The 288358-nt window shown below is 42.3% G+C and overlaps 3 protein-coding genes across 5 annotated transcripts; 1 reads left to right on the forward strand and 2 right to left on the reverse strand.

The window, feature by feature from the left end:
* Positions 1 to 12971: 12971 nt before the first annotated feature.
* On the reverse strand, positions 12972 to 36136 carry LOC145345011 (lecithin retinol acyltransferase-like). The gene is made up of 2 exons (XM_080192510.1): positions 34357 to 36136; positions 12972 to 13615 (listed from the first exon to the last, which is right to left on the reverse strand). Exons 1-2 carry the CDS (start codon positions 34822 to 34824, stop codon positions 13463 to 13465), a joined length of 621 nt encoding a protein of 206 aa, XP_080048636.1. The 5' UTR covers positions 34825 to 36136; the 3' UTR covers positions 12972 to 13462.
* Positions 36137 to 47418: 11282 nt separating this feature from the next.
* LOC145345015 (uncharacterized) lies at positions 47419 to 215402 on the reverse strand. Of its 3 annotated transcripts, XM_080192523.1 has the most exons (20): positions 214795 to 215402; positions 203524 to 203624; positions 202248 to 202317; positions 199795 to 199925; positions 194106 to 194194; positions 167870 to 167969; positions 156751 to 156794; positions 150211 to 150288; positions 142175 to 142371; positions 130614 to 130678; positions 124342 to 124448; positions 118629 to 118737; positions 117792 to 117891; positions 83279 to 83318; positions 81969 to 82020; positions 78729 to 78840; positions 61212 to 61295; positions 54559 to 54682; positions 50809 to 50899; positions 47419 to 49843 (listed from the first exon to the last, which is right to left on the reverse strand). In XM_080192523.1, the coding sequence occupies exons 1-20, from the start codon at positions 215282 to 215284 to the stop codon at positions 49766 to 49768; spliced, it is 2262 nt and encodes a 753-aa protein (XP_080048649.1). In that variant the 5' UTR covers positions 215285 to 215402; the 3' UTR covers positions 47419 to 49765. The 3 variants fall into 3 exon arrangements, 2 of the variants coding, with proteins under 2 accessions (XP_080048649.1, XP_080048657.1); XM_080192531.1 differs by lacking the exons at positions 156751 to 156794; positions 167870 to 167969; XR_013887021.1 differs by lacking the exons at positions 47419 to 49843; positions 50809 to 50899; positions 54559 to 54682 and adding an exon at positions 76553 to 76729.
* Positions 215403 to 267594: 52192 nt separating this feature from the next.
* fgg (fibrinogen gamma chain) lies at positions 267595 to 281392 on the forward strand. The gene is made up of 9 exons (XM_080185621.1): positions 267595 to 267666; positions 267760 to 267810; positions 267916 to 268099; positions 268223 to 268307; positions 271984 to 272114; positions 272821 to 272954; positions 273049 to 273233; positions 277431 to 277708; positions 281220 to 281392. Exons 1-9 carry the CDS (start codon positions 267595 to 267597, stop codon positions 281390 to 281392), a joined length of 1293 nt encoding a protein of 430 aa, XP_080041747.1.
* Positions 281393 to 288358: the final 6966 nt, after the last annotated feature.

Consider the following 288358-nt stretch of genomic DNA (forward strand, 5'->3'; position numbering starts at 1 on the left):
TAGGACTAGGGGGCACAGCCTCAAGATAAAGGGGGGGCGGTTTAGAACAGAGTTGATGAGGAACTTCTTCACTCAAAGGGTGGTGAATCTCTGGAATTCTCTGCCCGTTGAAGTGGTGGAGGCTACCTCGCTAAACACTTTTAAGACACGGGTTGATGGGTTTTTGATAAGAGAGGGGATTAAGGGTTATGGGGAGAGGGCAGGAATGTGGAACTGAGCCACGACAGATCAGCCATGATCTTATTGAATGGTGGGGCAGGCTCGAAGGGCCAGATGGCCTACTCCTGCTCCTATTTCTTATGTTCTTATGTTCTTTAATCTTGAGTTTTCTGTCAGATAATAGGTCTCTTATCATAATGCGTAAAAAATCTTTACCTTTCTTTCAGAGCTTCCAAAGAAATTTTGGATAGCAAAAAGTTATAGAGGGCACGATAAGCAAGGTAATGTAGATTAGCAAGTTAGTCAGTGGAAATAAAATATAAAATGAGGTTGCAATAGCTGGGAAATGAATAGAAATAGTATTGATGTAAATCTACTTGCAACATGCAAGTGAGAAGTAAGCAAAGCTGTTGCTTGGGAGTCACTGAAAGATTTCAAATGTGGAATGATAAGAGGGAGGGTAAATTAAGTAAAAGGGGACATTTTCTGATTTTTCAGAATTCTTGACTTCCGGCAGCTGTCAGGAAGATTCAGGCTAATGGTTTGGAAGCCAAATTCCTTTGTCCTCTGACTAGATCCTGCTAGGCCCACACTGGCATTGGCCCTGACCCAGGAGAGGACATTCCAGCACTCCTGGGCCTTGCCAACCTCAATAAACGTCAGGCACCAAGGAAGGGAAGAAGCCAGGATCAGCCCCATTGAGTTCAGTTTTTAAACCTACCTTCATCTTAATTAAAAGCAAAGGCTTTTCCCACGCAGCTTTCTAAACATTTAGCCCAGGAAGTGAATGGTGCCACAACCATTCTGAACCGTTAAAGTGTGGTTAGTCTCCATTTTGGCTAGCAGGAAGTGCACATTCTTTATGAGCCAGAAGTTAGCAGCTTGTCATATTAGTATTATTATTGAAAAGGAAGCATTTGAAATTAAAAGGGCTCACAGCAGTTCACCATGAGGTAGGCGGATCAAAGGTCTGCTAAATGTGCAGCCAGGACGAGCAACCTGACATTAAGACATTGACTTTCTACTAGTCAATGCCTGCCTTTACTCTGACTGCCACCGCAATCCTCCCCCCCCCACCCTTCCCAGTCACTGTCATCTTCCTTCCCAAGAACCATTCTTTTTCTTTTCCCCACACCTGGTGATTGAAGTTCCCTCACTCGTCCTAGTTGCTCCTCTCTCTTGGCTGCCTGTAGGGATTGGTGAGGGACGGTAAAACCTCATTTCCAGTGAGTTGCCTGGCAACACCCATTTGGTGAATTGGCTGAAGATTTTAGTGGCATTGAGGCCTGAAGCTCAATATGAAGTGTGCCTTAAGCTCAGCCATTTAGGCACAGAGAGTTCTCCGCTCCCAGTGTACAGGCCAGAGCAAACACATTCCTAGGCCTTAAACTCCTAATTGTTGGGAGAGAGCCCTGCTGTGATGCCAATATTCCGGCCTTGTAAATGTATCTTGAACAGGAAAATAAAGTTCCAAAAAAGCAGCATGTATGCAGTGAGAATGGGGTTGTGCCTGGCTGGGATATGAACTGAAGCTAATGGCCTGAGTCTGGTAACTGCAGGGAAAATATGCTCTTAATTTGGGGGAACTTGGTTCAGAGCTCACATATTTCTCAGCAAAACGTTGAAAACATTGACCTTCTGTCCTTCTTCCCATGTGTTCATCAATTAGGCGAGACTTTTGGATCCTTGTTATCTTTTGGGTTGTACATTGCTTCAGTTTGTTTCGGGAGTGACCATATATCATGATTAATACTCTGAAATGCACCATGACCAATGATTCATTGTAGCTGATCCTTTGGACTAAGATAGGGAAAAAATGCAGGATATGACTGGAAGGGAAATCTCATTTTCATGCCATTAATATGATCATTGTTTTTTTCAAACTATGGATGGGTACAAGCTTGATTTCGGATGGAATTAACCAAAGTCACTATACATCGTCAGAGTATTAAATGATTTTTCCCAATAGCTTTATTACTCTCGTTCCCACCGCACAGGACTGTTAACATATCCTATTTACTCCTATTATCACCTCTTATTGTATGACCATAATCTGTACCACGAACCAACATACTTCACTTCCTGGCTATCGAGTGTGGTTACCGAGTCTCTATAGTTCCACTGAGCACCATTCTCGTTGAATTGGCCTGTCTGTACAGTCTGATCCTGGTACTGAACAGTTTAGTTCTGCTTCATTTTTAAGGAGGGGGTGGCTGGTGAAGGAAGGGAGGGAAAGGGAGGAACTTTGCATTGGGGGTGGGGGCTGATGGTGGGGTCAGGGATGGGAGGCTGGGTCTGGCCATGAGGAGGTCGGCGATCAGGGTTCAGGGGTGGGTGGTGGTCGGGGCACGGAGGCTAGTAAACAAGGGAAGGTTATAAAGTGTTATTTGACCCGGAGTAGGAAGACATGAAAGATTGTTGTATTTTTTGAAAAGCTGAGTTGAAAGAGACGTTGAGGACAATGGAATCCAATCTGCAAGGGAAAAAGGATGTTTAAGGAGGGATATTGAGATGAGTTGTGTTGGCGGTGTGGGGGAGATATCCTGAGGTCTGCTCTGTGCCGAAAGAAGGTGCAAAATCTGAAGCAGCCATCCAGAAAGCAGGAAAGTCTTAGTTGTGGAAAGCAATCTTGTTTCTAAATTATCTTGGATTTCCACGACAGATGGAAGCGAGTGAGAGGTTGTGTGGTACACCTTTATTAAAGTGACAGTAGTTTTGCCATGGGTAATATTACTGAATTTTTAGAGTTAAAAATCTGTAAGGGACTGTTACCAAGAAGATGTTTACTGTGTATTCTGACTACGTGAGTTTTGGGGGGATGTTTCGTAAAACCGTTTTAACTATAACTTCAATCTTGTGTACTTAAGTTTTATTTTTGCCTTGTTAATAAATCTTTTAACTTTTTAAAAACCCAGAGATGTTACTGGAATTATATGCTGATGGGGGCAATAGCTTTTTCCCTTCATTTTGTTGAAACAAAGAAAGGGTTATAATCAATAAGACAGGTGATTTGGCTTGCTCAGCATAACAACTGCTATGGTTCTATCACCAAGGACTCCACATTTGCTCCCCCTATTGATACAGCATCAATAGGTGATGCCTGTTTTTTTCGAAGTTGAGAGAAAAATCAATGTTAATATGCAGAGGCATTTAGGAGTTTTTGTACATGACTCACAAAGTTAGCATGCAGGTACAGCATGCAATTAAGAAGGCAAAATGTATCTTAGTCTTTATTGCAATAGGGTGGTAAGGTAAAGAAACCTTGCTGCAATTATGTGGGGCTCTGGTCAGGCCATTCCTCAAGTATTGTGTACAATTTAGTCTAAAGAAGAATATACTTGTCTTCTTGATAGAGTTTGGTGAAGGGAATGATGGGCACTGCCTCATAAGTGTTAACTGGGATGTTTATCTCAAGGAATATTTGCATTTTGTAACTGAATAGATCACTGGTGTGATCATTAGTTGGATTCAAACTGCAACTTTTATGTAAATTGAGCTCATGCAAAGACAATCTCAGCAGGGAATATGTCACCTGACATTTCTATCACAGAAAACAAAAGCTACAATGGATGTGTTGAAGTAATGCTATCGCTGTTTTTATACTCTCATTCTCTCATATACAAACAGATGGGTAGAGAAGCTTGGATTGGCATCGAAGGTAAGGTGTAGGTGGGGGGGAGGTGCTGTGATTTGGCACGGATGGGGCATGATGTTTAAAGAAAGCATTCAATATAAACTTTATTGAATAAAGCTTTTGAAGTTAGTCCTCCAGTTTTACTTCCAATCAACTTGTAAAGCAACCAAGTTGAAACTACTAGATGCTAAAGAAAAGTATTCCACAAGTAAATGTACCAGGAGGGGAGGGGAGCTGTTTAGCTCAGTTGGTTAGATATTGGTCAACATATGGTTCATTATAACACCAGCAGAACAGGTTCAATTCCCAGACCAGCTGAGATAGGTTTGGGACCAGCCTCCTTACCCTACTCCTGAGTGCAGAAGGCAATGGCAAACCACCACCTGAAAAATCTTGGCTGCAGTTCTCCCAAAACATTTCTAAGTGTGGCTATGCCAGGGTGCCATCAGCCATGCTCCTGATCACACAGGGGCTCCAATAGTTTCCGTGCTCCTCCCCTGACTCAGCCATCACATCTGGTTTGCATTTGTGAAGGCCAACAGTGATTCCTGCGGCTTCATGTTGCACAGGTGGCTGGGTGGATTCCAGCAGCTGGGTGAATCTGCCTTAAAACAGATCCTAATCTGGTTCATGTGCTCACTGGCAGTGAACCAGATTATGTTTGGGGGGGGGGGTGGTGGGTGGGAGAATCTCAAAATTAGTTCTTCTTAGAGAAAGTCACGTTATGACCCCTCTCACAAGAGTTTCCGGCCATAACGGAATTTGTGGCTGTGTGAGTGGGGCCGGAAAATCGGCTGCACTCTTGGAAACATTTAGAATATTGTGAGCAATTATGGGCCCTCTATCTAAGGAACGATATGCTGGCCTTGGAGAGGGTCCAGAGGAGGTTCACAAGAATGATCCCGGGAATGAAAAGCTTGAGGATGAGGAGTGTTTAGAAGGATGAGGGGGAATCTCATTGAAACTTACAGAATACTGAAAGGCCTGGATAGAGTGGATGTGGGGAAGAGGTTTCCATTAGTAGGACAGACGAGGGTCCAAGGCTCAGCCTCAGAGTAAAGGGTTGGCCTTTTATATCCAAGATGAGGAGGAATTTCTTCAGCCAGAGGGTGGTGAATCTATGGAATTCATTGCCACAGAAGGCTGTGGAGGCCAGCTCATTGAGTGCATTTAAGACAGAGATAGACAGGTCCTTGATTGGTAAGAGAACCAAAGGTTGCAGGGAAAAATCAGGAGAATGGGGTTGAAAAACTTATAAGCCATGACTGAATGACAGAACAGACTCAATGGACTGAATGGCCTAATTCTGCTCCTACATCCAATGATCTGATGGAAAACAGCTGAGGATGAAGTATCAGCAGTCAATGAGGAAAGGACTTGCCTTCAGGCAGAGCACCCAACCAAACCAAATGTTCCAGAATGCACCTGAGCCATTAATTGTATTTACTCAAAATTCATATTTCAAAAGCCACAACTCTAGGGGAAGAATGTTGAGATAACTTTTTGAAAGAGGCTAAGGCCTTCAAGTTTTAAAAGAAATAATGTATAGCAAATAACCTACTTTTAAAGCGTAAGTACTGTTGGAAGATGCAATGGCCAATTTGTACACGGCGTATTTGTACCACAATGAGATAATTGACCAATAGAAGTTCAAGGTTAGGTTTTCAATGTGAAATATTAAGCTGAGATTCTCCCTGCAGATGGTGCCTGACCTGCTGAATATTTCCATTATTTTGATATATTTTGAATGACTAACTAAGCTGTGATGTTGGTTGAGGGAGAAATATTGGCCAGGACAATGGGGGAGCTCCTCAACAGTTTGAATAATGCTGTAAGATATTTTAGATGCACGTGATGAAGGTGGGTGAGATCTCAGTTTGACATCTCATCTAAAGAAGTGCGTCTCTGCCAGTGTAGCACTCTCTCAGTGCTGCAGTAGAGCATCAGCCCAAATTATGGGCCAAACATTTGGTCCTGAGTTGGGTGTATAGAGTTTGGAAATTTCCCGACTCCACAAACTGATTTAGGAGAAACTTCCCCAAACAGCTGGATTTTCATTCACTGGGGGATGGGCAGTGTTTGGAATCAGGGCCGCTTGCCCCCGACACAGGGATGGCCGAATGCAGAGATGAGCTGTCTAAATGGTCCACCTTGCTGCTCTATGACTTTGTTCAAGTTAGAATATTAACAGTAAGGCCCGCAAGCCTCATCTGCCCCCAACCCCCACCACCCCCCCGTACACTCACCATGCCCCATTCATGCCAAATCACAGCACCTCACCCCCCCAATCCACACCTTACCTTCTATGCCAATCTAAGCACATCTACCCAACCCATCACCCCTCATTCCCTCTATGCCAAGCCATGACCCCCCCATTCATCCTCAAGTCCCTTTGTAGCCGCTCTGTCAACCCATCATGCCAACCCATGTGGCCTACCCACAACTCTCTGTCATGATATCCTCAATGTCACCTCAACCAGGGTCCAATATGGGCAGACCTCAGGAGTCAGGTTGAGATGAAATAAAGTCTTAAATGTCTATTACAGGCTTCACTATAAAACACACGCTCATTGATAAAAACCCAATCAACACATTTAAATCCCTTCAAGCATTTAATCTCTTAGAAAAACAAACATTAGCCCACATCAAAGACAATTATTCCCTTTATAATCATTGGGAATTGTCAATCAAGCTGTGAATTTAAGGACCCTCCCCCCCTCATCGCCCCAACCCCACCTCATGGTAATGACAGGTTGTAGAAGCGATCAAGCACTACCAATGCTATAACGATAGACCTCAGGTTTATCACTAAACATTGTTGAAATTACAAGAACCCATTCTTTTCCACTGCAGTCTATTTTACTTCAAAATTTAAAGAGCAGGGGATTTAAAAGACTTCACAGTTGCACAGACCTTATCTACTTTGTACACACATTCATGTCTACTGTTGTCTTTCCCAAGGGGTACATGACCTCATCAAAGAACTACAGCAGATTTAGATATTCTTTTCTAACTCATACACCCTATAACTTGTGTTTCAGGAACCTAGCAGATGAAAATTGCTTCTCTGTGAAGGCAGCTGTAGTTTTAAATGTGTTGCTGCTTCTGTGAACTACACTTATGTGAAATACACCCAGTCCCCCAGCAGTACCCCACTCCCCCAACCTGGCAAAAATATTGTGTGCCAAATATGCCGATTCATGCATGAACACAATTTTGGCTAAGGCATGGGGCCCGCCGGTCTCTGCAAACATTTAGGACAATATGCTGAAGGACTAAGGTTTGAACCTTTGAATCTTGTGGTACAGAATGCAAGCCTGACACCCTTAAAAGATCAATGAAGAAATTAAAAGATGCAAGATGATTCAATGGATAAATCTAATCTAACTTTTGTGAAAAATGTAACTTTTCAAATATTTCTTTTTGTTTAATCTGGGCATTAGAAATTCTGATTACTAAGATGTAAAGATTCTTTTGGATTTTAAGTTATTTTTACTAAAATGATAATATTGCACCACCTAGTGGCTAGTTGATGCACATGATGTGGAGATGCCGGTGTTGGACTGGGGTAAACACAGTAAGAAGTCTCACAACACCAAGTTAAGGTCCAACAGGTTTATTTGGTAGCAAACACCACTAGCTTTCGGAGCACTGCTCTTTCGTTAGGTAAGTGGGAGCTATGTTCACCAACAGGGCATATAAAGACACAAACTCAATTTAGAGAATAATGGTTGGAATGCGAATCTTTACAGCTAATCAAGTCTTAAAGGTACAGACAACGTGAGTGGAGAGAGCATTCAGCACAGGTTAAAGAGATGTGTGTTGTCCCCAGACAGGACAGTAAGTGAGATTTTGGAAGTCCAGGCAAGTTGATTGACATATTTGACTCGCACTATTTTTGCCAGGTTGTGGGAGTGGGGTACAGCTGGGGGACTGGGTGTATTTCACACATGTGTAGTTCACAGAAACAGCAACACATTTAAAATTATAGCTGCCTTCACAGAGAAGCAGTTTTCATCAGCCAGGTTTCTGAAACACAACTTATACAGTGTATGAGTTTGAAAAAAAATCTAAATCTGCTGTAGTCCTTTGATGATGTCATGTACCTTTTGGGAAAGACAACAGTAGACATGAATGTGCATACAAAGTAGATAAGGTCTGTGCAACTGTGAAGTCACACAGATAGTGTGACATGAACCCAAGATCCCGGTTGAGGCTGTCCTCATGTGTGCGGAACTTGGCTATCAGTCTCTGCTCAGCAACTCTGCGCTGTCGTGTGTTGTGAAAGCTGCCTTGGAGAATGCTTACCCGAAGGTCAGAGACCGAATGCCCCTGACCATTGAAGTGTTCCCCAACAGGAAGAGAACACTCTTGCCTGGTGGTTGTCGAGCGATGTTCATTCATCTATTGTCGTAACGTTTGCATGGTTTCCCCGATGCACCCATGCCTCGGGACACCCTTTCCTGCAGTGCATCAGGTAGACAATGTTGGCTGAGTTGCAAGAGTATTTACCGTGTACCTGGTGGATGGTATTCTCACGTGAGATGATGGTATCCATGTCAATGGTCCGGCGCGTCTTGCAGAGGTTGCTGTGGCAGGGTTGTGTGGTGTTGTGGTCAACGTTCTCCTGAAGGCTGGGTGGTTTGCTTCGGGCAATGGTCTGTTTGAGGCTGTGCGGTTGCTTGAAGGCAAGAAGTGGGGGTGTGAGGATGGCCCTGGCGAGATGTTCGTCTTCATCAATGATATGTTGAAGGCTCTGGAGGAGATATGGTAGCTTCTCCGCTCCAGGGAAGTACTGGACGACGAAGGGTACTCTGTCCACTGTGTCCCATGTTTGTTTTCTGAGGAAGTTGATGCGGTTTTTGGCTGTGGCGCATCGGAACTATCGATCTATGAGTTGAGTGCCATATCCTGTACTTATGAGGGCATCTTTCAGCGTCTGGAGGTGTCTGTCACGATCCTCCTCATCTGAGCAGATCCTGTGTATACGCAGGGCTTGTCCGTAGGGGATGGCTTCTTTAACATGTTTAGGGTGGAAGCTGGAGAAGTGGAGCATTGTGGTCTTGCAGTACAGTGAGCTGCTGAGATGACCATCCTTAATGGAGTTAGTTGATGCACATACAGCAAGATGAGTTTACAGAAGTAAAAATGCTCTCAAGTCTCCAACGCTCTCTCCTTTGAGAGCTCTTCATTATCGTTGCAGCCCACAGGCGGCCTACACTGTTCCCACTGGGACTTTCCAAATCATTCTCCTGTCGGAATTCTCAGACCGCCAACTTACAACGTTGAAACTCCAAACACTTGTGACAAAAGAATGGAATTGTCAGACAAAAACCTATCTCATCTAATACAGTGATGATATTCCATATATTAACAAAGAACTACATCATTAAACCTTGGCCTTTATTTCACGAAAATAATTACTTAAAGATCCCCCTATGCAATGCATCTTTGCGTGGTCAAGTAGGTGGCGCAGTGGTTATCACTGGTGCTTTACAGCGCCAGAAACTCAGGACTGATTCCCAGCTTGGGTCACAGTCTGTGTGGATTCTGCATGTTCTCCCCATGTCTGCATGGGTTTCCTCCCACAGTTGAAAGACATGCTGGTTAGGTGCATTGGCTATGCTAAATTCTCCCTCAGTGTATCTGAACAGGCGCCAGAGTGTGGCAACGAGGGGATTTTCACAGTAACTTCATTGCAGTGTTAATGTCAGCCTACTTGTGACACTAATAAACTTTAAAATTTTATTTGATGAAGGAAGATGTAATAGAGCTACTCTCACTGCTGCAACGCTTAACCTGACAATATTACTGGAAATTATCAGCAGTCTGTTCAGCTCATATGCATTTTGATTTGATTTGATTTATTATTGTCATATGTATTTGTATACAGTAAAAGGTATCGTTTCTTGTGTGCTGTTCATAGCCTATCGTTCATTGAGAAAGAAAGGAAAGAGTGCAGAAGGTAGCGTTACAATTATAGCTAGGATGGTCAGAAAGATCAACTTAATATAAGTTAGGTCCATTCAAAAGTCTGATGGCAGCAGGGAAGAAACTGTTCTCCTGTTGGTTGGTATGTGACCTCAGACTTTTCTATCTTTTTCCTAATGGAAGAAGGTGGAAGACAGTGCGTGCGTGCTAGGGTATACAGAGTTAAAGGGCTGTCACCTTGGTGTCACTTACCACTCACCCTTCCAAAGAACAACACAGCACAGGAAACAGGCCCTTTGGCCCTATAAGCCCATTTTAACATTCAGTGAGTTTCTTAGTAGATTGAAGTTTTTGTGTATTGTTGTGGTATCGTCCAAATGATGCCCATGTTGCTGACCTCTGCAGTCACCTTCATCTATGCCTTCTTAGTCTGCACGATAGAAGGGTACATCACTCCTCTCAGAGACAGGATGGGATTTTCTGGCCACGCCCATCCCAAAACCAGAAAATCCCACCGAGGTCAACGGACTTTTACATAGTCCGCACCCGCCCCTGCCCACTACAATTCCCATGGTGGGCAGGATGGGAACTTTCACCCCAGTGTCTGTCGAAACCTCAGCCTGATATGGTAAGAGTATGGGGTCGATTTTGATTCTGCTGCATTATTCCTCCTGACAACAGTATACCCAGTTGTGGCAACTATTGACCTTTCAAAAACACCCAAATGACATCCTGTTTTTTTGGCCATTCTCGCATTGTTACTTTGTGCTAAATTATCCTTCTGCTAATTAGTTTTAAAAATCAAGTCACATCATTGACAAATCTAGCCCCTTGTCTTTGACTTCTGATCCTCTCTGTTTTGGCTTTTCTCCATGTTATATGAGGTTTCCACCAATGCTAATTATCATCTTCGTACTGACCATCATTCATTTTGGATTTGGTGGGTGGTTTCACAATCTGATGCCCAAGATTCCTGCTATGAGTCTCCCCCTTTATTCAGGTTGGAGACCAGCAATGATACATACTCGCTTGCCTGAACCAGTGACTGTGTTCTCTACTTAGAATACTTATATTGCTCTTTAATCAATCTAAACTATAAACCATTTAATTGCACTTTTACAAGTTGTGACTTCCTAAAAATACCAGAGGCCAAAGCGTAACCAGTTTGGTTTCAGTTACTCATTTGTGGGTAGTTGTACAGACATGGAAAGAATGCTGATCCACTGTGTCACTTGACTAGTCATAACATTCCTTTGGTCCAGTGCCTCGTCACAAGATCACAACAGTTATATTCACCTTCTCATCCCAATATTAGACTATAATTCTGAATTGTAAAGGACTGGATTTTTGCGGCGCTATCAGGAAAGTCAATTCTGGAAGCTTCCTGACCCCTTTAAGGGGGGTCCTTGCCCACTGTATATTTTCATATTGATGAGGAATAGTTGGGGTCCAGCAGGCCCAAGGCAGTAGTGGTGACAGCCTGACAAACTGGAATGCCCCAGCTCCATTTACTGGGACATCAGCACTGAAAGCTTCACCCTGTCCCACATGGTCCCTTGTTCTCCAAGGCCCCTCTATAACCACTCAGCCAGTCTCCATTACGGGCAGATGTGAGGGTTCATAGTTTTGAAATGGAGATGAAAAGGAAATGTTGAACAACCTACGGAACTCACTCAAATAAAGTTTTTTTGAAGGGGTTTAATTTTTTTTCCAATAAATTTAGTCTCACCATCCATTGCATAAACAAATATCTATTGAGTAACTGCAAAGGCAACTATTTCTTTAACAACCTCTTAAAATCAAAATGTGAACATAATCCCATGCTGTGGTTGGTGGTGCTGGAACTTTTGCAACTTAGCGGAGGCCATTATAAATGCCTGGCTATAACAAGCCATGAGAAACGTAAAAATTGAGTTGATGGAGACATTAAATAAATGTCCTGTCAATCAAAGCAATCAGGGGGCTTCTTTTTGTCCAAATGAAGCTGCTAAAGTTTTATTTTTCCATTTTAAAGAGTATGGAATCATCTTAGAGCATTACTCAAAATAAGCAAAACTTCTCTATAGTTTTGAATGTGTAAGAGCACTTATCAAAAAAGTGCAGGACAAAGATAATTTGGCCATAATCAATCACTGCATGCGTGAAAGCATATCTAATTTACAATATAACTGAACAACTGAAACAATTTCTTTCGCATTTCCAAGCCCATCAATGAACTGATTCTTTTCCAACTACCCACCACCACTGGGCACTGGGTGTTCAGCTGCCACCTCCATAATGGAGCCAACAAGGGCAGAAGTGGTGTGTGAGATTGGGCCGACTGCACTCTTACCCCCTCAGAGGGTAAAATGATTGGACATGGGAATGGGGTAGAGATCTCTGAACTTGGTCCTGCTTGCCACTTTAAAGAACCACTGAGTCAACCCAACTTGGCAAAACTCCGGGCCAAAATCTTTGCTTCCCTTAATTACAGCAAGGTCAGTCTTCACCTTTCCTCAAGAAATCTGTCGTGTCAAAAGGAGAGTTGAGGCAATCTCACCCACAGTTCCAAAGAAACCAGATAGTCATCTTATTTCTCCCAATGATAAGATCACCATTGATTATCACATCTTTTCCTTCCGGCACAGTTTTTACTCTGTTCAAAAGGTGTACCAGCTCATCCCACTGATCAATCAGGAATGCAAGCCGGTAAGATTGGAGGGAGATGAAATAAAAACAGGACCACACCCTATTTCTCACCTCACGTGATCTTACCCACACTAATTTGCTGGTGAAATCAACTTTGTGCCCTTAGCCAATGTAAATACGCATGACTCCCAGGCGCCATCATCCAATCCACTTGTACTTATCCCCCCATGCCACTGGAGGTCCCGATGTTTGTGTGATTGGTTGGGGGGGGGGGGGGTGGCGAGGTGACAGGAGATCTCCCATTACACTGGGCCTGCGCAATGGTGAAATTAGGATCCCCCCACCCCCTACTGGCAAGAATCACATTTTGGCTCTCGTTTTTAAACTATGTGCTATACGATTGTGACTGGGAGCTTGCCCCCAAAAACACCATGCACCACAATTCTCTCCAGTTTTCATGCTCCTTCAGCTCTTAGATTTTTTTTTGTAAAATTCCACCCATGAATTTTAATCGTGAATCAAAGACTGCTTCATATATGCAGTTTAACCATGTAGAAGTTGTGTCTGTTGGATAGCATGAATGCACACAGAAAACAGAATCTACTAAATAATGTTGGTCTATTTTTTATAAAGTGTTTTATTTCTTCATCTAAAAATGTTTTAGGACCCACAATATTTATAGTTACCAATTTAAATAAGAACTATTAATGTGAGCAAATACAGGTTTGGAAACTCTATCCAGAGAGGATGCTGCATCTATGGCCAAAACAGAATGGTTAGCATAAGCAAGTAAACGCAAGACTGTAAAAATACACAAAGATTTTTTTTAGCAGCACATCTTTAACATTATAAAAGAAAGAAGAAAGTTACATTGAAATGTTTGATTTTAGGAATCTATTACATACAAAAATTTCCACTAAAAAAAGTCAGACAAGGCTTACATAGTAAGCCAATTACAATTTAATTTTGTGTATTGATAAAGCTACATCTCACAAAAAAGGCCAACTATTTTACTGAAATTCGATGAACATTTATAAATCATATCCCTCTTTTGTACATAATTGGCAAGTTATAAGAATATTTACATTGCATTGGAGGTCACTGCACAAATTAGCCAGCCATCCATAGGAAAAATGGTACGAGGACTGTGGGGAGAGTGGTGGAAGGCCCAAAGCCCAGACAAAAAATCCCAACCAACCCTAATGCAGCAGTGACAAACACACTTCTCTGGTCCCGGATTACAGTCTTCACCGCTTCACAGAACTGAAAAACACACAAAAAAAATTGTCATATTACTTAAAGGTTCAGCTGAGATAGTTACAGAACCAGTTTAAGCTCAAACTTACAAAGTTGACCAAAATGAATGCTTTCGCATATTTGCATTTTAGAAAAGGTCAGGAACATTTGTGGGTATGACTCTTCCCCTATTAAATTGCGAAATGCAGCCATCCAAATGGAGACACGGTCTTATTATTGAGCTACAAAGCGCACCAAAGTAAGTCAACAAATACTTTGACTCCCAGTGAGATGCCCTCGGGCTACTGCAGTTCAGGAATTTTAGTTTGAATGCCTCCAGTTTAAGGTGTGTGTGGTTGAATCTAGTGACTCAGACTGCATTTCTATTATAGAGTAATTTACATTAGCAATACCAGCTTTATGGCATTGTCATTATGCAAGACTTCCTTGAATGTACACTACTTGTAAGACTCGTAGGGAATTTAAAACATCAAAAAGTTAACTCTAGCACAATCCCTGGTAACAGGAATACTTGTCATGGTGGATAACTGTATTTTCCTTTGCTTTTTAAACTCAGTAAATTAGAACCCAAACATATTCTATAAATCCATTGTTTAATATGATGGTTTTTATCTAAACCCCCATATAAATTTATTCACTATTTGATGTGGACCAAGTCTGGCTGCCCTTGATTAGACTACTCAGTTGCTATAGTAAACCAGAGGAAACACAAGGAAGTACTGAATACTGCCCAGAAGTAATTTCTTGCATTTTAATTAAATGGCAAAGTAAGATTTTAAATATGGGTGACTTAGCCTGAAAAACACAACAGCATACAAATTCAACCACTTGGTTGTGAGGAAAGTCTGTCTATCGTTACTACAGCGAAACAAAGGAAATAAAAGTTGGCAACACAGCTCAAATGATTGATCCAATCACAAAATGAAAAAGGGAATGAAAAATCATATAATTTTTTTAAAGTATTACGTAGGACCCCTTGCTCAAGGAGTATGTTTGTACGTCTACAAGGGAAGAGGTCTACGGAGGCGAATGTCTCAGAATAAAAAAAGGGAAAAAAATCTGTATAAAAATCCAGGGCACTAAGGGTTGAGTTTAGAAACATGGAGCAGTGGGCTGGTTGAGGGAAGGTGTAAAGTGAAGTTGGTACATACCATTGCAGGTAAATAATTGGATGCGTTTCAAAAGAGATTAGAAAGAGTTGTGTGTATAAATATACATGAGTGCAGATTCACTATTTGCAACAAAACTTTTAGAAGCTCCATAATGTTGTCAGTTATGAAATCATTTGGTCCACTGAGAAGCTAATGGTATTTAAAAAAAATTCACGTAATGGAAATATGATACTACCTTTACTTTTCTACATCAAGACATGGCCAACTGGAGCAAAGCTTCCTTGTCATTAAGCCACCTCCCTACTCCCCCAAAGGCCTGGGCAAGTCACTTTTGCTACAACGTGGAACCATACATTGCTGCATTATTGCATGAGCATGCAACTATTAAATATTTAAAAACAGCTTTTAATCACCATGCTCCTTATTTGAAATTGTATGTTCGAGATGTCACAGTTCTGTTGAAATAGCGTTTTATTCGGAAACATGCTGATGTGCAACTGACTTTTAGGTGTTTTCCATATGTGGATATTTTTGAAACCCAAAAAGAATGTCCTCTAATGTTACTACATAAAACTATTTGTTAGAAATTCGAAATGATTGTTGAGATTAACCACATCCTGGAGTAATACCCATCCTAATTAAGGCACTCACTCACATAAAAAAATGAACACTTGAGCTCCAATTATTAGTCCACACAAAGGTAGGGTGTTAGCGTGGATAGAGGATTGGTTGTCAAATAGGAGGCAGAGAGTGGGGGTCAACGGGTGCTATTCGGATTGGCGGATGGTGACTAGTGGAGTGCCCCAGGGGTCGGTGCTGGGGCCTCAGCTATTTACCATTTATATAGATGATCTGGAGGAGGGAACCGAGTGTAGGGTGTCGAAATTTGCTGATGACACCAAGATTGGGGGAACGGCAAATTGTGCGGAGGGTGTGGAGAGTCTGCAGAAGGATCTAGATAGGCTGGGTGAATGGGCCAGGAAATGGCAAATGGAATTTAATGTTGGCAAGTGTGAGGTGGTCCACTTTGGTAGGAAGAATGGTAGGAAGGACTATTACTTACAGGGCGAAAAACTGCAGCAGGCGACGGTGCAGAGGGACCTCGGGGTCCTTGTGCATGAGTCACAAAAACCCAGCTTGCAGGTGCAGCAGGTGGTCAGGAAGGCGAATGGGATGCTGGCCTTCATAGCGAGGGGGATTGAATATAAAAGTAGGGAGGTCTTGCTGAAGCTGTATAGGGCATTGGTGAGGCCGCAGCTGGAGTACTGTGTGCAGTTTTGGGCACCGCACCTGCACAAAGATATTTTGGCCTTGGAGGGAGTGCAGAGGAGGTTTACTAGGCTGATACCGGAGTTGAGGGGGTTGAGCTATGAGGAGAGGCTGAATAAACTGGGCTTGTACTCGTTAGAGTTTAGAAGAATGAGGGGAGATCTCATTGAGACGTATAAGATGATGAATGGGATGGATAGGATAGAGGTGGAAAGACTCTTCCTGCTCAAAAAAGACAGTAGGACTAGGGGGCACAGCCTCAAGATAAAAGGGGGGCGGTTTAGAACGGAGTTGAGGAGGAACTTCTTCACTCAAAGGGTGGTGAATCTCTGGAATTCTCTGCCCGTTGAAGTGGTGGAGGCTGCCTCGCTAAATATTTTTAAGAAGCGGGTTGATGGGTTCTTGATAAGAGAGGGGATTAAGGGTTATGGGGAGAGGGCAGGAAAGTGGAACTGAGCCACGACAGATCAGCCATGATCTTATTGAATGGCGGGGCAGGCTCGAAGGGCTAGATGGCCTACTCCTGCTCCTATTTCTTATGTTCTTATGTTCTTAAATCAAGTAATCCTAAATTAACTAACTTGAATAAACAAAAACTAAAGGTTTGAAAGAATTGTCAGGAAAGGAAGCAACTTGCTTGGTTAATATTCCAAACACTACTGAACACTGGCCTCACAGCAACTGATGAAAATGGGACAAAGAGTGCATACCGGAAGAGTTCCTGTAGCACAGTGGTTAGCATTGCTACCTCTCAATGCCAGGGACCTGGGTTCGATTCCCGGCTTGGATCACTGTCTATGTGGAGTCTGCACATTCTCCCCATGTCTGCATGGGTTTCCTCCACAGTCCAAAAGGTGTGTGGGTTAAGTGGATTGGCAATGCGAAATTGCCCCTTAGTGTCAGAGGACTAGCTAGGGTAAATACATGGGGTTATGGGAATTGGGCCTGGGTGGGATTGTGGTTGGTTCAGACTGGATGGGCTGAATGGCGTCCTCCTGCACCATAGGATTCTATGATTTTATTGTAGAACAACTGGATAAATGCATTTAGCTGCTCTGGAAGCCATGGAACAGTAGAGAAGAAGAATCTTGTGAGCTCCATGCGAGACAATTGCTTGCATTTGTCTGTTATGTTACCTGGCCATGTCCATAAGGCAGGGCCATCTCCATCAGTTGCATGAGATCAGCCAACTGTACCCTCATCTCAACACAAGAATGAGTTACTATTGAATTAATTCCCTGTTGGGTGCATTTAAAAAAACAGCTGAAGTATAATGAAGAGTCTTGTGTTGCTTATGACACACCACAGGCCATTCCAGATTGTTCTAAAAATTCTAGTGATGACACTGAACTAACTGCACAAAAACACAGCAAGTTTATTCAGAGTTAACCAGATGTTGCAGGTTTCCTAGGTTATCTACTCAACCAATAGGAGGAATGCTACGATTGCATTTAGCTGCGGCAGAGCCCAGAATGGGAGAAAAGAGGAGCAGGCAAGGGAAACAGTGGCCCCGGTGCCCATGAGAGCATTAGATGAGAAAAGGATTGAGCTTGGCGGTGATGCCACTGCAACGGAGTAGCCAACTGATACACAAACACGATTAATAACCACCTCGACAAGAAAACCCAGAGGTGCATACCACAGCATATAGAGCAAGTAGCTAATGCCTTTGGGGTGCAGAAGTGAACATAGATTGAAAAAAAAGCGGTAGAAAAGATTTGGCAAATACTATTTTCGAAAGTTGTGAGCGCTCTTGAGAAACCACATTGTAGCATATATGTTTCAATGGCAAACACACGCTTAACCAAGTTCAGATTTACTCTCAGCTTGCGGGGCCAATGGGGAAATAGGCACACACAAGATGAAATGAAAGATCATTTGCATGAAAATTTGGCATGCAGAACTAGTTGACAAGCAAAATATTGAGTTATACATACTTGGGTCATCGCTTGGTAAATGGTTCTGTTGAGGAGCCTCAATTCGGCAGCTCCCTCAATGTGCAACCTTCTTCCAAACCTCCTCCAAGATTACATGACAGTATTGACACTAGCTACCTCCTTCTCCTGGGCATACTGACTGACTTCTGGTTAAGGGAGGTAAGTAGGAAAACTCTCCATTTAAATCGACCACATACAGTTATGAGAACATTGTGCCAGTGAATAGAAATTGGAATGCAGTATTACATCCTTAATTGTCCACAGAATCCACCTTGTGCATTCACATTGCGTTTTTCACTTTGCTCTCTCTTGGACACATTTAAAATTAAATTTGATAAAAAGTTGAAGCAATACAGGCGAGATTTTTCTGCCTCAGTGTGCTGGTCGAGAAGCGTATTGGGAGGGAAATCTGAACCAGGGGCTAAAAGTCAGCCTCGCACCAGGACCCTGGGACTGCGCAATGCCAAGGGGGCAGGGTCTGAGGCCAGAAGTTCTGCTGGTTTTTAGACTTTTGTAACCCTCCATTAGGCTGGTTCCTTGCAGAAGCTACAATGAACAATTACTTAGCAGAACAAACCACAGAAAGTGCCAGGCAATCAATTCATCGTGTTCTGCTGGTTAGTACTAAACCAGCAACAAGGCAGAAAAGTAGGTCTTTTTCTAACTGTGGGCATTTGAATATTGATGGAAGATCAATGCAGGCAAAAAAGAAATAGAATTGTACAGTTAGCTCAAAAAATCAGAGCATCCACAGGCAGAATTAAAGTGCCATATGCAGTAATGAGAATCCCCCAACCCAGCCTGAACCTCCTGTTCCTCTGGAGGCTTTAGGGCCATCTTGATTACATTACAACTCTCTATTGCCATAGCTACTTTTGGAACCTCTCTGATTTTACTCTCATCACTGGGAGTATTACAGCATTTACTCATTGCAGAGAAAAGTTATCAAAATGCACAAACTTGTACAGTTAAAGATGCTGCAAAGGGTTTCAGATTTCAAACTGCAGACCATTCTTTCTTTTCATTCCAAACATGGTATTAACTTTAGCCACTGTATGATTTTGAACTGTTAAACCTGGGCAAATAGGTCACAGGTTATGTACTGGCTTCTGGGAAACAGGTATGATGGTGGAATGGGCAAAACATGAAGTTCAATGCAGAGATGTTTGAAAAGGTAAACTCTAGGAGATCTAATGATGGAAGACACCAAGCTTTAAGTGGCACAATTAGATGAGCAGAGAAACTTTGTGACAGCCCTCCCATACAAAAATCCTCAAAAATGGTGGCACAGCAAATTAACAAGATGGTTAAAAAGAATCTGAGTTTCTATATAGGGGAACAGAATTGAAAAATGAGCTGATCATGTGGGAGCTTTACACATCAACGGTTTAAGCCTCAGCTGGAGAATTATGGACGATTCCAAGCTTCACATTTCAGGGAAAAATGTAAAGGCTTCAGGGGCTCACAGGGATGTTATCAGAGATAAAGAACTTCAGCTAACTATCAGGAGAGTTGGAACATTAGGACTAGAAAATGAAGAAATGACCAAATTATAGTTGAGATAATGAGAGATTTTGAATGGAGATAAAATTTGCTCTGGATGGATTTTAACTAGAGGTCATGGATTCCAAATAGTTATAAAAAATATCTAGAGGGAAATGAAAAGTATTTTTGAGACAGTTGTCAGGGTGCAGGATACAGATTCCATTAAAAAATTTAACGGAAGTTGGACAGGTACTTAAGAAGCTTATAAAAAACTGTTCCCTCGAAAGAATCAGCAACTGCCTGATGGGCTAAATTGGTACATTTCTATGAGAAAATACTGGCCATCTGACTCTTCTTGTAATGGCAACATTCAGGAAATCAAAGTTCTGGGTTTTTTTTAAAATAAATAAAACATGCAATTTCCTTCTGAAATGTGTGAACATAAACCAAGACTGTTCACCAAAAGGTTCTTTGGAAACTGGAGTCAAAAGTGCAAACAGGTTAAAAGCTTGTCATCATAGCAGAAACAAATATTATGGACAGAAAACTTACACAAGGTAGCATGATATTTATCTATGCGGCATTAAGTAAAACCCCCATGAACTCTCATTTGTATAATGACTGGGATGTTAGCCAGTTAACTGTACCCAGAGGGACACAACCCAGCAAGGAAATGCGGAAAACCCACAGTTGAAAGAAATATTATAAATCATATGTTGCATATTGAAGCATTTAGCAGAAGTTACTGCAAGATTAGTTTCAGCTCTGCTGCTGCCCTGTGTGCAAGAGAACAATCCTCATAATAACATCCTTGAACAAGTAGTTCATTTAAGCCACTGTACTCTATATTGATGCCAAGGAGCCGATCTAACACACCACAGAATATCGTACAAATTTCAAGAGTCGCTTGGCCTGCTTCCAGTTTGTCTCCATCACTTCTATCGCTTACTGCCTGAAGTGACAAAGGGGTTATTATAGACCTATCCTTAAGGAGTATGAGGAGATGTTCAGTGATCAGGCAGAATATTAAAAAAGATAGCACATCTCAACAAGAAAAAAAGAAAATAATGATTTTGGGATAATGATAATTAAGAATTTAATTATAATTTGAATGGGACAATCATGGGATCCTGTGGAAGAGCAGAGGGATTACAAAATATTAAAAGCAGGATCTAATGTGTTTAAAACTCACAGAATTACATTTTTTTTTTAAAATAAGAGGTATTAAATGGAAAGTTAAAATACAATGGGGGCTTGAGTACTGAAACACACTAACCACTGGAGTGACATTTGCAGTTTGGGCCACAACTTGCAGAAGTACGTGGAGGCCAGGATTATAAAAGGTTCAGCAAGACGTTTCCAAGTAAGAAACTACAAATATCAAAGAAAAGGACAACTGACATTACCCCCCCCTCAACCCCTCCTCATAGAAGGGTTTAAAATTAAGAAGGAGGATGAATCAGCTTTCTTGGGGGGAGCGTGGAACTAGGGGCTTGGAGGAAACATTCTCTGTTCTGGACCTCGTTAAATAAATCTCTAATGCTTGCTCCAAACTGCAAGAGGTTGTGGGGGGGGGGTGGGTGGGAGGGGCAGTAGCCAAGCAGCAATCTGGAACGTACAATGCAGGGGACAAAATACAGGTGGTGCACCACCACGGTTCCCTTTAAGATGCATCTTAAAAAGGTGCAATACGCAGAGGGAATTTGAGGAATCTTGCCTGCTTCTGCCACCTGAGTGCTGTGAGCAGTTAAAATGTCGACCAGTTCGATGACAGTGAGAATGAGGTTTTGTACAAAATCAATTTTCTATTTTAATTTTCTACTTTAAGTGATTGCCTTGCCTGTACCCCTGAAAGAGGTGGATCTGAAAATGTATTCCCCATCTGTATAACTTTTAGAATGAGTATGTATCATGGGTACATGTCGAGTAGGGGGAGAAACAGGACTGTCATGAACTTGAGCCAAGGACGGCTGCAGGGCAGGCGTTCAGCAACAAAGTACAAATCAAACCAGCTATGGAGCAAAGATGGATCTATTTTACTGAACAAATCTAATGGGGTAGAGGTTTCAAACAGCAGAGGAAAATTAAATGATACTCAGGAAACAGCAGAGCTCGAGTCCAGAAAGGAAGCCTGTATATTACAACTTGATACGGTAGGAAGGGCATTTGTTTCTTAATCCTGCAGTTAGATTGACACAAAAACCAGGTTACACCGGATACATGAATCATGCCTGAAGCTGGTCCAGTGTGACAAAGAAATTTGCTGACTTGCTGCATCTTGCCACATGACACACTCTAATTACTGCAGATCACAAAGGCTGTCATTACAGGCAGAAATGATGGCAATTTGGATTCCATTCATTTCTCCCGCCTTCAAGAGGCATTATTCCTTCAGCAAATACATATTTTCCAGGCTTCATACTCTGGAAGTCCTTCCCTAAACCACTACGCCTCTCTCACTTCAAAACCCACACCTCACTTGTGAAGCTTCTAGTTACCCCTCCTAATAGTTCCCTTCCGCATCATCCATTTTGTTTAAGTGATGTCTTCCATTCCCAATACTATCTTGTCACAGCTGCTGGAAGTGTGAATGCAGCATCAGACTCCATGGCTGGAATTCTCCCATGGCTCTACTCTGGGTTCACTGGCAGGTAAGGGAGGGAGAGAATCAGCAAGAGGCTCAAAAATCAATTTTACACCAGTGTAAATTTACTGCGGGATCATGCCCACCGTGGCATGAACCTCATTTGCACATTGCTGATCGGATGCAGATGAGGGTCCGTACATTCATGGCACCCACAGGAAAACACACCAGTGTGAAACACGTGTGGAACAACACGGCATGCAGATGTTAGGATACACCTGAACAATGCCTGGGGCTTCCTGGATGGAGACGCAGGAATGCCGTAACAGCGGGTGGGGGAGCATCTGCAAGCGGACCTTCCAGATTCAGTGTCCTGGAGGAGTCCATCCTCCACACCTTCTTCATGGCTCACTGATGTTGGTGCCTTTTCAATATGGCACCCAGATTGGATCAGTAAGAAGTCTCACAACACCAGGTTACAGTCCAACAAGTTTATTTGGTAGCACACACCACTAGCTTTCGGGGCTCTGCCCCTTCATCAAGTGAGTGGGAGTTCTGATCACAAATAGGGCATATAAAGGCACACACAGTTTACAGAAAACTGATTAGAATGTCAGTCTTTACAGCTTATCAAGTCTTAAAGGTGCAGACAATATGAGTGGAGATAGCATTAAGCATGGGTTAAAGAGATGTGTTTTGTCTCCAGACAGTGAGTGAGATTTTGCAAGTCCAGGCAAGTCATGGGGGTTACAAATAGTGTGACATGAACCCAAGATCCCGGTTGAGGCTGTCCTCATGTGTGCGGAACTTGACTATCAGTCTCTGCTCAGCAACTCTGCGCTGTCATGTGTTGTGAAGGCCCATTGGAGAATGCTTACCCAAAGATCAAAGGCCAAATACCCATGACTGCTGAAGCGTTCGCCAACAGGAAGAGAACAGTCTTGCCTTTTGATTGTCAAGCGGTGTTCATTCATCTGTTGTGGTAGCGTCCGCATGGTCTCCCCAATGTCTGTCTGAGGTTGTGCGGTTGTTAGACAGCCAAGTTCCACACACATGAGGACGGCCTCAACTGGGATCTTGGGTTCATGTCACACTATCTGTAACCCCCATGACATGCCTGGGCTTGCAAAATCTCACCTACTGTCCCATCTGGAAACAATACACATCTCTTTAACCTATGCTTAATGCTATCTCCAGTCATATTGTTTGCACCTTTAAGACTTGATTAGCTGTAAAGACTCACATTCTAATCAGTATTCTGTAAACTGAGTGTGTGCCTTTATATGCCCTGTTTGTGATCAGAACTCCCCACTCACCTGACGAAGGGGCAGAGCCTGAAAGATAGTGGCATTTGCTACCAAATAAACCTGTTGGACTTTAACCTGGTGTTGTGAGACTTCTTACTGTGTTTACCCCAGTCCAACGCCAGTATCTCCACATCATGACCCAGAAAGGATGGCAGACTAGGCATCATCATGCTGTGCAAAATACCCGCTTGCTTAATTAATGAAGTTTAGACCAGAAGATTTGGTGTGAACGGTTTTCTGTGACCCCGAAGTCATACTTCCACAAAAGAGATAGGTTGAGAACTATTCAAGTGCTTTAGCAAATCAAATGTGTTAAGTCATCAGGGCATGTAGTTGAAGATATGTGCCACGGAAAATGGGAGTCAAATTAAAATGTTTGAAGTCAAAATGCCCCTGCAGTCTGGTTATTTGCACTGTTCAGCCAACCAACTCGTACTATTGCAACACAATAAGAATTTACAACACAAAGAGGCCCTTTGGCCCATCATATCTGCATCAACAGTTACTTTGATGGCATCAGCAACATTTAATTGTAAGCTTCATACATCAAGAGAGACCTCCCATATCATGTTTAACCCCAGGGCTACCTGCTGAAGAAACTAACTTAGGAATGCATAATGACAATGAAGACTTGGAAGCTTTATTCTAACCCATCTCCGAGCCCACATTTCATTCTCCCTGGCCGATATCCCCAATCCTAGTCCAGGAATGCCATATCTTAATACGTAAACCGTGCAATCACGTGCGTGTAGGTGTTGTAAAAATATTATTGCGTGCAATCCTGAAACAAAGTCCGAGGACATGCCAACATTTTGTTTAAAGGATTAAGTTCATTTTTGGCTGATAAAAGCTTGGAATTCACCTTTAAGTTTTACAGAAATTTAACTTTGGATAAGACTGATTAACAAGTTAACTAGCATTTTGATGAGTATTGGTTCGTGCCAAATTAACAAGGTGCTGTTGCTGCTAATTGACCCCTGACATCTTGTTATGTTGCATTAATTTAAATATTATCATTAACCACGGTCATGAAGAATGGTGGGGTAGACTTGAAGAACCTAATGACCTCCTCCTGCTCCTATCTCTATGTAACCTTTTCACATTCAACTAAGCAAGTTTTTTCATTACAAATAGCAACTGAAAGCATATTGAATATTTAGTTATTTTCAGAAGGAAATGTCTACCAACCAGTTTTGTTTTGAATGTCACATAATCATAGCTGAAAGATTTGTAAACAAACTACAACTTTTGTTTCTGTGGTGCCTTTAACATTAAATAACCATTGAATCTGCACTGACAACAATCCCATCCAGGCTCTATCCCTGTAACCCCATGTATTTACCCCGCTAATCACCAGGAGGCAATTTAACATGGCCAATCTACCTGACCCGCACATCTTTGGATTGTAGGGAGAAACTGAAGCATTTGGAGAACATGCAAGCTCCACACAGACAGTGACCTAAGGCTGGATTTAAACCTCGGTCCCTGGCACGGTGAGGCAGCACAGTAATCACTGTGCTATCTGCCACCCCAGTGAGGTAGCTTTTAATGGAAGACAAGGTTTGAGAGGCAGAAATGTCAGAAGAGAATTCCAGAGTTTCTGGCCAAGACAGCTAAAAGCACAGACATCAAAGCTGGAGTGATTAGAATCAGGGATTTTCAAGAGGTGAGAATTAGAAGAGTGCAGGTAGCTCTAGACGGTTTCAATCTGAATAAGGTTTGTCATGGGGAGGGGTGCAACCATGGATTTGAAAAACAAGGATGCGAACCTTTAAAATCCTAGGTGTTACTCAGCCTAGAGCCAAGGTAGGCGAGTGAGCACCGGGGTGGCGGCAGACAAAGGTTGAAATAATGAGATTTAGTGCCCGACAGGACATGGGCTGACACCGAGCTTGTAAACAATTTGGTTTAGCCGTAAGTGAGTTGCCAGGGAGAGAGCGAGGGCGAATTGATCGCTAAAAAACACTTTAGAGAAATCAAGAAAGGCGCTGATCAGATGGAGATAGTATTACAATTGGTTACAATAATTATAGCACTATTTTCATGGCCCATGGCTACTCCTTGCTGGATAATGACTTAATAAATAGCAGATTATTTTGGAGCCACCTCCAGTATATCTGCTTCAGCGCGAAAATGCTATGGTCCACTGGAATTTGGGTAGAGGCATCAGCCACAATCTGTCTTCCGCATTAATCCATAGGATTCTCCAAACCAGTAACTAACCTGGCTTGTTAGATCACTGTCTCATCTGTTTGATCCGTCTTGAGGAAGCAATGGGTTGCAACAAAAATGAAGGAATTGTGGCTATTTCCAGGTTATTGGCAATTTACTGGCATTGACTCAATTCTTGTGTTCCAGCACTGTGCAGTATCTTTTCCTATTCTCAGGTCTACCAGCATAAGTGCATCAATCAGGTTGAGTCTTAAAGAACCCAAGTACGTGCTGCTATGGTCTTCCCATCAAGTATTTTTTTCTGACAAAGTTTTGGTTACTTCTTTGCTAAGGTAATCTACCAAAGCAAGAGCTTGGGAGGATCTGGTAGCACAGGGGTGAAGGGCAGGAATTCTCCCATTTTCTGTGTGGTGGGCAGCTCTGTCAGTTTCTGTCCTGCTGACCAGGATAGCAGCATCCTATGCCAGATTCAGTGCTTGGAAGCTCACTAATTTCATAGAATCCCTACAGTGTAGAAGGCCATTTGGCCCATCAAGTCTGCACCAACAACAATCCCACCTAGGTCTATCCCCATAACCCCACACGTTCACCCTGCTGATCTCCCTGACACCAAGGGGCAATTAAGCATGGCCAATCCACCTAACCCACACATCTTTGGACTGCAGGAGGAAACTGCAGCACCCAGAGGAAACGCATGCAGACACAGGGAGAATGTGCAAACTCCACACAGGCAGTGACCCAAAGCCAGAATTGAACCCAGGTCCCTGGCACTAAGGCATCAGCGGTAACCACTGTGCGAGTTCTCCTCCAACTCTTCTGGCAGCTGATTCACCTGCCAACTTCAGTTAATACCTTTGCAGGTCCTGGCGCTATATTTAAACACAGTAAGAAGTCTCATAACACTAGGTTAAAGTCCAACAGGTTTATTTGGTTGCAAACGCCACTAGCTTTCGGAGTGCTTGCTGCTCCTTCATCAGGTGAGTGGGAGATCTTGTCACAAACAGAGCATATAAAAGGCACAAAGCCAATTTACAGAATAATGATTGAAATGCAAGTCTTGGCAGCTTAATCAAGTCTTAAAAAGTACAGACAATGTAATAGAGAGACCATTAAGCATAGGTTAAAGAGATGTGTATTGTCTCCAGACAGGACAGTTAGTGAGACTTTGCAAGCCCAGGCAAATCATGGGGGTTACAGATAGTGTGACATGTACCCAAGATACTGGTTGAGGCCATCCTCATGTGTGCGGAACTTGGCTATCAGTCTTTGCTCAGCGACTCTGCACTGTCGTGTTTCGTGAAGGCTGCCTTGGAGAACACTTACCCTCCGTATACAGAGGATGAGGAGAATTGCAACAGACACCTCCAGACGCTGAAAGATACCCTCAAAAACAAGATATGGTGCTTGACTCATCGATCGATAGTCCAAAACTGCACAGAAGATAAACACGGGACATGGCGGACAGACTACCCTTCATCGTCCAGTGCCTCCACGGAGCGGAGAAACGACGACATTTTCTCCAGAGCTTTCAACATGTCATTGATGAAGATGAACATCTTGCCAGGGCCATCCCCACACCCCCAATTCTTGCCTTCAAACAACTGTACAACCTCAAACAGACCATTGTCTGCAGCAAACTACCCAGTCTTCAGGAGAACAGGGACCAGGACACCACACAACCGTGTCACAGCAACCTCTTCAAGACATGCGGGATCATCGACATGGATGCCATCATAAGAACATAAGAAATAGGAGCAGGAGTAGGCCATCTAGCCCCTCGAGCCTGCCCCGCCATTCAATAAGATCATGGCTGATCTGTCGTGTCTCAGTTCTACATTCCCGCCCTCTCCCCATAACCCTTAATCCCCTCGCCTATCCAAAACCTATCAACCCGCGTCTTAAATATATTTAGCGAGGCAGCCTCCACCACCTCAATGGGCAGAGAATTCCAGAGATTCACCACCCTTTGAGTGAAGAAGTTCCTCCTCAACTCCGTTCTAAACTGCCCACCCTTTATCCTGAGGCTGTGTCCTCTAGTCCTACTGTCCTTTCTGAGCGGGAAGAGCCTCTCCACCTCTATCCTATCCATCCCATTCATCATCTTATATGTCTCAATGAGATCTCCCCTCATTCTTCTAAACTCTAACGAGTACAAGCCTAGTTTATTCAGCCTCTCCTCATAGTTCAACCCCCTCAACTCCGGTATCAGCCTAGTAGACCTCCTCTGCACTCCCTCCAAGGCCAAAATATTCTTGCATAAGTGCGGCGACCAAAACTGCACACAGTACTCCAGCTGCGGCCTCACCAGTGCCCTATACAGCTGCAGCAAGACCTCCCTACTTTTATATTCAATCCCCCTCGCTATGAAGGCCAGCATCCCATTAGCCTTCCTGACCACCTGCTGCACCTGTAGGCTGGGTTTTTGCGACTCATGCACAAGGACCCCGAGGTCCCTCTGCACCGTCGCATGCTGCAGTTTTTCGCCATGTAAGTAATAGTCCTTCCTACCATTATTCTGACCAAAGTGGACAACCTCACATTTGCCAACATTAAATTCCATTTGCCAGTTCCTGGCCCATTCGCCCAGCCTATCTAGATCCTTCTGCAGACTCTCCACACCCTCTGCACAATTTGCCGTTCCCCCAATCTTGGTGTCATCAGCAAATTTCGACACCATACACTCGGTTCCCTCTTCCAGATCATCTATATAAATGGTAAATAGCTGAGGCCCCAGCACCGACCCCTGGGGCACTCCACTAGTCACCATCCGCCAATCCGAATAGCACCCATTGACCCCCACTCTCTGCCTCCTATTTGACAGCCAATCCTCTATCCACGCTAACACCCTACCCCCAACTCCATGCCCCCTGACCTTCTGTAATAATCTCTTGTGAGGCACCTTGTCAAACGCCTTCTGAAAATCAAGAAACACCACATCCACCGGCTCTCCTCTATCCACCGCCCTAGACACATCCTCATAGAACTCCAATAAATTCGTCAGACACGACTTCCCCTTAACGAAACCGTGCTGCGTCTGCTCTATCAAACAATTCTCCTCAAGATGCCTCGCTATTTTCTCCTTGATCACGGATTCTAACATTTTACCTACAATAGACACCATCTCACATGAGAACACCATCCACCAGGTACATGGTACATACACTTGCAACTCAACCAACGTTGTCTCTGATACGCTGCAGGAAAGGATATCCCGAGGCATGGGTACACTGGGGAGACCATGCCGATGCTATGACAACGAATGAATGAACACCGCTCGATAATCATCAGGCAAGACTGTTCCCTTCCTGTTGGCGAACACTTCAGCGGTCACGGGCATTCCGCCTCTGATCTTTGGGTAAGCGTTCTCCAAGGCGGCCTTCACGACACACGACAGCGCAGAGTCGCTGAGCAGAGACTGATAGCCAAGTTCCGCACACGAGGACAGCCTCAACCGGGATCTCGGGTTCATGTCGCACTATTTGTAACCCCCATGACTTGCCTGGGCTTGCAAAATCTCACTTACTGTCCTGTCTGAAGACAATACACATCTCTTTAACCTGTGCTTAACGCTCTCTCCATTGCATTGTACCTTTAAGACTTGATTAGCTGTCAAGACTTGCATTTCAATCATTGTTCTGTAAATTGTGTCTGTGCCTTTATATGCCTGTTTGTGAAAAGATCGCCCACTCACCTGACAAAGGAGTAGCAGGCACTCCGAAAGCTAGTGGCATTTGCTACCAAATAAACCTGTTGGACTTTAACCTGGTGTTGTGAGACTTCTTACTGTGTTTACCCCAGTCCATCGCCAGCATCTCCACATCATGGCTACATTCAGACACCAGTTCAGCACAAACTTGTCACTCCGTCCAGCCCACCTGACCGTACAAGATGTCAGCAGCCCTGAGGCAGAAGGCTAGCAGCATCAAGAGGAAGTATGGTCACCCTCCCCTGAAGCCTCTCACTTGTTGGTGCCAATCCCCACTTGAATATCTATCCATCAAACTTGGGAGGTTTCACCTTACCCCCTCCAACAAACAATTTGGTGCCCCTTTGACTCTCTTGTTTATGGGCTTTTCATGTGGCCTTGTTGGGGTACAGCTTCCCTCTCCTCAATTTTCCCTCTGCCTTCCATTGTTAGACTTCTTCACCCATCTCCTTGCCCCTCTGCAGGCTTTGCCTGGCACCGTGAGCCTTCTTCCAACCCATTGTTACCACCACCACAGCCACCTCCCACAACATAGTGCTGTCCAGATAGACATTGGTGGGCTGCATCAGGGGAAGGAGACCCCTGTACTCTGCGATGCCAGGCGCTATAACGATCCGACTCAGTGACACAGGAGGGTCCATGGATCCAGCAGCACGGTGCTGCCCGTGAAAACCAGCTTGGCACGGAGATGGGGACAGGAACTGGTCTGCTGTGGCAGAGTGATGTACACTGCATCTGGAGTAATGAGGACCACCTTGTGCATGTCACTCATTAGCAACCAGGTCTGACACCAATGTAAATTCCCACTGGCGCGACGCAAGATTGAAAGGCCTGGCGTGACGTTGGGAGTCATGATGTGGGTATGCCGGTGTTGGACTGGCGTAAACACAGTAAAAAGTCAGACAACACCAGGTTTTAGTCCAACCTATTTATTTGATAATATACTCACAAGCTTTCGAGGGGACTGTCAGGCCAGAACTCTCCATTCACCTGACGAAGAGGCAGTCCCCTCGAAAGCTTGTGAGTATATTATCAAATAAATAGGTTGGACTAAAACCTGGTGTTGTCAGACTTTTTACTGTGATGTTGGGAGGGCAGCTGTTTTAATGAGCATTCATGAGATATAAATGATGTTCACCCACAAGCAAGAGGAGCAATCCGCTGTCATTACAATTGCAACGGAATTATAAGCTGTTTTTGGCTCCAATCGGATTGACTGCACCACCTGCCACCAAACCCACTGCAGGCAGGTTAGGAAACTACCTCCCATAGGGCTGTGTGGTTATAGCTACAGCCAAAGGCAACATTCTCCGTGTAGGGGAATGTAGAATGTGCTTGGGGATCATCTTTAAGGAAATGGCACATTTGATTCTTAGATGCAAGAGGCCAATCTCTTCAGATGTGATTCTAGGATGAACAATACATCCTTCTCCCAGACAGAATTGTTCAAAAGGAATTCCCAAGAATAAGAAAACGACTGCGAAATAGCAGCTGTAAATACTGTTGCAGAAAGGGATGTTGCTGAAACATTATTCCAAAGTGAAATGTTAGTGGCAAAGGTAATATATAAGCTAAAAAAAAATGATCCAGTGATAATCAAACACCTTCTAAAAGTAGCAAGCACCAAAGAGCTTTCAAATTTCAACATTGTGGGTTCCATCTGGGCAAAGAACATAAAAGGAATTGCCAGGTGAAAAAAAACCCAAGTGACTGACTAGTGTAGAGAACTAATTTGCATTCGCTAAACTAGTAGGAACTTTAGACAAGCACTCTTCAGAAGGCCTTAGAGTATGATACGGAGGGAGCATTACACTGTCTTTTAGATGGAATATTAAACTGAAGCCCCTATCTGCCTGTTCGGGGGGGATATAAATGATTCCAAGGCACTCTTTCAAAGCAGAGCAGGGGAGTTATCTCCCTGACAAATATTTATCCTCAATTAACACCACAAAAGAATAGATTATTTGGCCATTATCACATTGCTGTTTGCAGAGTGAAAATTAGCTGCTGGGTTTCCTGCATTACAACACTTTTAAAAAAGTACTTCATTGCCCATAAAGTGCTTTGAGCCACTAGTGTTTGTAAAAGTGCCACATGAATGCAATCTTTCTTTGGTAGAACTAAAATGTGGGAAGTTAAAGCTGTAGTGAAACTTGATTCAACCACACTTGATGTACCTCCCACATAGAGGCACTGGAGAGGGCGCAGAGAAGACTTATAAGAATTATACCAGAAATTTGAGGGTATACAATCAGGAAAGGATTGACCCACTGGCTCACTTTTCTCTTAGAAAAAAGTCAGTGGAGGATCTTTAGAGTTCCTTAACATTATGAAAAGTTTTGACAGTGGATAGAGAGACAGAATGCTGCCTGTTGTGAGGAAAAGCAGAACTCAAGGCCATCAATATGTAAGTCACCAAAAAATCCAATAGGTAGGTCAGAAGAAACTTACTTATCTAAAGAATGTTAAGAATATGGAACTCAACGCCACAAGGACTGACTGACATGAATAGTATTGATGCACTTAAAGGGGAAACTAGAAAAACATTTGTGGGAGAAGGGAATAAATAGTTATGATGGTATCTAAATGAGGAAAGACTGGAGGCGGCACAAGGTGGAGCATAAACACCAGCATGAATTGGTTGGGCTGAATGTTTTTGAGGTGTATACATGAGCCTGCGACTTTCTGCTTCAGTCCAAAAGTGGGTTTCATTAAAGGGTCCGACAGTGGATAAAAGGGATTGGATACCCCTGGTGACATCCTGTTCAGATCATCAGGCATTTAATACCCATCTAAGAATACCAATAAATGATGCAGACTAACAAACAGCAAATTAAAGATTTCACAGAAGACCCAGGTAACATTCGAAATAAAAAAAACTTGGACCAAGGGAAAGAGAGAAATTGAATATGTTTTTCTATTATACCCGGTAATGATATTGTAAGGAGAAAAAATAAAATTAAATGTCACTTAATTTTAGTTCAGGAAGGTGATTCTCTGCCAGTTTCTGTGGTACAAGTTCAGTTTCAGAATGGGATAGGTTATATTTATTAAAACACTAACACAGAGCAACACTTTTGCCTATTATCTATTACTGATAAACTTATTAACATTGAAATTACACTGATCACCAATGCTAACCTCTAATGCAGCCATCTTCAAATATTTTTGCATGTGGTAAAATACTCTTAGAAATCAACTAATTTGAAAATGCAGACCTGGAGGGGGAAACCCATAGAATTCCTACTGTGTGGAAGGAGGCCACTTAGCCCATCAAGTCCACACCGACTCCCATGATAGAGCATGCCATCCAGAGTCCATCCCAGGAACCACACATCCCCCTAAGCTACACATTTTAGGACACTAAGGGGCAATTTAGTATGGCCAATTCCATTTAATCTGCACATCTCTAGACTGTGTGAGGAAACCAGGGCACCTGGAGGAAACCTACCATATACAGGGGAGAATGTGCAAACTTCACACAGACAGCACCCCAAGGCTGGAATTGAACCTAGGTTTCTGGCGCTGACACAGCAATGCCAACCACTGCCAGCATGCCGCCCTAAATATACTCTAGTTATGTCTGGAAAAGTGTATTGATAACGTGTACTGACAAATTGTTTTCACTTACTTAAATTACATGGATTCTCTTAGCTATTCTACCATTTCAACCCTCAATATCTTTAGGATTTGCCGATGGAAAGGATTGGTGTCTAATACATGCAAAAAAGCAAAAGGTTTGTACCATGATCCATAACTTTCCGGTTCCCCGGCGAAACATTTGGATGTCCCCCTATGGTACGCTGGAAAAATCGCTCTAGGAAGTTCCCATGTAAAGGTTTACCCACCAATTGCCCAGAAGTGCTAACTTCCCCCACACATTTGTACTGGGCTGGGAACCCATCCAGCTGGGAACCCATCTAAGCAATTTAAATCATGAACTAGCTTTGGCTGGTTCTGCCAGTTTTCCTGATTTTAACTCTTTCAATGAAACTAGGGGAAAAAAAATCACTTCCAACTCAGGAAAACAGCCAGGAAGCCCAGACCCAGCCATGCATGGGACACCCCGCATACACACAACCTCCCAGGGTAAAAGCAAATTACTGTGGATACTGGAATCTGAAACAAAAACAGAAGATACTGGAAAAATCTCAGCAGATCTGACAGCATCTGTAGAGAGAGAATAGAACCAACATTGAGTCAGGATGATGCTCCGGGCAGCACCATGGCACAGTAGTTAACAATGCTGCCTCACAGCGCCAGGGACCCGGGTTCTCCCTGTGTCTGCATGGCTTTCCTCCGGCTGCTCTGGTTTCCTCCCAGTGCCTGAAAGATGCATTGGTTAGGTGGATTGGCCATGCTAAATTAACCCTCAGTGTACCTGAACAGGCACCCAAGTGTGGCGACGCGGGAATTTTCACAATAGCTTCATTGTAGTGTTAATGTAAGCCTATTCGCGACACCAATAAATAAACTTCCTCAGATCCCCCAGGGATCCACCAGAGCAAGTACATACTTTTGAAACTTACCTTCTCCTTTCAAATTATCCCTTTAAACATCCCCTTGACGGCAGCTAGTAAAAACAGAGAATAACTTGTCTCTCTGCGTCCGGTTACTTAAGGCCAATTCTGCCAGGGGTATGCCTCTGCTTCTGTCTCACACAGCCTGAGTGAGGAAGTTCAGGCCAGACAGGAGCTGTGCAATCTCAGCCAAGGTAAATTCAGAGTGGCAATCCGCTGGAGATGCCCACTCTGTGGAAGTTATGGGCCATGTGCTACACTGGCACCGTCTGTACTGATGTTCATCTGGGGTCCATGTTCAGTTCCCGGGGACTAGGGCACTTGCACACAGAGGCAGCAGGAACATTCAAAGATATTTCTAGAAGCCATTTTAAGAGCACATGCACTTTAAATTGAAAGTCTAAACTTTTGCAAATGAGGAATTACATTTAAGAAATCTGTACTTATTGTACAGAGAATGAGCCTTTCATCAATTTCTCATAACACAATTGTGCAATAGACAAATGATATTAATTAAATTGTGTTGATCCAAATAAATAGCCTGGACTAAAAAAAATCTGCAAAAATGTGTACAATGACAACACATTCTATAATAGAAACTTAAAGATACAGAACATGAAGGAAAATGCTGAGATCCACAACTATGTAACTTTACCTTGTCAGTCTGGATGCTGACCGCGGTGCCATATCTACAGTCAGTAACAAAATGTTCACAGTTGTTCCACAAAAGGCTGTACTCCGTGCTTCCCACCAGCTTCTCTGCTCTTCTTGCAACCTCCTCGTTGGGAAGTGCTGGCTTCTTACACACCGAGTCCATGTGGTTGACCAGAATGCAGGCTCCATAGGCAAAATCCTGCACCGAGTCCACTCTGACACTGGCGTTCCGGGAGATCACTCCCAGGATCAGGCGCTGGTTGGTCACCACGTCCCGGATCAGCTTCTTGTCCTCGGTGAACAGGGGCAGGATGTCGGGCATCAGGTGAGCAACTTTCTCCTCGCCCAGGTAAATGCCATAGTGTGTGAACAGTGTCCGCGACACCTCCAGCAGGTCTCCTCTCTTCAGGGAGGGCAGCTCGCAGAAGTTAGCATTAGTGTCCGACTCGGAGGCCATTCCCTCAGTCATTGGCGTGGATAGACAGGGTCTGCGGTCTCCCCCAGTCTAACTGGCTGGAGGACTGGTCTCACCCAGCTCTGACTGGCTGGATTGCCCCCGCTCAGTCTCTCCTTGCTTTATCTGGGCAGGTTCCTGCTCTCAATCTCCCCGCTCTGACTGGGTAAAGAGATAAGTCCCTCCCAGCTCCCCAATCTCTCCCAGCTCTGGCTGGGTTGCTCCTGTTCTCCAGTCTCCCCGCTCTGGCTGGCTGTGAGGGACCGTCTCTCCCTTTGGGTGTGAGTGTCTGAGTGTGTACCTGTCTGTCTCTCTGCTCCTCTCTCTGGGTCTGGGTGTCTCTCTGCTTCTCTCTCTCTGGGTGCGAGTGTCTCTCTACTCTCTCTCTCTCTGGGTGTTAGTGAGTCTCTGCTCCCCTCTCTCTGGATGAGTGTCTCTCTGCTCCTCTCTCTGGGTGTGAGGGACACTCTCTGCAGCTCTGTCTCTGTGCTTTCCCCCCCCCCCCTCTCTCTCTGGGTATGAGGGACACTATCCCTATGTCTGGCTGTGAGGGTCTCTCTGTGTCTCTGCTCCCTGCTCTCCCAGGGTGCGAGGAGCACTCTGTCTCTGGGTGGGTGTGTGTGTGAGGGTCTCTCACTCTGGGTGCGAGTTTCTGTGTGAGAAACACTGTCGCTGGGTGTGAAGGACACTCTCTTCAACTCTCTCTCTGTCTGTGAGGAACACTGTCTCAGTCTCCCCGCTTTCTGGAAGTGTCTCTCTCTCTGGATGTGAGGGTCTGTCTGTCTCTAGGTGTGGTTGTCTTTGTGTGTGGATCTCTCTGCAGCGCTGTCTTTCAGTCTCTCCGCTCTGTCTGAGAGTCTCTCTCTGTCTCTGGATGTGAGGGTCTCTGTACACCTTTCTCTCTCTGTCTCCCCACTCTGTCTGGGAGAGAGTGTGTGTGTGTCTCTGGGTGTGAGTCTTTCTGTGTGATGAACACTCTTTCGTTCTCCCCACTCTCTCTGGGGGGGGAGAGAGAGTGTGTATGTGTGTGTCTGTCTCTCTCTGTATGAAGAACACTCTCAGCCTCCCCGTTCTGTCTGGGAGTGTGTGTGTCTGGGTGTGAGTCTCTCTCTGTATGAAGAACACTCCCAGCCTCCCCACTCTGAGTGTGTGTATATAAAGAACACTCAGTCTCCCCGCTCTATCTGGGACAGTGTATGTCTCTCTATATAAAGAACACTCCCAGTCTCCCCGCTCTATCTGGGACAGTGTATGTCTCTCTATGTGAAGAACACTCCCAGTCTCCCCGCTCTATCTGGGACAGTGTATGTCTCTCTATGTGAAGAACACTTCCTCACTCTCTGTCTGACTCACTCCGGCCTCGCCTTTTATACTCGGAGCCCGCGGCGGCCACACGCACAAACTCAGCCGCTGATTGGCTGACGACGGGATTTCAGCGGCCGCCATTGGTGGAGGCCAACGTTCCATCGGGAGGCTGCGGAGCGCGTGCTGGGCGGGACTGGAAAACCTCAGTTGGAGCAGCAGAGAGATAGAGCCAGAGGGATAGAGATTTAGAGACAGAGACAAAGAGATAGAGATATAGATAGATATATATAGAGAGAGATATAGAGATATATAGAGAGATATAGAGATACATAATATAGAGATATATAATATAGAGATATATAATATATAAAGATATATATATAGAGATATATATAGAGAGATATAGCTATATAGAGAGAGATATATAGAGATAGATATATATAGAGAGATATATATAGAGAGAGATATAGAGAGATATATATAGAGATATAGATATATATAGAGAGATATATATAGAGATATATCTCTATATATACTTTTTACAGAGATACAGAGAGAGAGAGATATAGAGAGATAGATAGAGATAGATATAGAGAAAGTGAGATAGTGAGAGAGATAGAGAGAGAAACAGAGATATATATAGAGAGAGAGACTGAGACAGAGAGACTTATAGAGAGGGAGAGTGAAAGAGGAAGAGTGAGAGGGAGAGATAGCGAGAGTGAGATAGAGATAAAGATTATATACAGAGAGAGAGATGGAGAGATTGATGGGGATATATAATGGACTGGAACTCACATTCCATCATTACTTTGTAATTGAGTCTGTGTCAATATCTGCCCTGTTTGTGAACCCAACTCTCATTGCCTGATGAAGGAGCAGTGCTCCAAAAGCTCATGCACCAAATAAACTTGTTGGATTTTAACCTGATGTTGTGAGACTTTTTACTGTGCCTACCCCAGTCCAAAGCCAGCATCTGCTTGTCATAGTTAGAGGTAGATAGATAGAGATATAGAAATAGAGAAATAGAGCAATCAGAGATACAGAGAGATAAAGAGAGACAGAGATCACCCACCCAGACCAATCAGAGATAGAGACAGAAAGTGAGATAGAGCAATCAGTGAGACAAAGAGAGAGATAGAGAGTGAGAGGGATAGAAAGTGATATAGAGAGAATTAGAGAGAGAGCAATCAGAGATCCAGAGACAGGGAGAGAGTGAGATCACCCACACACAGCAGATATCAATAGAGAGAGAGAGATGTAGAGATAAAGAGAAATCACTTACACAGAACAATCAGAGATAAAGAGAGATCACCCAAACAGAGCAATGAGAGAGACAGATCACCCACACAGAGCAATCAGAGAGCGATACACCCACACAGAGTAATCAGAGAGATACACACACAGAGTAATCAGAGAGAGAGATACACACACACACAGAGTAATCAGAGAGAGAGAGAGAGAGATGCACCCACACAGAGTAATCAGAGAGAGAGATACACACACACAGAGCAATCAGAGAAAGAGAGAGATACACCCACGCAGAGTAATCAGAGAGAGAGATACACACACACAGAGTAATCAGAGAGAGAGAGACACACACACAGAGTAATCAGAGAGAGAGATACACACACAGAGCAATCAGAGAGCGAGAGAGAGATACACCCACACAGAGTAATCAGAGAGAGATACACATACAGCAATCAGAGAGAGAGAGAGATACACCCACACAGAGTAATCAGAGAGAGAGGTACACACACACAGAGCAATCAGAGAAAGAGATACACACACAGAGCAATCAGAGAGAGATACACACACACAGCAATCAGAGAGAGAGATACACACACAGAGCAATCAGAGAGCAAGAGAGAGATACACCCACACAGAGTAATCAGAGAGAGATACACATACAGCAATCAGAGATATACACACACACAGTAATCAGAGAGAGAGAGAGATACACCCACACAGAGTAATCAGAGAGAGAGAGAGAGAGATACACCCACACAGAGTAATCAGAGAGAGAGACACACACACAGAGCAATCAGAGAGATACACACACAGAGCAATCAGAGAGCGAGAGAGAGATACACCCACACAGAGTAATCAGAGAGAGAGACACACACACAGAGCAATCAGAGAGATACACACACAGAGCAATCAGAGAGCGAGAGAGAGATACACCCACACAGAGTAATCAGAGAGAGATACACACACAGCAATCAGAGAGATACACACACACAGTAATCAGAGAGAGAGAGAGATACACCCACACACAGTAATCAGAGAGAGAGAGAGAGATACACCCACACACAGTAATCAGAAAGAGAGATACACCCACACAGAGTAATCAGAGAGATACACACACACAGAGTAATCAGAAAGAGAGAGAGAGGTACACACACAGAGTAATCAGACAGAGAGAGATACACACACAGAGCGGAGAGAGAGAGATAGACACACAGAGTAATCAGAGAGAGATACACACACAGAGTAATCAGAGAGAGAGATACACACACAGAGTAATCAGAGAGAGAGATACACACACAGAGCAATCAGAGAGAGAGAGAGAGATATACACAGAGTAATCAGAGAGAGAGAGAGAGAGATACACCCACTCAGAGTAATCAGAGAGAGAGAGATACACACACACACAGAGTAATCAGACAGAGAGAGAGATACACACACACAGTAATCAGAGAGAGAGAGAGATACACCCACACAGAGTAATCAGAGAGGGAGAGAGATACACCCACACAGAGTAATCAGAGAGAGGTACACACACACAGTAATCAGAGACAGAGAGAGATACACACACAGAGTAATCAGAGATAGAGAGAGAAATATACAGAGCAATCAGAGATACACACACACACACACACACACAGTAATCAGAGAGAGAGAGAAATACACAGAACAATCAGAGAGAGAGAGATACACACACACACACACACACACACACACACACACACACAGATAGAAACAGAGACCAAGAGAGAGATAGAAACAGAGACCAAGAGAGAGATAAAGTCAGAGAGAGAGATAGAGACACAGAGTGACACAGTGCAATCAGAGAGTGACAGAGAGACAGAAAGAAAGATCACCCACACACAATACACAGAACAATCAGAGACCAACAGGGCACATCAAAGACAGAACAATCAGAGTGAGAGAGACAGAGATACAGAGAGAGAGAGTGAGAGAGAGTTCACCCACGGAAGAGACAGAGACACAGAGAGACAGAACACACACATATATGCACACACAATCAGACAAAGAGTTCATCCATAGACGGAGAGATCACCCGCACAGAGACACACACATACTGCAACCAGAGAGAGTGAAAAATCACCCACACACAGAGTTTACCCATGCACAGACATGCAGTGTACATCTACAGACACAGACATACACACAGGGAGTTCATCCACACAAAGTTTATCCACACACACAGAGAGAGTTCATTCATACACACACCCACATACACAGAGTTCATCTACACATGGAGAGAGAAACACAAACAGAGACACAGAGACACATACACTTTTCATCCACATACAACCATATACACAGATGGACAGAGTGTTTATCTACTTTGAGTCAGAGAGAGATATAGAGAGAGAAAGAGAGATGCCGACAGACTGAGAGTTTATCCACACAGAGACATACACAGAGAGTTCATCCATACAGACAGAGACACACAGAAGAGAGACAGAGGGAGACACACACAGACACAGAGTTCATCCACACAGATGGAGAGCTCACTGACACAGAGACAGAGAAAGAGACAGAGACACGCACACACACAGACAGACAGTTCACCCACACAGAGACATACAGTCAGAATTCATTCACAGAGAAAAGAATCCATCCACAGAGACACAGAGAGGCAGTGGGAGACACACACAGACAAAAACAGACACAAAGAAAAACAGTTCATTGACACCGAGACACGGAGAGACAGAGAGTTCATTCACATAAAGTGAGAGAGGAAGTGTGTGAGAGAGACACACACACACAAAGAAACAGAGAGTTCACCCACACAGAGACAACGAGACAGAGAGAGGCAGATTTCACCAATACAGGAAGACACACACACAGACAGACTTCATCCATACAGGGAGGGAGAGAGACATACACACAAACATACAGGTACGCACACACGTATGCACACACATTTTTCATCCATATAGGGAGAAGAGAGAGACTGAAACACACACACATTCAGAGAGAGAGAGACATAGACAGACAGACTTCATACACGGAGACACACCCACAAACACAGAGATCATCCATACAAGGAGAGGGACAGACATACATACAGAGACCACATTCACACAGATAGATAGAGAGGGGGACACACACACACACACACACAGAGGGAAGAGAGAGAGAGAGAAACAGAGTTCACCAATACAAGGGGAGTCACACACAAACACAAACACTCAAACATAGAGAGAGAGACAGATTTCATCACTACAGGGTGAGAAAGGCATACATACAGAGACACAGAGAGGCCAATTGCATAGAGAGGAAGAAACACACACCAAACAATCAGAGGGAGAGAGCAACAGAATGACAGAGGGGGAGAGAGAGAAACATAGAGAGAGTTCATCCACACAGAGGCATGTCAGTGTGACAGAGACTCAGAGACAGATATAAACACAGACACACACAAACACACAGTGACACTGAAATCCAGACATACCAGAGAAGGGCTTAGAGACACTGAGATACAGGAGGGGGAGATATAGTTCATCCACCCAGAAAGAGAGACAGAGACAGACAGAGGCGGTGGGGGGGGGGGGGGGGGGGGGGGGGGGCGGTGCGGGTGGAACCGAGAGAGAGTGACACAGAGAGCCCATTCACAGAGAGATAGAATTCATCTACTCAGAAAACCCAGTCAAATACACAGGAATACAGATAGAGAGACGGGGAGAGAGACACAGAGAGAAAAAGACAGAGAGAGAGAGACAGTGAGAGAGATACATACACACAGCCCATTCACACAGAGAAAGAGACTCACACAGAGGGATAGAGAGAGAGGGGCAGAGAGGTAGAGATTGAGAGAGACATACAGAGTTCATCCACACAGACACGTCAGAGAGGCTTAGAGTGTGATAGAAACACAGACAGACACTAACATAGAAATCCACAGATGTACCAGAGAGATAGAGAGACATATGCCAACAGACAGACATGCACAGATAGTGAGTGTGACTCACTCAGAGATCCCACTCTCACTCAAGTGTACACAGAGTGAGATACGGCCACACAGTCCACAGAAACAGTAAACAGGTGAAGGCACACAGTGACAAATGCATACACGGGATACACACACACACACAGTCAGAGAGTTCACAGACACAGTACACACAGATACATAGGATCGGTAGATCCTAATAACAACACGTGCACTGAGGCATTCATAAAGAATTCATTGACAAATCACAATAAACTCATCTCTGGTCCTTGCCTGCCTCAGTGACTAGTTGTATCCTAAAAAGTCTCACAACACCAAGTTAAAGTCCAACAGGTTTATTTGGAATCATGAGCTTATAGAGCACTGCTCCTTCATCAGTTGTGCGTCTTCTTACTGTGCCCACCCCAGTCCAACGCTGGCATCTCTATCTCAGAGTTGAATCCTGTGTGACCAGGAAAGTTCTTGCTTGTATTCGGAATCTAAGATGCCAGCAGAAAGTGGCTGCCAATGTCCTCATTGCCTGAAGAATTCCTGAGTTAGGGAAATGAATGTTAGTTAAGTTTTCCTGTCTCACAGGAAAACTTGAGAGACTAAATAGACTGGGTCTGTACTCGTTGGAGTTTAGAAGGACGAGGGGGGATCTTACAGAGACGTATAAGATAATGAAGGGGATGGATAGGATAGAGGTAGAGAGATTCTTCCTGCTTAGAAAGGATAGCAGGACTAGAGGGCACAGCCTCAAGATAAGTGGGGGGGGCGCAGTTTAGATCGGAGTTGAGGAGAAACTTCTTCACTCAAAGGGTGGTGAATCTCTGGAATTCTCTGCCCATTGAAGTGGTGGAGGCTACCTCGCTGAATATGTTTAAGTCATGGGTAGATAGGTTTTTGATAGACAAGGGAATTAAGGGTTATGGGGAGAAAGTGGGAAAGTGGAACTGATCCACTTCAGGTCAGCCATGATCTTATTGAATGGCGGGGCAGGCTCGAAGGGCTAGATGGCCTACTCCTGCTCCTATTTCTTATGTTCTTGTGTTCTTACATGTACAAGTTCTCTGAGGACAGATTAGGCTCAATATGAATATCTGCAACAGTTTGAAAGAAGTATCCAATTTTCTCCAGTACAGTTTGCAGGTGGACCAGTCATCGGATTCAGTTATTGAATGATATTGTCAACACCCTTTGAAAGGGAGTGGAGGAATTAAAAAATAAACACCACATTCAAATATTTGCCCCCAAAAAAGCAACTGTCACTAATATTCAGCACAAACCTTCATTAGAACCTGGCATGTCCTGGTCCCTCCATGCCAACGCTATAGTTAAGAAAGCCCACCAAAGCCTCTACTTTCTCAGAAGACTAAGGAAATTTGGCATGTTAGCTACCACTCTCACCAACTTGTACAGAAGCACCATAGAAAGCATTCTTTCTGGTTGTATCACAGCTTGGTATGGCTCCTGCTCTGCCCCAAACCACACGGAACTACAAAAGGTCGTGAATGTAACCCAATCCATCATCAAACCAGCCTGCCATCCATTGACTCTGTCTACACTTCCTGCTGCCTCAACAAAGCAGCCAGCATAATTAAGGACACCACACACCCCAGACATTCTCTCTTCCACCTTCCATTGGGAAAAAGATACAAAAGTCTGAGGTCACGTACCAACCGACTCAAGAACAGCTTCTTCCCTGCTGCTGTCAAACTTTTGAATGGACTTACCTTGTATTAAATTGATCTATCTGTACACCCTAGCTATGACTGTAAAACTACATACTCCACTCTCGTTTCCTTCTCTATGAACGTTGTGCTTTGTCTGTACTGTGCACAAGAAACAATACTTTTCACTGTATGTTAATAATTGATAATAATAAATCAAATCTAATCAAATCATGTGCCTGTTTTTCGCATTTCGACTGGTTTTGACCCCGTTTTCTTTACCGGAATAAAATAAAAACTGTAAAAATACACAAACTATACTGTGAGATGGCAATTGATCTTCTAAACTGTTAATGTTTACGGATTTCATCCTTCCACTGCTAACGATGCTATTTATATAAATAACAATTTAAAATCTAACAGGTATAGGGGAGGTGAAATATCTTCCCGGCCAGTATGTCCCTAATCTGCTCCATTTCACTCGATCTGTTTTTAATGAAAATCTGACAACCGCTCCTGCATATCCTCTGGATCTTGAACCACATCAAATCACTCTTAATAACAAGCCCGCGTTTGTTCTGCCCACTGCGAGATCACTGGGGAGCATTGTACATTTTCCGACTGTTGGGGACCACATTTTTTCAGTCAATCCGATGAAGAAAAACGCATTCACACCAATAGTCCCACCACTGATGTTTATTTTAACTTCTTGCACAAGCTGATTTCCTCACGGTTGTAATGTCTGCTTGGGTAGTAAATACCAGAGCCAGATATACCACCAAGCAGATGATGCATCCGCCCACAATGTCGCCCCATCTGTGCTTATCCCATACACAACGGTGGGATCACTTTGGAAACATGATTTAAAATTGTTTTTTTTTAATCCGGAAAGATCAATGATTTAAATGTGAGCTGTTCTGTTCCAAAATGGTGAACCTAACAGTGTTTTAATTGTCAAAAAAGGTCTAGGCTTTCAGCTTTTTTTTGAAAAGGAATGTTCTATTTATTTTAAAATGCAATTTAAACGTGATTCAGATGACTACAAACAAGGATTCAGTTCAAGAAACCAAGAATGGTTGGTTGATTTTTTTGCCTCAGTGTTAAAAAGTTAAATTAACCACTAGATGTCTAGCATTTCTTAGCACTTAAGTAAATATTAGGTATGTAGATATTAGTATGCAAGTACAATGTACTATAACATTAACATTGCTGTACAAACGAATCGTTGTTAACTGTGGAAGTGTACATGTTGTCACATGCAAATTAATGTATTGCTAGATTAATGCGACCAAGATGGATGGGAAACTTGTTTGATTCCAGTGATTAATCTACTTCCTATATTTAGCTCCTTGTTGTGCATTCAGTTCAGACGACAACCACCTATTATTCAATTCAAAGTAAGGCTGTGCCAATTGTAGTGCAGCAAACCAGGAATTCTAACTCGTCACATGATGGAAACTAGTCGTTAGATTTGACAGCTACACGCAGATCCACCACGAGGAAAGCCTTTATTTTTGTGTTCCGTCCTCCAGTAATCCATCATGCGAATGCAGAATTTTTAAACAATGTTCACAAAGGGAAGGGCACATTTAATTGGACAATGACTCACAGCTTGTAACCACCATCCTTCAGCAGTGCGGCTAATTGACTTGTGACCCACTGCGGCCCTGGATTCCCGGGTTCCACTGTTTAGTGTAATGATGGATGTCATGGCATTAATCTTAGGTAGTGAAGAAAAAAATGATAGACCGGTTCTTTTCTCATCGTTTCCAGCTTTTTGCAGAATGGTCAGACTGCCAGAAACTTGTGCTATTCACAATTCTCCTCTTTCTAAAATCGTTCGTGGACCGTTCCCACCGTCCTACTCCCCGCCTGGGCATTCAGTCTGACTTGGAATAAACCTCATCAAGGTGGCTGAGATTAGGAAGTGGGGGGTTGGGCAAAATACAAGCAGTTTAATTACAGTTTGGGGTACCTACCGCTTGACAAAAGACTTGCATTCCACTGGGAGAACTCAGTTAGTAATCCAGTGTGAATTTCTCAGAAGAGTATGGTTTTGGTTACTTTTGTCTTATTTACACCTCCAGTGGCAACGGTCCGTCGAGTGTTAATTGGACGGAATACATATTGATGGACTGGCATCACATTGTCTTTGAATAAAATGTTCCACTCCAGTCAATTGCATAACTTGGAGCCACTGAAGAGGGAAACTGGGAATGTATTCCGATTATTACTGCTCTGAGGTTAGTTTCGAATCATGGTGAATTATATACTTCAGCGATTTTAATGTAATACTTTCATTCCCATTAAACAATGCACATCTTGTAATAAGCTTTGAAAAGACTGCTGGATTTCAGGCAGTGTGGTAAAACATCAACGCATCATTGACAGATTAATCTTTGATTGCTATGCTACATTTAATAAATGGACCTTTGTGTTCCCGAAGGCTCGCAATGAACCCAGAAACTAGGAATTTTCTCAATTTGTCTAAAAACCACCGACATTGAGGGAGGATAGAAAACAATTGTCCAATAGAGAAAATAATAGTTTGCCGAATGTTAAAAGTTCGGGCAATCGAACAAATGAAGACAAGGCGTTTTAGAAGCAAAACGTAATAGTTGATTCCCTTTATGAAAGAATATAAAGGACACAGCTTTCTGTAATTATAGACGATCCATCTAAAATCTGCCAATCACGGATTTATTTTAAAGACAGCCAAACATCCCCGAAGAGAGATATGGATTATATTTTATCCGAGCATGAATAGCGTACTCATACTCACCCCGGAGAGTGTCTTGTTTGCACGGTGGTGGGGTGGGGTGGGCTGGGGGCGGGAGTTCTCACAGGCACACGATCAATGCAGTTGGAAACACACGCTGTTTACTGTAATTGCCCCTACACCAAAGCCTTCTTTAAATTATAGGTTCAGTAGATATTGAAGGATCCAGACGGATTAATTGGTACATTGCTGTAAAGGAATATGTGTGCACCTGCAATGCCTGAAGACTAGTTTGATTGATCTTAGAAATAATGTCTGATCATTTTGAAACTTTGAAATTCTTTTGCAATATGTCGAGAGTACTTAGTCAAAAAGATGCAACTGTAACCATCTGCATGCCAAAACCAATTCCATATCTTGAACCGATTAGTTGAACGGATCCAGATGAGAACTGGTCTTTCATGGTTCGCCAGAAGTAGTTCAAACGTGTTTTCTAAACTAAAACGATGATTAGCCGCGTTTTCCCAGTATCAGAGTAAATAAAAGTGCCCCCAATTTTTGAAGGGTGTCGCTAGGATAAAAAGTCATAAAGCCACGGAAACTTATAATATAAACAATGCTATTTTCCCTCAGAATTACACAATCCAGTCCCCGGTTTACCCGCCGATCGCAAGGGCTTCAGGGGCAGGGTGGGCACCGCAAGCTCCTATCCGGGGCCACCTTGGGCTAACAAGCTTGCAGCTGACAACCGGATAACAGAGCGGCAACTTCCACTAGCCACGGCCAATATAGACAGTGGCACATTTTATTCTGTGACTCATTTCAGTAGCAAGCCGTCGAAAAAGAATCTGGCTTTAATTTTTTTTCTATTTTTTTCATAGAATCCCTACTGTGCAGAAGGAGGCCATTCGGCCCATTGAATCTGCACCGACAACAATCCCACCCAGACCCGGAGCACTCAGAGAAAACCCACGCAGATACGAGAAGAATGTGCAAACTCCACACAGACAGTGACACAAGCCGGGAATCGAACCCAGGTGAGGCAGCAGTGCTAGCCACTGTGCCGCCTGATAACCAACTGGTCGTTTCAATTCCCGAGGCATTGATAATTGGAATCTACACTAAGGGTATAATTTAAAACCATTCAGCAATAAGAGATTTAAAAAATTCAACATTCAACACAACAAATGGTACTTTTGAGTTACAGACGTTAACAGATCATGCAGCAACACCATCTATAAAGGTTCTGCCTGCATGTATTACTTAGAGCCTACTTGTAACACTTCTGCCACGATAAATTGCTGTACCTACATTTATAACGGAACTGGCCTGTATCAACTGGCTGTACTCTGGGCAGTGGGAGACACTATGCTAGTTTTTATCGCACAATACTCAAGAAAAAACCTGGACTTGATAATCCAGACCTTTAACTTTAAATTGGGGAAATTCTGATTGTGTGAAGGGTGTATAATTTCCCAAGATGATGAAGTAGGCACAGGAGGAGGCCATTTGGCCCCTTCAGTCTGCTGTACCATTCAGTGAATTCTAACTGATCTGCGGTTTAACTTTGTCCAATATTCCGCAATATCTTCGTTAACGGAAATCTATCGACTTTCGATTTTAAATGTGTAATTGATTTAACTTCACTTATGTAAGCAATGACTTTAAATTGTAGATTGTCCCCCGAAAGAATGTTTATCATTAAAGGAAAACTCGAGAATAAATTTCAAAAAAGTAGTTTAGGAGAGTTTATTTCCTTGATCCATAAACTTGTGTGTGGCACATCTGTAATCAATTGTTTCATACTCTATAAATTTCAAACATATTGAACAAAAATATTAAATTGAGTCAGTGCGATTTTTCTTGCTGTTAGTTCGAATTATAAAAAGTTGAACGATGAAGCAAACTAATGATCTCCGCCGTTTTGTGAGCTTCTGATTGCTAAAACAGAGAGACATTGTAGAAAGCAGGCAGACTGGCCGGGCTGAATGGGATGGTAATGTGATCGTCACCTCAACAGCCGCAAACAGCTGCTAATCCAACCAGTTCTCCTCTAAGTTTATTTATTAATGCCACAAGTAGGCTGACATTAATCCTGCAATGAAGTTACTGTGAAATTCCCCTAATCGTCACACTCCAGTCTTTCGGATTGTGGGAGGAAATCGGAGCACTCGGGGGGTTCTCAGGCACGGGAGAACATGCAGACGCCACACAGTCAGCCGAGGCTGGAATCGAACCGTATCCATGGCGCTGTGAAGCAGCAGTGCTAACCACTGTGCCATGGTGCTGCCCCACGCCTGAAGAACTTCTCACCAGGTATCAAAGTGCCTGCCTTTTTTCAGGTTCTCCCCTTTTAAGATTCAAATCGGGGTCTTATGACAATTACATTTTAGGTTCGAATAGGTTAGTGTATGAACTGTGGCCAAGCACGCTCTGGAAAAGTCTGTATTTTCTGCAGACTAGAGTAGCACAGCAGAGAAGCAGGACTGTTCATTTGTTTCTGGGCATCCAGTTACCAACAGGCTCTGTTACAAGTACCCAGAAGGGAGGCTCAGCCTCAATTTAGCAAATGTCAACCTGTGTGAGGGGCTGAGGTTCCAACAGCAGCAAATTCTACTGAAGGCACTGGTTGAAATTGTAGCTCGTTACATTACATACTTAATCACATCACAACCACCTACATTTACCAGAATATCAATCATCAAGTCAAAGCTGAAGCTGACAAACATATAGCCCATTCGTAAGGACCAGATTGCAACATGACAAAGCGAAGTGGATTTAGTATGCACTTTGTATGGTGGTCATTTTGAAATGTTTGTAATGTTCTTTCAAATATTTTATGAATAAATAATATATTTTCAAAAAGACACCAAAATACTGCAGATCCCGGATATCTGAAACTTGGTCAGATTAGTTTCGCTTCAAACAAGTTTATAAGTTTTTGGAGAAGCGGTTTAACGGACAACTGCAAAGTATAACTGTAAATTGTATTGGTTTATCACTGCGTCTAACAACACTGAGATCCTGCAGTACTTTGTCCGGTAGAAACGAGCCTAGTGTTATCGTTATCAGAAACCATGCCTGTACTGAAAAATCTATCATTCATCTCCATCATTTCAGGTTCACCTATCGCCAATGGATTATGACTTTATAAATTCAGTCCTTTATTCCCAATTTCAGATCATTTTGCCCTAAATTTAAAGTTCACAACAAAGTGGGAATTCTGTAAACTAGTAAAACAGTCTGGTACAGTTGAAATCACATTTATGATACATGTCTATTTACAGCATATTGAATTTAACTTCGAATGTCACTTCATTGATTCAGTCACTTGCTCGAATGGATTTCCACAGCAAACTGATACATTGATTAAATGTAACATCCACTGTCTGTTTCAGGGTGTCAAAGAATGAAGCTACATCCCGGATACCAGAGGAATTTGTCCGCTTTAAAATGAACGTTTCACTGACTTCATGTTGGGACCTGTTACAGCTGGACTGGCCAAACTAAGAGCAAACGGTTTAACAATATCATTAGCAGCGTGCTAACAGCGTGAACAGCTTTGTGTCTTTCTCGGGGCACTTTGCAACTTCCCATCAGTTATTTAGTTAGAGTTAATTAATAACATTTGACATGCACTGCAATTGAAAGGTCAGTTACAGGAAATAGGAGGCCCACAGCCTGTCTGCCCTGTTAAATATGCCTAACAATCAGTGGTAACATATGTGGACGGTTTCTGACAATCACATAAGGTAATGCTAGATTAGTAATATGCAAATTTGATTACAGTGAACAAACACATATATATTAGTGGATTCATTATATTGAATTAAATGACATAAAATGTGGTCTCAATTATAAGCTAACAATGTTTAGTCAAGTGCCAAGATAGATAAAAAATGCTTTAAAAGCTACATGCATAGTGGTTTTAATTTCCTATGGTTCCTGTGTGGTATTTCAATGTACAAAAGGAAGTGAAAGCACTGTTAGGGCATCTTTCTTTGGAGTTGGGCGGTGTACCAGCCAATAGCACTGCGTAATCGAGGCTGGATCTGCACACCCCGTTACCCTCTATCTCCGCTATTCCTCGATCAGAGTCTTCAGATTGGGGAGATGTTTCAGTTGAAAGTCCAATAGCATCTGTCCATACGCTTTGCCCTGTTAAAAAAAAGTGCCAGTGCATTAAAGTTTTTAAACCAATCCACTTTAGAATTGTATTTGATTAAAATCAGTTTCAGATGCAGTATGTAGGTTTGGAGAAAGTTGTACTGCAGTGAGCACTGCTCAAACCACAATCAGATTTTAATAGTTAAGTGCCTGGTGATTCTGTTAAGTGTTTTGGTCACTCACGGTAGTGACATGGCAATATTAGGTATGGTGCAGGTCTAGTATAGGTTTACAATGATATAGGTTTACCATATCAATCCCCTTAAACCGTTAATGAACTCTAAAACATGATTTTGTTGTCAGCATTCGGAAAAGTAATCTATTCATATTTCTAGCAACTGATTTAGCCAAAGCAGTTCACATTTCAATACATTAAACAAGATATTTGCATGGCACTGGCAAGAAAGACATAGCTTTCAAATCCTGGTGTTTAGATCTAAGTATTATCAGAACTGGATACAAAGTTGGATTTGTAGAAATGAGAGTTACAGAGCAAAAAGGGCACTACAAATCTACATGTTCTCTCAGGCACTATTATTTAACAAATACTATAATCATGTGTTACAGTTCCATCACCAAGTGCTGAGAAAACACATTCAAACATTTCAGTTATTTCTTGGACTCTTGTGTCGCTGTGTAAACAGCAGATTTTGTTTCGCCTTTTCTGCAACTACCAATTGCTTTTTTAATAAAAATATTCTTTTCTTAAAGTTACACAGCCAATGCGCAAGTGGACTGGGCAAACCCATAACCCATCTCCTTGCTTGCTCCAGAAATCAAATTCAAACTGAATCCAATTCATGCTCCCCACAAATATACAAGATCCAGGCTGACAAGAACAGGCATTACACCTGGTTTCACGCTTGATTTTAGCCAAAAGGCCGAGACTCCAGCTCACTGAGTGACATATTCTCAAAGCATCAAGCACAGACTAGTGAGTAAACTGGTTTTTATACCTGCGGGTCACTCCTTAAAGATGCAATTCCACCTCCACCCAAAGAATTCCTCAGCACGAAATTTAATCCCTGGATTCCCGGAAGGTCAAATCTGGGAACAAAGCAAATATTGCTGAAACATGTCCAAAGCCACCAGCACTTACGCTAAAATAAAATTACTTTAAGTGATCGTAACAGTGAATCATCAAACTGGGAGCTTAGCTCAACTCGTCTGAAGTCCCTTGTGATGGTATTTCTATCTAATTATATGGGATCTGACTCACAGCTGCAGTCTGTCACATTTCAAGCCTGCCAGCACAGTTTCTATCTTCATCAGTACTCTTTTCCTTAGTTTCTGATCAGTGTATAATTAGTCACTGTCCACCAAAGACCATGGGCATTTTTCCCCATTACAGGGAGACAACTGGTCACAGATAGTTTAGGATGAAGTAATACGGCAACTAATAGGCTGGTTTGATGGAACCAAAAACCACAGCCAGCAGAATTTCAAAGTACCAACCACAGCTTGTTTCCGTGCTGACTTGCTCAATGACTCTATGACACTGTTCACTGTGCTCAGATATTACAACATTAAAGTTGTTGAACCCAATGTTAAGTCCAGAAGGCTGTAAAGTGCCTAACTGGAAGATGAGGCGCTGTTCCTCCAATTTACGTTCAACTTCGTTGGAACATTGCAACAGGCCAAAGACATACATGTGGACACGAGAGCAGGGTCGCGTGTTGAAATGGCAGATTTCAAATAACCATTTCAACACACCACCCTCCTCTCATGTCGACATGTCTGTCCTTAGCCTGTTCCAATGTTCCAATGAAGTCTAACGCAAACTGGAGGAACAGCATCTCATCTTCCAATTAGGCACTTTAGAACCTTCCAGACTGAACACTGAGTTCAACAACTTCAGAACATGAACTCTCCCTTCCACTTTCACCCCATTTCCATTTATTTTCTTTCATTGTATTTATTTATTTACATTATTCTATTCATGTTTTTGAAATTTGCATTTCAATTTGTCCATCTTTAATTTGTCCACTTTTTAAAAATCTCACTTTCCATCTTGTTTCCTCCTCCCCCCCAGCCCACTCGGGCCATCTGCTGCATGTCTTAGGTTCGACACTTAGCACTTTTGTTTTGCCATTTATACATTCCAAACTTTTAATGGGCCTTCTCAGCCACCATCATGACCGTTTACATTCCCTTTGTCAGTTTTTCAATTACACTCCCCCCACCTCACCACAACTGTATAAATCTCATCCTATTTCCTTTGTTCTCAGCTCTGACGAAGGGTCACCCAGACTTGAAATGTTAAGTCTATTCCCACTCCACAGATGCTATCAGACCTTCGGAGATTTTCCAGCACTTTCTGTTTTAAGTCTGGTCAGTTAATGCTCAGCATGTTTTCATTTGTTACTTAAATATTTTCCTGGTCAGCCTTCAGGAAAGGCACATGGGGCCACTTGAAAGAAATGAAGATCAGGTTCAGATCACAAATAGGGGATATTAATATTACCCAATATTGACTTTTGAGGTGGTGTAACCGATATTGGGTAACATGAACTTATTTCACACAAACATCAAGGTGGGGGGGAAGGCATTTCAGGAAGCAACTAATGCCATTGAAACTTTAGTAACTAGGGCAGAATCTAATTTTAATATCATAACTTCATGTTACATATGCCAGCTCAATTTGGAACAAGCATTTGAAATGCATTGGTGCTAAGATTGGCATTTATTGTCCGTCCCTCATTCCCCAAGATGTCTGCCTTCTTGAACTGATGCAGTATTGAGGATTGATAGAAATGTGATTTGACTTCAGACAGCAGTTGATATGGAGCTAGAGGTCCATACTGGCCAAACAAGGCAAGGGCGACACGTTTCTTCCTCTAGGCCCAAGCAGATCCTGGGATGGTTAAAATGACACATAAAAGTGTGGATATTTACAAGGTGTATCATCTAACATTGTCAGTACAAGTCATGGCATTAATATGTTAACACTGATACCAACATGACTGTAGTAATTTCTTTGCAGTGTTAATGTAAGCCTTACTTGTGATAATAAATAAACGTTAACTTAAAACTTTAACGTAACGCATGCCAGAATTGCAGACATAAACATGCAGGCTGATTTATTTAATTGTTTCCTGATGAGCAATAAAATATTATTTGCATCACCAAAATTATTTGGAAATAACTTGCCACGTAATGTAAGGGTCATGCACGTGCTTGCTTATTCGTGTGAGTCCTACATGGTAGAAAGGAGTTCTAATCCAAACACTCCACCAAGTGTTCACTTTTAACCTGGGGTGCGGCTGGTAAAGAATATTATTCTTTCATCAGGCATAGCATTTAAAATAATTTCTATGGAATAGTTCCCTGCATTTTCTTGATGCTAATATTCAAAAGGAATTTTCAGCAGTATAATTACATGTGATTTGCTAAACTATTTTTCAAACAAATTTATGTAGTTTGATATAAAACATTGTTAAAAATAACTAGTTTTAATAATCTATAAGTAACAATCAATGAAAACAGTAGGTTTTTATTCACATTCTATTTGGTTATATTTTGCTTAAATGCTCAAAAATTACAATGACTAAGGGATTCATTGTTCAAATTCAATTTGAATTTGGAATATGACTGCAGCCCTTTCAACAAGGGCATTCAGGCAACTGTGCTGATGGGTACCTGATCAGTAACATTTATTACCATTCAGACAAATTGAGGCTTGGATGTCCATCATCTGGATTTTTCACTGAGGTGAAAGAAATCCAACTTCATCTCATATGTGTTAAGCTCTTGTTTTCTTTAATTTGTAAGAATCCCTGCCATTCCATTTTCTTCCCACACAAAAATGTGTTTCATTCTTTCCTGTACTGTGTTTAGAATAACATCTGCAGATACTGGCAGGTCTTTTGTGAAGCCATCTGCTCCTAATTATATTACGCCTCAATTATAAGATATTTTAGAAATTCTCTCATTAATGCACATTAAACTTTGATTATATGACTGGCAGAGAGACCAGCTTCATGTCATGCAGCTGGACCGGAGACTGCAGAAAAAAGTTTCAAAATTCTGTTCTGGAGGTTGAGGGAGGTGCTAGAATATTGCCAAGATTAAGTGTAATTTAGTATGAGCCTCTTCAGGAACTCCATCACTGATTCAGACAAAATTCACTGGGTCAGGCGGAGATTTGTTTCATTGCAATGCCACTACAAGTTGCCCAAGCCACAAGGAATGTCTAATGCAGACTGCTGGTTCAAAGTGAGGTTATGGCAATCCGCATCAGTCCCACATTGGAAGGGAATTCAATTTAGACACCTTTGTAAAATATGAATATGTCTAATTTATTTTCAATGCCTATAATTTCTAATTTCTTTGGGCGTTCAGGTCACAATCCCAACTGGATCTACAAAATGGATCCCACCTGCTGCCTGGATGGCATACTTAGCCTCAATAGGCATACATGCTTCCAGTTCTACTCCTGTCATCTGTGAGGCTAGGTAAACAGGAACAATGGCATTCAGAGTCCCAGCCACAGCCTAGATCCCTCTTACAAGGGCACTGATGACTTGTTTCTACTTATGATTATACTGCTTGAGCCACTGGATTTACTGTATTCCTTGGTGGATTAGTAAATTGCTGTTCATAATTGACAGACTGAATATTTATCCAACCTCTATCTCATTTTATCTTGCATGGCATTTTTTCCACTATTATTTAGAATAAGGACAACTATAAGACAAAACACATACCTGGTTACCATCCTCCTGTTAGAATCTTCGTTTTGTATGAGGTGCTTGAAATATTCTTCCACGGCCTTAGCAGTCACAGCTTTCCGTAGGTAAGGATAATAGAGAGGGTGCCGAGCTATGACTCCTAGTTGTACAGTGTAGACAATGAAAGCAAATAAAATAAAACCTGCACTAAGTGCCTCAGGTGATTATGAATGAAATAAAAATGAATGCTCAGGGAATGCAGACTATTCATCAATTCAGGACACATTTTTTAATGTCTGTTTGTATTTTCACACTAATTTGTCTGCCACAACCTTCCAAGGATTTATCTGAGTAAATGTTACATAGGATCAGGAGAACACAGATCACAATTTCAAAAGTGGACCACTACTGGATCTAATTTATAATGCAGCCATTAATTTAGGAAATTCTTACACCCAAAATATTAACAGAAGTAAATGTAACCATTTTCAGCATTCAAGCAATCTCAATGCATTGATAGAGCTAGCATCTGACATGGATTGAAGATTGGCTAGCTAATAGGAAACAGAGAGTAGGTATAAATGGATTTTTTGTGGTTGACAGGATGTGGCAAATAGTCTACCACAGGGATCAGTGCTGGAGTCTCAACCTTTTATAACTTCTATAAATGGCTTGGATGAAGATTGAAGGTAAGGTTGCTAAATTTCCTGACTACACAAAGATGCCTAGGAAAGTGAGTTGTGAAGGGAACTTAATGAGGCTACAAAAGGGACATAGGTAGGTGAGGTGAGTGGGTAAAAATCTGGCAAATGAAGTATAAAGTGAGTAAATGTGAAACTGTCCATTTTGGCATGATGAATAAAAATAAGCTTATTATTTAAATAGTGAGAGATCGCAGAGCTCTGAGATGCAGAGGGATCTGGGGGTCTAAGTGCATGAATCACAACAGGCACAAGTGTTCAGAGAGCTGTTCCTTCATCAAGTCAGTGTTTATCACTCACCTGTTGAAGCGCAGTGCTCTGAAAGCTCGTGCTACCTAATAACTCTGTTGGACTTTAACAGTACTTTCACAACACTATGTTATGGTGTTGTGAAACTTCTTACTGTGCCTACCCCAGTCCAACGCTGGCATCTCTACATCATACTTCAGTTGTACAGGGCTTGATGAGATCACATTTGGAGTACTGTGTACAGTATTGAACTTCTTATTGAAGGAAGGATATAATTGCGTTTGAAGCAGTTTAGAGAAAATTTACTAGACTAATACCAGGGTTTTCTTATGAGAAATTAGGTTTGTATCCACTAGAGTTTAGGAAAGCAAGAGGCAAATTGATCAAAAAACCTTTAAAATCCTGAGGGATATTGACAGGGTGGATGCGGAGAGGATGTTTCCTCTTGTTGGAGAATCTAGAACTAGGGATCACTGTTTAAAAATAAGAAGTTGCTCGTTTTAAGACCGCGATGAGGAGAAATATTTTCTCTCAAAGTGTTATGAGTCTCTGGAACTCTCTTCCTCAAAAGACAGTGAAAGCACAGTCTTTGGATGTTTTTAAGGCAGAGCTAGATAGACTCTTGATTAACAAAGGGGTGATAGGTTATTGGACTGGCAGGAACGTGGGGTTGAGGTTACATTCAGATCAGCCATGATTTTATTGATTAGTGGAGCAGGTTCGAGGGACCGAGTGGCCCACTCCTGCTCCTAATCTGTATGTTTGTATGTGACGGACTGTCATTTGATTGCAGGCATGACTCAGGTACAGGGCCCTTGGTGAAAAAAAATCACAAAATTTCTTGTACTCCAGAAAGGAATGACAATCAACAGTCCTACAGGCTATATTAAAAGAGGATATGTTATACTCATAAAGCTGAGATGTTTGTTGTCGTTAATCATCTAGTGTGCAGAATATCAATAATTAGATATAGCTTGGTTAGAGGCAAAGTAAATTTCTTTACTTTACCTCAGTGTATCTCAATGCCTCAGCTCTAGTCTTAAGGAACAGGCCATATTGCATGAGTGTTACATTTTCCAAATTCTCCATTGAGCCATAGTCTCTTCTCTTTGAGTATACTAATTCATATTGTTAGATGTTCACAGGCAGTTTGGTATTATGGTTTGGAAAAAGATTAAGAGGTGAATGGTGGTTTCTAGCATCGTGAAGAAATGCAAATGCGACAATTGCCTAGGTAAACTGAACTTGAAGAAAACATATTACAGATTACAATTATACATTTTTCTGATAGGAGTATTACTAGCAAGTTTTTGAGGGAGTAATGCACAACTATTTATAAAAACAGAGGAAACAGAGGTAGGAGTAGGCCATAAAGCCTCTCAAACCTGCTCTACCATTCAGTAAGGCTGGCAACATCTTCCACATCCAGTGGATCTAATGTACTTGGATTTCCAAAAGATATTCAGTAAGATGCCACACACAAGTTATTATGAATAATAAGGTCTTGTGGAGTTTAGGATAATATTACTATGAACAGGGGATTGGTTATCAGGCAGGAAGAGTAGACATAAATGGGTATTTTCAATTTGGCAGGTTGTCAGTGGAGTGCTGTAAGGATCAGTGCTGCAGCCAGAGCTATTGGCAATCTATACTAATGATGGTGGAAGAAAGCAAGAAGTACATCCAAGCTTGTTGATGATACAAAGCTCAGAGGAGGACAAAAAGAGGTTGCAGAGATATGGACTGAATTAATGGGCAACAAACTGACAGATGCAGTATAATGTGAAGATGTGTGAGATTATTCACTTAGGTAGTAATAAGAGAAAAGCAGAATATTTTTAAAAGGTATGAAACATTGAAATATCAGTGTTCAGATGGACTTTGTATTCCTTGTATAAGTACATCCATATTACCATGCAGGTAAAGCAAGCAATTAGGAAGGCAAATGGCATGTTGGTCTTCATTGAAAGGCTATTGGAACACAAGAATAAGGAAGTCTTGCTCAGTCGTGCAGGGCATTTGTGAGTCCACACCTGAAATACTGTGCAAGTTTTGGTCTCCATACCCAAGGAAGGATATATCTAAAGAAGGATATATTTGCTTTAGGTTCGCAAAGTTGGTCCCTGGGATGAGAAACTGAATAAACTGGATCTATAGTCCATGGAGTTTAGAAAGAGAGATGATCTAATTGAAATATGCACAATTCTGAAGAGGCTTGACAGGATAGACTCAAAGGATGTTTCTCTGGCTGGGGATTCTAGAATGTGAGGGCACAACCTCAGGATAAAAGGGTCAATTATTTACGACTAAAATGAGGAGAAATGTCTTCACTGCAGGTGGTGAATATTTCGAATAGTCTATCTTGAGGGTAGTGGATGCTCCATTGTTGAGTATATTTAAGGCTGAGATACAGTTTTGGTCTTTCACGGAATTGAGAGACATGAGAAGCAGGCAGGAAAGTGGAGTTGTGGCAGATGATCAGCCATAGTCATACTGAATGGCAGAATATGTTTGATAGGCAGAGCATAAAAGGGGGCCATTTGGCCCATCTTGCCTATGCCAGTCTGAGGACACCCAGGTGTTCTTTTCTAATCCCACTTTTCTGCATCCGGCCGATTGCCCTCTAGCATAGAACCATAAAAAGATGTAATCTTCCTACAATTCTCTTGTAGCCCAAAAACCTGTCAATCACAGTCACGAATAATGTACACCAATTGGCTGAGCATTCACTGTCCTATAGGGCAATAATTCCAAAGATTTACCTTTCTCTGAGTGAAGAAAACCTTTCCTCATCTTAGTCCTAAATGCCAACCCCTTATCTTGAGACTATACCCTTAGTTTTAAACTCTCCAGCCATGCAAAACAGACTCTCAGAACCTACTCTGTCAAGTCCTGTAAGAAAGAATGTTATACAAATCAAATAGATCACATCTCAGAATGCTAGAGAGTAAAGACTCATTCCACATAACAGCTTCTCACTGGAGAACCTTCTCATCCCACAAATCAATCAAGTGAACCTTTGTTGAACCTCCTCTAAGGCAAGTATTTCCCTCCATTGGTATGGAGACCAAAGCTGTTCACAGTACTTGAAATATGATCTCACCAAAGCAGCAAGACTTATACTCAGAAATCCCACTGGGATTAAAGCTAACATACCATTTGCTTTCTTATCAAAATGTTAACTTCTTGTGGTTCATGTTCATGGTCATGTGCAAGGAAACCCAAATCCCCCTTCATACCAGCATTTACTCGCCCCTCGCCTTTTAAAACATATTCTGTTTTCTTATTCCTCCTGCCAAAATGGATAATTTCACATTCTTCCACAATATATTTAGAACTGATTTTTTCAGTCATCTGTACAAAGTGGTATAAAGTACAGAAGTAATTTATGCTTTGCCAATTTATGCTCGTTACATTGAACCTTAAAGTACATTGATGAAATAAGGTTTAGTATTAAATAATTGTGCAGATTGTTGAGATGAAAGTTCAGTAGACAGTCCCCTGAACCACTGATTGGTGTGTAGTGAATAGTTTCAACATTTGTGAGAAATATCTTTGAACAACTGAAAGCTCCGTTCTTTTGGGGACAAAATGGCCAACTCAGATGCAGACTATGGGAACATTCAATCTATTTGGGGATAAAATTAAAAGTGTACTTTTGAGCTAGATTATCCTAAATGCAACAGCCTTTGACTAATTTGTGAAAATAATCATCTCTCCCACAGAAGACAGGAAATGCCACCTTCACTAAAAACATGCCAGCAGTTGGCTGGCAGCACAGTTCAATCTGAGAACACATGGACTGATAAATTAGTGATGTCTCCTTGGCTCTTTTTTGACTAGAAGAGACTACTGATGAGCTATATTTTCTGTCACTTATTATCAACTGATACACCACACTGTCTTCACGAATAGAATAACATTGTCACAGTCTCTGTAGCATATTCCTTTCATGAACATTAGAACATTTTGTTTGTGTTCTTCTTTTCCTTCATGCATTTCACAACTTTGGTTGTAAGCCAAACTGGTGAGCATCTTTTATTCTGTTGTGACACATTTTGGGATAAATTCCTTTTACATCTTTCGAACTGTTCCAATGCAGCAATTTCACCCTCCTTCCACCTCTTCACAGTTTACCATTCCTTTCTGTCTTTAAAATTAGTCAAAACAGGAACAATCCATGAGAATACTCATTTAAATGTTGAACAAATCCTACTCTGTGATTGCAGTATTAATACATGAAAGATAGTCAAACGAAGAATGATAAAAATAAATTATTCTTCACTCATATCTACCTTAAAGCAAGGTCACTATAATCTAAAATTAAAAACCGAAAATGCAGGGAATACTCAGAAGATCAGGCAGCAGCTTTGGAGAGAGAGAAACAAAAAAAAGTTAATGTTTCATCAGAATGGGCAAAGGTTGAAGATGTTGCAGTTTTAAGGAAGTACAGAGGAAGAGAAAGGGGTTGGGGGTGGATGGTAGACTGTTGTAAAGGGAATACAGGAGAAATGAAATGACAAAGAGAAAGATGGTGCAAGCAAAGGGAGTGGTGTTAATAAAAAAAATAAGGTGTGTCTAAGGAAGGTGTCTCAGAATCTCACCTCTATACACTGTCTGAAAAAAAAATGGGGGCACTTATGTTAAGAATCTGCTGAACTTAAAGTTGGGTCTAGATTCTGGAAGTGTCCAATCAAAAGATGAAGGGCTGTTCATTCAGCTTACGTTAAGTTTAACTGGAATATTGTAGGAGGTCGGAGTGGAATGGAATAGTAAATTTAAATGACAGGGTCTGGAAGCCTGGGGTTACGCTTACAAACGAAACAGTGGAGTTCTGCACATCGATCACCTCATCTGTCTTTGACTTCCCTAGTGAAGAGAAAACTGAGTCTTTAGCAGTGAATAAAGTATACCTAATTGAAATAAGTACAAGCAACAAAGAATGCAGCAGCAACCAAGGCTGGAAGCAGAGGCTGAGGTAAAGATATATATGTTGGGGCGGAAAGTGGGGCTTAAGAGGTTGGTGGTCTAAGGCCTGTCATAATATTATAACCATAACAGGGCGATGGCAATGCATTGGATAATGGAGTCTTGGGGAAGGGGTGCAAAGCCACCTGAAAACAGTTGAAGATGGTGGTTTGCAGAGTGAATGGAGCATGGGTTAGGGGATGGAAACAGTGATGGTGCCAAGCCAGGATGCAAAACTATGGCACGGCAATGAAGGCCTGATAAACCAATAACAAGGGTAGAAAGAAATGGCCAAGGTTAACATACATACACATTTTGTATCCACTACACTCCTGTAACACTCCAGGGGTGGGATTTTCCAGCTGTGCTCGCCCTGAAACTGGAAAATCTCACCCAAGGTCAACGGACCTTTCCATGCCCCTTGCCCGCTATGATTCCCAAATGTCAAATTACAAATGTAAAACAATAATCAATGAAATAAATCTAATAATTAGCCTGGAGTCAACAAATTTCCAGATAGGTAAGTATTAACTAAAATTGGCAGCATTTGCAGTTTCTCAAAGTATGTATTGGTATGATGGCCTCAATAGGATTGGCATGGTTATTACATATGGCCAAATACTATTGCCATATTCCACATAGCAGTACTGATAAATTTTATTTAAAAAAAATAATTAATACATTAGGAAATTGATCATTGAAAATGATCATCACTACTGAGAAAAAAGTATATGAAAACAGTCAGACTTAATCATGTAAACATTGAGTTACCTATATTGACAGAGTTGCCTTTGTCACCGCTTCTGGTGTAAGCCAATTCTTCTAATCGATAACTGCAAGGACCAATGGGTAAATCTAAAGGTTTCAACAATGTAAATCAAGCATTAAAATTAAATTGAAAATTAAAAAAAGTTAATATTTGTTACATAAATCCTATTCAAGCTATAAAATCTCAGTATGTGCAAGTTGTATAATGCACTCAAAATGCCATACAAAAGAATGAAGTTAACAGTAAGCAGACTTAAAGTGCAGTAGTTAACTCAAGATCTTAGAGATAAACAGCTTACTAGTTACTCAATATGAATTGAACACTTTCCTTCAATAGTGAGAAGAAAACAACAGGTCACAGGATTACTTTAAAAGGAACTTGTTACACTGCTAAATTGCTTTAAACTTGATGTCTGAAGTTAATTCCATGTGCATACACGCCATTAATGACATTGACGTGAAAGCAGTTCTGTTAGTCAATAGAGTGGGGGATGGACGATTAATATACTCAAATCGAAATTTAATATTAATATTCAGGATTGGCATATTTAACACCCACGTTCTCATGTCAATAAATATGAACAATAGGAGCAAAGACTTCACCCACAATGTCCGTGCATTCTCATTAAAAATAATGATGTGCTTTTACCACAAATTTACTGAACCATTACTAAACATGGAGTAAATGTTCAGTGCGAATGGCATTTAAATGTGACTTTGCATCATTTATGTGTGATGAGATTATTGCGCAAACGACTTGTTTTAAAGTCACATTTTTGATTTTGGAGCAACTTTGTCATTCCCATTGCTGCTGAAACTGCAGTGTTAAATCATATTTAACAAAAAAACACTTCCAGTAAAACAAAGAAATAAAGTTTGGAAGGTGCCTATCATATCCTCAGGAGATCTCCATGAATTACATTGAGATTGCATTCACTGTTATGTAGATAAATACAGCAGCCTATTTGCACACAGCAGCTCCTACAAATAACACTGGGATAGATGACCCAGTCATTGGTGTTTGACTATGCTGTTTGGCCAATACACCAGGGCCAGATTTCTATGCTCTACACAACAACCTCTCCACCCAGCAATTTGTGAGGGATTCCCTCTGGGTTCCTGTCCACTCTGAGCTTGCACTGATTTTATACTGAGGTGGGCATTGTCTTTGATAGAAAACCCACCCTTAAATGTGCCACTTAAGGCGCATTTTCCATCTGGTCTCAATTTTTAAGCTGGTGGGCAGATGACAGTTCAGATGAAGGAACCTGGAAATGAAGAGAGTTAGATCAGGGTGTGGAATCCGTCCATCAGAAGACCGGAAACTCCTCTTCCGACCAGGGAAAGGGGGGGCTCTCCTTTTGAAGCCTGGTGACCTCCAAACCTCCCTCCCCTTCTAGCCTGTCCCCTGAGATCCTGATTGCCCACCCCCTCAACTCCCTAGGCCTTCCCTACTCTCTCCGTCCAGACCCTTGACACTTAATCTTTTCTCTGATTCCTGGTACTTCCACGCAAGTGAGGGGTGGAAATTCTGCCTAATACCAACTAATGCTTGTTAGAGCATACAATGGCAGTGGCACTCTCAGAGTCAGCGGGGATGTGTTCCCACAATCCTAAAAGTTCAAGCCCAGGGAGGACTACTTGCTCTTCTGCAAATAGTGGTCAAAGCTTCTTTTACATCCACCAGATCCGGCAGCTAGATTTTCATCAGAATAATGAAACCTTCAACAGTTCAGTACTGTATTTAAACACAGATAGGCTGACTGGTAAGTGCTAGACTCGTGGCTGAATTTAGTTTTTTTGATTGCGGTGAGTGCTACCACAACCAAGTTAATGTTAAACAATTAACTGATTTAACAATACCAAATTTGACTTAATAAAAACAAAATTAAATGTACACATAAGTAAAATTCCTGTTCCAAATCTGCCCAACTCTACCAACGTTTTGAAATACATTCGATTATTTTTCATTTTTTCATCCCTGGGACATGGCTGGCCTGATAAGACCCACATTTATTGCCCATCCTGAGGTTTTATACAAGTGACTTTCTAAACCATCTCAGAGAATATTAAAAATCAACCATGTTGATGCTGGACTGAACTCAAATACAGCTGGACTCATATCGGCCAGACCAGGTAAGTGCAGCAAAAAGACGTGTAACTCAACTGTTCACTTTTAATGGCACAGGTTTATTTTAAATGATTAAAATTCACAAATTGTCTTGCTCTCTGGATTGGTAATCCAATATTGTAATCGCTCTGGAACTATAGTACAGCATCTGTTCTAAAGAGATGATAATAGATCAGGTAAAGTTATTAAAAACAGCCTGTTGACATTATTTTCTTTCCCTCTCCTTCAATAAAGTCAACATTCCTCCTTTCTGTAATGTAGACTCAAAAAATATGACTCAATAGCAGTCAGGCATCTAGTGTAAGTCTAAGATTATAAGTTGTGATGTACCGAGTTACAACACATTTTGCTATTGATCTGTTGGAAAAAGATTTCAAAACTGAGTTCACCTAATAATGTGATGACTTGCCCTCAAAAACATTTAAATTAAGAGAGCTTTCAACTTGCATATCAGCATATCCGTCTGGCCAATGCAAAACAGAAATAGGTCCCTGCCCTTGGGGTGAAGATTCCAGTGTAACTGGTAAACTTTTCCAGAACAAAGTAATCTAGTTTGGGACACTTGGGAAAGAGTTCTGTTGCTGAGCTAACCTTAGCTTATCTTTTTTGAAGATAAACGTTAATTCTGTTGTTAATTATTACTGCATGTTTATAAATTCGTTCTCTAACTCCTTTTGAACTTGTTCATTTGTGAACATCTCATCTCACAATTAAGCAATGGCCAAGAGGTACAATTGCCAGGCTATTAATCCAGAAACTCAGCTTATGTTTTGAGGACCCGGGTTTGAATCTGGCCACGGCACATGGTGGAATTTGAATTCAGTGAAAAAAGATCTGGAATTAAGAACCATGAAATCATTGTTGGTTGTGGAAAAAATCCACCTGGTTCATTAACATCCTTCAGGGAAGGAAATCTGCTGTCTGTACCAGATCTGGACTGCATGTGATTCCAGAGCCACAGCATTGTGGTTGATTCTCAACTGCCGTCAGGCAACTAGAGATGGGCAATAAATGCTGACCAGCCAGCAACGCTAATGTCCCACAAATGAATAAAAATAAAATTCTGTAATTTAAATGTCATTTTTATACGGTCCTGAAATATTTGAGTTTTTAAAACTTTGTAACTGATTATTTGCAAAGTAAAGAACAAGAGTCATCTTCTTTAAACAGATTTTACACTGTTGAGATGCTCTGGTCCTGCTGCTGATGCACACAGATTTCTTGGCGATATGCAGTTGCTTTGTTGGGGATTCCCAGAAGATTCCGGTGCCAGCAAATGGTGCACTGCGTCCTGCTGCTGAGAAAAACGCTGGGAAGTAGCCAGAGAATCTCGCCTGACATCAATGATGCCTGCCTCCTGACAGCGTCTAGCAGGCATTCCATGATTGGCAGATAGGTATTGTACTAAAGTATTTTATGTTTTATGGGGAAAACAAGATACACCTGCACACTTAGAAAATGGTCTCTTTTATTATTGATCATTTGAAATACTCAATTTGATCTCCAAATGATTCAGATTTTGAAAATGTAAACTCTCCCCTGAAAGATTAACGGACAGAACTTTTCCTTTCACATGCTAACTGGCATGTGGTGCGTTTCATACGCTGTAGATTTTATGTCCAGAATTTCAGTGTTTCTTTTCTTTTTACTAATATCAGAGGAATAAATTCAAGTAAATATAACCATACTTTTTCAATTAGGTTTAGCTCTGTTCGTAAGTAGTTTAATAGAAATATGCTGTCTTAAAATGTGGCATTAATTCCCAGTACAAGTAATAAGGTCCAGCTTCATTTTAATGCCAAACTGTCTACAGCAAAAGCTGCAACGCACTTCAACTTTTACCTGTTACTTGGGTTCTAGCTAAGAAACAGGTTATTCAGCTCAACCAGTTCATGTCGGTGTTTCTGCTCTTCTCAAACTTCCTCCCAACTTTTCTCATCTAAATCTATCATTATAACTATCTCTTCCCTTCTTCCTTGTCTAACTTCCTTTAAATGCATCTGTACTATTCACTACAACCCTCCCTAGGGCGGCATAGTGGCACAGTGATTAGCACTGCTGCCTCACAGTGTCAGAGACCCGAGTTCTATTCCAGATTCAGGTCACTTCTGTGTGGACTTTGCACATTCTCCTGTGTCAGCGTGGGTTTCCTCCAGGTGCTCCAGTTTCCTCCCACACTCCAGAGATGTGCGAGTAAGATGGATTGGCCACCTAACTCGTTAGTCCACTATTGTCAGGGGGTTTAGCAGGGTCAATATATGGAATTACGGAATAGGTTGATTGGCCACGCTAATTTGACCACGCTAATTTGACCCTAGTGTCAGGGCTATCAGCAGGGTAAATATGTGGGGTTACGGGAATAGGGCCTGGGTAGGGTCGCTGTTGGTGCAGGCTCAAAGAGCTGAATGGCCTCCTCCTGCACTATAGGAATTCTATGGGATTCTATTATTGATTTCCCCAGTCTTACCAGATAAAGACGTTTCTCCTGATCCCTTTGTTGCGTTATCCATCCAGACTTTTACCTTCCTCGTCAGAAATTTCTTTCATATTCCTCCTCCCAAAATGCACTACACCATCTTTCTCTGTGTTGTGCCAATTATTTGCCAATGTTTATCAACGTCCTCCTGTAATTTGTTGCAGTTCTCGTCAGTCTTGACTATTCCCCCAACTTGGTATCATCTGCGAGTTTAGAAATTATGGATGCAACTTCTGTGGAGTGATAGTCAGCTCCTAGTTACATAGCCTGAAACACCTTTCTTGCCCTAACTTTCAACTTGGGCTGTGAGAGAAAGGTGCAGTTCAGCAGCTTCCTGAGGACTTGTGTTGAGTCAGAGGTAAGGAAACCATGTCCCTTTTTTACTGCACTGGTCCCAAAATGTGGTCTGTGGGAGGGGGTGGGGGAGAATAATTGGGTGGTTGGGAGTATGGTTGGAGAGGGTAGAGGGTATTGGGGGTGGGTCAGTATGATAGCTACCCAGAAATTTGAAGTGGTTTTAATTCATCTAATGTTTTCTGGGTAACTGTTATTGTAGGACAGTTGGAACCATCTGAGGTTTGAACCAGAGTTTCACATGGTTCCTACTGCAGGGTAATTGCTCAATGGAAGTTTGAACTTCCCCGGCAATCACCCTGCCATCTTTATGTAGGCAGTTCTGGGGAGGATCCCCCAATGTGTCATTGGGCTTCCGCCTGGGAATGTTACCTCAGACCCCATCAGTTATGGGCGTCTGTTTTTTTTAATTCCAAAGTCCAAATAATTAATGTAAATTGGGAACAGCAGTTGTCTCAGTGCACCACATGGAACACCATTTCCTGCTTTCTGCCATTCTGTTTTGTACATACATAATTGCAAAACTGTGTTAAATCTGTAAATTATTCATTTAACTTTCAGTGTAAAAAGTACTTTGAAGCTTTGAAGCTCTGAAACTTGGAAGAATGCATCTGTCAGATTGGATTCTTTTTGAACGTAACATTGTATGCAAAAAGGATTTTAGTGCTGGGGATCGGAACACTTTCCACTCTCAATTTTGGGAAAGAATCATAGAAAGTTACTGCACACAAACAGCCCAATTCTGGATTCACATCCAGCCTAGTATTCTTCCATAGTAGATAGATAAGTGGAAATCAATGGATGCTGTGCATTTGGATTTTCACAAAGCATTCAGTAAAATGCCACAGACGTTATTACAGAAAATTAGCATTCTTCATGGGATAGGATAATCTGCTACATGAATTGGGGATTGTTTCATGGACACAAAACAAAGAGCAAGGTCCATGTTAGCCAGCTATACTTAGCAGGGCCACAGCTAATACAATCTATATTAATGATTTAAACCAAGACACTGAGTGTAATTTATCTAAGTTTGCTGATGATACCAAGCTTTGTGGGAAAGTAAGCAGTGAGAAGGATGCAAAATGGCTGTAAAGGAATATAGACTGGTGGGTGAGGGGGTAGGAACATGGCAAGCAGAATACAATGAGGCAAAAATTGTGAAGTTATTCTCTTTGATAGGACAAAAAAAAACTGAATGCTTTTTGAATGGTGAAAGACTAAAAAATAAGTGTGGAGGGATCTGGGTGTCTTTGTATGTGAATCACAGACAGTTAACATGCAAGTAAAGCAGGAATTAAGAAAGCAATTGGTGTGTTAGCTTTTGAGTAGTGTGTATAGTCTTAGTCTCTGGAGAGAGTATAGCGAAATTTCACAGTCTGGTTCCTGGATGAGATGATTGATTTATGAGGAACGATTGAGTAGACAAGGCCTTTATTCCCTAGAGTTTAGAAGAATGAGGTGATTGAACTGAATGTTTAAAATTATTAAGGAGCTTGAGAGGGTAGGGTGGAGAAAATGTTGGGAAGATGTTTCCCCCTGGGGGATCTAAAATACAGGGGCCTTGGAAGAAGAGTTGGCCATTTAGGACTGAGGGCTGTCAATGTTTGAAATTCTCTACATCACAGAGTTGTGATGCTCAGTCATCGAGTATATTCAAGACGAGATCAATCAAGTTTTGGATACTAAGGCAATTAAAGGGTGTGGGAATAGTGTGAAAGGTGAAGTTGAGTTAGAAGATGATCTTGTTGAATGGCACAGTAGGCTGGGGGGGTGGGGTCAAATAACCTAGTTCAGCTCTTATTCCTCATGTTCATGTGCCCACCTTGCCTGTGACTACACTCTTACTCACTGTCCATATCCATTAACATTGTACTTCTTAAAAAAAAACCTCTTTTTTTTTAAAAATCTACTGCTTCAGTTGTAATTTTTGGCAAAGAATTCACATTCTAATTATCCCTTGTGTAAAGACTATTTTTCAGCTTCCCCACTAAGTACGCATTTTTTGAGTTCTATCTTGAATTTGTGCTCTTTTGCTAATCACGGAAAACAATCGCTATTTATCCTGCGTGAAATAATTCATTTCAGGTCACCACTTAACGTTCTACATTCTAGTGAAAAAAAACTTTTCATATTTCACATCATAGCTGTAAACTTTCATCTCTGGTAACATCCAGGTCAAAGCACACTGTATCTTTTCAACAGCTTTATATCCTTCCTATCAATAATGTAATAGTATAATGTTAATAGTTATGGCAGCGTTTCATGACATAACAGTGATATCAGCTGTGTCAAAGGCTAGAGACTCTATAGAGCAGATGATATAATCTCTACAGAAGAGAGATATTCCTACCTAGTAGCTCATCATGTAGTGTTTATAATGTAAATAAAATCATTTTGAAATAATCTACCTGAGTTGGACCAGAGTTACTCATGAGGGTGGCACAGTGGTCGGCACTGCTGTCTCACAGCATCATGGATCCGGGTTCAATTCTGGCCTTGGGCAACTGTCTGTGTGGAGTTTACACATTCTCCCCATGTCTGCATGGGTTTCCTCTCTCAGTCCAAAGATGTGTAGGTTAGGTGGATTGGCAATGTTAAATTGTCTCTTAGTTTTCCAAGATGTGTAGGTTAGGGGGAATTGGTGGGGTAAATACGTGGGGTTAGGGGGATATGTTCTGGGTAAGATACTCTGTTGGAGAATCAGTGCAGGGATTGTAGGGATTCTATGACTCTATTCTATAAGTAGAGGGAAACTTTCCCAGTAACATTAGGCCACAAAACAAACCACAAAATGTGATACTTGCGCTGTGGAACCAATCTAACAATAATTAAGTGCCATGGACGGAACAGTGAGAAAGCGGAAGAAGGATTGTTCGTTGCAAGAAGTTGAAAACATATTTTGGTGAGAGGCAGTTTGAGAATTGGTAGTGATGTCAGCACCAGTTGGGCAACCACTTCCTCTTCTGCGGACATTTAAAAATCTTTGGGTCCACAGAAAGGCCAGTTTTGGGGGCTGTGGAATAAATACTTACTAAGGTATTAAGCAACATTGGTTCTGCATGTTGCAGAGCAGAAGCACCAGATTAGTCCTCTACATCATAGGACAAGTTGCCAATGATGTCCTTTTGAGACAGGGGATAGAAGAGTCCTTTACAGACATTGAAATTGTTTAAAAGCATTTAATGCATATATAAGCCCAAAACGGAATATCGCTTCAGTCATTAATCCCAAAGGCCAGGGGAATCCATCAAATCATTTTTTACTGATTACTGACCTGTACAGATTACCCAGTTGTTATAGGTATGGTGCACTGAAAGACGAACATATCTGCAACTGCATTGTCCTGGGAATCCTCGACAAAAAGCAGGATAAACTTTGGGATAATAATCAGGCTGTAACTTGTCAAGGCACTCAGGCTTTGGAGGAGTGTCCATATTGGGTTAGGCCCAAAGGTGGCAGCCCTGCCTACTCAAAAGCCTGCTAAAACAGGCAAAAAGGCAGGAAACCCACCAGCGGCCAACTTGAAAGTGCTTGCATTGTGGCAGTAAAGAGCAGCACAGAAGGCACAATTGCCCAGGAGGGCTATGGAGTGTTTCCAATGTGGAAAGGCAGGACATGTTGTTCTGAAACTTCCATTGAAGGAATAAAACATCAGAATACCTATTATCATAAGCTGTAGGAGCAGAAGTTGGCCATTCGACCCACCAAGGCAGGTCTGCCATTCAAATGAGATCGTGACTGATACGATGTGTTAATTCTCATCCTCTTTTTCTCATCTTATCCCCATAACCTTTGATTCCCTTGTTGGTTAAAAATCTATCCATTTCTGCCTTGAACATTTTTAACCATCTAGCCTCTACAGCTCTCTCCATAGATTCACTACCCTCATAAAATAAATACCTCCTCAACTCTTCTTAAAAGGGTGACCCTTAATCCTGAGAGTCCTAGACTCTCCTACAGGGGGAAACAAGCTCTCAGCATCTACTCTGTTAAGCCCCCCCACCGAGAATCCTATTTTGCTCAATATGCTCACTTCTCATTCTTCTAAATTCCAATTAGTAAAGGCCAAGCTATTCACACTCTCCTCAGAGGAAAATCCCTCCATACTTGGGCTCAATCTAGCAAATCTTCTCTCGAGTACTTTTAATGCCGGTATATCTTTCCTTAGGTAAGTGGGGGGTAAAACTTTCACTGCATTCCAGGTATGGTCTAATTAGTGGTTTGTATAGTTTTAGCAAGACTTCCCTATTTTTATACTCCATTCCCTTTGACATGCAGACAATTCAAAAAATTGGGAGTAAGCAAAGAAATGGCTTTACAGTTTTCCTTGGAGAAGTAAAGGAACATAAACAAGACTCTGGGTCAGTTACTTTGGCTTTTAAAATTAACTTCAAACTTGACACCATAGTTTATCATTACAACACTGGCTGATCATTTGAAATGGCTTAACACAGTTCCCATTCAGACGACAAACATAAAATTGCAAGGTTCAGGGGCTACAAATCTTCAGGTAAAAGATCAGATCACGACCACTCATTGCCATAAGGGGTAACAAATTATAGAGACTCCATAACTTGCACAACCAACGCATTTATTTGCTGGATGGCACAGCAGTTAGCACAGATGCCTCACATTATCGGGGACCCAGGTTCAATTTTGGCCTTGGGTGACTGTGGAGCTTGCATGTTTTCCTCATGTCTGTGAGAGATTCCCTTGGGTGCTCCAGTTTCCTCCCACAGTTCAAAGATGTGCAAGTTAGGTGGATTGGCCTTTCTAAATTGCCTCTTCATGCCCAAAGATGTGTAGTTAGGTGGACTGGCATGACAAATGTGTGGGGTTATAGCAGTGAGGAGTGGGCCTAGGTGGGGTGCTCTTTCGGAGAACTGGAGCAGACTCGATGTGCTGGATGGCCTCTTTCTGCACTGTAGGGATTCTATGAAATGCATGCATGTAACGAGGCATTCTGAAAAAATGGACAAAGTTCCACAACAAGCCAACAGGATAAAATGTCACCAAGAATTCCCACAGCTCTTTCAGGGGCTTGGGAAGCTCAAGCACAAATACCATATTACTTTACTTCAAAATGCTATGCCTGTATGTCCTACACCGGCATCTCTACATCATGTCCAGACACTCCCAGCCAGAAGGGATACATTGCTGACAAAAGTTGAAGAAAACTTGACAGAATGTTACATAGAGGTGTGATATCACCTGCCATGCAACCAACTAGGTGGTGCTCAGGGCTTGGAACAATCCCTAAGCTCAAGCTTTGCGTAGACCTCACACAATGAAACAAAGCAGGGCAAAGAGAAATCTATCTGACAGCATTAGAGGATGACAGCTTGGCAAAACTTGCCAACAAAGTCCTCTTCACTAATCTTGAGGCTACCCCTTGACCAGGAATCCAGGCTGCTAACAATATTTATTGTGCCATTTGGACGGCTCTGTTGTAATCGCAGTTCCCTTCAGGATAACATCAGCTCTGGAAATATTCCAATGAGTCATGTTAAACATTCTGCAAGGAAACAGGAAGTAATTTGTTAAATGGAGATGCTTATCCATAGAGCCACAATACAGCAGCATGACACAGTGTTCACAGGTGTCACCTTAAACCAGAAATGTGAATTTTCAAAAACTACAATTAAGTTTTTAGGACACACCATGCATTGACAGGGTGTATATAATGGTAGGACTTTCACAACCAAAGCATGTTAGCGATGTCCAAAGGTTCCTTGGAATGGTCAGTCAGGTTGGCAAATTCATTCTGAATTTAGCTACAATTACTGAACCTTTAAGAGATATTTTACGAAAAGAGCAACAATGATTTTGGGGTATTGAGATAACAAACTAATTTCAGTGAATAAAGGGAGGGCTCATCTCTTCAGCACTACTCATTTAATACCTCGCCCATTTCCTCTGGCTCCACGCATAGATTCCCTCCCTTGTCCTTGAGTGGACCAACCCTCTCCCTGGCTACCTTCTTGCTCTTTATACATGTGCATTATAATCCCAGATTACCCAAGTTGTTGACTGCTGCTGATGCATCCTCAACAAGCTTTGTAGCCATGCTCATTCAGGTCCAGAAGGATAGTAACAAAAGCCAGTCTACTTTGTCTCCAGGCCACTAACAGAAACAGAACAACGCTATCTAAATATAAAGAAAGAAGCACTGGCAGCAGAGGGATACCTGGGTTAGTTGATATACATTCCAAACTGAGACAGAACATAAACCATTGGTCACCCTTCTGAACGCAACAAATACATTTTAAACTGAGACTGACATGTTACCAGTGCACAGGTGTGTATGTGCAGCCCACAGCATTATCCAGGGCTATGGTTGATCACACCATATTCCAAGACTTAATCCTAATTTCAGAGGTGAAAACATTCTCATCAATCATAACAAATTCCCTACAATCTCTGAGCAAAAACTACAAGAATTCAGAAAAGCACAGAAGGAAGATGTCGAGTGTACTCAAGTGAGGAAATTTTGCCAAGAAGGTTGATCAATATAGAGTCCAAATGACCAGCCCCTACAAAAATACCATGAACAGAAGTAGCTGCGAGGTGTAGTATAATGGCTGAATAGTTATAGTAATGAGATAGTGATGTGTATTATGATGTAAAAGCAGTAGTAATTTGTTAGGGACTCTAAAGTAGACGGAATAGTCTATACACAGGAGACATGTACTTACCTAGTGTATAAAGTAGTTTTACTAAAATATATGTTTTGAAGTAACCTGAATAGGACCAGAGTTACTCATGAGCAAAGGGAAACCTTCCCAGTAAAGTTTAGGCCATGAGATAAGCCATAAAATGTAAAGGGGCATCAAACCTGTAAATATAGAGGTTAAACGAAGGTTGAGTGCAAATTCAATTTACATCCTATAAAACCAAAGCTTTTCTTTACTTTATTATTCGCCTTATCTGCTTGTTCTACCACCTATGTATAATTATGTTAAAGTCCCTCTGCTCTTCCATTGCATTTAAAGTGTGTTCTTTTTGCCTAAAATTACTTCTATTCATCACCTTTTTCTCTATTCAACTGAATCTGCTATTTGTCTGCTCTGTTAGCTTATTTATCTTGTCCCTTTTTTTTACCAAGTTTCAACAGGTATTAATATTGTTCCCTCAATTTAAGTCCAAATTATTTATACATTTAGTGAAAAAGACTAACCGAATATAGACCCGTGTAACTGAATAAACACTACTAACCACATCTTTCCAATTGGATAAGCAGTTAACAGTACCCTTTTTTTACACTGTAAATCACTTTACTATCCATTTCACTTAATTTCATGCATCTTTATTTTCTCCTGTATTTTATCAAATGCTTACTGAAAGTCCATTTAAACCACATCCACTGCATGTTCTTTGGCTATTCAGATTTAGCATAATTTCTTTGCTTTTGTTCTCTTTGCCCCCATGTACAAAACTTAATTAACTGCCGTCTCAATCTGCCTTGTTACCTTCAATGATTTGTGTATAAATATCCCTTGGTCCCTTTGCTCCTGCATGCCCTTTAGAATTGTACCGTTTTCTCCTCTCCTCAATTTTTCAACAAAAATGATTTACTTCACATTTCAATGCCTCTTGTCCACCCATTCCACCAGCTTATGACCTCACAGTTGATGATACTCTTAAGCTGTGTTATCTTCAAATTTTGAATTTGTGCCCTGTTTATGGACGTCTAGATCATTAATACATGTCAAGAGAAACAGCGATCCTAACATTGCCCCCGGGAACCTCCACTACATATATTCCTCCAGTCAAGCTGACTATGGCTTATAAACAGAGACAAAAAAAAAATCATATCCTGCTGTTATGTTTGACAGTGGAACCTGTTCTTCTTGTTTTCTCAGTTGCAAAATAACAAGCCTTCTCACCTTCAAGTTAATACTAAGGCCTTTAATACAGAACTGAGTGATTGCTGCATCACCATAGATGAGTTTTCAGATCGCCTTTCAGATGAAACATTAAACTGAGCCTCCCTTAGTCCTCTTGGTTGATGGAAAAGATCCCTTGGTACCATTTGGAGGACAGCACAAGAGTTCTCTGGGTGCTTTGACCAACATCTATCCTTTAACCAACACACCTGAAAATCTCAGATAATCTGGGTGACACAGTGGTTAGCACAGCAGCCTCACAGGTTCAATTCAGATCTCAGCTGACTGTGTGGAGTTTGCGGATTCTCCCTGTGTTTGTGTGAGTTTCCTCCAGGTGCTCAGGTTTCCTCCAACAGTCCAAAGATGTTCAGATTAGGTGGATTGGCCATGCTAAATTGCCCATAGTGTCAGGGGATTAGCAGGGTAAATATATGGGGTTATGGGGACAGTGCCTGGGTAGGATTGTTGTCAGTGCAGACTCAATGGGCTGAATGTCCTCCTTCTACACTGTAGGAATTCTATGATTCTATTCTGTGATTCAGCTCACCAATCCTAATGGGACCTTGCTGCGCCCAAACTGCTGGCAGGTTTATCCATGCAGCAACAGTGACTATACATCAAAACTAATTAATTGATTCTGGATGCCCTGAAGATGTAAAAAGAGCTTTAGAAAGGCAAGTTCTTTCTTTTCTGTTTATGAATAAACTCTACTAAATGTTCTACAGCCTCATCTGGTGGTAATATAATTCTAACATTTATCTTTACTGTGGAAACTGAGACCAAGCACTTATTCTGCAATCCACCAGTTTCAATCTGTAACTACAAGCAAGCACTTTCATCTTCAAGTACTGTGACTTTGATTTTTATTATTTCTTTGTGATTACTGTACTTCTAGACTAATGTTTTTCAGAATTCCTGTCCCACTCTTGATCTCCTTGTCTGTGGCATTCCAATGCTCTTTACATTTGTTCTATTTTTAATTTTATTATCTGTCCTTTAAATGCTAAATTTTTTTTCTCCTCAAATTTGAACAAATCATCAGGAAGCCTGGCCTCTGGTGTGCTTTTTTAATGTTTGCTTTAGTAGACTTCATTTACATCCCTTTCATCTCCATTTAAATATTATACTAACTTCATGTTCTATTTGCCAACCATTCCCCCCAAGTAATCTGTTTAAAGCCCCATTTTTAGCTTGCTGTAAATCATTATTTCCAGTCAATTCCTTATTGGCACTATAGAGTGTAATAAACATGTAATGGGCCTGAAAAACAACAGCACAGCAAGACGGTACTTAAAACAGGAGTAGAAGCAAGAGTTCAAAGAGAAGTGGTTATATTAAATAGAAGCTGTGGGCATCACACTATTATAATTTACACAGATATCTAGTGTTATGGAAATTAGCAAGTATAGATTAGTTGGGAAAAAACAAACAGGAGGAGAAAGATTTAATGAAACACATTTGTAAGGAGTGACATTACAACAGGAGTATTTAAGGAAAAGATAAATGAGTAGCAATACAGAAATGTAAACAGTAGAAGCTTAACTTGGAGTAAAACATATAAACAGAAGAACTAAAAAAAACAAACATTGGGACTAACAATAAAACACCAGGAGGAACAATTAAAACATATTACTGTAAGGAGTGGCAATTAAGGGTCAAGACGTAAAATGAACAGTGTGAACTGGCTTAAAAGATTGTAGATTTCCTGTGACTAATACTTTCAATGCTTCTTTCTGGCTCACCTCCTCCACTATGGTTGTCCTCTCCACCTTCCTGTCTATGAGTCCTGTACATCTGCCAATACCAATCTGGTTGCTCCTCCACTGCCCTCTATGGTCACCCTTGCCCCCCCAGGTAACACTCAGATGTGGCTGTTACTGCCACCACACCCTGGCCAAATCTCCCCACCTTCATTCTCACTCTAACTCTCTGGCTATTACCCCCTACACTTACAAGCAGAGGGAAAGGTGACCACGAACAAAGGGAGAACAATAAGTGGAGGAAGGAAGGGTGAGAACTGATGAGATGGAGGAAAAGAGGACAAGGGGCAAGGAAAGGTAAGTTGTGAAGGAAGACAAAATATGGGGGAAGGTGGTACAGGAAAGAGATGTAGAGAACAGGTTAAGGGGAAAAGGGGTTTGGCAGGCTGTCCAAACAGAATGGAATATTATACCCACCTCCTCCCCCTCCCCACCAAATTCCCGCTGACTTATCACCATCCTCCACACTCCTTTAACTCTTCTACCTCCTGATTCTTAAGCCTCTCTTTCTCCCACTCTCCTGCGATCCTCACTCTCCTTACTCATTTTCTGCTCTTCTGCTTATTCTCCATCTTCCCTCCCCCAGGATGATTTACAGCAAAGGGATGTTTCAAGGAGTAAACATTTTCAGCTGAGAAGTCTGTTACTTGCGCATTGTTAACTGAACACTGGATGGCCCACCAGATGGGAGTAAGCACATTATAGTAATTAAAGGTACACTTCTCTTGTCATACTTTCTTATTCTTTTTGAAGCTGGGTGTCCAGATTTTCAAAAGTCAAAACCAAAAAGTTTTGGGAAGGTGGGTCTCTGTGATGATTGAAATGTTGAGCGATCACTGTCAGGGAGAGGGGTAGCTGAAGAGGTCATGTGATGTCATCTCCTAGAATATGACCAGCCAGAGTTGGTAACCCTATTAAGACAACCAATTATTGAAAGCAGCAGTTACAAACCACATTGTTTCATTGACAATTTTGCATCATTTTCTTGAAAACAAAACTGAACTAAGGTATCATGTGTCACACAACACCCAAGCCAGAAACCTCTACTCTACTCCAAATTTACTGTACAATGCATAATGGTAAGATCAACCTCCATTTAAAAGTCTAATTTATTTTCACTTACACATTGGGTTTTATCAATAGACCTTTGAAAAGATCTAGACAGGTTGGTGGAATGGGCAGATAGGTGGCAGATAAAGTTCAATGTTAAGTATGAGATGATGCACTTGGTAGGAAGAACATGGAGAACAATAGAAAATAAGGGGTTAAATTCTAAAAGAGGTGCAGGAACAGGGGACCTGGGTGTATATGTGCATAGATCACTGAAGGTGGAACAACAGGTGTAGAGAGCAGTTAATAAAGCATATAGTATTCTAGGCTTTATTAACAGGGACATAGAGAACAAGAACCAAGAAGGCCATGCTGAATTTATACACATTTGTTAGACCTCAGCAGGAATAGTGTGTACAGTTCTGGATGGCACACTATAGGAAGAATGTGAACACGTTGGAGAGAGTGCAGAAGAGGTTTACAAGAATGGTTCCAGGATGAGAAACTTAAGTTATGAGGATAAATCTGAGGAAATAATAGAAGGAGGCCATTTGACCCATCAAGTCTGCATCGACTCTCTGAAACTTTCAGAGTATTTTACCCAGGTCCACACTTATCCTATTCTTGTAGCCCTATGCATTTACCCCACTAATCTCCTTAATTTGCACATTTTGGGACACTAAGAGGCAATTTAGCATGGCCAATCCACCTACCCTGCACATCTTTGGAATCTGGGAAGAAGCAGGAGCAGCCGGAGGAAATGCACGAAACATAGGCACAATGTGCAAACTCCACATAAACAGTCACCCAAGGCTGGAATTGAACCCAGGTCCCTGGTGCTGTGAGGGACTGTTCTCTCTCCTTGGAGAAAAGAAGGTTGAGAGGAGAGGGGGCTGCGTAGGATAGGCAGAAACTGTTTTCATTCATAAATGGATTAAGAACACAAGTGCACCCTTCCATATCTCATTCATACTACTGTTGGAGGAAGGTGTAGGCCCTGTCCTTTCAGATAAACTCCACGCATTGCAGGTTGTCCTGGCATCTAGGTATCATTTCATCCTCTTTTTCCATCCCTTAGTATCAAACCATTTTTTGTCAATTTGGCATTTTTAGTTTAGGTGGTTCTTGTAGTTAGTAAGTACATACAGTTAATCTACTTAAGACTACAACTATTTCATTAAGACCTACTGAACAGTATCCAAAAACAAGATTTTCCTCAGGTGCTCTCCCAATTGATGTTGTAACTTTGGTGATTTAGAGATATACTTTGGTTTTATCATTGAGCAAAGAAAAAATAAAGAAATTAGTTTGCAATACACTGTGTTTTCTACAATACTTTACACTCCACTGCACAATAGAGAAAGGGGTTTTCTTTCTCTCCCAGAAACAAATATTTACATTTATATAACCTTTCATTTGGTCAAAATCTCCTGAACTGTTTGACAGAATAAATTACCTATCATGTACATTAATTGAACTGTAACAAAGGTTAGATGCAATCAGGATTAAATGTTCTAACCTATGTAGGGCTCCTATGCTACATACTGTGACATTTTCACTTTAAAAAGTCTGACAACACCAGGTTTTAGACCAACGCCGGCACATCCACATCATGACATTTTCACTTCCCACATAGCCATTCTTTTGGCCATGTGAGTAAGTTTGCCAATTAGCACCAACTTTTGAGCAATTTAATACCATGAATTCATGTCTGCTTAGCTCTCCCCTTCTGGCTTTCCACTATTCTGCTCTGATTCCCTCACCACTCCACCTCCAAACATAGATACATGCATCAACACATCTAGAAAACCATTTTAGTGTCACATGAGATGCAACATAGATAAAACATTATCCACACACCTTTTAGGTCATCCTCTTTCTGCTCTATATTTTCCTCTAAAGCAGGTAAATGTGGATAGTCAAAGTCTTCTTTAAACATTTCTGCATGCTTTCCATTCAGAAATATGTCAATCTGCAAAAAGACAATGTTATCAGTTTTAACAAAATATGATGGTGTTTAAATTATAACAGACTTAAGATACTTTGACTTGAATTTTACTGTCCCGTCCACCATGGGAATCAAAGCGGGCGAGGGGTGCACCATGGAAACATCTGCTGACCTTGGGCAAGATTTTACGGTTCAGGATAAGTGAGGCTATGAAATTCAGGTTTGATTATGTGACTGATACTCCTGAGCACTGTCCATAACGACTGCAGATCAAGAAATTGCAGACTGGCAACCACCATTTATCTTTTTTGCAGCAGTTTTTTTTACTGCACACTTAAGTATCGGCATACCATTGAGGCACGTTGTGGTATGAGCATTCTTTTGTTTCAATCAGGCTAAGAAACAGTTATGGATTCAAATTCAGAGACTCGCAAATATTAGCTACTAAAAAATGTGAGATGATATATTTTGGTTGGAAGAATGCATACTAAATGGTACTATTTTAAAGGCAGCTGCAAGAAAAAATTCCTATGAATGTCTGTGCACACATTTTGACAAGTGCAGAACAGGTTGACAAAGCAATTAGTAAAACACATGTGATCCTAGGCTTTATAAATAGAACCATAGAGTACAAAAAACCCAGGATCTATATAAACTACCAGTTTGGCCTGAGTGTATTGTGCCTGATTTTGGGCATCACACTTTAGTAAGAACAAGGAGATTTTGGAGCCGGTATAGAGCAGATTTAGGAATGCAGAATTACATTTAGATGGATAAACTGGAGAAACTGGAATTGTTCTCCTCAGAGCAGGGGAGTTTAACAGGAGATCTGATAGATTATTAGATTAAATAATAAAGGGTTTACACAGAGTAAATAACCGTAAAATATTAAAAATGGCTGAAAAGTCGATAGCTAGAGGAAAATTTAAGCTGATTGGCAAAAAAAAAGATGCAACACGAGGAGAAACTCTTCACCCAATGAGTGGTTAGGACTTGGAATACATTGCCTGATTGGGTGCTGGATACCGATTCAACAGCAGCTTTCAAAGGGGAATTACAGAAATAATTAAATAAGAAAAAACACACAGATATGGTGGGGGACTGGGGTGGGGGAACTGTTATCAGCAGAATTGTTCTTCAGAAGAGCCAGTGCAGCAGACTCAATGGTTTGAATGGCCTCTATCTGTACTGAACTGTTCTATGATTATCGGGGATGATTATTTATCAGAAGCTTCCAAATTATTTTTCCTGATATATTCAGTTTGTCATTATAACGTTATCCTGCTTTGAACAACTTGTTATGATTGTTTTTTCATTCTTTAGCTTTGAAAGTACTTCTCTTAACACAATAAGTGATTAAAAATGATTTGCCTCACTTAATGCCAGATGTCTTTTTCTTCATAGAAAGTAGAAGTTACTTTAATACCAAGCAAAACCGGCACCTTGAGCAACATTTTAAAATACAGGCCTGGATTCTCCAAAAACAAAACTAAGTGCCCAATGGCAGAGAAAATGGGAGTATTTCCCATCCGTTTTTTGGGAGGTTCCCACCAGAATGAATCACCAACACTGTGCAATGAAGAACGGCTCAGCATGATTCCCCCTGGTAAGTAGGGAGTGGGGCTAATTCCTGCCCGAGAGGCTAACAGTAGAGTGCTGAGCCACTGCACGTGCGCTGATCTGTCAGTGTGGAGATCAGCGCATGCACAGTGGCCCCCATCGCCAGTCTCCCCTGCAATCCCCTCATCATGGCCTAGTACACTCCTGGGCCAGCCCTGATCTCCCCCCAACGCCCGGCCAACCCCGATCACCATTACCCCCCCCACCCCAATGATAAAGCCCAGTACGCCCCCATGGCTGGCCCTGATCGCCAACCTTCATCGCTTCCTCCCTCCCCCACTGATCCCACTTGCAGAGTAGCAGCACTCCCCAATATGGTCTGCCCCTTTCGGTCCCGCCCACTTAGCATTGCCCTGAGCCCAGTGGTAGTGCTGGTTTGCCCCTTGAGCTGTACTAGGGGCCAGGCTGCACTGGCCAAGGGGCACCTCCCCCTTGCCGCCAACCTCCCGGTGAGGCTTCAATGGCCTCTGCCCCCCACTAGTGGGGAGCAGTCATAAACCCTGCTGGCAGGAACCACTCCCAGCCGGCAGGAAGGGGAAGAGGCACTAGCGAGCTTAGAGAATACCTTTCCAGGCCTGCTAATCATATGGAAATTGTAATCTCTATATGATAATCAGCTTCGCACCAGTTTCTGGCATGGAGCTGATTGCGCTTAAAAAAAAAGTGCTTGGGAAACTCACTACCGGCTGAACGCTGGTCACGAACCTCATAAAGGTCCCCTGTTGGCGTCTTCCAACCTGCTACACTGTCGGGAGAATCCTGGCCATAGTGTTTTAAAAATTAAGAAAATTGTTGTATAAAATTGCCTGATATGTTTAATTGTGCTACAGTTTGATTAGCACAATCAAAAAATTGATTTGTCACAAAGAATAAGCATTTTCAATGCAGCACTGTAGGTAACTGAATTTTAAATGACTGAACATGACTTCTAAAATATATTAAAGAATTTAAAAAAAGAACCATTTACTAGTTTTATTGTAGCACAGCAGTCAGTTTTAGTAAATTAATCCAATAATTTCCTTGTGCCCAAGTAGTTTAAATTGTGAAGCCTCCTCAAAGACCTGCAGACGTGCGCAATTCGCAGAAGCTAGCTACAGTGATTAGGCTATGGCTAGTTTTATGTATTTCTATCCCAATGTTTTTAAACCAGGATAAAAGATTGCAGAACTGAGAATTGAGCTGAATGTCATTTGTGCTTAAAAACTAGTCCCCAGTCTCAGTGTCAGTTTCATCAATTTTGGATGAATCGTACCAAAACAACAAGCAGTCAAGTGGAAACACCAGGGCAGGGAATCAAAGCTTAAACCCCCAATCATCTGACTTGGTGCTAAACATGCTAGATTAACTTAATTAACTTAAAATTGTATATCAAATCAGAATTTAAAGCAAAGAAAGGTCCCAAGTTATACACAGAACTCAGATGGCATCAATTTGGAAGCAAGATTTAATTGTGTAGAGTAGACTGAACATGCTTTTCTGTGGAACCTCTCCTTTGGTGTGGTATGTTAAAATGTTTGACACAATTACTATACCGTAACATTCTGTTTTGGGTGTAAGAAGAAGAATGGCTTCAGAACAGGAGACCTATGAATAAATAAAGAGAATAATCAGTGTTGGTCTACACCAAATTAAGGAAGTAACAATTTATAGGTTTCATTCTTTTTTAAACCTACAGAGCAGTACAGCATTAATGTTTCAAATTAAAATTGTGAAACCATGAAAAATAGTAAAATCACATCTCCTTCCTCAACCTTACTTCCTTTCTGCCCACTCTTGGAAAAGTATATCCCAATTAATTGCACAATTAATTAACAATTGCACTTCCAAAATTCCAACAGTCCAACCTTTGATCCTTCATTCAGCAGATCAATAGTTGCAGAAATGTTGTGATCAACTATATTCTCACCTCCACCTTTGAGGCTACAACCCCCCCCAAAAAACCATTACTCTCTCTCACCCTGACCATTCCTCCTGGTATGATCCTCATCTCCTCTCCCTTAAGACAACAAGTGCAGACTTGAAAGCAAATGGCAGACAGCTGTTGTAGTCGGACCAATATAGCAATATCGAGTCCTGTGATTGCCTGCAAAAAATGCTCACTATTTCAGGATCATCCTGTGATGCAAAAAATAACCCTTGGCTTTCTTTCTTTATCATATACTGTTTTTTCCAACCCTGTTTCCCTATCTCTTCCACCCTCATCTCCAACAACAAGTGTAAGGAACATAAGGACCTCTTTGTCTCAACTGAGACCACGTGATCAGCTGCCTCTGCCATGCCTTTTCTTTCTCCTCCTTCAGCCTACTTAGCCAAAGATTTCTCTAAAATTTCTCTGTCCTAGCCCTGAATTTACACTGATCTTTTGTTTCTCTCCTATCTTCCCATGTGCTCTCTCTGAGCTCATACTCTCGGATCTTACATGCTTCAATAAGACCACCTCTAAATCTTTTAAATTCAGTGGATACATGCCCAACTTGTCCAACCTTTCTGCATAAGGTAACTCCCTCATTCCAGGAATCAGTGAGTAAACTAACTCTGAATTCAGCATTCAATGAGTTACCTATTCTGGAATTCAATTTTAATGCATCATATAATTTCAAAGAAGGGCAATCTTGTTTTAATAAGTGGAGGTTAAAAGCTTAAGACAATTACAAGTACCATTTACAGACAACTGGGATCTGATGAAAGTGTTTACTGTTACACCATCAAAAAGTTTACTTTTTAATAATGCTTTCTAAAAAAAATCCCATTATGTTTTAAAATATTAGCTGCATATATATACGTAATACATTTCACGTTTGAACTAATCATATTTACAGATGTGCTAAGCTGGCATACTTACACCTTGGGTCTTCCTCCAACAATTCCAGTTAGACCTGGTGCTGTACAAAACAAAATAAAATATTTGTATCTAATTTGCATTTCTAACTGGCAACATAAAGCCTTTTCAGGTTCCCCTTTGATAAGCCTGAGTTAAGAGTGTTTGAGGGAGGAGGAGTGGGTGAGAACGAGGGGGAGGAGGTACAGAGGGGAATTCATCCTGTGACCCCAGCTTGAAAATGGCAATGCACAATTGTCCTGGTTCACATGATACAATAGTTACTGGACAATGGTCACAGCTGTCTTACAATCACAAAGAAGAAGAAATACTAATTATTGAAAACACCAAGTTAAATAAATAAAATCCAATGCTAATGGAATGATCCTCCTCTTTACTGAAAAAATAAGTGATAAGGGTGAAATTCCCCACATTGACAGGGCAGTGCTGAATTTTCCTAACGTCAGTTAGCTCCAACTTGATGTTGAGGGCAGGGAACGAAGGATCTTTAACAACATTTGCTACCAGCGCATCATGTGAATTACACCATTTGAGTTGCTCTCCAGACAGTGTGGAGACCTCTCTGGGATCAAAAATAAACCCTACAAATCAACTACTGTGTTTTTTTAATGGTTTCTTTTACTTTTATGAATGAAATCATTGAATTTGGAATGACACATTCAATTGTACAAACATAAGGTTGGAATCCAGCTCAACATGTAAACCTTCAATACCAGAAAGTATGTAACTGCCCGAAGTTGTGATTCTTATTAGATCCTGCTGCAAAACGAAAGACAGATGGTGCAATGAGAATTTGAAGAGTTAGGTGTTAAATGAAAAGTGATACCTCATGAACAGCAATCTCAGGATCATGTTAAATACTAGGCCAAGTTAGCGAGAAGTAGGTAGAAAAATTGGCATGGATTTAATCAGATGGAATTGACGGGAAGATCCAGATTTCTACAGAATTGGGAAGTATTCTGTACAGGACAGAGCTGAAGTCAGGAAAAGGTTTTATCTCAACAGATCCAAGTACTGTCCTCATTGCTAGGATAAATAAAGAGGTGGGGGAAGGGGGAATCGTATGCACAAGATGGAATGTTAAGGTGAAGTATAATGAAGAGAAAAAGCAGTCCAATTAGAATGGATGAATGTGATATTGTAGAATTGTATAGTGCAGAAGGAGATTAGTCTAAACCAGACCTCTACTACTGCAATTACGCACAACATAAATAGGCCAAGCGGTTGGGCAAGCTGCTATAATAATTTCTGAGCCACTTTTCCGATGTACGGTGAAGGATTCCTTCACCTCTGTGAAGACTATGCAAGATTTGTGTATCGATAGCAATGCCATATCCATGTGTTGGTCAACTTTGCTCACCAGTGTACTGTTCAAGAAAGCCATTTGTACTGTGTCACTATATTATGACGATTCAGACATGTCACAATTGTCTGAATCTGTTTTCATTGAACTTATGAACTCAGCAACTTGTGCTCAGCAAACTGAGTTCAGTTTTAATGATGCTACCTGACCCACATGCAGATGGGCGTAGGGTAAATAGGATTAAAGAAATGAATGGGTGGCTCAGGGATTGGTGTGGGCGGAATGGGTTTGAATTTATGGGGCATTGGCACCAGTATTGGGGCAGATGGGACCTGTTCAGATGGGATGGTCTTCATCTGAACCGTGCTGGGACCACAGTCCTGGTGAATCGTATAACTAGGACTGTAGATAGGCCTTTAAAGAGTTCTTGGAATGCTGTCGGGATAGTTTCCTTGAACAGTGTGTGACGGAACCTACGAGGGAGCGAGCTATCTTAGATCTGGTGTTTGTAACGAGGCAGGTAGAATTAGGGATCTGATTGTGAGGGATCCTCCTGGGACAAGCGATCATTGTCTCGTTGAGTTTTTGATGCAGATGGAGGATGAGAAAGTAGGGTCCCAAACCTGTGTCCTCTGTTTGAACAGAGGGGAGTACGATAGGATGAGAGAGGAATTGGCAAATGTAGATTGGGGACGCAGACTGGTTGGTAGGATGGCTGAGGAACAGTGGAGGATTTTTAAGGAGATCTTTTTCGGTACTCAGCAGAAATATATTCCAATGGTAAAGAAGGAATGTAGGAGAAGGGATAACCAGCTGTGGTTATTGAAGGAAATACAGGAGAGCATTAAATTAAAAGCTGATGCATTCAGAGTGGCTAAAAGTAGTGGGCGATTAGAAGATTGGGAAAGGTTTAAAAATCAACAAAGAATGACTAAGAAGTTGATAAAGAAAGGAAGGATAGACTATGAAGCTAAACTAGCACTAAATATAAAAAAGGACAGTAAGAGTTTTTACAAATATATAAGGAGGAGGAGGCTGGCTAGAGTGAATGTTGGACCCTTACAGGATGAGAGGGGGGATTTAGTCGTGGGAGATGAGGAAATGGCTGAGGCCTTAAATAAGTTTTTTGCCTTGGTCTTCACGGAGGAGGACACAAATAGTTTGCCGGATATTAAAGATAGAAGGATGGTAGGAGTTGAGGGCCTGAATGCGATTACTGTCACTAGAGAGGTAGAGCTTGATAGACTAATGGGACTGAAGGTGGCCAAGTCCCCAGGACCCGATGGAATGCATCCCAGGGTTTTGAAGGAAATGGCAGAGGTGATAGTGGATACCTTAGTGATTATTTACCAAAATTCACTGGATTCTGGGGAAGTGCCGGAAGATTGGAAAACAGCTAATGTTACGCTGCTGTTTAAAAAAGGTAGCAGACAAAATGCAGGGAATTATAGGCCGGTTAGTTTAACGTCTGTAGCTGGAAAAATGCTTGAATCCATCAAAGAAGAAATAGCGAGGCACCTAGAAAGGAATGGTTTGATAGAGGAGATGCAGCACAGATTCGTTAAGGGGAAGTCGTGTTTGACAAATTTATTGGATTTCTATGAGGATGTGACTAGTGCGGTAGACAGAGGGGAACCAGTGGATGTGGTGTTTCTAGATTTTCAAAAGGCGTTTGATAAGGTGCCTCATAAAAGGTTGCTACAGAAGGTTAGGGTGCACGGGGTTGGGGGTAAGGTGTTAGCGTGGATGGAGGATTGGATGTCTAATAGGAAGCAGAGAGTTGGTATCAATGGGTGCTATTCTGATTGGCGGTTGGTGACTAGTGGAGTGCCGCAGGGATCGGTGCTGGGGCCTCAGCTATTTAAGAACATAAGAAATAGGAGCAGGAGTAGGCCATCTAGCCCTTCGAGCCTGCCCTGCCATTCAATAAGATCATGGCTGATCTGTCGCTGCTCAGTTCCACTTTCCCGCCCTCTCCCCATAACCCTTAATCCCCTCTCTTATCAAAAACCCATCAACCCGCGTCTTAAAAATATTTAGCGAGGCAGCCTCCACCACTTCAACGGGCAGAGAATTCCAGAGATTCACCACCCTTTGAGTGAAGAAGTTCCTCCTCAACTCCGTTCTAAACCGCTCCCCTTTTATCTTGAGGCTGTGCCCCCTACTCCTACTGTCTTTTTTGAGCGGGAAGAGTCTCTCCACCTCTATCCTATCCATCCCATTCATCATCTTATACGTCTCAATGAGATCTCCCCTCATTCTTCTAAACTCTAACGAGTACAAGCCCAGTTTATTCAGCCTCTCCTCATAGCTCAACCCCCTCAACTCCGGTATCAGCCTAGTAAACCTCCTCTGCACTCCCTCCAAGGCCAAAATATCTTTGCGCAGGTGCGGCGCCCAAAACTGCACACAGTACTCCAGCTGCGGCCTCACCAATGCCCTATACAGCTGCAGCAAGACCTCCCTACTTTTATATTCAATCCCCCTCGCTATGAAGGCCAGCATCCCATTCGCCTTCCTGACCACCTGCTGCACCTGCAAGCTGGGTTTTTGCAACTCATGCACAAGGACCCCGAGGTCCCTCTGCACCGTCGCCTGCTGCAGTTTTTCGCCCCGTAAGTAATAGTCCTTCCTACCATTCTTCCTACCAAAGTAGACCACCTCACACTTGCCAACATTAAATTTACCATTTATATAGATGATCTGGAGGAGGGGGCTGAGTGTAGGGTGACGAAATTTGCTGATGACACGAAGATGGGTGATAAAGCAAATTGCGTGGAGGGTGTGGAAAGTCTGCAGAGGGATCTGGATAGGCTGAGCAAGTGGGCGAGGAACTGGCAGATGGAGTATAATGTTAGCAAGAGTGAGGTAATCCACTTTGGCAGAAATAATACTAGGAGGGATTACTATTTAAAGGGCGAAAAGCTGCAGCATGCTACGGTGCAGAGGGACCTGGGGGTCCTTGTGCATGTCGCAAAAACCCAGTCTGCAGGTGATCAAGAAGGCGAATGGAATGCTGGCCTTTATAGCGAGGGGGATAGAATATAAAAGCAGGGAGGTCTTGCTGCAACTGTACAGGGTACTGGTGAGGCCGCAGCTGGAGTACTGTGTGCAGTTTTGGTCGCCGCACTTGTGCAAGGATATTTTGGCCTTGGAGGGAGTGCAGAGGAGGTTCACTAGGCTGATACCGGAGATGAGGGGGTTGGACTATGAAGAGAGACTAAATAAACTGGGTCTGTACTCGTTGCAGTTTAGAAGGATGAGGGGGGAATCTTATAGAGACATATAAGATAGTGAAGGGTAGAGGTAGAGAGATTCTTCCCGCTTAGAAAGGATAGCAGGACTAGAGGGCACAGCCTCAAGATAAGGGGGGGGCAGTTTAGATCGGAGTTGAGGAGGAACTTCTTCACTCAAAGAGTGGTCAATCTCTGCCCGTTGAAGTGGTGGAGGCTACCTCGCTAAATGTATTTAAGTCACGGGTAGATAGGTTTTTGACAGACAAGGGAATTAAGGGTTATGGGGAGAAAGTGGGAAAGTGGAACTGATCCACTTCAGATCAGCCATGATCTTACTGAATGGTGGGGCAGGCTCGAAGGGCTAGATGGCCTACTCCTGCTCCAATTTCTTATGTTCTTATGCCACGTATGCCCAAATATGTAGTATTGCTATGGGATCCCTGTAAGCCCACCTCTCCTCAATATCCTGTACTTTCTATGAGAAGCATGGGGCGGCACAGTGGCATAGTGGTTAGCACTGCTGCTTCACAGTGCCAGGGACCCGGATTCGATTCCTGGCTTGGGTTGCTGTCTGTGTGGAGTCTGCACGTTCTCCTGTGTCTGGGTGTGTTTCCTCCAGGTGCTCCAGTTTCCTCCCACAAATCTAAAAGACATGCTGTTTAGATGTATTGGTCATGCTAAATTTCCCTTCAATGTACCTGAAAAGCATGGCGGCTAGGGAATTGTCACAGTAACTTCATTGCAGTTAATGCAAGCCTGTTTATGACACTAATAGATAAATGAAAAACTTCAGTGGAATGACATTAACCTCCTACCACTTACATATTTCCAATACTTAGGTGATGCGTTTGCTATATTTAAATCTGCAGCTGTATGTAAGAATTTCCTTACACATCCTAAAAGGCTTTATCCTGCACTCAAATTCACCTTTAAAATGGAGCAGTCAAATGAGCTCTCTTTCCTTGATACCTTAGTTGAAAACTCTGCCAATGGGTTTTCTACTACTGCAAGCCTACCTTCACTCGTCAGTACACACGTTTGGATTCCTAGTTTCATTGGCTATAAGATTAGTCTTATTGGCAATCTCGTAAATAGGGTAAATAGTCATTTGCTCACTGTACAAGCTTGATGCTAAAATACGGTGCATCAAAGCCATCTTGAGTGATAATGGCTACACCCTGATCAGATCACAGCTCACAGTTTATCACCACTTCTGACCTGAAAAGTACCCAATGTACTTCAGGTTACCCTGGAAAGGCAAGGGGTTTCAAAATTTTGAGCAACAGGTGAAGTCAGCTGTTTCACGCTGCTACAATGCAGTAGCAATGCAAAAGGCATTCTCCGCTAACAGGATGTTGCCATCAAGCCAGAAACACACTCTATCACCAAATGAGTAATACGGTATACGAATTTCAGTGCTGGTGTGACATCAGGTACGTAGGCTACATGTCCCAATGATTGGCAGATCATATCAAATAACACATCCCTTTGACTAATCGCAATACGCAAAGTACAAACCGTACCCAATCAGCCCATGCTTGCAAAACTCAGAACATAATATCCAGCATTAGATGTGATTCTGCAATTAGACAGACTTGCTAAACAATCCTGATTGTGCTAAGAATTACACTGACAACCAATTTAAGGTTGTTAGCTGGGCTTGTGTGTGGCTCAATTATATGTGCTGGAAGCTTCATATATTCACAGGACTCACTCCTTCTGCCTACAAAGGACAATGGCCCATCACTGAGTCTTTTAGGATTAACCAAAACCTTAGGGGACAGCCATTCCATGGTTCATTCCCCCAGGGCAACACCTTGGTCAATCAAAATAGACCTGCCTACATTGCATTTAAACAAAAGCTTGGTAGTTAATTATTCCTTGACAATGCCTTTACTGATTAGAGTCTACTTGCCAACAAATCAGCACCTTCGTCTCATGCAGCATAGACTGTTGTTCCCAAAGGTGTGGGGGTTAGGTTGACTGGCCATGTTAAATTGACCCTAGGTTTCAGGGAATTAGCAGGGTAAATGTGTGGGGTTATGGAAATAGGGTCTGGGTGGGATGGCTCAGCAAATTGAGTTCAGTTTTAATGATGCCACATATGCCCAAATACATAGTATTACTATGAGATCCCTCTAAACCCAGCTCTCCTCTATATCCTGTAGTTTCTATGAGGAGCATGGGGCGGCACAGTGGCATAGCAGTTAGCACTGCTGCCTCAAAATGCCAGGGACCCAGGTTCGATTCCTGGCTTGGGTTGCTGTCTGTGCGGAGGCTGCACGTTCTCCTAGCCTGCTCCTGCATTGCAGGGATTCTGTGATTCTTTACAATTGGTATCCTTGTAAAGCTGTCCTGATGAGGACCAGACAAAAAGATTCAACAACGTGTCTCTTTTCTTATCAATATTCAAGTTCTGTACTGCCAAATGATTACTGCTGCTATGTAATACCAGCTACCCACACACAGCAATTGCTTCAAGTTCACTAATTTTGTTCAATATAGTCATCCACTAACAGTCTGTATTTAAATCCTACCCTGTCCTTTTGCTCTGTACTTTATACCTTTTTTTGTTTCTCTTGCCCTTCAGTTCCTATTTCTTTTCTTTTCCTCTCTATTCCGTTGAGTTGTTTCTTCCATTCCCCCATACCACATAGTTTAAATGCGCCCCAACAAAGCCCAGTAAATTTCCCAGTGGGGGCACTGGTCCCAGTCATATCCAAGTGAAGCTCATTATCCTACTTAAAATAATAAAATTGTGGTTCTGCAAAGAAAGTTTCTAGAATTAAAAGCCAAAGTATAGATCTTGAAGGTAGTGCCATACAGTAATCACTATAGAAACAGTAAGATATTGAAGGTTAATGTATGGCTGGGGTGATAGCTTGGGAGAGAAAGATCCATATTCCTCAGAAGTTGACTCAGTTTTGAGCAGAAGTAGGTAATGAGCTTTACTCTGGTGACTCTTAGGTTCTCACTTGTTGGAGATGGTTAATGCTTGGCACTTCATGTGGTGCAAATGTTATTTGCACTTGTCAGAGGATATTGTCCTGGTTATGCTGCATTTGGAATATGGACTGTTTCAGTACCTGAGGAATTAATGGTACTGAATGTTGTGAAATCATTAGCAAACATCCCCACTTCTGATCTTATGATGGAAGGAAGATCATTGGAGAAGCAGCTGAAGATGGTTGGGCCTTGGGCACAACCATGAGGAACTCCTGCAGTGATGTCCTGGAACTGAGGTGATTGGTCTTCAATAATCACAACTATATTCCTTGGCCAAATATGACTCCAATGGAGTCATATTTAGTGGAGTTTCCCCTGATTCCAGTTTTACTGGGGCTCTTTGAAACCATACATGGCCTTTATGGCACTGTTGACAGTACATTCCACCATTTTGCTGGTGATGGAGAATGGACAGATGGGGCACAGTTGTCTTGCTTTTTATGGACAGGACATACCTGGGCAATTTTCCACTTCATCTGGTTGATGTCAGTGTTGTAACTGTACTGAAACAGATTTGTCAGGGGCACAACTAATTACTTAGTTCTGGAGCATGAGACTTCAGCACAATAGCCAGGCAGTTATCAAGGCTAAACTGATTGCTGAATCCAGTGCACTTAAGCATTTCTTGAAATCACGTGAAGTGAATTGAATTGGACGAAGACTGGCAACTGTGAATATGGAGTATAACGTTGACGAGTGTGAGGTTATCCACTTTGGAAGGAATAGTAGTAAAATGAAATATTTTTTAAATGGTGAAAAATTACAGTATGTTACTGTGCAGAGGGACCGGGGGGTCCATGTGCATGAATCGCAAAAGCTCAGTTTGCAGGTGCAGCAGATGATCAAGAAGACAAATGGAATGTTGGCCTTTATAGCAAAGGGGATGGAATATAAAAACAGGGAGGTCTTGCTGCAACTGTACAGGGTACTGGTGAGGCCGCAACTAGAGTACTGTGTGCAATTTTGGTCCCCTTATTTGCGAAAGGATGTAATGGCCTTGGAGGGAGTACAGAGAAGGTTGACCAGGTTGATACCAGAGATGAGGGGTTAGCTTATGAGGAGAGATTGAGTAGATTGGGCCTGTACTTATTGGAGTTTAGAAGGCTGAGGGGAGATCTTATAGAGACATATAAGATAATGAAGGGGGTCCACAGGGTAGAAGCAGAGAGATCCTTTCCACTTAGAAAGGAAACAAGAACTAGAGGGCATGACCTCAAAATAAGGAGGAGTCAGTTTAGAACAGAGTTGAGGAGGAACTTCTTCTCTCAGAATCTCTGGAATTCTCTGCCCATTGAAGCAGTGGAGGCTACCTCATTAAATATGTTTAAGTCACAGGTAGATAGATTTCTGATCAGTAAGGGAATTAAGGGTTATGGGGAGCAGGCGGGTAAGTGGAACTAAACCAAGATCAGCCATGAATTTATTGAATGGTGGGGCAGGCTTGAGGGGCTAGATGGGCCTCTCCTGCTCCTGTTTCTTATGTTCTTACGTGCTACCTGAGAGGACACAAAGATGGACTCTTTTCTTGGCATCTCTGGCTGAAAATGGTTTGTAATCCTTCATGGGTGGGTATGACAGGACTGCAGAGTGTTGACCTGATCTGATGGCTCTGGGATCACTTAGCTCTGTCTATAACCTGATGTTTGCACTGTTTAGCATGTGTGTAGCCCTGTATTGTAGCTTTACCACAGCAGTACCTTACATTTGGGTATATTTGATGCTGCTTCTGTCATGCCCTGCTACAATCTTCACTGAACCAGTCTTGGGCGCCTGGCTTGATGATAATGCTAGAGAGAGTGATATGCCAGGTCATGGGATTACAGAATATGGTGGAATACAATTCCGCTGCTAATGTCTTACAACACCACCTCAGCCTATTCCATTTAGCGCAGTGATAATGCCACACATCATGCTGGAGGGTGTTCTCATAAGAACATAAGAACATAAGAAATAGGAGCAGGAGTAGGCCATCTGGCCCTTCGAGCCTGCCCCGCCATTCAATAAGATCATGGCTGATCTGTCGTGGCTCAGTTCCACTTTCCCGCCCTCTCCCCATAACCCTTAATCCCCTCTCTTATCAAAAACCCATCAACCCGCTTCTTAAAAATATTTAGCGAGGCAGCCTCCACCACTTCAACGGGCAGAGAATTCCAGAGATTCACCACCCTTTGAGTGAAGAAGTTCCTCCTCAACTCCGTTCTGAACTGCCCCCCCTTTATCTCGGTATGAAGATGGAACTTCATCTCCATAATGACTGATGATACAAAGTTAGATAGGAAAGTAAGTCATGAGGAGGGTATACAGAATCTGAAAAAGGGATAAAGATAGGTTAAGTGCTGGGCTAAAATTTGGCAGATGGAGTACAAACATAGGAAAATGAGAAGTTCTTCATTTTGGTGGAAAGAATAAAAAAATCAGAATATTATTTAAATGGAAAGAAAGGCTGCGGTAAACAGGGATTCCATATACCATAGCCTGGCATCCATGTTGCTGAGGACACAGCCAGTTCTGTTAACAGACAGTGAATTCCCCCAACCAGAGTACATTATGACCTTGCTGCCTTCAATTCAAGTGGTGTTAAACACGGAGGAGCACCAATTCATGAGCTGAAAGAATGCAGTAGTGGTACTCAGCAGGTTTCCTTGCCCATGTTTGACCTGATACCATGAGACTTTATGGGGTCAGAGACAATGGCGAGAGCTTGCACAATCTTATCTTCCCAACTGTATACATCTGTGCCCACACCTCTGGTGGGTTTGTCCTGCCAGATGGCTTGGACAAACCCAGGGAATCTAGGGCATTGGCTGAAAGGTGTGACTTGGTGAGTATGACTATGTCAGACTGTTGCTTGACTTGTCTGTGGGACAGTTCTCTCAGTTTTGGCAAAAGTCCCAATCTGGCAGTGAAGAGAGATGACTGGGCTCGGTGTGCCTTTGTCATGTCTGGTGCTGAGGTCAATGCCGGGTTGTCAGTCCAGTTGTACTGGGGGGGTGGGGGTGGCGGCAGTAAAGTAATTTATATTGCTTGTGGGGCCTTTACAAGTGCTCAGAGATTTGAGGACAAATTGGAAATTTTCCCACAAAGTATGTTTTGACAGCAGTTGTGAGGCAGCTGCTGTGTCACAACTTTGTTTTTGGTGCAATTGATTCAGCACACCATACAGATGTCCTGAGAGCCAAAATGTAGCTATTTTTGTAGCTGACAGAATACTTTACTTTGAGTTGCTCCCATACCAAAGCAGACTGAAAAATCCTGGCTGACTGTTTCCACTGAAGAGATAGCACTGATACAAGAATGATGGGGTGAATGGGCTCATTCTGGATTATAATTTCTGACAGTAAAATGGTTCAATGAAGATCACTATGTTCTTAGATGTTCTTTTTCAAATAACTTTATGATTACAACAAACAAACATACTGCTCTATCTTCCCCCATTGATCAGATTCAGGTGACACACTGGTTATCACAGCTGCCTCACAGCACCTGGGACCCGCGTTCTTTTCCAGCCTTGGGTGGCTGTGTGGAGTTTGCACATTCTCCCCATGTCTGTGTGGGTTTCCTCCTGGTGCTCCGGTTTTCTCCCACAGTCTGAAGATGTGCAGGTTAGGTGGATTGGCCATGCTAAATTGCTCCTTAGAGTCCCAGGATTGTAGGTTAGAATAATTAAAATGGTAAATAAGTCAGGTTAAAGGGATAGGGTAGGGAAGAAGGCATGGGTAAGATGCTCTGTCAGAGAATTAGTACAGACTTGATGGGTCGAATGGCCTCATTCTGCACTGTAGGGATTCTACAGTAGGAAAGGGCTCTATTTCTTTCCCCTCATTACTTACATGTGCAACTACTTTATATTAAAAGTATTCCTTGTATTTCTCCTCTTCATTCTTGAACTTAAACGGCAAAGTCTTGTATTCAAAATCCTTCCTTGTAATGACATTTTCACCCTCCAAATAATTTAACAAAAAGAAAGGCTGTGATTTGTTTCCGTGATATTCTTTGCAGGGCAACTGAAGGAAATACTTGTAGTATGTTCTACGATAACATCTGACAATCCAGTTTCAATATTTACACAATTTAGTCATTAAAAAGAATAAATGGCCATGTACAGTGTCAACCAACAGTCACTGTAACCCAACGGACATTCTGGAGGTCACTCAAGGGTCAGTACTTACATTTTGTGAAATATTTTGAGGAGACACAGGCTTCTAAATATTTCCAGAATATTTCCACGCTGCAACAAATACTTGCAAGTACAGAATACTTGGATAGGGCAGTGGGTGGGAAATTTTCCTACTTTCAATTCAATCTAAGTGGAATCAATCGCATCCTGTGCAAGATCAGGGAATTTAAAACTGCTGCTTATTCTTGTGTTTTCTAAAAAATTTTATGCTTTTTCAGTTCACATGAAGCAGGCCACACCTACAGAACCAGCCTCATCCCGAAAGCAAAACCACTATATTCCAGCCACTGCATTAGGTTTGGACAGGCTCTTCAAATTAGAGGGCCGAATTTATGAGATGATGGGGGTTCAACCAGTGAGTTGGCAGGGAACACATTCCTGCTGCTGTTTTATGCTCTGACAAGCGTTCAGTAGCGCAGACAGGACTTCTGTCCTCGCTTGGATCAGATTGGTTAACAGCTCTGCAGTCCCTCTAAGTACAAAAGTAGCCAGAAGAGACATTGCAGCAATTTGCCTGGGACTAAGCGTTGGTGTCCCAAGGAGGGCAGGGGACTCCTGGGGTGTTGCAAGGAGGTGACTGGGTTCTGGAGATGCCCGGTCCTTGAAGGGACAACATTCCAGGCAGAAGGAGGTTTCTTATGGAAGCACCTCCCAGCAGTGATAGAGGATTTGAACATTTTTCTATTCCCCACTGACCTATATGGCCCCCGCCAACCAGAAAATAACAGCTGGGTGGGAAAAGGCCCCTAAGTAGCCATTGAGTGGTAATTAAGGGCTTTAATTAAAGTAAGGATGTGTTTCCCATCCAAGGCGCTGCCCACCTCACTACAAAATTGCTTCCATGATGGGGGGGCGGGTGGTGGTGGAAATGGTGGTGACATTCAGGCCACAGGTACATTTTTAATATATCAATTACAAAACTCTGGTGCGGCCGCACTTGGAGTATTGCGTACAGTTCTGGTCGCCGCATTATAAGAAAGATGTGGCGGCATTGGAAAGGGTGCAGAAGAGGTTTACCAGGATCTTGCCTGGTATGGTGGGAAGGTCTTATGAGGAAAGGCTGAGGGACTTGAGGTTATTTTCATTGGAGAGAAGAAGGTTACGAGGTGACCTGATTGAGGCATACAAGATGATCAAAGGATTGGATAGGGTGGACAGTGAGAGCCTTTTACCTCGGATGGTGATGGCTAACACAAGGGGACATAGCTTTAAATTAAGGGGTGGTAGTTATAGGATGGATGTCAGAGGTAGGTTCTTTACTCAGAGGGTAGTAAGTTCGTGGAATGCCCTGCCTGCAGCAGTTGTGGACTTGCCAACTTTAAGGGCGTTCAAATGGTCAGTGGATAGGCATATGGATGAGATTGGAATAGTTTAGGTTAGAGGGGCATTAGATTGGTTCCACTGGTTGGCGCAACATCAAGGGCCAAAGGGCCTGTACTGCGCTGTAATGTTCTATATTTAACTTACAAAAAAACTGGCTGGTGTACACCAGTGAAGTGCTGAGTGACTGTCCTTAATGGTTCAGTATAGTTTGGTTACGCAATTTTCAGTGATTTTCAAATCAGATTATCCACTAGGTACCTCTTTAAAAGTGTTTATTTTTGGTGTATTACTAAAGAGCACCACCTGCCATTCTTAAATACGTGATGTGGAGCTGTCAGTGTTGGACTGGGGTAAACACAGTAAGAAGTCTCACAACACCAGATTAAAGTCCAACAGGTTTATTTGGTAGCGAAAGCCACTAACTTTTGGAACGCTTGGTGCCCCTTCATCAGGTGAGTGGGAGTTCTATTCACAGACAGGGCATATGAAGACACAAACTCATTTTACAAAAGTAATGATTGGAATGCGAGTCGTTCCAGGTAATCAAGTCTTAAAAGGTACAGACCATGTGAGTGGAGAGAGCGTTAAGCACAGGCTAAAGAGATATGTATTATTTCCAGACAGGACAGTTAGTGAGATTTTGCAAGTCCAGGCAAGTCGTAGGGGTTACAGATGGTGTGACATGAACCCAAGATCCCGGTTGAGGCCGTCCTCATGTGTGCGGAACTTGGCTATCAGTCTCTGCTCAGCAACTCTGTGCTATCGTGTGTCGTGAAGGTTGCCTTGGAGAAAGAGCACTTACCCGAAGATCAGAGGTCAAATGCCTGTGACCGCTGAAGTGTTCCCCAGCAGGAAGAGAACAGTCTTGCCTGGTGATTGTCGAGCTGTGTTCATTCATCTGTTGTCATAGCATCTGCATGGTCTCCCCAATGTACCCATGCCTCGGGACATCCTTTCCTGCAGCATATCAAGTAGACAACGTTGGCTGAGTTGCAAGAGTATGTACCGTGTACCTGGTTGATGGTGTTCTCACTTGAGATGATGGCATCCGTGTCGATGATCCGGCATGTCTTGCAGAGGTTGCTGTGGCAGGGTTGTGTGGTGTCGTGGTCACTGTTCTCCTGAAGGCTGGGTAGTTTGCTTTGGACAATGATCTGTTTGAGGTTGTGCGGTTGTTTGAAGGCAAGAAGTGGGGATGGCCTTGGCGAGATATTCGTCTTCATCAATGACATGTTGAAGACTCCGGAGAAGATATTGTAGCTTCTCCGGTGCTGGACGATGAAGGGTACTCCGTCCACCTTGTCCCATGTTTGTCTTCTGAGGTCAGTGAGGTTTCTCACTGTGGTGCGTTGGAACTGTCGATTGATGAGTCGAGTGCCATATCCTGTTCTTATGAGGGCATCTTTCAGCGCCTGGAGGTATCTGTTGCGATCCTCCTCATCTGAGCAGATCCTGTGTATATGGAGGACTTGCCCATAGGGGATGGCTTCTTTAACATGTTTAGGGCGGAAGCTGGAGAAGTGGAGCATCGTGAGGTTATCCGCGGGCTTGTGGTACAGTGAAGTGCTGAGGTGACCATCCTTAACGGAGATGCATGTGTCCAAGACTGCAACTGATTTATCAGAGTAGTCCACGGTGAGGCTGATGGTGGGATGGAACTTGTTGATGTCATCATATAGCTGTTTCAGTGATTGTTCACCATGAATCCAAAGGAAGAAAATGTCATCAATGTATCTAATGTATAGCATCAGTTGAAGTCCTGTGCGGTGAAGAAGTCTTGTTTGAACCTGTGCATGAAGATGGGATATTGAGGTGCGAATTTGGTGCCCATGGCTGTTCCTTGTGTCTGGATGAAGAACTGGTTGCTGAAGGTGAAGACATTATGGCCCAGGATAAAGCGAATGAGTTGTAAAATTGCATCCGGAAACTGGCAGCTGTTGGCATTGTGTACTGAGGCAGTTGCAGCAATGCCATCGTCGTGAGGGATGCCGAAACATCCACTGTGATGAGAGTGCTCCTGGTTCAACTGCCCCATGTGTGTTGAGTTTCTGTAGGAAATCCGTACTGTCGTGACAAAAGCTGGGTGTTCTTTGTACAACGGGTTTCAAGGATGTCCTCGATGTAGCCGGAAAGGTTCTCGCACAGGGTCCCATTGCCCTATACGATGGGACGGCCGGGTGTGTTTGCCTTGTGTATCTTTGGGAGGCAAGAGAGATCTCCAACGTGGGGAGTACGTGGGATGAGAGCACAGAGGGTGCTCTGAAGGTCTGGATCGATCGGATCTCAACAAACAGACAAGACTGTTTTCTTCCTGTTGGGGAGCACTTCAGTGGTCGTGGGCATTCGGCCTTTGATCTTCGGAAAAGCGTTCTCCAAGACGGTCTTCATGACACACGACAGCGCGGAGTCGCTGAGCAGAGACTGATAGTCAAGTTCTGCACACATGAGGACGGCCTCAAGCGGGATCAGGGGTTCATGTCACACTATCTGTAACCCCCACGACTTTCCTGGAAAATCTCACTAACTGTCCTGTCTGGAGACAATAACCTGTGCTTAACGCTCTCTCCATTCATGTTGTCTGTACCTTTAAGACTTGATTACCCATAAAGACTCAAATTCCAGTCATTATTTTGTAAATTGAGGTTGTGTCTTTAAATGCTCTGTTTGTGAACAGAACTCCCACTCACCTGACGAAGAGGCAGCAAGTGCTCAGAAAGCTAGTGGCTTTTGCTAACAAATAAACCTGGTGGACTTTAATCTGGTGTTGTAAGACTTCTTACTATTCTTAAATACACCCAGGAATGTATTTTGAATAAAGAAGAAAGAATTGTGCCCTTTTATTAACTGTGCCTGTTCATGAAGCTTTTAAATTTATTTATGCAAATGAATTTCACAGAAACACAGAAGCACAACAACAAACCCAATTTAAAGCTCAATTTGAAAAAATATTCCAGTTGCGCCCAAAAGTTGAAATTCTACGCCATAAGACAAATGAGAACACCCTTTCCCAAAATTCACAATTTATTCTCCATCTTTTCTGAAGTAGTGACCTATTCAGGGTACAGCTCTAACTGGAATGCCTCAAGCCATCCAAAACCTTGCTGATCTGGCGATTTTGTAAGTGACCTCAGACGTCAGGCACACCAAGCATGGTGGTCAGGGGAGGCTAGGAGTGCACAACAAAGCCTATTAGATTCCAAAATGAGATCTACACCCTTGCACTTTCAAAAGAGTCACTGGCGAGTGATCAGGAACTGAAATCTTGGTAGATGTTCCTTTTTTCAGCTTGGAAACGTCAACGACAATTATTGTCATGAAAGCGACCGTTCCCAAGGTCTGTGATATCTCGGTCTCAATGATTTCACAAAGAGGTTTATGTATTTCTCTGATCTCCAAATGTACTGCTCCTGAACAAAGTGCGTATAATTCCACTGGTAAGCTTTGTCATTCATAATGTTTCAGCCTCTTGCCATGTTGGAGATTCTTTCTCTCAGATACTTACGGATGGATAAACTTATAATCTGCTGGTTAAAGACATCCATCAATGGGTTGAATGACTGAGCTGTTGTTTACACACATAGTGCATCAGGAATTAGCACAAGTTTAACTAGCATTACTTACAGGATATTTTGTAAACTATAAAGAATTACTGCACATGGACAAATTAATTTTGATTTTTCATCTATGTAAAACTACACATTGGCTTAAACATTCTGGTCCTCGCTGTTGCAGGCAGGACACTGAATTTGACAGACCAGGAAAAGATGTGAAAACTTTGGGTGAGAAGCAGGACTGGAAAATCCCGTTTAATATTTTAAGTTCACAGGCTAAAACAGACTTTTAAGTATTTGTAGCTTACAATTCACACAAGGTTTTACTTTATCACTAAGAAGCAGCATTTTATTGCATCTTCCCTCTCCTGAAGAAGCTGATTGCTTGACTAGGGTACAGTTCCACAAGAGTCTGTTGATCTCTGGTATCTCACCTAATGGCTATTACTAATCGTTCAGTTTTCACAATCAGTATGAGCAGGCTATTCAACTGAAGTCCATCTCCTCAATGCCTAGTTTTATCCCTACCAGTGTTCAACCTAAGACCCAAGGCCATCTTCTACCTAGTTTGTTGGATAGCAGCTTATTCCCTCTCTGTAAAGCGGGCTAATTGCAATGTTTCTACTAGCATCGTGGTTAACAGAGGATCTTTCCAGTCTATTTGGCTCAGCTACCTCAATAAAGTCACTGAACAATCAAAAAAGCTATAAAAAGCACTTAGCAGTAGATAGTTTCAAGTCTTCAATGCTGCCTCAATACCAACAATTGTTCTGAAAAGCATAAACAAAAACACTTCAAGACAAATCTTCCACAGTAGTTAAACAGGGAGCAGAGGTTTTAGCTAACTAATTTACAATTAAGAACATAAGAACATAAGAAATAGGAGCAGGAGTAGGCCATCTAGCCCTTCGAGCCTGCCCCGCCATTCAATAAGATCATGGCTGATCTGTCGCCGCTCAGTTCCACTTTCCCGCCCTCTCCCCATAACCCTTAATCCCCTCTCTTATCAAGAACCCATCAACCCGCTTCTTAAAAATATTTAGCGAGGCAGCCTCCACCACTTCAACGGGCAGAGAATTCCAGAGATTCACCACCCTTTGAGTGAAGAAGTTCCTCCTCAACTCCGTTCTAAACCGCCTCCCCTTTATCTTGAGGCTGTGCCCCCTAGTCCTACCGTCTTTTTTGAGCGGGAAGAGTCTCTCCACCTCTATCCTATCCATCCCATTCATCATCTTATACGTCTCAATGAGATCTCCCCTCATTCTTCTAAACTCTAACGAGTACAAGCCTAGTTTATTCAGCCTCTCCTCATAGCTCAATCCCCTCAACTCCGGTATCAGCCTAGTAAACCTCCTCTGCACTCCCTCCAGGGCCAAAATATCCTTGCGCAGGTGCGGCGCCCAAAACTGCACACAGTACTCCAGCTGCGGCCTCACCAATGCCCTATACAGCTGCAGCAAGACCTCCCTACTTTTATATTCAATCCCCCTCGCTATGAAGGCCAGCATCCCATTCGCCTTCCTGACCACCTGCTGCACCTGCAAGCTGGGTTTTTGCGACTCATGCACAAGGACCCCGAGGTCCCTCTGCACCGTCGCCTGCTGCAGTTTTTCGCCACGTAAGTAATAGTCCTTCCTACCATTCTTCCTACCAAAGTGGACCACCTCACACTTGCCAACATTAAATTCCATTTGCCATTTCCTGGCCCATTCGCCCAGCCTATCTAGATCCTTCTGCAGACTCTCCACACCCTCCGCACAATTTAAACAGGTTTAGTGAGGACAAATTCCTTCTATCATCATTTTTATCATGTGGGTTGTGGGAGGGGGGAGCCTGCAATCCTGGATTTGCCCTGCTCAGGCTTATTCAATTATACACAAAATTAAACAAGATTGCTTTTGACTGTTTCAAGAAATAAATTCTGGCCATTTTTTTAAAATTCAGTGTTCAAAGAGGGGATACAATTGAAGTAATTGAAGTAAATAGAACATGGGTGGCATGGTGGCACAGTGGTTAGCACTGTTGCCTCACAGCGCCAGGGACCCGGATTCAATTCCCAATTTGGGTCACTATCTATGTGGAGTCTGCACATTCTCCCTGTGTTTACATGGGCTTCCTCAAGATGCTCCGGTTTCCTTCCACAGTCCAAAGATGTGCAGGTTAGGTGGATTGGCCATGCTAAATTATCTCAAGGGGACCAGCCAGGATAAATACATGGGGTTATGGGGATTGGGCCTGTGTGGGATTGTGATTGGTGCAGATTTGATGGCCTCCTTTTGCACTGCAGCATTTTATGAATATTGTGGAAAAAATGTGAAAATGTGAATCTTATTGGCGACATGATCACCCAGCTCTACACAACATTATTTTACATCATGGAATGGCCATCTGCTGGCTCAACTGAAGTATGCTGAATAATGGTGCATTAGTTGCACTGGGCCAAGTTATATATGGTATTGGATGCTCCAGTTTCCTTCAAAATCTGGAAAACTATTGTGCACACAAGGGCATTCTGCAAGGATGCTCCAAATTTCAGAGGAAGTTCAAGGGAATTGTTGAACATGACTCTATGGAGATTAAACCAATTGGCCACCATGGTCAAAGCTTCCAAGCCAAGTGCCTGAGAAAGACAATCAATGTTAATCTGACAGAAAGTGCATACTCACCTTCAATTACTCTATCTAGGCTATTTATTTACAACAGCAACACCTCAGGATTGCCAAGCGTGTACATGAGTACTGCTGGAGTTTAACTAACTAAAATCGTGCAGCAGATCAGTACAAAGCATTGATAAACCCTTGTTAGGGCATTGACTTGCCAGTGGTTATGAAAGATCCCATTCCAAGCGGTAGAGCTATTTCAAGATGCATTACTGACCCAGGGTGGCAAGTCAATCATCTCAAAGCCCTGGAGTACTCCAAAGCTGCCTAGCACTGTTAGAATACCCTAATGGGTTGACTTGGTTCCAATTTTCCATCACTCAGCATGATCTCTCGGAACTACATCAGACTCAGAGATCTCACTTGCCTATCATCGAAGAAAGACCATCATAAGAACATAAGAAATAGGAGCAGGAGTAGGCCATCTGGCCCTTCGAGCCTGCCCCGCCATTCAATAAGATCATGGCTGATCTGTCGTGGCTCAGTTCCACTTTCCCGCCCTCTCCCCATAACCCTTAATCCCCTCTCTTATCAAAAACCCATCAACCCGCTTCTTAAAAATATTTAGCGAGGCAGCCTCCACCACTTCAACGGGCAGAGAATTCCAGATATTCACCACCCTAAGACAAGCATTTGCTATGATTATGGCTGCTGTATTACAGGAGGGATATCCAGGTATTGGAGGCAGCATAGAAAAAAGAACCAAAGTGATGTGTAATTTAAGGTATCAGAGCTATGAGAAAGTGAAAAGCTTGAGACCATTTACTCAAAAGAAAGGTAGAGGGAGAGACTAATTGAGTATTAAAAATTTTTAAGGAATTGATAACTTGATTCCTAACATATTCAAGTTTGCCACAAACTCCAGAATGAGGTAAACAGAAGCATGGGTTTAGAAGAGGGATGATAAACAGATAGTTTGAATAGTAAATATATGGCATGCATTTCTCATATAGAATAGAAAACTCGGAGAGAACTGGATAGATATTTGATAGGCATTAGAAATAGGATCAGCAAGGCTGATGCTGTATTTACCAGTCCTGAACTTTTCTACATTCCTGTGCTGAATTAATTGAATTAAAGCTAATTAAAGTACAGAATAAAAGCCAAGTAGTTTAATCAGCTCTCTGTCCTCAATTCCAGAATAGAATGTACTGGATTATTCATTGTAGTCAGATTTATATATTTTTTTGCTGATGTATTACATTTACCTCAAAGAACTCCAGAAAACACTCAGATTTTACTGGAATAAATCTATTTCTGAATTCATTACTCAGAACAGTTCCACATGTTGGAACTTGCAGTGAAGTAATATGAGACCTTCTAAAGTTATTCAGTGAGGCACTAGAAGTATTTTCAAAATCATACAATTACACAGAAGTTTAAACACAGGACATTTGGCTCAATTAGTCTATGTAGATGTTCATCCTGCACATGGCCAGCAATTCTAATGTTATTTGTTCTTTCTGTTTCGATATCCATTATTCACCTCTTTCAGCCACATATCTAGCCTATTCTTAAATGCTGACATAGTCTTTGCTTCAACTAGGGGCTCCTGTAGTCCATTCCACAGTCTCACAACTCTATAAAAAATAGTTTCCCTAGGTTGTTATCCTAAATGTCTTCTATTTAATCTTATATTGATGTCCTCTTATTTCAGCCCCATCGATCACTGGGCACCCCGGCCTGAAAGTATCTCCCAGTGCCAGATTTCCAGCACCAACAACTCTGTGCCGGAAATCGGAGCAGAGCTGATTAATAAATGCAACACCTAAATTAGATGTACTTTAAATCCCATCAGCGGGCCTGGGACTGAAAACTCCAAGCCCGCTAACATCTCCTCCCTGCCAAGAGTATTTCACTCCAGCGGGGTTTACAGTAGCTCCTCACCTATGGGGCAGTGGCTGCCCAACCCTGTTGGAGTGAGGGGGAGGGTGCAATCGAAGCCCTCCAAGAGGTCAGGGGTAAGGGGGAGTGCCCCTGGGCATTGGCATCTTGGCAGTGCCATCCTGGACCCCCCGGCGCTGCCTAAAAGACAAGGTGCCAATGCTCAGGGGGCACCTTGGCACTGCCCACCAGACATGGGGCTTGATGGGGGCAGGGCCTTTGGAGGATAATTGGTAGGGGCTCCCGCTGTCACTCTGCAGTCGGGATCAGTGGGGGAGGGAGGGAGGCCAGCCAGCCAGCAATTGGGTGTTGCCCATCCAGGTGGGGGGAGGGGGAGAACAGCCTACTTGGAGGGTGGGGAGGATCAGGACTGCGGGTGATTGGGGGGGGGGGGGGAGGTTTAGGACTGCCAGTGGGAGTGGGGGCTGGGACCGGGCATGATCGGGGGCCCAGCGTATGGGCTGTGGAGAGGGGGGGTGGAGTAAGGGGGGAAGAGTTGCACAGCTAGTGTTGTAGAGGCTGGCCGGTAGTGCAGGGCCACTGCGCATGTGCCAAACTTGGCGCTGACAGATCGGTGCACGCACAGTGGATCACTCTGTGCCAGGCTGCCTGCCTCTCCAGCAGGGACAGATAGGCCCCGCCTACTGATTTTTGGAGTGAATGATGCTTGTGCATTCTGCAGTGCACAGAGTGTGGGAGACTCTTTTTTAAACTCCTACTGAAAAAAAAGCATGATTTATTCCACTTTTCACACAAATTCGACACTTCGAATTTTTCCCAGACAATTGTCCCCTGTCTCTTTCTACCTACTCTGTCTCATCCATAATGATGATTAAGCAACTCTATCAAATTGCTCAATCTTGTTGTGGACTTTTAAGAACTTGGAATAGCACCCAATTTCCTTTCTTTCCAACATTTTCACTATGCATTCTTTCAATCAAGGAAATACGCTAAAGTATAGACTTACGTGTCCATATCCCAGGCAGGTGCAACCAGGTCAATCTCTAATGCACTTCTTCAATGCCAATTAAAAGTATGTTGCAGTTGGATGAACGATTTTATGGACAGTACCAATAAGGCGTGCCCAGATAACTCGTTCATAAAGTCTAAGTAATTACAATTTTCACATAACTTGTATCTTTATGAATTATCATAAATTAAACCCAACTTTCATACATTCTTTCTTCAAAACAAGGTTTTTCATCATATCTATTCTTAGTTTTATAAATTTAGCTGTTGCTTATCTCACCTGCAGTGTAAACAGGAAACAAAACGTAAAAGAAAAAGTTCCTCTGCAGCCTATAATTAAAGTTATCACGTGTGTTGACACTTTTCACCGTATTTTCTAATTAAGGGTGCAGTGAATATTCCACAGAAAGGTTCTTTACAAAAAGACTGACATATTGCAATTAATTCATAACATATTGGCATGGAAAGAAGATTAGCTAACTAACAGGAAACAAGGGACTTGGCATAAATGGGTCTTTTTCTAATTGACAGGATGTGACAAGTGGTGTGCCATAGGGATCAGTGCTGGGACCTCAATTTCTTATAGCTTACATAAATTACTTGGATGAAGGGACCGAATATAAGGTTGCTAAACTGTTGATGACACAAAGATTAGTAGGAAAGTAAGTTGTGAAATGGAAATAAGGAGCTATTGAGTGGGTACAGATTTATAATGTGGGCAAATGTAAAATTGTCCATTTTGGCAGGAAAAATTAAAAAAAAGCTTATTATTTAAATGGTGAGAGATTGAGGTGTCTAAGATTCAGAGGGATCTGGGTGACCTCATACATGAGTCATACCAGTACTCAGATACAACACGCAATTAGGGAAATTAATAGAATGTTATTGTGAGGTGATTGTGAGGGGAAATACAAATGTAGGGAAGTTATGCTTCATTTGAACAGGGCATTGATGAGATGACATCTGGAGTACTGTGTATAGTATTGGTCTCGTTATCTAAGGAAAGATGCAACTGCAGTAGAAGCAGTTCTGAGAAGGTTTACTAGACTAATGCCAGGAATGGGCAGGTTGTCTTAGGGGGAAAGGTTGGACAGACTAGGTTTGTATCTAGTGTTTAGAGAGTTAGAGGTGGCTTGATCAAAATCTTTTGCTATCTTGAGAGGGTCTTGACAGAATCATAGAACCCCACAGTGCAGAAAGAGGCCCTTCGGCTCATCAAGTCTGCACGACCACAATCCCACCCAGGCCTTAGCTCCATATCCCTACACATTTAACCACTAAGCCCTCTAACCTATGCATCCCTGGATGCTAAAGGGGCAACTTTAGCATGGCCAATCTAACCCGCACATTTTTGGATTGTGGGAGGAAACCGGAGTACCCGGAGGAAACCTACGCAGACACGAGAAGAATATGCACACTCCACACAGTGACCCGAGCCGAGAATTGAACCCAGGTCCCTGGAGCTGTGAAGCAGCACTGCTAACCACTGTGCTACCATGCTGCCCATGAATGTTGATTAACATCATTCATCAGTTGAATGTGGAGAAAATGAACCAGGGGCTACTGTTTCAAAATAAAGGGTCATTCATTTAAGTAAAAATAAGGAAGATCCTTTTCTTTCAGAGGGTCAAGAATCTTTGGTGCACTTTCTCAAAAGGCAATAGAAGCAGGATCTTTGAATATTTTTAAGGCAGAGCTAGATAAATTATTGATTGATGTGGAGTGAAAGATATTGAGCGTGGGCAGGAATATGAATTGGGGTTACAATCAGATCGGCCATGATCTTATTGAATCACGGAACAAGTTTGAGGGGCCAAATGGCGTACTCCTGCTCCAAATCATATGTTAGTATGTATGTTCATATGACCGGCTTATTGTGATCTTCTGGATGCAAATTTCAAACGTTGAATGCACAGTTTCTACTTTTTTCTCAGAAACTGCCAAAACCTAAATTAATCTTTTATGCAATGCTTAAAATTATACAAGGAATTGTCATATATAATTAAATTATATACAGCAATTACTTGTGTCTTTTCAGCTTAGTGGAATAATACTGAAGGATGCAATTTTGCGTGTTATGATGAATGCCCAGTCAATTTCCATCACTAATACTGTGTATGATGAGCAGGAAGTTTGAATAGCAATACAGGCATGAGTTTGGGGTCCACCCAGTAGGCACTGAGTAGAGCAGGAAGAAAACAGACCAAGATCGTTGGGATTGCATAACAGTAATTGAGTTGTTTATCAACATAATACAGTATATTTCCAATAGAACGGACATGATGCTTCCAAATGCTGTGCCTCTTTTATTTTGTAGAAAATGTAACTACTTGAAACTATAACATCTTGGAGTTCCTAGTACTGTGAAATCAACTCGTGAAGTAGGTTCCACAACACTGGCTTTGTCTATGAGGAACAAAAGACAGCTGACAACATGGCTGGCAGTGTCATTGGCAATGCCAGCAGACATTCTGGAGACCAATGTAAATATTCTTGGCTTTTTCAACACCAAGATCATCAGTTGATATATTTGCAAAACCAGTTTTAAAATGAGCTGCAACCTATGTTATTGTTGTAATATAAGGGCCATGTTCTCCACGCCCCCCCCGCCCCCGCAATGGATGCAGAAAGCCATTCAAATTTCTGTCGACATTAACAAAACCAAATGATCTTGCTGGTGGGAGGGGTTAGAAAATCCTGTCCAAAGTGGTGTGAATCAATCCATAGATCTTTACTTGGGATACTGTACATTAATCAAAAAGATAGAAATAATCAATAAAGAATACTGAAGGTTTAGGTAAGGAACAAGCACACATCCATTAAATATTAATTCTGTTTCCTGTGACTTCCCATCTAGATGTACATTCTGCAAAATAATGTACAACCTAGGATGTAGAAGTTTGCAAAACAAAAACAAAATCTAGCATAGAACAGTGGCCCAGCAGTGAGTTTTCAGCAGTGAATTTTCTTTGCATTTTGTTGTGTACAAATGTGTGATTTTGAGTCGTACGAGGTTAGATGGTTGAGTGCACACCTGACACAAATTACTTTAACTGTCTAAAGATCTAGGGATTTGAACAAACGTAACCTATTGCTACCAAAATTATGTCCCCATTAGGAGAACACTTTAGGGCCTAAATCAAACTGCACCTTTTGGCACAAATTCCATAAGGGCAAAGAATTGAGTTCACCTGGTGCAGTAAATACATATATCTGAAAAATTTCAAATTTATTATGTGCCCCTGCAATCAACATAATAAACTGCTGAAATACTAGGAAGTTGAGAGGTTGCAAGAAGATAATTAACCTATTGCTCTTCCTTCTTAATTATTGTACTTAACAGCCATCTTCCTTTGAGTACGAAATATCCTGGGGCTAGCAAAATTTACAGGAAGAACAAAATGTTTCCTTTTTGGGTTTAATGACTTCCTGTTTTCCCCCCTTTACTTATGCTTAAACAAACCACAGATGCTTAAAATGCAGCCAGTTCAGTATATCACCTTCTTTCGAGACATGTTTTATGAACTACAGGTGGTTCAGCCACTGGACAGAAATATCTTAGAAATTTAAAACAACATAAAAAGGCAGACAGCAGAGAGGAGGAGTAGGTGGGGGGGAGCAGGAGGAGGAGGGGGGGAGGAGGAGGTGGGGGGGGGCAGGCGGCAGCAGCAGCGGTGGCGGCTGCCTGATGCATCAAGAAGGCATGCATGATCGAGGAGTCCGTGCAGGCTCTGAACTCTGCCATGTCTCTCCCCTCTTACCTTAAAACTATGCCGTCTAGTTTTAGACTCCCCTACCTTTGGGAAAAGATATTGACTATCTTGGTGATCTTGCCCCTCATTATTTTATAGACCTCTATAAGATTACCCCTCAGTCTCCTATGCTCCAGAGAAAAAAGTCCCAGTCTATTCAGCCTCTCCTTATAACTCTCTTAACTCTACTCCAACAAGTTCCGGTAGCATCCTAGTAAATCTTTTCCTCACTCTTTCTAGTTTAATAATATCCTTTCTATAATAGGGTGACCAGAATCGCATACAGTATTCCAAGTGTGGCCTTACCAATGTCTTGTACAACTTCAACAAGACGTCCCAATTCCTGTATTCAATGTTCTGACTGATGAAACCAAGCACGCCGAATGCCTTCTTCGCTACTCTGTCCACCTGTGACCCCACTTTCAAGGAGCTATGAACACATACCCCTAGATCTCTTTGTTCTGTAACTCTCCCCAACACTACAATTAACTGCGTAAGTCCTGCCCTGGTTCAATCTACCAAAATGCATTACCTCGCATTTGTCTAAATTAAACTCCATCTGCCATTCATCAGCCCACTTGCCCAATTGATCAAGGTCCCGCTGCAATTGGAAATAACCTTCTTCACTATCCACCATGCCACCAATCTTGGTGTCATCTGCGAACTTACTAACCATGCCCCCTATTTTCTCATCCAAATCATTAATATAAATGACAAATAACAGTGGGCCCAGCATTGATCTCTGAGGCACACGGCTGGTCACAGGTCTCCAGTTTGAAAAACTGCTCTCTACAATGACCCTTTGGTTTCTGTTAAGAAGTCAATTCTGTATCCATTTAGATGCCCCACTCTGGATCCCGTGAGAATTAACTTTATGCAACAACCCACCATGTGGTACTGTGCCAAAGGCCTTACTAAAGTCCATGCAGACAACATCAACTGCACTGCCCTCATCTACTTCTTAGTTACCCCTTCAAAAAACGCAATCAAATTTGTGAGACACAATTTTCCACTCTCAAAGCCATGCTGACTGTCCCTAATTAGTCCTTGCACCTCTAAATGCCTGTAGATCCTGTCTCTCAAAATACCTTCCAACAATTTACCCATCACAGATGTGAGGCTCACTGGCCTGTATTTCCCATGCTTTACCCTGCAGTCCTTTTTAAACAAAGGCACAACATTTGCCACTCTCCAATCTTCAGGAACCTCACCCATGACTATCAACGATTCAAATATCTTGGCTAGAGGACCCGCAATTTCCTCCCTTAGCCTCCCACAACGTCCTGGGATATACCTCATTAGGTCCCACAGATTAATCTACCTTGACACGCTTTAAGACTTCGAGCACCTCCTTCTCTGTAATATGTACACTCCTCAAGATATCAATATTTAATTCCCCAAGTTCCCTAACATCTATGCTTTTCTCAACAGTAAATACTGATGAGAAGTTTTCATTTAGGATCTCACCCATCTCTTGTGGATCCACACATAGATTACCTTGTTGATCCTTAAGAGGCCCTACTCTCTTCCCTGTTACTCTTTTGCCCTTCATGTATTTGTAGAAGCTCTTTGGAATCTCCTTTGCCTTATCTGCCAAAACAATTTTGTGTCACCGTTTTGCCCTCCTGATTTCTCTCTTAACTCTACTCCTACACCCCCTGTACTCTTCAAGAGATTCACTTGATCCCAGCTGCCTATGCATGTCATGTGCCTCTTTTTTCTTCTTGACCAGGGCCTCAATATCCCGAGTCAGCCACGGTTCCCGACTTCTGTCAGCCTTGCCCTTCACTCTAAGAGGAATGTGTTTACCCTGAACCCTGGTTAACACATTTTTGAAAGCATGCCACTTACCAGACTTCCCTTTTCCTTCCCACAGACTCCCCCTTAATTAACTTTTGAAAGTTCCTGCCTGATACCATCAAAACCTAGAAAAGGTTTTCCCTCAACCAGACAATGAAAGCAAAATACTGTGGATGCTGTATCATCATTTCTCTGGCATTGTGCTCTGTTGCACGGGCATCTGCATCATGAAAATGTGGATGTCACTGATCTGCAGCCATCTTGTCCTCTCCATTGTCTTCAGCTGATGAAGATGCCTCTTCCTCCTCAGGGTTCAGATGCCCCCCTCTGCGGGGCAAGACTATATAACGTGCAGCACACTATGATGATGTACTGAAGAGCTTTACTATCATCATGATTACAAGAGAAGGATAGCGCTCTGGCAAGTAGCTCATCTCCTTTCTTCTCAAAAGCTTTCCACTATCTCTTCAGATATTATTTCCTAAGAGAGCTTAGGTGAATGTGGACTTCCATTGGATTGTTTGGCAAAGTACTGCAGTGGTCTGCCATTGCCTTCTGCTGACCAGGAAACTTCCACACATATCACCTGTCATCAGGCATATTGGAAGAATGTACAGGTTTATAATTAATCTTTGTGATCACATTATGAACATACTTTCCATGGCCATCAAAAGCTAAAGTGGGACTTGAACCCAGAACTTATGGACCAAAGATAGGGATGCTACCTGTGCACCACAAGACTTCCAGAATACTCACAACTCACTTGAACTGACGTAACCACAATAATGCTCAAGTCATTGAACAGCATCTATGACAATTTACTTGATTAATTGCTTGTCACTAGATTGTACATCCAATCCCTCCATCACTGATATACTGTGGGTGCAGTACGTGCTGGACACATTGCAGCAACCCATCAAGTTTTCTTTCTCCTCTGAAATCTTGATGACAAAGAAGAACAAAAATAGAAATTGTTGTGGGAGTACTGACTGTCCACTTCAAGACTTCCTCCAAGTCACACATAATTCTGCCTTTGACACAAACTACCATTCCTTTGTCAGAATTCCCTTCTATAACACAGAAAAAGTGAAGAGGTTGAAGGAGAATTCAACCCCTCACCCGCTTTCTCAGGGCAATGCGGGATAGGCAATAAATGCAGGTTTACCAGCTTCACTTGCATCCTAAAAACAAACACAAGTAATCAGAAAACCAGCACTTGGGGATAAGTCATCATGCTTCATTCTCCACCAGGAAAGGCTCCTCTATTATGGTAGATAATTGATTTTTTTTGACAGAGTAAATAGCGTTACAAGTTTAGACATTGAAGAATGATGCTCCTCTGTTTTTCAATATAACAGCTCAGGAACACAGCAGTTTTCAATCAAAATTATATTTGAAACTAATACTATTTTGATTTTGTTATAAACTCAGTCTTAGCCTCTATTTTGTTTTGAGGAGGATAATCCTGTAAACTGAGAACTGAAGTAACTCGGTACAAACTGTTTCTTACAATCAGAAAATATTCGCTTCCATTCCTTTATAGACAAACACAAGTGAGCATTCATTAAAAAATGCTGAAGAATGGCATCCACATTTAAAACTGCCATGCTCATTTCTAAAAGTCAAACAATTTTACACTTTGCCCAATCATTGTTTCCACTGACTTGAATAGAAAGAAAAAAGAAAGATTGAGGAGTGTAAAATGGGCTTCCAATTTGTAAACGCCTGTTTTACACTAGAATCCAAGGTGAATTTCACACCAAGACCAGAATTCTCCCAAAAAAATCCTAAACGTTGAATTTGTGGGAAAACTAGAGTAATTCACATTGGCTTTTTCAGTGGGAGTTCAGACTAGAATCTCCCACACTCTGTGCACTGTAGAGGCCAGTGCGAACATCATTATAAATCGGTGAGCGGGGCCTAATCCCATTCCAGGAGGCTGAAATCAGCGAGCCACTTCCAAACTGTCAGCCTCCCATTTGCTGATCAGCTCAATCGCTGGCCAGCCTAGGAACCCCCACAATGCTGCCCACCCCCCATCCCCAAACCCCACCCCTCCATCCACAGCCCGATTGCAGTTCCTGCCCTGACCATTCCCAGGCAATCCCCGATCACACCACTCTGCATGATCCTGGCTCACACCAATCTCCAGCTCTCATCCCACCCCACAGTCCAGCCTCACTCCTCCCCCCCAACAATGCTTGACATCTTGGGCGCCCGATTGTCTCCCCACCTTTCACTTCTATGGGATCAGGCCTCTGGGAGCTACTGTAATCCCTGCTGGAGTGAAACACTCTGGTGGGGAGGGGTGGGGCGGGAGTGATGGGAGGCAAGGGGTCTGGAGATTTCATCTAATTAAAATTAGATTTAAATAAAGATTTAAATTGGTTACCTGTCTTCTCGCTAGTTTCCAATGAAGATCTGACGGGGCAAGAAATATGGCACTGGAAGAGGCATGTGCGGCAGGAATGCATGCGCAAATCCTGTGCATGCCCAGCTGAGAGATTTTCCCACCCCGCTGTATTAGAAAATTCCAACCCCCCACCAGTCTCTATATTTTCAGTTTTCTTCCTCCATATTATATAAGTCATTACATCATTCATGCAACGGATATATTTCCCCTCCTTAGAAAGATTTATATTCTGTAAGCTCCTCGGAAAATATTGTACTCTAAAGGGTTTTGTAAAGAAAATAAGACTTTTCTGGATTTTAATTCAAAGCCTATGTCAATAAGTACATTGTGTCATTATCCTCTACACTCATTACCAACAAACACCAATTCTATTAATTGGCCTATTTGCTTGACCAACTTTGGACTAATGCCACACCTCATTCATTGTTTATAGATAATTCTAATGAATGCTCTTATGTGAGCACACAAAACATGATCTTTCTATACTTTAATACGTGTGTGAAGACAATTGTTCCAGTTTCCCTTTCATCCTTTTAGCAATAATCCTAAATTTATGCCTCCTAGTTACCAATTCAACAACCACTGGAAACAATCTTACTTGCTTTAGTAAAACAAAATCTACATAATCCTTCTTATGTGCTTGAACTCATGTGGTCTGCAATTCTTTCACCCATAAATAAAATACATTTATACTGAAGACAGAAAAATCATTGACAGAAACTGGAAAGCTAATAAAATAGTCTTGAATTTAACTGAATCTTGTGACTAATCCATGAACTACCTCATATATAATTTTGATCAATGCAATCTCAGTTAAGAAGGAATGGGAAGCAGAAGCAAATGGTTGCAAGGGACTTGAAGAAAGTAACAAATTCAGGGTTGCTAGTATTTATTTTGACTGTTAGGCAAAAATTAGTACTGACAAAAATATCAAAAAAGATTGTAACTATTTCCATACTGGGATTTTAAAATCAAACTGTTAAATACACAAATATTATTTCAGTAACAAAATCTATGAACTTCTTTTTCCAACTTTCTTTCCAAACTTTTCATCTGTACTCACTGCAAAGCTAAAGAAGAGTTTAGAATTTCGCCATGACTTTAGAGATCAATGGAACAGAAGATGAGAAAAGAAACTAATACCAAACATCAGGATACCAGGTTAAGGTACAAAACCCTTGAGATTTAAAGACCTACTTAAAAGTGACAAATCCTTTGACTAGCTTGTGTTGATAGAGTAGGGTAATAGTTCTGATCAAAACCATATTGTTGCACTTGTTGAAAAGGTAACATACTAAACCAGAGAAACAACCACACAGGAGAGTATTGTGCATGTGCACTTTGACTGGCGCCATCTCCTCTAAACCCACTTTCTGCCCTTCCCCATAGCTTTCATCTTCATTTCCAAATATTTATCCAAGTCCCTTTGAATTGCCATCATAGTCGCTGCTTCAAACGCCACTTGTGAGTAAAAGTTTCAACATTTTAATAACTCTACCTGAACAATTCTTCCATTTCCCTTGAATTCTTTTTGTTATGTCAACTATGCACCTTCTCATTATTAATTCAGTAAGTGCAAACAATTAAATATTTCCCTCTCAAAACTTTTCAAAATTTTGAAAATCGCTATTACATTTCCTCTCTTAAGCCTCTCTAGTCCCAGTAATAAAAATACTCATTTTCAAGTTGATAATTTCTGGTTTTAGGTATTATTTTAGTGAATCTGTAAGCAAAAAGATTTTGGAAAGGCTAGATTAATTTCAGTGAAGAGTGAATGTGTAATAAGGTGCATCAGAAGTTGGGCAGGGTGAAGCAGTTACGCCTGGGGAATGAGGAGTAACTTTGAGAACCATCTCAGTCCACTCTATCATATTTTCCAGTGTTCAGGTGAAAGGAATCACTGACAAAGACCTAACAGAGTCACTTACCTGCACTCCCTCCTGGCCGAGCAATGGTGTGTATTACGTGAGGAAAATTAATCTTTAAAAAGCTGTCGCAAAGGGGTGGGCAAGAAAGATAAGAATATGAGATATTGCAACAGGAGAAGATCAGACAGTCTGTCAGATCTACTCCTTATTCAATATGATCACGGCTGATCTTGGGCTTCTATTCCACTTTTCTAGAATTTTCCCTCTCCCTTGGTTTCCTGACAGACCAAAACTTCTGTATATTAGCCTTAAATCTATTCAATGATGCTGCATCCACAAATCTCTGGGATAGAGAATTCCAAAGATTCACAACTCTTTCATTGGAGAAATTTCTCCTCATCTCAGTCCTAAAGGATTGGTCCCCATCTTGACAACGTGCCATCTAGTTTTATGTTCTAGATGAACAATGTCTCAGTATCTACCTCATCAAGATCATCCATAGATCAGACTTTGACACCCTCCTTCCCCCAGCCGCAAATACCGTTTCTCTGTACATCAACATTTACAAGTTTCACACTTCTTAAAAAATTCTGTATCCCTATTCTATTATTTTTAGCGTATTGTAAAGATCCCAGTAGAGACCAAAAATTTTTGAAAACAAAATTGAATTTTAAGACCTTTACCCTAACACACAGAACTAAAAGCAACATTGACTAAACATTGTTTCAGTAGCCAATTTATTCTCTAAACTACAGAAAACAAATCCCCATTTAACATTTAAAATGACTGAAAATTTTCCTCCCTGGTTATACATTATTCTGTCCTTCTAGTGGACATCCTAATCTCCTGGAACCAGTCCAGTGATTCTTGGCTTCTGAGGGTTTCTTCCTTTTTCAGCCAGGCACATTGTCAGGATGGGGGCAAATCCTTTAGGACTGAGATGAGGAGAAATTTCTTCAATGAAAGAGTTGTGAATCTTTGGTTGATAAATCTTTGTGGTAACGGTTAATGGAGGTTCATCCCTCTAGCCAATTGGAGGCAAATCTTTCAATCTTGTTTACATCTGTACGAACATGGTTTCTTCAAACTGGGCATGAGCTCCCACTGCATTCTTGCACTGCAAATAATTGAGACTCTATCTCTTGGCTCTCTCTTCCTCTCAGATTCTGGCAGACTACAACGACTTCCTATGGATGCTTCCCCTCTCAATGCCCATCTCCATGCCAATGTGACTCATGTAGGCCTTGTATTCAGATTGAAATGCTTATTAGCTACTCTTTAAACTCCTAATCTTATATTATCATGAAATTAAATAGACAATTTGAAGTATACTAAAACCTGACACTCCTAACATCTTCCTGGGATCATGGAGATTAATGGTCTAGTCACTGTTAGTGCAGATGCTTTGGTCAGTCTTTACAGGTATGAACCTCACACTTTCCTCCTGTAAAACTTCCTGGGTTCTTATTTAACCTTGAACACCCAAGCCATCCAGGCCTGCAGTCATTGGAATTTAGAATAGGTCAAATGCCTCCCTTCATTCTTCCATTATAGCCTAAACTAAAGACATGATTCCAAAATATTACAATCTTATAAAACCTCACATTTGTAACAATACACCTATCAGCAATTGGTGAGAATGATGCAAACTACAATGAAAATTTACCTTGCAACACTGGAGATAGCATCACTGCAACTCAGGGAGATACTTATTTCTAAATAAAATTGTTTTTACTTGAGGTAACTGAAAAAAAATTCATATATCTACCCAACTTGTTTTCCTCTTGCCAACTTTTTTCATTTCACCCCTCTCTTCAAGGTAGTGAAACCTTGATAGGGTCTAGCTACATGGATACACATTGCCCTTACTACATCACTCAAGTGGCCCTGATTTATACCTAAGCACCGACAGTGAAGACTGTGTTTACGGTACTATATAGATAAATATAAATGTTTAAAATATTGCTACGCTGAAGCTGTGCTCTTCCCACTGTAAAATTGTAGATAAGGCACTTGTATGATAGGTGCCAGTCAGCGCACTGGGATAACATAAAGCAGTTTGGATTTCCTTGCTCGTTTTTCCTCTCAAGCCCCACAACATATCCCTAGACAGGAAGGAGAGGGTTAACGTGACAACCTACACCACAGTTGCGGAGAACAAATAACCCAATGGAAAAGTATGTGTTCAGGGCATGGGAAAGACCTTGTGCCTACTTGTTGAGCTGTGCTGCTTTAATCAATGTTTGCTTCAAACCCAATGCATGTGCATATTCATGCTATAGTGTAACAATGAGATTATCAAAAAACAATTCTGTAAATGTCATTTCAAATATATATTTGCCATTACCATATTTTCACCAAACAAGTAAATCCTTTTTCCCTTGCTTTTTGAAAATTCAGAACAAAAGCGTCATTTTAAACATTTCGTGAATTTCCTACATCAATGTGCAATCTGGTTGTAATATTTAGATTCCTAAAATAAAATTTAAGAGAGCAAAGAAATGAATCTCACTGTAAATAAATCCAATGCTAAGTTTTTTTGTGATTAAATATCCAAAAAACAAGCCCACTTACCCATGCCAGTGCCGGCTGGTGCAATTTCACGGGAAAAGAGTTCCAAGGCTTTCTTTTGCATGTGGTGGACAGCCAGCCAAATAACAGCTTCACGGGGCCACTGCATAACCAAACCACAGCACTTTAGCAATAAAGGAGACTTCAACGTTAACAATTAAACATCCGTAGGAGATGTGTAAAAGGGAGTATTTAGATATATTTACTGTTTTACTGATTTTTTAGCTCAATATTCTTAAGCAAGGGAAATGTGTGAAAGTATATTTTGTAAAATGGGGAATACGTGGCTACAGTTTAAAAAAAAATCATGAAAGTCTGAATTTTAAACGGATAATTGTGACAAATTTGCCAATGTACCACAACACGAAGGAAAGAGAGGCTTAAAAATAAAGAGGCTTAATGATAGAGTGGCACAGTGGCTAATACTGCTGCCTCACAGCGCCAGAGACCCAGGTTTGATTCCCAGCTTGGGTCACTGTCTGTGTGGATTTGCATCTTCTCTGTGTCTGCACGGTTTCCTTCTGGTGCTCTGGATTGCTCCCACAACCTTAAAGACGTGCTAATTAGGCTAAATTCTCCCTCAGTGTACCCAAACAGGCACCGGAGTGTGGCGACTAGGGGATTTTCCACAATAACTTCATTGCGGTGTTAATGTAAGCCTACTTGCCTACTAATAAATAAACTTAATAGAAACTGTTTGTAGTTTAATTATTGTGCACACCCTCAGTTATTCCAATCCCAAACTGGTAAAAAGATGCAGAGGCATAACTTCAAAAGTTTAGAAGTGTTGATCATGACATTTAAATCACTCATTATAGTTCAAAAAGTCACTCCACGTACATCTGTCCTCTTTACAGCTTGCTCTCCATAGGTTTCTTCAGATCCAAAAATTTGAACATTGACTGATTTAAAGTCTTCCAGGCCAATCTGCTCAAACATGCGTCGCATCCTTCATGAACCAACAAAAGGACAAAAAGACTAGTTTAGAATCACTAACAATTCAGCAAATTGCAAAAGATGTACAGATCATCACAAGTTAGCAGAGCTTTATTTTCAAATGGAATAACCTTTGTTGCTTAAAAAACCAGAATGGGTAAAAATAGCAATGATGAAAGCATGCTCACAATGATAGAAATGAGATGAATTCTCTACTGTAACAAGGCTGTTCAGATTTTCAGTATAATATTTTGGTTATGTGTTGCTCATAAGTTTCAAATCTTGCACCTCCATTTTTCCCCAACATTGTCAATTTTCTAGTTTTTATCTTATCTTGTTTGCTTTCGATCTTTTCAGTCACCTTTCCTTCAAGAACTGCTCAGCCTTAGACATATTGGCTATGTTATGAAATTAGTAATCCGAATGCCTGGATTAACGTTCTAGGGACAGGGTTCAAATCCCACCACAGGAGCTGAGAAATTTAAATTCAGTTAATTAAATAAATCTGAAATAAGTTGGCATTAGTAATGGTGACCATGAAACTATGCCTGAATTGTTGGAAAACCTCATCTGATTCACTAATGCCCTTTAGGAAAGGAAATCTTCCATCTTCATCCAGTCCAGTGTATATGGATTCCAAACCCATAGCAATGTGTTTACTCTTAACTGCCCGGTGAACTGATCAGTAAGTCACTCAGTTACATCAAACGACTATGAAAGACATGAATAAGGATAAAACTGGACCAACTGCCCAGCATTAACCTTAACGCCAGACATGATAAAAGCATACCCAGCTCAGTTGACCCTGCAAAGTCGTATTCAGGATTCCACGCAGGTAAAACAGCAGAAGCAGTATGCCACAGCAGTGTGAAAGAATCCCACAATAAATCAAATCACAAAAGATCAAAGCTCTGCAGTCCTGCCACATCCAGTTGTTCTTTTTATATACTTTCACAGCATCTGGACGCTGGTTAGGGCAGTATTTATTGTCTCTCCCTCATTGCTCTTGTGAAGATGGCGGTGAGCCACCTTTTTGAACTGCTACAGAGGATGTGGAGTAGGTACATCCACAATGCCGTTAGGGAGGGACTTCCAAGACAGTGAAGGAGGGTTATATATTTCCAACTCAAGATGATGAGTGGCTTGGAGGAGAACTTGCAGGTGGTGGTGTTCCCGTCCATCTGTTGTCCTTGTATTTCTAGGTGATAGAGTTTGCAGGTTTGGAGGATGCTGTCAAAAGAGCTTCGCTGACTTGCTACAGTGCATCTCGTAGAAAGGAAAGGTGGTGGAGGGGTGCCAATCAAACAGACTACCTTATGCAGGATTCGGCTGAACATCTTGACCACACATCCAGGCAATGGAGAATATTCGATCACGCTCCCGATTTGTGCCTTGTAGATAGCGGAAAGGCTTTGGGGAGTCAGGAGGTGAGTTACTTGCTGCAGAATTCCCAACCTTTGACTACTCTTGTAGCCACAGTATTTATATGGCTACTCCAGTTCAGTTTGTGGTCAATGGTAACCTCCATTGTTGATAGAGGGGAATTCGGCAATGATCATGAGATTAAATGTTCAGGGGCATGTGGTTGGATTCCCTCTAGTTGGAGATGGTCATTGCCAGACTTGTGTGATACAAATGTTATTTTGTATTTATCAGTCCAAGCCTGAATGTTGTCCAAGTCTTGCTGCATATGGACATGGACTACTTCCATATTTGAAGAATTCTGATTAGTGCTGAACACTGTGCAATCATCACTGAAAATCCACACTTGCAGACTTCATGATGGAAGGAAGGCTGGTTAAGCTGAAGATGGCTGGGCCTAGAACATTATCCTGAGAAATTCCTGCAGTAATGCTCTGGGACTGAGATGGTTGACCTCCAACTGCCACAAGCTCCTTTGTATTAAGAATGAATCTGACCTATGAAAAGTTTTCCCCCGATTCCCACTGACTCCAGTTTTACTAGGGATCCTTGATGCCCTATTCGCTCAAATGAAAGCTGCTAAAGTGCCAGAAAACCGTAGGCTGCTCTCCCCCGTTTTGAGGGACAGGGAGCTAAATAGTGGTGATTTAACCCCAGGGTCACCACGCTCAAGCATGGGATAAGGCTGAGAAGGGACAGCCTTCATGAATAACCTCAGCAGGTACAGGAACTGAATCTGCGCTGTTGACATTGCTTCGCACCATGAACCAGCCATCCAGCCAACTGAACTAACCAACTCTCACTGGTGTTGCCTTGAAATCAAGTACAGTCACTTGCACTTCATCTCTTGAATTCAGCTCTTGTGTATTTTTGGACCAAGTCTGTAATGAGATCAAGAGCTGAGTGGTCTTGGTGGAGCCCAAATAGAGTGTCAGTGAACAGGTTACTGCTGAGTAAATCCTGCTTGATAGTGCTGTTGACGACACCTTCCACCACTTTACTGATGACTGAGAGTAGATGGGCGGTGAGGTAACTGGCTGGCAATTGTGAATGATGATGGATAATTAAATAACTAATAGGAGGAGGAGACAGCTCTACAAATATCCTGAGCCTCAATGATGGCAAAGTCTAGCATACTAGTGCAAAGGAGAAGGCTGAATCAGCTGCAACTATCTTCAGCTAGAACTTCCAAGTGAATGATCCATCATGGTCTGTGGGCCATACTATCACAGATATCAGTCTTCCGCCAATTTGATTCACTCCATCCTATAAATGGCTGAGTGCACTGAATACAGTTAGGGCAATGGGCTCTGCTAATTTGCTGGCTATAGTGCCAAAGACTTGTGTTTTAGAACTAGCTGCAACTGCAATTGGACAACTTGGGAATACTGTCCAGGTGTGTCCTGATCACAAAAGGCAGGACAAATCCAATCCAGCAAATTACAGCTCCATCAGTCTTTCTCAATTATCAGCAAAGTGATGGAAGTGTCAGCAGTATCGAACTGCACTTACTGACCTTCTTACTGATAATTAGAAGTTCAGCCAGGGCCACTTGTCTCCAGACTTCATTACAGTTTGGTCCAAACATGGACAAAAGAGTTGAATTTCAGAGGTGGCCTGAGGGTGAATGCCTATGAAATCAAGGCCACATTTGACTAAATGTGGCATCAAGAAGCCCAAATAAAACTGAAATCAATGGGATTCAGGAATAAACTTTCCAGTGGTTGGTATGATACCTAAGACAAAAGAAATAATCGTGATGCTGGAAGTCAACCAGCTCAGTCCCAGGACACTGCTGTAGGAGTTCCTCATGGTACTGCCCTGTGCCTAACCATTTTCAGCTTATTTATCAATGACTTACCCTCAATCAGGTCAGAAATAGGAATGTCTCTTTATGATTCTGTTAAGCTTCATTTGTAATTCCTCAGGTAGTGAAACAGTGAAGCCTGCACACAACAAAATCTGGACAATATTCAAAGTTGGGTTTCTAAGTGGCAAGTAACATATATGCGTGGGCATTGTCAGGCAGTGAACATCCCCAAACACTGCACTTTGACATTTAGCAACATTACCAATATTGAATTCTCCACCATCAACATCCTGGATATTAACATTAACAGAACCTTCACTGGATCAGCTACATACATTCTATGGTTGCAGCAGTAGCTCAGAAACTCTGCAGATAGTAACTTATTGCCTCACTCATCAAAGTCTTTCCACCATCTACACGGCACAAGTCAGGATTGTGATGGAATAGTTTCCACTTGCCTGGATGACTGTAGCTCCAATATTCAGGAAGCTCAGCATCATCCAGAACAAGTCAGTTCATTTGACTGGCGCACCAACCACCTTGTTAAACATCCATTTCCTTCACCATTTACATACTGTGACTGCATTTATCTACATTATATGACACAGCAATTTGCCAAGTGTCCTTTGGCAGGATCTTCCAAACCCTTGACCTCAACCACCTAGAAAGGAAAAGGTAGCAGGCGCTTGGATGCGCCATCAAATTTTCCTCCATATTACACAGCTTATTGACTTGGAACTCTTATCTTCACTATCACTGGTTCAAAAGCCTGGAACTCTCTCCTAACAGGCTGTGATTGTATTGACATCACATGGGTGGCAGAAGTTCGTTAAGATCACTTATCACCACGTTCTCAAGGGCAATTAGGTATGGCCAGTAAGTTCTGGCCTAGCCAGTGATGACCACGCCACATGAACAAATGAAAAAAACTCCTTCACAAAAGAAAAATCATTGGGTTGTGGACCAAAAAGTTTTCTAAGCCAACCAATGATCAGTTAATGAAAGACAAACCTGCTTTTGTGGGAAGTTGTATCACAAGTTTTTTTTCATTTTTTTGCCCAGAAAGAGACTGTTACCACCAGCTCTGCCATTCTCTGTCAGCAAGGTGCACAATAGCTTACTGAAAATGACTGTCCTCCCTCTTGACTAGCCCTTGATGATGAGCTATGCATACACAGTAGAGAACAACAACACCATCCCCACAACATCCAACCCCTTTCATATGGAACTGTATGTGGAAAGTCGAAAATTGTGGCAAAATTGTCTTTCGTCCAATATACTGCTGTACTACATTTTCTATCACACCATTGTAGCTATAGTGGAGGAAGCATTCATTCATATTAGTTAACTACAATAAAAATTAAGTAAACTAATTTGAATATGCTGGGGTTACCAGCTCAAACTGTTCTAAAAATATATACACAATAGAGATTAATATTAGCTTGTCATTAATTACTTGCTGATCAGTTCATTTTATTTATGAACTGAATACATATTGACAGTACAATATGCAACTGTAAAACAATGTGTAAAACATATTAAACGCATTTTTATAAAACATCCCTATTAACGAGAGAGAGTGAATGTGAGTGGGGAGTTGTAGAAGCAGTAGAGACAGGAGGGAGAAGGGAACAATCTGTAACTTAGACTAACAGCAATCTAAATTACAAAAACAGAAAATGCTGGACACAGCAGGTCTGTCAGATCATAGAATTATAGAACCCTACAGTGCAGAAAGAGGCCCTTCGGCCCATCAAGTCTGCACTGAACACAATCCCACCCAGGCCCTACCCCATATCCCTACATAGTATACCCACAAATCCCTTTAACGTATGCATCCCTGGATACTAAGGGGCAATTTCTTAGCATGGCCAATCAACCTAACCCACACATCTTTGGACTGTGGGAGGAAACCAGAGTACCCGGAGGAAACCCACACAGACACAAGGAGAATGTGCAAACTCTACACAGGCAGTGACCCGAGCCGGGAATCAAACCCAGGACCCTGGAGCTGTGAAGCAGCAGTGCTAACCACCGTGCCACCAACATCTGCTGAGATTTTCCAGCACTTTCTGTTTTTGTTTCTAGCATCCACAGTATTTTGCTTTTATTATAGAGATCTAGATTACTCACTTGAATCTGCTCATTTCAAATAAAATAGCTAATTTCTGCAGTGAAGATCGTAAAAAAGTTTCCAGAAATATCTACAAGGTGATAAGTTCATTTTTCCACAAAAACACTTTTGCTTTAATTAGATGGGAAATAACTTTCAATATTCCATCCCAATTCTGATGCAGACTCAGGATGCTGAGTGGCTCCTTTTCTGTGCTGAAAAATTGTATGATTCAACATGAAAAATAGCTTTATTATTTCCAATAAGCATACCTCTTCAAAATGCTCTCTGCTGTTCTCCTTCCCTTTTCCACAGACCTGGATCCTCCCACTGGGCATACAGCTGTAGCTCGGTACCCATCTAAATATGTAGCACAAACCTAAATACCAAGTAACATGGAATAAAATGATGCATCAGGAGCAAAGTTAAATGTGAGTTGTTAATCTACTGAATTTCAAACAAGCATCAGTTTTAATTAATACCATTGCAGCATGCTGTGCATCATTTAAATCCAATTTTTTTGGAGGAGGAAGGGATGATGGGAAAGGAGGAAAGAGATGGAACATAATAAGAGACAAAAGTACATAGAATATTAGGATGGAACAGCTGTGAACAGGTGTGGAAGAAATTTATTAAGCTGATACCAGGGATAAATGACTTTCTTTCATGAGACAAAGGAAACTCAGTTGTAATAGACGTGTTCAAAATTATATGAAATTTGACAAAGCAAATCAGTAAAAAGAGGACAAAAATGTAAAATCATCTCTAAAACGTAAAGAGGGGTCAGGAGAATTATATTTTTACTTTTTAAAAACATAGGCCAGGATTTTCCAGCCCGGTGATGTTAGTCCAGCCAAATGTCGATTGATTTTTGGTGGCACTGGAAGATCCCGATGGCGGGCAAGGCTGGAAAATCCTGGCCAGAGTTTCAGTCTAAATCTATTACTCGTTGCTTTAATCTCACTTCTTGATTTAAAATAATTCCTTGATGTTTTACACATTTCTATAAGATCACCTCTCAAACACCTGCTTTCCATGCTGAAATGGACAGCATGGTGCCCCACTGGTGAGCACTGCTGCCTCACTGCACTATCACCCGAGTGCAATTCCAGTCTTGGGTGACTATGTGGAGTTTGCATGTCCTCTCCTTGTCCCTCAGTCCAAAAATGTGCAGGTTGGGTTGATTGGTCTTGCTAAATTACCCTTTAGTGTCCCAAGATGTGTAGGTTTGATTAGTCATGGTAAACGTGTGGGGTTAGGGGGAAAGGGCGGGGGTGAGGGCCTGGGTAAGATACTCTGTCAGAGAAACAATGCAGACTTAATGGGCCAAATGGCTTCCTTCTGTACTGTAGGAATTCTATAAGGATAAGGATTCTATAAGAAATGCCCAGTAACCAGATATAGTCCTACCAAAACACACAATAGTTTGGTCACAATTTCCTCTGACTTTTACTTTACTGCTTTCTCTTTGTCATTCAGCATTTTATTGGTTTTCTTAGTTTTACTCTGAACTTGTTTATCTTGAGCATTGAATCTACCAAGGCTCTTGAGGTTTTTTAAAGCTTCATCTTTGACATGACTCACGTAGTTCATATATTGCCTACTTTTTCTTTGATTTTCAGTACTTTCACGTGTCCGCTTCAAGTTTACCTGTCATCATTCTTTTAGGTTTTTTTTTCAATTCATTCTTTGCTTCTGAGCTGCCTTGTTCAATTCCACTGCCCCTTCTAGTTTGGTATCATCTGCAAATTTGAACAGTTTGAAGTCTATTTACCTCCTTTTCCGATTTCACAATGCCAGCTTAAAGTTGTCGTACTATTAAATTTCTTAAAATGTTGTGTTTAGTTTCTGTGACAATTTTTTTCTAGGATAATCTTTGCTCTTTTAATCAGCCTTTGATTTGTTTCTTCTTTGTCTTATATTCATCCCAATAAACCTCCTTCTCCTTCCTCCTGCATGATTTGTGGAGGCTGTTCTCACACTTTATCTTGCTTATATAATCCATTTAATCCATGTTTCTGCAGCTGAGTTTGCTGGGTTTTTTTTCTGGTGTTGGTAAACAAACTGCTTCAATTCATTTGCTTTCATTGTTCTGCCATTTACTGAGTTTGCCTCTTTTAAAGCCAGAGAAAAACTAATCAGGATATTGAGAAAGGGCAGAAGAAAAGGATAAAGTATCAAGCTTTTTCAGACAGCCAGCACTGACTCAAGAGGTCAATTGGTCTCTGTGTTGTACGTCAGTAATGCTAGAAAAGGGATTAAATGTTAATTCTTACCACAGAAAATTATGTAAATCAGTAGAATGCCATATCACCAGATCTTATATCCTAACTTACGAACATAATATAGGCATGGTTTAAAGTTTTCAGCAAGCTGTTTCTTAAATGTCAGGTTAGCTCAGTTAGTAGCACCTTGAACAAGTCAGGTGTGGATTTGGGCTGCAGACTTGAATGCATAACATTTCAATGTATTATATAGGCACTTCTGCATTGCTTTTGTTGTCGTTTTCCAGATGACACAATGAACCCAGATCCCATCTATGCCTGTTCCAGAGGAATGCAAATATCCTACTCCATTATTTGAAGAGATGAGTTTCTTCATTCAGGTCTAACCTGGGTGAGCAACTGTGGATGAAAAATAAGCAACTTGGGCAGGGGGAGAGGGGGATGTTGGGGAGTGAGGTGGGTGTTTGGGTGGTGGGCGGGGTGAATCTGGTGAGACCACAGGAGCAGAGAAGCTGGCTGACTTACCCAGAATCAAATAAATTAGAAACATTGACTGTTTGTCCCATTGCAGTCTGTGAGGTCTTTTTTATTGCTACCTTTCAATACTTTAATTTTGATCAAAAAAGCTAATTCAAATCAAGTCCAATCATGGTTTCCCACCCCCCCCCGCCATGAGGGACAAACCAGTGTTGACAACACAAGGATATTGCATCCCATCTTGGGCTTGATCAAACAAGGTCCAAGCTGTTTGCTCTTTTTTCATTGCAACACCTCCTGGACTTGATCCAATGCTTCATCTTAGCCAAAGGGCTAAGATGGCTTTGAAAAATTTCATCAGGTAAAGCCTCGGTTTAACCATATTGGTCACCCTGATCACTTACTCTACATCACCAGGTTAAAGTCCACCAGGTTTATTTGGTAGCACAAGCCTTTGGAGTACTGCCCCTTCATCAGGTGAGTGGGAGTTGCGTTCACAAATAAGGCATATATAGACACAAACTCAATTTACAAAATAATGGTTGGAATGCGAGTTTTTACAAGTCTTAAAGGTACCGACAATGTGAGCGGAGAGAGCGTTAAGCACAGGTTAAAGAGATTTGTATTGTCTCCAGTCGGGACAGTTAATGAGATTTTGTAAGCTCAGGCAAGTCGTGGGGGTTACAGATAGTGTGAAATGAACTCAAGATCCCGATTGAGGCTGTCCTCATGTGTGCGGAACTTGGCTATCAGTTTCTGCTCAGCAATTCTGTTGTGTGTCATGAAGGCCACCTTAGAGGACTCTTACCCGAAGATCAGGGGCTGAATGCCTGTGACTGCTGAAGTGTTCCCCAACAGGAAGAGAACACTCCTGCCTGGTGACTGTTGAGCGGTGCTCATTCATCCATTGTCATAGTGCTTGCATGGTCTTCGCAATGTACCATGTCGCGGGACATCCTTCCCTGCAGCGTATCAGGTAGGCAACGTTGGCCGAGTTGCAAGAGTATGTACCGTGTATGGTGCTCTCACGTGAAATGATGGCATCCATGTCGATGATCCGGCACGTCTTGCAGAGATTGCTGTGACAGGACTGTGTGGTGTCGTGGTCACTGTTCTCCTGAAGGTTGGGTAGTTTGCGCTCAATGGTCTCTTTGAGGTTGTGCAGTTGTTTGAAAGCAAGAAGTGGGGAGTGTGAGGATGGCCTTGGTGAAATGTTCATCTTCGATGACATGTTGAAGGCTCCAGAGAAGATGTCGTAGTTTCTCCGCTCCAGGGAAGTACTGGACGACGAAGGACGAAACCTTCTCTCCACTCACATTGACTGTACCTTTACAGGAAAAGATGTCCCGAGGCATGGTACATTGGTGAGGTCGTGCAGACCCTACGACAACGGATGAATGAACACCACTTCACAATCATCAGGCAGGAGTGCTCTCTTCCTGTTGGGGAACACATCAGCAGTCACTGCCATTCTGCCTCTGATCTTCGGGTACGCGTTCTCCAAGGCTGCCTTCACGACACACGACAGCACAGAATCGCTGAGCAGAAACTGATAGCCAAGTTCCGCACAAATGAGGACAGCCTCAACCGGGATCTTGAGTTCATGTCACACTATGCGTAACCCCCATGACTTACCTGGGCTTGCAAAATCTCACTAACTGTCCTGGCTGGAGACAATACACATCTCTTTAATCTGTGCTTAACCCTCTCTCCACTCACATTGTCTGTACCTTTAAGATTGATTACCTGTAAAGACTCGCATTCCAACCATTATCTTGTAAATTGAGCTTGTGTCTATATATGCCCTGCTTGTGAAGACAACTCCCACTCATCTGATGAAGGAGCAGTACTCCGAAAGCTTGAGGCTTGTGCTACCAAATAAAACTGTTGGACTTTAAGCTGGTGTTGTGAGACTTCTTACTGTGCTTACCCCAGTCCAACACCGGCATCTCCGCACCTTTGCTCTACCCCAGCTTAGGCAAACCACAGTCGTAGGCATCAGCACATCCCCAGTGCAATGGGCTAGCCTCTTCCCTTGCCTAATCATAGCATTACCTGGCAGGGGTGAAACTGTCTACAAATATGGTTGCCATAATAACAGTAATTGCATAACGTAATTATGCAATAAACTTGAAACAATACCCACATTACGTCCAGGAAAGATCGCATTCCGCAATTTTCCCCGCTCGTGGCTTTGCAAGGTTCATGCCCACAAAGTGCTAAAACCTCATTTAAACATACTTTAATACATTTCAATACCATTAATGACTGCTGAGGTTGTAAAATCCTGCCAGATATTGACCGCTAGCTGGGGTGATGTGAACTGAGGGAGAGGGATGTGCCCAGGCAGTGCCCCCCGGAATAGGCTGACACCATGCCAATCTGGCAGTGCCAGGGGCAGACCCTAGTGGGAGCCTCATTGAGTGGTTGGGGGAGCATGCGGGCACTGATCGCAGGAGATGCCAGCATTAGGGGAGGGAAACTCCTGTGACCTCTGTGTTGGGGTATGGGGAGATTATGGGGGCGATTCTCCCAAAAAAGTTCTAAGTGCTGTATTCATGGGAAAACTGGTGTAATCCACAATTGTTTTCCCTGTGGGAGTTCAGACCTGAATCTCCCACACTCTGTGCAATGCAGAGGTCACAATCGTGAATATCATTAAATGTTCATGGGGCAGGGCCTATTCACCCTGGAGTCTGATAGCTCCGGAACTCTGTGCATGAACAATGGCCCCAAAATATCAGCCTGCAGTTTGCTGGCCAGCTCAATTGCTGGCCCTCCCCATCCCTGAGCGCCCCAATCTCCAGCACCCCCCAACCCCAGCAGTGACCAGTCCCCCCTCCAGCAGACCCCCCCTTCCATGGGAGGCAGACCTGCCCCCTCTACCTCCCAGCCCACTCCGATTATTGGCCTCCCTCCAGTCTTGACCGATCCCCATGCCAAATGGCAGCAGGACACCCCTCCCCGCCCCCATTGATTGCACTGAAGCCTAGCCCCCAGACCCACCCCCTTGACACTGCCTGATGCCCGGTAGGCAGTGTCAAGGTGCCCTGGGCATGGGCACTTTGCCCCTTGAGCAGTGCCAGGGTATCACAGGCTGGCATGCCAGGATGCCCATGCCCAAGAGGCACCATACCCCACCGCCCAACCCCCCCAGGTGGCCCTGATTACCCCTTCTTCACTCTGGTGGGGTTTCCCGCAAGTTCCCGAAAGTGGGGAGCTACTCTAAACCCCGTTGTAATGAAATTGTACTGTCGGAGTGGGAAATGCTATTGGGCCCAGAAAATTCAATCTCAGGCCTGATAATCACATTTAAAATACATTCAAATAAGATTAAAAATAACTTACCTGCTGTTCCTGGTTTCCAGTGTGGGCCTGACTGCGCCGTATATCCATCGCTGGGAGGTGCGCGTGCATCGGAACACATGCGCAAATCCCGCCAATCGACGCATGTGCGATTCTCCCAGCCCGACCTGCCAAAAAATTAGCGGGCTCGGATGGAAGAATCGCAGCCTATTTCTTAATCTGATTGGGCGCCCCGATCTCAGTGCAGCCGGATTTGCCAGTGTGTTTAGGCCCTGCCCCTCAAAATGACGGCATGACTCACGCACCCTTTTTGACAAAGTGCCCTAAGATCTGGAGAGAAAACCTGCCTGTTTCTCTGGAGTGAATCACACTGGTTTTCAGTCAGTTCCTGACATTCATTTTCTGGTAAGATTTCGCCCATAATCATTCTCCATCTGATGAATTTCAAGAAATCATCTGATTTATATTATGTAATAACATTGATATGTTAGTGATTGCCATATGTTTTACTTAATTATTGCAAGCTTCCAGAGAACCTTGTAATTGTCAGATGGAGGTAATCCTTTGGCTCCCTGAACACGAACTGCTCCACCTTCTATATCTGCAAACAGAAGTAAAAGCAGCTTGCTTTAGTTTTGGAACACCACCAGTGGAAAACAAGTTGAATGGACTTTGTTGTGCTTTTTAATATATTTTATGATATTTTTGCTTGTGTAAAAAGTATTACAGAATGTAGCAACTTTTTACCAGTAGGATATAAAAGATAATGCTAAGATGCACAATATGAAAGTCTATAACGAATGTTAACCTTCCTGTAAATCACCAGGCCAATTTAAATTTCAACAGATAATACACTTAAACGAGCAGAAGAGAAAAAGAAACAACTTAATCTTGAAAGGAGGAATTCACAAGCTTAAAGGGATTAGCGGGTAAAATATGGGGGTAGGGCCTGGGTGGGATTGTGGCCGGTGCAGACTCTTTCTGCACTGCAAGGTTTCTATGATTTCTATAAAGTTATGGATAGGAATACCTAAAGATCTGGAATCAGTAACCACAGCACCAGCTTGTATACACTGTTTATACTCTTTGGGTGCGTACATAACATGTAGAACCCCACTGCCACTGTGTCAATTTTAAATGTGTTGTGAAAACAGGTGGAAGGTTTTCAATGCATTTGATTTAACTCTGTAATGCTGGGAGCTTGTTGAGACAAAATTAGAGTCAGACCTTTCATCAGGAAATGTGCCAACACAGGAAGAGAGGAAACATTTTTGAATTTTCTTCCTCAAAGAGCAATTCATTCTAGGGGCATGATTGTACCACCTCGCTGCACCTAGCAATCAGTGTGGCATGCTGGGAAAATAGTGTGGCAAAGCTAAAAACCAGCCCCTTTCTCATGGTGTGAATCGCTTCGTGCCCAGAAATGCGCAAAGCTTATTAGCGTGAGATTGACTGGATTTCAATATCATTAGTAAGTTTGGTACACATGCTCCGCCCTCCTGGATGCTTCCCAGCTCTCTGGCATGACGTCATGTCAGCGCCAATTAGTACTGCTTTTTAAAAGTGTAGCTCAGGCACAGCGAAGCAGAGTGAAGAGGTGAGTACTGCTGAGCACCAACACCCAGCATGCGGGAGGGGGTAGGGTGTTAGCTGCTGCCACGGTGTGGAATGGGGTAGGGGGTTTGCAGGGATTTAGAGGGGCTCATGCCAGTCTGGGAGTTCTCAGGTTGGGATTTGTGGCTGTCTTGAGACTTGTACGCATTCCCCTGGCCACTGAACAATTCCTGAGGAGTTTCATATGAGGTTGAGTCCCAACCCTACTGATGTCGTCATGGTCACCCTGCCAGCTGTCTGCTGATTTCTGCTGACATTCCATCCTAGGCCCCACTAACAGGAACAAGTGCCGGGTCTGGCAGCTAGTGCTCCAATCGAGCGAATTTGGCAGGTATTAACATGGCACCTCACACTGCATGAGCTCTGCAGTGCTGCTTTCGAGGGCTACCCATCACAAGAAGGTCATGAAGGTGCTTCTCCACCATCTGCCTGAACTGCAAGTTGCTCCTGGAAGCCAATGCACCAGACATCCAGGTGGGTGCATACAGGTCCATACTTCAAGGGTTCTGAACAGGGGTCTCCTCATAGACACTCTTATGCTCTCTGTGGCCAGCGTTGTGAGGATGCAGCAATGGTCAGCAACTGACTGAGTGAGTGCATGGAGGACATCAGAGATGGAGGCCTAGGGTCTATAGGTCAAGCATGTTCTTTGATGAGCGGCCAGATGCAGTGTGACGCCGCAGACTGCGTCTCAGAAAGGAGGCAGTGTCACACGTGTCTCGTGGGGTTGGAGAATACCTGCTCCCTTTGGCAGTGAAGGTCACTGCGGCCCTCAACTTCCAAATCACTGAGTCCTTCCTGGCTTCTGGTGGAGACCTCCGCGGCATCTCCCAGCTCTCTGCACACAAGTGCATCTGTGAGGTGATGGATGCCTTGTAAGTCTGGGCAGGCAGCTAGCTACATTCACTTTGATGTGGACCGGGACTAATATCATGACTTTGTCGCCATCGCTAGTATGCCCCATGTGGAGGGAGATATCCGTGGCATGCACTTTGCCCTACGAGCCCCATACGACCAAGGGGTGCCCTTTATTAATTGAAAAGGGTTCCATTCAATAAACGTGCAGAAAGTCTGTGACCACCTGGCTAACATCATGCATGTGTGTGTACAGCACCTGGGGAGTGTGCATGACAGCTGCATGCTGTGGAGTTTGGACATCTCAGGCTCTTCGAGGACCAACGCAGACTGCTGGAATGGCTCATGGGTAGTTTTCTATCGTGTACAAAAAACCCAACAAACCATAGGGTACCTTTAGCTTTGGTTTGAACTGTGTATATTCAGGTAATGTCCGGTTAAGCCAGTGCAAAGACCCCCACTGAAGGATTGACAATGTTTGTTGTTAACCTAGCTGGAGTCAGCAGGACCAAGAGTCCTGTCAGAGTCAAGTTGCCACCTGAGGCTGTATTCATTACTTTAAAGTCATTATACCACCTTATTGTGATTAAAGTAATAAGTGAGTCTAGTGCTTGATGTAATTTAGTTTTCTGTCTTAAGTCCTTCCATTGGCATGGAGATGCAGAGACAAGTGATTCATCTCTTTATCACAATCTTAAAATACCATCATTTTGCTAACAGTTGGCATTTACAGTGATAACAAATAACAAGCTTGTCACTGCTTTCAGAGAATAAATAGCTATACATGTTCATCCCCACACACACTACATGCTTACAATTCTTCTTAATCTGAACTTTTACAGTTTAAGATGATTAAAACGTTCCTTCACATGCTGCTTCATTCTGAGTGCCAATTTTTTTTAACAAAAATTTTTTGCTTTTTTCTCATCAGTTATATTAATAACATCTAAATAAAAAAGTTCATGCTGAAGTTCAGCAAGAGTTTAAATACCATGAACTTGGTCATTAAGAAGCTGTAGGTTCATTTGTAGTTCAGATCCTAAACAGACTTCACCTGGTGGGGTGAAATGGGGAACATACAGTTCTTATCATGTTGCTCGTTAGTGTTAATTATCCCCAACAGCTGGTTGCATCTAAAATAGCTACTTGTCATAGTTTAAGCCTTGTTAACCACAGGAAATGGGATGATGATTCTACTCACTTACTATCAATGTTGATGTTTTTGCTGTTAGTGGAACTCCCATGACATTACTCATGGCCGGGTCACGTCGGTTAATGGGCTGGGAAGGGTCATGGAGGCAGAGGTGAATGAAAAGGCAGTTGGCAACTGTGAGGAGTCCAGGTGTAGGAAACAAGTCATGCACCCTGCAGTTCTATCTTGCACTGAGTCTGTCAGTCCCCAATCCTCAGCTGTGAACTGTCTATTTTTTGTAACTGAATGGAAGAGAGACCTGGGAATGAGACAGGAGACAGATGCCTCATGGAATTACAATAAAGGCTGGAGACCAACAAGTAAATTAAGGAACATAGCTAGAAACTGAAGCGGTTAAAGAATTGAGAGCTGAGATAAACTACTGGTGGGAGCCCTGCTTCTACACAATGACAGAGGAGTGTTTACGTTGGAAATTCTCATTGTTTACATAGTTTCAATTATAAATGCTGGCATTAAAAGCATAATGAAAATTATCACAACAGGAAGTCAGATAGTAGTTCTGCTCATGTACAAGACTTTTAACAATATAAGTAGGTAATATTTAGTATTTTCCTTCTATTAAGAGTTCCCAAAAGTAAGAATTAACACTTCTCAGCAAAACAAAGACAGAGAACATTAGGAAAACAGGAAAATAATGAATTTCCATTCACACATGGCCAATGGGTGGTAAAACTAGACCAACATCCATACATGTGTATTTTCTAAAAAACCTGGGGAACAAACCTGTTCACAATCCTCTTGCGTAAGCATAGGAAATAGGCCTCCTGGCTCTCCTTCGCATAATGAAGCTGGCCTCTATTGGTGCAACCCCTATTGGTATTACTACAATTAAGAGATCAGGCTCTGCTAATTGACAATGATGTGTCTCGTCAACCTAGCCATCTGAAAACAGTTATTTCTAAAATTGTTAAAAGACAATAAGTGGTTTCCACGAAGATTCAACACTTATCCATTACATAGCCAGCAAGTCTTACGTGTGACTCCGGTCTGAGAGTTAAAATCTCATTCGGAAAGGTATTAATACTGCAATTGGCCTTAGTAACCAAAAACTGGGGAAGGCAATATTGTCGAGACCCTGTGAATGATCACGACCTAATGATCCTTGCAGGAACTGAGTATAAACAGATATCAAGTGATCAGGTTCTGCGTCGATGCCTTCACTGATTAAACATGTATAAATTCTCATTCACGATATTTTAGGATAATGAGTATCCATGGAACTGCGTAACTGTGTCAAGAAAAGGGGGAAGGGTAGAAATTGAATAAGAATTAAATAGACCGTAAGATGTGGGAGTAGAAGTAGACCATTTGGCCCACTGAATCTGCTCTAACACTCAATGAGATCATCATGATCTGCTAAGATAAATTTCAGCTTCTCTTTCCCATCTTATCCCCATAACCCTTCATTTCCTTACTGATTAAAAATCTGCAGATTGGAGCCCGTGAACATATTTAACAACCCTCACAGCTTTTGGTGGTGAAGAATTCCACAGATTGATTACCCTCTGAGAAGAAATTTGTTCTGAACTCTGGCTTAAATGGGTGATCCCTTACTCAAAGATTATGCCCTTTGCTACGAGACTCTCCCACAAGAGGTAACAACCTTTCAATCCTGTCAAGCCCACTGAGAATTCTATATGCCTCAATAAAGTCATTTCTCATTCTTTTAAACTCCAATGAGTATAGAGTCATAGAGGTTTACAGCATGGAAACAGGCCTTTTGGCCCAACTTGTTCATGCCACACTTTCTTTTTTAAAACCCCTAAGCTAATCCGAATTGCCCGCATTTGGTCCGTATCTCTCTGTATCCATGTAACTATCTAAATGCTTTTTAAAAGTCAAAATTGTACCTGCCTCTACTACTACTTCTGGCAGCTTGTTCTGGATACCACCATTTGTGTGAAAAAAGTGCCCCTCTTGTATCAGTCCCCTCTCATTTTAAACCTATGCCCTTTAGTTTTAGACTCCCCTCCCTTTGGGAAAAGAGATTGACTGTCTAGCTGATCTGTGCCCCTGATTATTTTATAGACCTCTATAAGATCACCCCTCAGCCTCCTACGCTCCAGAGGAAAAACGTCCCAATCTATCTAGCCTCTCCTTATAACTCAATCTGTCTGCCATTCGTCAGCTCACTGGTCCAATTGATCAAGATCCTGTTGCAATTGGAGATAACTTTCTTCACTGTCCACTATGCCACCAATCTTAGTGTCATCTGAGTATATGCCCACCCTACTCAACTTCACTTCATAAAAAAATTCCTCCATACCTGAGGTCAAACAAGTGAACCTTCTCTTGCACTGTCTCAAGTGTCAGTATATTTTTCCTTCGAGAAATATACTGTGCCTTGTATAGTTTTAGACTTCCCTATTTTTATACCTCAGTCCCTTTGAAATAAAGGCCAACATTCCATTTGCCTTTTCTATTGTTGCTAAACTTGCATGCTGGCTGTTAATGATTTGCACACAAGGATCCCCATATCCCTCTGTGCTGCATTTCTCCATTTAAATAACATTCAGCTCTTTCATTCTTCTTACCAAAGTGTATAACCTCATATTTTCCTACATTATATTCCATCTGCCAAGTTTTTGCCCACTCACTTAACCTATTTATATCCCTCTGTAGATTCCGTGTGTCAACCCCACCACTTGCCTCCCCACCTATTTTTGTCATCTGCAAACCTGGCAATAGAAAATTCACTTGCCTGGTTCATGTCATTAGTATATATTGTAAATAATTCTGGCCCCTGCACTGATCCCTGTAACACTCCACTAGTTATAGGTTGCCATCCTGCAAATGCCTCTCTTACCCAACTCTCTGTCTTCTATCAGTTAGTCAATTCTCTACCCTCTTATACAACAACCAAAACCATGGGCTCTTATCTTATTAAATAGTCTTTTGTGTGTTACCTAATCAAATGCCTTTTGGAAATCCAAGTGTATTACATCTGCTGGTTCTCCTTTATCTATCCTGCTCAATATCACCTCAAAGAATTCTAACAAATTTGTCAGTCATGATTTCCCCTTCATGAAGCCATGCTGACTCTGCTTGATTAGATTTTTAAATGTCCCGCTATTACATGATTTATAATGGATTCTGACATGTTTCCAATAACTAATGTTAAGTTAACTGGCTATTAGTTATGTGTTTTTAGTCTCCCTCCCTATTTGACTAAAGGTGTTACACTTCAACGTTTTCCAATCCTCTGATTCTTGGACAATTACTAGCAGTGCATGAACCTTTAATATCCTGGAATGCAACCCATCTGGTTCAGGGTATTTACTGGCCTCTTTAGTTTCCTGAGTAGTTTTTCTCTGGTGATAGTTATTGCATTTATTTCTTCCCCAACCTTTCCCTTTGTTATTTAAGTATTTTTGGAACGTTATGTATCTTCTATCATGAAGCTTGATGCAAAGTATTTAATTAACTCCTCTGCCATTTCCTAGTTCCCCACTATTTATTTCCCAGTCTCATTTTCTAAGAGAGCTTCATTCACTATGGTCTCTCTTCCTTTTCATATGTTTAAAGAAGCTCTTTCTGTCTACTTTTTACATTACTTGCTAGTTTACCCACATGGTTTATCTTCTTTTTTTCCCTCACCTTCTGTCGGTTTTTAACCTTTCCCAATCCTCTGGCCTACCATTAATCTTTGCCGCATTGTATGTTTTTTTTTCCTTTCAGCTTAATACTATCCTTAATTTCCTTGAGTTATCCATACTTGATTTATCGCCGTCCTAGAATCCTTCTTCCTCACTGGGATATATCTTTGTTGTAAGTCATGAATTATTTTCATAAATGTCTATCATTGCTAATCAACCAACTTTTCTGCTAACCTCCTTCCCCCAGTCCACTCCAGCCAACACTCCTTTCATTCCTTTATAATTACCTTTATTTAAGTTTAGCACAATTGTTTCTGAACCAAGTTTCTCACTCTCAAACTGAATGCTAAATTCTATTATGTTATGGTCACTGTTTCCTCAAGGACCTTTTACTCAACTGTTTATTAAACATGCTTCATTACACATTGCCAGATCCACAACATATTGTTCCAGGAAGTTGTCCCAAATATATTCTGTGAATTCTTCCTCATAGCTACCTCCGTCAATTTGATTTTCTTAAATTACGTAAAAACTTTAAGATTGATTTTCTTTAGCAATACTAGTTTAAGAATCACAAAATCTTAATTGTTGTTCTTTAATTTTCTCATATAAAACATCAGTGTCAAACAACTACCTGGATTAATACTGCAGCATAAATTGTTCTCAAGCCTCAAATATTACTAAATGGTCCAAAGTTTATTTTAAAGTATAAATTTCAGTAAAAACTTCTTGCTAATATAGCAAGTAGAGAAAAATTTGTTGCAATGGCCTTTTAAACAATCACCTATGTTTCAAATCTTTAATCTAGCAAGGGATGGTTATATGGACAGAGAAGTATTGTTCCTAGAAGACTCTCTTGGTTAATGTTGCCTTTATCAAAAGTATATTACAGTGAGGAGTTTCAGACTACTCATTAGCGAGGGAGCCACACACAGTGTGAGATCCTGTTATATGACATTATATTGAGGACTACTTTTCAGCCGTGGCAACACTGCATTGGTGAGCCCCCTTATGTTAAAGACTAGTCTCACTGCACTTTCTGGGCAATGATACGCACTACATTTTGAAACGTTTTCTTAACAAAAAAAATTAATTAAGGAAGCAAACTATTTTCAAAATTGGGTTGCAAACATAATCCAATATAATTAATGGCATACAAATTAAGTGAAACCTTTCAAAAAAGTATTCAAAAACATATATCAGTCTTAAATGTATAGATTTGTCTTCTACATATAGCCTCTCTTCTAAGTCATCACACATTGGCATGGACTAGTTGGGTTGAATAACCTGTTTCCGTGCCATATATACCCTATGTGCAGATAATCGCCAGTAATGATGCTGAGTAACCAATCTGCCTCTGTGCATCTTTTGATTCAACTGCATAGCTAACAATTAAGAATACATTTGAAACCTCCAAGCTGGATCATCTTCCATCCTGGTGGAGAAACACTAGCCTCGAGGTAGTTTACTTTGGGCATTTAATGGCCCAGGTCTTCTTGTCAAAACGATCATTAGTTATGTGTTAACGTTTAGTTATGTGCAAACCGCACAGCACTTCCTGGGAAAAGTAAACGAGAAAATCGGGAAGTTGTTGTCCAAGGTGTGCTGCTTTACTGTTAGCTTTGCAAATTGATAACTTTGATACACCATTCAAATGTATGAATATACATGTACATGTATGAACACCATGAAGTTATTTGGAGGGTAGATAGGAACTAAATTCATCACAGAAGGTTAAGATTTGTCTATTTCATTCCAAGAACCCTTAATAACAGCATAATAATTGTTTATTACTACTAAACAATTTCTCTGGCACCAAACATTAACCATTACAAGTGAGCAATCATAAAAACATAAGAATTAGGAATAGTAGTAGATCATTTGGCCCATGAATCTGTTCTGAAATTCAATAAGATTATGGGTAATCTGACTATGACCTCAACCCAAATTTCTTGTCTTCCTCCCTTAACCCCTTGTCAATTAAAAATCTAGCTAACTCGGTCTTGAATATATTCAATGACCCAGCTGCCACTGTTCTCAAGGGAAGAGAATTCATAGACTAACAACTCTGAGATAAAAATTTCTCCTTCACTTCAGTCTTAAATGGGAGACCCCCTAATTTTTGAACTGTGTATGCGCAAGGATATTTTGGCCCTGGAGGGAGTGCAGAGGAGGTTTACTAGGCTGATACCGGAGTTGAGGGGATTGAGCTATGAGGAGAGGCTGAATAAACTAGGCTTGTACTCGTTAGAGTTTAGAAGAATGAGGGGAGATCTCATTGAGACGTATAAGATGATGAATGGGATGGATAGGATAGAGGTGGAGAGACTCTTCCCGCTCAAAAAAGACAGTAGGACTAGGGGGCACAGCCTCAAGATAAAGGGGAGGCGGTTTAGAACGGAGTTGAGGAGGAACTTCTTCACTCAAAGGGTGGTGAATCTCTGGAATTCTCTGCCCGTTGAAGTGGTGGAGGCTGCCTCGCTAAATATTTTTAAGAAGCGGGTTGATGGGTTTTTGATAAGCGAGGGGATTAAGGGTTATGGGGAGAGGGCGGGAAAGTGGAACTGAGCCACGACAGATCAGCCATGATCTTATTGAATGGCGGGGCAGGCTCGAAGGGCTAGATGGCCTACTCCTGCTCCTATTTCTTATGTTCTTATGTTCTTATGTTTTTAGTTTTCCTGATACCTATTCCCTAGTGATTGTGATTGTTTTAAGTTCTTCTTTTCCTTTTATTCTTGGTATTCAGGTATTACTGGGACTTTTTTGCGTCTTTGACAGTGAAGACAGGCACAACATTTCTGTTCAACGCTTTGGCCATTACCTTGTTTCCTATTAATTCTCTAGTCTCTTACTGTAATTCCGCCCACATTTTTTAAAATTCATTCTTTGCTGCTTTCCAAAATCAGTCCAATCTTCTGATCTACCACTGATCTTCACAGTACATACGCTCTTGCTTTCAATTTGATGCTATCCTTCTTTTCCTTAGTTAGTCATATATGTGTATCTTTCTCATAGTCGGTCTTTCTCACTGGGACGCACCTTTGTTGACAGTTACGAAATATCTCTTTAAATATCTGTCACTGTTTCTCTACTGACCCACCTCTTTACCTATTTTGCCAGTTCACTCTAGCCATCTTTATCCTTATATCCTTGCCTTTATTTAAGTTTAAGACCATACCTACACCCACAGGATGAAATTTTCCAGGAAATTGGTAAAGGCCAAAGGCAGAAAGGAAAAGCAGCACTGAAGCCATCAACAGCAATGACGACTTTCTCCGTCACGCAGTGCAGCACCCTGAATAAAAACTTCAACGATTGAGTCCCACGCTGGCGGGATGTCCCGGTTCACCCACCAGCAACTTAGAACTGCGAGGATTGGGGCACCACTTTTAAAGGTTGCTCCAGTGCACAGCAACCAATCCAATTAACCTTGGAACTGTGACCGTCCTGAGGTACCGACTGGGGGTTTCCAGGCAGTGCCGAGGTGCCCAGAACGACCCCTCCCTCCCCTACTCCCCCGGTGCTGCACTCCGTTGAGCTCCCCAGAAGGTGTGCTCATCAGGTGCACATATCTTCAAGGATTAGTTACAATTCATGCCATTCTGCTGTCATGCCAATGTGGATGGAATTTCTGCTGGGGGGGTTGGGGGGTGGAGTGGGGGGTGCGGAATAATGTAACGATGATTTCAGTGTATGGGCCTGATATTAGTGTGTTAATTTATTATAATGACGTTCCTGATATTGAACATAAGGAAATGCACCCAGTGGTTGACGGCAGGTGAGATCAGACGAGTCACACATTTATGCCAATGTAAAAACATGACTCCATATCATCATAGAATCCCTGTAGTACAGAAGGAGGCCATTCAGCCCATCGAGTCTGTTTCAGCCACAATCCCACCCTGGCCCTATTCTCATAACCGCACGCATTTAACCTAAAAATCCCCCTGACACTAGGATCAATTTGGCAAAGCAAATGAACCTAACCTGTGCATCTTTGGACTGTGGGGGGAAACCAGGGTGCCTGGAGGAAACCCATGCAGACACAGGGAGAATGTGCAAACTCCACACAGACAGTGATCCGAGATTGGAATTGAACCTGGGACCTTGGTGCTGTGAGGTGGTAGTGCTAACCACTCTGCCACCGTGTCGCCCTAATAATTATTTTTAAAAAATGTCTGTATTGCTATAATTCCATTACTGATTATTTCAAAGGCATTCTTATCAACATGAAATATGTTAAATGTTGAGAAATTGACTATTTTTCTACACTGGGTAGTGAAGTTAGGCATTGTAGAACAAAGTGGAGGGATAAGCTCTCTTCAATCTGCTTTTTGGCAGATTATTGGCATTTGCTTTAACCCAAAGTCTAGAAATTATGTTCATCTATACCAGGTTAGATTTTTTTTCTCATTTGGGAATGCAGGTATGTAATTCCGTCCCTTGAGCCTATTTGTCAATCAGTTAAACCATGGCTGATCAATACTTTGGTTCTATTTGCTTATCTTAGCTCTATATGCCCGGACACTGTTACCTTACAAAAACGAACCAGTCCCGGTCTTGAAAGCTCTAATTTCCCACAGCTTAAGTGTTAATGACCTTGCAGAGTGACAATTTAGTGTTAATGGTTGCTGGAACTTTTATGTTGTATTTAAATATATTACAATACAATGAACAATTTTTCCACCATATTTTAAAATATGGAGGTATTTTTATCTGTATGAGCAGCAATGGTAAATGAATTTTTGTAGACTCTAATACTAACCATTTAAAATATTGATTTGTGTATATTAAAGAGGTGATAGAAGTAGCAAACCTGGTATTTCCAATAGGGTAACCTCGGAGAAATCACAGATGACATCAGGCAATTGGTAGCGTCGGGGATCGCCTATTTCATACACAAGCTGCTCAGCAACAGTACCAAATGATACCAATCCTCCAGTTTTAGGTGGTTTAGAAAGGACAAAACTCCCATCAGAGGAACACTCCACCACTGGAAAACCAATGTTATCCCTGGAAATGGATGAAACAATGATTTAAACAGATAAGCAGTTTCCAGAGAGTGGTACTATCTAATAAAAAGTCATGAAAATGTAATGGACTAACTAATCCATATACAGGTAGTCCTCAGGCTTACGACACTACTGTTTCCTGAAAAATGCATCTTTTTGATTTGATTTTGATTTGATTTGAATTATTATTGTGACTTGTATTAACATACAGTGAAAAGTATTACTTCTTGCACACTGTACAGACTGAGCATACCGTTCATACAGAAGGAAACGAGAGAGTGCAGAATGTAGTGTTACAGTAATAGCTAGGATGTAGAGAAAGCTCAACTTAATGCAAGGTAAGTCCATTCAAAAGTCTGACAGCGGCAGGAAAGAAGCTGTCCTTGAGTCGTTTGGTACATGACATTAGACTTTTGTACCTGTTTTCTGAAGGAAGAAGGTGGAAGAGACAACATCCGGGGTCCGTGGAGTCCTTAATTATGCTGGCTGCTTTGCCCAGGCAAAGCATGCTGGCACAGTGGGTGGGTAGCATGGTGGCGAAGTGGTTAGCACTGCTGCCTCACAGTGCCAGGGATTCAGGTTCAATTCCAGCCTTGGGTGACTGAGTGGAGTCTATACATTCTCCCTGTGTCTGCATAGGTTTCCTCTGGGTGCTCCAGTTTCCTTCCACACTCCAAAGATGTGCAAGTTAGATGGATTGGCCATGTTAAATTGCCTCTTAGTGTCCCAAGATTAGAACATAAGAACATAAGAAATAGGAGCAGGAGTAGGCCATCTAGCCCTTCGAGCCTGCCCCGCCATTCAATAAGATCATGGCTGATCTGTCGTGGCTCAGTTCCACTTTCCCGCCCTCTCCCCATAACCCTTAATCCCCTCTCTTATCAAAAACCCATCAACCTGCTTCTTAAAAATATTTAGCGAGGCAGCCTCCACCACTTCAACGGGCAGAGAATTCCAGAGATTCACCACCCTTTGAGTGAAGAAGTTCCTCCTCAACTCCGTTCTAAACTGCCTCCCCTTTATCTTGAGGCTGTGCCCCCTAGTCCTACTGTCTTTTTTGAGCGGGAAGAGTCTCGCCACCTCTATCCTATCCATCCCATTCATCATCTTATACGTCTCAATGAGATCTCCCCTCATTCTTCTAAACTCTAACGAGTACAAGCCTAGTTTATTCAGCCTCTCCTCATAGCTCAACCCCCTCAACTCCGGTATCAGCCTAGTAAACCTCCTCTGCACTCCCTCCAAGGCCAAAATATCCTTGCGCAGGTGCGGCGCCCAAAACTGCACACAGTACTCCAGCTGCGGCCTCACCAATGCCCTATACAGCTGCAGCAAGACCTCCCTACTTTTATATTCAATCTCCCTCGCTATGAAGGCCAGCATCCCATTTGCCTTCCTGACCACCTGCTGCACCTGCAAGCTGGGTTTTTGCGACTCATGCACAAGGACCCCGAGGTCCCTCTGCACCGTCGCCTGCTGCAGTTTTTCGCCACGTAAGTAAGTAAGTAAGTAAGATTCGTAGGTTAAAGGGATTAACAGAACAAATGCATGGAGTTACAGGGATAGGGCATGGGTTAGATACTCTTTCGGTACAAACTCAACAGGCCAACTGGCCTGCTTCTGCACTGTAGAGATTCTAAGGTTAGCACTGCTGCCTCACAGCACCAGTCACTCCGGTTCGATTCCCGGCTTGCGTCACTGTCTGTGAGGAGTCTGCACGTTCTCCCTCTGTCTGCATGGGTTTCCTCCGAGTGCTCCGGTTTCCTCCTGCAGCCTGAAAGACGTGCTGGTTTGGTGCATTGGCCATGCTAAATTCTCCCTCAGTGTACCCGAACGAGTGCCGGAATATGGCAACTAGGGGATTTTCACAGTAACTCCACTGCAGTGCTAATGTAAACCTACTTATGACATTAATAAATAAACTTCTAAACTTTAAATTGCAATGTCTTAACTCAGAACTGATGCAGAAGCACATTATAAATGAAAGTTGGTTCCTGAATCCAAAATCTATTTTCAAAAAAACCCCAGAATTTTGTATTCAATCGAGTGATATATCAACCGGAACATATTTATTTATGTTAAAAGAAATTATAGGCATGTACAATACATTACCTACAAATTATCTACAAAGCACAGATAAATTTTAAAACTTTATAGTAGCTCATGGTTGGTCTGGACTTTGGTTTGGGACTTCGAATGGACATTGGCTGGAGTCTCCTTAGAATTCTTGGCTTCAGGTTTTCTGGAGTCTCATTTGTTTCTTAGAGGAAGTGTCCAAGGACACTTTGTACAGATGCTCTCTTCTCCTTGTAAGTTTCTCAATAGCAGCTGTACATGTTGCACATGCTCCTACTCATCAATGCATTGCATTCAATGTTGGGGTCTTATTGCAAAAACAGGGATATGGCAGATTTCCAAATTTCGTAATACCTCAGCCAACGTGTGCAGTTAAGGTTTATGAGAAGGCATCTCTTCAACAGTGGTTGCATCTTCTTCTTCCTGTTGCTCTTCCAGTCAGTGAGGTTCCCATTAGTTAATCTTTCAGAATGTGATGCCTACAACTCATCAACATCTTCTGGTGCAATGTCTAAATTGAGTTCTTTACCCATTTCAACAACATTTCTGGCCACTTCTTTAACAATGTCCACCAAACCTCAGAAGTCAAATACAAACTCTGTGCTCAATTTTCTCCAAACACCGTGTCAATTTGATTCTGTGACTTCATTCCATGCCTGTTACGTTCTTAACTGCATGGTAAGCTGGAGTACTGTGTGCAGTTTTGGGCGCCGCACCTGCGCAAGGATATTTTGGCCCTGGAGGGAGTGCAGAGGAGGTTTACTAGGCTGATACCGGAGTTGAGGGGATTGAGCTATGAGGAGAGGCTGAATAAACTAGGCTTGTACTCGTTAGAGTTTAGAAGAATGAGGGGAGATCTCATTGAGACGTATAAGATGATGAATGGGATGGATAGGATAGAGGTGGAGAGACTCTTCCCGCTCAAAAAAGACAGTAGGACTAGGGGGCACAGCCTCAAGATAAAGGGGAGGTGGTTTAGAACGGAGTTGAGGAGGAACTTCTTCACTCAAAGGGTGGTGAATCTCTGGAATTCTCTGCCCGTTGAAGTGGTGGAGGCTGCCTCGCTAAATATTTTTAAGAAGCGGGTTGATGGGTTCTTGATAAGAGAGGGGATTAAGGGTTATGGGGAGAGGGCGGGAAAGTGGAACTGAGCCACAACAGATCAGCCATGATCTTATTGAATGGCGGGGCAGGCTCGAAGGGCTAGATGGCCTACTCCTGCTCCTATTTCTTATGTTCTTATGTTCTTATGTAAATGTTGAAGAGCTTCCAGAATTCCTTATGAGTTGGTCCACTTTCTCAGTTGCTCTGATGGCCTCAGAAAATATCTGCCTAAGGTAGTAGGCTTTAGAGAACGCAGTTAATTCCGGTCCATGGGCTGTAACAGTGGCATGATATTAGGGGGGTGCAGAAAGACGACTTCGATGTCAACATGCATGTCATTAAGGGTGGTTGGATGACCAGGAGCATTGTTAAGGAATAACAGTATTTTTAAATTCAAAATTATTCTGCTGCAATAATTGCTGACACTTGGCGCAAAATTAGGATTAATCCAATTGTCAAAGATGTTCCTAAACACCTACACCTTTGCGGCTGGCTTTCCACATCACTGGGAGAAATGCCTTGGAATATCCTTGGGAAGCCCTGGGATATTCTGAATGGTATATAAGCAAAAGTTTAAGTTTAAAGTCACCTGCAGCATTGCACTGAACAGAAGAGTGAGTTTATTGTTAGCAGCTTTGAAATCGGTTTCTCTTCTTGGCAAAGTATGTTCGCGATAATTTTTTCTTCCCCCGAAAGAGCTCAGTTCATCAACATTAAAAACCTGCTGAGAACTTGACCATCCGCTTCAATGATTTCAGCCATGTCTCAGGGAAAACACAAACTGTCTCGTCAACAGCACTGGCAGCTTGATGTAATGCAAACTGGCCCTGTCTTTAAAACACATATACTATCTCCTACTTTAAAAGACTCAGCAATAAAACTTTTCCCCAGTGGCTCCTTTAGGTCATCATGAAGACTCATAGCCTTTTCCTGAATTATGCCTAAACTCACAGGAGCACAGCACTGATTTTGGTCTGTGAGCCAAACTATGAACAGTTTCTCCATCTGAGCAATAAATCCAGTTGATTGCAAACAAAACTCTTAACATGTTCCTCAATTCTTGCCTGGTCTTTCAGGATGCCCTCATTAATTGTTCAGAAATATCCAAAACTCTACCAATTTCAGTATGCATCTCACCTTTTTCAGACCTCTTAATTATTTCCATTTTTGTTTCCATAGCAATTGCTCTACATTTCTCAGAAGGAGAAACATCTCTTGCTTTAGACTTTTACACTTTTCTGCAATTACTATGGGCCAAGAAACTCAAAATTTAAGGAAGTGTTTAGAAAAACAAAGGCATCAAGTACTGATTGCAAACATGCAACAAACAGCATCTGAACACCAATGCACACAACATGGGCACCTATAATATGGCATCATGAGGTGGCAAATAATGCTGGAAAGCCAGAAGCAGGTGTCAATTTACAAACATCTTAAATGCTGTTTACTGTAACTTTATTGGGCTGACTGTCCTGGATGAATCCTGCAATTCAAAAGGATCTTTATAAACTGCTTACCTAGGAAGATAAGTTTGGGTTAGATTTTATTTTTTAATGAACAAATTAGAACCTGGTGAGCTGGTTAGACTGAATACACTTCTCTTAAATCCTGGATATTAATGCTTCATTACTATTCTGATTCTGCTCTACAATAACCTCGCTCATTTACTTTTTGGCTTGAGCTCTAGACTGAAACTCAGGTCACGCTCCAGAAGCACTGTAACTCTTTGGTGCCTCAGCCAAGTGGTAATCCTTCAAGCTTGAGCTCAGGCAATGAGATTTTGACATCAGGCAATCTGTGATGCCCTGATGACATGTTCTTGCTCTCAGATTACATCCATCTACATGCACTTTGCAGCAGAGTCATCAGAACACTGATGGTAATTTTAGCTCCCCCACAACTTTCTTATGCTGAAAACAGTTTAACTCCACTACTCTCCTGCCACAACTTCAGTATGAGATCATCAGAACCCTGGGGAGGAGGCCGGGTTCACTGGCTTGTGCCATTTCTCCAGGAGATCTGCCAGTCTTCCAAACCAATGATACATGTGAAAATTCCAGGCACAGGATCGAGATTTCGGATCTTTCTGCTCTACGTGGCGCTCAACACTGCTCCATCTGATATGTTTAATAGTTACCGCCCCCTCCAATCCTCAATTTCTGTTTTAAATACTTTACATCTCCAGGCTTCAGAATACTACCAGTCCATAATTTTTTGAGACTGCCAGGGGCCATGACTCTTGTGTTTGCATTTGATCAGTAGACAAAGAAGAAGCATCCATTTTCACCTCTGCTTAAGGACTGGATTGCTCTGATGATTTCTAGTTAATGATGTAATGTAGGACAAATCAAAGATTAAATTTCCAAAATGCAGAAGTGGTCAAGAATGATCATGATTACAAAGGCAGTCATAAAGCCTTATTTAAACAAAATTAGGCAGTCTCACATTTATCACAATTTCCAGAGGAACCAAAAATATTTGAAAAAATATTTGAAATCCAGTGACCAGCTGAAAAGATCTCCCAACAAGATTTAAAGTTTTAAGGCTCGTACTGTGATAAACTAAAAGCAACTTTAACTAACTTTTGTAGGCAACTTATATGCTAAACTACAGGAAAGTTTCTCAATTTAACTTTTAAAGTGACCAAAAATCCCCTGCCATGGTTATACTTTACTCTGTCCCTTTAGTGCACTCTCTATTCTCTCAGATTCAGTGTAAAGCTATTTTCCACTTCGGACAGTCTGCTTCTTTTTGGCTTTCCCAGAATTGATTGTCATGGTGATCCTCCACATGGAGATTCTTCCTCTTGCCAAAGCTAGGTGAAACTTCAATCCTCAATCAAATCCTCATAAACTTGGGTTTCTTCAAGTTCTGCGTAAGCTCCCTCCTGCCTCCTTCCTGGTGAATAACAAAGACAGCACTTTCTCTGCTTCAGGTGCAGGACTGGCAGCCCCTATCTCTCAGCTCTCCCCCAATTTTGCAGACTGACCTGCCTGTGAGGTTCAGGAATATCTTAAGAAACTTGCAACCCAATAACACAGACGCCCCAATTCTTCCGTTTTGGGTGCAAGTGCCCAAGCTGGTGGGAAAACGGAGTGTTTCCCACTGGCGTTAGCAGCGTCTTTCATTTGGGATTTGCCCACCTGAAAGATACAAATATGCTAATTTCAAGCAACCTGCCAACCAGTGCTATTCTTCCATGACAAGGCCACCATTTTTACATGGCAACCCAATCTCCTCTCTCGGAGACGGGTTCCCCTCCACATAAAAAATGAAATGGTGCCCGTACACTGTAGTCGACGAAAAGCAGATCAAGATGAAGGTGGAAACAGGAGCTTCTGCATCTGTCATTATTAAGAAAACCTACAAGTTGATATAGGACTCTAAATGAGTGCCAGCCTTTGCTCCAGCAGAGATTAATCTTTGGACGTACACCAGAGAGTCCATACCTTCACTTGGAGCGTTGGAAGTCCATAGTGCATATAATAGTCAAGAAGCAAAGGCGTGCTGCCTTGTGGTCAAAACGAAGCGACCGAGTTTGCTAGGGTGTGACTGGCTTAGCAAAATTCCATTGAACTGGGCAACATCAAGTCACACGAAGGTGACCGAGGATGTTGTTAAGAGGTATCCAGACATGTTTAAGGAGGAACTGGGTACATTGCGTGGTATTACTTCAGAGTATTGTTCTATTGAGTTACTGTTATTTTTAAACTTCATTATTTTACTATATGAAGACATAATGTAAAGAAGATCCTTGTTTTAAACAATGCATTTGACTACCTTTTTTGTGGTCTCGTGTTAGTACTGCTTCTCGGCCTTTTGGCAAAGGTTAAGTGGCAGTGTTATGAAGATAGAATGGTGGGGGACCTGGTAAAATGCTTTTTCAGAGAGTCAGTGCAGACTCGGTGGGCTGAATGGTCTCCTTCTGCACTGTAGGATTTTGCTGATGTACTGTAACCATTTACAAAACCTGACATTTCTAAAACCTCCGTAAGATGAAGACTAATCTACCTACAGTCATCATAGTTGTTACTGCCATTGTCTACAGGTGTGAACATTTTGTATCTTCTTCCTATAAAACAAGCCTTTAACCTTTTAACAAATCAAAACACCCAAGCTCTTATTGGGCAGAATTTAGCTCACATGACTCCCTTCATTCTTCAATTTTATCATAAATTAAGAGACAATTGTAAAGCATAATCTTCCAAAATTGTATTTGTTACATATTTACATACTAAATTCATTTCTAGGTTAATTAAACCTACAAGTACTCTAGTTTAAAGTTATTGATAACTACTAAATAATTTATACTATATTTGACAAAAATGGAAAGCACTGTGGTGCACTTGTTCATCTTGCACTTTACTATTTAATACAAACAAGGTGGTGGTTTGAATGATAAAATATTCCAGTTCTAGCTAAAATGAATATAAAGATATTGAGTTAAACATGCAGTACTTCTGCAGTACTTTGACAAAGGGTCATCTGAACTTGAAACTTCAACTCTTTTCTTACCTTACAGGTGCTGCCAGACCTGCTGAGATTTTCCAACATTTTCTCTTTTGGATAAAGACATTGAGCATACAATGCATTAAAATCAAGGAAAATATGAGTTGTCAATTTTTTTTGAAAGAGAAAAATGTAAGAATTATTTCATTACCAGTCAGGAACTCGGTGCCAATCTGTAAATATTCCACCTGTACTCTGGGCTCCACATTCAATCAGATGACCTGCAAGACTAAACACCAAATGAAAAAAGTAATGTACTGTAAAACTTAGAAACACATTTTTCTGAGATGAACAAAATAAAAATTCAAAGTTCAGAACAACCCCATGAATTGCACAGTACCTCTCGGAACTGTGTTAAATTGAATCCAAAGTGAAAATTTGGAAACCATCTCCCCCTGCTGGCTGCAAGATGTGTTGCAAAATTAATTTCACTCGTCTGGCTCAGAACATAATGCAAAATTTCTCTTAGCACAATCCAATAGTCTCATTAAAAGATGCCATTAAACATGGCTGGAGTGGTAAAAGTGGCATAGGGGTTGAATGCTCCCATGAAATTGCTAATGTACAGTCTAGGTAATGTTATTCCACATTTGGTCTGTACTTTTTACAATTGTAAATGCCAGCACAAGAGCCCCTATATTAACGGGGAGACAGGGAGAGAATGTTGCTGGAGAACAAATAATCTTGGGTGCAAACGTCCTGCTGAATTTAACCTCAATAACAATTTTTTCTTTCACTTCCTGCTTAGCAGGATTATCATCCTGGTCTACTGTCGGGCAGGAATGTAAATGGCAAAAGGTCGCATCTGGGCCATTTGAGGATGGTGCCCAACAATCCCGTGAGATCAGTTGTTGATAGAAGTCAGATCCTGACAATCAGGAGGGAGGAAAAGTTCAAAGTTTGGGGGAATGGGGTGGGGGTTGGATGGTTGATCGCGGCAGTGAGGAAAGGCTGGGTGAAGAGAAACCAAAGGTTTCCTTCAGGGGTTGAGGGATGGCACTCATGCTTCTCCTAGCTCACAAGGTAACTCTATAAAACACTTACATTCAACAGCCAGTTGCTGATGGTCTCTATTTAGCTGCCAAGTTTTCAGAATATGGGGAAACTTGGCCAGCAACCAGGCACCCAACTGCATCATGGAAGCCTAGTAATGAAAAAACTAGCTATGTGATTGATAATGAAGAGAAAAGCTGTAGGCTGCATGAAGATATCAATGGACTAGTTAGAGGCAAATGGAGTTCAATCCAGAGAAGTGTGACATAATGAATTTGGGGAAGGATAACAAGGCAAGGGAATGAACAATAAATGGCAGGACACATAAAGATGGAAGAACAGAGGGACCTTGCAGTATCTGTGCATATATCTGGACAGGTCGATAAGGTGATTAATGAAGAATGATATCAATGAAGAATGCCACGTAGACCATACAGGTTGTAGTTTGCAGTGCTGCCTGCCCCAAGGAATTGATGCAAGTCTGCAACATGAATCAGTTTCTCCCTCCCCAAATCATAGAATCTTACAGTGCAGAAGGTCATTCGGCCCATCGGCTCTGCACCAAGCACAATCCCACCCAGGCCTTATCCCCATAACCCCATGCATTTATCCTACTAGTCCCCCTGACACTAAGGGGCAATTTAGCATGGCCAATCCACCTAACCTGCACATCTTTGGAGTGTGGGAGGAAACTGGAGCACCCGGAGGAAACCAGAACACTGGGATGAAACACACACAGACACGGGGAGAATGTGTAAACTCCACGCAGTGACTCAAGCCAGGAATTGAACCCGGGTCTCTGGCACTGTGAGACAGCAGTGCTAACGGCTGTGCCTCCCAATATCTAATGTTAGGAGATCATACTTTAATATTTCCTAAGAGCTGATGAAAAAATGCTATCTTACTCTTATCTCAGTTTTTAAGAGTGCATGGATAGATACAATAATATTTTCATCATGCATGTCTTTTAAAGTAATCCTAAGTCTGTTCAGTGCCAACTCATGCCAACCAATGTCTCCGACCCAGCACTCTTTGTTCTTATCCCCTCTGTGTCAACTTGCCTTGTATTCCTGGACAGTTTCATGATAGCTGGACAGTTACTTGATAGCTGGACAGTCACTTAACAATTCTTTGATGACTTGGGAGTTCCAATGCATTTGTGCATAATTATGAGTAAAAAGTGCATAATCATGTTCACTTCTGACAAGGGGTATCTTATCTCTTCCAAAGTGTCCTGGGACACTATCTAAAGGATTACCTTACCTCTTCAAAGGGGCACTCTGGCTATTCGAATGAATCTAATCTACATACTCTGGATCTGTAGAGGTCAAACCTCTAAAAAATGAGAGATGAAACATACAAAATTCTGAGGGGAGTTTGACAGTGTAGATACCTGGTTGCTTCACCTGACTGGGAAGTCTGCAGCATGGGGCGCAGTCTCAGTATAAGCCACTCATCATTTGGGACTAAGAAGAGCAGAACTTCTTCATTCTGAGAATTCTGCACTCGACAGGGTTGTGGATGTTCTATCACTGAATAGATTTAAGGCTGATATAGACAGATTTTTAGTCTCTTAGGGAATCAAGGGATGTAGGGAGCGGGTAGAAAAGTATAGTTGCGGCCAAGGATAAGCCATGGTTGAACTGAATGGCAAAATAGGCTCATGAAGCTCTACTCCTGTTCCTATTTCTATGTCCTTATTTTCTTGTCCTGTGAAACCAAGAATCTACCATACCCACTTCTTAGGGAAATTAGGGATGGGTTATAAATTTGATCTTGCCAGTGTTACATTAATCCTGAAAATTTAAGGGAGAAATCAATACTCAGTTCTACCATTATTACAACTTTAAATGTACGTTGTAAATATCAGTGACAAAATGTTTTAATATATGACCATTTCAAAAAGAAATTTGAGTTTAATAAGAATGTACTTATCCAGTCTGGTGAAGCTCAATGACACATAACTTAGTTTTCCACAAGAGTAGTTAATTCCTTTTTGTATAGTGTTACAATGGAAACTAATAGGTGTATTCAATTTCTAATTGTTAATTTATTTGTAAAAAGAAAATTAATACTTTTGAAAAGAGAGACATGTTGCCAAAGCATCCAGACAAACTCAGAATGCAAATTTCAAATAATCACAACAACCTTTGCTGCAGGAGAAAACAGTGTTGATTGGTTGGCAAGTCAACACCAATTGTTTGAGGTATTACCATGGTCGAGGCATTACCACGGAGAAAACAAGAGCAACCATAGGCTCTCCAAGCTCCCGCAAAGTTCAAAAAAGACACACGGCTTGAACATATTCCTTCCGTTTGCAGAGAACATGTCCTTGTGCATGAATTTCTAGCAAGCATAATAGCCATGTTAAAAGCGCAAGTGATGATCTTAATTGGTTGTTAGCTGGTATGTTTGTTAGAGTAAAAGTCTTAAAATGTGAAATCTTGCCTCTTAGTTTATTTCAGTCATTAAGAAATTAATCATTTTCAAAATAAATTATCAGTCTGTATGGGGATCTTAAGATAGCTTACATCTTCAACTATATTTTGAAGTATACCTCCTGTACTGTCCTTCCTGATTACACAGCTTATATGATTAACTTATTTTTGGACCTTCTACAACAGAGAAACAACATATTGGAGGTATGTGTAACTTTTACATGACTTCAAAGGAAAGTTGGGCAGGATGTACAATAGATGATGGTCAGTTTTGCCTCTTCAATGCTATCACTGGAAGTTGAAAATTACCTCCATTGTGCCTGAAATAAAAGGTACCTGCCCATGAAGTCAGACACAAATCAATGTCCCTGTCTCTACCAGGTCATCATGGCTGATGAAGTTTTGAGCAGAGGTCAAACAGTTCCGCACAAGGAACAAAGGAAACCTGTTGATAACATAATCCCAGGTTGTACCCATGCACAGTTTAGTAGCCGTTTTCAGCAAATTGCAAGGGATACCTTCTATACAGTAAGGAGAAATATGCCTTCTGAATAAATAATCGCATCCTCAACAATCTAAATTATGAAATTATGGGAAGGAAATAAAATGGGGTTAGGGTGGAAAAGCGAGCAACACATCCTCAAAGACATATAAGTATTACTGTTGGCCTCTTCACATTCATACAGTCTATTTAAAAAAAACAAATCTTCAAAGTCAATTTTGTAGTTTTCTTTCTTTGATAAGGCATAAAAGGGGAAAAGTTTCAATTAGGTTTCAATGGCTTTAATAAAAACAAGTGTAGTTTGAAAAGAATACTGTAGAATGGCCCAGTCCAAAGATAGGAAGCATAAATGTACATCAAGCTTAAAGCTCTGCAAACTTTGAGCATGCAACTTCATATCTGCACCATCACTAAAATTGCTTTTTTGTGTCTCTGTAACTTAATCCAGCGTTGCTCATCTCAGCTCAGCTGTTGCCGAAACTGCATTCATGACTTTATCATGTCTAGGCTTGATGATTCCAATGCACGCCTGGCAATACTTCCAGACTCTACCCTATACAAACTAGAATAATCCAACACTCTGTTGCCCATGTCTTAATTCACAGCAGGTCCTGTTCCTCTAACATCTCCATGCTTGCTGACCTATATTGCTTCTTGGTCAAGCATAACAGCTTAATTTTAAAATTCTTATCCTGGTCTTCAAATCTTACCATTATCTCACTTCTCCATATCTCTGTAATCTTCTCTAGCTCCATATCCTCTGAGATATCTGCATTCCTCTAATTCTGGCGTCTTGTGCATCCTCAACTTTAATCGTTCCACTATTGGCGGCTGTGCCTTCAGTTGCCCAGGCCCAGCTCTAGGATTCCTTCCCCACCTCTCTACCTCACTTTCCTCCTTTAAGACAATCCTTAAAACTTACTTCTTTAACCAAAGTTTTGGTCATCTGACCAATACCTCCTTATGTGGCTCAGTTTCATATTTTGTTTTATGACATTCCTGTGAAGCATCTTGGGACATTCTGTTAAGTTAAAGGTGCTATATAGATATAAGTTGTTGTTGATGCATTATTTGTTAACTATTCTAGTCCATGGAAAATAATGATGCAATAATGACAGGATCAAATCACATCTGCTGTTACTCCATACTTGTCACTTCCACAACAGCATACAGATGGAAAGTTTTAGTAACTAATTCAGCTGCCTGTTTCTGATATATTTTGATTATTTGAAGTTGGACATTTAATGATCAGTTATCCAGTAATGTGGAACCATAACGTTTAGATATCAAGTAATATAACTACACGACACCAGATTAGTTCCAAGGTGACGTTTTCATGTAAATAAGCCCTATTATAAGAACATAAGAAATAGGAGCAGGAGTAGGCCATCTAGCCCCTCGAGCCTGCCCCGCCATTCAATAAGATCATGGCTGATCTGTCGTGGCTCAGTTCCACATTCCCGCCCTCTCCCCATAACCCTTAATCCCCTTGCCTATCAAAAACCTATCAACCCGCATCTTAAAAATATTTAGCGAGGCAGCCTCCACCACTTCCACAGGCAGAGAATTCCAGAGATTCACCACCCTTTGAGTGAAGAAGTTCCTCCTCAACTCCGTTCTAAATCGCCCCCCCTTTATCTTGAGGCTGTGCCCTCTAGTCCTACTGTCCTTTCTGAGCGGGAAGAGCCTCTGCACCTCTATCCTATCCATCCCATTCATCATCTTATATGTCTCAATGAGATCTCCCCTCATTCTTCTAAACTCTAACGAGTACAAGCCTAGTTTATTCAGCCTCTCCTCATAGTTCAACCCCCTCAACTCCGGAATCAGCCTAGTAAACCTCCTCTGCACTCCCTCCAAGGCCAAAATATCCTTGCGTATTATGTAAAGAAAATCCCAACCTGCTGCACAATGTGCGCTTTATCATTTTCCAGACTGCTTAACCCTATAGAATTGCTACAAAAGTGTGGAATCAGTAACACCACCAATGAATTTTGGGGCAGTAGTGTACTACAGACAGATGCATTGGCTGAGGCCTGTGATAGATGGTTAAATAGTAATTGAAGAATTAAAGGTTGGAAGAAATACATTTTTCCCTTCGTTTACGCTTTGAATTTGATCCCACATCTGAGAAAGCTCAAGTGTTCTCACCAACTATGTTATGCAATCGCATTAAAATATTTTAATATGCAAGTTATTTTCAACACTGACAGTGTTGATCCCTCCTTCACCCCTGACAATGTCCACCCCAGTGTCTCATGAGCAACAGTGTTTTCCCACTTCCCTCACATCTGACAGTGTTCTCATCCCTCACTCTATGAAAATTCTCAACCCCAAACATCCCAGCAAGGCCCCCACCCAAGTCTGCATGGCTCTGGCCCACAATCCAAAGATGTGCAGGTAAGGTGGACTGGCCATGCTAAACTGCCCCTTAGTGTCCCAAGATGCGTAGGTTATATTGATTAGCCATGGGAAATATATGGATTTACGGGATAGGGTGGTGGAGGGGGCTTGGGTACGCAGACTCGATGGGTCGAATGGCCTCTTCTGCACTGCAGGGATTCTATGACGATTCAATTAAAATGAATGAATAAACAAAATGTAAACACAATGTTTAAAAAGAATAATTTCCCCAGGTGAGTAACTTTTAACCAACAAAAAGGTAGGAATAATGTCCATGAGAAAAGATAACTTTTATAAGCACATGAAACATGTAATCTATAGAAAGTAAAAAAACACAGCACAGAAAAAGCTTTACCTTCCAGCAGCCAACAGGTCAAAATCATTTTGCTTCCAGCCAAACTGCAATGAAACATAAACTCAGGATATTACCAAAATTAATGAACTTGGAAACAAAGCAAAAAGAAAGAAGATAATAGATGGAAATGAAAGAAAATGAGAGAAAACTTGCTGACTGTGCTTTGAATACAGCACATTTTGGCAAACAAATTCAAAAAACAAAATACCACATAAGTTATATAAAGGCTCAAGATAATAACATGCAACTTTAAAAAAAGCAGATAACAGAGGGGCACAAAAATGTACATATGGAGCTAAGCATGTAGTGTACAACAATTGGCTCCAACTCTTGATAAAAAATGCTTCCAATTTTTGTCATGTATTTCTTGCCTGAGAGGTCAAACAGAATATACTGATAAAACAGTTCATGGAAGGGTATTATGCAGCTTTAAAAAAATTAAAGCCAACAAGATTTATTTTCATTTAGCAGACGCAAAAAGTAAAGTACTGACAATCTAAACTAAAGCCTAAAAATGCTAGAAAATGACGAGTCAATTGATGTCTCAATGAGAGTAATAGTTTTGTTACTTTTCACCAAAATATCTAATGAAAAGTCACTTACAAAATAATACTATTTTTTCCCCGGATGCTGACTGAATTGCATTTTCTTATTGTTGTCACCCATTTATTTTTTCATTCATTAAAATTTGCCGGCAAAGTTATATTTGCAGGATGTTTGTAATTAAATTTGTCACCAAAGCTGGGAGGGAAAAGACTAGTCACCAAACCTTACCTATCCTTAGGACAATGGAACCCAGAATTCTGTCACTGAATACCATCAAGTGAAACCTTCAACTTCGATGCTAGTGTTAAAACTGGGATTCCAGATCAAAAATCAGGACAAAAATTAGGCAAGTTGGCCAAACAAATAACTTCCAGTTGTATAACCCTGAGGTCGAAGGTACTCTTATCCTAACTGATAGATAAACTGGGTCTTGATTGCTGGTTATTAATTTGAAATATTAAGCCTGCATAAGGAGCTCTTCACATTAAAATCTTCCCATGTTTGTCACCAGTTATATATTATTTCTTCCTGTTACCCATTTAGGTACAGTATCTCAAAGACAGTAAATTGGGATTTTGGGTCACTGCTGATTTTGGAATTTGCTGGTTCTCAGGTCGGCAAGGGTCAAGGGCAGCTTGAACCACATGGAGCACAGGAAAAGACCGGAATAAAAACCTGATAACTTGTCCGGCGAGCAACTGCACCAATGCTGCACCTAGCCCAACAAGCTGGTGAGTTATTTCACTCATTTCAATAAGAATTGAAATTCATGCATGGCTTATAATAATGTCCAGATTTCAAACATTTCTTGTTTCTGGATGTTCCTTATCATCCCTATGATCAAGCTACATTTGTCAGAAGGGGGATCAAATATTTCAATATAGTTATTGCAATTGAAAAGTTGAACCAAATACACTATTTCTTGATGTTAAATCCTACTTGATTTAATAATCGTCATGTAGGATCCTGATTTTAAGTGCCACTTCATAAGTACAAGACTACACTTAAGTCATTGGATGAATAAGAACTTGCTAGCTGGTTATTGACTTGCATTGTGCAGCAAAACATTTACTCATATAGTTGAGGTTCCAGGACATGGAGCGTACTTTTTGAATATTTGATAAAAATGGTGAAAAATGTTCTTTATATTTTTGAAAAAGCAAATATTTCACTGCTCACAAATTTTAAGTTTCTTGACTGGGGAGTAGCTTGCTTTTCATTATTAGTTATTATAGATCATTTTGGTACCATTTCCACTTTAAAAAATACAGCCACTTTAAAACAAGACCAAAAACTTAAAAAGGTTCTTTCTATTTTCTCCCTTCTGAAGGCACTCATTTACTTTGGCACATGGTCTCATGCTTGCCAATTGTCTTCACCCAATCCACGTGAGCCTAACCATGGGGAGGAAGTCATTTTCTCATTTAATATCCACACAATCACCTTTTGCAACAAGATTCACTTGTTGGTGATCAGGACTAGGAATTATGTATGATGTCTCCCCCTTACTTGCTCCCGTGCATTATCAGCATTCATCATTTTAGAATATAATTACCTTAGTATATCAGCCTGGGCTTGGAGGAGCTGTGATCACGAGCAGTGATGTGAGGAGTAAAAGAGGGGATTTTTAGGAAAGGGGAAGAGATGGAAAGAGAGGAAGAGACATTACAACCGCGGGACAGGACGGTGGGGGTTGGGGGGTGGTCTGCCTGCATATGTGGAAAAACAGTTGTTGTTGTTGTTCGTCCATTGTCATCAATGAGGACCTCAACACCACTAGTCATTTTGAGGCTGGTTGCGGTGTGTCCAAAGATGACTGATCAGGCCAATTCGGGCATGGAATGTCCTGACACATGTTGGACCCACGCATTGTAGTTGTTGCACTGGTGGCTCTGGACTTGCGCAGCTCACACTTAAGTTGTGCTTCAACAATACACCTTGCTTCATGAGCTTCACAGCCTTTGTGGATGAGGCAGCGCCAGGTAGAGTGGTTTTGTGCGAGCGTTTCCCAGGTGGTCGCGTCAATGTCAAGCGACTTCAGGGAGGCCTTGAGTGTGTCGTTGAAACGTTTCTTCTGCCCTCCATGCGAGCGTCTTCCAGCAAAGAGTTCCCCAAAAATGAGCTGCTTGGGTATGTGCTCGTCTGACATACGGATGACATGACCTGCCCACTGGGTCTGCACTCTCATCAGCAGTGTGAGGACTGATGGTAGACTTGCTCTAGCGAGAACTTCAGTGTCTGGTACTTTGTCTTGCCATCTGATGCATAATATTCTGCAAAGACAAGTCATGTAGAAATAATTGAGCTATCTTGCCTTCGATACACAGTCCACGTTTCACAAGCACACAGGAGGGTAGTGAGTACCATGGTACTGTAGACCTTCAGTTTTGTTGCTGGGCTGATTCCTCGACATTCTCATACAGTGGAGCGCGGTCTACCGAAAGCAGAACTTGCCTTTGCTATTTTGCAGTTAACTTCTGTATCAATGGTCACTGCTTGGGAGACAGCGCTGCCAAGTGAACTGGTCCACTGCCTGTAGTTTCTGCCCTTTGATTGTGATAATGTGTTCTGTGTGCAGTGCATGAGGAGCAGGCTGGTGCATGACTTCGGTCTTTTTAATGTTGATGGTGAGTCCAAAGTTGTCACAGCTGTGGAAAATTTGTCCATACTGACCTGCATCTCTGGCTCTGAGCCAGCATACAGGGCACAGTCATCGGCAAAGAGGAAATCTCTCAGAACAGTCTCCTTCACTTTGGTAATAGCTTGAAGTCTCAGGCTGAAGAGCTTCCCATCCACTCTGTACTTGAGGCTGATTCCAGCAACACTGTCCTGGAAGGTATCATTCATCATGCTGAACAGTGTGGGTGTGAGCACACAGCCCTGTTTGACGCCACTGGTGACTGGCGATGCCTCAAAGAATTCTCTGCCATCCAGTGCTCTGGTCAAAATGCCATCATGGAACTGGCTTACCATCTGAATGAATTTGGGGGGGCAGCTGAACTTTGGCATGATCCTCCACAGGCCTTGTTGGCTTACTGTGTCGAAGGCTTTCGCAAGGTCAACAAAGGTTGTGTAGAGCTTGTAATTCTGCTCCTGACATTTCTCCTGAAGTTGGCATGCAGCAAAAATGTGGAAAAACAATACTTACAACATGAAAATGAATTCCATGTTAATAGCTTTTCAGCTATGAAGGGATCCTGACCAAAACCTTCATTGATTCAATCTGTTGAATTTTCCCATCCTTCAGCTTGCAGATTCAGCATTGGGCAGAGGGCATGAGTATTCATTGGTGGTCCCAATATCGGTTTTACACTAGCATAAATTTCCTGCAGAATCTTCTGTTGGTGCCTGCCATAGCGGATTGGGAAACATGCTGGAGGCTAGTGTAAAACTGATTCACATCCCACTAATGTAAATTAAAGCAGAAAATCTAAATTTATCTGTAACGTTCCTCCTTCATGACAAATTTGTAACGCAAGAGACATTGTAGTTATTTTCTGAGTAAAAACTCCAATTTTAGAACTGTAACAAAGAAAATTCAAGCCTTACTGATATAAAGAATGCAATTTGAATTTCTGTTGTTCAGCCCTATATTTAGAATTCAATACAATAAGCAATAACCTTAGATACCTTTGCCTAACAAGAATATATCTACCTCCACCTTAAAAATATTAAATGACCAAACATCTTCTGCCTTCTCAGGCAGCATTCCAAAGTCACATAACCCTCTGAGTGAAAAAAAACTCTCATCTCTACCCTGAAAGGGCAATAAATGCCTCCTAGATCTGGACTTGCTCACAGGAGGAAACGTTCTTTCAACATCCAGCTTGTCAATGCCATTCAGGATCATATATACTTCAGTCAAGTTACCCCCTCTCTTCTAAACTCGAGTGGAAACAAGCACAGCCTTTTCAACATATCCACATAAGACAACTCACTCATTCCAGATATCAATCTAGTAAGTCTCCTCCGAACTGCTTCCAACAGGATGAAATAAAATTTAAAAAGGTGTTTGGAGATTGAGGTTTTCTGAGTTCTGTGCCAGGTGTTTCAATGTGCTGCCCAGACTGTTTCAGTTTGTTGTGTCTTTTCATCACATTTAATTTGAAGAGCTTTGCAGCTCCAAGAGAGTTCCACAGCCGCTGTCCACCTTGAGAGAGCCTATTAGAAGTGCCAGCCCACACCCTCCCTTTTCTTGGTGTCCCTCCTCTTGCTGCCAAACTCGACAGTGATGAGCCTTTCTTAGCAAGCATTTTACACCTAACTAGCCAACCAGCATCAAATCATGTTCCGGGGCAGAGCACGACCCAGAAGCGCATTTCGTATCTGTTCCTGGGCATGCCGAGTGTGAGCATCCAGTGGGGGCAAAGTTCAGGCCATTATGTTTAAAAGAGTTACCAGCTTTCTAAAAAGTCTTTCCTTGTCTGGTGAAACTTGGAAATTCTGATCAGTTTTGAACAAAGAGGAGGGAAATAAAATTACAAATTGAAGCACTGAACGCAAACTGCAAGCAAGTGGCCTTCATTATTGAAGTAATTTCCACATCCCATACAGGCTATTAGAACAAGTAGATGAAAAATGTCTCATATATTAAATTTAAACAATTGCTGGTTTCATTTTTTTTAGAGGAAAATAGCTACAACTGAGGGTAAATAGCAACCATGACCAGAATCAGGGGGAGAATAGCAATTAGGTATATTGTTACGAAAGCCACACATTTTGTTTTTCAACTAGTCAAAAAAATACGGTTGGCAGGAAGCAATACTGGTATTTACAGCTGATGCCTTAAGGCTCCTGCTTCTTCGAAGGCTTCTGTTTCTTTGATCTGTCATTCTATCCCCAGTACTGAAGCTTCCTGTATGGATTGAGTAAAAGATCCAATCAACATTTTTTTCTGCAAGTGCAGTGGTTGCATTTCATTGCAAAGATTTGTATGCCATTAGCAATCCTTACAGGTCCAAAATTTTGATCCACTTATTAGTTAAGGAAACTGTGCACTGTACTGACAGCCACACTGAGTAGATAGCTGGGAAAAAATATTCATCGTTGCAAACTACCAGCTTATCTTTAAAACCAAGAAAACAAACAGGAGCCAGACAGAAGATTATGCTTGCTTCAGGTAGGAACTAATTAGAACTGGTTGTAGGGGACAGCTAGTGAAGGAAGGGGAAGGACCAGAATGAAATGAATATAGGACAACAGGGACACTTGTGAAATACGAATCAGTCATTAGCCAAAATTAGTACTCAAGGAAAAAAAAAGTTGTGTTTTATTCACAGCTTTCACAACCTCACAATGTCCCAAAGATCTTTACAACCAGTGAAGTATTTTTTGAAGTGTAATCACTGTCGTAACACATGAAACACAGAAGTTGGTGCAGATTCAATGGGCCAAATGGCCTCATTCTGCACTGCAGTGATTCTATGGTTATAAGTCAATTGCGCATAGCAAGCTCCTACAAACAGCAATGTGATAATGACCATCCATTTCAGTGATGCAGGCCAGAATGTGCCAAGAGTATAACAGCAGGGTGCTTATGCCAGAATTGAATAAAATACTAGTTAGACCATAGCTGGTGTACTACATAAAGTGCTGGTCACCACATTATAAGAAGGAAATGAATAGACAAGAGAGGACACAGGGGAAATTTACAAATATGTTGCCAGGACTGAAAAATTTTAACAGTGAGGAAAGATTGGATAGGCTTGAATTGTTTTCTGTCAGACAGAAGCTCAGCTTTAATTGAGGTTTAGAAAATCATGAGAAACCCAGATAAGCTTTCCTATCCTCTCTATTCCTCTTAGCAGAAAGGTCAATCATCAGGAAGCATAGATTTTATTGAAATTAATAGAAGGATTCGAGGGGAATTGAGAATTTTTCTTTCACCCAGGGTAATGGTGGATTGGAATTCACTGCCTGAAAGGGCAATAGAAGCAGAACTCCTCATTACATTTAAAATATACTTGGATTTTAAATTTTAAATGCCGTAACCTATAGAGCTATTGGCCAAGGAATGGAAAGTGGGATTAGGCTAGAGAGCTAGTTCTTGGCTGCCACAGGCATGATGGGCTGAATAGTCTTCTGTGCTAAAGTTAAAGTCTATTTATTAGTCACATTTATTGACGGGGTAACCAAGAGGGTAGATGAGGGCAGTGCAGTTGATGTTGTCTACATGGACTTTAACAAGGCCTTTGACAAGGTACCACATGGTAGGTTGTTGCATAAGGTTAAAACTCACAGAATCCAGGGCGAGGTATCTAATTGGATACAAAATTGGCTTCAGAGGATGGTTGTAGAGGGTTGTTTTTCAAACTGGAGACCTGTGACCAGCGGTGTGCCTCAGGGATCAGTGCTGAGTCCATTGTTATTTGTCATTTATATTAATGACTTGGATGAGAATATAGGAGGCATGGTTAATATGTTTGCAGATGACACCAAAATTGGTGATGTAGTGGACAGTGAAGAAAGTTATCTCCAATTGCAATGGGATCTTGATCAATTGGGCCAGTGGACTGACAAATGACAGCTGGAGTTTAATTTAGACAATGCGTGGTAATGCATTTTGGTAGTTTGAACCAGGGCAGGACTTGCTCAGTCAATGATTGGGCACTAGGGAAAGTTACAGAGCAAAGAGATCTAGGGGTACATGTTCATAGCTCCTTGAAAGTGGAATCACAGGTTGATAGAGTGGTGAAGAGGGCATTCAGCATGCTTGGTTTTATCGGTCAGAACATTGAATACAGGAGTTAGAACGTCTTGTTGAAGTTGTACAAGACATTGGTAAGACCACAGTTGGAATACTGTGTGCAATTCTGGTCACCCTATTATAGAAAGGATATTATTAAACTAGAAAGAGTGCAGAAAAGATTTACTAAGATGCTACCGGGGCTTGGTGGATTGAGTTATAAGGAGAGGCTGGATAGATTAGGACTTTTTTCTCTGCAGCGTAGGAGGCTGAGAGGTGATCTTACAGAGGTCTATAAAATAATGAGGGGCACAGATCAGCTAGATAATCAATACCTTTTCCCAAAGGTAGGGGAGTCTAAAACTAGACGGCATAGTTTTAAGGTGAGAGGGGAGAGATACAAAAGTGTCCAGAGGGGCAATTTTTTCACACAGAGGGTGGTGAGTGTCTGGAACAAGCTGCCAGAGGTAGAAGCAGGTACAATTTTGTCTTTTTAAAAGCATTTAGACAGTTACATGGGTAAGATAGGTATAGAGGGATATGGGCCAAATGTGGGCAATTGGGACTAACTTAGGGGTTTTAAAAAAAAAAGGGCAGCATGGACAAGTTGGCCAAAGGACCTGTTTCCACGCTGTAAACCTCTATGACCGCTATGACAAGTAAGGCTTACATTAACACTGCAATTAAGCCACAGTGAAACACCTCCAGTCACCACAGTCCAGTGCCTGTTCAGGTCAATGCACCTAACCAGCACATCTTTCAGACTGTGGGGTGAAATTGGAGCACACTGAGGAAATCCACGCAGACACGGGGAGAATGTCCAAATTGCACACAGACAATGACCCAAGCCAGAACTGAACCCAGGTCCTTAGCACCGTGAGGCAGCAGTGCTAACCACTACGCTACTGTGCTGCCCAGCACATTGGGGAAAATTTCCTTATTTTTCTTTGCATTGCGCCTTGGGATCTTTTATATCCAACAGAGAGGGCAGATGGGGCTTTGGTTCGGCAGTTCATCTGAAAGTTGGCACCTCTACTAGAGCAGTAATCCCTCAGTACTGCACTGGAAAATCAGCCTACTTTATTCCTATTCAAGTCTTTGGAGTGGGCATTGAATCCACAATTTTCAGACTCAAGAAATGAGTGAACTACCACTCTACACAACATTCAACCTAAATATCATTACAGATGACTAAAACATCCTGTCACGGTTAAGATATTCACTGTTAGGATAATTGGTTATTATAAACCTGCAAAAAGTGCAAATCTTTCCCATCCCCCAACAAGATACATTTTCTGAAAATGGTCCATTGGTTGGGAATGTTCTTCCTTCTTCAATTTTCCTCGTCTCCTTTCCTGAAGTCTGCCTCATAAATCCATGGGCAGTGGAGCTTTTTGCTACCTCAGTCACGTATTAGGGTAAAATCGTGATTATTAATGGGACATTCAACTGTGGGGGCATCACAACCAAATCTCTTCCTGCTCCCACCTAATGCCTATATGTTATATTGGGTAGCAATCGTTAATTGTATCAGAAGCATGAACTCTGTTAGGTTTCTATTCCCCTCGCATTAGAAACTGAATTTAGCTGTGATATGCTAACGACTGTCAAAGACCAGTAAAATAGTGAACCAGTAATTCATGCATTAGTACAAGAAAGAAAAAAAACTTGCATTTATATAGTGCCTTTCTCATTCTTGGGGTGTTCCAAAGCACTTAACAGCCAATTAAGTATTTTTGAAATGTAGTCACTGAATGTTGGAAACTCAGAAGCCAATATGCACACAGCAATGTCCCACAGACCTCACAAAGTGATGGATGAATATTGGCCAATATTGGAGATCTCCCTTGCTCTTTTTCAAACAGTACCATGAAATCTTTTAGATGTAGCTGAATTTGGTTTAGACCATAAAACTTAGGAGCAGAATTAGGCCACTTGACCATCGAGTCTGCTCCACCATTTAATCATGGCTGATATTTTTCTCATCCCCATTCTCCTGTCTTTTCCCGATAACCCCTGATCTCCTTATTAAGATAGATAGAACCTATCTATCTCTGCCTTAGACACTCAATGACCTGGCCTCCACAGCCTTCCACGGCAAAGAGTTCCACATATTCACCACTCTCTGGCTGAAGAAATTCCTCCTCATCTCTGTTTTAAAGGATCATCCCTTTAGCCTGAGGTTGTGCCTTCTGGTTCTAGTTTTCCCACCAGTGGAAACACCCTCTCCACATCCAATCTATCTAGGCCTCACAGTATCCTGTAAGTTTCAATAAGATCCCCCCTCATCCTTCTAAACACCAACAAGTACAGACCTAGAGTCCTCAACCAGCCTTCATACAACAAGCTCTTCATTCCAGGAATCATTCTTGTGAACTTCCCAAGGAACCTTTCGAAGGCCAGCATAGCCTTTCTTAGCTAGGGGGCCCAAAACTACTCACAATATTTCAAATGAGGTCTGACCAGAGCCTTAAGCAGCCTCAGAAGTACATCTCTTCTCTTGTATTCTAGCCCTCTCGACATGAATGCTAACATTGCATTTGCCTTCCTAACTGAACTTGCACATTAACCTTAAGAGAATCCTGAACAATGACTCCCAGTCCCTTTGTGTTTCTGATTTCCTGAGCATTTTCTCATTTATAAGAGTCTATGTCTCCATTCCTCCTTTTAAAGTGCATAACCTCACACTTTTCCACACTGTATTCCATCTGCCACTTCTTTGCCCACTCTCCTAACCTGTCCAAGTCCTTCTACAACCCTTCTGCTTCCTGAATACTACCAATCTCTCTACATATCTTTGTATCATCAGCAAACTTAGCAACAGTGCCTTCAGTTCCTTCCTCCAAATCGTTAATGTATATTGTGAAAAGTTGTGGTCCCAGCACTGACCCCTGAAGCACACCACTAGATACCAGCTGCCACCCTGAAAAAGACCCCTTTATTCCCACTCTCTGCCTTCTGCCAGTCAGCCGATTCTCTATCCATGCCAGAATCTTACTTTTAACACCATGGGCTCTTAACTAATTTAACAGTCTCCTATGCGGCACCTTATCAAAGGCCTTCTGATAATCTAAATAAATCACGTCCTCTGATTCTCCTTTATCTAACTTCCTTGTTACCTCCTCTTTGAGTTCAAAGAACAGATTTGTCAGACATGACCTCCCCTTGACAAAGCCATGCTGTCTCACTCCTACTTTATCATGCACTTCCAAGTACTCTGCGATTTTATCTTCAATAATAATTTATTAAGGTTTAATGTCTCATCCAAAAGATGGCACCTCTGACAGCATAGCTCATTCTCAATATTGCACAGAAACATCAACTTGCACCTCATGCTCAAGTCTTTAGTGTGGGACGTGAACCTTTCATAATCATAACTTAAAGTGCAGTGAAACTGGAGATTTGTTTGCACTAACAATTTATTTATGCAATGTTTAGTCACCTATAAAAAACTTAAGTCATTATGAATTTTTCTACACTAGTGTAACTTACTTATATACTATGGTATAGTGTGCTGCTCTTTTTTGCTTATGTCAACCATTCATTCAACAGGAATTGCCCATTTCAACTATTACAGTATGAGACAATGTACTAAGTGCTGTTCCCATTCTGATTTTTGCTCTGTTTGGATTAGCAGCTAGCACTCCAATTAGCAGTATTCTACTGTGATACGAGATTGCTATTTTTACAACTGTAAATTTGTATGTTTTGCATACATACTAGAAAAAAAGTGGTTAATTTTAAAAGGTACAAAATCTCCATAGTTTTCATGGATTTTTCTTTAACTGTTTTGTTAATTTATTTTACCTTTTATTTCAATTGAGAAATACATTATCTGATATAACCAGTGAAAAGCTGGGAGCCATATTAACATAGAGAGTGCCTTACAGAATGAATGAGAGGTCCCAGAGCAATGCCACTATCGATGCATCTGCCAGTTACGACAATGTCAGCTCCAAGATCCAAAGCCCTGCTGATTGGTCTGGCACTGTGCAAACAGAAATTGAGTAACAGAATAAGTAATTGTGCACAATTTATTCCAATGAGCCAATTTTACCTGAAGAGTTCCAGCTTGATTGTCCACTCGGCATGGTTCTTTACATCACGAGAAAATACTTTATGCCTTTCTTATCTGCTTTGTTTTCTCCTTGTTATACTTGTTCAGATATTTCACCCCACCCTGTTTCCAGACCAGAAAACTAATATTACAGTTCAAGAAAGGGTAGGTGTTGCAGATACCTATTACATTAGATAGGTATATGCAACAGTAATACAATGTGAAATTAAGTGCACTTTTGACACATTGCTGTTGAGAACTAACAGCGACCATCAGTAGCTGTTGGTGCTAAGATTTATGGTCAAAGAATGCTGAATTACAGCTGATATTGATAATATATTAAATCTACAGAATTTTTTTAAAAGTTCACACTAGATTAATGAACATGATTTAAGAAAATGAAGTACCAGATGATTTCTGTGCATTACAATATCTTGAGTGTCACAAATTCCAAAATATTTGTCGGACTGGTTCTGAAATCAAGAGGGCATTTTTATATTCATTCATAAGATGCGAGCATCACTGGCAAGACCAGCTTTTATTGCTCACCCCAACAGCCCTTGAAAAGATGGCGGTGAGCTATCAAAAAGTTCATCATGTCACAAGATGTTCAATCTTTGGCCACCACATCACAAAGCGACAAATGGAACATATACAGAGAACAATATTGATGTCAAATGTAAATGGGATGGCTTGTGAATAAAGATTTAAAAAAATTAAGCTTTATATCTGGAAAGAAGTTGATTAAAGGAGGATACACTGAAGTAGATGAGTACATGAATTTAAAGGTCTTCCCTCCACTATAAATAGTGTAAGGGTAATAAAAAGAGTAGGTCAGATTATTGACAATAGAAAAACAAAAGCAAGAAAATTATGGTGAATCTATGTAAAATGCTGATTCAGCCTCATCTGAAGTATCATGTCAAATTCAGGGTACCCCACTTTACCACAAGGATGTGAAAGCATTAGAAAGGGTTCAGAAAGATTCACAAGGATGATTCCAAGGATAAGGAACGTTAACCATGTGGATGAATTGGACAAACTTGGACTGTTCTCCTTGAAGGAGGGAAGATTAAAATAGATTTGATAGAGTTTTCAAAATCATGAGGGGTCTGTACAGCGTAGAGAAAGAGAAATTGTTCCCATTGACAGAAATGTTGGATCCAGAGGACACCGTTAGAAGGTAATTGGCAAAAGAAACAACAGTGACATGAGGAAAACATTTTTACATAGCGCGTGGTTAGAATCTGGAATGCTCTTTAAAAGTCCTTTAAAAGAGAATTGGATAATTATCTGAAGTGAAAAGATACGTTAGATAAAGGGAAAATCTGTGGTCTTCTGTGCAGTAACCATGCCAAGATTTTACAATACCTATGTAACAACTGCCCTTTCTTTTCAGAAAAGAATGCATTGTGAGAAGCAGTTCTAAATGTTGATTTATATGGAAGATTTATATAGAAAGTATTATCAAAATGCCACAAAGATGATAAATCCAGATTATTTCTAAATATCTAGGAAAATAGGATCCAAAGACATGAAAAAGTAATTTGGAAAGTCCAGGAAAAGCTTCTTTCCTCAGGATATAGGGATCCGTTTGCATGGATCTGTTAGATAGGTAAAATCTATTTTAAATCATTTATTAGTTTAATTGATATGTATTGTTTCATAATAACATTTTGTTTGGTATGAAAAATCTTACTTGTATGTCTACAACAGTGAGAATAATATGAACAGTACTATGAAGCCAGCTGAATCAGTAGAATCTTACAATTTCAACCTGGGGGTGCGGCCCGTTTGTTGGAAGAACCTTAGTCGGAAAACCTAAATCTTGAACCAACTGAAAGGATCATAGAAGATACAAATGTAGATAGGTTTGGGCATAACTGACGTTCAGAATTCCTTGATCCTTTGGGCTGATTCGGCTTGTTGCACACTGATTACTCTAATAACTCACAGCAATGTAAACCCTGGAGCTATTCCAAAGACAGCTGAATATTGATGGAACAGTCAAGTTACTAGAGCAATGAGGGTTCAATGTAGGTCATCTTTGTCTTTTCTAAACTTGTAATAAATTGCATCCCAAGCAAAACTCTGCGCAAAGTTGGAACCTTTGTTTTGTGCACAGCTTGTTTCAGCTATAATGTTTCTCTTGTTAGTGAACATAATAAGATCTCTCAAGTTTTAGAAATTTCACAACTGATGCAGAAGCATAAGCTTCATCAGTCTGCCACTCTACAGGCATTATAACAAACTATATACATATAGTGTGTCCACTTTTAATACTCTTCATGCTTCTAACTGCTCCATAGTCTCTACCTTCCCGGCCAACTGCATACTGTTCCGCTCCAAAGCTTTTCCAGTTACTACATGCTCACTCTTTTACTTCCCATCACTAGTACTGGAGGCGACCAAATTGAACTGACTCTCCTACCCACTTGAATCAATGACCAATTTACAGCATCAGAGCATTCAGTTCATCTGCACCATGCTAGGAGCATAATCCACTACCTTACAGCCCCAGGGAACTGGGTACGATTCTGCCCTTAGGTGACTGTGTGGAGTCTGCATGTTCTCCGTGTGTCTCTGTGGGCTTCCTCCAGACGCTCCAGTTTCCTCCCTCAGATGTGCAGGTTAGGTGAATTGGCCATGCTAAGTTGCCTCTTAGTATCCAAAGATGTATAAGTTCGGGGGAATTAACCACAGTAAATGTGAGAGATTATGGAGATAAGGCGTGAGGGTGGGCTTGGGTAAGCTGCTCAGGGTCAGTACAGACTCAATGAGTCAAATGGCTTCCTGCTGCACTATAAGAATTCTATGATTTCACACAAGCCTTATTCCACCAAAACTTCATTTCACCCTTTATAGTCTCCTTCTCTCTCATGCGTTTATCCAGTTTCCCCTTAAATGCATGTTCACCTGATGCACTTCTTGTGGTGTAAAATTCCACATTCTCAGCAAACTCCGTCTAAAGTTTCTCCTGACTTTCCCATTGGAATTATAAATGACTACTTTACCACTTCAGACTGCCTCGTTCAGATCTCCCCCACAAGTGGGAACATGTTTGTTGCATCTATTTTGCGAACCATTTCAATAATTTTACATCTACCAGATTTCTACCTTTCTACCAATTACTCTCCTCTTTCCTCGAGAAAAGAACCTCCACCCCACCTTTGTTCAGTCGTTCCTGAGATTTATAACCTCTGGTGTCTGAACTGTTGAGTTTTTTTCATTTCCCATCTCATTCTGTTCAAGCTGACTCCATTCCAGCCCTGCATCAGAACAGACTCCTGAAAGATGCAGTTCACTGTCCTTTGGTGAACCCTGAGGGGTGATAGGATTTTCGTTTCCAGAGAACCTTTGTCTTTTTCCTTCTGCACTGTATTAACATGGAACCCCCGTTGTCTTAACACTTTGGTCTTTGTTTCCTGGCTTTGTCTCGAGGAGGCACATCTGCGCAGTGTGATACCGTCTGAGCTTGGACAAAATTTCACATTGGCCCCAAGCCTAAATCACCGATGTCAGGTGTCCCACAGCTTGAGCCACCTCGCAGAAATGCCCTCCGGGCCCTATGTCACTGCACGAAGGCGATTCCTGTACAGTTGCTGCTGCCCACCTTCTACTACAATCTCCTCACCCGGATACACCTTGGCGGGTTCTGTTGCCATCCAGCGGTGGAAATCTCCAGTGGAGCGATCTACGGAGGATCCTCCCCCACTAGCTTGGGGACTGGGGTGGAAGGTGGTGCATGCAGCAATTCCGTACAATTGAAGGTTATATTGGTTCAAGGGCTCCCAAAAGACATGCCCTTTTTGCAACCTTGTGGAATCCATGAGCCATGTTTACATTGAATATCTTAATTGGCACAATCTTTTTAGTTACCTAAAAAACCTTCTATTGATGTTTTGTTTACAGTTCAGTCCCAAGCTCCTGATCTACTGACACCCGGTGCAGAAGTGGGTGGGAAAGGTGGAGGACTTCCTCGTGAACCTACTCGTGGGCTTGGCTAAATTTGCCATAAACAGGTCCAGGCAGCAGGCGACTGAAGGTGTCATCCAACACAACTGTCCGCCACTTTACCACGGATACATTTGCGGCTAGGTGTCCCTAGACAGTGAGCATGCCATGTCTGAGGGCATCGTTGAGGCTTTCCATACTTGCTGGGCACCGCAGGGACTGGGGTGCATTATCGACTCCTTTAATCACACTTTAGTTTGACGTTTTAAGTTTCATTTCTACTTCGTCTTTTGTTTCGGGCGCTTCCCTTTTTGCGAACTGCTCCTTTTGATTTGTCCCTCAGTTCATTAAATTTGGTCTAATTGTTTTGCCAAAAGGATTACCAGAATATTTATTTGTTCCTCAGTTGATTGGATTCAGATTAATTGTTTTACCAAGAAGATTGACAATTGCCCATGCCTAATTGCCCTTGAGAAGGTAGTGGTATGCAATCTTCTTGAACTGCTGCGGTCCCTATTGTATAGGACAGCCACAGTGCTGTTAGAGAGGAATTCCAGGATTTTGACACAGCATATTCACAAAGTGGTCATGGGTTTGCAAGGTGCTGCCCCAGGAGATTGGTGAGTTCCTGCAGTGCATTGGTATCCACTGCAGATATTGGGCGTTGGAGGTAGAGGGAGTGAATACTTGTGGAAGGGGTGCCAATCAAATGGGCTGCTTTGTCCAGTATGGTGTTGAGCTTCTTGAGCTTGATGGAGCTGCACTCATCCAGGCAAGTACAGAATATTCTATCAGAGTCCTGACTTGTGCTTTGTTGATGCAAGCTTCTAATCTACTTCTGTGACTGCAATATTTATATGGCTAGTCCAATCAATTTACTGATCAATGGTAAACCTCAGAATGTTAATAGTGAGGTATTTAGCAATGGCAATTCCACTGAATGTCAAGGGGCAGTGGTTAGATTCTCTCCTGCTGGGGATGGTCATTGCCTGGCACTCATATGGGGCAAATGCTTTTTCCTACTTGTCAGCCTAAGCATAGGTATTGTTCAGGTCATGTACCAGGAAGTTGCTAGAGTTTATTATCAAGGTTTTCATAACTTGACATTTAGAAGGCAGTGGTATAATCAGACAAAATCAGCACGGATTTACAAAAGGGAAATTATGCCTGATAAATCTATTGCAACTTTTTGAGGATGTAACTTGTAGAGTTTACTGAGGAGAACCAGTGAATGTGGTTTATTTAGACTTTCAGAAGGCTTTCGGCAAAGTCACACGTAACAGCTAAAGCATGGGATTGAGGTGATTTCCTGAAATGGATAGAAAGCTGGTTAGCAGATAGGAAGCACAAAATTGGCAGAAATGAGTCCTTTTCTGATTGGCAGTCAGTGACTAGTGAGATGCCACAAGGATCTGTGCTAGGACTCCAACTGTTCACATTATTAATGATTTGGGCGAGGGAACTGAATGTATTATCTCCAAATTTGCAGATGATACAAAGTTGGGCAGGAGGGTGAGCTGTGAGGAGGATGTAGAGATGCTTCAACATGATTTGAACAGGCTGTGTGTGTGGGCATCTGCCTGACAGAGGCAGTATAATGTGGATAAATGTGAGATTATCCACTTTGATAGCAATAATAGGGAGACAAGTTATTAGTTGAATAGGTGTAAATTGAAAGTGGTGAATACTCAACAAGATCTTGGTGTTCCCAAGCATCAGTCACTGAAAGTAAGTGCACAGATACAACAGATAATAAAGAAGGCAAATGGTATGTTGGTCTTCATAGCAAGAGGATTTGAATATAGGGATAGGAATGTTTTGCTGCAATTGCATAAGGTACTGGGGAGGCTGCACCTGGAGTATTGTGTGCAGTTTTGGTGTCCTTATCTGAGGAAGGATGTCCTTGCTATTGAGGGAGTATAGTGAAGGTCTCCCAGGCCAAATCTGGGATGGTAGCTCTGTCATAGGAGGAAACACTAAGTCGGTTAAGATTATATTCACTGGAAGTAAGAGGAGTGAGAGGGGATCTCATAGAAACTTATAAAATTCTAACAGGTTAGACAGGGTAGATTCAGAAAGAACGTTTCCAATGGTGGGGGAGTCTAAAACTAGGGGTCATAGTTTGAGGAAAAAGGGTAAAACTTTTAGAACTGAGGTGAAGAGAAATGTCTTCACCCAATGGGTGGTGAATGTGTCTAATTCACTACCACAGACTGTAGTTGAGGCCAAAACGTTGTCTGATTTCAAGAAGAAATTAGATACAGCTCTTGGGGCTAAAGAGATCAAGGGATATGGGAGGAAGGGAGGATCAGGATATTGAATTCAATGATCAGCCATGCTCATAATAAATGGCAGAGCAGGCTCGAAGGGCCTACTCCTGCTTCTATCTTTCTATTAGGTCTTGCTTCACTTGGACATGCTCTGCTTCAGTGTCTGTTGAGTCATGAACTGTGCTGAGCATTGTGCAGTCATCAGTGAACATCCCCAGTTCTAACCTAATGATGGAAGGAAGGTCATTGATGAAATAGTTGAAGAGAATTGGGCCTTGGACATTATCCTGATGAACTACTGCAGCGATGCGCTGGGGCTGAGATGCCAGGTATGCCTCTAACTAGCACAGGGTTTTACCCCTTATTACCATTGACTCCAGTTTTGCTAGGAGTCCCATATGCTACACGTTCAAATGCTGCCTTAATGTTACAGGTAGTCACTCTCATCTCAACTACAGAATTCAGCTCTTTGTTCATCTTTTAAAGTGTATTTAATGAGGCCAGGAGCCAACTGATCTTGGCGGTATTCAAACTAAATGTCAGTGAGCAAGTTATTGCTAGGCAAGTGATGCTTGATCACAGTTGATGACAACTTCCAGCACTATACTGATGATCAAGAGTAGACTGATGGTCCGGTAATTGGACAGATTGATCTATCCTACTTTTAGTGCAATGGACATAGTCGGGCAATTTTCCACATTGCCAGGGAGATCCCCATGGTTTAGCAAAACTGAAACAGCTGCAATTGGGTGTGCCACATTCTGGAGCACAAGTTTTCAGTATTATTGCTGAAATACTGCTTTTGCAGTATTCCATACCTACAGCCGCATCTTGATACCATGCAGAGTAAACTAAATTGGTTGAAGACTGGCTCTGTGATGCTGGAGACCCTCAGAGGAAGTCGCAATGTATCATATATCCAGCACTTCTGGCTGAGGATTGTTGAAAGATGTTGTGGCCTTATCTGTTGGGCTGATGTGCTGAGCTCCATCATCATTGAGGATTGTGATATTTGTGGAATTTCCTCTGCCAAGGAGTTGTTTAATTGTCCACCACCATTCACAGCTGGATGTGGGAGGCTTCCAGAGCTTAGATTTGATCCATTGATTATGGACTTATTTAGCTCTGTCTATTACTTGCTGCCTACGACATTTGGCAAGCAAGTAACCCTATTTGTCACCTTACCAGGTTGACACATCAGTTTTAGGTATTGCACCTGGTGTTGCTCCTGGAATGCCCTCTTGCACTCTTCATTGAAATAGGGTTCTTCCGATGGCTTGGTCAAAAGAGCAGGGGATATGCTGGGCCATGAGGATACAGCTTGTAGTTCAGTACATTTCTGAGGTTGTTGATGGCACACAATGCCTAATCACGACCAGTCTTCAGTTGCTGGACTTTTCAGCATGCTGGAAAGCTGCACAAAATGATGGACGGTATCCGCAATATGAAAACAGGACTTTGTCTGCACAAGCACTGTCTCTGATGCACCTGTAACAGGCAGGTTAGTACCAAATTATTTTTTGCTCTTTGTTGCTTCCCTCACCACCTGCCACAGACCCAGTCTAGTAGCTATGTCCTTTAGGACCCAGCCAGCTCCCTCCATGATACTGCGACCAAGTCACTTTTGACGTTGGGCTTTGGTGTCCCAATCCAGAACATTTGCATCATTGCCACCCTCAATGCTTCTTCTAAGTGACATTCAACATAGAGGAGCACTGATTCATCTGTTGAGTGGGGACAGTACATAGTAATCAGGAGGAGGTTTCCTTGAGAATGTTTGACCTGGTGCGGTAACACTTTACAAGGTCCAGAGTCGATGTTGAGAACTCTCTCCTGGCTGTGTACCACTGTGCTAGTACCTCTGCTCGGTCAGTACAGACAGGACCTACGCAAGGATGGTGATACCGGTGTCTTGATGGCATGATTCTATCTGATTATATCAGACTACTGCTTGACTAGTCTGTAAGACAGCTCTCCCACTTTGGCACAAGCTTTCACATGTTAGTAAGGTCGACTCTGCAGGGTTGACAAGGGCTGGATTTCCTGTTGTCATTTCTAGTGTGTAGGTTGATACTGGGTGGTTTGTTCGGTTTCATTCCTTTGTAGCAGTTGGATGCAAGAGGGCAGTTAAGGGGTGACAGCATTGCTAGAGTTTTGGAGTCATTGTTGTGGATCAGGAGTCACATGTAAGTAATAATAAGGGCAAGACTTCTTCCCCAAAGGGTATTCATGAACCAGATGGATTCTTACGACAACTGACATTGGGTTTATGGTCATCATTAGACTTTAATTCTACATGTTTATTGAATTCAAATTCCACCACTTGCCATCAAGGGGATTTGAACCCAAAGCCCCATAACATTACCCTGCATAGCACACTGCTACGCAGTCCACAAGAAGGAACGAAACTGGACGGACCACCCAGCATCGACCGAGGCACCGGAAATGACATCAGCAAATCCAGTCCTGTCAGCCCTGCAAAGACCTCTAAGGAATTTGTTTCTAGGGAATTGTGTCAAGCTGTCTCAACATCTATTAAAGCAATAGCTTGACACGGTCATACTGTTGGAATCATACATATCTTATAATATCCCAATCACCAACATCATCATCCTGGGGTACGTCTTATGCACCAGCAGAACAGATTCAGCCGAGTTCATGGCTCAGTGGTATACAGTCTGGCATGAGTTTCCCTGGGAGGTCTCAACATTAGTTCTAGACCCCATGAAATCTTACTGCATCAGATCAAACATAGCAGGGAAACCAGTTCATTACCATTTACCGTTTCCCCTCAGTACTCCTCCACGTGGAACACCACTTAGAGGAAACATGAGGGTGGCAAGGGCACAGAATGTATTCTGGGTGGGGGACATCAGAATCCATCACCAAGAGCAGCTCAGTCACACCATCACTGACCAAGCTGGCTGAGTCCTAAGGGAAATAGCGGCTTGCCTGGGCCAGTAGCAGAAGGTAAAGAACGAATAAGAGCAAATCCTCAGCAATTGAGATCTGAAGCATTAACTACAATCCTCAGCCAAAGATACTTTATGAATGATCCTCCTCCGAAGGTCCACCGCATCACCGATTCCAGATTTCAGCCAAATGGAGTCAGTCCACTTGACATCAAGAAAAGGCTGAAGGTACTGCCTGCACCAAAGGCTATGGGCTCTGACAATAATCTTTCAACAGTACTGAAAACCTGTGCTCAAGAACCTGCTGCTCCCGTGGCCAAGCTGTCCCAGTACAGCTATAATATTGGGATCCAATCGGCAGTGTGGAAAATTACTCAGAGACGTTCTGTAGACAAAAAACAGGACAAACCCAACCCAGTCAAGCAATCTACTATTGAATGTCAGTGAAGTGATGGAAGGGGCCCTCAATTACACTATTGCGTGGCACACGTGAAACAATAGCCTGCTCACTGACACTCAATTTGGGTTCTGCCAGGGCCACTCAAATCCTGACCTCATTATTGCCTTGGTTTAAACATGAACAAAAGAAGCTGAATTCCCGAGGTGAGGTGGAAGTTACTATCCTTGACAGTGTGTAGCATCAAAGAGCCCAAGCAGAACTGGATATCAGGGAGAAAACTCTGTTGTCCAGAATCATACCTAGTACAAAGGATGGTGGTGTTAGAGGTCAACCATTTCAGCTCTGGGAATCTCTGCAAGAGTTCCTCAGGTGTGTGTCCTAGCCCCAACCACCTTTTAGTGTCTCAGCAAAGACGTTTCTTCCTTCCTTCACGAGGACGTAAGTGGGGATGTTCGCTGATTGCACATTACTCAGCACCATTCACAACTCCTCAAATACTCAGATAATAAGTTCATACCCAAATGCAACAAGATGTGGACCATATCCAGGTTTGGCTGTCAAGTGGCAAGTAATATTAGTGCCATCTAAGTGCCAAGCAATGACCGTCTCTAACAAAGACAATTTAACCATTCATTGCCCCTTGACATTCAATGGCATTGCCTTCACTGAAATCTCCTACCTCCTGTGCGTTATAATTGACTAGAAGCTCAAATGGACTGACTATGGTTCAGTTTTCCTCCAAGTCACTCACCACCATGACTCTGAATGATATTGCTGTTCCTTCACTGTTGCTGGGTCAAAATCCTAAAATTCTTTCCCTAACACCACCATGGGTGTATCCACAGCAAATGGCCTGCAGCAGTTCAAGAAGGCAGCTCACCATCACCTGCTCAGGGGCAATAACGGATGGGTAATGAATGCTGGTCTACCAAATCAAGCTACACCCCATGAATGAATACAATAAAAGTACTGGTCTCCTTATCGAAAGAAGGATGTGAAAGCATTGGAAACAGTTTAATGCCCTGATCACCCCTGGTGTTTCAGTGGTCTTTGATTCCACCAGCAGGCCCATCACATCAAGTCCTCTTTGATGGGGACCACACGTGGCCCTCGCTGGTGAGGACCTTGGCCACTGAGGAGGTAAGTTCAAGTGAGTCTGGACGATAGAGTCCAGGACTTACTAATGACATTTAAATGATGCAATGAATATTGGAATCGCTGTCGCACCTCAGTGCCAGTAAGATCGTGAGAGATAAAAAAACGGCTGCAATCCTGAATTTTTGCCTCTGGCCTTATATTACTGGTTTGCTTCGCTGATCGACCAGTGGGATGAGTCAGTAAGATCGTAGCCTTCATCTTTAAAGGGGGTTCACTTTCTGTTAGTTTTTATGCCAACCTTTAGTTCCACTTCATCTGGGATAGATTTGTTCTCAACCCATGAAATTGACCCTGCTCCCATTAAGTGTTTTCATTCGTGATTGTTTCTTGTTCTTTTCCAATGCTCATCTAACTCTTATATGTTCTTATTTTTCTGTTCCCGAGACCAGCAGGAAGGATAAAAGAGCGGTGACAGCATTGAGTAAGAGATCAATAATGAGAATAAAAGGAGCAGTGAGCGTGAGAGTAGCAGTGAGGATAAACAGGTGGTGACAGCAGCGAGATGGAGAACAAAATCGCCAGGGAACTGGTGCAGTGTTTCAGAGACTACCAACCACAATGAGAAAAACAAATCCTTATGTCACCTCGGGCTTCACAATAAACAACCAGTAAAGATTCGTGGAGGAAGCTGCTTCTGAAGAATTGGTTTTGCAGTCACCGAATGAAGAAGCTGCTCCAAAATGAATTGTTTTCAGGGTCACTTCATCAACATCACTTTCTAAAAAACTGAATTTAAATTTTCAAACTGTCACAGTGGGATTTGAGTTCACATTTTCTGGATCAACAACAGATCATCAATACATTACCACACTTCTAGCTGTAGACTAATGTCACAAATTGGTTGCTATCATTAAAGAAAGACTTAATTTCTATCACATCTTTCACAATCTCATTCTCATTCTCCAGCTAAGCACAGTGCTGACAAGACCAGCATTTATTGCCCATCCATCGGAAACAAGATGTCACACTGGTATGATCATTACACCACTCACAAGATGGAAGATGATTGTTTGTCAAAAGGCAACTGGGGCCGTGTCGCAGAGAGAAGTGGGTCCGGGAGCACGGAACATAAGCAGTGCAGGGAAGGACAACATGAGAAAATCAATTCAAAAATGAAATAATGCAGCAATTCTGACTCCAGGAACTGTAGAGAAGAAGCAAAGGAATCCTCCACTTGGGGTATTAGAAATCACTTACAAATGAACTTTGAGCAGGGCTGTGGCTGACAAATAATTTTTACAACAGTTTCTCTAAATTGACCCTATCTCTTGAATGCAATAGAACAATTTTACATGCTTTCCACTTTTTTTAGTACTCTTCACTGCTTTGGCAGCTCCATGGTCTCTACCTTCTCTGACCAACTGGATACTGTTCAACTGCAAGACGTTCCCATTCAGTGTATGCTCCCTCCTTGCTTTATAGCCCATTGCCAGAAATGGAAGCTGCCACACTGAACCGAATTTCCCGCCCACTGAACCAATAATCAATTAGATACAGCACCAAAACATTCAGTTCATCTGTCCCAAGCTAAAGTTTATAACCCACACAAGCCTCATTCCATCCCTACTTCCACTCATCCTATCATCTCTTTCTCTTCTTTTTCCCTCATGTGTTTATCCAGCCCCTTAAATGCATGTTCACCTCTAGCACTCCCTGTCGTAGAATATTCCACATTCTCTGGACTTTCTGGACAAAGATGTTTCTTCTGACTTCGCTCACTGGATTCATTAGAGACTATCTTAAAGGCAAAAGACAGGAAATTACAGGCCGGTTACCTTGACCTCAGTCATTGGTAAGATTTTAGAGTCCATCATTAGGTATGAGATTTCAGAATACTTGGAAGTGCATGGTAAAGTAGGACAAAGTCAGCAAGGTTTCAACGGGAGCTCATGCTTGACAAATCTGCTAGAATTCTTTGAGGAGGTAATGAGAGGTTAGACAAAGGAGAGCCAATCGATGTTATCTACTTGGATTTCCAGAAGGCTTTTAACAAGATGCCACACAGGAGGCTGCTGAGTAAGATGAGAACCCACGGTGTTAGAACAAGGTACTAGCCTAGACAGAAGATTGGCTGAATGGCAGGGCAGAGAATGGGGATAAAAGGACCCTTTTCAGGATGCCACCAGTGACTAGTGGGGTTCGCAGATGTCAGTGTTTTGACCACAACTTTTCACTTAATATGTCATTTAGATGAAGGAACTGAGGGCATTATGGCTAAGTTTGCAGATGATACAAAGATAGGCAGAGGGAAGATAGTATTGAGGAGGCAGGGAGGCTGCAGAAGGACTTAGACAGGTTAGGAGACTGGGCAAAGAAGTGGCAGATGGAATACAACGTGGGAAAGTGTGAGGTTATGCACTTTGGCAGGACGAGTAGGGGAGTAGACATATGTGGCGTAGAGTCATAAGTGGAATGGTTGAGGACTCTGGGTCTGTACCCATTGGAGTTTAGAAGGATGAGGGGGGATCTTATTGAAACTTATAGGATACTGCGGGGCCTGGATAAAGTAGACGTAGAGAGGATCTTTCCACTAATAGGAAAAACTAGAACCACAGGGCACAACCTCAGGCTAAAGGGATGATCCTTTAAAATAGAGATGAGGAGGAATTTCTTCAGCCAGAGATTGATGAATCTGTGGAACTCTTTGCTGCAGAAGGCTGTGGAGGCCAGGTCACTGAGTGTCTTTAAGACAGAGATAGATAGGTTCTTGATTAATAAGGAGATCAGGGGTTATGGGGAAAAGGCAGGAGAATGGGGATGAGAAAAATATCAGCCATGATTGAATGGCGGAGCAGACTTGATGAACCTAATGGCCTAATTCTGTTCCGTTGTCTTATGGTCTTATAGACTATTTTCTAAATGGTGAGAGTATTCAGAAATTGGAGGCACAAAGAGACTTGGGAGTCCTGGTCAAGATTCTGTTAAGGTTAACTTGCAGGTTGAGTTGGTAGTTTGGAAGGCAAATGCAACCTTAGCATTCATTCTGAGAGGACTGGAATATAAAAACAGGGATGTACTGCTGAGGCCTTGTAAGATTCTGGTCAGACCACATTTGGAATATTGTGAGCAATTATGGGTCCATATTTAAGGAAAGAGATGCTGACCCTGGAGAGGGTCCACAGGCGGTTCCTGTGAATCACCCTGGGACTGAAGAGCTTGATGTATGAGGAGTGTTTGAGGACTTTGGGCCTATACTCAATGGAGTTTAGAAGGATGAGGGGGATCTCATTGATACTTACAGAATACTGAAAGGCCTAGATAGAGCTGATGTGGGAAAGAGGTTTCCAATAGTAGGAAAGACGAGGATCCAAGGGCTCAGCCTCAGAATAAAGGGATGACCCTTTAAAACCAAGATGAGCAGGAACTTCTTCAGCCAGAGGTTGGTGAATCTATGGAATTCATTACCACAAAAGTCTGAGGAGGCCAAGTCATTGAGTGTATTTAAGGCAGAGATAGATAAGGTTCCTAATTGGTAAAGGGATCAAAGGCAAGAGAATGGGGTTGAGAAACTTATCAGCCATGATTAAATGGCAGAGCAGACTTCGGCCGAATGACCGAATTCTGCTCCTACATCTTATGGTCCTAGCTCTGATCTCCCCAACAATTGGGAAAATCTTTGTAGCGTCTATTTTAGGAAGCACTTTAATAATTTTAGAGTCATATATCAGGTTGCTTCCTTTCCCCTATTTACTCTCTTCCTTCCACAAGAAAAGAACCTCCATTCAACTTGTTCAGTCGTTTCTGAGCTTTATAATCTTTGATGTCTAAACTGTGAGGTTTTTCACCTTCTATCTCATTCTGTTCAACCTTACTCCATTCAGCCCTGCATCACAACAGACTCCTGAAAGAAGTGACTCATTGTCTGTTCTTTGAGAAGTCCTGAGATGGTGAACGTGAACATCTTCTCTCTTCTCTATTCTACTTAACACTTTGGTCTTTGTTTCCTGACTTGTGTCTCTAAATTGGGGAATTCTGGAAGCTGGTGACATCACACTGTCAGGGATGAGGCTATTGTGACATAGTCCTCTGATGTCACAGTATCACCATGTTTGTAACATCATCCTGCTTACCTGTTTCCATAGTGACCAAGTTTAAATGCTGTTGACAGAATGTTTACCATTGATTTGGTGTTCTACCTGCCAACCGTTCGTACACAAAACAGATATTGTCAGTGTGCATTGGGCACCCCAGAGTCAACATGATCATCACAACGTGGACCATTTATTGTTGGGGATTTGAAAGATCACATGGACCAATGCGTTCCATTCTCACCACAACAACGGTGAATGAAGAGGAAATGCCAATTAGTAATGAAAATGACAAAGGAGAAAATCTGCTCCAAGTTAACATCACTGATTCGTCAGATGTCATTGTGGCAGTTCAACCAGCCTTAGGAGGTGGGAAGGTGGAAGATCCCATTGAATAATCTGAATTTGGAGATGAAGCGGAGCAAAATCTTTATGAGTTGTTGACGGCCATCAAATGTCAGTGGCTTTGGAGGATGGAGAACCTGGAAGAGATCATTCTGTGTTGCCAAGGGCCTGGAACATCACTGCCACTGCAAAACAGGGGCGGGAAGTGTGAGATGCAATAGGATGCTCGAGCGGTCGACAATGGCAGCTCAACCAGTGGTGGAGTCTCCTGCCCCAATTATGAGCCGTTCTGACATTGAAGGCCAATTAGAAATGGGTGAAATTAGTTTGGCTGGCAGTGCTGAAGAGACAGAAACATCTACTGATGAAGTCTCCTCCGACTACCAAAATCCAGATAGAATGAAGGAACAGGATTCAATGATTAGTTACACTGGGACACTCTCAATGGAGAGTGACATCACACATAGAATCCATGAAAATTTCCCCATCAAGAAAAGGATGGTCTCTGTGGATCTCGAAAACTCATCGGACACAGTGAGCATGAAATGCATCAGGCGGCGGCGAGGGCAGAGGGGCGGCGGCGAGGGCAGAGGGGCGGCGGCGAGGGCAGAGGGGCGGCGGCGAGGGCAGAGGGGCGGCGGCGAGGGCAGAGGAGAAGAAGCAAGGATAGAGGAGCGGCCGCAGTGTCAAGATGGAGCTCACCAACCACAACCATAAAAATAAGATTCTGGATTGCAATCAGTGTAACATATCCGTGTACTGGCGAGAGGACAAAGCAGACTGAAGACAGCAGCAGTAGCCAAGGGACTTTCTTGGACAGTGCCTGCAGTGCCAGGAATCAAATTGAACAGAAGAAATCAAGAATTCTCATCATAGTGATATCCTCATCAACAGAGAGTGTGGAGAAACAACAAGGGATTAAAAAGTCAAACCGGACATGGAAACAGCAAGGGTTCAGGTGTGGAGACAGTATCTTGGAGGAAGGAAGCAGTGGTTAGTCAACTCTGCTACCTGAGTCAACAGTGACAGATAAGCTGTCTCATAATGCAGAGCTCAATATTCACATTGGTAAAGCAGCTACTACCTTGGGCTAATAAACAAAATGGGTAACACTAAGCTGACCCTTTGGACAAGCCCATGTTTATATGACCCATGTTCTGAGGACCTTGCCATATGACTATGAAACCTGGACATAACCACGCATTTTGTTATTTGTGGAACATCATGGCTACATCCTGGCAGGATCAAATCATGAACACTTAAATGGATTGTTTGCTATGTGTCTATCATCTCCCATTGATGGAATGATGCCAAAAAATGTTCCTTTACTGACATTTTTAACTAATTGAAAGAAATAATTGTAAGACTTTAAAAGAAATACCAGATTTTCATAAATCAGTTGCTCCCCTTGTGCTGGTACAATCATCAATGGCGAGGATGGAGACCACAGTGGACGATGCACCATGATTGGTGGGGGAGGGGAGACTGCAGTGCACTCCACACAGCGATTGGTGGGGGGGGGGGAGACTGCAGCGCACTCCACACAGCGATCGGTGGGGGTAGGGGAGACTGCAGCGCACTCCACACAGCGATCGGTGGGGGTAGGGGAGACTGCAGCGCACTCCACACAGCGATCGGTGGGGGTAGGGGAGACTGCAGCGCACTCCACACAGCGATCGGTGGGGGTAGGGAGACTGCAGCACACTCCACACAGCGACTGGTGGGGGTAGGAGAGACTGCAGCGCACTCCACACAGCGACTGGTGGGGGTGGGGGAGACTGCAGCGCACTCCACACAGCGATCGGTGGGGGTGGGGGAGACTGCAGCGCACTCCACACAGCGATCGGTGGGGGTAGGGGAGACTGCAGCGCACTCCACACAGTGATCGATGGGGGTAGGGGAGACTGCAGCACACTCCACACAGCGACTGGTGGGGGTAGGAGAGACTGCAGTGCACTCCACACAGCGATCGATGGGGGTAGGGGAGACTGCAGCACACTCCACACAGCGATCGGCGGGTGGGCTGGGGAAACTGCTGCACACTCCACACAGTGATTGGTGGGGGTGGGGGAGACTGCAATGCACTCCACACAGTGATTGGTGGGGGTAGGGGAGACTGCAGCGCACTCCACACAGCGATCGCTGGGGGTAGGGAGACTGCAGCGCACTCCACACAGCGACTGGTGGGGGTAGGAGAGACTGCAGCGCACTCCACTCAGCGATTGGTGGGGTAGGGGAGACTGCAGCACACTCCACACAGCGATCGATGGGGGTAGGGAGACTGCAGCGCACTCCACACAGCGACTGGTGGGGGTAGGAGAGACTGCAGCGCACTCCACACAGCAATTGGTGTGGGGTTGGGGGAGACTGCAGCGCACTCCACACAGCGATTGGTGTGGGGTTGGGGGAGACTGCAGCGCACTCCACACAGCGATTGGTGGGGTTTGGGGAGACTGCAGCGCACTCCACACAGTGATCGGCGGGTGTAGGGGAGACTGCAGCGCACTCCACACAGCGATCGGTGGGGGTAGGGGAGACTGCAGCGCACTCCACACAGCAAGCGGTGGGTGGGGTGGGGGAGACTGCAGCGCACTCCATACAGCAATCGGTGGGGGTAGGGGAGACTGCAGCGCACTCCACACAGCGATCAGTGGGTGGGGTGGGGGAGACTGCAGCGCACTCCATACAGCAATCGGTGGGTGTAGGGAAGACTGCAGCACACTCCACACAGCGATCGGCGGGTGGAGGGCCTGCAGCGCACTCCACATAGTGATCGGTATGGGGGAGGGGAGACACGTGTACTCTGCAGAACGATCGGTGCGTGAGGGGAGACCACACCACATGCTGCACAGCAACTGATGTGGAGGAGGGGGAACAACAGCTCACTCTGCACAGAGATTGGTGTGGGGAGAGGAGGGACCACAGTGCACTCCACACTGCGAACTGCACAGCAGTTGGTGGGTTGAGGGGGGCGACCACAGCACACAAATATACAGCAATCATGAGGGGAAGGGTGGGGAGGGGGAGCCACATACACAATGCACAATGATCAGTGGGTGGGGAGGGAGGACTGTGGCACACAATGCACAGCGATTGACTGGGGGGGAGAGGGGGAACCGCGCACACAATGCACAGTGATCAGTGGATGGGGACAGGGGACAGGGGACACGGCACACACAATGCACAGCGATCAATGGGTGGGGAGAGGGGACACGGCACACGATGCACAGCAATCACTGGGTGGGGAGGGGAGCCAACAGCGTACTTCGCACTGCGATCAGTGGGTGGGTGAGGGGAGACTGCAGTGCACACCACACAGCAATCGATGGGTGGGGGGACCTCTGCATATGATGCATCGTGATCTATGGGTGGAAGAAGGACCACTCTACACAATGATCACTGGGGGAGTTGGGGGACTACTGCACATGAAGCACAGCAATTGGTGGTGGGAAGGGGAGACTGCTGTGCACTCTGCATAGGGATTGGTGTGGAGAGGGATGACCGCAGCATACAACGTACAGTGATCATGGGGGGAAGAGGGGGCAAAAGCACACTCTGCACCGCGATCGGTGGGGAGGGGAGACCACAGCGCACGATGGCGTTGATCAATTGGTGGGGGGGGGGACCCTACTGGTGAATTTTAAGTTTGTCAAGATCTTTTGTCAGTGTGGCGAGATTCAACTTTTAAGTCGCCGAAAAAAAGTGCAAATTTCTCTTTTTTTCACAACCATTTGACATTTAGAATGTTTTTGGTAAGTTCATCCCAATGTCTTTATTTACCTCAATCCCGAAAGATTGCTCCGCCTCACTACTGAATTCTACAATTCAACACAACTTCTTTCCAAAACTTTTAATTAATTTATTGATGCAGACTATGTTATACATAGGCTAATTTAGAGGTTTTACTTATGTAATAAACAATAATAAATTATGATATTTTGAGGTTTATGTATTTAATCAAGTTGCCTTACTTTATAGTTTTGAGCAAATAATGTAACTTGTATTGGACCGAGATCAAAATAATGTTTACAGATTTAGCCCTGCACATTCCTTGTGTTGTGAAGTTTATGTGTGAAGTTCTTCCCCCAACTACATTTGCAGACTCACAGAGAGGAAGAAATAAGTAGAAAAGTGACAGAGGGAGAGCGAGAGTATGTATGGGCACGCAAAACAGACAGTGAGAAACAGAGCGAGAGAAATAGACCATTCCACTCATGGCCTCGTTCTCTGTGAATGCTTCGGGTCTGTGACCACTCCACCCAAGGCCTCGGCCTCTGTGAACACTCTGCTCCCAGACTAAGCTTTCTCTGAGGCCATATGGGTTGAACTGAGGGACAGAAATGGAACAATCACATTGTGGGTGTATTGTGGATACCCATGAAAAGATTCTACAGAAAAAGAAATGTGTACATACGTTCTTGAGAAGTGCAGAAACAAAAGAGCAGTAATCGGAGTTTTCCACTACTTTAATATTAACTAAGATAAAATCAGCAGGACAGAGGGTGCAACCTTATTAAAATATATTCAGAACTTTTTTTTAGCCAAGACATAGCAAGCCCAACAAGAAAAGGAAGAATTGTGGAGTTAGTCTGAGGAAATGAATCTGGGCAGATGGAGGTGGTATCAGTGGGGAGAGCTTTTGAGTGGTAGCAAACATTGTTCAACTTTGAGTAGCGATGGGAAGGTCAATGTTAGTCAGCTGAGATCTGATTTGACAAAAGTGGAACTGGGAACAGTTACTTGAGGTAAATTTGTGTCTGAGTAGTGGGAGGCATTCATGGAGGAGATAAAAAGGATTCAGAAGAGTAACAGCCCATAAGATCCAAAGGGAAGAAGCAGCAAGTTGAATCCGCAATTGGCTCTGTGACAGGAAGCAAAGGGAGATGTGTTTTTGTGACTGCAAGGTTAGTTTCTGGGAATTCCAATGATGTTCCACAGGACTCAGGACTGGGTCCTTTTATGGGTTCATGATATATATCAATGATATACACTTAAATGTAGGAGGATCATTAGGTTTGCAGGTAGCATGACAACTAGCCGAGAGGTTATTACTGAGGACAAAGCTGTCGACCAAAGGAAGATACTGTGGGGTGGGCAGAGACGTGACAAAGTCAATTCAATCCAGAGAAGTGAGAGAACAAAAAAGGCAAAGAAATACACAATGAATGACAAGATACTAAGAAATGCAGCAGGGCAGAAGGATGTTAGACCACATACCCACAGATACCTGAAGGACTAAGGCCATTAGGAAGGCATATAGAATATAAGAACAGTGAGAACTGTATAAAACACCAGTTAGACTTCAAGTAGAGGACTGCACACTGTTCTATTCAGTACATTACAGGAAGAGTGTGATCACAAGCAAGAATGTTCAGAGGCAATGTCTGAGCAAGTTGCCAGGGATGGAAAATATTAACTTTGAGGAGAGTTTGGTCAGGCAGGGGCAGAGATGGGCAAGAATTCCTAGAGCGTGCTCAAGAGAATTTTCTACATCAGTATGTTCGCAGTTCAATGAGGAAGGAAGTATTGCTGGTTATGATTTTGGGAAATGTCAAGTATCAATAGGAGAATAGTTAGGAACATTGCTTATAATGTCATTAGGATAATGCTGGCAAATCTCAGCACATCTGGCAGCATCTGTAAGGAGAGAAAACAGCTAACGTTTCGAGTCCAGATAACCCTTTGTCAAAGCTAAAAGTCAAGAAGGTGGGAGATATTTATACTGTAGGGTGAGGGAATGAAAGATGAATCATAGTCACAAAAACAAGGGGAAAGGCTGTTAATGACAGTCCTTAGAGAGCAGAAGAGGTGTGAATGGTCAAACGGCAGACAAGCTGAAATCAGAAGGTAAGCTGTGACAGATGAAGATGTGGGATGGGGGTGGGGATGGGTTGAGGGATGGATGGGAGAGTGTTAAAATTGAGAAAAAGGGGAAGCAAAAGGGGAGAAAAGATAAGGAAAGGGGGATAAAATAGGGGAAAGAGTGAGGGAGAAGAAAAATAAAGAAAAACAATAAAGAAATAAAAGGTAGAGAACAGTTAAAAATGAAAACAAAGGGATCAAGGTGGGGTACAGCTAATCACCTGCAGTTGTTGAATTCAATGTTGAGACCGGAAGGCTGTAATGTGCCTAGCCAGAAGATGAGGTGCTGTTCCTCCAGTTTGCGTTGAGCTTCACTGGAAGAATGGACTTTGCTGTACGTATAAATATCTCCCCATTTATATACTTTTTAGCTTTAACAAAGCGTCATCTGGACTGAAACGTCAACTCCTTTCTCGCCTTACAGATGCTGCCAGACCTGCTGAGATTTGCCAGCACTTTCTCTTTTGGTTTCAGATTTCAGCATCTGCAGTAATTTGCTTTTATTTGTGTCACTAAATTTACACCTTCTTTTGAAAAAAGTCAAGGAGCAATCCAGATTTGAAATAATTCAATGTGTGAGAGAGGGCCCTATTCAATTGGGCAAGAATGGACACGGCTCAAATAAACTAGGATGAAAAGTTGGCAGGCAAAACTTCAACAGAACAATGGGCTACTTTTAAAAAGGAGATAATTCAGTACTGTAGTGGCACACTTCCATGTGGGGGAAAGGTGGGGCAAACAAATCCAGAGGTCTCTGGCTCTTGAAAGAGATAAAGATTAAGCTAGAGTAAAAAGAGGATGTATATGACAGATGTCGGGTGGGAAACACAATTAAGAACTAAGCAGAATACAGGAGGGTCAGAGGGGATGAGAAAAAACAGATAAAAGCAAAAAAAAAACTAGGAGTGGGCTGATTGAATATGGACCTGTAAAGGGATTTACACATGAAGGTGAGCAGAATGGCTGAGAAACTGGATGAGTACTAGACACCTGTCTTTGGCATAGAAGAAGTTGGTACCCAAGTCATAGTGAAACAGGAGGTAGCTGAGACACTGGATAGATTAAATATTGATATAGTGTTGGACAGGCTGTCTATACTTACAATTTGATCTATTACCAAGACTGGCTAAGATATATCTAAGATACTGAATTTAGAGTGACTACAGCAAAGGACAGTAAAGAGCAGGAGGCATAGAATAGGTTACAGAGATAGGGAGCCTTGCAGGAGCCAAAAGATGTTACAAAGTTGGGAGCAGCAGAGGAGGTTACAGAGATGGAGAGTGTTGTCAGGACTGGGTACAGATATAGGGAGTATTGTAGGGGTTGACAGGAAACAGGGAGGGATGTTGGTATGAGGGATGTTACAGAGATATAGGGAGTGTTAAAAAGAGTGGAGGATGCTGCAGAATAGAGAATGTTTCAGAGGCTGGAGTATATAGAACATAGAACACTACAGCACAAACAGGCCCTTCAGCCCACGAGTTGCGCCGGTCATAACCCTAACTACCAGGCCTATCTATAACCCCCAGTCCCATTAAATCCCATATACTCATCCAGAAATTTCTTAAAAGACCACAACGAGTTTGCCTCCACCACCACCGATGGCAGCCGATTCCACTCACTCACACCCTCTGAGTGAAAAACTTACCCCTGACATCTCCTCTGTACCTACTCCCCAGCACCTTAAACCCGTGTCCTCTCGTAGCGACCATTTCAGCCCTGGGAAATAGCCTCTACGAATCCACCATATCTATACCTCTCAACATCTTATAAACCTCTATCAGGTCGCCTCTCATCCTGCATCTCTCCAGGGAGAAAAGACCTAGCTCCCTCAACCTATCCTCATAAGGCATGCCACCCAATCCAGGCAACATCCTTGTAAATCTCCTCTGCACCCTTTCAATAGCTTCCACATACTTCTTGCAGTGAGGCGACCAGAACTGCGCACAATACTCCAAGTGGGGTCTGACAAGGGTCTTATAAAGTTGCAGCATTATCTCCCGACTCCTAAACTCAATCCCTCGATTAATGAAGGCTAGTACACCATATGCCTTCTTGACCACACCCTCCACCTGCGAGGTCTATTTAAGAGTCCCATGGACCCGGACCCTAAGGTCCTTCTGATCCTCTACACTGCTAAGAGTCCTACCCTTGATATTATATTTCTTCATCCCACTGGACCTGCCAAAATGGACCACTACACATTTATCCGTGTTGAAGTCCATCTGCCACTTCTTCGCCCAGTCTTGCATCCTATCAATGTCTCGCTGCAACTTCTGACATCCCTCCAGACTATCCACAACACCACCAACCTTCGTGTCATCGGCAAACTTACCAACTTACCAACCCATCCCTCATTCAGGTCATTTATGAAAATGACAAACAGCAAGGGTCCTAGAACAGATCCCTGGAGCACTCCACGGGTGACCGACCTCCATGCAGAAAAAGACCTATCCACAACCACTCTCTGCCTTCTGCAGGCAAGCCAGTTCTGGATCCACAAGGCAACAGCCCCTTGGATCCCATGCCCTCTCACTTTTTCAAGAAGTCTTGCATGGGGGACCTTATCAAACGCCTTGCTGAAGTCTTACGAAACAGACATAGGGAAGTTTCTATTTGCTAGAGGTGGTAACAGAGATATTGAGGGCTGTTGTGGCTTGAAGTGCTAACAGAGGCGGAGAGTTCTGGAAACACAGGAGTTTAGAGAGATTGGCAGGGTTGTAGGGGCTTGAGAAGGTTACTGAAATAAAGGACAAGCTGTAGGGGATACAGAAAGGTACAAGGAAAGGATTTCTTCTAAGGGGTGAATGTTACAGTGATACTGAGGGCTTTTAGAGACTGAACAGGGCTAGAGCACTGGACAGAGAGTAGGGGATGTAGAAAAAGATTTCTAAGGTAGGTGGGGTTATAGGGGTTGGTGGATTTTACAGCAATAAGAATGGGTTGTATGGGCTGGAGGATTTTACAGGGATAGCAAGGATTTCAGAAGCTATCCACCTGACCCTCAATCTTCTCAACTGCTATGAAAAATTCCATTTGGTTTCAAGCCTTTCCTCATAGGTTTAATATCTAATTCCCAATATAATTTAAACAAATTTTCACAGCATCTTTTACATGGTCCTATTATCTTTATGACAATAAGGTACCAGAATTGCATAAAATACTCCAAGCGAGTATCAGCAGTAGCATTTCTGACAAGAATCAAAAAGTTGTGGATTCAAGTCTACACCCAGACTTGAATATATAATCTAGGCTGATACTTCAGTATAGCATTTGAGGGAGCGCAGCACTGTCAGAGGTGCCATCCTTCATGTGAGATGTTAATCCAATCTGTTTGTTCACGAGTATGTAAAAGAAATCCAACTGAACTTATTCAAAGAAAATGAAGGAAATTTTCTGTGTCCTGTGACAGTATATGTTACTCAACCAACATTACCAAAAAATATATTAACGGGTTAATCATTTCATTTTCTGTTTGTGGTGCTCGCTGTATGCGAACAGGATACCGTGTCCACCGACATAACATTAGTGACTGTACTTGTTCAAAGGCAGTGAAACACTATGGAACATTGTTAAGATATGAATGCCACTGTATCGTGCAAGTTTTTCTTTTGTTTGTAAATTCAGTATTATTCCAATACCCAACACTACTATACATACAACCTGAAATTACACTTGCCACAAACTCACATTTTCTAGGATCTAGATTTCTGATTGGCAAGTGCGAGGTGGTACACTTTGGTAGGAATAATGGTAGGAAGGATTAGTACTTACGTGGAGAAAAACTGCAGCAGGCGACGGTGCAGAGGGACCTCGGGGTCCTTGTGCATGAGTCGCAAAAACCCAGCTTGCAGGTGCAGCAGGTGGTCAGGAAGGCGAATGGGATGCTGGCCTTCATAGCGAGGGGGATTGAATATAAAAGTAGGGAGGTCTTGCTGCGGCTGTATAGGGCATTGGTGAGGCCGCAGCTGGAGTACTGTGTGCAGTTTTGGGCGCCGTACTTACGCAAGGATATTTTGGCCTTGGAGGGAGTGCAGAGGAGGTTTACTAGGCTGATGCCAGAGTTGAGGGGGTTGAGCTATGAGGAGAGGCTGAATAAACTAGGCTTGTACTCGTTAGAGTTTAGAAGAATGAGGGGAGATCTCATTGAGACGTATAAGATGATGAATGGGATGGATAGGATAGAGGTGGAGAGACTCTTCCCGCTCAGAAAGGACAGTAGGACTAGGGGGCACAGCCTCAAGATAAAAGGGGGGCGGTTTAGAACGGAGTTGAGGAAGAACTTCTTCACTCAAAGGGTGGTGAATCTCTGGAATTCTCTGCCCGTTGACGTGGTGGAGGCTACCTCGCTAAATATTTTTAAGGAGCGGGTTGATGGGTTTTTGATAAGAGAGGGGATTAAGGGTTATGGGGAGAGGGCGGGAATGTGGAACTGAGCCACGACAGATCAGCCATGATCTTATTGAATGGCGGGGCAGGCTCAAAGGGCCAGATGGCCTACTCCTGCTCCTATTTCTTATGTTCTTATGTTCTGATCATCTACTATGCTGACTCTTAGCATTTTGAATGTATTTGCTTTCACTGTTCCTACTTCCCAAAGAAATGAATTCCGACTTTCATTTCTTTGAATTAAACCACATTTGCCGCTTCTCTGCTCACTCCAAGGTTTGATGACTTACTGCAACATTTTGCATTCTTGCTCAGCTTAGCATATACCAAAAACTGGTAAAGTTGGCAAAGATCAATGTCATTCCACTGATATCTGTTTCTAAATCAGTTACAAGTTCCAACACAGCCACCAGGACTTGCTACTTACTATACACAGCCCATCAATCCATACAGTTTAAATTCTGGCTGCCTTTTTGACTTTAATAATATCATTCGCATCTACCCATATCTCTCCCTCTAGTGCTACATCAATTCAGTCAATATACTGTCAATCAATGAGATATATTTTGAAAATATTGATACAAAAACTTGTTAGAATTCACATGAACAGCTTCTTCAACTTGCACTGCTGTTGTGTTAGCTCTGGTTGAACAGCAAGTGTAAATGTTTAATTTAAGCAGTTGTTTGTGAAAAAAGGGGGAAAAGTACATAATTTAATCCTGGGTTTCATATCGACAATAAATACATACCCTATATATGCATTCATACTTTGAACATTTGCAGGAAAAGGATTTCCGCTATCCATGTCGGTGATGCCCGCTTCTTTTAGCGAGTCTTTCTAGAGAAAAGATAAAAAGGTGTATACAATCCATCACTGCTAGTTGCAAAAAGAGTCCTCTTTTGCCCCAACTAGAGGCTGAATTCATTTGATTCAATTATCCTCCAGCCTCTATCCCCATTTCACTTAAAGGCGGCACTTGGTCTTGACTTTCTGGCTTCTAGTAGTTTAGAAAAATGCCAAGATTTTCCAGCTCCAGTATTAGGAGGCAGCAGACTTCTCTACACTCAAGCACACTGCTACAACATATGACTGTTAACTCGACAATTTTTAATTGATTCTGATCAATTTAACTCTAACAAAGAAAGCCTGAGGAGAGAAAGTAACCATGTTATAATAGTGACCATACATAAAAAATATTTAATTGATTGTAAAGTACTTTTGGACATCCAAGGTTGAGAAAAACATTACATAAACATAGTTTCTTGCTTAATTATAATGCAAACAATTTCAGTATAAAAATCACATCTAAAACATATAATAAGAAAGATTTATAGGAGATATTTAAAATCTCACATGATTTGCCATTCTCATGGAGGTCCATTATTTCAAGTCTTGATTCAGTGTGTAGAACTATGGACAGTTTACCCAGCTCACAGTTTTTAATCTGTATAAATTACTCCTGTGGTTTTCAAGTCATAACATAAACATGTAACTCTTTGTCAGTTTACATAAATTTACCAGCTCTTGATTTTTAAAGGGACATATCCTATAATATTTAAGGAGAAATTCACTTCAATACTACAAGTTTATGTTTTCAGGAAAGAGGAGCTGATTTCTCCCATTGCACTGTTCTCTTGCTAGATTACTGTGTTTTACAATTCAATCTAATGAATCAGCGAGTTGTTTCCTAAACAAAATGAGAGTGCAAGCTTTACAATATAACCAGTATTTGAGAATAGAAGGAATTCTCTCCAAGTTTACAGATCAAACTAAACTAGGAAGTGAAAATGGCAAGAACAGAAAACTACAAATGGCCATTTATTGACTTAAGCAAATGGTAATAGTAATTGAATGCAACTTAAATAGTACACTGAACACAACAGCAACAGTTCAGAGTGTAAACTAAACAGAAAGAGTACAGCGAGGGATATTACTTCAACAGCCCCTCACAAGCAATGGAAATTTTATGACTTCTGTAAAAATGTGCAACACTACTCAAAAAGGTTAATAACCCATCCATCTAAATTAAGTTTAAACATTAAATTACAAAACCTATTAACCTGTGATCGACTATAACTAGTCTCAACTTCTAATTGAGAAATTAATTAGAAATGGAGAACAAGTAACAATCTTATCAGAAAAAAAGAGACAACTGACTCTTTAATACTCTGGAAACTATTCGGAAGGGCCCTGAGAGATCTTACACAGACAGAACACAGGGTAGGGCTCTATTTGCTCTCTGTAAACAGTAAACTTAATTGTTTGGTTCATTGTCAAAATTTAATGGATTGTGGTCAGCAAGTATCCATCCGGACATTTTGGCTAAGGTCAGTTTGCTCATCTGCACTACCAAAGGCTTTACTGTCACTTGATACTGCACAACTATCATCTCTGATCCGAATGAATTGACAGGGACAATGGGCTCAAGTAACCCTTGTAAAAATCAACTTCAAAAGAGTTGGAAAAGTACCTTGATCAACTCTGGATATGTTACTTTTACATTGATGGGCTGTCAACCTATCAAATGAAACACATTAGACATTTTGATCTGCTGGAAGTAAGCCTGTGAAGTTGTTGCTATTATGTGTTTCTTTCTTAGCCATCGGCACATACCTCATTTAATGATGCAGCTAATAATGCTGTCGAAAAGCAGCACTGAAAGACATTGCTCCTGGGATGGAAGCACTGAGTGCTCAGTTAGTGGAATGCTTTCATCTGCTGTTTGCCAGGAGTGACTAAACTCACATTTCTTCACATTAGTAATGTGAAGCAGGTCACTTCATTATGTTTTAAACTTTGAAAGTAAGGTGAAAATGGTAGTATCCAATTTTGGCTAAAAAGAGGAAGAACAACACAGAAAATGACAACAATTTCCTGTGTTGCTGGAAGCAGAACATTTATGTTGTAAAGTTTCTTGCCTACGCATAATAATTGATTGGCATTTAAAAAAGAAAAGCTGCAAGTGCTGGAAATGTTTGTGAAATATTTATCCCGTGAACTAAATATTGCAAAGCAATCAAACAAAGTTCATAATGGTGCAGATATGAAAAAACGTTTCCTTCAAACAAGATGAATAAGCAAATTCTATTTTTATTTGATTGATACAGATGCAGCACAGAAAGCATTCTTTCTGGCTGTATCACAGCTTGGTATGGCTCCTGCTCTGACCAAGACTGCAAGACACTACAAAGGGTTGTGAATGAAGCCCAACCCATCACACAATCCAGACTCCATCTACACTTCCTACTTCCTCGGAAAAGCATAATCAAGGACCCCATGCACCCCAGACATACTCTCTTTCACCTTCTTCCATCGGTGAGAAGATACAGAAGTCTGAGAACACGTAACAACCAACCCAAGAAAAGCTTCCTCCCTGCTGCCATCAGACTTTTGAATAGATCTATCATATATTACGCTGATTTTTCTTTTCATCCTATCTGTAACTGTAACACCATATTCGGCACCCTTTCCTTTCCCTCTCCCCTATATATTCTATGAACAGTCTGTTTTTTTTGTATAACACGCAAGAAACAATACTTTTTGCTGTATCCCAATACATATGACAACAATAAATCAAATTTAAGAAAAAGTAAAGCTTGCATAATTACATTTATTTAAATATTACAAATATAGTAATAATGGCCATTAAAGTGTTTGGCTGCAAAATACCTAACCAGTTTTCTGTAAACTGAGTTTGTGCCTTTATATGCCCTGTTTGTGATCAGAACTCCCCACTCACCTGACAAAGGAGCAGCACACAGAAAGCTAATGGTTTGCTACCAAACAAACCTGTTGGACGTTAACCTGGTGTTGTGAGACTTCTTCCTGTGTTTACCCCAGTCCAATGTCGGCATCTCCACATCATGCAAAATTCAGGTCCACAGTTTCTGTAGTTTTGGTGCTATGGTTGCATGTTACAAACACTACACACCCAGGATGCCATTTTGGTGCTGCTGTTAACATAGATGGTGGGAGCATGTGCTCTAAGTGTACAGAGTAAGTAGCCTCTGATGTCCAACAATGGAGAGATTTGAAGCAGGAACTGCTATTTCTGACCTCAGCACTCCAGCAAACACCTTTTAAACACAAACAGCTCAACTTGTAAGCAGCAGCAGGATTGAACGACTGTCTACTAGCACTGTTTGAAGGAACATCAACGAATTTCAGATTAGTTGGCTCTGAGTTTGTAGATATGCTGTGATTTAATGTAATTGAAGGCAACAAGGAATAGTGCTGCATGTGGCGAAGGAATTGGTTTTGATTTGATGGGTTCAGTCAGACCACTTGTTATAGTTGCCATTCTCCTTGGCTTGCAGCATGAAAGTGAGATTGAGCAGAGGAAGCACAGGAGAAAACAAGCTACTTGCAGAGGGAGGAGGTGGGGAATGTGATGGATTGGGGTGGGAGGGAGGAGAACTCTCAATAAGAGATCTCATCCCTTTATCCACTCAGGATATTCAGAGAGCATTTCTCTTATCTCAGTCCAAGCCAGGAACAATGGCTGGGATTTTCCAGTTCTGCTAAGGCAAGAAGGATGACTGACTTTTGTCAGGGCCAGATGATCTTGGCCACAGGTATATCCAAAAAACACCATCCAGAATGCTTGTCGTCTTCATTTTATGAAGGACCTGCTCAGGGACAGCTGCCACCTCTTGCAGGCTGTTCTGCAGCTTCAGAACAGTCAAGGGCTGTGCTGACCATCACTGTGAAAGTGACCATGGCCATGAATTTGTTCACTTTGAGTCGTTCTGTACTAGAGCTGAAGATATATAAGTTTATTTGGTAGAAGGGGCAGCGCTCCGAAAGCTAGTGGCTTTTGCTACCAAATAAGTCCTGTTGGACTTTAACCTGGTGTTGTGAGACTTCTTACTGTGTTTATCCCAGTCCAACGCCGGCATCTCCACATTATCTCTCAGTTCAGCATCCATTGCTGCTTTAGCGAGGTGACTAGCATCAGTGGTTCCCCTTTATCAACCCTATGAGTTATATTCTCAAGAAAAACTCTCATAAACTTTTCACACACTGTTACCCTTTCATGAAAGCTTTTGATTCTGATCTGATAATACTACGATATTCTAAGCAGATTGTTGAGCCTTCTTTAAACATTTGAGCTTCTGATCGCCTTTTTTTAATTCTTGCTCGAGTTCATCTTTCTGAAACATTGCAAGAGGCCAAGGACAATAAAATTCAATGTAAACCTGAGGAACAGCAACTCATCTTTCTATTTGGCAACAGCCTTCTGGATTTAACAGTTAGTTCCACAATTTCAGATGTAATTTTGGCCCTCATTTTGTCTTCTTTCTCTTTGCAGCTTCCTGTCTCAGTTTTGTTTTTCACTTGTTTTCGGGATGAGTGATTTTACATTATGTTTGAGAGCGTGGTAATTCAATCTGAAGCTAGGGTAATAAATTTGAACAACTGAAATATGGAGGTCTGAGGGGCAAATTGACTGAGGTGGATTGGGAAAAAACTTAAAAGTGACCATACCTATGCAAGGAACAGTCTTGAAAGAATTATTATATGGGTTACAGCAATCATACAATCCTTTAAGGCATAAAGATACAAAAAGAAGTTGGTCAATATTGGCTAACAAAAGACTATTAGATTTTTTTAAAAAGGCCTATAAAGTTGACAGAAATAGTAATAAACCTGAAGATTTTAGAATATGGCAAAAATGGACAAAGAAACTAATAAAGGGAGAATAGAATATGAATGTAAATTGGCAAAAAAGCATAAAAACTGACAACAAAAGTTTCTTAGGTACATAAAAAGGAAACATTTGGTTAAGACAAACGTGGTCTATTACAGGCAGAGTCAGAATAATTTATAATGGGGAATAGAGAAATGGCACAGACACTAAATGATTGCTTTGTTTCTGCCTTCACTGAGGAATTTACAAGAAATCTCCCAGAATTAGAGATCAAAGGGACTTTGGAGAATGAGGAATTGAAGGAAATTTATATTAGTAAGAAGGTTACATTGGAGAAATTAGTGGGGTTGAAGGTTGATAAGTCTCCTACACCCAATGACCTATATCCCAGAGTTTTGAAAAAGGTAGCTATGGAGATAGTGAATGCATTGGTTATCATCTTCCAAAATTCTACAGATTCTCTAATGGTTTCAGCAGAGTGTAAGGTGGCAAATATTACTCCATGATTTAAGAAGGTAGGGAGAGAGAAAACAGGGAACAGTTAGCCTTATATCAGTGCTAGAATCTATCATAAAATTTGGATGTACAAACGTTTTACACATGACCAAGCTAAATATTGATAATAATAAAGCTGGTTATTGAATCATTGGTGTCATGGTGCATCATCAGTTTCTGGTGAGATAAAATTTTAAAATTGTGAACACCGGAGTTTATTGCACAGAAGAAATCATTGCATATTTTTCTTTATTGTTGATGTCCCGTTAAAGAAAATATACTTTCTACTTACCATCAACATTAGATCATCTCCTGTCACAACTCCAATCTTCAAGTCTAGATCTGCTTTCTTAACTACACTCTGTAGAGCCGCAGCGCAGGCATGAGGGTTCACACCTCCGGCATTGCAGACTACACGGATACCTGAAATAAACAAAAATTAAGGGTGGAATTCTCCCAAAAAATTCCAAGTACCGAATTCGTGTAAAAACTGGAGTAAATCCTGCTGCTTTGTTCAGCATTTTGTAAAAGGATCTCCCACACTCTGTGCATCGCAGAGTGCCCGAATCTCATTTAATAGTAGAGGGCGGGGCCTATTCCCATTGGAGAAGCCGCAGCATAGTGCTGAGTGGGCCGTTGCACATGCATTGATCTGCCCAACTCCCGATCGCTGGAGGGGCATCGATGCCCCTCCAGCCCCCAATCACAGGTCTTCTGGATGCGTCCAGGCTGGCGCTGACCCTCACTCGCCCCCCCCCCCCCCCCAGCCTACCTTGATCTCTGCACCCCACCCCTGCATTCCTGATCCCCCACCAATGGCCAGCCCCAATCAGCCTTTCCCACCATCACTAATCCAAAGTGCAGAGTGTAGCCACCTCCACCAATCGTCCCACGATTGGCCCTGCCTCATTAGGCTCGATGCCTGGTGAGCAGTGCCAAGGTGTCCCCTGGTCATTGCCACTTTGCCCCTTGGGCAATGCCAAGGGACTAGGCTTGCATTGCCAGGCTGGTAACGCCCAGGGCACAGCAGCCCCCTTACCCCCAACCTCTGGTGGCGCCTCCACGAGTGGGATGGGGCTGCGAGCTGCCCATTAGTGGAGAGCTCTTGTAAACCCCACTGCAGTGAAATACTCTTGGCAAGGGTATGGGGGAGATGGGGCAGCAAGCCCAGAGACTTCAGTTGCTAATCACATTGAAATTATAATTTTAATATTTAAAGCAGCTCTGTGCCAATTCTGAAAATCCAGTGGCCTGAGATTGTGGAGGCTGTGGCACCCTGTGGGCTGCCTGCTACACGGCCTCCACTTATGTCTCTCAGACCAGGGATTTTTTTTGCATCATGTTCAAAAATTTGAATTTCAAATGTTCAAAAACAAAGTTTTTACCAATTGTCATTTTATTTCCCCCCTCTCCTTTTCTAAAATGTGAGGCTTGTTTTGTTTCAGGACTGCCTGCTACCCTCTGATTCTTTGTCTTTGTGGGACTACTTCATTGAGACACTAGATCGTAGGAGTCAGTCAAGTATCTTACTGTGGAGACATCATAGTTGACCTCAATTTGGTCCTTACCCGATTTCCATATGTATGCACTTCCAAGCAACAATCAGAGAATGATGATAAGAAGTGAAACAAACTTGCTTTAACATTTACTCAGGACACCACAAAGTGGCAAACAGAAATTTGTCTTAAATGTAGTTACTACTATTGTGTGGGCAAATGCAGCGGTCAATCTGTCCTCGGCAAAGTTTCACAAACAGCAAATCAATCTAAGGCTAATAAATCTGTTTTTGATGGTGTTGCATGAAGGAAGAATACAATTCAGAACAGTAGGAGAACTTCCTGCATTCCTTTGAATAGCGCCATGGGATATTTTAGTCACTTCAGCAGGCAGCATGTTCATGCAGCCATCATAGCAATGCAGCTGAAATTGTGGATTCTGGAAGTCTGTAGAGTGGTTTGAAATCAGCCAGTATTTGGTGTATAGTGTGGGTATTATTTATTAATATAAGAGGCTTGCACCATGTTTCATTTTATTTGTTTAACTTAGTGAATGGGAGAACATAATAATATTCATTAAAGTGTAAGAGGGCCCAAGATACCACCGTGAAGTGAAAACATTAGGAGATGGAACGCATAACAGTCTTCATTAATTTCTCAAGGAGCTCCATGAAAAGAAAAAGGACAATAATTTTAAATGTCCCACAGTAAAAGATTGATTGAAAATGTGTCTGTAATCTGTGGGTCTTTTTTGAATGGATTAGGACAATCAATAAATATTTTTAATTGTTGTTAAAGATTTTGAATAAGGAATACCAAGTCTACAGTATAGAACACATCACAATCAAAGAGTCCAGATTCATGCCTAGTATGGCTCTGATATAGAGTGCAAGCTCCCTATTGTGTCCCACAAATGTGCCTTTGCTTAATCCTCAGAGGAACACACCATAATGCTCCAGTGTGAACTTTGTTCTTTTCTTATACAAGTTATCATAATGGCCTTTCTGAAGAACTGTCCATTTAATGCAAATTTGCTCTAAAGTTTGGCTGGTGTAAGTGAAAACTGAGGGGAGCAAATCTGTATATTTTGCAATTCTCTGAAAAAAAACAGAAAACTGCTGGTAGAATACAGGGGATATATTTAATTTTGTACTTTTCTTTTAGTTAGTCTGCTACTGTAATGAGTTTAAATAACATAAACTGCAGTTTAATGAAAGCACCAAGTAAACAAACCATGACTATAAATTACCTCTTTTATGAATATCCTTAATAAATGGGGCCATTGCGACCTCCACAAAATCAGGCACATATCCGTGATTCTGGCAAAAAAAAGGTAGCTTTTATTATTTCTGTAAACATGGGGAAAAACCATAACGAGGAAACTTTGTTTAATAATCACAATGAAAAGTATATTAAAATGAACATTAAGCACAGGAGCTGACCCAATATACATGTGTATAAATATATTAAAATAGAGTGGAGAAATGTTCTGATCAAATTCACCAATCTAGAATGCTAACTCTCTTTCTTGCTCCATTTTCTGTTTTTACTGGAGAAACGCAGGTTCAGTTTCTCATCTGCAGACAATTTCAATTTTAGCCATTTCATTGCAGAGTTAGCAAGAGAAGATTAGTTGTCCACCCCACCCCCACTGTGGAAGAATGAGATGAAAGGAGAATGGATATTGAGGTGCACTGCTGGAAAGAATATCAGTAAACAGACACCCACCAACCAAGGGTATGATCGTGTAAAACCAGTACATAACTTGGATCTTGAATAAAATATCTGGAAAAGCCTTAGGTCATCAATTTGATCTTCAGAAGATGAAGAGATGGGGACCTGAAACTGAGGAGCCCAAAGGCTCAGATTTTAGGGCCCAGTCATCAGAGAGTATCAATCTCATAATGGAGACAGTTACAGTGCCTCCAGTTAAAATGATAAGGGAAGTGGGCAAGTGTACTGTCTGCACCAGCATCACATTTCAGAAAGCTTCCCTGAACCTGCAGAACAAGATGCAGGCAGCGAATGTTCCTGAAGATTCATGTAGCAGCAAGGTTCCAGGTGCAAGTCCTCAGAGACAGTGATGGTTTTTAGAATGGTCAGTATTGCTGCTTCACTAGAGGCTTTGTATAGGGGATGCTTCCACAGAACTTTTGAGACCGGCTGTGGCTGGTCAGTCTAATTTTACTGGCCAGTATTACCTCGGACATCTACCTTACACCTATAGGCTAGAAGGGATTTATCACTACTCACAGCTGGGAACATCTCTGCAAGGGATAAAAATAAATAACAAAATTTTCCGATCATTCCTTTAAAGCAGCAACCCTCCTCAAAAACAAACTTTCTTGGCACCACCTAAGAAGATTGTCCTAGAATTAATGAACCTAATCCCTCATGGAGCACAGTTAGGGATGGTGTACTGATGTCCCCACTTGCTCCTCAGTCTCCCGGAAAAGAACCATTGGTTAGATTGTGTACCCTGACCTGGCTATGTCCTTATGTTGAATAATAAAACATATTCTCACAGAAGATTTGGCCTTAGCAGCTGCAAGCAGTGACATGGTGATTTCAGACAGGTAGTCAAACACCAGAAAATCCAGGTTTCCACCAAACACCAGCTGTGGAACTAAAAAAGACAGATGAAAATTCCTTTTGCATACAGATTTACAAATGCACAGAAATATTTCAAGTTACAGCACTGATTTTGCATCTACCCTCAGGATTTCATGTCATGATGCTTTCACTATGCAAAAGGATATTGGAGCTTCTGTTCTAACATTTTTACAATGTAAATCAGATTATACTACACATGAACATACATACCTCCTTACAAAAGACCTGAGTGAATTTTAATGAGAGTTGGATGCATTTGCAATTCTCCCTTTTTATGCAATATCTAATATCTTCTGTTGAGTTACTACTCCCTCCTGCAGTGATGGCTGTTGCATTTACAATAGTTTTGAATTTTATGACTCATATTCTTTCACCAAAGTTCAAGTGAAAGTCCTCGAATGAGAACTTTACAGAGTAGTGAGATTTAGTGGATAAGTTTATCATAAGAGTTTTGACCATCCCAAATTTTCTCCCAGTGACAGAAAACTACCAGCAATTTTACATACAATAGCATTTTAGCTCAGGGCCATTAGAATTATTACATTAAATAGGGTTTTGGCTGTACCACTTATGACTAATACAGAAAGTTGAATTTAAAGGACACAAAAGTGATAGATACATGATTCAGAACTTGTAAAAAGTAGAACCATTAACTCTGCTTCTCTCCCTCCGAGCCAGATTTTCACTGTCAAAATAATGATGACTTTAATGGTGCTCAGTTGTGTAAATTGTCAGCAAGATGTACTGAGGAAGAGATGTCCTGTGAATTGCAAATTGTCACAGGTTACTAAACGATTTGTGTCACTCCACCATTAACCTCATAAGATGTAATTTGTCCTCAACCTCCGATGAGTTTCACGAAGTTGCTGCCTTTCCATGTTAATTGCCCATGAAACTCACCACAGAAAGTTAGGGCTGCTACCTGCTAGCCTAAGTACCTTTTTAGTAATTGCAATCAAACTCTTCAGGGCAGAAAGGAAACAATTTAAACTCTGGGGTCTGTTCCTGTAGTAGTAAATTGTTGCTACGAATTTTTAAAATTTTAAATGTGTTGATTTTTTTACACTTCCATTCAGCTGATTTTTCTCTGATCTATCTTTTCCTCTCTTTTTTTTTCATCTGTATCTCATTTGATTCTAATTCACCCTCTTTCTCTGCCATTCCTCTGCTTTCTTCTCAGTTCTCAAGTCTCATTGGTTTAACAGATGGAATTGTAATGATGCATGCTACAAATTTCATTTATTGGCTTATGTTGCCCTCCTCCTGGGGTCTTTTGTCATTGTCTCATTTTGGGGTCTTTCAGTGTCCTCCTTCTGGGATGTTGCATTATCTCTTCCCTGAGATCTTAATTTCCTCCTCTGAGGTCTGGCATTGTCTCTTTCTTGAAGTTTTACTGTCTCCACTGAGGTCTTGTGTTACCAATAAACCTTTATTTTTGAGAGTTGCCCTCTGTGCCTTCTTGTGATTGCTGCATTAAATATATTATCACTTGAAATGCACTATCTCTTTAAGAAAGTTAATTTTTAAAAAATTGTTAGCAGCTGCCAGTTCTCTCTGTGTGCTTTTCCCACACTTTTGGAGTTTTAGTGTAAATCTATCAGAACGTCCTTTCAACTTTTTTATTGAGAGAAAGTTCTCTCAGTGATCGCTGCAGCTTTTTTCCCTCTCGCCATTTGGAGCATCTATTCTTCTCCTCCTTTGACATGCCAATACTTTTCCAGTGAGTCCAAGGGGCTGTTTTCAAAGCTTTTGAACTCATCTTCTAAACAGCTTGAGGACTTCTCTTTAAAACTTCAGAACTTGCTGCCTGCAGTACCCCAGAACACAAAAATCACAACTCTCGCTTCTGAAGGTTAATTCCTCCTCATTTTTTTCCTATATTTCTAAAATGTACCGGCCAATCCAGGTTTGCTCTGCTTCTGTTCCTCAGGGTCTGACAATATCTCAATATCTCACTACTCAGTCACCTCCGATCACAATTTCTGCACTAGTTTTCCCAGATGTAGAAGCACAGAACAGTGGGTGCCTATCAACAAACCTACAATCTCAGCAATAAAGAATTATAACTTTCAGTTTAGATGCTTTCTAAATTTCAACTATTACATTAATTAAAACAACTTATTAAAACTGCCTATTCTGCTTTGACATTTTCAAAACATGTTTTTAGTCTATCACTGCCACCTTGAGGCTATTAGAAGTATAATAAAAAGACTGAACACATGAAACGTTCTTAATAAAATAACAAACTCTGTTGAACTCAACCACAAATAGAGACAACCAAACCATGCAATAATATAAAACCTTCTATGTAGAAAAAGAATATCCCAATGTACCTCACAGATTCCACAAAATTAGAAATGAAAACAAAACTTAAGATTCGTATGATTAGCAAAATCTGGTCAACAAGGTGGATTCTAAGGAAAGATCCTAAAACTGAGGGCAAGATTGAGGAGTTTTGGGAAGCAAATCCAAAAAGTGGGATCCGGGCACCTCAAGACATTGTTTAACACAGCTGATGGGAAATGCTGCGTTATTCCAAATCCCAGAAGCGAAACTTGAAATAACTGCCCTCAACCATATTTTGCAATTTGATATAACGTGAGGAAAAATTTGAAATGCACAGAATGTATTCCAGAAATTTTGAAATAAAGTAAACATTTATTAAACAATAAAATAAACAACAATAAAGTCAACCAGAAGTACACTTAACTAAAATAATGGTTATAGTATCACTAAATTTCCTTAGTTCCAAACACTTTTATTTCACTACCTTTGGAGCCAATTCTCCCCAAACATCCACAACACCTTATAAGTTTTTAAAAATTAAGCACAAAATCCAGTAACTGTTACCCTATCAGGCAGTTACCAGGCAACTTCTGAGGTTGTTTCTGAAGTAGAACAGAACAACTGGTTTTCATAGACTTTCTTCACAGACATGGCCTGCTGTTCCTGCTGTCAGCAAAGGTCTCAAATAGCTACCCTCTCATAAGTTGAATGTTTCTAATATACAATTTTTCCCCTTTGACTTGCCCTTATCTGAACCAACCTCTTCAAAAATCAAACTTAATAACTTAATTTTTGTGAGTCTATTTTTTGGAATGTAAATGCAAAGCTCACACCTTGTCTCCTCCTTTGAACCTCTAACACATTATTCAAACGTTTAATGTTCAATTCGCCATTGTTATCAGTTCGCTTTAGGTAAATGTCTGTTTGCAATGTTGCTGGGCTCATCAACATCTTAAAAGTACCAATTCCACTAATACAATCAAAGTGTCCCTGACTTTAAGCAGCTAAATTTCCCAAGAATTTAAAAAAATATATAACCATATATTGGATTTCCCTGATATTTTCATGTCAACATTGTTTTTCCTGACATGGATCAAAAGGATGACAGATGCACATGAGAGGTTAGGATGACTGTGTGGAGTTTGCACATTCTCCCCATGTCTGGGTTTTCTCCGGGTGCTCCATTTTCCTCCCACAGTCTAAAAGATGTGGTTAGGTTGATTGGCCATGCTAACTGGCCCCTTAGTGACGGGGGATCATCAGGGTAAATACATGGGGTTATGGGGATAGGGTCTGGATGGGATTGTTGTTGGTGCAGGCTCGATGGTCCAAATGAGCTCTTTCTGCACTTTAGGTAATCTATGTTTTTATGAGCAGAATGAAGATCATAGGGTGGAAGAGAGGATTGCATGCCTGAAATAAATCACAGAATTAATGAGAATTTCAAAATTTCAGATGTCGAGAGACTGGGATCCTCAGAAGATCAGCAAGATCAGGGATATTGGGTGGTCCAGATTTGATGTGAGCAGAATAGTGTATCAAAGTTTTAGATGAGCTAACATTGATGGAAGGTGGGAGATGGAAGGCTTATCAAGAGCCAGGTGATAGAAACACGTGGGTTCAGGTAGCCTAGAAGCAGACAATGTTACAAATAAGGTAATAAATGTTTTTTGTACTGGTGACCTTGGGACTTCGTTCTCACTTTGGGATGGGAGGCTGGGTTGGGGGTGGATACGAAGGGTGGACTGTTTCCAGATTCGAGACCCACCAGAAAATGGTCGTCTCCATGATAAATAGACAAAAGGACAATGCAGAAGAGTAATGGTCCAAAAAGGATGTGACACACACCAATCTTTAAATAGCATATTATTATTAGACAAGTACAGTGGAACATGCACATGCTGAATTGAATGGCTCATTGATAAATGTTACTTGTTCTTAGCGTATGCAGTTCAACATAATCCAACAAGATGATGGAACTGAAGAAGAACAGTAACCCAAAGAGTGGTGTGGGAAGAAGGGGTTTCCATTCATAGGACACTGGCATCAATACTCAATTCTGCTGATATGAACTATACTTAAACTGGACTGGGATCAGCATCCAGGAAAATCATAGTGCTGTAATTAGGGCTCCAGGGTTCCAAAGAGGAATCAATGGGTGGGATTTTACTGCTTCCCTTGTCCCAAACTCAGAAAATTCCAGCCAAGGTCAACTAGCCTTTCCATGGTCCATCTCTCACCCGCTCCAATTCCCATAGCGGGCAGAACAGTACACTTCTGGCAATTAACTCTGTTTTTCTCTTCACAGACACTGCTAGGTTTGCTGAGCTTTTTCCAACATTTTCTGTTTTTATTTCAGATCTCCAGCATCCGCAGTATTTTGCTTTTATTTTAGAATAATGCAATTTTATATTTGCTATTGTGCAATGGGACAGATTTAATTAGTAATCTCATAATAAAAGATTCTGTGGGAAAAAGTGATCATAATAAAATGGGATTCATGACTGTACGCAACATGCTGCAGTCTAAACAAGAGTCAGGAACCTAACCATGGCCAGTTAAATAGGGGTACGGGAAGAACTGGTTTGGGTTGGGTAAATAGATAGTGACAAAAATTTAAAGAGATAATTCAAAATCTTCAACAAAAAATAGATTTCTTAGAAAAAGAAAACTCAGCACGAAAGATCCATCTGTGACTTACAGAGCAAGTTAAGGACAGTATGGGTTCAATGAGGAATACAGGAGAGAATACCAGAAGTGGTATATCAATGGAAGGTGCCATTGACAGTGCCTACACAGCAATAACTTGCTGACGGGTTCTCAGTTTGGATTCAGCCCAAACAATGACAAAAGAACCAAACTCCAGGTGAGAGGACAGTGATTGTCATTGGCATCAAGGCAGCCACTCACACCATCTAGCAAAATTGGAGTCAATTAAGGCAGCCACTGGTTAAACTCACATCTAGTGTAAAGAAAGATGGCTGTCTCAGCCTAAGCAATGCTGCAGCAAATGCTCAGGATAGTGTCCTATACCCAAAGATGCTTCATTAGTGATCTTCCCTCCATCATAAATTCAGAATTGGGGATGTTACAAGGCCAGTACAATATTCACTGCTGGACTGATAAGAGACAAGCAACATTTACTTCCCACAAATGGCAGGCAATTAACATCTTGTTATGCACAGGAGAGGTGTATTTCAACAGCCCTAATTTAGCCTCTGTTCTGTGTGTAAACAGAAAGCTGTTTTTCAGTGGGACACACATGCACATGCACACTCTCTCTTTCTGCAAGAAAGGGGTCTTGCAACATCTGTTTCTGTTGCACTCATACAATAAAAGAGAGAAAAGTGAAAGGAAGAGGAACTGGACTAGACCTCAGTAAAAAATGCAAGTTATGGTTTTGAGAGACAGGAGTCCAAAATCAAAAGTCTCATGGAAGGTTTATTCCAAGGTAGGTGGGTTGACTGTCACAGGATCGTCCATCTTTACAGAAATGAGGCTTCCATAAGAGGAGAAGGCATGTAGATTTGAATTAGGCTTGAAGGTACTGATTCCAATGTTCCAGTAGTTCACAAGGTAGATGACGGCCAGGCAATTATACCTGGAGAGAGCTCCTTCTGCTGCTACCTGTTCGATGATAAAATGGTAAACATCAACAGGCTGTTTGCTTAAGAGTTAGTGTTCTCTTTGGATTTCAAACAGAAAACTGCCTGAGTTCAGGTCCACAGGGCAATATTATAAGTTCTAGCGGCTCAATTGACCTACCTCCTATCACTTCTCCTGGATATTGGACAAAGGGTCATATTCGGCACCACTCTGTGGGCCGAAGGGCCTGTATTGTGCTGTAGTTTTTCTATGTTTCTAAAGGATCTACCTTCCCAGGGCTGGAATATTGGGGTGTTTAATCAGAGTCAGGACCCCTTTTGTGCATGGAGACACATCTCTGGACCAGAATTTTTCTTTAGAAACATACAGAAGTTTGAGCAGTCCCAAGTCCTTCGTGCCTTTTTTAACAGATAATAAGTTTCTGATGATGTGTCTATGGTTAGAAATGGTATGAATCATGGCTAGTCAGGGCAAACATTGTCTATTTTTAAAATTTAAAATGATTATTTTTACAGAGTAGTTTGATATCAATCGTGTATTTATTTCCCTTCCCATCTCAACTGGGACAATCTGTAACAACAGGGAGTCTAATCATCTTCTCTTGACATTCAATTGCATTAATGTCACTGAATCCCATCATATCACTGAAACCATTATGTACATTGTTATGACTGCAGCAGTTCAAGAAGGCAGTTCACCACCACCTTCTCAAGGATAATTAAGGATAGATAATAATTGTTGGCCTAACCAGTGACGGCCACATCCCAAAAATGAATTTTATAAAAGAATACAAGGTTTTATGAAATGATTATGTTTTCAACTGTCCTTTAATGCACAGTGGAGAGGGTCACGTAATCTACCTCAAATTCTAGTTTTGTTATCATGGGTATGGACGAGGGTCCCAGGTTGAGACTTGCTGAGAGCAAGATGCGTAATGTTCATTCCAGAAAACAAAGGCAAGAGCAGTCGTGCTAACTGTGGACAGATGTCAGGCTGCATTTTCTTCTTTGACAGGAAGAGAGGGCTCAGAGACAAAAGGCAGCTGGTAGTATGATCAGCAGAATGAATGCTGCAAGGCTTTAGTGAGGCACCACATAGTACACAGCAGGGAAGATGATCTCTGGTCAAAAAGACACAGCCCACAGCAATCTAAAGACTCCAAGATTTGTCCTGTTGAAGCTGGAGAGATGTATTAGCTGGAGTAGGCCTTATTGCTGGCAGTTGGTTTAGAAATTCTTGAAAAACTGAGGGAAGTTTTCACCTGACAGTACAGCTCAGCGAAAAAGGGAGATGTTGATTCACTGGATATTGGGAATGACTATGGACTATTTCCAGTAAAGGTTGCAATCCTGTGGAGAATGTGACGAAATGCATATATATATATATATATGCAGCAAAAGTTTATCGGTCAAGTTAAAACATTAATAAAGGTTAGCTTTTCTGTCGTTTAGAGTATTAGTTGTCTGCTGAGTAATGTTTAGTCAATATTGCTTCTAGTTAGTTTGTTACAATAAAAGTCTTCAAATTTTGAAATCTTGTCATGAGATTCCTTTAATTTGGTCACTGAGATTTCAAATATCTTTTTAAAAGTTATCAGTCTCGACAGGGATCATAACAATATCTGGTTACTATTGACCACTAATTTAACTGGACCAGCCATATGTATATTGTGGCTACAAGAGCAGGCAAGGAGCTGAAAATTCTGTAACAAGTAACTTATTTCCTGTTCTCCAAAATCTGTTCACCATCTCGAAGGCACAAGTCAGGAGTGGGATGAACTATCCACTTCCTGGATGCGTGCAGCACCAACAACAAACAAGAGCTTAACACAATCCTGGTCAAAAATCCAGGCATCCTCTCTCCATTAACGATGCACAGTGGCTGCACTATTTATTATTTATAAGATGTATTCCAATGACTTGCCACAACTCCTTCGAGAGCACCTTCCGAACTCTCTAGCACCTAGTACAAGGATAGTTGACACACGGGAATACCACGACCTGCAACACTGTTCCTTCACTGTTATTGAGCAAAAAGCTAGGGCCATTCACGCCGAAAGGATTTTCCCATCCCATCGCAGTGAACAGAAATTTGGCTGAGTTCCAATTTCTCCAATCTTACTGCTGCAGGAGCATGGTGTAAACAGCCTATAAGATTGTGCCCCAGAATTCCCATCCTAACAGCACTGTTGATGTACCTGTACCAATTGGACTCAAGTCAGTGGCTCACCACCACCTTCTCAAGGGGAATTAGGGATGGGCATCAAACGCTGCCGTTTCTAGCAACGCTCATATTCCACGGGTGAATGAAAAAAATTTGATTAAGAGATGTATATAGTGCTACAAAGAATAACTGTGAATTGGGAGTGGTTAAGAAAGCAGCAAAAGACAAACAAAGAATTGATAAAAAAGACATTAGAATGAGAGCAAACTGTCAGGAGTACAAAAACAGATTGTAAGAGCTTTTAAAACTACATAAAAATTTGGTCCCTTGGAGGCAGAATTTATTATGCAGATCAAGTAAATAGCAGAGAAGTTAAACAAATATTTAATGTCTACTTTCATAGTAGAAAACACAAACATGCTAGAAAATGGGGTAACTAGGGGGCTAATGAAAATGGAAACTTAAGATAATTCACTAAGATAATGCATTGGTTATGATTTTCTAAAATTCTCTGAATTCTAGAACGGACCCAGCAGTTTGGAAGCTAGCAAATGTAGCATCGTTATTTAAGAAAGGAGGGAGAGAGAACACAGGGAATTACAGGCCAAAAGCTGAATAAAAGCAAATGATTGCAGATGCTGGAATCTGAAACCAAAAAAGAAAATGCTGGTCTGGCAGTATCTGTAAGGAGAGAAAAGAGCTGATGTTTTGAGTCCAGGTGACCTTTGTTAACTTTGACCTGCTGAGATTTTCCAGCATTTTCTCTTTTGGAATTACAGGCCAGTTAGCCTGACCTCAGTCATCAGAAAAACGCTGCAACCATTTATTGTGGAAGTCTTAACAACGTACTTAGAAAATCATAATATGATCAAAGTCAGCAAGGTTTCTGAAAGGGAAATTAAGTTTGACAAATGCATTTGTGTATTTTGAACAAAGAACAGTACAGCAAGGGACAGGTTCTTCAGCCCTCCAAGCCTGCACCGATCACATTGTCTTACCCAGATCAACTACTGCTCTTCGATTGTTCATCCAGATAAGTCTTAAATGTTGCTAACATGTCTGCTCAGCCATCTCACTTGGCAGTGCTTTTCAGACTCCTGTGTAAAAAATCCTTCCCCCACACCTTTTCACTGCATCTTCCCCCCTTACCTTTAACTTGTGCCGCCTTGTATTGTCATTTCTGCTCTGGGGAAAAGTTTCCACTATTCACCTTATTGTGCCCTCATATATAAACTTCCATCAGGCCACCTCTCAGCCTCCGTCTTTCCAGGGAGAACAATCCCAGTTTATTCAATCTCTTCTCGTAGATAATACCAGGCAACATTCTGGTAAACCTTTTCTATACTCTCTCCAAAGCCTTCACATCTTTCAGAACTGAACACAATATTCCAATGTGGCCTAACCAATGTTTTATAAATAGTAACATAATTTACCTACTTTTATACTTGATGCCCCATCCGATGAAGGCATGCCATATGCTTTCTTCACTACCTTTTCCACCTTTAAGGATCTGTGGACCTGTACTCTCAGATTCCTCTGTGTGTCTATGCTCCTGATGGTTCCGCCACTTGTTTTAAGGCTCCCAGTTGAATTGGACCTATCAAAATGCATCACCTCACATTTGTCCAGATTAAATTTCATCTACCATTTCTCTGCCCAATTTTTCAGCATATCTATATCCTGCTGTATTCTCTGACAATCTTCATCACTACCCGCAACTCCAGCAATCTTAGCATCATCCTCAAATTTGCTAATCAAACCAGCTATGTTTTCTTCCAAGTCATTTAAATTATTACAAACAGCAACGGCCCCAGCACTAATCCCTGTGGAACATCACTAGTTACAGACCTCTATTCAGAAAAACACTCTTCCACCGCTACCCTCTGTCTCCTATAGCCAAGCCAGTTCTGAATCCATCTAGCTAGTTCACCCTTGATCCCTTGAATTTAACCTTTTGTACCAGCCTGCCATAAGGGACCTTGTCAAATACTTTACAAGAGTCCACAGCCCTTCCCTCATCAATCATTTTTGTCACCTCCTCAAAAAAGTATTAAATTAGTGACCTCCCTCACATGAAACCATACTGTTGCTGACAAGATCATTATATTCCAAATGTGTATAGATCCTATCTCTAAGAATCTTATCCAACAATTTCACTATCACTGACAGCAAGCTCATCGGTCTATAATTACCTGCTAACTTACTACCTTCTTAAATAATGGGACAACATTGGCTATTCTCCAATCCTCTGGGACCTCACCTGTGACCAACAAGGAAATAAAGATTTCTGTTAGAGGCCCGGCAACTTTATCTCTTGTCTCCCTCAGTAATCTGGGATAGATGTCATCTGGCTCTGGGAATTTGTCTACCTTAATGCTTTTTAATACACCTAACACTTCCTCCCTCGTCATGATGACTTCTCCTAAAGGGTTTACATATTCCAATTAACGGGCCCCTATCCTTTGTGAATACCAATGCAAAGTACTCATGATGAGAGGTTGAGTCAACTGGGCCAATGCTCTTGAATTTTGAAGAATAAGAGGTGATCACATTGAAACAGTCAGGATTCTGAATGTGCCTGACAGGATTGTTTCCGCTGGCTGGGGAATCTAGAACACAGGGACCGTCTCAGAATAAGGGGTCAATCACTTAGAATGAGATGATGAGAAACTATTCCACTCAATGGGTTGTGAATCCTTTAAATTGTCTGCCCCATTTTACTGTAAATGCTCAATTGTTTAAATATATTTAAGACTGGGATGGACAGATTTTTGGGTTTTGGAGAGGATCAATGAATATTGAAAGTATGACAGAAAGTAGAGTTGGTCAGAAGATCAGTTATGAAGGTACTGATTGGTGCAACAGATTTTAGATGCTAGATTGTCTACTTCTGCTCCTGATCCATATGATAGTCAAACCAGCATTTAAAGCATGTTATTAACTTCAACCCAGCTCTCTGCCTGTGATGAAGTGCACTCCAAAGTGATTCCTTTGGTCTGTTTTTTAGAGGAAGGGACAGCGTTCAACAGTGTGGTTTGAAGAAAATTAGATTGACTGCATGTGAAAAGGTCACCACGATGCACATTGTACAGAGTGATAACAACAAAATGTTGGTGCCATCTCCTCACCCGAGGTTGCAGTGTCCCCCCAGAAGCCGGACGCACAGCCAATCCGCACAGGTCTGCACTCTGTTGTCAGGGGCCGACTATTCAGATGGTGGAAATGGGGAGCTGGATTCCAATGGGAATGGGGAACTGGATGGGAATGGCAAAGGGAAACTGGATTCCAATGGGAATGGGGAGCTGGATGGGAATGGGGAACTGGATGGGAATGGGGAACTGGATGGGAATGGGGAGCTGGATGGGAGTCAGCAGCTGGATTGCAGTGGGAATGGGGAACTCGATTCCAATAGGCATGGGGAGCTGGATGGGAATAGGGAGGTGGATTGCAGTGGGATTCTGGATGGGGATCAGCAGCTGGATTGCAGTGGGGCTTCCAGCGGGATGGGCCCAGCTCCCCGGGCTCTGAGGCGATGATCATCCGGCTCAGGCCTCTCAGCGCCCGGGGCCGCCACAGGAAGGGTTTGACTCGATGACAGCTTCTCCAATGTCTCAGCATTCCCGGGCCTTCAGTCAAGTCACTAAAAGGGAGAATCAGTAAACTTTCACCGAGTTTCTTTTCGCTCAACTTCTGCTCAGGACGTGAGGTGCATCAGCTGAGTGCGGCTCCCCGGCAATGCAAGCCCCACCTTCGGGTTCCGCACTCAGAGCATTCCCAAGCAGCAGATGGCAGCAAAATACTTATTTCCATTCACCCCCCTTCTCATTCCAGCTAAGATTTAACTTTATTTGGTCTAATTACTCACAATTTTATATTTAAAATCTACCCAGTCTTGATTATGGAGATAGTAGCACCATTGGTACAGTCCATAGCCAGGGGAAATACCCTCTCAGTGTCCCTTCTGTCAAACACCTTCAGAATCTGGTCTGTTTCTATGAGAACGCCTCTCCTCCTTAGAATTAGAATCCCTACAGTGTAGAAGGAGGCCATTCAGCCCATCAAGCCTGAACTGACAACAATCCCATTCAGGCCGCAGTCCTATAACCCCACATATTTACCCTGCTAGTTCCCCTGCCACTAAGGAGCAATTTATCATGGCCAATCTACCTAACCCGCATATTTTTGGTGTGTGGGAGGAAACTGGAGCACCCAGAGGAAACCGACGCAGACACGGGGAGAAGGTGCAAACTCCGCACAGTGACCTAAACTTCAGAGACCATTGGCCCAATTCACTCACTCTCATCCTGGGACAGCCCTATCATCCCAAAAGTTAATCTAATGATACTTCCACTGAACTGCCTTCATGCGAGTAAATTGTCCCTTATGTATGAAGAGGAAAACTGCGTCCAATATTCCAGGTATAGTCTCAAAAATACAAATTAGAGTAAGTATTTATGTACTCCAATCCCCTTGCAATAATGGCAAACATGCTATTTGTTTAATTGCTTGTTTTACTTGCCTGCCAACTCCCTGTGTTCCTTGTAGGAATAAAATCAAGTCTGTCTGAACATCAACATTTACAAATTTCACACCTTTTATGAAGTATTCTACTTTTCTATCCTTACTAACAAAGTGAATGATCTCACCCTTTCCCTCATTACATTCCCTCTGCCACCTTATTGCCTGTTATATATTTGTCCCTTCTGATTCACCATAGATCCCTGCTGTAGTAATGCATGTAAAGAAGTAATTTAGTGCGATGTAGCTGGGAAATAGAGAAGTAGTAGGTAAGAAAGAGATCATATCACAATAAAGTTACATTTGTTTATTGAGTATTTCTGAGTGTCATTCTCCAAACACACAACATTGCTGGCTCACTTATATTTTTGTCACTATATTTTTGCTCCCTCTTTATGGCTCTTTACAACTTACATTCCTACCCAGCATTGTATTGTTCACAAAACTGAATACATTGGTCCCTTTTTCTAGGTCATTAATACAGATTTCAAATAGCTAAGGCTGCAGCGCCGATCCTCAAGGCACTTCACTAATCACAAACTGCAAACTTGAAAATGCCCATTTACCCGACTCCTCTGTCAACCAATCCTTAACCATGACAATATGCTACTCAAGTGGGCGGCTTTGTCCAATCTTCTTGAGCATTACTGGAGCTGCACTCACCCTGGCAAGTGGAGAGTATTCCATCAAAATCCCGATGTGTGCCTTGTAGATGATTTGGGGACTCAGGACATGAGTTATTCCTCACAGGGTTCCCAGTCTCTGACCTGACCTGCTCTTGTTGCCATATTTACATGGCTAGTCCAGTTCAGGTTCTGGTCAATGGTCATTCCCAGTATATTGTTTGTGGGGGATTCAGCAATGGTAATGCTTTTGAATGTCAGTGGGGGTTGGGGGGTTGCTGATTGGATTCACTCTTGTTTGAGGTGGTAATTGCCTGGCATTTGTGTGGCATGAATGTTACTTGCCACTTATCAGCCCAAGACTGGATATTGTTCGGGTCTTCATGGACTGTTTCAATATCTGAAGGGTCACAAACAATGCTGAACATTATGCAATCGTCCATGGACATATCCATTTCTGATCTTCTGATGGAGGGAAGATCATTGATGAAGCAGCTGAAGATGATTGGGCCTCAGACACTGTGCTGAGGAACTCCTGCAGTGATGTGCTGGGATTGAGATGATTGACTTCTAATAATGACAACCATCTTCCTTTGTGTTAGACATGACTCCAACCAGTGGGGCACTTTCCTCCTGATTCTCATTGATTCCAGTTTTGCTATTGCACCTAGATAGAACCATGGAACCATAGAATTCCTACAGTGCAGAAGGAGGCCATTCAGCCCATCAAGGCTGCATCAATTTACTGACAAATCAGTGGGCAGTGCCATGGGGCATTGCTGGGGCACTAACAGGGCAGGGGCAGTGACAGGAGGCACTGGGAGTGGCAGTGCCAGAGTCAAACCTTTCTTCACTGGGGAGTGGGGATTTCCCTTATGCGTGGAGCCAAGAGGGGAGTACACCGGAGAACATCTGAGGGACAGCAAGATGGGGTAGAGTGTCCCCAATACCTCAGTGGTGGTTGTTGTGCGTTGTCTTCAAGTTGTGGTGGTCCTCCATGGCCGTGAGGAGGTGGGGGGATGTATATTTTTAATGCAGATCAGGCACCCTTTTAAAGATGACACCCGAATCTCTATGTAGCTGGGCTTGCTGGCCCTATCCTACCAGATTGATAGCGTAAAACACACCCACCAATTATTTTCTGGCAAAGTGTCTGAAGATCTGGACAGAAAACATGGCTTGTCTCTAGGGAGAAGCATGCTGGTGTTCAGGCAGAACCTGATACTTTGCCATTTTTTCAGAAAATTCTGCCCATAGAGTTTTACAGCACAGAAAGAGGCCCTTTGGCCCATTACAGCTGTACTGACCATCAAACACCTATCTATTCTAATCCCGTACCAATACTTGGTCCATAACCTTATATGCTATGGTATTTCAAGTACTCACCTAACTGCTTCTTAAACGTTGTGAGGGTTCCCGCCCCTACAACCCTTTCAACAGTGAGTTCTGAATTCCCACCAAAGGTAAAAGATTTCCCTCAAATCCCCTCTAATACTGAACGGCTGTGAGCAGGTTATTGCCGAGTAAGTGCCGCTTGATAGCAGTGTCGATGACACCTTCCAGCACTTTGTTAATGATTGAGAGTAGACTGATGGGGCAGTAATTGGAAGAGTAGGATATGTCCTGCTTCTTGTGGACAGGACATTACTAGGCAATTTTCCACAATTACTAGCTAGATGCCAGTGCTCTAATTGTAGTGGAATAGCTTGGCTAAAGGTGCAACTAGTTGTGGAGCACAATTCCTCAGTATGATTGCTGGAATGTTGCCAGGGCCAAAGCCTTTGCAGTAACCAATGCCTTCAACTGAAAATTGGCATCTAACGTGCTGGGGTCCTCAGAAGGAGACAAGGATGGATCATCCACTTAGCACATCTGGCTGAAGATGGTTGCAAATGCTTCAGCCTTATCTTTTGCTCTGATGTGCTAAGCTCCACCATCATTGAGGATAGGGATATTTGTGGAACCTCTTGCTTCAGCTAGTTATTGAACTGCCCTCAACCAGTCACAACTGAACATGGCAAGACTGCAGAGCTTCGATCTATCACATGCTGATTATGCTGTGTGGCACTCAAGTAGTCCTGTTTTGTAACTAAGTTGACACCTCAGTTTTTAAGTATGGCTGGTGCTGCTCCTGACATGCCCTCCTGCACTCTTCATTGAATCAGTGTTGATCACCTGGTTTGATTGTAATGGTAGAATGGGGATATGCTGGGCCATGAACTTACAGATTTAGGTCATATACAGTTCTGCTGCTGTTGATGGCCCACTTAGATACCAGTTTGTGTTGCTCGCTCTGTTTGAAGTCTATCCTATTTAGTACAGTGGTAGTGCCATATAACATGATGGAGAATAACCATTGTCTCAACAAAGATGTTCACGGGTCACTTCTATTGATCCTGTCATGGACGAATGCATCTGTGGCATACTGTTTGTTGAGAAGGAGCCAAGTAGGTCTTTCCCTCATGTTGGTTCCCTCACCACCTGCCGCGGACCCAGTCTGGCAGCTATGTCCTCTGGGACTCGACCAGCAAGGTCAATAATGGTGCTGCCAAACCATGCTTGGCCACCAACAGCTCAATGGATGAAGTACTTCTACGACTTGGCATTGCTTATACAGGCAAATTTTTATATAATAGAGACCAATAATAAGAATCAGCACTGTGAGATAAGGATAAAATAACAGCAAAATCATTTAAATTATTTTTGTTTGTAGAACTCTGATAAATCAAGTTTTTCACTATAAAATATTTTAGTTACATATGTATATATATGTTCTGCTTAGAAAAGCCTTGCATCTATTGCATTTTTCTGTGCCATAGTGTGATGATGCAAACTTTGGTGTCATTTGAATGGATGAATATCTAATTCTTGTACAGTGATAAATCCTAACCGAGTAGATGTGAAGCATGCTATCCAACATACAACAAATAAGAATGTTAGCTACTAATCACCAAATTCAAAAATCAGCAGTCACCAAACATACAGGGCAGAGAGCAAGAATCAAGAAAACTACTCTGACCCTTCTCAGTCATCAACTTGTTTACTCAGTAATCAAGATATTTAATGATAGAAATAAAACGGAACACTTGCATATTCGAGAGTGAACAAATTATAACAAGGTTATTAATTTTATCTATAATCTAAACTATTCAGACTGATGCTGGCCGCACCAATTGCTGCAGACACACAGGGCCTGATTTTACCATCGCGTTGTGCCCATTTTCAGGCGAAAACTTGGTAAAGTTGGGTGTAAGATGAGTAACGTGATCCATGTTTGCCTCCGCACTAGTTCTCCTCTACCAAAGCCCCAAAGTGACTGTGATCGGGACCGCGCCCGAAATGGGCACGACGGCCATTTAAATGCATTTGCATACATTTAAATTGACTTAATTGGCCTAACCTTACCCCTTTACCAATCGCCAATCCGGAATCGGCGCAAAACAGACATGCTCCATTTAAGCCTGATTTGGGTGCTCCATCAGTAAGGCTTAGTGAGGAGGTGAGTGCCAAGCGTCCGATGGCTCGCTGCTTGAGATCGGTGGGGTGGTAAGGTGGATCCCCTGCTAGTCTGCCTGTGACCAGTAGGGGTGAAAGGGGGTCTGCTAGCTCTCTGCCTGAGATTGGTGGGGGGGAAGGGCCTGCATCCATCTAGGTGGTGGAGGGAGTAAGGGATAAGGGGGTCAGTAATGTTGTGGGGGTAGGGCAATGTCTGTGGGGACCAGGGGGAGTCATTATCCAGCCTGGAAGGTTGTGGCAGGGATGCGACATTCTTTCATTTTTGTTCTGCGCACGCACAGTTGAAGGCTCTGATCGGAGCTGCAGGGTGTTGGGTGCGTTAAGCCCCGCCCACAGTCTTCTGCAGTGTGATTTGGACTCGCTGACATCTTTGCAGGCAGAGTGCGTATGGGGAGCGCCTGAGAATGGGTCTAAAAGTCAGACCTGAAACACTCCCAGCTTCAAGTCCACCCAGCATTTAGAATGAAAATGATAAAATACCAGTGAAGCATTCTGAAAAAGTTGGTACACTGCACATGCTCAGATTATACCATCTAAATTCATCTAAAAACACTGGACAACAGTCAATCAAAGCCAAAGCTTTTTTGAGAAGCTGAGACCTTTGAGTAAAACTTTGAATGAAGACATTACAATTATGAAGAGGCAGGATTAGATAGGTAGAAACAATGGCCTTGATAATAATGGCCTTGATGGCCCGCCCATCTAAAGAAAAAGTTTTTTGTGGCATTAAATCCTAGAAAGTACAGAACGCATTTCTAGCATGTTACGTATGTGCCCTGTTGGCATTTTTACAGTGAGTGTCCCACCTTGGAGAGGTGGTATATTTCATTAACATTAAACAAGTTTCCACAGAGCAACTGGGATTTACACTTAACTGATGCCATCCACATTTTGCAAGGCCCAGGGAACCTGACAGTTAATGGAGAAAGAAGCTACTGACCATGATCCTTCAATCCACAGTCTTCCAGCTAGCTCATGATTGCATTTGGCAGGCATGGTTCCTAAGGGTTCTCAACCATGGCCTTTTGGTGCTAATTTCCCTGCCCAGCAGTTAGCCAGAATGCCAACTGGTGAGCTCCTGGGTGTGAAATGGAAAAGCAAATAATACTCAGAGTTTATGGTCAAATTTAGCAAGATCTCCGCATTCCTAGCCTCAATATGTTTCTCTAGATCTCCCGCTCTCCCTCCATGCCTACCCATTATTAATAGGGATCAAAGTGGTTGAGGGATAGGGAATAAGAGATGTAAATATAAAAGGTTTTGAAGGTGTTTTTTATAGAGTGTTATGATGTTGAGGAAAGCAGTACCGCATTTTATGGATCTGGATTACATTGCAGTTTTCAATGAAATGCGTGCAGCATCAACTGAATTTGATGTATTACAAATTTTATGTACGTTTCTGTTTACATAGAAACATAGAAACAGAAAGATCTGGTGAGCTTTGTGGCATTGATTTTACCTTCCATGGTGTCAATTTCATTCAGGTGGCAACTGCAGATCATCTCTTTCATTCAAAAACTGTGATATCACCTAGCAGGTTAAAGAAGCAATCATGTTAAAGAATTCTTATAAGTAGCAAAGCAGGCAGTAATAGTGAGGTTTTATTATGCACTTTTTGTAATTTAACAGAAAACAACATTTTTTTAAAAACTGACACACGTACTTGGAATTAAGGTAAATAAAATTTGCCACAAACTTTTAAAAACATTTTTTGTGATTTTAGATATCCATGGAGTTTTTATCACGGAATGGAGAAATTCAAAATTTCACAAATATCAGATTGGTTTTTCAGGGCCAGCAAGTTTGTTCATCAATAATTATGACTTAATACACCATTAAAAAATCCTCATTCAACAGGGCAGAACTTTGTCGAGAGTTTTCACACCAAGAATAACAGCACAATATATGGAAATTAAGGTCAGTTCAATGCTTTCTAGTTGATTTCCATCTTCGAGGAATTCAGCAGTGCACCCTGCAGAGGAGCAGAAAGTCACCGGGAGCAACATCTGGATTTAACAGCATGTGTGTGGACACCAGGAGTGTCTACCTGCTTCACAGAGTAATGATAGCAAATGCTGGCTGCCCACTGTCATCACACCAGTAACACCTTTAAATATATAAAAAGGAAGAGAGAAGCCAAAGTAAGTATAGACTCCTTACAGAATGAGACTGGGGAAATAATAATGGGGAGCCAGGAGATGGCAGAAGAGTTAAATAAATACCTTGCATTTACCTTCACAGTAGAAGAAACTAATAACATTCCAAAAACACTAAATAAGTAAGGGGCAAAAAAGGCAGAGGAAATAAACACAATAGCTGTCACTAGTGAAAAATTACTAGGGTAAATAGTGGAGCTAAAGGCCAATAAGTCCCCTGGAATAGATGGGTTGCTTCCAAGGATATTAAAGGAAATATATATAGAGATGGTGAATTCACTGGCAATAATCTTCTCAGAACCCTTAAATTCTGTAAAAGTCATACAGGTTTGGAAAACTGCTAATGCAACACCCTTAAAACAGGAGGGAGACAAAAGAATGGGTAACTATAGAGGCTGAGTCATTACATATATTCAAGGCTGAGAAAGACAAGTTTTTAATCAGAAAGGGAATCGGGGGTTATGTGGATAAAGCGGGAAAGTGGAGTTGAGGATTATCTCATCACATCAGTCATGATCCCATCTAATGATGGAGCAGATTCAATGGCCAAATGGCCTACTTCTGCTCCTATGTCCTGTGAACTTATGGCCTTTATGAAGCGCAGTGACAAATTCAAATGTTATCTGAATAGAATGGATGAAACTAAACAATCTGAGGGCATTGACTTGCCCAACACTATAGAATAAAGGGATAGAATTTCCACCATGCCAGTCAGCAATTTGATGTGAATGGATCCAAAATTCCAATACAGCCTGAGGCAAATTAAAGGAAATCTCCAGAGAAGTGACTGGTAAATGTTGGGGGTAGGGAAACAGATTGTGCCTGGATTCTGTCCCATATTTCAGGTCAAGCCATTTTATGAAACTTCTCCCTTCAACTTTCTTGTATTAAAGAGCCATGAAAGGAGGAATTCTGCCCACATATCCTTCAAGGGCCCCAATGAAACTATCACCAGCTGAGTGGAGGTGTGAGTCTTGGTGAGGCCCAGTAATAGCTTTCAAGTTTGTATTTAAATCCTGCTGAGTTCCACTTCCTACAGCAGCAGAAGATGCCTTACAACTTACTCATCAGGCAACAGGTTGCAGCTTCCATCTATACTTACATCATGCTCTATCCTTCACGCTGTGCTTCCTCCTGTAATTCACCAAAAGGGAAGGTCTACTCTAGGGGCGTCATGGGATACTTAACATTAATTCTTGCCTGATCTTGGTACTGTGATTATTTTTGTACTGGTGGCTAGTGATTCTTCCCTACAAGATCAATATGGATCTTTACTTTTCAGTGTAATTGGATTCCAGCCTAGTTTGCAGACATTCTGGTGGACCAAATGATGAAATGAATGAATTAAAGCTTAAAAGTGAAGAATATTTCCACAACACCTAATCTACCCCACTACTCCAGCACTTCCACTGCCACTGTAATGTTCTGCTATTCAATGTAACTTTAACAAAGAAAAGATGAGGATTGTTGGCACCACAATATTGGTTCTTTGTCTGTAGATATGACTATATCCAAATAGTGTTGACTGGAAGACTATGAACCCTACTCCTGTGTTTTATAGATGGACTACAATTCATGGGACCAATAGATCACATCCTATTGAGATGGTAGTAATTGACAGCAGTTTAAAAATTATCCCTTTAATTTACATATGCCTCAGCTGGAATTCTCCGACCTTGTCCACAGCTAGATTCTCCAATCTTACTGCTGTGAAAGGAGATTTGGCTGAGCGACAAATTCTCCGTTCTCACTGGCAGAGGTGGCAGTGATTTGACATCAGAGAGTTCCAGCCCCTTATATTACAGCAGCCACAGCATCCTTTCCTTCAGGATTCATGAGTGAAAGATTAAGTTGATCTTCTCACTCCTATCAGTATCCTTTGGCACAAATTATGAGCAGATTTCTTTTGGTGAGCCTATATGAAATAGATGTTGGAATAAGGAATATAAGTTTCTGAATGAGCAGACACGTGGCCATGATTTCTTTTGTGAATGAGCAAAATGCGGAAAGTGGGGGCAGAAGAGGGTGGCACTAACTTTTCTCATCCAGTGTCCAACCTGACCAAAATCTGGCACTGGCTGGCCAATGCATGGACAGCAGGCGGGTGTAAGGGGGAACAACCTGTCAGCTTTGGGAGGCAGGTAACGGGGTGGCAGCTGATACCAACAGATATGCTAAAGCCATCTTTAAAAAGATAACAGTGCTGGAATTCAGCCGAACTCCTCCTGCACTCCAGCCAGTCTTCCCTGAACCTCCACCCAGCACCGCAACCCAGTGGAGAATGCCAAGAGATGAGCAAGGCAGCCATAATGAAGGTAAGAAGGGAAAAGTGCTTGTTGCCATGGCGAAAGGAATATCCGATGTGGTCCTACAGTTCAATGACAGCTCCTTGCATGTTCCTCTCAATGCTTCTATGAACAGATTTGGTCCCCTTTTCTAAGGAAAGATATATTGGTATTGGAGGCACTCCAGCGAAGATTCACTAGGTTGATTTTGGGTGTGGAGGGATTTTCTTATGAGGAGAGGTTAAGTAGGTTGAGCCTGTACTCATTGGATTTTGGAAGAATGAGAGGGGATCAAAATTGAGACATACAGGATTCTCAAGGGCATGGCAGGGCAGATGCTGTGAGATTGCTTCCCTTTGTTGGAAGAGTCTATGGTCTCAGAATAAGGGGTTACATATTTTAAGACAGAGATGAGGAGGAAACTCTTCTCTCAGAAGGTAGTGAATCTGCTGCGCAGAGGACCGTAGGGGTTGGCTGGTCAGGTATGTTCAAGGCGGAGATGGACAGATTTTTAATCAGTAAGGAAACCAGGGGTTATGAGGGTAAGATGGGAAAGTGGAGTCACAATCTCATTAAATGACTGAGCGGACTCAATGGGCCGAATGGCCTCCTTCCATTCCTATGTCTTATGGTTTGCTCAGAAAAGGCTCAGAGACAGAAGGAGGAAACCCCATCCCTCCCACCCTCTTTTCAAAGCACCCAAGTGTCAGTAGCCAAATGACATGGTGAAGGATCAACCCTAAGCTCTGGCACCTGAATGTCACTTCCTGTGAAGGCATCACACCTGACGAAGGAACAGTGTTCCAAAAGCTTGTGAGTTTACTCTCAAATAAACTGGTTGGACTTTAATCTGGTATTGTGAGACTTCTTACTGTGTTTACCCCAGTCCAACACTGGCATCTCTACATCACGCCTCAAGTAAAGGCAGCCAAATGCAATACTAACCTGAGTTGCCACCCCATTGCCTCCCTGATATACCTGCTGTGACTCAGTCCCTGTGGCCCTCATGCACTTTCAGGAAAATTAGAACAAGCCAGTAAGTTACCATTCAATTGCCAGTTTAATTGCCCAATCATACTAAATAACAATGCATTGGAAGTGGTTCGCAAATACTGCTAACTTGGGTCTGCAGTGATGAACAATCAGTCCCTTGATGCAATACTTGGCCCTTAAGCCCAAGTTGAGGGTTTATGAGGCCGATGCTCTCAGAACCTGGCTGTACGCTTGTGAAATGGTAGGAATGGTAGGAAGGACTATTACTTACGTGGCGAAAAACTGCAGCAGGCGACGGTGCAGAGGGACCTCGGGGTCCTTGTGCATGAGTCGCAAAAACCCAGCTTGCAGGTGCAGCAGGTGGTCAGGAAGGCGAATGGGATGCTGGCCTTCATAGCGAGGGGGATTGAATATAAAAGTAGGGAGGTCTTGCTGCAGCTGTATAGGGCATTGGTGAGGCCGCAGCTGGAGTACTGTGTGCAGTTTTGGGCGCCGCACCTGCGCAAGGATATTTTGGCCCTGGAGGGAGTGCAGAGGAGGTTTACTAGGCTGATACCGGAGTTGAGGGGATTGAGCTATGAGGAGAGGCTGAATAAACTAGGCTTGTACTCGTTAGAGTTTAGAAGAATGAGGGGAGATCTCATTGAGACGTATAAGATGATGAATGGGATGGATAGGATAGAGGTGGAGAGACTCTTCCCGCTCAAAAAAGACAGTAGGACTAGGGGGCACAGCCTCAAGATAAAGGGGAGGCGGTTTAGAACGGAGTTGAGGAGGAACTTCTTCACTCAAAGGGTGGTGAATCTCTGGAATTCTCTGCCCGTTGAAGTGGTGGAGGCTGCCTCGCTAAATATTTTTAAGAAGCGGGTTGATGGGTTTTTGATAAGAGAAGGGATTGAGGGTTATGGGGAGAGGGCGGGAAAGTGGAACTGAGCCACGACAGATCAGCCATGATCTTATTGAATGGCGGGGCAGGCTCGAAGGGCTAGATGGCCTACTCCTGCTCCTATTTCTTATGTTCTTATGTTCTTATGAAACATAGATGACTTACACCTATCAGGAAAAATAGCCAAACAATGTCTAGCTGCACTGACTATGAGACATCATGGGTATATCCTGACAAGACAATGGTGGCCATCTCAAAGGCAGAGCTCCCAAATGTGTTGAAATTATCAAACAGTGATGGATTTGTTGGCTGGAGCATGTCCACAGGAGGGAAGACAGTTACATTCCCAAGTACTTTCTGTATGATGAGGTAGCCTGAGCCAGTGGCCGAGTGGGATGCTCCACTTCAAGGATGCTTGCAAAAGTGACATGAAGGACCTAAAGATAGATTATCACACCCGGGGTTCACTAACTGAAGCTGAAGTGAAGAGTGGCATGGGGCATCCCAATGACCAGTTCTAATGTCAGCTTGGCAGCAGGGGCGCTAGCACAAAAACACCAATCACATGTGCCATATGAAGAATCGTCTGGATGATAAACCATCTTTCATGTTTGGAAGGATGCCGGGGGATGCCTTAAAAATCTCATGATTGCCTTTTTTTAACTGCACACCATTCCCAGTTGATTTGCGACGCCATTGTAAATCTGTGCTGACTTCCCCCAGGCAATTTTTCATCCAAAGACACCTGCAAAGTGATCAGAAAAACCACTTATGTGAATGTGTGAATATGGAACATGGAGGTACCTTGTGTGTAGCATACTTGTTTTAGTTGGTTACCACATTGCTGGGCCACAGGGCAGATGCACTGTGAAGACAGCAGTGCCTGATGGTTATACCTGTGCATTTGGAAAATAGATGTACAATCGGCAATTCCCGGGCAATGTAAAGGTGCAGTATCGATGTTCTGTAATTTCGACCAATGTCAGACTCATTAAAATATATTCAGGAAATTCTTTCCTCACAAAGGATGGAGGAGTCAAATTTTTTAAAAATGCAGTGTTGGGCAAATTGAATCAATTGCCCCAAAAGGAAGTTTAAAATTTAAATCCCTCCCCTACAAACCAAAATCATTCCTAGTGCCCAGTATTGCTGTGTTGCAAATCCTCAGCATTTTTAATACGATAATTCCCCTACTTACCTTTATGTTTATAAAATTGCTTTACAAACATGCATTGAACCATGTGAGAATGTTAAAGGCAGGTATGAGCCATGAGTTACTAAATTCAATTTATAGCACATAGGTGTTGTAAAGGCTGTTTTGTAGAGGACTATTGCAAACATTTCTAGCCTAAAATAATGCTTGTTTTGATATATATAGCTCCTTCATAATTGAGGTTCCTGATTGTAAAAGTAACTGAGGTTTGACCCTTTGTCCTAAATCATGTTGATTTTTTTCAGATAAGACTGCATAGATAACACTATCAAGGTCATGTTTATTCTTACTTAATTTTTAGGTGAATGACTGATATGTTCACTTAATACAAAACTGACCAGCCTAAGATAAATTTGTTTTTCTAGTCCACTGTGAACTGTGTCACTTTGTCAATATTTGAAGTTTTTTCACATAGAAAGTTTTCTTTCTCTGAAACCTGTTTTTGCTGCTTTGCACAACATTTGTTTAGCAAACAGAATGAAAGGTCAATGTTATGAAAGACAGCTTTAGAAGTGCATTTCTGTAGGCGATTTTAAAGACAACACACTGTTTTTGTCCTTGTTTCTTTTGTTAATAATTGCTAAATAACATTTGACTATTACCAGTGATAAATAAGATTATTGTACAGTCATGGTCTTAAGTTTGATTACTCCCTTTAAATTTATGTACCCATTTCCTCAGTGACATGTTTTGTCTGCTGCAGGACTAATAAATGAATTGCTTATGTTTTGTCAGTTTTTTTAGTCTTCAGCAGGAATCAAGCCATATGCTTCCAGGTCTCTGTTAAATTTGTTGAATAACTGATTGGCTGGGCTCAGTCTGACATTTCCTCTCCCTTCCAATATTCTTTTAATTTGTCCACAAGATGGAAGCATTATTAGCATAGTCAGCATTTGTTAGGCATCCCTAATTGCTCTTGAACTGAATGGTTTACTAGGCCATTTCAGAGGGTATTTGAAAGGCAACCATATTACTGTGGGTCCTGAACCTATTGTAGATCAGACCAGGTAAAGAAAGCAGATTTCCTTCCCTCAAAGACATCAGTGAATCAGCTGGGCTTTTACAACAATTGATGATAATTTCACGATTACTGTTATTACTGAGACTATTTTTCAATTCCAGATCTTATGGATGAAACTTAAATTCCAACATCTGCCATGGTGAAATTTGAACCCAAGTCCCGAGAGCATTAGTCTGGGCCTCTGTGTTACAATTCCAGTGACATTACTATTATCCCACCATTATTCTGCTCAAATTGATCCTTTGGCTGAGATTAGGAATCTATGGGAATTAACAGGCAGAAATTTTGGCTGCACTATTCTGTGAAAAAAGATGTTTGTTTTGTGCTCTAGTGCGAAATGGACATCGCTGACTGCCTGCTAATCTCCTCAGATGATATTCAGTGACATCGATTTATTAGGATTGAATATTATACTAGGTATATAATAGCTGACCAATGAAATACTGCCTGTGGAACATCACCTTCCAAGGCATGTCTCTATCCATTATCCCTTCAGATAATTGCAGATTTCTGACTTCTCAATTTAATCATTTCTGGCACCTAAGCTTTACCAATATGTTCAGCTTCTACACCAGCTCTAGCTGTCAGAGTAACATATCCTGCGTTGGTTCAATAATGATATGCAATTCAAGACCACAAACACTGCCTATGACTGCCAATAAAAACTAATAGATATTTGTGTGTCTCAGTAATTAGGAGGGATGGACAAATACACTGCTGCAAGTTGAAGAGTCCAAATCTCACTGCTGCCTTGATGAGAAAATCAGATAACCGCTGTTCAGAACCTTCCTACCATCAGGGGGCAGATTTCTCCTTTTGCTCTGAATTAACTATGAACAGAATGGTCACATCGGGGACTTTCACAGTAACTTCAATACAGTGTTAATGTAAGCCCACTTGTGGCATTAATCAATAAACTTAAACATAGCACCTAGAACTTTGCAACCACCAACTCAGATCAAAGGATTTCAATGCATCAATTCTAATTGAAATTCTAGCTTGCTTCAGCCTCAGCAGATTGCAAAATGTTTGTGGTTTAGTTCATATATTTTACAATTTTTAATGCATTTATCATTCTGGAAAGGCAGTTAATGTCTAGGATTTTCTTTGGCATGTCAAAGGCGTTTGGAAAATGATCAAGGAATTTGGCCATTGAAAATCTGTGACTGAAACCATCTAACCTGTTCAGTCATTGGAGTCATGTGCGTCTATCTTAAAGAATCTATCTTAAGAGCTATGGTAAATTACTTTTGGATATTGAGCTTTAAATCTTTCTCAAGAATTTGTGCATTAATTTCATTGATTGGATTTTGATTTATTATTGTCACATACTGCGATACAGTGAAAAGTATTGTTTACTGCACGCTGTACAGCCAAAACATACCATTCATAGAGTACATAGGAGAGAAGGAAAGGAGAGGGTGCAGAATATAGTGTTATGGTCATAGCTATCCCCTATTTACCTTTATGTCATAAAATTGCTTTACAAACATGCATTGAACCATGTGAGAATGTTAAAGGCAGGTATGAGCCATGAGTTATTAAGTTCAATTTATAGCACGTAGGTGTTGTAATGGTTGTTTTGTAGAGGACTATTACAAACATTTCTAGCCTAAAATAATGCTTGTTTTGATATATATAGCTCCTTCACAATTGAGTTTCCTGATTGTAAAAGTAACTGAGATTTGACCCTTTGTCCTAAATCATGTTGTGCAGAGAAAGAAAAGCTTAATGTGAGGTAGGCCTATCCAAAAATCTGATGGCAGCAGGGAAGAAGCTGTTCTTGAGTCAGTTGGCATGTGATTTCAGAATTTTGTATCTCTTTTCCAATGGAAGAAGGTGAAAGAGAGGTGCAGTCTGTGTGGGATCCTTAATTATGCTGGCTTCTTATGGGAGTAGGGCCTGGGTGGGATTGCGTTCAGTGCAGACTCGATGAGCCAAAGTGCCTCTTTCTGCACTGTAGGGTTCTGTGGTTCTGTTGTTCTTTTCCAAGGCAGCAGGAAGTGTAGATGTGGGTCAATGGATGGGAGTTACTGGCTTGCATGATGGATTGTGTTATGTTTCTTGCGATCTTGGTCAGAGCAGGAGCCATTCCAAACTGTGATACATCTGGAAAGGATGTTTTCTATGGTGCATCTATAAAAATTGGTGAGAGTCATAGCAGACATGCTGAATTTCCCTCATCTCCTGAGAAAGTAGAGGCGTTGGCACTGGGTTGTCAAAATTGAAAATCATGATTTTTTTTTAAATGCAAAAGAATGGCTTCCAAAGGCTCTGAAATGTATTTAAGCAACTGAACCACACAACTCAGAAAGGATCCTGTTTAATATCTAGTTGGTGCCAAGTTATCTGATCTCAACTTCCATGGCAGTGCTGAGGCATTATAATTACTCACAGCAGTCATGGATTGGAAGTCGGGGATAAGCCAATGCCTTCCTCTGATCACATCCAACCAGCCTTGCTGGTATTGGCATCTCTGGACTTTGGAGGGGGCAGATTCAGGTTCAAATCTGATGGCTAATCAATAGAAAAGATGACCAATCCTTATTATCCATGCTCACAAATGAGGAGTGGCCACTCATGCAGGGTACAGCAGGAAAATTGTGCTCCAACAAGGATTCAGTTCCTTCAACAGATAAAGAAGACAAAGAAATGACTGAAAAGGGAAGAAGACAAAAGTGCACAAAATTTTAAAACCAATTCTGTTTAAAATGTAGCTGGATGTTATTATTTCAACCAAGTCACACTGTAGGTTTTAACTATTTAATTAATTTCATTTTAGATTTCAAGACCTTTTCAATATGTAGCATACAACCAGGTTTATTGGAAAGCGATAGGATCAGGCAAGTTAGGGAAGTGTTTATCTGGAGTAAGGGGAAATATGAAGCAATCAGGAAGGAAATTAGATGAGTAAATTGGAAGGACATGGTCTCGGGAAAAAGTACCGAACTAAGGTGGCAGATTTTCAAGGAATGTTTGTCTAGTGTTCTGCACGACAACGTTCCGATGAGACAGGGAAGTTTTGGTTGGTTATGGGAACCGTGGTGCACAAAAGTTGTAATGAACCTAGTCAAAAAGAAAAGTAAAGCGTACAAAGGGTTCAGGGAGCTAGGAGATGTTAGGGATCTAGAGGAGTATACGGCTTATAGGAAGGAACTTAAGAAGGAAATTAGAAGAGCCAGAAGGGGTCATGAGAAGGCCTTGACAGGTAAGATTAAGGGGAACCCTAAGGTGTTCTACAAATAAGTGAAGAGTAAAAGGATGAGACGTGAAGGAATAGGAACTATAAAATGTGAAAATGGGAAAGTCTGTACAGAAATGGTAGAAATAGCAGAGGTGCTTAATGCAAACTTTACCTCGGTATTCACGGTTGGAAAAGATCTGGGTGGTTGTACTTGTGGTCACTGATGTCAGTTACTTGCAGCGGACTGAAAAGATTGAGTATGTGAACATTAAGAAAGAGGATGTGTTGGAAGTTTTGAATAGCATCAAGATAGATAAATCGCCGGGACCAGATGGGATGTACCCCCGGTTACTATGGGACGCCAGGGAAGAGATTGCAGAACCTCTGGCGATGATCTTTGCGTCGTTGATGGAGAAGGCTCCAGAGGATTGGAGGATTGCGGATGTGGTTCCTGCATTCAAGAAAGGGAATAGGGATAGCCCAGGAAATTACTGACTGGTGAGTCTGACCTCAGTGGTTGGTAAGTTAATGGAGAAGATTCTGAGGGACAGGATTTATGAACATTTAGGGAAGTTTAGTATGCTCAATAGTAGTCAGCACGGCTTTGTCAAAGGCAGATCGTGCCTTACAAGCCTGGTTGAGTTCTTTGAAAATGTGACTAAATACATTGACGAAGGAAGAGCGGTCGATGTGATTTATATGGACTTCAGCAACGCGTTCGATAAGGTCCTCCATGCAAGACTTCTTGAGAAAGTGAGAAGGCATTGGATCCAAGGGGCTGTTGCCTTGTGGATCCAGAACTGGCTTGCCCGCAGAAGGCAGAGTGTGGTTGTAGATGGGTCTTTTTCTGCATGGAGGTGGGTCACCAGTGGAGTGCCCCAGGGAACTGTTCTGGGACCCGTGCTGTTTGTAATTTTCATAAATGTCCTCGATGAGGAAGTGGAGGGATGGGTTGGTAAGTTTGCTGACGACACGAAGATTGGTGGTGTTGTGGATAGTCTGGAGGGATGTCTGACTATCCCTCCAGACATAGATAGGACATAGCATGACATAGATAGGATGCAAGGCTGGGTGGAGAAGTGGCAGATGGACTTCAACCGGATAAATGTGTAGTGGTCCATTTTGGCAGGTCAGATAGGATGAAGGAATACAATATCAAGGGTAAGACTCTTAGCAGTGTAGAGGATCGGAAGGAGCTTGGGGTCCGGGTCCATAGGACTCTTAAATCGGCCTCACAGGTGGAGGATGTGGTTAAGAAGGCATATGGTGTACTGGCTTTCGTCAATTGAGGGATTGAGTTTAGGAGTCGGAAGATAATATTGCAGCTTTATAAGACCCTAGTTAGGCCTCTCCTGGAATACTGTGCTCAGTTCTGGTCGCCTCATTACAGGAAGGATGTGGAAGCTATTGAAAGGGTGCAGGGGAGATTTACAAGGATGTTGCCTGGATTGGGTGGCATGCCTTTTGAGGATAGGTTGAGGGAGCTAGGTCTTTTCTCCTTAGAGAGACGAAGGATGAGGGGTGACCTGATAGAGGTGTATAAGATGTTGAGGGGTATAGATCGTGTGGATTCTCAGAGGCTTTTTCCCAGGGCTGGAATGGTTGCTACGAGAGGACACAGGTTTAAGGTGCTGGGGAGTAGGTACAGAGGAGATATCAGGGGTAAGTTTTTCACTCAGATGGTGGTGGGTGAGAGGAATCGGCTGCCGTCGGTAGTGGTGGAGGCAAATTCGATAGGGTCCTTTAAGAGACTTCTGGATGAGTGCATGGGACTTAATAGGATTGAGGGTTATAGGTAAGCCTAGTAGGTATGGATATGATCAGCGCAACTTGTGGACCAAAGGGCCTGTTTGTGCTGTAGTTTTTCTATGTTCTATGTTTCAGTAAGAGCCCAGAGAAGGGTGCAGAAAAACAAAACAATCTAAACCACTCCATGTGATAGACAAATATCCTCCTTCAACTGCCTTCTAGAAAATTAGTTTGGAAGGAAACTTTATTGGAAGGAACTTTACAATGCAATTTTACTGTTAAACATTTGCAACAATGTTATCATCAGTGGCGGTTGATTGGCTGGCAGCTCTTGAAGAGCAGGACTTCTCATCCCAGGAAGTGTGGAAGGCTTGCTTGTGGCTCTTAATCATTGGATTGACGCTAATTTGGCCATCCTTCCTCAAAGGAGGCATCGTGGGTCTCTCGCCAGCTCTCCAGCCACCAGGCATAACCCCGTCACCTTCATAAAATTCCCCCCGTGTCGCTGGGACAATCTCCTCAGCCACAGGGAGGCGATTCAGGAGAATGCGTTTAAGGATTTTCTCTGCTCTAAACAAGAGGGAAATACTTCAATAGTTCCCTCAGCATGATTTATCTCCCTCCCTAAAGGTTCTTACAATCGTCACATTCCTGAAGTCGAAGTGATCAGTGGGAGAGGAGTTCCTCTTCCTCCAGATCCATAGGATGAGGTGTGGAATATTGATCTATAAAGCCACTAACTTTGAGTTCCCTCAGCAGGCTTTGCTGGTTTTCATCCATTTGATTGCCATCAATGGTGGTTCACCCACAGATGTCACCACAGGGAATTGGAGAATATCAGCTGCCACAGTGGATTCACAAGTTGGAATAAAAAAGCAACTTATTATCTAAATAGAGAGAGACCTCAAATACTTTGGTATAGGGGGATTGGGTGTTCTTGAGTATGAATCACAGCTATTCATTGCTAGTGGAATATTATATAAATGCAGTGTTGCAACTGTACAGGGCATTGCTGAGACTGCAGCTGGAGCACTGCCTGGAGAAGTGGCAGATGGACTTCAACTGGATAAATGTGTAGTGGTCCATTTTGGCAGGTCAAATAGGATGAAGGAATACATCCTTAAGACTGGGTCCTCTTACTTAAGGAAAAATGTAAATGCATTCAAGGCAGTTCAAAAAAGGTTCATTAGATTGGTTCCGGGGTGAAGGACTTGTCTTATGAAGAGAAATGGAGCAGTTTAGGCCTATACTCACTGGAGTTTCAAAGAATGAAGGGTGATCTAATTGAGGTATAAAATATGCTAAAGTGAATTGACAGGGTAGATGTACAATGCGTGTTTCCCCTTGTTGGACATTCTAGAATGAGAGGCCATGGTTTTAGTTTAAGGGGTAGCAGATTTAAAACAGAAATGAGAAGGAATTACTTCATTCAAACGGTTGTGAATCTGTGGAATTCTCTACCCCAGCGTGCAGTGGATGCCGAAACACTGAACAAATTTAAGGAGGAGATGGATAGGTTTTTAATCAATAAAGGGATGAAGGGTTATGGAGAGCAGGCAGGAAGATGCAAATGAAGTCCAGATTAGACCAACCATGACTGTATTGAATGGCAGAACAGTCTCAAGAGCATAAATTACCTTCCCCTGCTTTTAGTTCTTATGAGGGACTTCAAGGATTTTGATCCAGTGACAGAGAAGGAACGGCGATATGTTTCCAAGTCAGGATGGTGAGTGGCTTGGAGAGGAATTTCCGTTGGTGGTGTTCCCATACCTCTGTTGCCTTTGTCCTTCTGGATAGTACTGGCTGTGGACTTGAAAGGTGCAGTCAAGAGGAGAGTGAGGAGTGAAGAGGAGAGTGAGGAGGATATGGATGGCTGCGAACCGGATACAAGGAAAACCGCAAGGGATGATGAAGAAAGCAGTGAAGACTCTGGCAGTGAATAGGATGAGGGTTTAATATGGATTCTTGTAGTGCATCTTGTGGATGGTACATAGTATTGCTACAGTGCATTGGTAGTGGAGGGAATGGATGCTTGTAGATGTCGTGCCAATCAAGTGGGCTGATTTGTCCTGGATGTGTCAAGCTCCTTGAGTGTTGTTGGAGCTGCACACTTCCAAACAAATGGAGAGTCTTCCATTGCACTCCTGACTTTAACGTTGTAGATTATGAACAGGTTTTGGAGAGTCATGAGGAGAGTTACTCACCACAGGATTCCCAGCCTTTGACTTTCCCTCACAGTCACAGTATTTTTATGGCTAGTCCAGTTCAGTTTCTGGTCAATGACAACCCCCAGGTTGTTGATAGTGGGCAATTCAGTGATGGTAGTGCCATTGAGTGCCGTTCAGTGATTGATAGATTCTCTCTTATTGGAAATGGTCTTTGTCTGACACTTGTGTGGTGCAATTGTTACTTGCTACTTGTCAACCGAAGCTGGATATTGTTCAAGTCTTGTTGCCTTTGAACATGGACTGTTTCAGCATCTAAGAGGTGTGATGATACTGCTTTATTTGGCTATATTTTATGTTTAAGGTGGGGTTGCTTTAAGAGGCAGTGCTTTGTTACAAGAGTCAATTTGTCTGGTAAACATTGGCAGATGCTAAGAATACTGGCTAATAACTGATTTTAGCTAGAAATGTGTTACTTTGTAGAGTTAATGTAGGCGCTCCTGGGATTTTAGACTAGGTATGCACAGTCATGTGAATTTGTGATTAGATTGATTGACAGGGAGAACATCATGTGGTTAATGAGAGGAACTAAGCATATGGGAACAAAATAATTTCATTTTAATTTTAAAATACAAGCAGTTGCTGCCTGGGGATGCCAGAAGAAAGCAGTCTCTCTCTCCCCCCTCCAGAGATGTTATGAAAGCTTCAGGACTGGAAAACTAAATCAAAGCAAATATGCCTGTGTTTTGGTAACTAATTTTAAAGAGAGGTTTGAATTTATAAGAGAAATATTGCTTGATTAGAGCTCATTGTAATAGATTAGCAGTTAAGAATTATATCTTGTCATGTTTAAATATTGTTCAGTTGTTAAATGTTAAGCTAATTCATTTGTTATAATTTAGCTATGTTGTTAAATAAAGTTTGTTTTGATAAAAGCTTCCAGTGTATCAGTAGAATGACGTCAGGAGCGAAATACCTTATCCTCATGCTAATGCCAAAAATAGAAATTTGATGAGTTCTAGCCTAGCTTCATAACATATCTTGGGGTTTCTGATCTGGGCCCTAGCAGGAGTTGTGAGTGGTGCTGAACATTGTGCCAATCATCAGTGATCATCCCCACTTCTGACCTTATGATGAAAGGAAGGCCATTGATGAAGCATCACTTTGGAGCTTTCTGGATGGAGGAGGATGTGGCACCATGCCAAGAAAAGGGATCCCCGCTTCAGTGAGCATTCCCAGCCTGGAGGTGGGGACCATGTTTCTGTCAGGAGACAGGAAGCTTTCCAGACAGACCCTCACAAAGATATTTTGAACAGGTGTCATGGGTGGTGTGTAGGGGAATTCTAGAGGGATAAAAAAAGTGCAAAAATTTAAAGTTGCAACTGGAGGACCACATTTCCACCTTCTACCACCACTTCCTTCCAAAGTATGCACCATACCTCAAAGTACTTAGGTGTAAAATCGTACCAAGGAAGTACATTGGTGCATTTAACTTTGTGCTAGGTTCCTCAGGGACTGAAAATTGATGAAAAGTGGAAGTATGTGCGTATGGATGCGTTAATGTGGGTGCATATGAGAGAGAATGAAACAGCTAACCTTGTTGTAGCTTTTATTTAGTGTTCCAGAAAGTTCAGACCAAGTGTCCTTCTTTTGGCACAGTCTGCAATCCAGGGGAAAAGTGCACTCATAATTGTGCATGATTTTAGAACTCATTTTCTGCTTAAACTTATTTGCATATCACGAAACATGAAGGGCAGAATCTTATCTGAGTGAGGCAGGTCCTGCCTGCAGACCTGCGAATGGGTGGCATTGCCACATGGGGCACAAATGGCCAAAGAAGGACAATTAGGTGCCAAGCAGAAGCCATGGTGTCTGTCCAATCACACGACAGTGGCACAAGTCTAATCTGAAATCTCGATGGCAGCTTTTGGACTCACAGGTGCTGCCTCCATTCTTAAATGCCAACCCACCCTGCCTGTGGAGTTTAAATACCCTTTCAAAACTTCACTGATGCCAGAGTTACAAAAGAAAAGAAATTGTCATAGCAGCACACTTCAACTTGGAGAAGGGCATCTCTAAATGTGGGTTTAAAAATTCCAGAGTTTAATCAAGCCTCCTGCATTCTGTGAGCACTGTGAGAAACAAGACCCAGTGTCTTAAAGACATGACACAGAGGTCACAGTGCATAGTCATAATATTGTAAACTGTTATAAAAAACTATTCCAATGGTTACATTTTTAAACTTTAGACTGATTTAAAAGACTGCTTTCAAAACATGGCTGCTGAGAATCACCTGAGTCCTCTTTACAACTGCAGTATTTGTTAAGCTTTGTGAAGGCTCCAAACTGTTTCAGATCAAGTTTTAATTTTGAGAGGACAGAAGACAATCTTTAATTTGGTTCTAGCTCACAGTGTTCTCGTCAGGACGTAACACCATTTTTCTGGTGTCTCATTTCACTTTGGCCAGAATAAAAGCCACAGGTGAGAAAAAATTTAAGATTGTGAAATGGGATTACCACATAGTTTGTCTGCGCGTGGGAGGAGGTGGTGCTGACTTAGTGGTATTATCACTAGATCATTATCCGGAACTCAGCTAACTTTCTGGGGATCTGGGTTTGAACTCCACCACTGCAGTTGGTGGGAATTGAATTCAATAAAAAATACCTGGAATCAAGAACTTACTGATGACTTAAACCATTGTTGATTATCAGAATAATTCATCTGGTTCACTAATGTTCTTTAGGGAAGGAAATCTGCTGTCCTTACCTGGCCTGGCCTACATGTGACTCCAGAGCCACAGCAATGTGGTTGACTTTCAACTGCTCTCAGGCAGTCAGGGATGGACAATAAATGCTGGACGGCCAGTGACGCCCATGTCCCACAAAAGAATGAAAAAGAAATTGGCATTTTGATATAGTGGCCGACTTGGCTTTTCTGTCAGAAGTATAGAAAAGGCAGAGCAAGCTGCGGATAACACTGACCCATCCTGAAACAGCTTCAGAGGCCCTCTGACTGTTTGGTGGGATAGTGTGGACACAAATCCACATGGACAGTGAGTGGCCCATTCAGTGGTTAGCACTGCTGCCTGCTGCCAGGGACCCAGGTTTGATGCCTGGCCCGGGTCACTGTCTGTGCAGAGTCTGACGCTCTCCCCGTCTCTGTGTGGATTTCCTCCGGGTGCTTTGGTTTCCTCCCACAGTCCAAAAGACATGCTGATTAGGTGTATTGGCCATGCTAAATTCTCTCTCACTGGACCAAAACAGGCACCGGAGTGCAGTGACTAGGAGATTTTCGCAGTAACTTCATTGCACTGTTAATGCAAGTCTACTTGTGACGCTAATAAATAAACTTTAAGGAGAGGGGGGCTATTGGACTGTTCTAATAAACTAGGTTACCAAAGGTCATCCTTTACATTGCAAAAGTGAAGCAATGCAACCAGTGCCTCCCCTTATCCTGTTCCATCTACAAAGCTCTGCTATAAAAGCAGCATCTGATAAGTCAACTGTGGAAGCCATCGCCATTTCAGAAACAAAACAACATACTTAATCCTTCACTAAGCAATGCACCATCTCAGCTTCAAGCTACCAGGCATGTACCAAAAAATAGAGACCGAACTGATTCAATGTAAATAAGTGTCTTTTTTCATCTTCAACCGTAACTAATTGTTGTGCATGCATGTGTCAGTGACCATTTTTAAGTAATTTCCAGAGCAATTACGTGAAATAAACCAAACTGTTCTTTTTAAAAGGCTTTGCTGCAAGGATATTTTAAATTGAACTTCTCACTCCAAGGTAAAAATACACACTCACAGACTAATACATTGTTCATGGGGGAAGACCCTTTAACTTGTCTGTGACACAGAACACACACAGGATAGCCCCACCATTCAGCAGTGTCCTCTTGCAGCTGATGGAAGGGAAAAACCCCTCTGCCTAACCAAGGAAACTGAGACAGAGGCCGCAATAGAAGTGAGGAGTGATGGGGCGCAGCAAAGAAACTGGGTTCTGTGCAAGAAGAAAGTGAATGACCTATTCCCCATCTTATTGGTGAGTTCAAGTGAAATTAACCACAAAATCCATAGAATTCCAACAGTGCAGAAGGAGGCCATTCAATCCAACAAGTCTGCACCGACCCTCTAAAAGGGCACTCGATCTTGGCCTACTCCCCCGCCCTATTCCCATAACACTGTGCATTGATGGCCAATCCGCCTAACCTGCACATCTTTGGAATAACGTGCACAGTGAATTTGCAGCGTTGTTCGGAATTGAAAGATCATGAAGCTGAAAAGGACAATAAGTGTCTCTGGTGCAGCAGGTGCCTCAGGAGGAAAGGCTGCATTTGGGTGACAGGCATCTGCATCTCTACCAGTATCCTCTGAGCCCCATGAGAGTGGGCATGTGAGAGCGATATCTGGATAAAGTCATCGTGGGCCTGTGGAAGGGCTGATGAAAATGGGTCTACGTCACCATGCCCTGGAGACTCACTCTCCCTTCTGCATGCAGGAGAAAAATGACATCAACATCTGGGAAAGAACAAAATAGGAGGAGGAGGCCCAGATATTCAAACTCTAATCCTTGTTGAGATGGAAGCACTTGATTTTGGCAGCAAGCAGGGTGCCTGTTCCAATCCTGGTGCAGAGATCAGGCTGATGGGTGCTGAGATTGGGGAGGGCAACAGCTTTGTCTACATCTCTGGTGCTGGGGTCCCAGACCAGGGAAGCCAGGCTAGACCCCAACAAATTTTCTTATTTTGGCATTATTGTGGGGAAAGGATCTTTGCTCCAAGAACAAATCCACCAACAATATCTTTTATGTATGTGAGGGATCTTTTAGAGTAAGAGTGAGGGATCTTTTATAGTAAAACAAATTTTATTTAATAACACAGGGTAAGTATAACTGTAATAAAGAAAAAGCTCAGCCATTAACAGTTGAACAACATTTAAAAATTAAACTCTAATTTCTAACATCACTTTTTCAGTTCTAAATAAGCAGCAATCTCTTAGGCTCAGAAGTCCACTTTAAATACTGTTAGCAACCATATATATATTGCTATAAGGAGTGCAAGCTTTCAGGAAATCTTGATTTTCAGAGCAGCTTGCACACCCCTGTCTTTGAAACAAACTCTAGCCAGAGCTGAAAGTTGGTGAATTCATTCATTTCCCATCACCACTGTGAGAGTGGAGAATTTGGCACTTGGGTAAATTTCCATTCACTGCAGTGGGACGGGAAAATCCTGCTGGTGTGAATGGCAAGAAAATCCTGCTCTGTATCTCTGTTACCAACCTAGATCCTCCCATTAACCATATTATCACATGAACCTGTTAAATAGCCTAATCAAAAATCCACATTTCATTCCTTTCATCAAAGCCCAGGGGACTTCTGCCTCTGTAAACAAAAATCCATTAGCTCTGTCTTAGTAAACACTACATGGCTAAAATGAGCAATTATCCTGATTTCCCTGATCTGAACTGCAAGCCCATTTGACATATTGACAGCCTGAAGAGAAAAGCTGAATTGTAAAACATTGAACATAAGAACATAAGAACATAAGAAATAGGAGCAGGAGTAGGCCATCTAGCCCTTCGAGCCTGCCCCGCCATTCAGTAAGATCATGGCTGATCTGTCGTGGCTCAGTTCCACATTCCCGCCCTCTCCCCATAACCCTTAATCCCCTCTCTTATCAAAAACCCATCAACCCGCGTCTTAAAAATATTTAGCGAGGCAGCCTCCACCACTTCAACGGGCAGAGAATTCCAGAGATTCACCACCCTTTGAGTGAAGAAGTTCCTCCTCAACTCCGTTCTAAACCGCCCCTACTTTATCTTGAGGCTGTGCCCCCTAGTCCTACTGTCCTTTCTGAGCGGGAAGAGTCTCTCCACCTCTATCCTATCCATCCCATTCATCTTATTGCCCTTAAATATAAAATGTATCAGTGGCACACTATCATCACGCTGGGCAGAATGGAAGCACACTGCATACAGGAATGGGACATGATATTTAAAGGGCAGAAGAGCCTAATGGCCAACTCCTGTTCCTAATTTGTATGTTTGTATGTATGTTTGTATGTATGTTTGTATGATGCAATTATCTTTGTTCTCTCATGCGACTTTTATTACCAAATATTTGCAGGCAATAACACCCTGCATATATGGAATCCCAGCCATGCCAGCCAATGTTACTGGCCTCTTAGTCTGGCTCTCGGGGTCTGTGCAGCATTGTATGATGTTGCCAACCGTCTTGAACAGTGCATTGGTCACCTCCTTCTGCTTGGGATATGCAACACATGTCAGCAGTGGATCTTTGAAAGTATCTGGAGGCATAGAAATAGAATGCCACGGTAACTCTGAGTGCCACTGGCATCAGGTACTCACCCAATCCCTATTAGACGCAGAAGATGATGGCGGTGTCACTGTGCCAGCAAACCAGAGACTCAAGCTCTGAGAACATGGGTTCATGGCAGCTTATGGAATTTAAATTCAATTAATTAATTCAAATGGTTAATTGAACAATAATCTGGAATTCAAATTTAGCATTAGTAACACTGTTATGAAACTATCATCGATTGTCACAAAAGCACATTGGGTTCACTGATGTCCTCTACTTAAGGAAATTTGCTATCCTTACCTGGCCTGGCCTACACGTGACCTCAGACCCATAGCAATGTGCTTGACTCTTAACTGCCCTCAGAAATGGCCTAGCAAATCACCAGTTCTACCAGATCATGACAAAAAAAGCAGTCAGAAAATAATAAATCCAGAAGGCACAGGAAACGGCAACAGCACAGCCAGCCCTGTTGACCTGGCACAATCTTCCTTACTAACTTCTAGGAACTTGTGCCAAAACATTATCATGCCTTACTGACAATGTTAGGTGTAAAGATTCACATTCTAATCAGTAATCTGTAAACTGTGCTGTTATATGCTCTGTCTGAGGCCAGAACTCTCCATTCACCTGACGAAGAGGGAAAGCTCAAAAGCTTGTGAGTTTACTATCAAATAAATCGGTTGGACTTAAGCCTGCTGTTGTCAGACTTTTTACTGTGTTTACTGACAATGTCCCAGATACTACCACCCACCATGGCTATACTGCGATCCACTAATAGCACAGTGCTATACAGTCGTAGGCATTTGCCCTGGTGGCCTCAACATGACCCCATGAAGTGTCATGGCACCAGGTTAAAGTTCTGAAGGACAGAGCTTCAAGACTGTGGCAGGTGATGAAGGAGCAAACAAGACAGAAAATCTGATTAGACCCTTTCCTCAGCAAACTACCTCTTACAGATGCACTTGTCCATGACAGTATAGGGAGAGACCGCACATTTCCTGTCGAGGTGAAGTATTTACAACAAGCTTCAGCCAGAATGCCAAGTGGATAATCTATCTCGGCCTCCCCTTGAGGTCACCAGCCTCACAGATACCATTCTTCAGCTAATTCAATTCACTCAATATGTTATCAAGAAACGTTGAAGGGACTGGATACTGCAAAGGCAATGGGCCCTGACAACATTCAAGATTTGTGCTCCAGGACTAACCACACACCTAGCCAAGTCATTCCAGTATCACCACAACAATGACATCGTCCTTTTAGAGGGGAGGCAATGGCATGGTGGTAATTTCACCAATTAGGAATCCAGTAGGCCAGGTTAATGGTCTGGAGACACGAATGTGAATCTCACCATTGGAGCTGGCAGAATTTAAGTTCAGTTAATAAATCTGGAACTGAAAAAGCTAGTTTCAATAATAGTGATCATGAAACCGTTGTCAAGTATAAAAACCTATCCAGTTCACTAATGTCCTTGAGAGAAGGAAACCTGCCCTTTTTGACTCCGCGCCCACAGCACTGCGGTTGATTCTTAAGTACCCTCTGAAATGATCTAGCAAGCCACTCAATTATATCAAATTTCTATGAAGACTACAAAAAGAAATGAAACTGATGAATCACCGAGCACCGACCTAGATCCCGGAAGCTGCAATGGCAAGTCCAGTCTTGTTGGCCCTGCAAAGTCCTCCTGACTGACCTCTGGAGGCTTGTGCCAAAATTGAGAGAACTGTCTCATAGACTAGTCAAGCAACAGCCTGACACAGACATACTCATGGAATCATACCTTACAGATAATGCCCCAGACACCAACATCACACAAGCTTGAATCCTACCATAGGGACTCCTGATCCACAGCAATACGATTGACTCTGAATGCCCTAGTAAGCCACTCAGTTCAGAGGCAAATAGGGATGGGCAACAAATATCGGTACACCTTGTGAATGAATTAAAAAAATCATTGTCTCACCAACAGGACAGAGCCAGCAGAGGTGCCAGTGGTACAACGATATACAGTTGAGCAGCAAATACATGGGAGTCCTCAACATCGACTTTGGACCCTATGAAGTCTAAGGCATCGAATCAAACATGGATGAAGAAACCACCTGATGATTTTCACTCTCCCTTAGCTGATGGATCTATACGCCTCCGTGTTGAACACGACTTGGAGGAGCACTGCGGATGGAAGGGTGCAGAATGTATTCTGGGTGAGGACTTAATGTCCATCACCAAAAGTGGTTCAGTAATATAACTACTGACCAAGCAAGCTGAACCCTAAAGGACATAGCTGCTAGACTGAGCCTGTGACAGGTGCTGAGGGAACCAACAAGAGGGAAAAACATCTCATCCTCACCAATATACTGGCCGCAGATACATCGGTCCATGACAGCGTTAGCAGCAGTGACCACTGCACAGTCCTCATAGAGACAGAATCCTGCGTTCCCCCAAGGATACTCCCCCTCATCTTGTGTGGCATCACCACTCTGCAAAATGGGATAGACTTCAAACAGATCTAGCAACTCAAAATGTGGGCCATCAACAGCAGCAGGATTGTACTCAACCACAATCTGTAACCTCATGGTCAGGCATATTCTTCATCCTACCATTACCAACAAACTAGGGGTTAACCTTGGTTCATTGAAGAGTGCAGGAGAGCATGTCAGGAGCAGCACCAGGCATGCCTAAAAATGAGCTGTCAATTTGGTGAAGCTATAACACAAGACTACTTGCATGCCAAACAATGATATACAAGCAATGGATAGAACTAAGCGATCCCATGCACAATGGGAGTCGGGGGAACACTCTCTGTTGGTTGAATTCACATTTGGCACAAAGGAAAATGATTATGATTGTTGTATTCCAATCAGTACAGTCCCTGGACATCACTGAGGGAGCTCCTCTAGATAGTGTCCTAGGCCCAACCATCTTCAGCCACTTCATCGATAACCTCTCTCTATCATAGAGTCAGAAGTGAGGACCCACATTGATGATTGCACAATATTTAGGGTCATTTGCAAAAACTCAGATGCTGAACCAGTCCATGTTACAAGACTGGGACAACATTTAGACTTTGGCTCACGTTCATGCCACAGAAGTGCCAGGCAATGACCATCTCCAACAAGAGGGAATCTCACCCACATCCCCTGGCATTCAACAGCATTAGCTTGACTGAATTCCCCATTATCAGCACCCTGGGGATTACGATTGACCAAATGCTGTAATGGACTAGCATTATAAATACTGCAGCTACAAGAGCAGCTCGGAGGTTAGGATTTTTGCAGTGGATAACTCACCCCCTCAAAGCCTGTCCACCTTCTACAAGACACAAGTCACTTCCCCTTGCAGCATCACAATCTCCTACACATAATAAACAATACCACAAAACACTACTGGCATTGTGAAGTAAACGTTCAATCCAAATATAGTTTCTAATCTGAGCGAGCAATGGATTCATGAGTTAATTCCAGCGGTCCATCAAAACTGAGGGTAAACCAGCCAACAGAATCTGATTAACTTGTATCGGTATTGTTCCTGTCCTTGTTCTGGGGCACTACTTGATCACATGTTAAAAATGGGAGCTGCTGTTTGGCAAAACGTAAATGTTACATTCATATGCCAAACAATTGCTACGACAAGCAGTGTGCCAATTGGCCATCCTTAATCCCAAGGCAATCTTTATTTTCATGTTATTTCAAATAGGACAAGGGTGCAGCATCTGTAATTGTAATACACACTAGTATTTAAAAAGTCCTATATAGAGTCATAGTCATAAAGGTTTACAGAATGGAAACAGGCCCTTTGGCCCAACTTGTCCATGCTGCCCTTTTTTCTTAAACACTTAAGCTAGTCCCAATTGCCTGCGCTTGGCCCATATCCCTCTATTCCCATTTTACCCATGTAACTGTCCAAATGCTTTTTAAAAGACAAAATCCTACCCACCTCTACTATTATCTGACAGCTTGTTCCAGACACTCACCACCCTTTGCATGAAAGAAATTGCAGCTCTGGATACTTTTGTATCTCTCCCCTCTCACCTTAAACATATGCCCTCTAGTTTTAGACTCCCCAACTTTGGGAAAAGGTATTGACTACCTACCTTATCTATGAGCATCGTTATTTTACAGACCTCTATATGATCACCCCTAAGACTTCTATGCTCTGAAAACAGTTCCAGTCTATCCAGCCTCTCTTTAAATTCAAACCATCAAGTCCTGGTCGCATCCTAGTAAATCTTTTCCGCACTCTTTCTAGTTTAATAACATCTTTTCTATAATAGGATGACCAGAACTATATACAGTATTCCAAGTGTGGCCTTACCCATGTCTTGTACAACTTCAACAAGCTGTCCCAGCTCCTGTATTCAAAGTTCTGACCAATGAAACCAAGAATACCGAATGCCTTTTTCACCACCCTGTCAACCTATGACGACTTCCAATGATCTATGAACATGTATCCCTAGATCTCTTTGTTCTATAACTCTCCCCAGTGCCCTACCATTAACTAAGTAAGGCCTGTCCTGGTTCGATATATCAAAACGCATCACCTCGCATTTATCTAAATTAAACTCCATCTGCCAATCGTCAGCCCAGTGGTCCAATTGATCAAGATCCTATTGTAACCTGAGATAAGCTTCTTCGTTGTCCACTATGCCACCAATCTTGGTGCCATCTGCAAACTTACTAACCAAGCCTCCTGAATTCTCATCCAAATCATTAATGTAAATGACAAATAACAGTGGACCCAGCACTGATCCTTGAGGCACACTGCTGATCACAGTCCTCCAGTTTGAAAAACAATCCACTATAACCACCCTTTGTCTTCTGTCATCAAGCCAATTTTGTATCCATTTGGCTACCTCATCCTGGATCCTGTGAAATTTAATTTTATGCAACAACTTACCATACGGTACCTTGTCAAAGGCCTTGCTAAACTCCATGTGGACAACATCAACTGCGCTGCCCTCATCTACCTTCTTGGTTACCCCTTCAAAACCACAATCAAATCTGTGAGACATGATTTTCCACTCACAAAGCCATGCTAACTTTCCCTAATCAGTTCTCACCTCTCTAAATGCCTGTAGATCTTGTCCCTCAGAATATTTCTAACAACTTACCCACTACAGATGGGAGGCTCAACGACCTGTAGTTCCCAAGCTTTTCCCTGCAGCCTTCTTAAAGGAAGGCATAACATTTGCCACCCTCCAATATTCAGGCACCTCACCTGTTACTATCGATGATTCAAATATCTCTGTTAGGGGACCTGCAATTTCCTCCCAAGCCTCCCACAATGTCCTGGGATACGTGTCATCAAGTCCCGCGGATTTATCTACCTTGATGCGCTTTAAGATTCCTAGCACCTCCTTCTTGGTAACATGTGCACTTCTCAAGACATCAGTATTTATTTCCCCAAGTTCCCTAACATCCATGCTTTTCTCAATAGTAAATACTGATGAGAAATATTCATTTAGGATCTCACCCATCTCTTGTGGATCCGCACTATATAATTAAGAAAAAAAATGTTTGTGTCATAGGATTGCACTACTGCAACTAACTGAGGGTAGGAATAGTAACTGTGGCATCATGTCAAAAGTGCATCAGGATGTTGCAACTCAAAGTGTAGTGTTTGTATAAATTTGACTATTTACTCATGTAAGCTATCTAAACAAAATTAACTTTGTCCATCACTAACTTAAAAACCAATTTTCAAATGCAATTATCATATCAAGTAAATTGTCAAAAGGAAATGAGTCAGAGAAGGGATGGTCATTATAATAAATCCAAATAGCAAGTTACAACATTAATACTTGTCCAGTGATCATGTAAACAATCGGGGGAGTAACGGTGAAGAAACACAACTATGTTCACACTGGTTTCACAATACATTTCCTGTGTACCTTTTAGAGGATCTTTAACCCTTAACGCACAAGGTTGAAATGGAGATGTGCCAGGCAAGTTTTTTACACAGAGGGTGGTGAATGTCTGGAACGTGCTGCCTAGGGAGGTGGTGGGAGCAGGGTATGATATTGGCATTTAAGGGGCAACTAGATGAATACATGAATAGGATGGGAATGGAAGGATATGGACTCCATAAGTGCATATGCTTTTACTTTAGGCAGGCACCTTGATCGGCGCAGGTTTGGAGGATCGAAGGCCCTGTTCCTGTGCTGTACTTTTCTTTGTTCTTTGTAATTACAAAGGCCATTTGACCCATATTAATTCACCCATTCAGAAAGATCCTTAAGTCCCACCATTATGACAGTCAGTTAGTTGTGAAATGATTCCCGGATATTTCACTTCCACTCTCTTCAAGGGGTGTTGAGCTGCTAACCACCTGCTTGGAGAGTGGGACATCAGCAAGTGAAATTTGGGTGGAGACCCTGGAACACCGTTTGCAGAGCTGATTTTACGCAAATCGTTAATGGACACCTAAATTATTTAAATATGCAAATTGGGATTCCACACTAAGTATCAGATCTCAACTTTCAAAGTGAAGTGACAGGAAGTGAGGTAGAGTGGTTCTGTTGGCTAATGATGGTATAAGCACCTTAGAGAGGAATGGCCTCTGCCTTAAAAATATTCAATGATTCTGCCTCCATCGTCTTCTGAGGCAGAGAGGTCCACAGTCACATAACCCACTAAGAGAAAATAATCCTCCTCAAAGATGATCCTGCTGATTCTGCCATTTTATACTCCAGTGAGCACTGATTAGCAGCAGGCAGGGCTTCTGTCCTCACTTGGAAGGAAGTCCTACCTTGCAGAGCTACTGACCAATTCAATTGACCCACAGCTCTCCTGTCCACCAAAGAAGAAATAGCGAGGCACCTAGAGAAGAATTGTTTGATAGAGCAGACGCAGCACAGATTCATTAAGGGGAAGTTGTGCTTGACAAATTTATTGGAATTCTATGAGGATGTGACTAGTGCGGTAGACAGTGGGGAACCGGTGGATGTCGTGTTTCTAGATTTTCAAAAGGCATTTGATAAGGTGCCTCACAAAAGGTTGCTTCAGAAGATTAGGGTACATGGAGTTGGGGGTAAGGTGTTAGCGTGGATAGAGGATTGGCTGTCTAATAGAAGGCAGAGAGTTGGTATCAATGGGTGCTATTCTGATTGGCGATTGGTGACTAGTGGAGTGCCGCAGGGATCGGTGCTGGGTCCTCAGCTATTTACCATTTATATAGATGATCTGGAGGAGGGAGCTGAGTGTAGGGTGACGAAATTTGCTGATGACACAAAGATGAGTGGAAAAGCAAGTTGTGCGGAGGGTGTGGAAAGTCTGCAGAGGGATCTGGATAGGCTGAGCGAGTGGGTGAGGACCTGGCAGATGGAGTATAATGTTAGCAAGAGTGAGGTTATCCACTTTGGCAGAAATAATAGTAGGAGGGATTACTATTTAAAGGGCGAAAAGCTGCAGCATGCTACAGTGCAGAGGTACCTGGGGGTCCTTGTGTATGAGTCGCAAAAACCCAGTCTGCAGGTGCAGCAGGTGATCAAGAAGCTGAATGGGATACTGGCCTTTATAGCGAGGGGGTTAGAATATAAAAGCAGGGAAGTCTTGCTGCAACTGTACAGAGCACTGGTGAAGCCGCAGCTGGAGTACTGTGTGCAGTTTTGGTCGCCGCACTTGCGCAAGGATATTTTGGCCTTGGAGGGAGTGCAGAGGAGGTTCACTAGGCTGATACCGGAGATGAGGGGGTTAGACTATGAAGAGAGACTAAATAGACTGGGTCTGTACTCGTTGGAGTTTAGAAGGATGAGGCGGGATCTTATAGAGATGTATAAGATAATGAAGGGGATGGATAGGGTAGAGGTAGAGAGATTCTTCCCGCTCAGAAAGGACAGCAGGACTAGAGGGCACAGCCGCAAGATGAGGGGGGAGAAGTTTAGAACAGAGTTGAGGAGGAACGTTTTCACTCAAAGGGTGGTGAATCTCTGGAATTCTCTGCCCGCTAAATATATTTAAGTCACAGGTAGATAGGTTTTTGGTAGGCAAGGGAATTAAGGGTTATGGGGAGAAAGCGGGAAAGTGGAACTGATCCACTTCAGATCAGCCATGATCTTATTGAATGGCGGGACAGGCTCGAAGGGCTAGATGGCCTACTCCTGCTCCTATTTCTTATGTTCTTATGTTAGGTACAGCACTTCAATGGCTGAAAGAGGCACTGCAGCAATGAGCCTGAGACTAATTGGCAGGAAATGGAGGTCAGGTAAGTGGTAGGGGTCCTTGGGGAGGAGGGGAGCAGACTGAACATAGAACATAGAACCCTACAGTGCGGAAAGAGGCCTTTCGGCCCATCAAGTCTACATCAAACACAATCCCACCTAGGCCCTAACCCCATATTCCTACATATTATGCCCACTAATCCCTCTAATCTACGCATTCCTGGACACTAAGGGGCAATTTCTTAGCATGGCCAATCAACCTAACCCGCACATCTTTGGACTGCTGGGATGGCAGGGTGGGGGGAGGGGGTGGAGTTCATGAGAAGGTGACTGTGTTATTAGCAGATAGGGTAGGGGAACGGAGGGAGTTCTGGAGCTGTCTGGTTCCTGAGAGGATGTCATGCCCCACCAGAAGGGAACTACCAATGGAGCTGCCCCCCCATCCCTAGCCCACCCCCCAACAACTCCCATCCCCCAACCTTCCTCCCTTTTTCTTGTTTTGCACCCTGAACTTTCTGGCCAAAACATTAAGGCTGGATGGGAAAAGGCCACTTAAGGGCTTTGATTGGAGCAAGGGCATGCTTTATATCCGAGGCCTTGCCTGTTCCGTTGTAAAATTGTTTCTGGGTCAGAGGGGCTGTGTTCACGTTTACACCAGCTCTCTAACAGAACATCTTACCCAGACCCATCCGTCCCAGCCTATCCCCCATAACCCCATACATTTATTTCCCTAATCTACACATCTTGGGACAAGGGGCAATTTACCATAACCAATCCACCTAACCCACATGTCTTTGGACTGTGGGAGGAAACCGGAGCACCTGGAGGAAACAGACGCAGACATGGGGAGAACGTGCAGACTCCACACAGACTAACCCAAGACTGGGATTGAACTTGGGTCCTTGGTGCTGTGAAGCAGCAGTGCTAACCACTGTATCCTGTGCTGTGTATACCCTGGATCATTCGTGGTATCAATCTAGTGAACCTCCTCTGTTCTGCCTCCTATGCATTTACATCCTTCCTTAAATAAGGAGACCAAAACTGCAGGTAATATTCAAGATGTGGCCTCACCAATGCCGAGTGTAACTGAAGCATAATATCCTTCCTTCAATTCCTTTTGTAATGAAGGATAGCATTCCCTTAGCCTTGATAATTACTTACTATTTCTGTATACATATCTTTTGTGACACATGCACAAGGACGCTTAGATCTCTCTGCACCTCCGAACTTTGAATGTGTTCTCAGAATATGTAATACTCTGCTTTTTTATTCTTCCTGCTAAGGTGAATAACTTCACATTTTCCCACATTATACTCCATCTGCTTGGATTTTTTTCCTACTCACTCAGCCTATTGATAATCACTTGTAGCCTCCTTATGCTCTCTTTGGAACATATTTACCTTCCTATCTTTATGTCATCTGCAAATTTAGCATCATGCCTTCACTCTCCTCATCTTAATCATTGCTATAAATTGTAAGATATTGAGGCTCCATTTAGCGCATCTTGCTAATCAGTAAAAGAGCCATTTATACATCCTCTCTGCTAGCCAGCCAATCTTCTATCCATTAGGATGTTACCCCTACACTTTAAACTGTAATCTTGTGCAACAAAGTCTGACGTGGCACCAACAATATGCCTGACTGAAATCCAGGTACAGTACATCTAACATCTTCCCTTTATCCACAGCACATTACTCCTTCAAAGAACTCCAATAACTTTTCCTTTCACCCTTCTCCATTGCCTTGAATTGTTCTAAGTGCCCAGCTATAACCTCCTTAACGATGAGTTCTAACAGATATCAAGCTAACTGGCCTATCGTTTCCTGTTTTCTGCCTCCCTCCCTTCTCAGATAGAGAGGTTATATTTGCCACTTTCCCATCTGATGGAACCTTTCCAGGATCTAGGGAACTGTGGAAAATGAACACCAGCCTATATATTACCTCAACAGCCAGCTCTTTTAAAACCCCAGAAAGAAGACTTTCAGGAATTGCTGACTCCATCAGTTTCCTCAATATTGCTTCCCTTGTGATTGTAATTTCACCAAGTTCCTTGCACCCAACCACTCCTGGAACTGCAGTGTTAGGAAGCAAGTTGTACCCCATTCTGGGGTGACTTAACAAGCACCTCAACAAGTTGCAACTGAGGAGCTTCTGACTTTTGCTGTGGCAAAGAATTTTAGAGGCACTGTGATGAATTACTGGAATAATTTGGAGTTTTCTTCTGATGTTTTCTGAAAGAAGAAATAAACAATGCCACACTATGTAAGGAAGTGGATAATCAGCACCTCTCCCATCACCCATCGTACTTCCCATGCAATCACAGAAGGTGTAACACTTGCCCCTTTACCTCTTCCATGCTTACCATCCACGGTGCAAAATACTCATTCCAGGTTAAGCAGCATTTCACTTGTACTTCTTTCAATTAAGTTTATTGCATTCTCCCAATTTGGCGTCATTTATATCGGAGAGACCAAACGTAGACTGGGTGATTGCACTGCTGAGCACCTTCAGTCTGTGTGCAGTCAGGACCCTGACCTTCCCATTGCTTGACATTTTAATACATGATCCTACTCCCATGCCCACATGTCTGTCCTTGGCTTGCTGCAATGTCCCAGTGAAGCTCAATGCAAACTGAGGAACAGCATCTCATCTCCCAGCTAGGCATATTACAGCCTTCCAGTCTCAACATTAAATTCAACAACTTCAAATAATTAGCTATACCCCACCTCGACCTGTTTGTTTTTATTTCATTTAATTTTTTAATGTTTTTTATCTTTTATTTCTTCATTGTCTCTCTTTCTTTCTTTCCCCCACTCTTTCTCCCTTTTTATCCCCATTCCTCACCTTTACTCCCCTTGTTCTTTCCTTCTTCTTCTCAATTTTACCTCTTTCCCACCATCCTCCCCCTCCCCCAACATTTTCATCTGTCATAGTTTACCCTCTAATTTTAGCTTCTGTGCCGTTTGGCCATTCATACTCTCTATGGACTGCCATTAGCAGCCTTTCCCTTGGTTTCTGTGGCTATGACTCATCTTTCATTCCCTCGCCCTGCAGTATAAATATCTCCCACCCTCTATGCCCTTTAGCTTTGACAAAGGGATATCTCTTCTCGAAATGTCAGCTCTTTACTCTCCTTACAGATGCTGCCAGATCTGCTGAGATTTTCCAGCATTTTCTCTTTTGGTTTCAGATTCCTGCTTCTGTCGTAATGTACTTTTATATTTATTTAAAAAATCGTAGGGGTTTGTTTTGGGATTGGGAAGGTCTTTTCAACTAAAGCAAAGTTTCACAATCTGATTCACTCACCTCTACTTTGCACCCTAGTCCTGAATAAACGCATTGCCCTCTTTCTCCCTGACTATTCCCCCTGGTGCAGCCCTCAACTCCTATTCCCTTAGTTTCAAGGGATGAAGACTAGAAAGGATATTTGGACGACTGGTATTCTCTACCAGATCTGGCAGGACCACATAAAGCACTAACGGTTCCTCTTCCATCTATGAAAATAATGCTGGCTTGTAAAAATGACCCCTTCTCACTATTGCAAACTATCTGCTTGACCCCCCCTTTCTCCTGTTTCCTCCATGCTCACATCCAACATCAAGCAAAAGGAACTCATTGATTTCTTTGTCACCAAACCTGAGACCATTGTATCAGCTGCTTCTGCCTTTTCCCTCTCTTCCCCTAGTCCACCAGGCCACCTTTCCTTTGAGGCTCCCCCCACGCTAGCTCTATTTTGTTTCCTTCTCTTATTTCTATTCTATCTCTTCTCATACCCTTTTTGAATCCACCTTATCCATGATATCCAGCTCCAACTCTCTCAACTCTATCCCCACTACATTACTGACCACCCAATGTCCTTCCTCGCTCTCTTGTTATCTGATAATGTTAACAGTTCTCTCTCCTCAGTTCCTTCTCACCAAAGTTCTTGAATGTATACTTGCATCCCAAATTTGTGCCCATTTTCCCTAGAATGTATGAAATTCTCTAATCAGGTTTCCCCTACAGCCACAGAGTGCCGACATAGTTCTTATTGCAGTCACAAATAACATCTTATGTGACTGTGATAAAGGCAAATTTTTGCTCCTTATCTCTGTCTGCCTGTCTACATCATGTCGACACAGCTGATCACATCGTTCTCCTTTAGTTCCTTTCCACTGTTGTCCAGCTGAATGGAGCTGCATTCACCTGGTGACATTTTTATCTATTTAATCACGTATCAGCTACTCTTTCCACTCCTGCATCATTATCTCGTGTTGTTAAGGATTTTTTTTTGCTGTAATTGTATAGCGTGTCAGTGAGGCTATACCTGGAATATTGTGCGCAGTTTTGTGTTCTTATCCGAGGAATGATGCCTGCTGTAGAGGGAGCACAATGAAGGTTTACCAAGCTGATTCCTGGAATGGTAGGTCTGTCATATCAGGAGATACTGGGCAGGATTTTACAACCTCGCTCGAGCGAGACTAGAAATTCCCACCTGAGGTTGATGGACATTTCCGTTGTCTGCCACAGGCGGTAGAATTCCAGCGATTAAATCAGTTAGGATTATATTCACTGGAGAGGAGCTCTCATAGAAACTTACAAAATTAGACTGAGTAGATACAGAAAGAATGTTCCCAATGATGGGCGTGTCCAGAATTAGGGGTCATAGTTTGAGGATATGGGATAAACCATTCTGAATTGAGGCAAGGAGAAATTTCTTCATCCAGAGATGATGAATGTGTGGAATTCACTATCACAGAATGGTACTTTATGGATCCTATTTAACTGTTTAATTCTAAGTGCTGGGCAGACTTGAAACTGGGAGTGTTTCAGGTCCAACTTTTAGACCCGTTCTCAGGTGCCCCCATATGCACCCGTCCTGAAACAAAAACAGTAATTCTGAAACGGGCTGCACAAGCCTATGGGTGGGTCTTAATGTGCCCAAAACCCTGCATCTTCAATTGGAGCCTTCAACTGCGCATGTGCAGTAAAAAAAAACACTTCCCTGCTACATCACCCCAGGGCAGTATAATGCCTCCCCTGGTCCCCACAGACATTGCCCAACCCCCCACAACATTACTGACCCCCTTATCCCCACACCTCCCAGCTTGGGAGGAGATTGCAGCTGATGAGAAGGAAGCTGCAGATTTGGGAGTGAAATTCCGTTTGGCTGATGTTGACAGAGATCCCCGCACGCTGCCCAGGCCGACTGTGACCCCCTGCCCCCTTCCCCTCCACCGATCACACGCAGAGTGGTGGTGGGTCCCCCCTTCACCACCACCTCCCCCCCCCACTGGTCACATGCAAAGTGGCAGCAGACACCCCCTACCTCCCCTGCCCCCCCCCACTCCCCCTGACCCCCGCCCCCCACCAGAGAGCCATCTGACCCAATTCCCCCCCAATCCCCACCCCCCCCCCCCCCCCACCCCACCCACCACCACTGATCTGAGCCAGAGAGCCGCCAGAAGATCGGAACTTACCTCTTCAGGAGCTGGAGTGCCCAAATTGGAGCTTTGCGGACCATGTCTGTTTTGTGCTGAATCTGGAAGTGTGAACGCGGTGGTAAAGGGGGAAGTTCCTGTAAGTTTGGGCATCCAGCCCATTGTCAATTTAAATTGACATCGCTCCCGTTTTGGCTCGGACCTGACGGCAGCCATTTTCAGCCCTTGGTAAAGGGTGTGGAGGGGGCTCTGGTTGCCTACTCGTCTCATGCCCGACTTTACCAAATTTTCGTGCCTGAAAACAGGCGTGACTTAGAATCATAGAATCATAGAATCCTACAGTGCAGAAAGAGGCCCTTTGGCCCATCGAGTCTGCACCGACAATCCCACCCAGGCCCCACCCCCATATCCCTACATATTATACCCACTAATCCCTCTAACCTATGCACCCCTGGACACTAAGGGGCAATTTCTTAGCATGGCCAATCAACCTAACCCACACATCTTTGGACTGTGGAATGAAACCGGAGTATCCGGAGGAAACCCACTTGATGGTAAAATCAGGTCCTATCATATAAATAAAATTAGCAAGTGATAGTAACTTTGAAGAGTTTTGGATTTTTCAGTAAATTGCTATCTGAGGTATATAGATAGTAGAAGTTAAGTAAATGTCTCATAAAACAAAATGACGTAAGCACAAGAATAAGATGATTGGGGAGTAAATGATGAGTCTTCATTTATTTTAAGTCTTAAGTTTACCTCTGTTAGATCAGTTCATAGTCCAATTAAATAGAAACATGGAAGGTCACCTCAGGCCCTTAATGTCCACCTTCCCCACTTCAGAATTTTCCGCAGCCATTCAGTGACATCCTTATCCCTGACGCCAGAGAGGTCCTGCATTAAGTGCGTCTCTGACTCTCCAGCAATAATATATATCTCCTTAATACACAAGCTGCAATATATTGTATGCAATCCATGAGACTTACTGCATGTCTCCACAATTGTAAAAGAGAGAGCAACATAAGAGGGAGAGAAAGGATAAGTACAATTCAAATGCTGGAAGACTTACAGGCTCACATCTGCTCTCCATTTGCCACTTTGGAGTGCAAGCATATTAGCTGGCGCTGACTCAGTGTGTCCACACATTTGTCCCTCCATTAGTCTCTAACCTCAAATATTCGGTGATGAATAAGCAACATTGAATTGTAGGCCCATGCCACTACTGAGGATGAAGACTGCTTGATACTGGGGATGAATTAACCAAAAGTGACATTGTGAGACTCCTTGAACATCCCTGTGAAAAGTTTCATCATGTTGCCACTATTGACCACACCCATTATTCACTGCAAATCTCACAGGTTTTCAAAGAAGCCAATCTACCTGTCACGCCATCAAGTTTCAGCCAGGACATTTTTTTCTCCTTCTCTTCCTGTAGGTTTGGCGGAAGAAGCTGAGGAGGGAGCCGATGAACTGGAATAACTCCAACACAATGGATCATTCAGTCTCACCTTCCAAAGAGTAACACAGGTCTGCGCACACGATGGGTGGGCATGAAGATGCTGAGTTTCAGATGAGCTCATTGAGTAAAGTACTTAGGGCTTGTGAGCCAGAATGGGAGGGGATTGCAGCTGATGAGGAGGAAGCTGCAGATTTGAGAGTGAGATTACATTTGTCTGATGTTGACAGAGATCCTGATTTCTGGACCCAGCTTTTAAAATAAGGATTCCTCCTGAGGGTGATAGATTGCTGGAGTCATTTGAGAGGATGTATACTAGTTTTCATCATACAAGGGCTGATCTGCAGGATACCACAGCCGGCATGGGATAGAGTCTTCACATGTTAAAATGTATGGCAACTTAAGGGATACGTGCAACACACCTCAGACATAGAGGTTCCAGTACTAGGCTTAGCATTTCTCTTGAACTTTCAACTGCACTATCAGCTGTGCCTCTCAGTAGCCTAATGATGACATGAAAAAAACAATAAGGTCATTGCAGCCATGGGATTTGCTAATTAGAAGTGACAGAGACATGTACCCTAGCAGCACAGGCAGCCACAACACTGCTGCGTCTTTCACTCATCACATAGCTAAACTAGAATGGTCTTTTTATTAACTGTACTGTTATCCAACTCACAGATAGCAGCACTCAGAGAAGGCAGCACTTCTCCAATTCGTAATTAGCTTCAAAACAATAGACAGAGTTTTAATTGCCAAGAAGGGCTAGGTTAAATCCCCGAAAAATGCCAGCTGGTCAGAAATCCAACATGATCCTACCAAGTTTCCTGACACATTTGGAGATGAGTAGGAAAGGCACGGGGCTGTTGGGACAATCATTTAAGTATGCACACAAGCGATTAATTGCAACTTTATCTCAAGATTCTGGCTTTAACAGCAAACCCGTGGGTTTCTCAAGCTCTGACGGGTGTGGCACAAGTGAGAGCACAACCAGGAGTCATTGATCAATGACAGGCTGGAAAACCTTTCAACAGCGAAACTACTTAGCTGCTGGCCTGTCGATGTGGACGGGTTGTGATCACAGCATTTGTTCTGAGAGTCAGCTTTCCTCGATGATTTCACACTTCTTAGAGGTCATTTTATCCATCTTGGACCTTAATCACTTGCACGTGGTTTATTGTGTGTCCTAGCTGACTTGGGGAGATGGGACTGAAGGAGGAGTATCCATGCTCTCCCAACTGGGGCTGGCGATGAAGTTGAGAACTGGCTGCCATGTTTTCACAACACAATTTGAAGGCTGGGTAGCTTGACTTAAATGAAGCACGTTACATCCGGGTCCTTGAGGCTTGGGGTCAGATGAAGATTCCAAGCACTGGTCTTGTGTTGACTTGCCCTTGATGTTCATCAAAAAGAGCTGGAGGCGGCCGAACATTGATGTGAAGAGGTGTAGAGACTTTGATGAAACTCTGGATGGATCCTGGATGTTGCTTGGCAATCCTGTCATGATGTCAGCCTTTTCCAACTGCTTGGATGGTTATCATAGAATAGAATACCAACACTGTGGAAGGAGGCCATTCAGCCCAGTGAGCCTGCACTGACAATAATCCCACTGAAGCCCTATCCTTATAGCCCCGCATATTTACTCTGCTAATCCCACTGTCACTAAGGAGCAATTTAGCATGACCAATCAACCTAACCCACACACCTTTGAACTGTGGGAGGAAACCAGAGCACCCAGAGGAAACCCACGCAGACATAGGGAAAATGTGCAAACTTTGCACATCCAGTGACCCAAGCCAGGAATCGAACTCAGGTCCCTGGAGATGTGAGGCAGCAGTGCTAACCACTGTGCCACTATCCCCCCCTGCAATTCATAATTAACCCAGAATTTAGTTCTCTTGAAACTATAATCCTGATTTCGTGATTCTGTCTTTCATCGTGACAAAGATGTATGATATTTGCGCATGGAGTGGGAACCAAAGCAAAGATGAATTAACTGAAGATGAACCAGAGAGTAGGGTCAGTAAGACTCAGAGAAAGAGCAGGCAGCAGGATGAGGTTGCTAACCAAAGAGGGTCTGGTGGACTGAAGTGCATTTGTTTCAACGTGAGAAGTGTAACAGGTAAAGCAGATGAATTTAGAGCTTGGATTAGTATTTGGAATGATGATGTTGTTGCTATTACAGAGACTTAGTTAAGAGAAGGACAGGATTGGCAGCTTAATGTTCCAGAATAGAGATGTTTCAGGTGGGATAGAGGGGGATGTAAAAGGGATGGGGGAGTTGCACTACTGGTGAAGGAGAATATCACAGCTGTACTGTGGGCGGACACCACGGAGGGTTCATACAACGAGCTGCATGGGTAGAGCTCAGGAGTAGGGCAGGTGTAGTCACAATGTTGGGGCTTTACTATAGGCCACCGAACTGCCAGTGGGAAATAGAGGAACAAATATGTAGGCAGATTTGGGTAAGATGTAAAAATAACAGGGTTATTGTGGTAGGAGATTTTAACTTTCCATGTATTGACTGGGATTCACTTCGTGCTGGGGGCATGGATGGGGCACAGTTTATAAGGAGCATCCAGGAGGGCTTCCTGAAACACTATGTAGATAGTCCAACTAGGAAAGGGGCCATACTGGACCTGATATTGGGGAATGAGCCTAGCCAGGTGGTCGATGTTTCAGTAGGGGAGCAGCTTGGGAACAGTGACAACAATTCAGTCAGCTTTAAGATACTGATGGATAAAGTGTAGTCCTCAAGTTAAGGTGCTAAACTGGGGGAAAGCTAATTACAACAATATTAGGTAGGAACTGAAGAATGTTGATTGGAGGCAGATGTTTGAGGGCAAATCAACATCTGGCACATGGGAGGCTTTCAAGTGTAAGTTGATAGGGAATCAGGACCAACACATTCCTGTAAGCATGAAGGATAAGTGTGGCAAGTTCTGGGAATCTTGGATAATGAGAGATATTGTGAGCCTAGTCAAAGGAAAAAAGGAAACATTTGTCAAGGCTAGGAGGCTGGGTTCACACGAAGCAAGTCTGGAATACAAAGAAAGTTGAAAAAAACGTAAGCAAGGAGTAAGGAGGGCTAAAAAGGATCATGAAAAATCATTGGCCAGCAGGATTAAGGAAAATTCCAAGGTTTTATATTCATATATAAAGAGCAAGAGGGTAGTCAGGGAGAGGGTTGACCCACTCAAGGACAGGGGAGGGAATCTATGCATGGAGTCAGAGGAAATAGGCAAAGTATTAATTGAGTACTTTGCATCAGTATTCACCAAAGAGAAGGACTTGGTGGATGATGAATCTGGGGAAGGGTCTGTAGATAGTTTGAGTCGTGTTGAGATCAAAAAGGAGGAGGTATTGGGGTCCTTGAGAAACATTAAGGTAGACAAGTCTCCAGGGCCATATGAGAAGAAGTACTGGCTACAACAATCGCAATAATTGATAAGTGGAATAATTTGCCTCAATAGTCTTTTCTGTATTTTTATGTGGAATAATGATTACTCTGTACTGCACTCAATTTTGGGGATCTGTTGTATTTTGTGGCAAATCTAAAATGGAAAACTTCTAATAAAAATATTCTTAAAAATAACCTTCTCTCAGTAGCACTGAAGACTTGTGCTCCAGAACTTGCATTATCCTGAGCCAAGCAGTTCCAGTCCTATGCACAAAAAGCAGGATAAATCCAACCTGGCCAATTACGACCCCATCAATTTACTCTCAATCATCAGTAAAGTGATGGAAGAGGTCATCGACAGTGCTATCAAACAGCACCTGCTTACTGATGCTCAATTTGGGTTCTGCCAGTCTGACTCAGCTCCTGATCTTATTGCTGCTTTGGTTCAAATATGGACGAAAGAGCTGAATTCCAGAGGTGAAGTGAGAGTGACTGTCCATGATATCAAAACAGCATTTGATTGAGTATGGCATCAAGGAGCCCCAGCAAAACTGAAGTCAAGAGGAATCAAATAGTAAGTTTTCTACTGATTGGAGTCATACCTGCCACATAGAAAGATGGTTGTGGTTGTTGGAGGTCAATCATCTCAGCTCCAGAGTATCACTGCAGGAGTTTCTCAGGGTAGTGTCCTAAACCCAACCATCTTCAGCTGCTTAATCAACCTTCCTCCCTCCTAAGGTCAGCAGTGGGGACGTTCGCTGATGACTGCACAATGTTCAGTATCATTCGTGATTCCTCAGTTACTGAAGCAGTCCATGTCCAAATGCAGTAAGGCCTGAACAATATCCCGGCTTGAGTTGACAAGTGGCAAGTAATATTTGCAAAACACAAGTGCCAGGCAATGATCGTTTCCAACAAGAAAGGATCTAACCATCGCCCCTTGACATTCAGTGGCTTTACTGTTGCCACTATCAACATCCATTGCCCAGAAACTGAACTGGCATAGCCATATAAATAATATGGCTACAAGAAGAGGTCAGAGATTCCTGTGACAAGTAACTCACGTCCTGACTCCTCAAAATCTGTCCACCATGCATAAGACACAAGTCAGGTCTGTGATGGAATACTCTCCACTAGACTGGATGAGTGTAGCTCCAACAACACTCAATAAGCTTGACACCATCCAGGACAGAACAGCCTGCTTGATCGGCATCACAGCTACAAAAATTTAATCCCTCCATCACTGACATGCAGTGGTGGCAGTGTGTACCATCTACAAGATGCACTGAAGGAACTTACCAAGGCTCCTTAGACCACACTTTTCAATCTCATGATCTCTACCATCTAGAAGGACAAGGGCAGCAGATATATAGGAACACCACCACTTGCAAGTTCCCCTCCAAGCCACTTGCCATCCTGATTTGGAAATATATTGTTACATCAATGTCGTTGGATCAAAATGCTGATACCCTCTCCCTATTGCTATGGGCATTCCTACCCCACAAGGACTACAGCAGTTTAAGAAGGTAGCTCACCACCACCTTCTAAAGGGCAACGAGGGATGAGAAATAAACGTTGACCTAGACGGTGCTGCCCACATTTCATGACTGAATTTTTAGAAAATGCCTGTGATATCATGGCATTCATGAGAAAGATGTACTCCTGAAGTCTCTCTCCGAGGATGTTCAGTGTCTCAGGAAATTGTATCAGAAACACACACGTTTTCTGTTGCTTCTGTGGAAATGCCCCTTTTGTGAAAGCCTCCAGGATCAGTACCCAGGTCCAGCTGAGTATAGCTTGCAGTTCCTCTCCCTTCCATTGGGGACTCTACTGTGCTCCTGCTCTGATCATGTGCAATGGGCTCCTCACCACGTGACCTGCTCACTTTGTCTAGCTGGCGAAGGACATGCATGAGTCAAATGCCAGTAAATTCTAAGAGTGCTTGCTGTCCTCTGAGGACTCACAGAAACACAGTGGTTAAAGTGTAGAAGGAGACCATTTGGCCCATCTTGTCTGTCCTCATTGAATGAGCTATTTCCCTGCCTTCTCCCTGTAAACCTACCCATTTTTCCTCTTCAGTTCATAATCAAATTCCTTTTCAATATCTCAATTAAACCTGCCTCCGCCATACTCTCAGGCAGTGCATTCCAGATCGTAACGACTCGCCGAATGAAAAAAGTTTGTCCTCATATTGCCATTCCTTTTTTTGCCAATTACTTTAAATCTGTGCCCTCTGGTTCTCGATCCTTCTAAGATTATGAACAGTTTCTCTCTGTTTTCTCTGTCCAAACCCCTCATGATTTTCCATACATCTATCAAATTCCCCTTCAACATTCTATTCTCCAAGGAAAATTTACCCAGCTTTTACAATTTATCTCTGTAACTGAAGTTTCTCATCCCTAGAACCAATCCAATCAATCTTCTCTGCGCCAACTCCAATGCCTACATATCATTTTATCATGGTGCCCAGAACTGGACACAGTATCCCAGCTGAGAGTGAAATAGTGTTTTATACAATTTCAAAATATCCTCCTTGCTCAGGGACACTATGTCCCATTAATGTAGTCTGGATCTATGCTTTATTAATCACTCTCTCAACTTATCCTGCTGTCTTCAATGGCTTGCACACACATACCCAGGGCCCTCTGCTCCTGCACTCCCTTTAGAATTGTACCCTTTTCCAAATGAAGGAATTAAGGAGTGATAAAGGAGTGGTAAACTGAGAGGAGAGACAGCAAGATGAAACGATTGAAATCACCAAAGATGAGATGCCATCTCGGTGCAGAGGCTGTGAGAAGAAAGTAGTTAACATATAGCAGTGAATTTTTCAATCTGACTTGGGAGAGCAGTAGGGAATGAAGATTTTGTGTGAGAGATGAGGGCTGGAATTTTACTGCCCGGCCCACCACAGAAATCGGAGTGGGCGAGGGCCGGACAATGGAAAGGTCCATTGACCTCAGGTGTGACTTTCCAGTTTCAGGATGAACTAGGCTGTAAAATCCGACCTGAGATGTTCAAAGAAGGAGAGAGTGTCAGAGGAGTGGGGAAGGGGGGTGGTCAGGTCGAGGTGTGATTTGCTGTGAAGTACCACATAGCCACCATGGAGACCTAGATGGAGCAAGTGGTGAAAGTATAGCTGGGTTATATTTAGAGGGTATGTGTCATTACCCCCCACCGCCCCCCCCCCCCCCCCCCCCCCGCCCCACCCCAGTCAACTTTCTACCAAGCCCATGACATTGATGCTTTCATCCACAATATGCTCATGAATGTCAACAAGTGAAAGGAAATTCTGAAGTGAGATGAAGAAAGGGACACTGAGAGAGTTGATCTACTGGCAGCATCAAAAGGATCAGCACTGGGAGGAATGAATTAGGCAGGAAGGACATTGTCAAGATTAACCCCCAGCTTCACAAGATGGTGACCAATGGCACAGTGGTTTGCACTACTGCCTCACAGCACCAGGGATCCAAGTTCATTTCCCAGCTTGGATCACTGACTGTGTGGAGTTTGCACATTCTCCCTGTGTCTGTGTGGGTTTTCTCCAGGTGCTCTGGTTCCTCCTACACTCCAAAGATGTGCAGGTTAGGTTGATTGGCCGTGATAAATTAGTCAGGGGGATTAGCAGGGTAAACACATGTGGTTACAGGGATAGGGCCTGGGTGAGATTGTTGTCGGTGCAGGTGACTGCATGTGGGGCCCCGACTTTCAACATGATAAAAAGTCTGACCTATCCAATTGCTCCTGGCTCAAAATCTTTTGATGGGCATGACGACCCGAAGCCCCCTACGATCCTTCAGAAACACAACTTCAACATGGCTGGGAGAACTCCTGGAGAATTTGTCACTGAGATATTGGCTAGGTTGTAGAAATTGGCTGAATATTGTGAAGTTGGACCGCCTCTTAATAATATGTTGTGAGCCAGATTGGTATGTGGTATAAATGATCTAACCATCCAAAAGAAGCAGTTGGCAGAACCTGAGTTGGACTTTAGAAAAGCCATTGAAATAACCTTATCACTTGAGGAAGAAGGGGCCCAGGAACTACAGGGAGCATCTTGTAGCAATGTATTCCAACTCAGGGAGAAATCCCATGCAATCAGTTCTCAATGGAGAGTGCTGGTATAAACCAGGTGTTAAAGGATGAAATAGATTCATATAGGAACCCCATTAATGTAGGAACCCTAATGTCACCACCTGTCAGTTAAGGAAAGGCAATGCGACCTTAAGAATATTAGACAACATACTCCAGAAAAATGCAATTGCCACACAAAAGACTATTGGAAACACTGTCAAATGACGCAGCTGAGGCGAAGTTTCAGGAGCAGGCGAAATGTGTGCAGCCTTGTGAAAAAGCCAAGACCAGTGCCTGACTATATCACGCAGGTGTCTCCTCCTCCAGAGGCAGGGACACTACAAAGTAATGGCAGAATTACTGGTGAATGGCCATCCCTTCAACATGGAGGTGGACATGGGAGTTACAGTCTCTGTTATCAGAGCACAAACAGATAAACGTCTCTGATTTGGCATCCAGCTCCTGAGGTCGGAAGATACGAAGGCCAGACTAGTCACCTACATGGAGCGTCCTTTACAGATAAAAGGAACCACAGTGACCCCACTAACTTACAGGCTGCAATCAGCTTGCCTCCCACTCATTGTTGTACGGCAGCGTGGATCTAGCCTTGTAGGGAGAGATTGGTTCCAGCAGACCTAACTGAACAGATTGGAGATCTTCAGACTAGACATGGGGATATGGTACAAAGTATTCAGTAGATAAATACCCTGGAGTTTTCCAAAGAGGCTTGGGAAAAATAAAAGGAGCCAAGGCCAAGGTCTACATTGACCCCATTGCTACATCTAAGTATTTCAGAGCAAGGCTAGTCCCATATTCCATGCTGGAGAAGGCCACCTTGAAAGTCTAGATATAATGAGGATCATGCAGTTCACGGAAAGGTCTGCCCCCAAAGTCCCTGCTCTCAGTCTGACAAATCAGTTAATCTCTGTGGGGACTATAAACTAGCAGTCAATCATGTCTCCCAACTTCATAGGTATCCTATGCCCTGAATCAAAGATTTATACATTAAGTTAGAAGACAGCACAACATTCTTCAAGCTGGACATGAGCCATGCCTATCTTCAATTTGAAGACTCCTTCTTGGGACTAGTAAGTTATTACGGAAAGTTTATCCTGAACTTGGCTTCCATGCTGGCCCCCTTGCATGCCTTCCTGTGAGGTGGTCCTGAGAAGTTCTGCAAACAGAAGCTTCATGTAAAGTTAAACATCAGCTTCTGTCATCTAACCTACTGGCCCATTTTGATTCTAAGAGGGAACTTTATTGACTTGGGATGCTTCTCCATACGGGTGGGACATAAGAACATAAGAACTCGGAGCAGGAGTAGGCCATCTGGCCTCTCGAGCCTGCTCCGCCATTCAATAAGATCATGGCTGATCTTCTCGTGGACTCAGCTCCACTTATCCGCCATAGCCCTTAATTTCTTGACAGGTCAAACATTTATCTGTCCTTGCCTTAAAAACATTCAATGAAGTAGCCTCAACTGCTTCAGTGGGCAGGGAATTCCACAGACTCACAAGCCTTTGTGTAAAGAAGTTCCTCCTCAACTCAGTACTTTGAAGGTTTGCACTGCCCATTCTGACAGTGGTGTGTCTCAGGGATCAGTGTTGGGGCCGCAACTGTTTACAAATTACATAGATGACTTGGAGTTCGGGACCAAGTGTAGTGTGTCAAAATTCACAGATGACACTAAGATGAGTGGCAGAGCAAAGTGTGCAGACGACGCTGAAAGTCTGCAAAGGAATATAGATAGTCTGAGTGGGCAAGAGTTTGGCAGATGGAGTACAATGTTGGTAAATGTGAGGTGATCCATTTTGGTAGGAATAACAGCAAAATGGACTATTATTTAAATGGTATAAAATTGCAGCATGCTGCTGTACAGAGGGATCTGGGTGTCCTTGTGCAGGAATCACAAGGAGTTGGTTTGCAGTTGCAGCAGGTAATTAAGAAGGCAAATGGAATCTTGTCCTTCATTGCTAAAGGGATAGAGTTTAAAAACTCTATCCCTTGAATCTTGAATCAAGTTTATTTTAATATAAACAACTGAATGGGTCAATAGAATCACATCTTCAGTGAAACACCTTATGCTCACACCAATGCCAAAATTAATTAAAGTTGGGGCCTAGGCTAACTTAATTATCTACCTTGGAGTTTATGGTCTGGTCCCTAACAGTCTCAAGCTGTTGAACTATCTAACCATGGGAGCTGTCTCTTCCTTGGTGCACAGTAAAGGGTGCTTGGTGACAAGAAGCTGGCATTCAGCTGAATTATTATACCAAGGAAAGTGTGTTGTGTATCAACCTGAAAATCCTTTGAACACATGCCAATGGCAGGTGTAAAGAGCTGGAGAGAGTCTTGGTCAGCCCCACTTGATGGAGAGAATATTGGTGTCTCTATCCATAGTTTCAAACTGTAATAAAATGCCACAGAAGTTCAATTAATGACAACCTTTTTGGCTGATATTTTATGTATTCTGTACCAAAATAATGTGCCATCCTGCCTTAACTGACAACTTGAATAAGTTATCATTTTTCAACTCTATTTTAAGTGAAGTGGAAATCAAAGTTTAGATAGTGGTTCATCATTGATGTACACTTCCGTTCCGCCTATTATTTCCAACAGAATGAGTCAGAGGTGATGACCTGATTTATTGTGTGTTCTGGAATTACGTCCCTTTAGCAATCATCAGGAACTCTTATCTCAACTCAGGGACTCAATAAGATAAAGCTGCCGTAGAGAAAGAAGCCAGTTCACTCATCTGGCATAGTGGGTTAGGATATCTACTTTCTTTCATACCATGTCAGGGACAAAGGGAAAATTCTTATCCTTCCTGCAAGTTCTGCTGCTGGCATTTTCATCTGTTAAAGCTGTAAGTGAATTTATGGGAAAAGCATCAATAAACCATTTGGACAGAATTGATTTTACAACAAGTGATAATATTCTCCTTTTTCTTTTATTGCAGTTTTCATTCCCTGGACCTTCTTCAGGCTGCTGCATCTTAGACGACAGATTTGTAAGTAGTAACTCATTGTACAGTCTGCTGTGCAATCACAAGGAATATGACTTTCCGCTTGGAAATGTAATATCACATCATTTACCCTCTGTTGTGGCAATTTAGGGAGAATTCTGCCCAACAACATGTGGAGTTGCTACATATTTTGGAGCGCGTCAAACAGCAGTTGACCGGCAACTTGGGGAAATTGAAAATAAGTTGAATCACATTGAAAATGAAACCACTGTAACAGTAAATACAATTGAGAATATCGAAGAATCCAATAATCTCATTCAGAAACAATTGCCAGGTAATATTTCCACGATAATTTAAGTACACAAGCTAAAATAGCGAACCTTTCATTTAAAACCAATCAGAATGACTCCTCTGCCAGGAGACATATGACTTTAATCTGTATTTTTATGTTTTAAAGATGTATATGTTAGCAGGATTCGCGAAATACAAGGAGAAGTTCTGAGGTTTGAAAAATCCACTGAAGACAGAGATCAAGAATTGCGGTAGGTACAAAAGTATATTGTTCTGAAAAACAAGTATGTGATGCTTTGACGCTTCCACAAACATCTAAAAGACTAAATCTAGTTGTCGATTCAATTTCCAATTGATAAAAAAGAACAAACTGAAAAAGCTTTTAAGTCTGAAATGAAAACAGAGTCTGCTGAGAATACATAATGGGTTATCAGTATCTTTACGTAGAGAAGCTGAGATTATTTTCTCGTTATGCTTATGTCCCTTATAGGCTCAGTCTATGTTGGAGCAGATTTCCAGGTAGAAATAGCATTGAGGCGAACAGCATTCACCATAATTTACACGGAAATTGGCCAACAACAACAAGGGTCCTTACATGAATGAGAGAGGATCTCGCAGAAACATATAAAATCCTGATGTGACTGGGCAGGCTAGATGCAGGAAGTATGTTCCCAATGTTGGGGCAATGCGGATCTTGGGGTCTAAGAATAAGGGGTAAGCCATTCAGGACTGAGATGAAGAAGAACTTCTTCACTCAGAGAGTTGTGAACCTGTAGAATTCTCTACCTCAGAAAGAGGGAGCTGGACGTGGCCATTGTGGCTAAAAGGATCAAAGGATACGGAGAGAAAGCAAGAGTGGGTTACTGAAAGTTTATGATCAGCCATGATCATACTGAATGTTGTGCAGGCTCGAGGGGCCGAATGGCCTGCTCTTGCACCTATTTTCTATGTGTTGTTAAAATGTAGTAAGAAGTCTCACAACACCAGGATAAAGTCCAACAAGTTTATTTGATAGTAAACCATCAAGCTTTCGGAAATGCTGTTCCTTCGTCAGGTGTGTGGAAAGTTCTTGGACTTGTTGGACTTTAACCTGGTGTTGTGAGACTTCTTACTGTGTTTACCCCAGTCCAACAGTGGCATCTCCACATCGTTAAAATGTGTCAGGGACAGAGTGCAACGTAGCAAAATTTGCAGATGATGCTAAAATAGGAAGGAAAGCAGGCAATGAAGAGGATATAAAGATGTTAAAGGCAGATATTGATAGGCTAGGAGAATGAGTCAAATTTGGGAGATGGAGTATAATGTGGATAAGTGTGAGGTTATCCATTTTCGCAGAAAAATAGAAAAGCAAATTATTACCTAAATGGAAAGCAGATTCAAAATGTGCATGGGCAGAGGGATCTGGGTGTCTATGTTCAAGAATCGCAGAAAGTTGGAATACAAGCGCAGCATATAATAAAAAAGGCAAATGGGATGTTAGCATTTATTATGAAAGGACTGGAGTATAAAAGTAGAGAAGTATTATTGCAACTGTATAGGTGAGACCACATCTGAAGTGTTGTGTCCAATTTTAGCCCCCTTATTTGAGAAAGGATGCGGTAGCGTTGGAGGCAGTTCTGAGGGGATTCACCAGGTTGATTTGGGGATGAAGGGATTGATGTATTAGAAGAGATTAAATAGTTTGGGAGTTTAGAAGAACATAAGAACATAGGAACTAGGAGCAAGAGTAGGCCAATAGGATGAGAGGGGATCTGAACTCGGTGACGGTTAGAAGGATGAGAGGAGATCTGACTGTGTATGTACATTTTAAAAAGGATTGATCAAGTAAATATAGGCAAAATGTTTCCTCTTATGGGGCAATCTGGAACCAAGAGACCATATAGGTTGAGAGGCAGTAGATTTGAAACTGAGATGAGGTGGAACTACTTCTAGCAGAGGGAAGTGAATTTGTGGACCTTGCTGCCTTATAGTGCGGTGCAGTCTGAATCATTGACTGGTTTTAAAAAGATAGATGTATTTCTAATAAAAAAAGGGATAAGTGGATATGGAGAACAGTTACAGAGGTGGATTTGAGACCAGGGAGAGATCAGCCATGATCTGATTGAATGGCAGAGCAGGCTCGAAGGGCTGAATTTGCTTACTTCTGCTCCTAATTCCTATGTGAAAATGTGGAAGATACTGCCTGAGAGGCCTTGCTCATCACCAAATATTTTGGAAATATGGTAGCTCACCAATTGGTTTCCCATTAGATGCTGACACCCTGTGAGAGTACTGATAAAGTTAAGCGTCATCTATTCTAGTTTTAGCTTTGAATGACATTGTTAATAACCTACCTGACACTGAAAACTAACTACTGAAAAAAATTCTCTTTGTCTCTCTGTCCCCTGTTGTCTCTTGTTTAAATCAATCTTTCTTTCCCTATTCATATTTTGCTCTCTGTTAAAGGGCTGACATTAAAAATTCTTACTGACCCTATTCTTTAATGATCCTCCAAGCTACTTTGTTAAGGAGCTGCATGCAGGTGCTATTTAAACAGATGGCCTACAGAGGCTGCTGTGCCACGTAGAATGACAGCAACTCTCAACTTCGGCAAATGCATGTTTGTTGACCACCGACTGCTGAATCAAGTCTGTAATTTTGCAGAATAATCCACATCCAGACCACTTTAAGCAAGCTCCAAAATAGGAAAAGATGCAGCATTGGTTTAATGCATTCAAGCTGTTGATTGTAGCTTTTAACTTACAAAGTAGAAAACTGACCATCGTGTACATCTGCACAACAAGCAAATGGTTCTGCACACTTGTTAAAGTCATTTTCAGTTTTTAAAATCAGGTTCCTCAGATGGTGAATTCTGGTTTAAAATTGTTACAGGTTGGCAAGTAAACTTTGATTGGTAGATGTGTCACCATAGAGAATGCACCAGGAAACAGTTAACTTCCAAGCTTTTATATCACCAAACAATTATTTTCAAAACTAGAGCAAGCTTGGGAGCAATTTGTACCTGTATCGTCAATAGGGCCAAAAACAAAATATCTACCTCCCTGTCATTGGAAATTGCTAGTCATTAATATCTGTTCACACGTTCAAATCCTAACCACAATTTCTCAGAAACTACTTATGTTGCTGATTCTTCGTTTTACTATGGAAATGTGTTTCTTACTGAGAAATGTTCATTAAAATTATTACAGTGGTCAGGGTTTTACCCATATGATTAGCCCTGTCTACATTGAGGAATAGAGCTTGGGATTGATTCTCTAATTGGGGAATCCCAGTGAGGTACAATTTTTGCAATTGATTCAAAATCTGGAGGCCAGTGGGACTGCGTTTTTCTAACCGGTATCCTGCAAACCAAAATGTCCAATTAGGGAATCAATGCTCCTTTGGCAGAATACAAAGAAGTATGAAGGGAGCCGGTGGTTTAGTGGTATTATCACTGGGCTAGTAACACAGAAACTCAGGGTAATGCTGTGTGAACCCAGGTTTGAACCCCACCACAGTAGATGGTGAAATTTGAATTCAATAAAAATCTGGAATTAAAGGTCTAATGATGACCATGAAACCATTGTCGATTGTTGTAAAAAGCCAAATGGTTCACTCATGTTCTTTAGGTAAGGAAATCTGCCATCCTAACCTGCTCTGGCCTACATGTGACTCCAGATCCACAGCAAAGTGGCTGACACTTAAAAGCCATCAGGGATGGGCAATAAATGCTGGCACAGCCAGCCATGCCTACATCCCACAAACAAATAAAAATAATGATGGAATAAGGCTTGCGCCTGAAGCAATGACCTGCCTTTTCTTTCAGAAGGTGTTAACAGACTTGTGTTTTTCAATCATTTTCTGTTTTGATCTTGATTTGTTGAGATTACCATTGTGGATATTGTTATCTTTCACCAAACATCCATGACTTATTTTACTTTTCAACAGGCAACTGAAAAGCCTTATCTTATTGAACGATGAAAAGATCACTCATTTAAAGAGTATTACTCAACAACTCCAGGCCAGGTGCAGAGACTCATGTCAAGACACTGTTCGTATACATGAAATTACAGGTCCAGGTCAGCATCCCCTGCTAAATGGTTATGTTTGTGTATGTACTTAGACTTTAACAATTACCTCAGAAATCAATTCTTCGGTTGGATAATTTAATGTTCTATCATCGTAATTCAAATCTTAACTTTCACCAAGCCTTCGCTCTTCATCTACCTGGCCATTGATTTACACTGGTGTTAGGTCCAGCACGGTTTGAATTTAAAATTACCCTCTCCATCTTCAGGTTCCTCCACGACCTCATCCAATTCCAATCTCTGCCTCCTGTGGGCCCAGTAGCAATCTGAAAACTCTGCGACCCACCAGTTCTGGCTTCTTTTACATTCTTACTTCCATTGTTGCTAGCTGTGCTTTCCTCTGTGCAGGCCCCAATTCCCTCACAAAAGTCAATGGGTAGGATTTTACAGCCTTGCTCCACCCAAGACTGGAAAACCCCAAGGAGATCAGTGGACCTTCCTATCGTCCGCCCCTCGCCTGTTCCGATTCCCATGGTGGGGCGGGACTGTAGAACTCTGGCCTTTAACTTTTTACTGCCTCTCTGTGGTAATATGTGGCTTGGTGTCTCGGTTTTACTATGCTCAAATTGATGTTGTTTATTATAGTTTTTAGTAATGATTATAGCACCATTGAAATAAATAAGTTGTTTGGTATGATGTTACTGTAATTGTAGTTGGATAATAAACAATCACTGAACTGTGATCCGCTCCTATTCAGACTGTCAAGGTGTTGCTGACAATGGTGCTCGAGAAAGTGGCCTGTACTACATCAAACCACTGAAAGCTCGACAGCCATTCTTAGTGTATTGTGAGATAGACAGTCGTGGGAAAGGCTGGACAGTGCTCCAAAGGGTATGTCACACCATCGTTCTGCTATTGACAAGCAAAACCTTTTGCAAATGCGATAAAAGGTATCATCATGCAATGCTCCACTAATTTCTTTCAGCGACTTGATGGAAGTGTGGACTTCTCCAGAGACTGGGTCCCATATAAGGAAGGGTTTGGATATTTGTCACCTGGTGACACCACAGAATTCTGGCTTGGTAATGAGAAAATACATTTAATAACTACACAGACCGACAGACCCTATTTACTCCAAATAGACTTGGTGGATTGGTCAGGTGAACAAAGGTAATTATTGATTTACCTTGATAAATAATAAAATATATGTGGTAGCATTTGTAAGAATTGAAAAAAAACTTCTTGAACAATATGGTATTAGTGGTTATAAAAATAACTGTTCTTTAAAATGCCAAGTATTTGTATTGTTTTACATTTTTTCACATTGATAGAAACTGCTGTTTAATTTTATTTTGCTGACTTTAGCTGGGGTGTTATCATTCTCATCTCCGCTCACCATACTTCCCCATCCAGCGCGGGATCTTCTGGCAATGCTCTCCACCACCACTCACCCCCCACCCCCCCAAACCCCCGGGCGTGTTTTGGGTTAGCGAAACAAAGCTTCATAGACATTGGCGGGACTGGAAAATCCCACCTGCAACCAACGGTGAGCAGCTTCTGCTGCTGGAAGATGCAGCACAGGAATCCAGAAAATCCCGGCCCCGATGTCTTATCGTTCTTAAAACCAAAGAGCAGTCAGGAGGCCTCTCAGGCCTCTTGCAGAATCCAGGTGCTGTGATTTTCCAGACCCACCACAAAGTCAACGGAGTTTTGATTGTCCCCCAAATTTTCCTGCCCTGCCAGTGGCAGGAAATCCAGGTCCAAGCTCCTCCTACTAACAACTCATGTAAGTGGCATTGGGTCAGCCCTGGTCTGGCTTTCCCTTCTGCCCTCTGGCAAGCACCTATCTCCACTCCATGCCCTCAGCAGTCTGGGCTGATATTATAGTCTTAATGCAGATTTTATGATGCAGTCTTTTTTATTCTTTCGCAGGTTGTGGAAGTCGCTGGTTAGATCAGCATTTATTGCCCAATACTAATAGCCCTTGAGAAGGTGGTGGTGAGCTGCCTTCTTGAATTGTTGCAGTCGCTGTATGTGTACCCACAATGCTCTTAAGGAGGGAGTTCCAGGACATTAACCCAGTGACAGTGAAGAGATGATAATATAGTTCCTAATCAGGATAACGTATTGAAAGGGAACTTGTAATGGCAATATTCTCATGCACCCACTGCCCTTGCCCTTAGGTGGTATAGGTTATGGAAGGTGCGTTGTTGCATTGTATTTTGTGGATGGTGCACAGTGCTGCTACTGTGCACTGGTGGTGGAGGAAGTAAATGTTGGGGTCCCCATCAGGTGATTGCTTTGTCCTGGACGGTGTTGTGCTTCTTGAGTATTGCTGGAGCTGCACTCATCCAGACAAGTGGGGAATATTCCATTACATTCCTGACTTGTGCTTTGTAGATGGTGGACAGGCTTTAGGGAGTCAGGGGGTGAGTTATTCGCCACAGGATTTCTAGCTTCTAACTTCTCTAGTAGCCACAGTATTCATATAGCTGGTCCAGTTTGGCTTCCAATCAATGATAACCCCCAAGGTGTTGATAGTGAGGGATTCAGCAATAGTAATGCCAGTGAATATCAAGGGGAAACGGTTGGATTCTGCTTTTGTGGAGATGGCCATTGCCTCACACTTGTGTTGCATGAGCATTACTTACCACTTATCAGTCCAAGCCTACGTATCATTCAGGTCTTGCAGCATATTGGCACATATTGCTTCAGTATCTGAGGATTTTCAAATGGTTCTGAATATTGTGTAATCACAGTGAACGTCCCCACTTCTGACCATATGATGGACAGAAGATCATTGATGAAGCAGCTGAAAATGGTTGTATTGTAAAATGCAACCGGAAGTTAGCAATCCAATGGAATTTCAGACTTTAGCAAGTGAAATGCAATTAGCTCAAGTAAGAGGGATTTTATGGAGGCATTGGGGTTTTGACCTGTCTTCTGGGCAGCTAGCAATAACAGCACATTCCCTCCTCTGGGAAGACCCACTCATATTAAATGTCTCTCAGGCACTTAGATTTAGCCAAAGGTAGACCTTCCTCAGGATTAAAGGCCACTTTGTTGGATAAACCTGCCCATTAAGAACTTGCAGCCAGTCAGAGGCTGGCAGTTCTTTTTATCCCCAGCATTATCAGGGAGGGGATGGACTGAGTAGTGAACAATTTGGTAGTGTGAGGGCCATGTTGGGGGGGGGGGGGGTGCGTTTGATAGCAAAGTCAGATGAGTGCCCCTTCTCAATGCCCAACCTTGATCAGGCACTGAGTGCCTTTGAACAAACCCACCTCTGTTTCCCGTCAGCAATATGTGGAGAACACAAGCAAACCGCAGCTCCCCGAACGACAATATCCCAGCCTGCAACTGGGTTCACAGCAGCCATAGCAGAATGTGTTCCGTGTGTGGTCATTAATTGCCCACTTAAGGCCCTCAATTGGAGGCTGGGCATTGGGAAGCCCAATCACAGACCTTCCTGCCAAAAACATAATGTTAGCAGAGGCAGAAAGACAACATTGTGTTCACCTGCCATTCTCCTCCCTGATTAACCAGCCTCCCTGCTTCCAAACACATCACCGGCAATGGCATAATATTGCCCCAGAGTCTGCTACTTTCAATTCAAAGACACTTAATTATCAGAGAATATGGTTTTTTTGAATGCCAAGTTTCCATTCTGCTGATAAATTCAATTTTATAGCACAAAAAATTAAACTGGATTATCAGGAGTAGACAGTTTCAGCTTCACATTCATTTTTTAAATCGTATATTTACACTTTTAGTTTATTTTTGCAGACACAGTTGGCCTTTTAGTTCTTCACTGCACCAAACATTTTCCAGACATTTGCTCCCCAGTGAACATAACTCTATCCTAGTGTCTCCATACAATAAGAGAACAGAGGGTCATCTTTTTGTGGAATCAGTCTTTAATAATAGAATCATAAAGGTTTACAGCACGGAAACAGGCCCTTCGGCCCAACTTGTCAATGTCACCCAGTTTTTACCACTAAGCTCATCCCAATTGCTCGTGTTTGGCCCATATCCCTCCATACCCATTTTACCCATGTAACTGCCTAAATGCTGTTTAAAAGACAAAATTGTACCTACCTCTACCACTACTTCTGGTAGCTCGTTCCAGACACTTCTGAGTGAAACAAATTGCCCCTCTGGACTCTTTTGTATCTCTTCCCTCTCACCTTAAACCTATACCCTCTAGATTTAGACTCCCCCACTTTTGGGAAAAGATATTGACTACCTACCTTATCTATGCCCCTCATTATTTTATAAATATCTCTCAGATCATCACCCCTAATTCTCCTAGTTCCAGAGAAAAAGTCCCAGTCTATCCAATCTCTTCTTATAACTCAAACCATCAAGTTCTGGTAGCATCCTAGTAAATCTTTTCTGCACTCTAGTTTAGTGATATCCTTTCTATGACAGGATAATCAGAACTGTACACAGTATTCCAAGTGTGCCTTACCAATGTCTTGTACAACTTCAACAAGACGTCCCTACTCCTGTATTCAATGTTCTGGCCAACAAAACCAAGCATGCCGAATGACTTCTCACCACTCTGTCCATCTGTGACTCCACTTTCAAGGAGTTATGAACCTGTACTCCTAGATTACTTTGTTCTATAACTCTCCCTAATGTCCAATCATTAACTGAGTAAATCCTGCCCCGATTCGATCTATCAAACTGCATCACCTCACATTTATCTAAATTAAACTCCATCTGCCATTCATCGGCCAACTGGCCCAATTGATCAAGATCTCATTGCAATCCTAGATAATGTTCTTCACTGTTCATTGTGCCAACAATCTTGATGTCATCTGCAAACTTACCAACCATGCCTCCTATATTCTCGATGTGGATGTGCCGGCGTTGGACTGGGGTAAACACAGTAAAAAGTCTGACAACACCAGGTTTTAGTCCAACCGATTTATTTGATAGTAAACTCACAAGCTTTCGAGGGTAAACTCACAAGCTGCCTATATTCTCACCAAATTATTAATATAAATGACAAATAACAGTGGACCCAGCACTGATCTCTGAGGCACACCACTGGTCATTGCCTCCAGTTTGAAAACAACCCTCTACAACCACCCTCTGGCTTCTGTGATCAAGCCAATTTTGTGTCCAATTGGCTACCTCATTCTGGAACCATGAGATTTAACCTCATGCAACAACCTACCATGCAGTACCTTGTCAAAGGCCTTGCTAAAGTCCATGTAGACAACATCTATCTTTGTGGTTACCCCTTTAAAAACACTCAGTCAAATTCATGAGATATGATCTTCCACTCACAAAGCCATGCTAACTGTCCGTAATCAATCCTTGCATCTCTAAATGTCAGTTATGTCTCTTTCCCTTCAGATTCGCTCAGTATGTAGCTTTTAAAGTGTCAAGCGAGGAGGACAAATATCGTCTGATTTACGGCTTTTACATAAATGGAGATGCTGGAAATTCCTTTGATGGCTTTGACTTTGGAGATGATCCCAGCGATAAAATGTATACTGCACACAACTATGCACAGTTTAGCACAGCAGACTCTGATAACGATAAATATGAAGGAAACTGTGCAAAACAGGATCAAACCGGCTGGTGGATGAACAGATGCCATGCAGCAAATCTTAATGGCAGATACCACAGAGGTAAATTTTGTCACCAATGCGAGTCTTGTAAATGATGTCCGTAACTGTCTGTGTGGAGTCTGCACATTCTCCCTGTGCCTGCGTGGGTTTCCTCCAGTAGCTCTGGTTTCCTCCCATAGTCCAAAGATGTGCAGGTTACCCAGGAAAGGTTCAAAGGATTACAACCACCTCCAACTAATGGGTAACTATACCACTGACCCCTAACTATCTCCCGAGAACACCCCTCACAGGGCCACCTGGCTACACGTACACACACCTTGAGTACATGCCCCACCATCCAACAATACTCCAGACCCCTCAACCATTACCCATCCTGATGATCCCCACATCCCAACTAACCTTCCAACCCCCTGATTACCCCCTTGGCTCCACAATTGTCCAAAACTGCACAAAATACTCCCTGGGCAGAATTTTCATGAGAAATGGCAGTGGCTGGAATTCTCCTTCATCACCCGCAACTGGGATGCTGCCGTCCCGCTGCAACGATTGGAGATTTGACTGACTGCCAAATTCTCTGCTCTTGCTGACAGTTATCAGCTGGTGTGCGAGACTGGAGAATTCCGGCCAAAGTATCAAGTTCTGATTGAAAACCGGTGTGTTTCACCCCAGAGAATGAGGCAGGTTTTCCATTCAGATCTTCACACACTTTGCCATGTAAAAGCAGGGGGCATGTTTTACACTTTCATTGTGAGGGTCAGGGCCTAAAGATGCTGGTAAGCCCAGCTCCACAGAGATCGGGAAGCCCCGATTTCAAATCAAGAATCCTTCCCGTCTAATTGCCATCATCTAGCCCCCACCCACTCCCTCCTACACCCCCCCCAACTCCTTCCTACTGCTACCGCACCCCCCCCCACCCCCCCCAGCTCCCCGCCACTCCCCTACTTCAAATGCAAGCATCAGGCTTAAATCTCAGCCCATCTATTCACCACCTTCCTATCGCGACCCCCCCACCCCATCCACACAATATGAAGCAACCCCCCACTACGGGGTTGTCTACCAGCCCAACCCCCTACAGGCCCCACCCATGAAGACCCTGCCCCTCACACCCTTTCTCCTACAGACCACAAATCCACAGGCCACCCCTGCAAGCCCCACCCCCTGGCAGTGCCATAACCCTGACAACACGAGAGTTACAGTGACCTCCGAGCCCCAGGTGTGGTCATCACGTCTGGCCTCATTTTTGGACACCAGTAGTGATTCCGTCTGGCATTAAGCCAAGCTTGAATATTTAAATACATTTAAATGAATGGTGATGGCGTTCATGCCCTCACTGGACATGAATTTGATTACATTGCTAGCTGGGCGGGTGGGGGGTTGGGCAGAGATGGTCTCATTCTGAGATTCCCCTGATGCAAGTCCCATTAAGGCCCTCTCCCAAGAGTTTCCAGCCATAATTGGATTTACACCTACATTGAACCAGAGATTGCCCTCCATCTATGGTCTCGCCAATGCCCTGTACAGCTGCAGTAAGACAGTCTTCTCCTGTATTCAAGTCCTCTTTCAATGAAGGCCAACATACCATTAGCGTTCTTAGCTGCTTGCTGCACCTGCATACTTGCCTTCAGTGACTGATGTACAAAGATTTTCCACTCTATCACTATTTGAATAATGTTCTGCTACTCTGTTTCTCCATTCAAACTTCACACTCATCCATGTTATACTGCATTGGCCATGTATTTGCCCACTCACTCAACCTGTCTAAATTTCTCTCAACATTCTGTCAACATCCTCCTCACCATTCACATTCTCACCAGCTTTCATGTCATCAGGGAATTAGAAATATTTCCTTTGGTTCCTTCATCCAAATTCTTGATGTAATTTGTGAATAGCTGGGGCCCAAGCGCTGACCCCTGTGCGACCCCACACTTCACTGCCTACTACTTTGAAAAAGACCAATTTATCCCTACACTGTCTCAACCCCATATATGTTTTAATTTTGCACACTAACCATTCCCGCTGATGGAGAATTCCACCTTGGATTCCCCAGGTCTGTAGATGTCCGTGGGGGGAAGGGATGGACCTTCAATTTAACTTTGAGTTGGGGTGTCCTGATCTCTGAGGAGCTGGCCTTTAGGTCTCTACACCAAAAAAATCTGCTAAATTTAGGGGAATTCAGAGAGAATCTCTCCAGGCTCCAAGAAAGTCTCTACATGTGATAGATCCGTGAACTGGATTGCACCAACTCTCCCAATGGGAATCTCATCATTTTTCTCACTGGGGACAATACCTAGAAATCATTTGGGAGAATGTGTCTCATAGGGAGGATGTGAAAAATATTGGGATTTATCTCACTACTTTGATGGGTAAGTTACCGAAATTCCCTACTTATGAAATCGTGCAAAATAGGAATGTTTCAGATACAGTTCAGAGCTGTGCCATGTTAACTGACCTCAACAAGTCTAGAAGTGAGTGCCACCACTTACCTAGAGAGTAATCCTGGGTTTTGAAAAGAACTAACTCAGATTCTCACTGCTGATGGTGATCTAGTGGGTCACATCTTTACGTGGCCAGTAGTTGAAGGGATGATTGGGCTCAACTGCGATTCAACCTCTCTCTACCCATTCTTATATCCCCCATTGAAAATACTGCTAATGTTCACAGTTTGGCTCAGGCCTGAAGAATGAATAGTCAGAGAAGATACTCAAATATCCCAGTGCGAGTCATAGTGTAACACTCATTGTAAAATTCGACAATATTACTTAGAATTTACAGCACAGAAAAAAGCCCTTCGGTTCAACGAAGCTGTGTTGGAACAAGGACAGAAAATACTGGAAAATCTCAGCAGGTCTGATAGCATCTGTGGAGAGAGAAAAGAGCCACCGTTTTGAATCTGAATGACCCTTTGTCAGAGCTAAGAGCAAAGAAAATCAGAAGAGATTTACACTATGAGGGCGGTGTGTCGGGAAGAGGTAGGGTGGGGGAGGGGTTGCTATAATTGGACAAAGGGAATGTAAATGATGATGAAGAAAACTGAGAAAGGTGCTAAAAAAAAACCTATTAAGTGATCAGAATGTATTTTGCTTGAACCTGTGCTGGAATTTATGCTTTGTCCCAACTTATTCCGTTGTACTCTATCAGCATATTCTTATACTCCTTTCTTCCACATTTACTTATCCAGCTTTCACTTTAATATATCTATGCTAATAGTCCCTGTGTGGTAGTTTCAAATTCTAGCTACTCTTTGGGTAAAAAAGTTTCTCCTGCGTTCTTTTTGGATGCATAGATGACTGCTTTGTATGAATTACATGCACTTTCAGAGGTGGCGTTGGGAAAGGGAACATGAAAAATATTTTGGGTGGGAATTTCAAGGCGTGTCTGCCCCCGAAACTGGAAAACCCTACCCGAGGTCAGTGGACCTTTCCGTGGTCTGTCCCTCACCCACTACAATTCCCATGGTGGGCGGAACGGGAAAATTGGCCCCTTTGCGTTCTTTACTCAGACAGACACTTTCCTGGTGATACCAAAGCTGTGATTCAGAGTGATTATTGCAGTCTGTTTGCTTTTGTTTCAGGTGGAATTTACACAGCAGACCAGACCGCAAGTTCCTTTGATGATGGTATTATCTGGGCAACATGGCACGATCGCTGGTACTCCCTTAAAGAGGTTAAGATGAAGATCATACCAAAGACGAGATTTGATTCTTTACAAATAGGGCAGACAGAACAATATAGAGGCGATCATTAATTGATTCAAATAAAACTATCACCATAGCAGTCACATAATTTGGCTTCCAGTGTTCCTTATGTTGCAAATGTCTTGATTCTGTATTATAGTCATAGCAAAAGTGAATTTGCTTTATTCTGACACTATACTGATTGAGACCAGAGAAAAGGGTCCATTCCAATGTCAAATCCTACCTTCACTCTTTTTGATTGCCAACAGATCTGTTAGTCTGTGTATCTTCATGGCATAAATGATGGCACAAATTATTTTTAACTCAGATTCCCAGCAGTGACAACTTTTCCTTTCGGGACAGGTTCCACATCAAAGAATCACCAAAACTTGTAATCATTCCCATTTATCTCAGCTATTTGTTTCACCTCCATTTCTGGTAGCGTTGTACTTTCTTTGGATACCTTCATCAATAAAATCATGATTTATCTCAAATACTTAACTTTGCCATCTCTTTCTAAAGAAAAGCCCAATTTTAACTCAAGGCAAGATTCAGTCGGGCAGGTCAAGAGACAAATCCTACTGATCTTGTCATTAGGTGGCATCAGAACACAAAGCCACCTCTGAGATACCTGAGGCATCCTGTCATGCAACACCATTACTATGAAACACCTGTCATCAGGTACCTTCTCCATGAGTCAGACCTGCCACGTGGCACTACTACGGTGAGACAACTCCACATCCCCAGCATGAGACAGCTCAATCATGGGACACTTCACTGTGAGGCATTTCTGCCACAATGCATACTACCGTGAGACATCTCCACCAGGAGGCACCTCCCCATAGACACCTCCACCCTGAGGCATTACCACTGTGAGAACCTACACTGTGAGAACCTCCAATGCAAGGAACTTCCTCTGTGAGAACCTCCACTGTGAGAACCTCCACTGTGAGAACCTCCACTGTGAGGCATCTGCACTGTTGAGGCACCTATGCTGTTGAGGCCTAGCACCATCACTGTGAAGCTCTGGTGTTGTCAATGCAAGACAACAATTCTAACCTGAAGCCTCAGCACTGTGAACCTTGACATGTCAAGGCTCTGGCACTGTCATCGTAAAGCCTGGCACCGTAACAGTGAGGCATTTGTGGTGGGTTCTTTTTTTCAAAACCCAGTGAAGGTGTTTGTGGCCTGAGTTAACCAAGACAACATTGAGCTTTGGGCCTCTGTTCCTCTCTTAATGAATGGCATCCTCTTCTGAAGCACCATCCAAAACATCACTGGAATTTTACTGACAGTGAGTAATGGAGGAGGAGAGATATAACCCCTTTTTGCATGCACTGAATGAAGAGGGGTCTGTCGGTGGCAGTCCCAGTGGTTTGCCAGGAGGGAAATTGAGTTTAGGTTAGGGTAGTCTCATTGCCTGATTTTCCCCAGAGATTATGTTGCTGAAGTTTGGGATGAAGTACAGTAATGAAGAGAATACCAGTTGTAAACATACAATGGAAACTTAATGGAGAGAGGAGCAGAAATTGATTAAGACACTGGAAATGTAATTTCTGTTCAGTTGGGGGGATATGGGAGTGTTGGAGTATACTTTACGTAGAGGACAACATAAAGGTAAAGAGAAAGCAGGGCTTCAGAAAGGACTTGGGAGAACTCAATCTCTTAGAGTAGAATTAAATGAGTGAAACATAGAAAATCTACTAGTGGGAATTTGTTCTTGACCCATTCTTAGGGATATTCCAGCAAGATCTACAAGTATTTCAATGTTTGCTATATGTAAATGTACTGTCATTCTTTAACTCTTGGCCAGGACGGCCGTTGACCATCTGGTTTCACACTAGCATTCGGTAGAATCTTAAAATCAACTGTCAAGGGAAGACAATTACACATCTATGAATAAATTAATTAATTGGCAGGTGTCATCACACATTTCGAAAAAATAAGTTATATCTATCAATTAATTGTATTTTGAATCTGGGGAATAAGAATGTTGGTGTTTTCAAATACAATTTACCCTTTCTCATATTTCATCCACTGAACACACAACTGCAGCATCAGCATATTATGCAGTTCACATCAGTAGTTTAACACATTGAATTTCCCAAATTCTCCAATAGTGAGGCATCAGGGACAAAGATACATTGAGGATCGTTGCCAGTATAAGCTGAAAAAGGCTCGAACGATGCAATTCTGAGGCTGAAGAGCGACACGTCTGAGTAGCAATGACTGCAGCTGGGAAAGACACTTGGGGCAATTTTAATGATGCCAACTTGCCATTGAGCTTGTCTAGTGTTTTCTGTGTCATGAAATAAGCACGCTGATACACCAAAATGGTCTGAAGTGTTCAGAAAGCAAAGGGACCTTAAAGGTCTGGCAGAACTAAGAAAAAGTTGTTGGCTGCTGCTAGCAGGCTGATTGGCTTCCAACTGATAATGCTATTAATTGTGTGGGATCCATGCAAGGGAACCAGTAGTGCTACTACAACATAACAGAAAATAGCTAACCAAGTGGTTATAAAAAGGAAAACAGTCGCAGTGAGAAAATAAATGGAGAAGCTTTTACAATGACTCAAGAAGCTTTGGAAATAAACTATTGGGATTGAAAGCTTGCACAATAGCAATACACTTGTACCATAAAATAGGCAAGAATTATTTGATATATAAAGGCTGAATCCCTGGTAGAACATTTCTGTAATGACGCTAATGATGTCAATGAAGTTGGTGTCTTGGAGTATGAGCTCCCTGATTGAGATCATATTGCCTGACCTGTATACAAATATGGGAGTGTCAGGTCCACTGGCTCTCCTGCTTCTGATTTTATGCCGGGAGCAGTTCAGGAGTGGAAGAGTTTGTAAATAAAGGAAATTGAATAACGAGGCACCAGACTCTGAGGAGTTATTTCAATTTCCATGAGCAACCTGTGCAAACCAACAAAATAAATGCTCCACAACTTTAAACTTTCTCTCCGTACATTTAAATGGTCAGAAAATGAGCAACTGCAAGTCTGTAATTTGCCATCCAGCACTTTCTGGGACCACAACTTTTCCCTGGAGCCCTTGATTGAGAGATTAGCCCAAGAACGGGAAATGTTAGACATTTAATTTCAAAGTTTATTGATTAGTGTCACAAATAGGCTTACATTAACACTGCAGTGAAGCTACTGTGAAAATCCCCTAATCACCACACTCTGACACCCATTTGGGTACACTGAGGGAGAATTTAGCATGGCCAACGCACCTAACCAGCGCATCTTTCACATTGTGGAAGGATAACGAAGCACCTGGAAAAAACCCACGTAGACATGGGGAGAATGTGCAGACTCCGCACAGACAGTGGCACAAGCCAGGAAGAGATCCTGGATCACTGTGAGACAGCAATGTCAACCATTATGCCACCATGCCACCCAACAATCTGATGGATATTAGTGCAGAATGGGCAATAATTAATCATTGGGAGAAAAAATGGGGCAGAATATTAACTTCCCTCATCCCAAAAGGAAGTCCCAGAGAGATATAATAGCCAAATGAACATAGTGCTTAGGAGAAACATGAGGATTTTGATGTTTAAGAGATTACAGTATTAGGAATGCACAAAGGAAAGGAACAGTTGACACATGTGGCATCATTTTCCATCAGAATTATAGTTACACCAAAGTTAACACTTATGGCAGAATGAGCCATGTTATAGTATCATTCCATAAGGACTACTTACCCTTTCTAACTTTGACATACAGGGCCAAATAATCCCTGAAAAATCATTATGGTTCATTCAACGAGTAAAGGTGGAATCTGGAGCCATCTTTTCTTAACATAGTTTTATCCCCATTGGCCAGGAACACTTATAGTGCAAACGGGAGAATCCTGATCACAACATTGTGGAAGCATCATTCAAATCTAGACACACTTATTTAATTTCCAAAGTCTTCCTTCTACATCTGGTAGCACCTTAGGAAGTTGGAGAAAACCTCCCACTGGAGCTGCTACCCCTGTAGCTTTTTGTCTATATGCTAACATTTCCAAAAGAAGAAGAAAAATCAAAATTACCTTTCCCTTTATGGGTGAGTCCACCCTAATCTCTCTTTGTCTCCTAAGTACATGAACCAGACAACAATCTGGCCTCTCTCTGCCCTCCTCCCTCCCCATTAGAGAGCACTCTGGCCTCCCTTCCCCCTCCACCAGAGACACAGCTGACCCGCCTCCTCGCCCCCAGCCCACCCGCCAAGAAATGATTGGGCCTCTCTTCTGCCCCCCACCCCCACCAGAGAATGATTTGGCTTGCCTCCAACCACTCCCCCCCACCCCCCCGAAAAAAATGATTGGGCTTCCCTCCCCGTCCCTCCACCAGACAGCGATTGGGCCTCCCTCTCCCACCAGCGGCCCCCCCCCCCTCCCCCACCACCACCACCACCACCAGAGATACATCTGACCTGCCACCTCCTCCCTCTCCCCCATCAGAGAATGATCTGGCCTGTTACCACCACCACCACCACCGATCAGAGTCAGAGAGCTGTTGGAAGCTCTGAACTTATCTCTTCAGAAGCTGGAGTGCCCGAAACAGACCTTTGCTGAGCAAGTCTGTTTTGCGCTGAATCTGGGTGTGCAAACACGATGGTAAAGGGGGAAATGCTGGTAAAGTCGGGCGGGTAGTCCATTAATTCAATTTAAACACATGGAAATGCATTTAAATCGCCGTTTTAGGTGCAAATCGGATTGCGGCCGTTTTCAGGTCTCGGTAAAGTGGGCATTTCCACGGACCCAGGCAATGGCCTCGTGCCTATTTTCAGGCGCGAAAACATGGTATGTGTCCGAAAACGGGCGACACAATGGCTTCACTTGAAGTAATTTTTTTTAAAACTCCTTTTGGCTAAGACGAAGGTCAGATCAAGCCCAAGAGGGGGTATAATGCCTCCTCCTATCAGCTTGGGTCTTGCTGATCAAGCCCAAGACAGGAAGAATGGGCCCTGCCTTGTCAGCTTGGATCAGTAATGTCTCTCTTGTAGGGACTTTGATTGGACCAATTTGGCTTACTGATTGGAAATAAGTTTTAAAAAACTTCAGTTGGGGTGCACTGATGCCCGCAATCGTGGTTTTCTCTCGGTAGAATAAGTGATAAGAGAAGCCAATAAATTCAAACCGAGGCTTTACCTGATGCAATTTTTCAAAGCAATCTTAGCCTTTTGGCTAAGTAATGCCTCATTCTGTCAGCTTGGATCTTGACTGATTGAGCCCAAGATGGGATGCAATGTCCTGTCTTGTCAGTTTGGATCTGATTTGTCCCTCATGTGGGGACCAGGATTGGAATTAATTTGAATTGGCTTTCTTTTAATTCAAATTAAAATACCAATCAGTTAAACTTTATTTTGTTAGTCACAAATAGGCTTACAACAACACTACTATGAAGTTACTGTGAAAATCCTCCAGTTGCCACACTCAGGCACCTGTTCGGGTACACTGAGGGGGAATTTAGCATGGCCAATGCAGCTAACCAACACGTCTTTCGGATTCTGGGAGGAAACCGGAGCACCCGGAGGAAACCCATGTGGACACCGGAGGAAACGTGCAAACTCCACACAGACCGTGATCCAAGCTGGGAATCAAACCCAGGCCCTCTTAGAAATACTTCAGAATAATGCCCTAACTTTTCCCGAAGTAACAGCTGCTCTCGGTTACAACTTGAGCATGAGTTTCACAGTGACAGGATTACAACATTAAGTGGCACGTAGTAATAATATGGAACAGAAAACATTGCATAGAGTGCACATTCCCTAATTCCACAGCTCCCAGTGGAAAGCTGCAATGAGGGAAACCGTATCTTTTTAGGCCTATCTCCATTTCACCCCTCTTTCAAACAGGCCTCCCCACTGGGAGAGTAGCAACAGCGAATTTTCCCCAACATCAAAAAACAATTAGAATAACTTTATTTGTTCTTGTTGAAGGGAGCAAGGCCCAAGGTCCTTAGATTAACGAGTGCCACAGACTATGTGGATGAGTCAATTATTTAGCTTGTTCTATTAGCTAAGACCTAAAGGGCAACTTTGCAGCTTAAAATGTCTGAACTAAGAATACTGCTTAGAAGATTTTCTTTGCCAAGGGGGATTTGTGAGCTAAACTCTCAGAAAAAAAACAACAAATACTGTGCTGAATAACTTGCTTGTAAAGAGTTGATGCATTATCTGTTTCACAACAGGATTGAAGGCTAGAATGATAAGTAGAGATGGGAAACCATTAAATTATCCACAGAAAACAATTATTCCTGTCTTGTTGTGACCATGGAAATCCTGCCAGAAAAATGTAAATGTCATTGGATAAAACGATAATGCCATGTAATATCTTTGAGTCAGATTATTTTATGAACTTTTTCAAGTTTATCTTTCTGAATGGTTCAATTGTGGACACTGATCTCCTTCAGGAGAGTCAAATCATTTTCCTTGAGTCTGATTGTACATTTTCATTGAGTCTGATTGTACATTTTCCTTGAGTCTGATTGTACATTTTCATTGAATCTGATTCTACATGTTCATTGCATCTGATTGTACATTTTCATTGGGTCTCATTGTAAACTTACATTGAGTCTGATTCTGCACTTACATTGAGTCTGATTGTACATTTTCATTGAATCTGATTGTACATTTTCATTGAATCTGATTGTACGTTTTTCTTGGATAATTGTACATTTTCCTTGAATCTGATTGTACATTTTCATTGAATCTGATTGCACATTTCCATTGAGTCTTATTGTACATTTTCCTTGAATAATTGTACATTTTCCTTGAATCTGATTGTTCATTTTCATTGAGTCTAATTGTACATTTTCATTGAGTCTGATTGTACATTTCCATTGAATCTGATTGTACATTTTCCTTGAGTCTAATTGTACATTTTCATTGGGTCTGATTGTACCTTTTCATTGAGTCTGATTGTACGTTTTCATTGAATCTGATTGTACATTTCCATTGAATCTGATTGTATATTTTCATTGAATCTGATTGTATATTTTCATTGAATCTGATTGTATGTTTTCCTTGAGTCTAACTAC

This window comes from Carcharhinus amblyrhynchos, chromosome 1 (assembly GCF_965287045.1).
Source record: "Carcharhinus amblyrhynchos chromosome 1, sCarAmb.v2.hapA, whole genome shotgun sequence".
NCBI lineage: Eukaryota > Metazoa > Chordata > Chondrichthyes > Carcharhiniformes > Carcharhinidae > Carcharhinus > Carcharhinus amblyrhynchos.

Excerpts from the sequence above, each read along its gene's own strand:
- LOC145345015 (XM_080192523.1), bottom strand. The coding sequence starts at position 215,284 with ATGCTGAGACATTGGAGAAGCTGTCATCGAGTCAAACCCTTCCTGTGG. Across the intron at positions 118,738-124,341 it reads GCAGAGAGCATTTTGAAGAG|GATGCGACGCATGTTTGAGC; the intron begins GTATGCTTATTG and ends TGGTTCATGAAG. Across the intron at positions 83,319-117,791 it reads ACCAGCCGGCACTGGCATGG|CACCAGGTCTAACTGGAATT; the intron begins GTAAGTGGGCTT and ends TGTTTTGTACAG.
- fgg (XM_080185621.1), top strand. The coding sequence starts at position 267,595 with ATGTCAGGGACAAAGGGAAAATTCTTATCCTTCCTGCAAGTTCTGCTG. Across the intron at positions 272,955-273,048 it reads GCTGGACAGTGCTCCAAAGG|CGACTTGATGGAAGTGTGGA; the intron begins GTATGTCACACC and ends AATTTCTTTCAG. Across the intron at positions 273,234-277,430 it reads GATTGGTCAGGTGAACAAAG|ATTCGCTCAGTATGTAGCTT; the intron begins GTAATTATTGAT and ends CTTTCCCTTCAG.
- LOC145345011 (XM_080192510.1), bottom strand. The coding sequence starts at position 34,824 with ATGACTGAGGGAATGGCCTCCGAGTCGGACACTAATGCTAACTTCTGC. Across the intron at positions 13,616-34,356 it reads TCAGCATCCAGACTGACAAG|TTCTGTGAAGCGGTGAAGAC; the intron begins GTAAAGTTACAT and ends TGTGTTTTTCAG.